The 288,358-nt window shown below is 49.0% G+C and overlaps 3 protein-coding genes and 1 pseudogene across 3 annotated transcripts in view; 1 reads left to right on the top strand and 3 right to left on the bottom strand.

Moving 5' to 3' along the window:
* Positions 1-5,648, bottom strand: part of LOC119955399 (protein FAM166A-like) — a 46,839-nt gene extending 41,191 nt beyond the window's left edge. The window contains exon 1 of the mRNA XM_038781466.1: positions 5,474-5,648. Coding sequence (XP_038637394.1) covers positions 5,474-5,526 — 53 coding nt within the window. The 5' untranslated portion in view covers positions 5,527-5,648. The remainder of the gene's footprint in view (positions 1-5,473) is intronic.
* Positions 5,648-22,210, top strand: LOC119955398. The gene is made up of 2 exons (XM_038781465.1): positions 5,648-6,839; positions 22,078-22,210. Exon 1 carries the CDS (start codon positions 5,731-5,733, stop codon positions 6,784-6,786), a length of 1,056 nt encoding a protein of 351 aa, XP_038637393.1. The 5' UTR covers positions 5,648-5,730; the 3' UTR covers positions 6,787-6,839; positions 22,078-22,210.
* A 22,687-nt stretch (positions 22,211-44,897) lies between these two features.
* LOC119955612 (sodium-dependent phosphate transport protein 2C-like) lies at positions 44,898-195,863 on the bottom strand. The gene is made up of 13 exons (XM_038782010.1): positions 195,773-195,863; positions 183,441-183,546; positions 175,493-175,612; positions 175,279-175,407; positions 174,135-174,278; positions 153,346-153,457; positions 150,409-150,604; positions 124,257-124,352; positions 121,873-121,990; positions 105,309-105,476; positions 90,516-90,632; positions 59,857-59,981; positions 44,898-45,629 (listed from the first exon to the last, which is right to left on the bottom strand). Exons 2-13 carry the CDS (start codon positions 183,529-183,531, stop codon positions 45,114-45,116), a joined length of 1,932 nt encoding a protein of 643 aa, XP_038637938.1. The 5' UTR covers positions 183,532-183,546; positions 195,773-195,863; the 3' UTR covers positions 44,898-45,113.
* Positions 195,864-261,162: 65,299 nt separating this feature from the next.
* Positions 261,163-261,978, bottom strand: LOC119955613 (annotated as a pseudogene).
* Positions 261,979-288,358: the final 26,380 nt, after the last annotated feature.

Here is a 288,358-nt window from a genome sequence, read left to right as displayed (position 1 = left end):
GTCCTCCCCCTGTGTGCGTGGGTTTCCTCCGGGTGCTCCAGTTTCCTCCCACAGTCCAAAGATGTGCGGGTTAGGTGGATTGGCCATGCTAAATTGCCCGTAGTGTCCTAATAAAAGTAGGGTTAAGGGGGAGGTTTTTGGGTTACGGGTATAGGGTGGATACGTGGGTTTGAGTAGGGTGATCATGGCTCGGCACAACATTGAGGGCCGAAGGGCCAGTTCTGTGCTGTACTGTTCTATGTTCTATGTTCCCCATATCCCCTTCCCCATATCCTCTTCCCCCATATGCCCCTCCCCATATCCCCTTCCCTTATGACCCCCTTCCCCCATATTCCCCCTCCCCCATATTCCCCCTTCTCCCATATCCTCCCTTTCCCCAGTCCCCTTAACCACCCTTCCCCATATCCCCCTTCCCCCATATCCCCTTCCCTATAGCCCCTTCCCCCATATCCCCCTTCCCTCATATCCCCTTCCCTCATATCCCCCCTTCCCCATATCCCCCTTCCCCCATATCCCTGTCCCCATATCCCCTTCCCTCATATCCCCTTTCCCTTATGACCCCTTCCCCATTTCCCCCTCCCCAAATCTCCCCCTTCCCCCATATCCCCCTTCCCCATATCCCCTCCCCCATATCCCCCTTCCCCCATACCACCCTTCTCCCATATCCCCTTCCCCATATCCCCTTCCCCTTATCCTTTTCCCCATATTCCCTTCCCCATATCCCCTTCCCCCATATCCCCCCTTCCCCCATATCCCCTTCCCCATATCCCTTCCCCATATCCCCTTCCCCATATCCCCCTTCCCCCATATCCCCCCTTCCCGCATATCCCCCTTCCCCATATCCCCTTCCCCATATCCCCCTTCCCTCATATCCCCTCCCCATATCCCCCTTCCCTCATATCCCCTTTCCCTTATGACCCCCTTCCCCCATGTTCCCACTTCTCCATATGCTCCCTTCCCCCATATTCCCCATTCCCCTTAACCACCCTTCCCCATATCTCCCGTCCCCATATCCCCCTTCCCCATATCCCATTTCCTCATATCCCCCTTCCCTCATATCCCCCTGCCCCCATATCCCCTTCACCCATATGCCTCTCCCCATATCCCCTTCCCTCATATTCCCTTTCCCTTATGACCCCCTTCCCCCATATTCCCCCTCCCCATATGCTCCCTTCCCCCATATCGCCTTCCCCATATCCCCTTCCCCATATCCCAATTTCCCCCTCCCCATATCTCCCCCTTCCCCCATATCCCCGTCCCCATATCCCCCTTCCCCATATTCCCCTTCCCCTATACCCCCTTCCCCATATCACCTTCCCCCATATTCCCCCTTCCCCTGTACCCCCTTCTCCCATATTCCCCTTCCCCATAATCCCCCGATATCCCTCTTGCGCCATATCCCCCTTCCCCCATATCCCCCTCCCCTTTCCCATATCCTCCTTTCCCCCATATCCACCCTTCCCCCATATTCCCCCTTCCCCATACCCTCCCTTCCCCATATCCCCTTTTCCCCATAACCCCCTCCCCTTCCCTATATCCCGCTTCCCCATACCCTCCCTTCCCCATATCCCCCTCCCCCCATATCCCCCTTCCCCGATATCCCCTTTCCCCGATATCCCCTTCCCCATATCCCCATGCCCCCATCTCCCATATCCCCCTCCCCATATCCCCCTTCCCCTATATCCCCTTCCCCATAACCCCATGCCCCCATATCCCCCTTCCCATATCCCCCCTCCCCCATATCCCCCCTTCCCCCATATCCCCTTCCCCATATCCCCTTCCCCATATTCCCCCCTTCCCCCATATCCCCTTCCCCATATCCCCTTCCTCATATCCCCTTCCCCATATCCCCTTCCCCATATCCCCTTCCCCGTATCCCCCTTTCCCATATCCCCTTCCCTCATATCCCCTCCCCATATCCCCCTTCCCTCATATCCCCTTTCCCTTATGACCCCCTTCACCCATATTCCCCCTCCCCCATATTCCCCCTTCTCCCATAATCCCCTTTCCCTTTTGACCCCCTTCCCCCATGTTCCCCCTTCCCCATATGCTCCCTTCCCCATATTCCCCATTCCCCTTAACCACCCTTCCCCATATCCCCCTTCCCCATATCCCCTTCCCCATATCCCCCTTCCCCATATCCCCCTTCCCCATATCCCATTTCCTCATGACCCCCTTCCCTCATATCCCCCTGCCCCCATATCCCCTTCACCCATATGCCTCTCCCCATATCCCCCTTCCCTCATATTCCTTTTCCCTTATGACCCCCTTCCCCCATATTCCCCCTCCCCATATGCTCCCTTCCCCCATATCCCCTTCCCCATATCCCCTTCCCCATATCCCAATTTCCCCCTCCCCATATCTCCCCCTTCCCCCATATCCCCGTCCCCATATCCCCCTTCCCCATATTCCCCTTCCCCTATACCCCCTTCCCCATATCCCCTTCCCCCATATTCCCCCTTCCCCTGTACCCCCTTCTCCCATATTCCCCTTCCCATAATCCCCCTGATATCCCTCTTGCCCCATATCCCCCTTCCCCCATATCCCCCTCCCCTTTCCCATATCCTCCCTTCCCCCATATCCACCCTTCCCCCATATTCCCCCCTTCCCCATACCCTCCTTTCCCCATATCCCCTATTCCCCATAACCCCCTCCCTTTCCCTATATCCCGCTTCCCCATACCCTCCCTTCCCCATATCCCCCTCCCCCCATAACCCCCTCCCCTTCCCCCATATCCCCACTTTCCCCATACCCTCCCCCATATCCCCCCTTCCCCCATATCACCCCTCCCCCATATCCGGAGGCGCGCGCTGCGATTTACGATGACGGATATTTGTGGGGGCCAGAGAATATCGTGAGGTAGCCGGGCAGGATTTACACCGGCGCCCGATGATTCTCGACCCGCTTGGGGGGGGGGGGGGGGTCCGGAGAATCCCGCCCCACGATCTCTCTTCCAGCTCCACTCCTCACTTCTGCTCCAAGCTTTTTGCCTTCATGAATGCCTCAGCCACCTCCATCATTTCAAAACAAAAATCTTTGGCATTGTACGTCACCCTCAGCTTTGCAGGGTGTACCATACCAAATCACACCTTCTTGTTGGACATTGCCATCTGATCTCGGCTGAACGCTGCTCGTCTCTTTGCCAATTCCACCGTCAAGTCCTGGTAAATCCGTACTCTTGCACCATCCCACTGCACCTCCCACTTGTGCTTCGTCCAGTTCAACACCTTCTCCTTCATGGGAGAGATCAGCATTGATCTTATATTTAATTGGATGTCTCAAAGGACTCAATGTTCTTGCTTTCTAATGTTTCCAAGTTGACTCTGGAAGTATTTCAAATCAAATCAAATCTAAATCAGAGGCATCGGGGACCGATACACAAACGGAAAATGCAGGAAATATTTAGCAGGTCAGACAGCACCTATTCAGAGGGTTACAGAGCTAATCTTTCAAATCTGAACAGTTACGATGAAAGATCACTCACCTGATGAAGGAGCTGTGCTCCGAAAGCTAGTGATTCCAAATAAACCTGTTGGATTTTAACCTGGTGTTGTAAGGCTTCTTAACATGATGAAAGATGGTTAACCTCAACATTAACTCTGTTTCTTTCTCCACAGATACTTAGAACATAGAATTTACAGTGCAGAAGGAGGCCATTTGGCCCATTGAGTCTGCACCGGCCCTTGGAAAGAGCACCCAACTTAAGCCCTCACTTCCACCCTATCCCCATAACCCAGTAACCCCTCCTAACTTTTTTAGACACTAAGGGGCAATTTAGCATGGCCAATCCACCTAGCCCGCACATCTTTGGACTGTGGGAGTAAACCAGAGCACCCGGAGGAAACCCACGCTCACACGGGGAGAACATGCAGATTCCGCACAGTCACCCGAGGCCAGACTTACCGAGCATTTGCAGTATTTGGCTGTTGTTTGGTCCCTGAACATTGTCAGTCACAGACTCATTCTCAGACACTAGAAAACGTGTTCGAACTGTTACCAATAGATCAGCCAGTAACATTTGAGCTTTATGCAGCACAGAACTCATTTTGCCAAAATCTAATTCACATTTAGCACAGCTTAACATCTCAAGTTGTTTCAAAGAAGTTCAATCAGAGGAAAACGGACAGCAAGCCAAAGGACGCTAACAGTGGAACAAAGTAAAAGGGTGAAAACAAGAGGCTGGAGTCAAAGGAATACATTTTTTTGAAAAATGGGAGAAAGCAACAAAATGCAATGGTTTAAACGCAAATATGAACATTTAAATGTGAGGTTCAAGGTGAGGGATCCAATGTAGATCAGGAAGCACAAAGTCAATGGGTGAATGGAACAGGAGGATGTAGGTAGCAGAGTTGTGGATGAGCTGAGGTTTGTGAAGGGTGCAAAACGGCAGGATAGTTGTCTGTAGGTAACAGGGCTTGGAACCACAGCAAAGATACAGCACAGAAGGAGGCCATTCGGTATTATCCCGAATGGGACTTACAGGGTGGGAATGATTATCTTCCCTGTGGCTTTCGCTGAGTATGAGTTTTCCTGCTGAGGGGCGGGGGAACTCTATTTGCCTTTGTATAAAAGGTCAGCCAGTATGATGCCAACCAGAGAAGGAACACAGTAGGGATCTATCGGGTGATGTAAATAAACCTAAGTTCTTTATTTTACTTGGTCCTTATTAAACATTCGTCCCATCTTGTCCATGAGGATATCCAGGTGACCTTTCTAATCCCACCTTCCTGCACCCGGCCTTGTAGCTCAGAGCACTTAAGATGCAGATTCTGCCCCCACCACTAACTCAGGCAGCGAACTCCAGCCTCCAGCACCCTCTGTGTAAAAAAAGATCCTTCCTCATGTCCCCTCTATATCTTTTGCCACTTATCTTGAATCTATGACCCCTAGTTCTAGAATTCTCCGCCATGGGAACATTTTTAAATCCTGTCCACTCTATCTCCTCCCCTCATAATTTTGTACACCTCAATTAAGTCATCCCTCAGCCTTTGGGAAAATAACCCCAACCTATCCAATCTCTCCTCGTTGCGACACTTTTCCAGCCTTGGCAACATTCTTGTCAACCTCCAGAGCAGTTACGTCCTTCCTGTAATGTGGTGACCAGAACTGCACACAAAACTGTTGTGGCCTCACCAGTGTTTTATACAATTCTAACATTATATCCTTACTTTTATATTCTATACCTCTGCCAATGGATTACGTTTTAGGCAAATGATAATCTGAGGAAGGTTCAGAGACAGGCAATGGTACGAGAGCTGATGGAGTGGATTTGGACTGTAATATGGACTCGGGACAGGTCAGTTGTGGTTCTCAACAGCTCCTCAATGCAGCTGAAAATCTGAAATCTAACCAGAAATGTCTGGAAATGCGCAGCAGGTAGGGCAGCATTGATGTAACCATTCATTGTTGAAGAGCTTCTTATTTCATTCCCCTGTTCAGATGCTTCTATTCACAGTCTGAGAGTGTGACTTACCCAGGTATATAATGTGGTTCTGGGGTGAAGAGAATCAGTTTCTGAATATCCATCCTCTTTGATGCAGGTGTGTTGCTATTTGTCGGGTGTTCAGGAGTCTCAGGGCTTTCATACTGTCAGTGTTAAGCAGTTACTTAGCAACCAGCTTATATGTCCTCATGACAACAGCATTGGCACCCCTGCCAGTCAACAGTCCTCAACCTGTTGATTGATGCTGAGACGATCTTTGGGCGTCAGGACGTTGCCCGATAGCAAACATGATGGGCTCATCGATTCCATTCCGGTCTCACTGGCCAAAGGTACTGGTAGATAACAATGGCCATATCCTCGGCCCACCACACGATGGAGGCAATTCAATATCCCGTAAGCCTGCCTATCGCAGGCGGGCCCCCCTTCACCCACCACGGCACTACTGTTTTAAAGAGAAATATATTCCTCATGGCAGCCAAGCTTTTCAATCTCTTCTTGCACAGTACCAAGCAAGGACGATGATCCAACCTGGGCTGGAATGTGTAGGGGTTCACATCCCGGCCCCATCGGAGCAGGAAGCATTGGCTCAACTCATGCAAGGAACTGGATCAGCCGGTCAGCCCCAGGGAGCTCAGGCAGACAGCCAGGGAGGCCAAGGAACATCAGAAACCCAGGCGCCTGACAATATTGAGGCAGGTCAAATGGATAGCCAAGGAACTGATGGAGTTTCTCAAGGAGGGATGGCAGTTGGTTCAAAAACTTGTCCAGGATTTAAACCACAATGCCCGTGTGAGTTGAATACTCTGGTCTGTTGCCCATGTAAAGAACTTATGGAACGTGAATTAGCTAGAGCACAGTGTCAAGAAGGCCAGGAGGAAGCAGGTTCAGTGGGCCCATCACCCATTCAACCAGAAGAGGACCTGGGAATCTCTTCCTCTCAACAAGAGGCAGGCACCTCACCTGAACCACCAGAGGATTTGGAAGGGTCTCCTACCACACCTCTAGAGAACTTGGAAACATCTCCAGAACCACCAGAAAACTTGGAAACATCTCCTGAACCGGCAGAGAACTTGGAAATTTCTCCCTCGCAGCAAATGCAGAACTTGGAAACATCTCCAGAAGCACCAGAAAACTTGGAAACATCTCCTGAACTGGTAGAGAACTTGGAACTGTCACCCACAGAGGACGTGGAGAATCTGGAAACATCTCCGGAAGCAGCAGAGAATTTGGAAACGCTTCCCGTTGAACCAATGGAAAACTTGGAAACATCGCCTGAGCCAGTGGAAAACTTGGAGTCATCTCCTGAACCAGCGGAGATCTCTGAAACATCTCCTGAACCATAGGACAACTTTGTGACATCTCCTGAGCCATCAGCGGAGTGATTCATCATTATCAGGTACTCACATATATAACTTGCAGGAAACAAACGCCTCTTAAAAATTAGGAAAATATGTACTTTGACTCACTGTTTGCTTGTGGAATTATGTTGATAGTTTTATGGTGTCATATAAATAGCTTGATTGATTGATATACAGGAATCATTGAGGATTTCCTGGCCCTCACCTGACCTGGCATCAGTACAAGTCAAGGAGAGATATTCAGCATGAAATTGTCTTTTGCTGTGTCTGGCTTCCTCACTCAGTTGAGTTTAAAACATTCCTCCTGCACTAGCCCTCCACACTCTTATAATATTAACTAAAATTCAGTGGCCGAGATGCTCAGGTTCCTGTTGGTAGATAAATCTCCCTTCCTCCATTGAAATGTCTTCTTGCTATTGAAACACTCCTGGCAGCAAAGTATCCACATGAAATGTTGAGCATGATTTAATCAGGTGATGTGCACCTCACAAAGCTCCAACAATTCTTTCAAAGGACTAGTGAGATACCATCACTGCGTGTTGAGCCCATTTGGTCATTCCTGAAAGCAATTTTGAAACATACAGTTCAATTGTCTTATGATATCACATGGAAGGCACTCTGACATCAGAAAGAGAGTCAGATGAATCACAGAGAGCAGCAGATGAGCACTGGGGCAGATGAATTGAGGTGTAAGAAATATCCCATTGGAGTCAGCTTGGTTAGAAATTGCGACTGTGTCTTCTAATATCTATAGGAATATTATAAATAGGAATACCTATTTTAGAACAATATATTGCAGAACCAAAAAGGAAAAGGACTATTTTAGATTTCACATTGCGTCATTGGATAACATTAATAGATAATCTGATGCTAAAGGATCTTTAGGAGCGATCATAATGTGATAGAATTTTATAAGTGCCTGAGTGGTGTGATTAAGCTCAAATCCTTAATTTATGCAAAGTCAATATGGAGGTATGAAGGGTGAACTGTCTAAGGTATGTTAGAAAATCAGGTTAAAAGATTTGGTGCTGGGTAAGAACGTAAAAGCATTAAAACCAATTATAATTCTCAATGAGCCTTTGCGGAATAAAATCCCATTGGAAAAGTACAACGCTGGCTAATGGGAGAAGTGAGGCTAGTATTAGACAAAATAAAATGAAGATATAGTGTTGCCAAAAGGATGAATGATTTTGAGGGTTGGAAGGACTTCAAAACATCAGCTGAAGATGAGCAAGAAATAATAAAGAGGAGAAAGTAGAATATGGGTTTATTTTGGCAAGAGAGGTAAAGAATGGAAAGAGAACATGTATGCAAAAAAGAAGAGGTCAGTATTAGCTATGAGGAAAGATTAAATAAACTGGGATTGTTCTCCCTAGAGAGACAGAGGCGACCTGATAAAGTTTATAAAATTATGAGGGATAGATAGGGTGAACAGTTGGAGGCTTTTTCCCAGGGTCAAAATGACAATTACAAGTGGGCACAAGTTCAAGGTAAGAGGGGATAGGTTCAGTGGAGATGTGCGGGGGAAATTTTTACATAGAGGGTGGTGGTGGCTTGGAATGCACGGCCAAGTGAGGTGGTTGAGGCAGATACGTTAGCGACCTTTAAGACTTATCTGGATAGACACATGAACAGACAGCGTACAGAAGGGTCCAGGTGTTTGGTCTAGATAGGACATGTGATCGGCACAGGCTTGGAGGGCCGAAGGGCCTGTTCCTGTGCTGTATTGTTCTTTGTTCTTTGTTAAGAGTCATTCATGAGCCTGTCATGGGCATTTTAGAGACAGAGACAGCGGAAATGATAATGAAATGGCACCAACCAAATATTTTGTGTCTCTCTTCACATTTGAAAACAAAATAACTTGGGGAACTCGAGTCCGAAGAGAATGAAGAACTTAAAGTAATTGATTTTAATCGTCATTTTCTCATACAGAACTTGCATATTGCTGAAAAAGATATTTTTGTCACAGTTCTTTGTCCTGCTCCCATCGGAACATTTGCAAGAATACAATGCAAGGGAAATCGACCAATTTATACTGAATCAGAAGAGAGTGCTGATTGGTTGCCATGGTGGAGACTGGCTTCTGGTTCCGTGTCTTCTCTCCCTTTCTCCTTCCTTGAAAGTGGGAATGGAGTGGGATTGAACTGTCAGTCGCCATCAACCAGCGCATTATCCATGGCAACACCTCTGCCAATCAGAGCCCACTTGCCAACCAATCAGCGCTTTCTTCTCATTTAGTATAAATTTGTTGTTTTCTATCACATTGTATTCTTACAAATGACCTGATGAGTGCAAGATGAAAAGCTTCAATAGAAAGTCACTTTTCTCAGCATGAGAAGGGTACTGGCGATATTGATGGAACTAAAGACTAACAGATTCCTTAGTTCTGTAGGCCTGCAGTCCAAGACATTATTATTTTTTTTTTAATTTAGATTACCCAATTATTTTTTCCAATTAAGGGGCCAATCCACCTACCCTGCACATTTTTGGGTTGTGGGGGCAAAACCCACGCAGACACGGGGAGAATGTGCAAACTCCACACGGACAGTGACCCAGAGCCGGGATTGAACCTGGGACCTCAGCGCCGTGAGGCGGTTGTGCTAACCACTAGGCCACCGTGCTGCCCACTTGTCCAAGACATTATGAATGGTAACTGCAGAGGTGCATTGGTTTTGACTTTCTACTTTTCCATAGATTCTAGATCGAGTGTGTAGATGAGGGTAGTGAAGTTGATGCCATTTATATGGATTTCAGCAAAGCCTTTGTGAAGGTTCCACATTGGAGACTATACAGAAGGTAAAGGCACATGGGATCCAGGGTAACTTGGTAAATTGGATCCAAAACTGGCTTAGTGGTAGGAAACAGAGGGTGGTGATAGAAGGTAGTCTGCGTGACTGGAGGCCGCTGTCCAGTGGTGTACCACAGGGACCAGAGCTAGATTCCTTTTATTTTTAAATTATTTTTATTCAGACTTTTATCAAAACAACATTTTTTACATGACCATTAACAACATTTAACAAAACAAGGTGAACGTTAACATTATATAGAGAAATAAAACAAGAATATGTAACATTCCCCCCACCCCCCCCCCCCCCCTCCCCCCCCACCGGATTGCTGCTGCTGCTGACATTTAATGCTCTCCTAGAAAGTCGAGGAAGGGCTGCCACCTCTGAGAGAACCCCGCCATGGACCCTCTCAAGGCAAACTTTATTTTCCCCAGACTGAGAAACCTGGCCATGTCACCAACGCAGGTCTCCACACTCAGGGGTTTCGAGTCCCTCCACATTAAAAGGCTACTAGGGAGGCAAAGGCCAATACGTCGGCCTCTTTTGCTTCCTGACCTCCCGGATCGTCTGTCACACCAAAGATCGCTATCTCTGGACTCGGCACCACCCGCGTGTTTAAGATCTTGGTAAGAAGTCTTACAACAGCAGGTTAAAGTCCAACAGGTTTGTTTTAAACACTAGCTTTCGGAGCGCTGCTCCTTCCTCAGGTGAATGAGCAGTGCTCCGAAAGCTCGTGTTTGAAACAAACCTGTTGGACTTTAACCTGGTGTAAGACTTCTTACTGTGCCCACCCCAGTCCAACGCCCGCATCTCCACATCAGGTTTAAGATCTTGGACATTGCCTTAGCAAATCCCTGCCAGAATCCTTTGAGAGCTGGACATGCCCAGGACATGATTCGCTGGGCTTCCCGCACATCTCGCACATCTATCCTCAACCCCAAAGAACTTGCTCATTCTCGCTGGCATCATGTGCGCCCGGTGGACCACCTTAAACTGTATTAAGCTAAACCTGGCACATGATGAAGACGAATTAACCCTGTTTAGGGCATCCGCCCACAGGCCCGCTTCCAGCTCCCCGCCTAGTTCCTCCTCCCACTTGCCCTTAAGTTCCCCCACTGGGGCTTCCTCCGCCTGCTGTAGTTCTTGGTAGATGTCCGACACCTTCCCCTCCCCTACCCAGGTGCCAGAGACCATCCTATCCTGTATCCTACGTGGGGGTAGCCACGGAAATGTCACCAGCTGTTTTTTTAGAAAGGCGCATATCTGAAGGTATCTGAAGGCATTTCCAGGGGGCAGATTAAATTTCTCCTCCAGCGCTTTCAAGCTGGGAAAAGTCCCGTCTATGAACAGGTCCCCCATCCTTTTAATGCCTGCCCTATGCCAGCTTTGAAATCCTCCGTCTATCTTGCCCAGGACAAATCTATGATTGTTGCGTATCGGGGTCCAAACTGAGGCTCCCTCCACCCCCCTGTGTCTTCTCCACTGACCCCAGATCCTCAATGCCGCCGCCACCACCGGACTTGAGGAGTAGCGGGCCGGCGAGAACGGCAGAGAATACCTAAGCTGGTGCCTTTGCATGAGGCCGCCTCTAACCGCGCCCACGTCGACCCCTCCCCCAGTACCCATTTCCTAATCATGGCTATATGAGCCGCCCAGTAGTAGCTGCAAAAATTTGGCAGCGCCAGGCCCTCCCCCAAACCCACTCCCACCCCGACTGCGCTCCAGGTACAGTCTCTTTACTCGTGGGGTCTTATTTGCCCATACAAATCCCGAAATGATCTTGTTCACCCGCTTAAAGAAGGACTTGGGCATGAAGATGGGAAGGCATTGGAAACGAACAGAAATCTGGGGAGAACCGTCATCTTAATGGTCTGCACCCTCCCAGCTCGAGAAAGCAGGAGCATGTCCCACCTTTTAAAGTCCCCCTCCATCTGCTCTACCAGCTGGGATAAATTAAGCTTCTGGAGGGCATCCCAGTTTCGAGCCGCCTGTATACCTAGGTACTTAAAGCTCTTCTCTACCATCTTAAGTGGCAGCTCTCCCAGTCTCTTCTCCTGCCCCTTAGCTGTGATCACGAACATCTCGCTTTTCTTCTCGTTTAATTTGTACCATGAATAAATTACCGAATTCCCTCAGAATCTGCATGACCTCCCCCATCCCCTCTAGTGGGTCCGAAATGTACAGGAACAGATCCTCCGCATAGAGCGAGAGGTGATGCTCCTCCCCCTCCCCGAACCAACCCCTGCCAGTTCTTTGAAGCCCGCAGCGCTATAGCTCTATTGCAAGGTTGAATAGTAACGGGGAGAGGGGGCACCCCGCCTCGTCCCTCGGTGAAACCTAAAATACTCCGACCTCACCCTGTTCATGCATACACTTGCTACGGGGGCCTGATATAATAGTTGGACCCATCCTATGAATCCCTCACCGAATCCAAACCTTCTTAGCGTTTTCCATAGGTACTCCCATTCCACCCGGTCAAATGCTTTCTCTGCATCCATCGCAGCCACTACTTCTGCGTCCCCTCCTTCTGAGGGCATCATAATAATGTTTAGGAGCCTCCGTACATTGGAGTTCAATTGCCTGCCCTTAATGAAGCCTGTCTGATCCTCCCCTACCACCCCAGGAACACAGTACTCAATCCTAGCGGCCAAAATCTTGGCCAGCAATTTGGTGTCTACGTTCAAGAGCGATATCGGTCCCTCTCTCTTTAGCCTCGTTAAAGGTCCTTAGCAGGAGTGGACTCAACAATTCCGAAAATATCTTGTAGAATTCTACAGAATAGCCATCTGGCCCCGGGGCCTTGCCCGAATGCATACTCTCTAGGCCCTTAGCAATCTCCTCCAACTCTATCAGGGCTCCCAGTCCCTCCACCAGATCCTCTTCCACCTTTGGAAACCTCAATTGGTCCATGAATTGCTTCACCCCTTCCCCTCCCGTCAGGGGTTCTGACCCTTGGGATTAACGCCCTGCTCACAACAAAAAAATCTATAAGGGAATAAACTTTGTGGACGTGGGAAAAAATAGAGAACTCCTTCGCCCTCGGCCGAGCGAATCTCCACGGGTCTACACCCCCCCACCTGTTCCATGAAACCCCTCAGTCCTTTAGCCACTGCCGGTCGCTTTCCTGACCTGGGCTTTGACCGGTCCAATACAGGGTCAATGACTGTGTTGAAATCAACCCCCATGATCAAATTGTGTGAGACTAAGTCCAGAATTTTACCCAGCATGTGTCTCATGAATTCCATGTCATCCCAGTTTGGGGCGAAGACGTTCACTAACACCACCCGGGTCCCCTGCAGCTTTCCACTCACCATTATGTATCTGCCGCCTTTATCAGCCACAATACTCCCAGCCTTGAATGCCACCCGTTTACTGACCAGAATTGCCACCCCTCTGGTCTTTGAAACCAGCCCCGAATGGAACATCTGGCCCACCCACCCCTTTCTCAATCTTGTTTGATCTGCGAGTTTCAGATGCGTCTCCTGTAGCATGGCCACGTCTGCCTTTAACCCCTCTCGGTGCGAGAACACGCGGGCCCTCTTGACCGGCCCATTCAGACCCCTCATATTCCACGTGATCAGCCTGGATGGGGGGGGGGGTTAACCTCCCCCCCGCTGACTAGCCATTGTCGGCCAGCCACAAGCTCGCGTCCCCTGCTTACTCGGCCCCTCCCACTGGAGCCCCCCCCCCCCGACTCTCCATCTGTTCCCCAAAGTTGGCCCCTCTTCTGTCAGCAAAGCAGCATCCCGCCCCCTCCCCCTCCCCCGACAGCCCCAATTCCCCAAGTCAAGCACCAGTTTAACACTAACTCTCCCCCCATTACACTTCCGTGAGTTAGCTGACCCATGCTGACCCCGGACGCTCCCGCCTCTGACTCCGATCATCCTGTTGCCTTGTTGTTCGGACCCCCCCCCCCCCCTTCCTATGGAAAGCCCAATTTAACCGCCTTTACAGCCCCCAAAGACTATTCCCCCCCCCCCTCCCCAGTGAAACAAGAAACAAACAGAGCTAGGTTCCTTATTGTTTGTGATATATATAAACAATTTGGATAAGAATGTGGGGGGTGGGGGGGGGATGAAAAGTAAATTTGCGGATGACAAAAAAATTGGCAGAGTGGTTAATAGTGAGAAAGAAAGTCTTAAGTTGCAGGAAGATATAGATGGGTTGGTCAGACCAAATACATATAGAAGGCTTAAGGAACACTTTATCAGTTGTGGTCTAGATTATAAGAGCGGCGGTTTATGTTGGAGCTGTAGAAAACTCAGTTTAGGCCACAGCTGGAGTATTGTGCGCAGTTCTGGTCGCCTCACTATCGGAAGGAAGAGATTACACTGGAGAGGATGCTCTCCAGTGGGGCTGGTTTAGCACACTGGGCTAAATTGCTGGCTTTTAAAGCAGACCAAGGCAGGCCAGTAGCACGGTTCAATTCCCGTACCAGCCTCCCTGAACAGGCGCCGGAATGTGGAGACTAGGGGCTTTTCACAGTAACTTAATTGAAGCCTACTCGTGACAATAAGTCATTTTCATTTTTCATTTCATGCAGAGGAGATTCACCAGGATGTTGCCTGGGATGGACGTTTCAGCTATGAAGAGAGGCTAGTGTTTTTTTCTTTAGAGGAGAGAAGGTTGAGGGAGGAACAGATTGAGGTTTTTAAGGTTATAAGGGGGACGGACAGGGTGGATTGGAAGCAGCTTTTTCCCTTAGTTGAACGGTCAATAACAAGGAGGCATACTTTTAAGGTGAGGGCAGGATGTTTAAAGAGGACTTCAGGAAAGATTCTTTCATTCAGAGTGGTGGGAGTCTGGAATGCACTGCCTGGGACGGTAGTAGAGGTGGGAAACATCACAACATTTAAAAAGTACATGGAAAGCGCTTGAAATGTCAGAACATTCAAGGCTATGGACCAAGTGATGAAAAGTGGGATTAGTGTAGATTTAGTTTAGTTTTGTTGGTGCAAACCCAGTGGGCCAAAGGACCTGTTCTGTGCCGTCTGACTCGCTAACTAAGCCTCTATGGCCACATCCACTGGTTCGCCCTTACCTGTTCTGCCAGTTACGTCCTCAACAACTCCAGTTGTTTTATCTAACATGATTTCTCATTCATAAATTGAAAGATTAGCAGCAGTTGTAGAGATGTAATAATAGTTCTAGAGATGTAGAGGAAAGGATGGCGAAGATGATTCTGGAAAAGAGCGAAAGTAACAGGGTAGTTGTTATGGGAGACTTTAACTTTCCTAATATTGACTGGAAAAGATATAGTTCGAGTACATTAGATGGGTCGTTCTTTGTACAATGTGTGCAGGAGGGTTTTCTGACACAATATGTTGACAGGCCAACAAGAGGTGAGGCCACTTTGGATTTGGTTTTGGGTAATGAACCAGGCCAGGTGTTAGATCTGGAGGTAGGTGAACACTTTGGAGACAGTGACCACAATTCGGTGACCTTTACGTTAGTGATGGAAAGGGATAAGTATACCCCGCAGGGCAAGAGTTATAGCTGGGGGAAGGGCAATTATGATGCCATTAGACATGACTTAGGATGTGTTGGTTGGAGAAGTAGGCTGCAAGGGTTGGGCACACTGGATATGTGGAGCTTGTTCAAGGAACAGCTATTGCATGTTCTTGATAAGTACGTACCAGTCAGGCAGGGAGGAAGGGGTCGAGCGAGGGAACCGTGGTTTACCAAAGAAGTGGAATCTCTTGTTAAGAGGAAGAAGGAGGCCTATGTGAAGATGAGGCGTGAAGTTTCAGTTGGGGCGCTTGATAGTTACAAGGAAGCGAGGAAGGATCTAAAGAGAGAGCTGAGACGAGCAAGGAGGGGACATGAGAAGTCTTTGGCAGGTAGGATCAAGGAAAACCCAAAAGCTTTCTATAGGTATGTCAGGAATAAAAGAATGACTAGGGTAAGAGTAGGGCCAGTCAAGGACAGTGGTGGGAAGTTGTGTGTGGAGGCTGAGGAGATAAGCGAGATACTAAATGAATACTTTTCGTCAGTATTCACTCAAGAAAAAGATAATATTGTGGAGGAGAATGCTGAGACCCAGGCTATTAGAATAGATGGCATTGAGGTGTGTAGGGAAGAAGTGTTGGCAATTCTGGACAAGGTGAAAATAGATAAGTCCCCGGGGCCGGATGGGATTTATCCTAGGATTCTCTGGGAAGCCAGGGAAGAGATTGCTGAGCCTTTGGCTTTGATTTTTAGGTCATCATTGGCTACAGGAATAGTGCCAGAGGACTGGAGGATAGCAAATGTGGTCCCTTTGTTCAAGAAGGGGAGTAGAGATAACCCCGGTAACTATAGGCCGGTGAGCCTAACGTCTGTGGTGGGTAAAGTCTTGGAGAGGATTATAAAAGATACGATTTATAATCATCTAGATAGGAATAATATGATTAGGGATAGTCAGCATGGTTTTGTGAAGGGTAGGTCATGCCTCACAAACCTTATCGAGTTCTTTGAGAAGGTGACTGAACAGGTAGATGAGGGTAGAGCAGTTGATGTGGTGTATATGGATTTCAGTAAAGCGTTTGATAAGGTTCCCCACGGTCGGCTATTGCAGAAAATACGGAGGCTGGGGATTGAGGGTGATTTAGAGATGTGGATCAGAAATTGGCTAGTTGAAAGACAGAGAGTGGTAGTTGATGGGAAATGTTCAGAATGGAGTTCAGTTACAAGTGGCGTACCACAAGGATCTGTTCTGGGGCCGTTGCTGTTTGTCATTTTTATAAATGACCTAGAGGAGGGCGCAGAAGGATGGGTGAGTAAATTTGCAGACGACACTAAAGTCGGTGGAGTTGTAGACAGTGCGGAAGGATGTTGCAGGTTACAGAGGGACATAGATAAGCTGCAGAGCTGGGCTGAGAGGTGGCAAATGGAGTTTAATGTGGAGAAGTGTGAGGTGATTCACTTTGGAAAGAATAACAGGAATGCGGAATATTTGGCTAATGGTAAAATTCTTGGTAGTGTGGATGAGCAGAGGGATCTCGGTGTCCATGTACATAGATCCCTGAAAGTTGCCACCCAGGTTGATAGGGTTGTGAAGAAGGCCTATGGTGTGTTGGCCTTTATTGGTAGAGAAATTGAGTTCCGGAGCCATGAGGTCATGATGCAGCTGTACCAAACTCTGGTACGGCCGCATTTGGAGTATTGCGTACAGTTCTGGTCGCCTCATTATAGGAAGGACGTGGAAGCTTTGGAACGGGTGCAGAGGAGATTTACCAGGATGTTGCCTGGTATGGAGGGAAAATCTTATGAGGAAAGGCTGATGGACTTGAGGTTGTTTTCGTTAGAGAGAAGAAGGTTAAGAGGTGACTTAATAGAGGCATACAAAATGATCAGAGGGTTAGATAGGGTGGACAGCGAGAGCCTTCTCCCGCGGATGGAGGTGGCTAGCACGAGGGGACATAGCCTTAAATTGAGGGGTAATAGATATAGGACAGAGGTCAGAGGTGGGTTTTTTACGCAAAGAGTGGTGAGGCCGTGGAATGCCCTACCTGCAACAGTAGTGAACTCGCCAACATTGAGGGCATTAAAAAATTTATTGGATAAGCATATGGATGATAAGGGCATAGTGTAGGTTAGATGGCCTTTAGTTTTTTTTTTCCATGTCGGTGCAACATCGAGGGCCGAAGGGCCTGTACTGCGCTGTATCGTTCTATGTTAAGTTGTGTCCCCTCAGTTCCAAAGGATAAGTCCTGCACAAGAGGATGATATCCCCAACCTTGTCCCCATCTCACTGTCATTTAATTTCTTATTAATATGGCACAGTAAGAAGTCTTACAACACCAGGTTAAAGTCCAACAGGTTTGTTTCAAATCACTAGCTTTCGGAGCACTGCTCCTTCCTCAGGTGAATGAAGAGGTATGTTCCAGAAACATATATATATATATAGACAAAGTCAAAGATGCCAGACAATGCTTTGAATGCGAGTATTTGCAGGGAATTAAGTCTTTACAGATCCAGAGAGAGGGGTAATCCCAGGTTAAAGAGATGGTGGGGGATGAATGTAATGCGACATGAATCCAAGATCTCGGTTGAGGTCGTACTCATGTGTGCGGAACTTGGCCCACACCCCACTACTTGTCTTCAAACAACCCCGCAACCTCAAACAAACCATTGTCTGCAGCAAACTACCCAGACTTCAGAACAGAGACCACGACACCACACAACCCTGCCATGGCAACCTCTGCAAGATGTGCCAGAGCATCGATATGGGTACCACCATGTACGCAGTACATACTCGTGCGATTCGGCCAATATTGACTACTTCATACGCTGCAGGAAAAGATGTCCCGAAGCGTGGTACATTGGCGAGACCATGCAGACGCTGCGATAACAGATGAACGGACATCACGTGACAATCGCCAGGCAGGAATGTTCCCTTCCAGTCGGGGAACACTTCAGCAGTCAAGGGCATTCAGTCTCTGATCTTCGAGTAAGCGTTCTACAAGACGGCCTTCAAGAAGCGCAACAACGCAAAATCGCCGAACAGAAACTTATAGCCAAGTTCTGCACACATGAGAAGGACCCATTTAACCCAACTCTCTGCTTTCTGTCAGTCAGCTCATCCTCAATCCAATCTAGTATTCTACCCACAACCCCCTGCGGTCTCACTTTCTGGATGAATCTTTTATGCAGCACCTTGTCAAATGCCTTCTGGAAGTGTAGATATACCACATCCACAGGTTCCCCATTATCCACCTTGTTGGTTAGGTTCTCAAAGAACTCAAGCAAGTTTGTCAAGCAGGACTTACTGTTCGTAAAACCATGCGGAAAATGGTGGATTGAGTTTTGTCTTTCCAAATGTTCAGTCATCTCCGCCTTAATGATTGATTCCAGCAACTTCCCAACCACAGAGGTCAAGTTAACCGGCCTATAGTTTCCTACTTTATGCCTCTCTCCCTTTTTGAAGAGGGGAGGTCATTAGCGTGTTTCGAATCCGGGATGCTTCCAGAATCCAGGGAATTCTGAAATATCCTAACCAATGCATCCACGATCTCTGCTGCCAACTCCTTTAAAACCTTAGGGTGCAGGCCATCAGGTCCTGGAGACTTGTCTGCCTTTACTTATCTGCTTATCTAGGATTTACTCCAGAATACTGAGGGAAGCATGGGAGGAAATTGCTGGGGCCTTGCCTGACATCATTGGCTACAGGTGAGATCCCACAGGACTGGAGAATAGCTAATGTGGTACTGCTGTTTAAGAAAGGTAGCAGGGATAATCCTGGAAACTATAGGCCGGTGAGTCTCACGTCGGTAGTAGGTAAATTATTCGAGAGAATTTTCAGGGACAGAATTTATACCCATTTGGAAACAAATGGACTCAATGGCGATAGACAGCATGGTTTTGTGAAGGGGAGGTTGTGCCTCACTAACTTGATTGAGTTTTTTGAGGAGGTGACAAAGATGATTGATGAGGGGAGGGTAGTGGATGTTGTTTACATGGACTTCAGTAAAGCCTTTGACAAGGTGCCTCATGGCTGACGTGTACAAAAGGTGAAGTCACAAGGGATCAGAGATGAGGTGGTAAGATGGATACATAACTGACTCAGTCACAGAAAGCAACGGGTTGCAGTAGAAGTGTTTGTTTCTGAATGGAAGGTTGTGACAAGTGGTGTTCCACACGGAGCTATGCTGGGGCCTCTGTCTGTAGTATACATAAACAATTTGGAAGAAAATGTAGCTGGTTTGATTAGTAAGTTTGTGAATGACACCAAGGTTGGTGGAGTGGCAGATAGTATTGAGGATTGTCTGAAGATACAGCAGAACACAGATAGAACATAGAACATAGAACAGTACAGCACAGAACAGGCCCTTCGGCCCTCGATGTTGTGCCGAACAATGATCACCCTACTTTAAACCCACGTAACCCGTATACCATTAACCCAACAATCCCCCCCATTAACCTTACACTACGGGCAATTTAGCATGGCCAATCCACCTAACCCGCACATCTTTGGACTGTGGGAGGAAACCGGAGCACCCGGAGGAAACCCACGCACACACGGGGAGGACGTGCAGACTCCGCACAGACAGTGACCCAGCCGGGAATCGAACCTGGGACCCTGGAGCTGTGAAGCATTGATGCTAACCACCATGCTACCGTGAGGCCCCAAGATAGGTTGGAGACTTGGGCAGAGAAATGACAAATGGAGTTTAATCTGGACAAATGTGAGGTAATGCATTTTGGTAGGTCTAACATAGAGGGGAAATATACAGTAAATGGCAAAACTCTTAGGAATATAGAAAATCAGAGAGATCTGGACGTGCAGGTCCACAGACCTTTGAAGGTGGCAACACAAGTGCCACAGAAGGCTTGCCTTCATTGGAAGGGGCATCGAGTATAAAAACTGGCAAGTCATGCTACAATTGTATAGAACCTTGGTAAGGCCCCACTTGGAATATTGCACACAATTCGGGTCGCCACACTACCAGAAGGATCTGAAGGCTTTGGAGAGGGTGCAGAGGAGGTTTACCAGGATGTTTCCTGGTCAGGAGGGTGTTAGCTATGTGGAGAGGCTGGATAGACTCTGACTGTTTTCATTGGAAATACGGAGGTTGAGGGATGGCCTGATCGAGGTCTACAAGATTATGAGGGGCATGGAGAGAGTGGATGGGCAGGCACTCTTTCCCAGGGTGGAGGGGTCAGTCACCAGGGGGCATAGGTTTAAGTTCTGTGGGGCAAAGTTTAGAGGAGACGTGCGAGGCAGGTTTTTTACGCAGAGGGTGGTGAGTGCCTGGAACGCGTTGCCAGGGGAGGTTGTGGATGCAGATACATTAATGGCGTTCAAAAGGCATCTTGACAAACACATGAATAGGATGGGTATAGAGCGATACGGCATGAGGAAGTGCTGAGCGTTTTGGCAAAGGTTGGTATCATGACCGATACAGGCTTGGAGGGCCGAAGGGCCTGTTTCTGTGCTGTATTGTTCTTTGTTATTTGTTCTTTAACCCCATTAGTTTATTCAATACCTTCTCCCTGCTGATGGTTATTTTACCAAGTTCCTCTGTATTAACTGCAGTTCTTGGAAATTTTTTATTACCCTCTACCATGAAGACAGAGGTAAAATATTGGTTCAGTGCCTCCACCATCTATGTTCCCCATTATTACCTCAACAGTATCATCCTCTAAAGGGACAACATGACCCACATGAACCTTTATCCACATGAAGTGAGACAAGTTAAAGGAGAAATTATCGAGTGACTGAACAAGTTCAGCCAGGCGGAGGAGAGTGGTGATGGTGGACGGGAACTGTTCAGGCCTCTGCACGAGGCAGAAGCGGAGGGTCCTCAGAACCTCCTGATGTGGGATGGAGGTGTAGAGGGAGTGCAGCTTGATCGATGTAGACAAATTAGATAACATTGCAACATTCGTAATGACTATTTTGAAATGTCTGTAATGTTTTTTTGACTATGATGTGTTGGGTAAGCTGGGTCTGCGAGGACTGTGTTTCCTGCAGCAGTGAGAGAGACAGGCTTCCAACACTTGAAGAAAAGCAACTCGATTTTATTGAACACTTAACTATCACACATGCTTTAACTGTGGGTTGACACTATGCTGACTTGACTGGAGACCTGAGGCTAACCTGACCAGACTATCTGACTACCACATGGTGTGTGTTCTAGTTGTTGCCCATGAGCTCTGACTGTCTCAGAGTCTGGATCCCGAGAGAACGGGAAAACTAGTGCCCTCTGGCTTTATAGTGGTCGTGTCCTGTCTGGTGATTGGCTGCTGTGTTCTGTGTGTTCACTGGTCATCCTGTGTGTCAATCACTGCCTGTCTGTGCACCATCATATACCTGGATGTATATTATGACAGACTATATTGAAGCACCTCAGAGTGTAACATGATGTATGTGGAGAATTTGAATATTATTGCACTTTGTGTGATGGCCAATTTGAGATGTTTAGAACATAGAACATAGAACAGTACAGCACAGAACAGGCCCTTCGGCCCTCAATGTTGTGCCGAGCAATGATCACCCTACTCAAACCCACGTATCCACCCTATACCCGTAACCCAACAACCCCCCCTTAACCTTGCTTTTTCTAGGACACTACGGGCAATTTAGCATGGCCAATCCACCTAACCCGCACATCTTTGGACTGTGGGAGGAAACCGGAGCACCCGGAGGAAACCCACGCACACACGGGGAGGACGTGCAGACTCCACACAGACAGTGACCCAGCCGGGAATCGAACCTGGGACCCTGGAGCTGTGAAGCATTGATGCTAACCACCATGCTACCCTGCTGCCCTTGAATGTTTGTAATGTTCTTTCTGATATTTTATGAATGGAGTAAATTTTTGCAAAAGCAAAAAGCAGCTTGAACTGACAGCCTTTGAGAGGTGACAGTGCTTTATCTGAAGCACAGCTAGCAGTGCAGTGCAATGAAGCTCAATGTGAATGGAACCTGTAAGATTCACAGTACCCAGTTGCACCTGATTGACATTTTCCAAACTGTAACAAATATTCTCTGTACGCTCTCTTCCAGGAAAACTAACAGGAGGAGCTTCAGGCAAGCTGATCATACCAGGTATAGGGAGAGTGGGAATTATCCATCGTTAACAGTGGCACAGCTTTTGGCAATAAATGTGAGATACAATAAAGGACGTCATCAGCAGGAATGCACTGTCTCCTTTGCTTTTTTCCATTGAGAAATTAACTAGTCTAAAGATGTCGGATTTATCAGTTTAATAGAAGTATTGGAATATTATAGGGACATTGTTAACATATTTTTACAGACTATTATTTATTTAAGGGAATGTGGAAATGTCTTCTTGGGGTCTTTATTGTATGGCTGACACTGATCAGACCACTTGTTCCTTTGGGTTGGTTATTTTATTCATTTTGTAGGAATAATAGCAAAATGGACTATTATTTCAATGGTAAAAAATTGCAGCATGCTGCTGTGCAGAGGGACCTGGGTGTCCTTGTGCATGAATCGCAAAAAGTTGGTTTGCAGGTGCAGCAATTAATTAAGGCGGCAAATGGAATCTTGTCCTTCATTGCGAGAGGGATGGAGTTTAGAAACAGGGAGGTTATGTTGGAGCTGTATAGGGTGCTGGTGAGGCCACACCTGGAGTACTGTTTACAGTTGTGGTTTCCTTACTTGAGAAAGAACGTACCGGCACTGGAGGGGGTGCAGAGGAGATTCCGGATTGAGAGGATTGGCTTATGAGGAGAGACTGAATAGATTGAGATGATACTTATTGGAATTTAGAAGAATGAGGGGGTATCTTATAGAAACATAGAAAATTATGAAGGGAACAGATAGGATAGAAGCAGGTAGGTTGTTTCCACTGGCGGGTGAAACTAGAACAAGGGCCACAGCCTCAAAATAAGGGGGAGCAGATTTAGGACTGAGTTCAAGAGGAACTTTTTCACCTAAAAGGTTGTGAATCGGTGAAATTCCTGCCTAGTGAAGTAGTTGAATGTCTTTAAGGCAAAGATAGATAGTTTTTTGAAGAATAAAGGGATTAAGGGTTATGGTGAGTGGGCAGGTAAGTGGAGCTGAGTCCACAAAACGATCAGCCATGATCTTATTGAATGGCGGAGCAGGCTCGAGGGGCCAGATGGCCTACTCCTGCTCCTAGTTCTTATGTTCTTATTTATTTGTGAGATTTGAGCATCGCTTGCTAGGCCGGAATTTATTGACCATGGCCAAAATTCTCTGGCCGTTTGGATTCCCTGTTCCGGCTGGCAGCGCCCACCCACTAGCAGGTTTCCCAGTGGTGTTGGGGGAGCTTCAATGGGAAATCCCATTGACAAGTGGTGCAGGTAGAGAATCTCACCTCCAGCGAATGGCACGGCTGGGGCACTGGGGAATCCAGCCCTGTCTCTAATTGGCTGGAAAGGTGGTGCTAAGTCACCTTTGTGACACCACACTAAGGGAGGTGGGGGATGAGTTCCAGGAATTTGAGCCAATGACGGTGCCGAAACAGTGACATAGTTCTAAATCAGGATGGTGAGCAACTTGGAGGGGAAATTTCAGATGGTGATGTTCCCCTTTACCTACTGCTCCCCTTATTCCTCTGGGTGAAAGACGTCACAGGTAATAATAATAATAATCTTTATTGTCACAAGTAGGCTTACATTAACACTGCAATGAAGTTACTGTGAAAAGCTCCTTGTCGGCACATTTCAGCGCCTGTTCGGGTACACGGAGGGAGAATTCAGAATGTCTAAATGACCTAACAGCACGTTTTTCGGGACTTGTGGGAGGAAACAGGAGCACCCGGAGGAAACCCACGCAGACACGGGGAGAACGTGCAGACCCCGCAGACAGTGACCCAAGCCGGGAATCGAACCTGGAAACCTGGTGCTATGAAGCCATAGTGCTAACCACTGTGCTACCGTGCTGTTTGGCTAAGTAAAAATTTGCAATGCATCCATGGTGCTGGATGCTTTGAAAGGGGCGCCCCGATCTCGCTTTCCCGAGGTTGCGGCTTTTTCTGGTGTAACCCAGCAAGCGTGAAGGCATGGTTCACGCCTCCTGATTTCTAACCTTATGCTGCAATTTCCTCAGCAATTTTCTTGTTGAGTTGAGATTTCTCATCGTCATTGTTTGGATGAGGCTCATGTGGAATTGAACTTCTTTGGCTGTTGGGGTCTAGTTTTTCAAAAGATCTTTGTTCAGGCATCATATCCCCATTTCCCTCTTTAAAATTTCCAGCTTTGTTTTGTCCAAAGGGCCATGATTTTTTGTTAATATTTGGTTGTCATGTTTCATAAACTTTACCACCAAGAGACATTGTGACTTCTGTTGAGCTGCGAGGTTAGTGATGGGTCTAGTTTAATTCTGTAATGCTGGAAATGGTCAGATTTCACAGCCTGTTGCAGGACAATGCTTGTACTATGCATATTTCTGTTACTACACAGCTGCCCTGGCTGTACCTACCTTTAGTGGCTGTTTCTACAGCAGAGCGTCTCCTGCCAGTATAACATGGCAGCACAAGATGGCTACCAATCGCCAACTGAGCTCACTGATCTGCACATGTGCAGAATTCCCAATGACATCACACTTGACAGGTCAGCAAGAATTCTGAGCCAACATCAATATCAGAGAAGTTAGTCACCTGGGTGACTAAGGGTGGTACCGTGGCACAGTGGTTAGCACTGCTGCCTCACAGCGCCAGGGACCCCGGTTCAATTCCGGCCTCGGGTGACTGTGTGGAATTTGCACATTCTCCCCGTGCCTGCGTGGCTTTCCTCTGGGTGCTCCAGTTTCCTCCCACAATCCAAAAATGGACTGTGGGCTATTGGATAGGTACATGGATTACGGTAGAATGATGGGGTGTTGATTAATTTGTTCTTAACCTAGAACAAAAGTTCGGCACGACATTGTGGGCCGAAGGGCCTGTTCTGTGCTGTATTTTTCTGTGTTCTATGTTCAGGTTAGATGGGTTGGCCATGATCAATTACCCCTTAGTGTCCAGGGATGTGCAGCTAAGATGGGGTTGGGGGTAGGGTGGGAGAGTGAGTCTAGGTAGGGTGTCTTTCGGAGGGTTTATGTAGATTTGATGGGCTGGATGGCCTCCTTCTGTACTGTAGGAATTATATGATTCTCTGCACAAGAATCTGGGAAGACTGCCGCAGAGGTCTGGGATGTGTGTCAGGCAGGGAAGTCACCATTAAAGGCTGCAGTTGGTCTTTATTAAGGTCACATTATTGTACAGCAATTTCCTATCACAGTTAATATTGAATTAGATGCACAATTTATTATTTTCTCATTCTAATTTAATATAAGAATACGTTTCGCACTGATAGAAGAGTTAAAACTCAAAGATGGTCAAAGAAATTCACACTTCCTGGTTTCCAGACCATAACCCCACCCAGAGTAAAACACGAGAACTGCAGGGAGTTGACAACAAACACAGCCTTTCTACAACCCATGGTTTAGATAGTTCTATTTCTATTTGGGCACTGATCTAACAGAAGTGTTTCTCACTGTGGTAGCGAGCGGGAATTGCTGGGTGCTTCCCAGCTGCCAACCTGGCGAGGCTGCCACCGGTATATTATGCCAATTAGGGCCGCTAATGATGCCTCACGTCGAAAATGACTGTCCTGCTGGCTGCTTCGCCTGGACCGCACCTGGCAGCTCCCTGCTAACGAGGAGGAAACATGTCTTAAACTCACCTGCAGAGCAAACCTCAGACAGCACACAGCCACCATTACACAGACCAGCTCCACAATTCGGAGAGGCCAACCTGGCCAGACTGTTGGACGCGGTGGAGTTCAGACAGCATACCCTGTTTCCCTGGACCACTCGGTGCATGCAAGATGACATGTGAACCATCTATTATCCCCTGGACCTTGGGCATCCTGGCGATGGCAGAGAATCTGCCATGGTTTAGATAGTTCTATTTCTATTTAGGCACGATCTAACAGAAATGTTTCTCAGTGTGGTAGCGAGCGAGAAATGGTACAACAGATAACAACAGTTATCATGGGGGATTTTAATCTACATGTCGATTGGTTACCAGGTCGGTCAAGGCAGCCTTGAGGAGGAGTTTATAGAATGTATCCGTGATAGTTTCCGAGAACAGTATGTAATGGAACCTACGAGGGAACACGCGGTCCTAGATCTGGTCCTGTGAAATGAGACAGGATTGATTATTGATCTCATAGTTAGGGATCCTCTCGGAAGGAGCGATCACAATATGGTGTAATTTAAAATACAGATGGAGGGTGAGAAGGTAAAATCAAACACTAGTGTTCTGTGCTTAAACAAAGGAGATTATAATGGGATGAGAGAAGAGCTAGCTAAGGTAGACTGAGAGCAAAGACTTTATGGTGAAACAGTTGAGGAACAGTGGAGAACCTTCCAAGCAATTTTTCAGCAAAGGTTTATACCAACAAAAAGGAAGGATGGTAGAAAGAGGGAAAATCGACCATGGATATCTAAGGAAATGAGGGAGAGTATCAAACTGAAGGAAAAAGCATACAAAGTGGCAAAGATTAGTGGGAGACGAGAGAACTGGGAAATTTTTTGGGAGGCAACAGAAAGCTACTAAAAAAGCTATAAAGAAGAATAAGATAGATTGAGAATAAACTTGCTCAGAATATAAAAACAGATGGTAAACGTTTCTACAAATATATAAAACAAAAAAGAGTGGCTAAGGTAAATATTGGTCCTTTACAGGATGAGAAGGGAGATTTAAGAATAGGAGATGAGGAAATGGCTGAGGAACTGAACAGGTTTTTTGGGTTGGTCTTCACAGTGGAAGACACAAATAACATGCCACTGAATGATGGAAAAGAGGCTAAGACAGGTGAGAACCTTGAGATGATTGTTTTCACGAAGGAAGTAGTGATGGGCAAGCTAATGGGGCTAAAGTTAGACAAGTCTCCTGGCCCTGATGGAATGCATCCCAGAGTGCTAAAAGAGATGGCTAGGGAAATTGCAAATGCACTAGTGATAATTTACCAAAATTCACTAGACTCTGGGGTGTTCCCAGCGGATTGGAAATGAGCAAACGTGATACCACTGTTTAAAAAAGGAGGTAGGCAGAAAGCGGGTAATTATAGGCCAGTTAGCTTAACTTCAGTAGTAGGGAAGATGCTGGAATCTATCATCAAGGAAGAAATAGCGAGGCATCTGGATGGAAATTGTCCCATTGGGCAGATGCAGCATGGGTTCATAAAGGGCAGGTCGTGCCTAACTAATTTAGTGGAATTTTTTGAGGACATTACCAGTGCGGTAGATAGCGGGGAGCCAATGGATGTGGTATATCTGGATTTCCAGAAAGCTTTTGACAAGGGGCCACACAAAAGGTTGTTGCATAAGATAAAGATGCATGGCATTAAGGGTAAAGTAGTAACATGGATAGAGGATTGGTTAATTAATAGAAAGCAAAGAGTAGGGATTAATGGGTATATCTCTGGTTGGCAATCAGTAGCTAGTGGTGTCCCTCAGGGATCAGTGTTGGGCCCACAATTGTTCACAATTTACATAGATGATTTGGAGTTGGGGACCAAGGGCAATGTGTCCAAGTTTGCAGATGACATTAAGATGAAAGCAAAAAGTGCAGGTTAAGGGGGGGGGGTTGTTGGGTTACGGGTATAGGGTGGATACGTGGGTTTGAGTAGGGTGATCATGGCTCGGCACAACATTGAGGGCCGAAGGGCCTGTTCTGTGCTGTACTGTTCTATGTTCTATGTTCTATACCGGAAGTCTGCAGAGGGATTTGGATAGGTTAAGTGAATGGGCTAGGGTCTGGCAGATGGAATACAATGTTGACAAATGTGAGGTTATCCATTTTGGTAGGAATAACAGCAAAAGGGATTATTATTTAAATGATAAAATATTAAAACATGCTGCTGTGCAGAGAGACCTGGGTGTGCTCGTGCATGAGTCGCAAAATGTTGCTTTACAGATGCAACAGGTGATTAAGAAGGCGAATGGAATTTTGTCCTTCATTGCTAGAGGGATGGAGTTTAAGATTAGGGAGGTTATGCTGCAATTGTATAAGGTGTTAGTGCGGCCACACCTGGAGTATTGTGTTCAGTTTTGGTCTCCTTACCTGAGAAAGGATATACTGGCACTGAAGGGTGTGCAGAGGAGATTCACTAGGTTAATCCCAGAGCTGAAGGGGTTGGATTACGAGGAGAGGTTGAGTAGACTGGGACTGTACTCGTTGGAATTTAGAAGGTTGCGGGGGGGTGAGGGGGATCTTATAGAAATATATAAAATTATGAAGGGAATAGATAGGATAGATGCGGGCAGGTTGTTTCCACTGGCGGGTGAAAGCAGAACTAGGGGGCATAGTCTCAAAATAAGGGGAAGTGGGTTTAGGACTGAGTTTAGGAGGAACTTCTTCACCCAAAGGGTTGTGAATCTATGGAATTCCTTGCCCAGTGAAGCAGATGAAGCTCCTTCATTAAATGTTTTTAAGATAAATATGGATAGTTTTTTGAAGAATAAAGGGATTAAGGGTTATGGTGATTCGGGCCGGAAAGTGGAGCTGAGCCCACAAAAGATCAGCCATGATCTCATTGAATGGTGGAGCAGGCTCGAGGGGCCAGATGGCCTACTCCTGCTCCTAGTTCTTATATTCTTATGTTCTAATCCTGCTGCCTGGGCATTTTGATGGGCCTGGTCCAGTTCGAAGTTTATATAGTCAGCTGCCCAGGCAAACAGGACATCCAACTTCATAGATGGGCTGTTGGTTGTGAAATGCCTCTCAAGTCCCCGCTCAAGTCCTAGGATGAACCCGAGGCGTAGAGTTCAGGGTGGCGGTGAAATTGATGGGCACCGGGAGTGGGTATCCTCCTCTTCCATGTGGTGCCAAGTCCATAAGGACATGGCACAGGTGCCACACCATCCCCTTGTTGAGACGGAACTTCCTGCGGCACACGCTGTTGGACATCTCCTTAAACAACCAGAGATGCCTGTTCAGCTTGGGCAGACGCAGGCTTCTCCCTCTTGGTCCCTCCCTGGCCTGATGGGCATTCTGATCCTCAGGGTGTGGGGCGGGGTGTGTGCTGCCAGGATGTGTGCTGCCACCTCAAACCTCTGTCAACGCTGCTGCTGTCGCCTTCTCCGGCCTTTGGCTGCCTGGCCTGCCATTACTACCATGAGGGCAGCTGCTGCGGGGTCCACAATACCATCCATACTGTGATATCTCTAATTGTCAAGGGTGAGAGTCCGACTATCAGTTAGAGCTTCCACCCCAGGATCCCCAGAGCCCCCAAGCCTCCTCTACCCTTACATCTCCTTTATTCTTGCAGGGTGCTACCCAACAAGCCGGTTGTGCTGGGGGCCCCCCCCCCCGCCCCCCCCCCCCCCACCCTGTGGGGTCCCCCACCCTGTACATGCACCCCTGGCCACAGCAGCGGCCCCTGGGAACCAGACCCCAGACCCCAGACCCCCGCCGGGAACATTACTTGGTCTGGACTCAAGTTCCCTGCCTCATCCTTACACCCACCCTCTGGTCAGGGGGGGTGTCCCTGGTGCTGAGGCCCAGTTCTCGGGTGTTTGATTGTTAGCTGCTGCCCCTGCAGTGTTGAAGCTTCCAGTGTTCAGGCAAAGCATCCAGGCCTCACAGTCTGGGATACTAGCCAGTAACACGTGCCTGTGACATGGCCCGTCTACCCACGGGACTCCACCTCAGAATAGTTTGTTTATTAACGGTCAGCATTACCTTTCTACAAAAGGATAAAATCAAACAACTTAACAGTCCACATATCACATTAACCATGAACCGAAAAGTGAAAGGCAGCCTGCCATTCACCCAGACACCTGTTCACTACGAACTATCAGTGCAAACACAAAGCCACAATAGATTAGTTACAAAAATAAGCCAAATGCACATTGAACATGAAACAATCAATAGTACAAAGGAGTTACCAGTCTCCGAAACACTCCGGCGCTCCCTTCCCCTCCTGCAACTCCCAGCAGCAGACTAACTGGAAAGTCACACTGACACAGAGCATCGCAGAAGCGGGAGAGTGCACACCTTTCCGGACTCACGCCACAGAGTAAAGGGGCTGCAGCAGATAAACACATGGTCTCCAGACATTGTGTACCAGCATCTGAATCAACCTCCCGCTCTCTTCCCCCTCCCGCAGCTCCCAGCAGCAGACCCACATCAATGGAAAGTCACCTAGGGATAACCCAACACTACCCCACAGAGTCACACTGATGCAGAGCATGGTGGAAGAGTGAGTGATCACACTTTTCCAGTCTCAAGCCACAGACAAAAGGGGCTTCAGCAGACAAACACATGGCCCCAGACATTAAACAGTATACAGTCAACATTACAAACCTCCCCCACCCCGTCCATTTCGTGCCCCCCCCCCCCCCCCCTCAGCTCCAGCTGTAGATCCGCATCAGTGGAGAGTCACTCAGGGGTGAGCAACAGAATACACTGAAAAGTCACTGTCACAGAGTATGGCCTAAGAGTGAGAGAGCACCCCCTCCCCCTCTCCAACACTGGCAGTGGTTCATGAGACCAGGTCACAGATGCAAAAGGGGCTGCAGCAAAAACACCCACAGCCTGCAGGCATTGATAAGTACAATAGCAATCACAGGGTTACCGAACATTAAACATAAACAAGCAACAGTACAAAAAGGCACCAGCAATTTGCATGGCCTCCGAACCTGAAACAATAGTCACCAGAACAATAAGCCTCGAACAATCTCCAAAGACATTTCTTTGCAACCTTCAGGTTGCGCAGCTGAAGTGAGCCGCCACCGTTCCCCTCCTGTAATACTGGTGTGTGGTCACCAACTCCACCCAGTCCTTGCTCCAGGCCGCAGAAGTAAAAGAGACTGTAGCAAGCAACATACGGCTGCCAGACATGAAACATTGAACAGTCAGTGGTACAATAAAAGCACCAGCAAACTACAAAGCAGTTATTCATACCTGCAGCAAGCTGCTCAGTTGAATAAACCGTCACCCTTCCCCTTCGTAAGCACTGGCAGTAGCTCACTCTCTTCCCTTCCTCGCTCCATGCAACAAAAGCAAAAGATACAATTCCCAAGTGGCAGCAATAACAGTCGTGCACTCTTCTCTCTCCCCATCTGGCAGCTCCCAGAATCAGACTCTCAAGGCAGGAACAATCATTACCTGAATGCCACTAACACGGCACATAGGAGAGTGAGAGAGAGCACCTCCTCCCCTTCTTCAGACAGGTAGTAGGCCAACCAATCCTCCCCCCATCTGACTCTAGCTCATAGAAGCAGAAAAAGCAGCAGTAGACAGACACAAGGCCTCCAGGTAGCTGCAGGAGCATCCAAGTTACTAGTTTTCTCTCCCCCCACCCACCCCCCCCCCCCCCCCCCCACCCTCCAACAACTCCCCAGCAGCAGACTTTCAAGGCAGAAACAATCATTACCTGAAAGCCATCCTAACACAGAGCACGGCAGAATGAGAGAGAGCACCTCTTCCCCTCCTTCAGACTGGTAGGATGCCTGCTTACAGCCTCCCATTGTCTTATTGCAGACCACAGAACAGAAGAGGCAACAATATACAAACAGTAGGCCTGTAGGCACTGTGCAGCCAAAGATGGAACAGTCAGCAGACAACTTACACAGCCACTTGGGCATATTTTGCTCAACTTAACATCCACATACCACATTAACTGTGAACCGACAAGGAAAAGGCACCATACCATACACACAGGCACCTGTTCTCTTCGAAATTGTTGAAAAATACAAGGCAGAACAGTGAAGTTACACAAAGAAATCAAATGCACATTAAACATGAAGCAGTCAACAATACAAAGAAGTTACCAGTATCGAATCAACCCGTCGCTCTCTCTGCACACCGTATCTTCCAGCGGCAGACTAACTGGAAAGTTACAGTGGCACAGTGCATGGCAGAAGATTGAGAAAGCACCCTTATACCGGACTCCCTCCACAGACGAAAGGGGTTGCAGCAGACAAAGACATGGCTTCCAGATATTAAATAACAAACAGGCAACAGTATAATGAAGTTACCAGCTCCAAATAAACCCGCCGCACCCTCCCTTTCCCGCAGCTCCCAGCAGCAAACCCGCACCAGTGGAAAGTCACCTGGAGGTGAAGCAACGATACACTAGAAAGCCACACTGATGCACAGCAGGTTGGGAGAGCAAAATAGCACCCTTTTTACTGGACTCCTGCCACAGACAAAAGAGGCTGCAGCAGACAAACACACAGCCTCCAGACATCAAACAGTGAAGAATCAACAGTACAATAGTACAAGAACACCCCCCCCCCCACCCCCCCGCAGCTCCTACATCAGTAGACCTACATCAGTGGAACGTCGCTCAGGGATAAGCAACAGAAAATACCGGGAAAGACAGATTGACACAGAATGTGGCAGAAGACTGAGAGAGCATTCCCCTCCTCACTCCAGGCAACAGGAGCAAAAGAGACGACAGGCACACAGTTATCAAAAGGCAGCAACAGCAGTCAGGCACTTCTCTCCCTACCTCTTCCGCCAACACCCCCCCCCCCCCCCCCCCCCCCCAGGCAGCTCCCAGCAGCAGGCTCTCAAAGCAGAACAATCATTACCTGAAAGCCACACTAACACAGAGCACAGCAGAGTGAGAGCACACCTCTTCCCCTCCTTCAGACTGGTAGGATGCCTGCTTACAGCCTCCCATTGCCTTATTGCAGACCTCAGCAACAGGAAAGGCAGCAGCAAACAAACACGAGTCCTGCAGGCTCTGTGCAACCAAAGCAGAAGCAGTCAGCAGACACAACTTACACAGGGGCTTGGGTATATTTTAGCTTAATAACAATGCTGTAATCCAAAAAAAATCAAAGCAAAATACAGAGCAACAGCAGTACACCGAATTGCCCACTACACGAATGGACAAAACCCAGGAAACAATCAACAAGAAACAAAATCACCAGCATCCAAGCTAGTGCATGCCCACCGCCAGCCCCCCCCCCTGTCTGCCACAGCAGTAGCCCTGCATCAGTGGAAAGGTGCCTGATGCGTATATAGGAAAGCATGCGTGTAGAAAACAGTGTGTGCATGTCGGTGAGAGTGTGCATGTATGAAGGAGTATATGAGTGAATGTCAGCATGTGAATGCCTGTAAGAGTGTGCGTGTGCGAGAACGAGTAACACGGTCCACCAGGAAAGGACACACTGAGATGGGGTACAGCGGAAGGGAGAGCGAGAAAGCACCCCTCCCCTCCCCTCTCCTCCCAAGAAGGGGCCACAGTTCAGTACAAGAACAATGTCATCGTACAAAAGCGAGACAAAATACAGAGCAAACACAGAAACCACCAAACAGCCAACAGTACATTGAAAACACCAACTGCACACCAGAGATAAAAACCAAAAACAATTAATAAGAAAGTGAACCAACCAGGATCCAAACCAGGGCACGCCCCCCACTCCAAACCATTCTCCCACCCTTCCCCCAGCAGCAGGCCCTCATCAGTGGAAAGGAGCCTGATCCGTATTCGGAAAAGTATGTGTGTGAACATCAGTGCATGTATATCTGCGAAAGTGTGCGCGCATAAAAGGGTAGGTGCATGAACGAATGAATGTCCTTGTTGGCAGGATTGTGTGTGTGCATGAGAATGAGCATCACAATCCATCGGAAAAGATTTCACACTGACACGGAGCATGGCGGAAGAGAGAGAGAAAACACCCCTCCCCTTCACCAGCACCAGTAGCTGACAACGGACCCCAGGCCACAGAAGTTAGAAGGGCCGCAACAGACAAAAACACAAGTCTTCAAACAACAAACAGTAACAGCCAACTACAGAGCAACCAAACCAAATACAGAGCAACCACCAAAGGAGACCACAAAACCGGCAGGAAGGCGACAAATTCACCAGCCATGCACCAATAGAACACAGAACAGTACAGCACAGAACAGGCCCTTCGGCCCTCGATGTTGTGCCGAGCAATGGTCACCCCACTCAAACCCACGTATCCACCCTATACCCGTAACCCAACAATCCCCCCCTTAACCTTACTTTTTAGGACACTATGGGCAATTCAGCATGGCCAATCCACCTAACCAGCCCATCTTTGGACTGTGGGAGGAAACCGGAGCACCCGGAGGAAACCCACGCACACACGGGGAGGGCGTGCAGACTCCACACAGACAGTGACCCAGTTGGGAATCGAACCTGGGACCCTGGAGCTGTGAAGCATTTATGCTAACCACCATGCTACCGTGCTGCCCTAAGGACAAAGACCAAAGCAAAAAAAACAAAGGAACAGCACCACCGCCACCAGCTGCCGAAAAAGGCCAAACCGACACAGGGCATAGCGGAGGAAGGAGAGAAAACATCCCATCCCCCACCAGTATCGGCTGCGGGCACTGAACTAAAGCACAAAACCGGCAGGAATATAACGAGGGCACCAAAGATAAAATTGAGATAAAAGCAAAAAAAAACACAATACCGCCAGTCAACCTCCTCACCCCCCCCCCCCCCCCCCCCCCCACCCACCCCCAGCGGCAGATGCACATTGGTGGAAAGACGCCCAGTGCATGTGCAGGAAAATATGTGTGAGTGTGTGCGTACATCGCAGGGAATGTGCATGCATGTAGAATATATTGGGGAATGACTGCGCGTGCATGCCTGTTAGAGTACATGTGCGTGAGAACAAGCTCTTGCGGATTCACGCCCGGCCTGACGTGGCCGTTAGATCGTGCCCCTTATTTCTAGGATGGTGGTAGAATGGTGTCGCAGTGGTTAGCACTGTTGCCTCACAGCACCAGGGAGCAGAGTTCTATTCCAGCCACCGCACATTGTGCGGAGTTTTCACTTTCTCCCCTGTGTCCGTGTGGGTTTCCTCCGGGGGCTCTGGTTTCCTCCCACAGTCCAAGCATGTGCAGGTGAGGTGGGGCTACGGGGATGGGGCGGCAGCTGAGCCGAGGTAGGGTGTTCTTTTAGAGGGTTAGTGCAGACTCGATGGGCCCAATGGCCTCCTTCTTCAATGTAGGGATTTTATGGATTATCCGATTAACTTTTTTTAAGCCTTTGGGAGGAGTCCGTGTTTTCCTCTGCATCTCATCTTCAATGGGTTCTGAAGCTGAATTGTTGGGTTTGGTGAGTTTTGAAATTTGAACTTGACTGGAGAATCTTTGATTCGCCTGGCTGAACTTATATTTCTCCTCGTGCTTTTTCCAAGTGCCGTTTGTTTGAGGGTGTAGCAATCTCTCTTGTTCCTTCACTTTGGGGATTAAATTTACCTCAATCTATCCCATGTCCTCCAGGATACTTTTGTCCTTATGTGGCTATCCAGCTTCTGCTGCACTACTATCTAATATTGTGGCTAAGTTGGACATCTCCTTCAAACTTTGCTGATTTTATCCCAATACTTTTCCTCTCCTCTGACCCTGTGTTGGGCCCTTTTAAATTCTTTAGGCCCTACTCTGATCTGTGTAAATGTGGCAGGTTTAAGTTCTGTGGGCTCTAACCTATTTACACACAGGCCTCTGTCCTTTCCAGACAGAAGGAATATTTCCCGCATTGCACCTTTTTCAACTAAACAGCTCGGGGGATAGCTTTTCCATAGTTAATTCTCCATGACAATGCTTTGACCAATCAGCATCAATTTGAACAACGGCTTGGCAGTTAACTGTTCCCTACTGTAATATCCATGGCAGAGGCTGGACCAATCAGAGTCCACTTGCCAACCAATCAGAAGAAGAAAATACCAGACAGTTTTTCTCTATTTTTCAGCAATGTTCAAGTTCTGTCAGACTGAACAACTATTTGTAGGAGCGACAAAAGCCAGGTTTATTCGGGGTTGTAGATTTGTGGATCAATTTATAGTCTTCTGCTATGGTGGCTGATTTTGAAACTCTTTCTCCCATCACACGGGTTTTACAAAAGGCAGCTTTTGATCTCCTTTTTCAGGATGATTTTTCTGAATGTGCAGTTAATTTTGAGTGTTCGTACCCACCGATCAAATGTGGATTCTTTCAAATTCGAGAAAGGTTTGAATGGGCTTCCTCTGCCAAATCTTAGGAGAATGCATCTGGGATTCATTCATAGGCCCACAGGGCAACACTTTTTTCTGATAATGGTTCACAGAGCTCTCTGCAGGCAGCATGGATTAAACCTCCAGGGTTCTCCTGTTAGCTGACCTTAACACCGTGGGGGCAGCACGGTAGCATGGTGGGGGCAGCACGGTAGCATGGTGGTTAGCATAAATGCTTCACAGCTCCAGGGTCCCAGGTTCGATTCCCGGCTGGGTCACTGTCTGTGCGGAGTCTGCACGTCCTCCCCGTGTGTGCGTGGGTTTCCTCCGGGTGCTCCGGTTTCCTCCCACAGTCCAAAGATGTGCGGGTTAGGTGGATTGGCCATGCTAAATTGCCCTTAGTGTCCTAAAAAAAAAGTAAGGTTAAGGGGGGGGTTATTGGGTTACGGGTATAGGGTGGATACGTGGGTTTGAGTAGGGTGATCGTGGCTTGGCACAACATCGAGGGCCGAAGGGCCTGTTCTGTGCTGTACTGTTCTATGTTCTATGTTAACTGTCAGTTTCTCAAAGGTCGTGAAGAAGGTTTCAACATCTTCTTCAAATGTGGTCACCAACCTAGATTACAGAGGTTGTCTCTGGGTTAGGGTTATTTGAATTTCCAGCAGAATCTCCACTCTGCAAAGATAAATCTTCCAAGCTAATTCAATCTGTTTTATTTCACTCATCTTTGGCACTTGCAATTCCTTCTCCATCAAATCCCGACAGCGCAAAAGGAGGCCATTTGGCCCATTGAGTCTGCACCGACGTTAAGGAGCAATTCTTTTAGCATGGCCAATCCACCTAACCTGTAAATCTTTGGACTGTGGGAGGAAACACAGCACCAGGGGCCTGGGTTCGATTCTGGCCTCAGGCAACTGTGCGGAGTTTGTACTTTCTCCTTGTGTCTGCGCGAGTTTCCTTCGAGTGCTCCGGTTTCCTCCCAGAATCCAAAGATGTGCAGGTTAGGTGGATTGGCCATGCTAATTTGACCCTTAGGGTGGGGTTTCTCTGGCATTATGGGGGTCTCTCTGGCGGAGTGGGGGTCTCTACAGGAATAGGACAGGGGATTGGGTTTAGGTAAGGTGGTCTTTCGAAGGGTCAGTGCAGACTCAATTGGCCCAATGGGACTGGGGATTCTATGATTCTGTGATCTGAGGGGCCTTAAATCCTAGAGATGCAGGTTTCATTTTCTAGGAATTTACAGCTACTACTTCCTCTGTCTGAGGCAGCAGGTATAGGGCACAGGTGAGTTTTAAAGTAGTACATTTTTTTCACTGTCTCTGTCTGGACTACTCTCTGCCGTCCAGGCAGGGGTCTCTGTTTTGGGTAGGGTGACGTTGGTAGTATTTGCTTTGTGGGGGGGAATTGGGGCTTTGGGGGCACCCACCTTAAAGGTTTTCCCCCTTGCGAGATTCCTGCTGACAACTAACTGCACCAATCCATGCCCAGGCGAATCCCGGCCCAGAGAATCCAGTGCCCAAGACCATTAATATGATGCAAATGGGGCAATTTGACCTATTTGCATCTTCCTGCTGGCACGGGGCAAATCCTCTACACTGCTGCCAGTGGGGGACTGCAGCATCGGAATGGGCGCCAATCCTACTTTTTTTTTACCACACTGGATTCTCGGCCTGTCAGCATCGGGCAGCAGAGAATCCAGCCCCACAGCTACAAGATGAACTTTAACATTGAAGCTGTCCTGACTGGAGAGAAGGGCAAGTAATGATATGTGGGCCCTTCCTCCTGTAACCCTCCTGGACTCTGACGCAATGTCGAGCAGACCTGATATTCCTGAAGATGACTGATGGGATCTTGCTGAACATCACATTTTGCACGATGGCACTCCTGGCAGTGCAGCACTCCCTCAGTAATGAACTAGAGGATCAGTCTAGACGTGTGAGTCTATCAAAATGTCTCTTGTCCTCCTTTCCCACTCGCTGACCATCTGTAACAGCAACAGATAACACACAATGGTTGTCCCAACTTTAGAGTTGGATCACTTCTAGAGTAAATAAAGAACGGGCGCGATTCTCCCACACAGGGAGAAATCGTAAGGCTGGCGTCAAATCCGGGCGGGTTTGACGCCAGCCCCCCCCTCCCCGACCGGGAACCGATTCTGGTCCCCGGTCGGGGCTAGTATGCCGCCGCCGTAAACTCTGGCATCGCGGGCTTAACGAATTTCGCTAAGCCCGCTTGCCAGAGTTAGCACCGGCTGACGCGTCATATGACGTCAGCCGCGCATGCGCGGATTGGAAGATTCCAACCCGCGCATGCGCGGATGACGTCATTGCGCATTTGCGCGAAACCCGCGCATGCGCGGGCCGGGAAGGGCTGGGAACTCGGCCCATCGGACAGCTGAGAATCGCTGCTGGCCGTAAAAAAACGGTGGCAGCGATTCGTATCGAGAGTCGGGCGTGGGGGGGGGGGGGGGGGGGAGAATAGCGGGAGGGCGTCGGACTAGCGTGGCTGTAAATTTTACGACCCCCGCTATTCTCCGCACCGTCGTGAGTGCGGAGAATTGCGCCCAACATGTCTCGTTGGACAGCCCAAACAGATTATTGCGGGTGGTGTGAAGGGAGATGGGTTTTTTAATTCATTCTTGGGATGTGGGGTTGGTGGTTTCAATGGCCAGGCCACAATTTATTGCTCATTCCTGAGGGCATTGAAGAATCAACCATTTGTGATTGACTCATTGTGAAGTCAAATGGAGGCCAGACCAGGGAAGGACAACAGATTTCCTTCCCGGAAGGGCATTAGTGAACCAGGTGGGTTTTTACAGCAATAGTTTCATGGTCAGCTTTTTAATCCCAGATTTTTTTTATTGAATTCAAATTTCACAATCAGCCATTGCAGGATTCGAACCCGGGCCCCCAGAAAATGACTGTAGGTTTCTGTATTACTAGTCCAGCGACAATACCACTACCCCACTGCCTCCAAGGTTAAAGGGTAACATGCTGAGGTCAGAGGCATTGCAATTTGAAATTAGCACTCGCTCTCAGTTGCATACTTATTACCTTGTACAAGGCTACAAATCCTCAATGGTGTGAGTGTCCAGTCCACAAGCTGATTAACTCAGTTAAGTTGCACTGCCACACCGCATTGGGTAGATATGGTACTGGAGAAGGGGGTAGTGCAGAGGCCGGGGTGGAAACTGGATGTGGGGCTTTTGGGGAACCAATTGTTCTGTGGGAAAATTGAAAAGGTAATTAAGGAATATGTAGGTTTCAACTGTACGGGTGAGGTGTCGAGGCAGTTGTCTGGGACGCGGTGGTGAGGGGTGAGGTAATTTTGTTTAAGGCCAGGGTGGACAAAGAGGAGATGTTGGAGGTAGATAGGAGTTATGCAGAAGATGGGGACCCAGCGAAGCTGGAAAAGAGGAAGGAACTACAGGCGACCTTCGACCGACTGTCCACCAGGAAGGCGGTGCGCCAACTGAGACGAGGGAGGGGTGCAGTTTATGAACATGGAGATATGTTAGCAGGTCAGCTCCGGAGGGAAGCAGCGGCAAGGGAAATTCTTCAGGTGAGGGACAGGGCAGGGAAGTTGGTGGTGGCTCTGGATCTGATTAACAAGGTTTTTGAAGAGTTTTATGAGAGGCTGTACAGGTCAGAGCCACCCGGGGGAGACTGTGAGATGCAGGAATTTCTAGATGGGTTGGAGTACCCGAGGCTAGGGGAGGGGGACAGAGCTGCATTGGAAGGAACAATAGTGGAGCAGGAGATAAAGGATGCGATTGGGAGGATGCAATCGGGGAAGGTGGCAGGGCTGGATGTGTTTCCGGTGGAATATTATAAAAAATTCAAGGATATGCTGGCACCCCTGATGGTGGGGATGTTTAAAGAGGCGATAGGGAAGGGGGTAGTGCCACAAACCTTGGGGCAGACATCGATTTCACTGTTGCTGAAAAAAGATAAGGATCCGACGGAGTGTGGGTCGTATAGACCCATATCACCTCTGAATGTGGACGCAAAAGTATTGGCGAAGGTACGGCGGGTAGGCTGGAGGAGTGCCTCCCGAAGGTGATAGGTGAGGATCAGACGGGGTTCGTGAGAGGGAGGCAGCTGTTTTCGAACATTAGAAGGGTATTGAATGTGGTTATGGCACCGGCAGAGGGGAAGGAAGCAGAGGTGGTTGTGGCATTGGATGCCGAGAAGGCGTTTGACCGGGTACCTGACGGCAGTTCTGGAGCGGTTTGGGATTGGACCAAGATTTGTGAACTGGGTAAAGCTACTGTATAAGGAGCCGAGGGCGAGTGTCCGCACAAACAACATCAGCTCGAGATACTTTTCTCTCCACCGTGGAATGAGACAGGGATGTCCAATGACCCCCCTTCTGTTTGCACTTGTGATTGAGCAGTTGGCCATCGCATTAAGAAGTTCGGGAGCATGGAAAGGAATAGTGAGGGGGGGGGGGGGGGGGATAGAGCATAGGGTGTCCTTATATGCCGATGACTTGCTGCTGTATGTGTCGGAATCGAGTGTGTCGATAGGAGGAATATTGGAGCTACTGTGAGTATTTGGGTCTTTCTCTGGGTACAAGCTGAACATGGACAAGTGAGTATTTTGTGGTGTCTCGGCTGGGGGTGGGGGCAGGGGTGGAAGGGGCTGCCATTCCATAGGGCAGGGACTCACTTTAGGTATCTGGGGGTGCAGGTTGCCCGGGAGTGGGGGAGGCTTCGCAAGTACAACATCACTAGTTTGGTGGGAGAGTGAAAGTCGATCTGGCAAGGTGGGATGGTCTCCCTCTGTCACTGGCGGGTCGGGTACAGGCGGGTAAAATGAATGTGTTGTCGCGATTTCTGTTTATTTTTCAATCACTACCGATTTTCCTGCCAAAGGCTTTTTTCAGGGAGATTGAGGGAAGGATTACCTCGTTCATATGGGGAGGGAAGGTGGCCAGAGTGAGGAAGGTGCTGCTACAGAGGGGAAGGCAGGGAGGGGGTTTGGGTTTCCCGAACCTGATGTAGGGATTGATTCCCAGTGGGTCAGAATGGAGGAGAGTTTGTGCAGGGGGTCGGGACTGAAAGCATTAGCAACAGCACCGCTCCTGATAGCTCCGGGGAAATACTTGGGAGTCCGGTAATAATACCTTCATTGAAAATCTGGAGGCAGTTTCGGCAACACTTCGGGTTGGGGGCAGGGTCAAGGGAAATGCCAATTCAGGGGAACCACAGATTTCAGCCAGGGAGGTGGGATGGAAGTTTTCGGAAATGGGAAGAGAATGGGATTAAGACGCTAAAAAATTTGTTTCGTAGGGGTCGGTTTGCAGGATTGAAGGAGCTGGAAGCGAAGTATGGGCTGGAGCAGGGAGAAGTGTTTGGATACATGCAGGTTCGAGATTTTGCCAGGAAGGAGATACAGAGCTTCCCAGAGGAACCGGCCTCCACATTGCTGGAGGAGGTGCTGACGACAGGGGGACCGGAGAAGGGGGTAGTGTCAGTGGTGTACGGAGCTATTTTGGAAGAGGATAAGGCACCACTAGAGGGGATCAAAGCGAAGTGGGAGGAAGAGTTGGGAGAGGTTATAGAGGAGGGGGTCTGGTGTGAGGTGCTCCGGAGAGTAAATGCCTCCACCTCGTGTGCGAGGTTGGGGCTGATAAAGCTGAAGGTGGTATACAGAGCGCACCTCACAAGGGCGAGGATGAGCCGATTCTTTGAAGGAGTAGAAGATGTGTGTGAACGTTGCGGGGGGTGGGGTGGGGGGGGGGGGGGGGGGTTGTTAACCACATTCATATGTTTTGGTCCTGTCCCAAGCTAGAGGAATATTGGAAGAAGGTTTTTAGGGTAATTTCCAAGGTGGTGCATGTGAAGCTGGACCCGGATCCCCGGGAGACCATATTCGGGTTTCCAACCCAGGCTGTCGGATCAGCCAGGGTTGGAAACGGGTGCGGAGGCAGATATCATAGCCTTCGCCTCGTTGATCGCCCGAAGGCGGATCCTGCTGGGATGGAGAGCGGCCTCTCCACCCTGTGCCCTGGCGTGGCGAGGGGGCCTGTTGGAATACTTGACCCTTGAGAAGTTTGAACTGAGGGGAAGGACGGAGGGGTTCTACAAATCGTGGGCATTATTCATTATGCACTTTCAAGAACTGGATAACATCGAACATTAGTTGGGGGGGGGAAGGTGGGTGGGGTGCGTGGGGAGGGGGGCTGTGTGTATTAAGGGTGACTATGGGTAATCCCTGATTCCTTTTTGTCATTTGTTTATGTAAACATGTGGGCTGATGTTTGGCGGTTGTTCGGAGAATGGGATTGTTGTTATTGTTATGGGATTGACATATTTGTTGCTGATTATTGCTTGTTGTTGGTGGGTGTAAATTCGGGAGAAAATGTGAAAAAGGAGAAGAAAATTTTTTTTTAAACAAGTTACACTGCCACAGCTGGCTTCCAAACAGGCTGCTGGTTTGTCAAAAATACCTTTCCCAAAAGGCAAATTGAGCATCAGGATTCACTACTCTCAGACTCCACAGCAATGGAGGCTGCAGAACTGGACTCAGTGCCTTTGAGCCAGGGAGGGGAGGAATCGTCTAGCACCCCAAACTCTTTATCCCACCCCAATAATGATGATACAATGCCAACTGTAGAACAGATGTGTGCGTGACCATCGGCTGCGTAAAGTTCAATGTAAAATCGCCATAGTCCCAGATGACCATAGGCTGCTGTCTCCTTTGAGAGGGACAGCCGCCTGGTGGTGATTTAACCTGAGGATCACCACACCTCAGGCAAGGGGCAAGGTTGAGAAGGCGGGGCCTTTGTGAATACCTCAGTTGGTAAAGGGATTGGACCCACAATGGTGGCCTTGCTCTGCATCACAAACCAGCTGTCCAGCCAACTGAGCTAAAGCGGCCAGGTATCGGACTGTCATATCCAGCCCGGGTTCTGTTCAGGCTAATCCCAGAGGAGTGTGCCCTGGTAGTCGGGTGACCCAATCTCCTCGAACAATTCCCCTGCAGCCAGAGCCTTCAGTCGGAGGCTTGAGGCTGACTCTGTGATAAACAAATCTCTCTGCTGGGCTGTGATTTACAAACATTAATAAAATTACAAACATGAGAAGGATCCAGCCAAGTTTCTTCCCATGGTCTAGGTATCTGCAGGTTGGGTGGAGTGGTCATGATCAATTCAAAGGGTTGCGGGGATAGAGCGGGGGAGTGAGCCTGGGTACAGCGCTCTCTTGGGGGTGGGGGTCGGTGCAGACTTGATGGGCCAAATGGCCTCTTTCTGCACTGGAGAGATTGTATGATCAATGATGTAAGTAAATAGTTACTGGGGGAGATAGTAGCCATATTATCAGAAAGCATCTCAAGTGCTAACGTAATCTCCCCTTTAATTGAGGAAATGAGCAAATCTGCTGACAACCATTGTATTCAATGTGACGAATGGCTCACTTTATCCTAACCTGCTGTAAGTACACAGAAAGTACCACTATGGCCAGCAAGGAGAGATAATGACCTTTCTACCAGTCCAATTAGAAGTCAGTCATACATTAACCAAATAGCAATAACCAGAGTTACAGATAAAGTCCAGGCTTTCAATGGAGTGAGGGGTTCCTGCTCAGCAACCATAGCAACAGCACATGTCTGATTTGCAGTCAACACCAAACTCACAGACCTGAGATATAGTGAATTGAAATGATCTAGACAAGCTTGACCAGTGGAAGGACCATGGCAGCTACAGCTGTTAGGCAATGGTCGAGGGAAAAGTGACTTGGATTATGGGACTGAGTTGTTGCAGGAAGTCAGAAAAGTTGCGGTTTTAGTAAACAGGTCAATAAAACCATCAGCACAATGTTCACAGGGATGGTCATTTTAACTCTGTCTGTATTTCAACTCACACAGATACTGGAACTCACTCAATAACAACAACAACATTTACGTAGCACCTTTAAGGTAGTGAAATGTCATCAGGTGCTTCACAGGAGTATTTTGAAGCAGAATTTTTTTTTTTTTTTAGAACAGTACAGCACAGAACAGGCCCTTCGGCCCTCGATGTTGTGCCGAGCAATAATCACCCTACTCAAGCCCACGTATCCACCCTATACCAGTAACCCAACAACCCCCATTAACCTTATTTTTTAGGACACTAAGGGCAATTTAGCCTGGCCAATCCACCTAACCCGCACATCTTTGGACTGTGGGACGAAACCGGAGCACCCGGAGGAAACCCACGCACACACGGGGAGAATATGCAGACTCCACACAGACAGTGACCCAGCCGGGAATCGAACCTGGGACCCTGGAGCTGTGAAGCATTGATGCTAACCACCATGCTACCGTGCTGCCCACAATTTGACCCCTGAGGGGATATGAGAGGCCATTGACCAAACGTTTCATCAAGATGTCGGCTTTAAGGAGCATCTTAAAGAGGAGAGAAGTGAAGAAAGAAATGCAGATTTTGGGAAATAATTCCAGAGCTCGGAGCCACGTGGAATAATTAAACTGGGGAATGTTAAAATGGCTGGAACAGGCAAAGTGTAGGCATCTTTAGGAGCTTGTAAAGCTGGAGATGATCACAGAGACAGGAAAGGACGAGGCCATGGAGGGATTGGACAATGGATTCGAATTTTAAAATGGAGGTGTTGCTCATCAGGGGGCCTATCTAGGTCAGCGAGCGCAGAGGTGATGGGTGAACATGAGTTAGGGATTGAGGGTTTTCAAGTTTATGAGGGTATAAGATGGGAGAGCCAGTGAAACAGTTGAGTCTGGAGGTAACAAAGGCATGGACGAGGGTATTGGGACTGGATGATTTGAGGCAATGGAGAAATTAAGCCATGTTACAGAAGGGAAAGTAGATAGTCTTAGCAATGGTGCATTTAAACTCACAGAGCAAGAGGAACCTGCTGATCGACACACACATATACACACATTATTAATGCAGACACACACAACATATACCATGCTGCTTGTCCGAAGCCTCTCGTTTTATTGTTTCATTGTTTGCAGGGCTTTCATTGATCTGCACTGTCAATCAGTTGAGCTGGCTCTATGGAGTATCTGCAGAGAGTGAGAGCAGCTGCTGTACAGGTTACAGTAGGAGTAAGCTCAGCTCTTTAGTTAAATGACAAAACAATGCAAAGACAAGTCCGCCTGCGGAATAGCGTCGATTCCTCAGAGATGCACACTTTCCATGCTCACTGCATTATCGTAGCAGTGACTCTCCTTTGACAGAGCATGTGTTTGGAGCTGGTCTGCTCTGGGCTTCTGGGCATTGTCCATTATTGGTCTACAGCATTGACAGCAGCATTGGGCACAGCAGGAGGTCAGGAGTCTGTCCATTGGGCTGAATGAGTGCATCCAGAGGGGCAGGAAGTCCCAGGAACGCAGCTTTGAGGGGAGATATTGGGGCCATTTCTTCTGGAGGATGTTGATGATGACAATGAGGACGATGATGATGACGATGGGTCCGGCAATGGCTCCCAGCACAACCCAACCTGCCACGGACAAACCAAAGAGAGCCCCAGGGATCAGGAAGAAACTGAGCAGCAGATACATGATTGGAAACCATCGATACTTGGCTGTAACATTCCCAAATATCTTGGCCACTGTGATTGGGATTCTCATGCATGGGATGCAATACCAGATGAGAATCCCACAGAGGTTAAAGAACAGATGGATGAGGGCAACCTGGTAAAAGAGAAGATATGTGAATGTCAGAATTTTCACGGCTGGTTACCAAGCTGATTCAAATGATGAGCAATGGCCAGCATCTTACAGATCTTTTTTCTACAAAGCCCATTGTGCGACTGTGCCCCCCCGATTTGAGATCCCCCACCTCCCCCAAGCCATCCTTTTCTACATCAACCTGTCGAGCCCCTTAAGAATTTTGTCAGTTTCAATTAGATCGCCTCTCGTTCTTCCAAACTCTGGAGAATGCAGGCCGAATCTCCTCATTCTTTCCTCATTGGACTGTCCAGCCATCCGAGGAGTTAGTCTGGTGAACCTCTGCCACTCCCCCTTTCTGACAAGTATTCACTCTTACAGAACTCTATGTCAAACCCATTTACCATTCATCCATCTGTTCTATGCTGTGGCGACTAGGGGCTTTTCACAGCAACTTCATTTGAAGCCTCCTTGTGACAATAAGCGATTTTCATCTTCATTTCGTTTTCATTTTATGTCAGACCTCACCATCCAAAACGTTCAGGCCAAAGAAAGGTTAAGGTGTGGAGAGAAGTCATTTGTCTCCTCATGACTTGCCTCAGTAGGAGAAAACCAGCCTAATCCCACTTTCCAGCTCTAAATCCATAACCCTATAAGTTAAAGCACCTCAAATGCTGATCCAAGTGTTTTTTAAAATGTTTCAGACATTGAATCTCAGATCCTCATCGCCCATTGGGTGAAAATTCTCTCCTCAACTCCCCTCTAATCCTAATTACTCTAGATTTCTGCCCTTCCTCGCCACGAACACGTATAGGCCCTTCCTATTCATTCCACCTCGATCACTCATGTTTTACCCACCTCGATTAAATCTCTTCTCAGCCTCCTCTGCTCTGAAGAAAGTAAGCCCAACCTGTCCATAGCTAAAATTCTCCAGTCCAGGTAACGGATGGCATTGTTAGCACTACTGCCTCACAGCGCCAGGGACCTGGGCTCAATTCTGATCTTGGGTGACTGTCTGTGCGGAGTCTGTACGTTCTCCCTGTGTCTGCGTGGGTTTCCTCCCACAGTCCAAAGATGTGCAGGTTAGGTGGATTGCCCGTGCTAAATTGTCTCTTCCTGTCCAGGGATGTGCAGGTTAAATTACGGGTATAAGACGGAGTGGATCGGTGCAGACTCGATGGGCCAAATGGCCTCCTTCTGCACTGTAGGGATTCTATGATTCTACAGACATCTCTAGTACCCTCTCTAGTGCAACCATAACCTGCCAGAACTGTACACAGGGAGCAGGATTCTCTCACCACGGGCCGGTTCAGAGAATCGGCAATCGCCCCATTTTTTTTTCGCAACGCCGTTCCGCCATTCTCTCAATCAGCAGGAATGGCGTCATTATGATCGGCGCCGCGTCGCCCGGAGAATTGCCCAAAGTGGTAAGTTCAGCGATTCTCTGGGCTCCCGTAGATTCTGCGGGCCGGATGGGCCGAATGGGCCGAAGTCCAGACCCTAGACGCCGATCTAATCTGCAAATGCGGGAGAGGTGAGCGGCCGGCGTGTGGGGGTACCTGAGTCTGTCAGGACGGGCATGGCCGGGGCTGGGGGCGAGGGGGGGGGGGGGGGGGGGGGGGGGGGGGGGGGGGGGGGGGGTGGGTGGGGTGCGTGAGGACGACATGCCGGTCGGCCTGGAATGGCCCGCCATGGCAGGGCTGTGCCAAGGCTGATGGGCTCTGACCCCGGGCGCTGGTTGCCCAGCAAACCTCCTGGCCATGCCCATGGGTGACAGACCCCCAGGAGCCGGACCTCCCAGTCGGCGACACCCACCGGCGGGCAGGTCCAGGGTCCATGGCAACCCCCGTGAGGGCAGAGCCATCCAACGATGGCGCTATCAGGAGGGACGGGTAATAGTGGGCAGAGCACGGAGGGTGTGGGCAGCTGGTCTGGGTGCATGCGTAGCTGTGGCGTAACCAGCCAACCGGAGCAGACATGTATCTAATGGCACCTGGCTGTAGAGGGGGCCATGCACCATCCCTAAACATGTTGTATACCCCCCACCCCCTGCAGATCGTAATGTTTGGGCACTAACCAGCGATGTTGGCTGCCGTGGCAGGAGCCGCTGCCCTGCATGTGGCCCTGTGGCAGCGTCGGCGCAGGCGGCTCAGAGCGGCTGCAGCAGAGGGCCAGGTGGCACCCTCTCAGGCTACAGGGCCACCCGCCTGACAGGTGCAGGAGGAGGAAGAGGAGGAGGAGGCAGACGACAACCACAAAAACAAGGGGGAGACACAGGATGAGGATACCGATGTGGATGAGGAGCAGGAGGAGGAAGAGGAGGAGGCGGTGATGGTGCCAAGGCACCAGAGACGCCCCATGAGGCCTCGTGTCTACATGCGTCGCATTTCCTTCGAGGACCTGCCAGACAGGACATGCAGGAGGAGACTCAGGATGAGTCGGGAAACCGTCGCCCATATCTGCCACCTGATGGCACACCTGGCACCGCGTGGCACTGGGGGAGGACATTCTCGTCAAGGTTACAGTGGCCCTTAACTTTTATGTGATGGGGTCGTTCCAGGTGCCGAGTGGGGTCCTGTCCGGCACCTCCTAGCAATCGGTTCACCGGTGCATCCCTGCAGCGACTGACTCCCTGTATGGCATCGCGGAACGGTACATCCAGTTCCCTGTGGACAGTGCCCACCAGAATGTCCGGCAGTGGGGTTTGCTGCCGTGGCCAGGATACCCATGGTACAGGGGGCAATCAATTGGGTGCATGTCGCCAAGCATCCACCAGTGGAGAACAGGGACGTGTTCATGGGCAGGAAGGGGACCCACTCCATGAACATTCAGGTGGTCTGTCACCACCAGATGAAGATCCTGCACGTTTGTGCCCGTTATCCGGGCAGTGTACATGACGCATTTATCCTGGCACAATCATTCATCCCCGCCATGTTCGAGGGTCACCACCCCCCCCCCCCCCCCCCCCCCGGCTGAGGGGCTGGTTGCCGGGCGACATGGATTACCCGTTGCGGTCGTGGCTGATGACGCCTATACGGAGGCCACAGACAGACGCGGAGACCCGCTACAATGAGGCCCGTGCAGCACCCAGGGGTGTGATCGAGAGGTGCTTTGGCCTGTTGAAGATGCGCTTCAGGTGCCTGGACTGCTCTGGAGGGGCCCTCCAGTACCTATCAGAGCGGGTCGGCCGCATCGTTGTGGTCTGCTGCATCCTCCACAATATAGGCCAGCAGAGGGGTGATGTGCTGGAGGAGGAGGAGGAGGCAGAGGGCGAGCCCGCTGAAGGGGACGCCTCTCCAGATGAGGAGGATGGTGACGGGGGGGGGGGGCAATAGACGCGACATGGGGGCTGGACGACACCACCGGCTTTGCCAGCGAGCACGCGAGGCATTGATTGCCGCAAGTTTCACCAACTAGGGGGGTAGGAGCTGCTGAGCAGGGGAACTGGCACCACCTTACTGCCCCACCTCACCACTCAGCACCCCCACCTCCCACAACACCCATGGGACACCCCCCCCCCCCCCCCCACACCAGCACAGCACCCCTCCACCACACATCCACCTGTGGTACAACGGGCTGATCTCAGACGATTGCTTGTGGAAGTGGGTGTGATCAATGCCATGGGGGATGATGGCAACCTGCTCTGGGATGAGCTGTGAGCTCCAAATTGTGAGCCAATGTCTGACTCATGGCCGCAGCTACACCCTCCACCTGGGTGGTCCCTGTATGCGTTCTGGACACTCCATCACATGGCCATGTGGGGTAGCTGGCGGCGGTGTTCCATGGGCGCCTGTAGGGGGGAGAGATTTACACCCACCTGGGCTTAACGTTCCATTGCCCTTCGACAACAATGCAACTCAGTCCCCTACACGACCCTGCAGGCACCGGACATAGCACAGAGGCAACTTGCATTGGTGTAACAGTGAGTTTAATTGGAATGGTAACATACAAGTGCCCTAGCCCCTATAACTAAACTGTGCCCTGCACCCGTGCCAACTTACTAGGTGTCAAACTTCTTGACCTTACGGGCCCTAACACTATGTCTTGGTGTTTCCCCAGACGGTAGAGCAGGATCGGAGGCAGATTGCTGAGACTCCTGCCCTGCGACCTGGCTCCTCGTTGGCGCGCGTTTCCTGGGGCAGCCCAGCTTGGATGGACCAGGCTGCTCCGTGGGCGTGCTGGATGGCGTGGTGCCACCCTGTTCTACTCACTTCCCACCAGGGACGGAAGGGGGGGGGGGGGAGTCCGAGGATCCCGCTGTGTTCTGGGTCCTCCCTTGCTGGAGTCACCGGGACAGGCCCCAGAACCTCCTCCTCCCTCGGTGTGCCCAGTGGCCCCCGGACCTCTCTATGGGCCGGGGGTGCGAGCGGAGACAAGCCCCGAGGACCACCGACACCTGGTGCTGCCAGTCCTGGAGGCCCGCTGTGGTATCGACCAGGGTCTGAACGTTAGCGGCGATGGAGCTCAGGGCGTGGGCCATCCCTGTCTGTGACTGCACCACCTCCCTCTGGGCTTGTGCCGCCAATGCTCTCAGTGATGGCCTGCAGAGACTGGTCCATGGTCTGCTGAGACTGGGCCATGGCCTGCAGAGACTGGTCCATGGCCTGCTGAGACTGGGCCATGGCCTGCTGAGACTGGGCCATGGCCTGCTGAGACTGAGCCATGGCCTGCTGAGACTGGGCCATGGCCTGCTGAGACTGGGCCATGGCCTGCTGAGACTGGGCCACGGCCTTTCTGAGACTGGGCCACGGCCTGCTGAGACTGGGCCACGGCCTGCTGAGATTGGACCATGGCCTGCTGAGACTGGACCATGGCCTGCTGAGACTGGGCCACGGCCTGCTGAGACTGAGCCATGGCCTGCTGAGACTGGACCATGGCCTGCTAAGACTGGGCCACGGCCTGCTGAGACTGAGCCATGGCCTGCTGAGACTGGACCACGGCCTGCTGAGACTGGGCCATGGCCTGCTGAGACTGAGCCATGGCCTGCTGAGACTGGACCATGGCCTGCTGAGACTGGGCCACGGCCTGCTGAGACTGAGCCATGGCCTGCTGAGACTGGACCATGGCCTGCTGAGACTGGGCCACGGCCTGCTGAGACTGAGCCATGGCCTGCTGAGACTGAGCCATGGCCTGCTGAGACTGGACCACGGCCTGCTGAGACTGGACCATGGCCTGCTGAGACTGAGCCATGGCCTGCTGAGACTGGACCATGGCCTGCTGAGACTGGACCAAACTGCGGAGCACGGCTGCAATGTCCAGCTGGCTCTGGCACATGTGATAGGGCAGCCCTGTCCTAGGCCACGGATGACGCATGCACATGAAGCCCCATGCCTTACATGACCTGACCCATGGTCGAAACTGTTGCACCCATTGCCTCCACCGCGGACGCAACCCATGCGGTGTCGGCCCAGGTGGCAGCCATGACCGGCACCATTCCCTGCTCCTGTACATGGATGGACTCCTCCACCTGCGTCTGCAGCTGCTGGAGGCCGTTGTTTAGTCCCTGGTCCCTGACTGCATCGGGTCTATGGGTGGGTCTGGAAAGTCCAGGAACCCGGGAACTGATTGGGCGGCAGCTGGTTGCTGGGGCTGGGCTGCCCTCCGACCATCTGGCCCCTCAGCTGCTCCTTCCTCCCCCTGCTGTACGGCTGTGTGGTGCGCACCAGTGAGTGTCCCAGAAGCCTCTTTACTAAAGTGCCCAACCGAGGTGATAGTCTCTGCGATGGTGGAGGGTGTGGGAGACAGCAGTGGCACAAAGTCTACATCCTCATCGGAGCTAAAGTCAGGGGTCTCCTACGTCAACCCTTGGCCCAATGGTCCTTGTCTCGCCCCCATCTGAGGGTCACTGTCCGGTCTGTCCGTCAACTGTGTCCCCGTCCTCTGTGTGTCACTGTCCTGGTAGTCGTGTGCATCTGTGTCCAGGGTGTCCGCGTCCTGGCTGTCGGTGTCCTGGGTGTCCGTCCTCTGTGCATCAGTGTCCTGGGTCCCAGTGTCGGAGGAAGGCCCTCCCCGCCGTGGCGAGCGTCCCTGGGGGCATCTGGACCTGGCACTGATCATGGGCGAGGTACACCAGACGGGCTGGGACGACCGGCTAGATGATGGCATGGAGGCACTGGGCACCCGGCCATAGCGCCTCTCATGGGTGTGTGCAGCCCGTGTGTGTCAGGTGCGGGGTTTTGCCCTCCACCTGGGGGGGGGGGGGGGGGGGGGGGGGGGGTTACTTCCATGTGTGGGTGGTAGGGGTTGGGTGGTGCCAGGGGCACATCTCGGTGTACTCACCTCGGCTGCCCTCATCAGGTCATGCATCTTTTTCCGGCACTGTTCGCCGGTCCGTGGGGTGTGCCCCACTGAGCCTACGGCATTGCCCACCTCCCTCCAATTACGCCGGTCTGTGGTGCCCGGATGGCGGTGGCCCTGGTCTGGGGCACAGGATCGCCCTCCTCTCCTCGACCGCGTCCAGCAGCGTGTCGAGGTCATGGTCCCTGAACCTCGGGGTGGCACGGCGGACATCTCAGGGTCTCGGGACTGTTGCCGCTCACGCACATTAAGCGAGGCGTCGGCGCATCATCGAGGCGTCAGGCATATCTGACGCCAGACTGCGCCGCGACTTCTCACGCCACCCGTGCTGACCCCATTTGCAGCCCAGAATCCATCCTCGTGAACACTCTGCCACAAGATTAGAGAATCCCGCCCCCTGACTCTAGTTGAGGATTAACTAGTGTTTTATTCAGTTCTAACAAAATCTTCCTGCGCTTATATTCTCTGTCTCAGCTAATAAAGGGGAGTTGGATGATCAGTCATGATCATAATAAATGGCAACGGAGCAAGCTCGATGGGCCGAATAGAACATAGAACATACAGAGCAGAAGGAGGCCATTCGGCCCATCGAGTCTGCACCGACCCACTTAAACCCTCACTTCCACCCTATCCCTGTAACCCAGTAACCACTCCTAACCTTTTTGGTCACAAAGGGCAATTTAGCATGGCCAATCCACCTAACCTGCACATCTTTGGACTGTGGGAGGAAACCGGAGCACCCGGAGGAAACCCAAGCAGACACTGGGAGAACGTGCAGACTCCACACAGACAGTGACCCAGCCGGGAATCGAACCTGGGACCCTGGCGCTGTGAAGCCACAGTGCTATCCACTTGTGCTACCGTGCTGCCCAGGAAAGCCCTCCTCCTGCTCCTATTTTCCATGTTTCTATGTTTATCAATAAAAAAGCCATCTTAACCGCTTATCCCCCTTCCAGGTACATTCAGGGATCTGTGGACATGCACTTCAATGTCCCTCTGTTCCTCAGTACCTGACCATTCATTGTGTATCCCCTTGCCATGGTTCCTCTGGGTGGAGGGGAGAGGGAGGGAGATACTGGATTAAACCAGATTACTCAGAATTACAAGCTAACGTTCCCCATTCAGAAGTCTTTAGTCTGGTGTGTGTTTGTGTTTATAACTGTGAGCCTGAGGGTGTGAGCGAGAGTATGTGAGTGAGTGAGAGCATCTGTATGTGCGAGTGAGTGTATTTGATTGAGTGAATGAGAGTATGTGAAAGTGTGCGGGAATGTTAATGTGTGTGAGTGTGCATGAGTGCGGATATGAACAAATATGAAATGAGTGTGTGAGTGTGTGTCTGAGTGTGAAAATGTGTGACTGAGAGTGTGAGTGTGATAATATGGGTGAGAATGTGTATGTCAGTTTGAGACTATGTGCAAGTGTGTGAGTGTGTGTATGGCCGAGTGTGAGACGGTGTGAGAATCTGAGTGACCATGTGTATGAGTGAGTGAGAGCAGTTAAGTGAGTGTGAGAATGTAAGAATGTTAATGTGTGAGAATGAGTAAGAATGTGAGCCTGAATGTGCGTGAGTGAGAATGTGAACGAGTGAGTGTGAGAGTCAGTGAGTATGTGTGTATGAACCTGAGTGAGAGTGTGTGAGTGTGAGTGTGTATGAACGTGTGTGAGAGTGTGTGTGTGCGAGAGTGAGTGAGTATGTGTGTATGAATATGAGAGAGTGAGTATGTGTGTATGAACGTGTGTGAGTGTGAGAGTATGTGTGTGTGAATCTGAGAGGGAGTGTGTGAGTGTGAGAGTGTATGAGTGTGAGAGTGTGAGTATGTGTGTATGAATGTGTGAGAGAGTGAGTGAGTGAGAATGTGTGTATGAATGTGTATGAGAGTGTGTGAATGTGAAAGTGAGAGTGAGTGAGTATGTGTGCATGAATGTGTGTGAGTGTGTGAGTGAGTATGTGTGTATGAACGTGTGTGAGAATGTGAGTGTGAGAGTGAGTGAGTATGTGTGTATGAATGTGAGTGAGTGTGTGAGTGTGAGTGAGTATGTGTGTATGAATGTGTGTGAGAGTGTGAGTGTGAGTATGTGTGTACGAACGTGTGTGAGAGTGTGTGAGTGTGAGTGTGTATGAACATGTGTGAGAGTGTGTGAAAGTGAGAGTGAGTATGTGCGTATGAACGTGTGTGAGAGTATGTGAGTGTGAGAGTGAGTGAGTATGTGTGTATGAACATGTGTGAGTGTGTGTGAATGTGAAAGTGAGAGTGAGTGAGTATGTGTGTATGAATGTGTGTGAGTGTGAGTATGTGTGTATGAACGTGTGTGAGAGTGTGTGAGTGTGAGAGTGAGTGAGTATGTGTACGAACGTGTGTGAGAGTGTGTGAGTGTGAGAGTGAGTGAGTATGTGTATATGAATGCGTGTGAGGGTGTGTGAGTGTGAGAGTGTATGTGTGTATGAATGTGTGTGAGAGTGTGTGAGTGTGAGAGTGTAAGTATGTGTGTATGAACGTGTGTGAGAGTGTGTAAGTGTGAGAGTGTGAGTATGTGTATGAACCTGAGTGGGAGTGTGTGAGTGTGAGAGTGTGAGTATGTGTGTATGAACGTGTGTGAGAGTGTGTGAGTGTGAGAGTGTGAGTATGTGTGTATGAACCTGAGTGAGAGTGTGTGAGTGTGTGAGTGTGAGTGTGTATGAACATGTGTGAGAGTGTGTGAAAGTGAGAGTGAGTGAGTATGTGTGTATGAACGTGTGTGAGAGTGTGTGTGCGAGAGTGAGTGAGTATGTGTGTATGAATATGAGAGAGTGAGTATGTATGTATGAACGTGTGTGAGTGTGAGAGTGAGTATGTGTGTGTGAATCTGAGAGGGAGTGTGTGAGTGTGAGAGTGTATGAGTGTGAGAGTGTGAGTATGTGTGTATGAATGTGTGAGAGAGTGAGTGAGTGAGAATGTGTGTATGAATGTGTATGAGAGTGTGTGAATGTGAAAGTGAGAGTGAGTGAGTATGTGTGCATGAATGTGTGTGAGAGTGTGCGAGTGTGAGAGTGTATGTGTATGAACGTGTGTGAGTGTGTGAGTGAGTGAGTATGTGTGTATGAACGTGTGTGAGAATGTGAGTGTGAGAGTGAGTGAGTATGTGTGTATGAATGTGAGTGAGTGTGTGAGTGAGTATGTGTGTATGAATGTGTGTGAGAGTGTGAGTGTGAGTATGTGTGTACGAACGTGTGTGAGAGTGTGTGAGTGTGAGTGTGTATGAACATGTGTGAGAGTGTGTGAAAGTGAGAGTGAGTATGTGCGTATGAACGTGTGTGAGAGTATGTGAGTGTCAGAGTGAGTGAGTATGTGTGTATGAACATGTGTGAGTGTGTGTGAATGTGAAAGTGAGAGTGAGTGAGTATGTGTGTATGAATGTGTGTGAGTGTGAGTATGTGTGTATGAACGTGTGTGAGAGTGTGTGAGTGTGAGAGTGAGTGAGTATGTGTATGAACGTGTGTGAGAGTGTGTGAGTGTGAGAGTGAGTGAGTATGTGTATATGAATGCGTGTGAGGGTGTGTGAGTGTGAGAGTGTATGTGTGTATGAATGTGTGTGAGAGTGTGTGAGTGTGAGAGTGTAAGTATGTGTGTATGAACGTGTGTGAGAGTGTGTAAGTGTGAGAGTGTGAGTATGTGTATGAACCTGAGTGGGAGTGTGTGAGTGTGAGAGTGTGAGAGTGTGAGTATGTGTGTATGAACGTGTGTGAGAGTGTGAGAGTGTGAGAGTGTGAGTATGAACCTGAGTGAGAGTGTGTGAGTGTGAGTGTGTATGAACATGTGTGAGAGTGTGTGAAAGTGAGAGTGAGTGAGTATGTGTGTATGAACGTGTGTGAGAGTATGTGAGTGTGAGAGTGAGTGAGTATGTGCGTATGAACGTGTGTGAGAGTATGTGAGTGTGAGAGTGAGTGAGTATGTGTGTATGAACGTGTGTGAGTGTGTGAATGTGAAAGTGAGAGTGAGTGAGTATGTGTGTATGAATGCGTGTGAGAGTGTGTGAGTGTGAGTGAGTGAGTATGTGTGTATGAATGTGTGTGAGTGTGAGTATGTGTGTATGAACGTGTGTGAGAGTGTGTGAGTGTGAGAGTGAGTGAGTATGTGTATGAACGTGTGTGAGAGTGTGTGAGTGTGAGAGTGAGTGAGTATGTGTATATGAATGCGTGTGAGGGTGTGTGAGTGTGAGAGTGTATGTGTGTATGAATGTGTGTGAGAGTGTGTGAGTGTGAGAGTGTGAGTATGTGTATGAACCTGAGTGAGAGTGTGTGAGTGTGAGTGTGAGTATGTGTGTATGAACGTGTGTGGGAGTGTGTGAGTGTGAGAGTGTGAGTATGTGTATGAACCTGAGTGAGAGTGTGTGAGAGTGTGAGTATGTGTGTATGAACCTGAGTGGGAGTGTGTGAGTGTGAGAGTGTGAGTATGTGTATGAACCTGAGTGGGAGTGTGTGAGTGTGAGTATGTGTATGAACCTGAGTGAGAGTGTGTGAGTGTGAGAGTGAGTGAGTATGTGTGGATGAACGTGTGTGAGAGTGTGTGAGTGTGAGAGTGAGTGAGTGTGTATGAACGTGTGTGAGAGTGTGTGAGTGTGAGAGTGAGTGAGTGTGTATGAACGTGTGTGAGAGTGTGTGAGTGTGAGAGTGAGTGAGTATGTGTGTATGAACCTGAGTGAGAGTGTGAGTGTGAGAGTGTGTGAGTGTGTATGAACGTGTGTGAGAGTGTGTGAGTGTGAGAGTGAGTGAGTGTGTATGAACGTGTGTGAGAGTGTGTGAGTGTGAGAGTGTGTGAGTGTGTATGAACCTGAGTGAGAGTGTGTGAGCGTGAGAGTGTGTGAGTGTGTATGAACGTGTGTGAGAGTGTGTGAGTGTGAGAGTGAGTGAGTATGTGTGTATGAACCTGAGTGAGAGTGTGTGAGTGTGAGAGTGTGTGAGTGTGTATGAACGTGTGTGAGTGTGTGAGTGTGAGAGTGTGAGTATGTGTGTACGAACCTGAGTGGGAGTGTGTGAGTGTGAGAGTGTGAGTATGTGTATGAACCTGAGTGAGAGTGTGTGAGTGTGAGAGTGTGAGTATGTGTATATGAATGCGTGTGAGGGTGTGTGAGTGTGAGAGTGCATGTGTGTATGAACGTGTGTGAGAGTGTGTGAGTGTGAGAGTGTGAGTATGTGTGTATGAACGTGTGTGAGAGTGTGTGAGTGTGAGAGTGTGAGTATATGTATGAACCTGAGTGGGAGAGTGTGAGTATGTGTGTATGAACGTGTGTGAGAGTGTGTGAGTGTGAGAGTGTGAGTATGTGTATGAACCTGAGTGTGAGAGTGTGAGTGTGAGAGTGTGAGTATGTGTGTATGAACGTGTGTGAGAGTGTGTGAGTGTGAGAGTGAGTGAGTATGTGTGGATGAACATGTGAGAGTGTGTGAGTGTGAGAGTGTGAGTATGTGTGTATGAACGTGTGTGAGAGTGTGAGTATGTGTGTATGAACGTGTGTGAGAGTGTGTGAGTGTGAGAGTGTGAGTATATGTGTATGAACCTGAGTGGGAGTGTGTGAGTGTGAGAGTGTGAGTATATGTGTATGAACCTGAGTGGGAGTGTGTGAGTGTGAGAGTGTGAGTATATGTATGAACCTGAGTGGGAGTGTGTCATTGTTATGAATGTGAGAGTCAGTGTGAGCATGTGTGAGTGAGAATGTGTGCGGCAGTGTGAATGAGTGAGAAGGTGAGTGACAATGCTTTTGTGAATGTCAGTGAGTCTGAGAATGAGCGAAACTATGTGTGTGCATGAGTGTGTGAGAGTGCCTGAGCGTGGGAGTGTGAGAATGTGTGCGCAAGTGTGTGTGATTGGGAGAATATATCTATGTGTATGTGAGTGAGAATGGGGATGTGTGTGTCAGAGTGTAAATGAGTGCATGAGTGAGTATGAGAATGTGAGTGACTGTCAGAATGAGTGTGGGTATGAATGATGGTGAAAAGGTGTGCATGAGTGTGAGTACGAGTGAGAAGGAATATGTAAGCACGAGTGAGTGAGAGAATGAGTGTTTGGGTGTGAGGAGGGTGAGAATGAGTGTGTTAGTGTGAGGGAGTGTGAAAATCAGCGTGTGAGTGAGTGTGAGAATGTGAATGAGAATGTGAGGAACGATAAGATTGAGTCTGTGTGGGTCTGAATGATGGTGAGAATGAGTGTGTAATCGCGAGTATGGATGTGTAAATCTGAGAATGACCAGGCAAGTGTGAGTGTGAGATTGAGAGCGGGTTTGAGTGAGTATGAGGGAGTGTGACAATGAATATGTGTGTGTGAGTGAGATTGGGCGAGTGAGCGTGTGTAAGAGTGAGTGTGTCGGTGTGTTACCTGCACACCATTAGCCAGTCAGTGAGTGTGAGTGTGTCGGTGTGTTACCCAGCGTTACCCAGTCAGTGAGAATGAGTGTGTCGGTGTGTTACCCAGCGTTACCCAGTCAGTGAGAGTGAGTGTGTCGGTGTGTTACCCAGCGTTACCCAGTCAGTGAGAGTGAGTGTGTCGCCGTGTTACCTGCACAGTGTTACATAGAACACTACAGCGCAGTACGGGCCCTTCGGCCCTCGATGTTGCGCCGACCTGTGAAGCCATCTGAAGCCTATCTGACCTACACTATTCCATTTTCATCCATATGTCTATCCAGTGACCACTTAAATGCCCTTAAATTTGGTGAGTCTACTACTGTTGCAGGCAGGGCGTTCCACACCCCTACTACTCTCTGAGTAAAGAAACTGCCTCTGACATCTGTCCTATATCTATCACCCCTCAATTTAAAGCTATGTCCCCTCGTGTTGGTCATCACCATCCGAGGAAAAAGACTCTCACTGTCCACCCTATCTAACCCTCTGACTATCTTATATGTCTCTATTAAGTCACCTCTCAGCCTTCTCCTCTCTAACGAAAACAACCTCAATTCCCTGAGCCTTTCCTCGTAAGACCTTCCCTCCATACCAGGCAACATCCTAGTAAATCTCCTCTGAACCCTTTCCAAAGCTTCCACATCCTTCCTATAATGTGGTGACCAGAACTGCACGCAGTACTCCAGGTGTGGCCGCACCAGAGTTACGTACAGCTGCAGCATGACCTTGTGGTTCCGAAACTCAATCCCCCTGCTTATAAAGGCTAACACACCATATGCCTTCTTAACAGCCCTATTAACCTGGGTGGCAACTTTCAGGGATTTATGTACCTGGATGCCGAGATCTCTCTGTTCATCTACACTACCAAGAATCTTGCCATTAGCCCAGTACTCTGTATTCCTGTTATTCCTTCCAAAGTGAACCACCTCACACTTTTCTGTATTAAACTCCATCTGCCACCTCTCAGCCCAGCTCTGCAGCTTATCTATGTCCCTCTGTACCCTATAACATCCTTCAGCACAATCCACAACTCCACCGACCTTCGTGTCATCTGCAAATTTACTAACCCATCCTTCTACACCCTCTTCCAGGTCATTTATAAAAATGACAAACAGCAGTGGCCCCAAAACAGATCCTTGCGGTACACCACTAGTAACTGAACTCCAGGATGAACATTTGCCATCAACCACCACCCTCTGTCTTCTTTCAGCTAGCCAATTACTGATCCAAACCGCTAAATAACCTTCAATTCCATACTTCCTTATTTTCTGCAATAGCCTACCGTGGGGAACCTTATCAAACACCTTACTGAAATCCTTATACACCACATCCACAGCTTTACCCTGATCCACCTGTTTGGTCACCTTCTCAAAAAACTCAATAAGGTTTGTGAGGCATGACCTACCCTTCACAAAACCGTGTTACCCAGTCCGTGAGAGTGAGTGTGTCGATGTGTTACCCAGTCAGTGAGAGTGAGTGTGTCGGTGTGCTAACCAGCGTTACCCAGTCAGTGAGAGTGAGTGTGTCAGTGTGTTACCCAGCGTTACCCAGTCAGTGAGAGTGAGTGTGTCGGTGTGTTACCTGCACAGCGTTACCCAGTTGCTCGGCTGGGCTGGCCAAGGCTGCTAGGATTGCTGTGGTTGTTGTTCCAATATTTGATCCCAAGCACAAGGGATATACTCTGTTCAGACTGATCACGCCAATGCCTGCACATAGGGTAAAGATCAGTGTCAAACCGAGCAGTCAGTCACATGAAAAGCAGTACCTATTAACCACCTAGTGCTGTGTGAGGGATTTACATTCAAACACAGTCAGTACAGAGTCTGTTTATTGTAATCCAGTCAGTACAGAGCCTGTTTATTGTAATCCCAGTCAGTACAGAGTCTGTTTATTGTAATCCCAGTCAGTACAGAGTCTGTTTATTGTAAACCCAGTCAGTACAGAGTCTGTTTATTGTAATCCAGTCAGTACAGAGTCTGTTTATTGTAATCCAGTCAGTAGAGTCTGTTTATTGTAATCCCAGTCAGTACAGAGTCTGTTTATTGTAATCCCAGTCAGTACAGAGTCTGTTTATTGTAATCCCAGTCAGTACAGAGTCTGTTTATTGTAATCCCAGTCAGTACAGAGTCTGTTTATTGTAATCCCAGTCAGTACAGAGTCGGTTTATTGTAATCCCAGTCAGTACAGAGTCTGTTTATTGTACTCCCAGTCAGTACAGAGTCTGTTTAGTGTAATCCAGTCAGTACAGAGTCTGTTTAGTGTAATCCAGTCAGTACAGAGTCTGTTTATTGTAATCCCAGTCAGTACAGAGCCTGTTTATTGTAATCCCAGTCAGTACAGAGTCGGTTTATTGTAATCCAGTCAGTACAGAGTCGGTTTATTGTAATCCCAGTCAGTACAGAGTCTGTTTATTGTAATCCCAGTCAGTACAGAGTCTGTTTATTGTATTCCCAGTCAGTACAGAGTCAGTTTATTGTAATCCAATCAGTACAGAGTCTGTTTATTGTAATCCAGTCAGTACAGAGTCTGTTTATTGTAATCCCAGTCAGTACAGAGTCTGTTTATTGTAATCCCAGTCAGTACAGAGCCTGTTTATTGTAATCCAGTCAGTACAGAGTCTGTTTATTGTAATCCCAGTCAGTACAGAGTCTGTTTATTGTAATCCCAATCAATACAAAGTCTGTTTATTGTAATCCCAGTCAGTACAGAGTCTGTTTATTGTAATCCCAGTCAGTACAGAGTCTGTTTATTGTAATCCAGTCAGTACAGAGCCTGTTTATTGTAATCCCAGTCAGTACAGAGCCTGTTTATTGTAATCCCAGTCAGTACAGAGCCTGTTTATTGTAATCCAGTCAGTACAGAGTCTGTTTATTGTAATCCCAGTCAGTACAGAGTCTGTTTATTGTAATCCCAGTCAATACAGAGTCTGTTTATTGTAATCCCAGTCAGTACAGAGTCTGTTTATTGTAATCCCAGTCAGTACAGAGTCTGTTTATTGTAATCCCAGTCAGTACAGAGTCTGTTTATTGTAATCCAGTCAGTACAGAGTCTGTTTATTGTAATCCCAGTCAGTACAGAGTCTGTTTATTGTAATCCCAGTCAGTACAGAGTCTGTTTATTGTAATCCCAGTCAGTACAGAGTCTGTTTATTGTAATCCCAGTCAGTACAGAGTCTGTTTATTGTAATCCCAGTCAGTACAGAGTCTGTTTATTGTAATCCCAGTCAGTACAGAGTCTGTTTATTGTAATCCCAGTCAGTGCAGAGTCTGTTTATTGTAATCCCAGTCAGTACAGAGTCTGTTTATTGTAATCCCAGTCAGTGCAGAGTCTGTTTATTGTAATCCCAGTCAGTACAGAGTCTGTTTATTGTAATCCCAGTCAGTACAGAGTCTGTTTATCGTAATCCAGTCAGTACAGAGTCTGTTTATTGTAATCCAGTCAGTACAGAGTCTGTTTATTGTAATCCCAGTCAGTACAGAGTCTGTTTATTGTAATCCCAGTCAGTACAGAGTCTGTTTATTGTAATCCAGTCAGTACAGAGTCTGTTTATTGTAATCCCAGTCAGTACAGAGTCTGTTTATTGTAATCCAGTCAGTACAGAGTCTGTTTATTGTAATCCCAGTCAGTACAGAGTCTGTTTATTGTAATCCAGTCAGTACAGAGTCTGTTTATTGTAATCCCAGTCTGTACAGAGTCTGTATATTGTAATCCCAGTCAGTACAGAGTCTGTTTATTGTAATCCAGTCAGTACAGAGTCTGTTTATTGTAATCCCAGTCAGTACAGAGTCTGTTTATTGTAATCCCAGTCAGTACAGAGTCTGTTTATTGTAATCCCAGTCAGTACAGAGTCTGTTTATTGTAATCCCAGTCAATACAGAGTCTGTTTATTGTAATCCCAGTCAGTACAGAGTCTGTTATTGTAATCCCAGTCAGTACAGAGTCTGTTTATTGTAATCCAGTCAGTACAGAGTCTGTTTATTGTAATCCCAGTCAGTACAGAGTCTGTTTATTGTAATCCCAGTCAGTACAGAGTCTGTTTATTGTAATCCCAGTCAGTACAGAGTCTGTTTATTGTAATCCCAGTCAGTACAGAGTATGTTTAGTGTAATCCCAGTCAGTACAGAGTCTGTTTATTGTAATCCAGTCAGTACAGAGTCTGTTTATTGTAATCCCAGTCAGTACAGAGTCTGTTTATTGTAATCCCAGTCAGTACAGAGTCTGTTTATTGTAATCCCAGTCAGTACAGAGTATGTTTAGTGTAATCCCAGTCAGTACAGAGTCTGTTTATTGTAATCCCAGTCAGTACAGAGTCTGTTTATTGTAATCCCAGTCAGTACAGAGTCTGTTTATTGTAATCCCAGTCGTACAGAGTCTGTTTATTGTAATCCCAGTCAGTACAGAGTCTGTTTATTGTAATCCAGTCAGTACAGAGTCTGTTTATTGTAATCCCAGTCAGTACAGAGTCTGTTTATTGTAATCCCAGTCAGTACAGAGTCTGTTTATTGTAATCCCAGTCAGTACAGAGTCTGTTTATTGTAATCCCAGTCAGTACAGAGTATGTTTATTTAATCCAGTCAGTACAGAGTCTGTTTATTGTAATCCAGTCAGTACAGAGTCTGTTTATTGTAATCCCAGTCAGTACAGAGTCTGTTTATTGTAATCCCAGTCAGTACAGAGTTGTTTATTGGAATCCCAGTCAGTACAGTCTGTTTATTGTAATCCCAGTCAGTACAGAGTCTGTTTATTGTAATCCCAGTCAGTACAGAGTCTGTTTATTGTAATCCAGTCAGTACAGAGTCTGTTTATTGTAATCCCAGTCAGTACAGAGCCTGTTATTGTAATCCCAGTCAGTACAGAGTCTGTTTATTGTAATCCCAGTCAGTACAGAGTCTGTTATTGTAATCCCAGTCAGTACAGAGTATGTTTAGTGTAATCCCAGTCAGTACAGAGTCTGTTTATTGTAATCCCAGTCAGTACAGAGTCTGTTTATTGTAATCCCAGTCAGTACAGAGTCTGTTTATTGTAATCCCAGTCAGTACAGAGTCTGTTTATTGTAATCCCAGTCAATACAGAGTCTGTTTATTGTAATCCCAGTCAGTACAGAGTCTGTTTATTATAATCCCAGTCAGTACAGAGTCTATTTATTGTAATCCAGTCAGTACAGAGCCTGTTTATTGTAATCCCAGTCAGTACGGAGTCTGTTTATTGTAATCCAGTCAGTACAGAGTCTGTTTATTGTAATCCCAGTCAGTACAGAGTCTGTTTATTGTTATCCCAGTCAGTACAGAGTCTGTTTACTGTAATCCCAGTCAGTACAGAGTCTGTTTATTGTAACCCCAGTCAATACAGAGTCTGTTTATTGTAATCCAGTCAGTACAGAGTCTGTTTATTGTAATCCCAGTCAGTACAGAGTCTGTTTATTGTAATCCCAGTCAGTACAGAGTCTGTTTAGTGTAATCCCAGTCAGTACAGAGTCTGTTTATTGTATTCACAGTCAGTACAGAGTCTGTTTATTGTAATCCCAGTCAGTACAGAGTCTGTTTAGTGTAATCCCAGTCAGTACAGAGTCTGTTTATTGTATTCCCAGTCAGTACAGAGTCTGTTTATTGTAATCCCAGTCAGTAGAGAGTCTGTTTATCGTACTCCCAGTCAGTACAGAGTCTGTTTATTGTAATCCCAGTCAGTACAGAGTCTGTTTATTGTAATCCAGTCAGTACAGAGTCTGTTTATTGTAATCCCAGTCAGTACAGAGTCTGTTTATTGTAATCCAGTGAGCACAGAGTCTGTTTATTGTATTCCCAGTCAGTACAGAGTCTGTTTATTGTAATCCAGTCAGTACAGAGTCTGTTTATTGTAATCCCAGTCAGTACAGAGTCTGTTTATTGTAATCCCAGTCAGTACAGAGTCTGTTTATTGTAATCCCAGTCAGTACAGAGTCTGTTTATTGTAATCCCAGTCAGTACAGAGTCTGTTTCTTGTAATCCCAGTCAGTACAGAGTCTGTTTATTGTAATCCAGTCAGTACAGAGTCTGTTTATTGTATTCCCAGTCAGTACAGAGTCTGTTTATTGTAATCCCAGTCAGTACAGAGTCTGTTTATTGTAATCCCAGTCAGTACAGAGTCTTTTTATTGTAATGCAGTCAGTACAGAGTCTGTTTATTGTAATCCCAGTCAGTACAGAGTCTGTTTATTGTAATCCCAGTCAGTACAGAGTCTGTTTATTGTAATCCAGTCAGTACAGCGTCTGTTTATTGTAATGCAGTCAGTACAGAGTCTGTTTATTGTAATCCCAGTCAATACAGAGTCTGTTCATTGTAATCCCAGTCAGTACAGAGTCTGTTTATTGTAATCCAGTCAGTACAGAGTCTGTTTATTGTAATCCCAGTCAGTACAGTGTCTGTTTATTGTAATCCCAGTCAATACAGAGTCTGTTTATTGTAATCCCAGTCTGAGACCCAGGCTATTAGAATAGATGGCATTGAGGTGCGTAGGGAAGAAGTGTTGGCAATTCTGGACAAGGTGAAAATAGATAAGTCCCCGGGGCTGGATGGGATTTATCCTAGGATTCTCTGGGAAGCCAGGGAAGAGATTGCTGAGCCTTTGGCTTTGATTTTTAGGTCATCATTGGCTACAGGAATAGTGCCAGAGGACTGGAGGATAGCAAATGTGGTCCCTTTGTTCAAGAAGGGGAGTAGAGATAACCCCGGTAACTATAGGCCGGTGAGCCTAACGTCTGTGGTGGGTAAAGTCTTGGAGAGGATTATAAAAGATACGATTTATAATCATCTAGATAGGAATAATATGATTAGGGATAGTCAGCATGGTTTTGTGAAGGGTAGGTCATGCCTCACAAACCTTATCGAGTTCTTTGAGAAGGTGACTGAACAGGTAGACGAGGGTAGAGCAGCTGATGTGGTGTATATGGATTTCAGTAAAGCGTTTGATAAGGTTCCCCACGGTCGGCTATTGCAGAAAATACGGAGGCTGGGGATTGAGGGTGATTTAGAGATGTGGATCAGAAATTGGCTAGTTGAAAGAAGACAGAGAGTGGTAGTTGATGGGAAATGTTCAGAATGGAGTTCAGTTACGAGTGGCGTACCACAAGGATCTGTTCTGGGGCCGTTGCTGTTTGTCATTTTTATAAATGACCTAGAGGAGGGCGCAGAAGGATGGGTGAGTAAATTTGCAGACGACACTAAAGTCGGTGGAGTTGTAGACAGTGCGGAAGGATGTTGCAGGTTACAGAGGGACATAGATAAGCTGCAGAGCTGGGCTGAGAGGTGGCAAATGGAGTTTAATGTGGAGAAGTGTGAGGTGATTCACTTTGGAAATAATAACAGGAATGCGGAATATTTGGCTAATGGTAAAATTCTTGGTAGTGTGGATGAGCAGAGGGATCTCGGTGTCCATGTACATAGATCCCTGAAAGTTGCCACCCAGGTTGATAGGGTTGTGAAGAAGGCCTATGGTGTGTTGGCCTTTATTGGTAGAGGGATTGAGTTCCGGAGCCATGAGGTCATGATGCAGCTGTACCAAACTCTGGTACGGCCGCATTTGGAGTATTGCGTACAGTTCTGGTCGCCTCATTATAGGAAGGACGTGGAAGCTTTGGAACGGGTGCAGAGGAGATTTACCAGGATGTTGCCTGGTATGGAGGGAAAATCTTATGAGGAAAGGCTGATGGACTTGAGGTTGTTTTCGTTAGAGAGAAGAAGGTTAAGAGGTGACTTAATAGAGGCATACAAAATGATCAGAGGGTTAGATAGGGTGGACAGTGAGAGCCTTCTCCCGCGGATGGGGGTGGCTAGCACGAGGGGACATAACCTTAAATTGAGGGGTAATAGATATAGGACAGAGGTCAGAGGTGGGTTTTTTACGCAAAGAGTGGTGAGGCCGTGGAATGCCCTACCTGCAACAGTAGTGAACTCGCCAACATTGAGGGCATTTAAAAATTTATTGGATAAGCATATGGATGATAAGGGCATAGTGTAGGTTAGATGGCCTTTAGTTTTTTTTTTCCATGTCGGTGCAACATCGAGGGCCGAAGGGCCTGTACTGCGCTGTATCGTTCTATGTTCTATGTTCTAGTACAGAGTCTGTTTATTATAATCCCAGTCAGTACAGAGTCTGTTTATTGTAATCCAGTCAGTACAGAGCCTGTTTATGGTAATCCCAGTCAGTACAGAGTCTGTTTATTGTAATCCCAGTCAGTACAGAGTCTGTTTATTGTAATCCCAGTCAGTACAGAGTCTGTTTATTGTAATCCAGTCAATACAGAGTCTGTTTATTGTAATCCCAGTCAGTACAGAGTCTGTTTATTATAATCCCAGTCAGTACAGAGTCTGTTTATTGTAATCCAGTCAGTACAGAGCCTGTTTATGGTAATCCCAGTCAGTACAGAGTCTGTTTATTGTAATCCCAGTCAGTACAGAGTCTGTTTATTGTAATCCCAGTCAGTACAGAGTCTGTTTATTGTAATCCAGTCAGTACAGAGTCTGTTTATTGTAATCCCAGTCAGTACAGAGTATGTTTAGTGTAATCCCAGTCAGTACAGAGTCTGTTTATTGTAATCCAGTCAGTACAGAGTCTGTTTATTGCAATCCCAGTCAGTACAGAGTCTGTTTATTGTAATCCAGTCAGTACAGAGTCTGTTTATTGTAATCCCAGTCTGTACAGAGTCTGTATATTGTAATCCCAGTCAGTACAGAGTCTGTTTATTGTAATCCAGTCAATACAGAGTCTGTTTATTGTAATCCCAGTCAGTACAGAGTCTGTTTATTGTAATCCCAGTCAGTACAGAGTCTGTTTATTGTAATCCCAGTCAGTACAGAGTATGTTTATTGCAATCCCAGTCAATACAGAGTCTGTTTAGAACATAGAACATAGAACAGTACAGCACAGAACAGGCCCTTCGGCCCTCAATGTTGTGCCGCGCAATGATCACCCTACTTAATCCCACGTAACCCGTATACCCGTAACCCAACAATCCCCCCATTAACCTTACACTACGGGCAATTTAGCATGGCCAATCCACCTAACCCGCACATCTTTGGACTGTGGGAGGAAACCGGAGCACCCGGAGGAAACCCACGCACACACTGGGAGGACGTGCAGACTCCACACAGACAGTGACCCAGCCGGGAATCGAACCTGGGACCCTGGAGCTGTGAAGCATTGATGCTAACCACCATGCTACAGTGAGGCCCACTTTATTGTAATCCCAGTCTGTACAGAGTCTGTATATTGTAATCCCAGTCAGTACAGAGTCTGTTTATTGTAATCCAGTCAGTACAGAGTCTGTTTATTGTAATCCCAGTCAGTACAGAGTCTGTTTATTGTAATCCCAGTCAGTACAGAGTCTGTTTATTGTAATCCCAGTCAGTACAGAGTCTGTTTATTGTAATCCCAGTCAGTACAGAGTATGTTTAGTGTAATCCCAGTAAGTACAGAGTCTGTTTATTGTAATGCAGTCAGTACAGAGTCTGTTTATTGTAATCCCAGTCAGTACAGAGTCTGTTTATTGTAATCCCAGTCAGTACAGAGTCTGTTTATTGTAATCCCAGTCAGTACAGAGTATGTTTAGTGTAATCCAGTCAGTACAGAGTCTGTTTATTGTAATCCAGTCAGTACAGAGTCTGTTTATTGTAATCCCAGTCAGTACAGAGTCTGTTTATTGTAATCCCAGTCAGTACAGAGTACTGTTTATTGTAATCCCAGTCAGTACAGAGTCTGTTTATTGTAATCCCAGTCAGTACAGAGTCTGTTTATTGTAATCCCAGTCAGTACAGAGTCTGTTTATTGTAATCCCAGTCAGTACAGAGTCTGTTTATTGTAATCCCAGTCAGTACAGAGTCTGTTTATTGTAATCTCAGTCAGTACAGAGTCTGTTTATTGTAATCCCAGTCAGTACAGAGTCTGTTTATTGTAATCCCAGTCAGTACAGAGTCTGTTTATTGTAATCCCAGTCAGTACAGAGTCTGTTTATTGTAATCCAGTCAGTACAGAGTCTGTTTATTGTAATCCCAGTCAGTACAGAGTCTGTTTATTGTAATCCCAGTCAGTACAGAGTATGTTTAGTGTAATCCAGTCAGTACAGAGTCTGTTTATTGTAATCCAGTCAGTACAGAGTCTGTTTATTGTAATCCAGTCAGTACAGAGTCTGTTTATTGTAATCCCAGTCAGTACAGAGTCTGTTTATTGTAATCCCAGTCAGTACAGAGTCTGTTTATTGTAATCCCAGTCAGTACAGAGTCTGTTTATTGTAATCCAGTCAGTACAGAGTCTGTTTATTGTAATCCCAGTCAGTACAGAGTCTGTTATTGTAATCCCAGTCAGTACAGAGTCTGTTTATTGTAATCCAGTCAGTACAGAGTCTGTTTATTGTAATCCCAGTCAGTACAGAGTCTGTTTATTGTAATCCCAGTCAGTACAGAGTCTGTTTATTGTAATCCCAGTCAGTACAGAGTCTGTTTATTGTAATCCCAGTCAGTACAGAGTCTGTTTAGTGTAATCCCAGTCAGTACAGAGTCTGTTTATTGTAATCCAGTCAGTACAGAGTCTGTTTATTGTAATCCCAGTCAGTACAGAGTCTGTTTATTGTAATCCCAGTCAGTACAGAGTCTGTTTATTGTAATCCCAGTCAGTACAGAGTCTGTTTATTGTAATCCCAGTCAGTACAGAGTCTGTTTATTGTAATCCCAGTCAGTACAGAGTATGTTTAGTGTAATCCCAGTCAGTACAGAGTCTGTTTATTGTAATCCCAGTCAGTACAGAGTCTGTTTATTGTAATCCCAGTCAGTACAGAGTCTGTTTATTGTAATCCCAGTCTGTACAGAGTCTGTATATTGTAATCCCAGTCAGTACAGAGTCTGTTTATTGTAATCCAGTCAGTACAGAGTCTGTTTATTGTAATCCCAGTCAGTACAGAGTCTGTTTATTGTAATCCCAGTCAGTACAGAGTCTGTTTATTGTAATCCCAGTCAGTACAGAGTATGTTTATTGTAATCCCAGTCAGTACAGAGTCTGTTTATTGTAATGCAGTCAGTACAGAGTCTGTTTATTGTAATCCCAGTCAGTACAGAGTCTGTTTATTGTAATCCCAGTCAGTACAGAGTCTGTTATTGTAATCCCAGTCAGTACAGAGTCTGTTTATTGTAATCCCAGTCAGTACAGAGTCTGTTTATTGTAATCCCAGTCAGTACAGAGTCTGTTTAGTGTAATCCCAGTCAGTACAGAGTCTGTTTATTGTAATCCCAGTCAGTACAGAGTCTGTTTATTGTAATCCCAGTCAGTACAGAGTCTGTTTATTGTAATCCCAGTCAGTACAGAGTCTGTTTATTGTAATCCCAGTCAGTACAGAGTCTGTTTATTGTAATCCCAGTCAGTACAGAGTCTGTTTATTGTAATCCCAGTCAGTACAGAGTCTGTTTATTGTAATCCCAGTCAGTACAGAGTCTGTTTATTGTAATCCCAGTCAGTACAGAGTCTGTTTATTGTAATCCCAGTCAGTACAGAGTCTGTTTATTGTAATCCCAGTCAGTACAGAGTCTGTTTATTGTAATCCAGTCAGTACAGAGTCTGTTTATTGTAATCCCAGTCAGTACAGAGTCTGTTTATTGTAATCCCAGTCAGTACAGAGTCTGTTTATTGTAATCCCAGTCAGTACAGAGTCTGTTTATTGTAATCCCAGTCAGTACAGAGTCTGTTTATTGTAATCCAGTCAGTACAGAGTCTGTTATTGTAATCCCAGTCAGTACAGAGTCTGTTTATTGTAATCCCAGTCAGTACAGAGTCTGTTTATTGTAATCCCAGTCAGTACAGAGTCTGTTTATTGTAATCCCAGTCAGTACAGAGTCTGTTTATTGTAATCCCAGTCAGTACAGAGTCTGTTTATTGTAATCCAGTCAGTACAGAGCCTGTTTATTGTAATCCCAGTCAGTACAGAGTCTGTTTATTGTAATCCCAGTCAGTACAGAGTCTGTTTATTGTAATCCCAGTCAGTACAGAGTCTGTTTATTGTAATCCCAGTCAGTACAGAGTCTGTTTATTGTAATCCCAGTCAGTACAGAGTCTGTTTATTGTAATCCCAGTCAGTACAGAGTCTGTTTATTGTAATCCAGTCAGTACAGAGTCTGTTTATTGTAATCCCAGTCAGTACAGAGTCTGTTTATTGTAATCCCAGTCAGTACAGAGTCTGTTTATTGTAATCCCAGTCAGTACAGAGTCTGTTTATTGTAATCCCAGTCAGTACAGAGTCTGTTTATTGTAATCCCAGTCAGTACAGAGTCTGTTTATTGTAATCCAGTCAGTACAGAGTCTGTTTATTGTAATCCCAGTCAGTACAGAGTCTGTTTATTGTAATCCCAGTCAGTACAGAGCCTGTTTATTGTAATCCCAGTCAGTACAGAGTCTGTTTATTGTAATCCCAGTCAGTACAGAGTCTGTTTATTGTAATCCCAGTCAGTACAGAGTCTGTTTATTGTAATCCCAGTCAGTACAGAGTCTGTTTATTGTAATCCCAGTCAGTACAGAGTCTGTTTATTGTAATCCCAGTCAGTACAGAGTCTGTTTATTGTAATCCCAGTCAGTACAGAGTCTGTTTATTGTAATCCCAGTCAGTACAGAGTCTGTTTATTGTAATCCCAGTCAGTACAGAGTCTGTTTATTGTAATCCCAGTCAGTACAGAGTCTGTTTATTGTAATCCCAGTCAGTACAGAGTCTGTTTATTGTAATCCAGTCAGTACAGAGTCTGTTTATTGTAATCCCAGTCAGTACAGAGTCTGTTTATTGTAATCCCAGTCAGTACAGAGTCTGTTTATTGTAATCCCAGTCAGTACAGAGTCTGTTTATTGTAATCCCAGTCAGTACAGAGTCTGTTTATTGTAATCCCAGTCAGTACAGAGTCTGTTTATTGTAATCCCAGTCAGTACAGAGTCTGTTTATTGTAATCCCAGTCAGTACAGAGTCTGTTTATTGTAATCCCAGTCAGTACAGAGTATGTTTATTGTAATCCCAGTCAGTACAGAGTCTGTTTATTGTAATCCCAGTCAGTACAGAGTCTGTTTATTGTAATCCCAGTCAGTACAGAGTCTGTTTATTGTAATCCCAGTCAGTACAGAGTCTGTTTATTGTAATCCCAGTCAGTACAGAGTCTGTTTATTGTAATCCCAGTCAGTACAGAGTCTGTTTATTGTAATCCCAGTCAGTACAGAGTCTGTTTATTGTAATCCCAGTCAGTACAGAGTCTGTTTATTGTAATCCCAGTCAGTACAGAGTCTGTTTATTGTAATCCCAGTCAGTACAGAGTCTGTTTATTGTAATCCCAGTCAGTACAGAGTCTGTTTATTGTAATCCCAGTCAGTACAGAGTCTGTTTATTGTAATCCAGTCAGTACAGAGTCTGTTTATTGTAATCCCAGTCAGTACAGAGTCTGTTTATTGTAATCCCAGTCAGTACAGAGTCTGTTTATTGTAATCCCAGTCAGTACAGAGTCTGTTTAGTGTAATCCCAGTCAGTACAGAGTCTGTTTATTGTAATGCCAGTCAGTACAGAGTCTGTTTATTGTAATCCCAGTCAGTACAGAGTCTGTTTATTGTAATCCCAGTCAGTACAGAGTCTGTTTATTGTAATCCCAGTCAGTACAGAGTCTGTTTATTGTAATCCCAGTCAGTACAGAGTCTGTTTATTGTAATCCCAGTCAGTACAGAGTCTGTTTAGTGTAATCCCAGTCAGTACAGAGTCTGTTTATTGTAATCCCAGTCAGTACAGAGTCTGTTTATTGTAATCCCAGTCAGTACAGAGTCTGTTTATTGTAATCCCAGTCAGTACAGAGTCTGTATATTGTAATCCCAGTCAGTACAGAGTCTGTTTATTGTAATCCCAGTCAGTACAGAGTCTGTTTATTGTAATCCCAGTCAGTACAGAGTATGTTTAGTGTAATCCCAGTCAGTACAGAGTCTGTTTATTGTAATCCAGTCAGTACAGAGTCTGTTTATTGTAATCCCAGTCAGTACAGAGTCTGTTTATTGTAATCCCAGTCAGTACAGAGTCTGATTATTGTAATCCCAGTCAGTACAGAGTCTGTTTATTGTAATCCCAGTCAGTACAGAGTCTGTTTATTGTAATCCCAGTCAGTACAGAGTATGTTTAGTGTAATCCCAGTCAGTACAGAGTCTGTTTATTGTAATCCCAGTCAGTACAGAGTCTGTTTATTGTAATCCCAGTCAGTACAGAGTATGTTTAGTGTAATCCAGTCAGTACAGAGTCTGTTTATTGTAATCACAGTCAGTACAGAGTCTGTTTATTGTAATCCAGTCAGTACAGAGTCTGTTTATTGTAATCCCAGTCAGTACAGAGACTGTTTATTGTAATCCCAGTCAGTACAGAGTCTGTTTATTGTAATCCCAGTCAGTACAGAGTCTGTTTATTGTAATCCCAGTCAGTACAGAGTCTGTTTATTGTACTCCCAGTCAGTACAGAGTCTGTTTATTGTAATCCCAGTCAGTACAGAGTCTGTTTATTGTAATCCCAGTCAGTACAGAGTCTGTTTATTGTAATCCCAGTCAGTACAGAGTCTGTTTATTGTAATCCCAGTCAGTACAGAGTCTGTTTATTGTAATCCAGTCAGTACAGAGTCTGTTTATTGTAATCCCAGTCAGTACAGAGTCCTGTTTATTGTAATCCCAGTCAGTACAGAGTCTGTTTATTGTAATCCAGTCAGTACAGAGTCTGTTTATTGTAATCCCAGTCAGTACAGAGTCTGTTTATTGTAATCCCAGTCAGTACAGAGTCTGTTTATTGTAATCCCAGTCAGTACAGAGTCTGTTTATTGTAATCCCAGTCAGTACAGAGTCTGTTTATTGTAATCCCAGTCAGTACAGAGTCTGTTTATTGTAATCCCAGTCAGTACAGAGTATGTTTATTGTAATCCAGTCAGTACAGAGTCTGTTTATTGTAATCCCAGTCAGTACAGAGTCTGTTTATTGTAATCCAGTCAGTACAGAGTCTGTTTATTGTAATCCCAGTCAGTACAGAGTCTGTTTATTGTTATCCCAGTCAGTACAGAGTCTGTTTATTGTATTCCCAGTCAGTACAGAGTCTGTTTATTGTAATCCCAGTCAGTACAGAGCCTATCTATCGTACTCCCAGTCAGTACAGAGTCTGTTTATTGTAATCCCAGTCAGTACAGAGTCTGTTTATTGTAATCCAGTCAGTACAGAGTCTGTTTATTGTAATCCCAGTCAGTACAGAGTCTGTTTATTGTAATCCAGTCAGTACAGAGTCTGTTTATTGTAATCCCAGTCAGTACAGAGTCTGTTTATTGTAATCCCAGTCAGTACAGAGTCTGTTTATTGTAATCCCAGTCAGTACAGAGTCTGTTTATTGTAATCCCAGTCAGTACAGAGTCTGTTTATTGTAATCCCAGTCAGTACAGAGTCTGTTTATTGTAATCCCAGTCAGTACAGAGTCTGTTTATTGTAATCCAGTCAGTACAGAGTCTGTTTATTGTAATCCCAGTCAGTACAGAGTCTGTTTATTGTAATCCAGTCAGTACAGAGTCTGTTTATTGTAATCCCAGTCAGTACAGAGTCTGTTTATTGTAATCCCAGTCAGTACAGAGTCTGTTTATTGTAATCCCAGTCAGTACAGAGTCTGTTTATTGTAATCCCAGTCAGTACAGAGTCTGTTTATTGTACTCCCAGTCAGTACAGAGTCTGTTTATTGTAATCCCAGTCAGTACAGAGTCTGTTTATTGTAATCCAGTCAGTACAGAGTCTGTTTATTGTAATCCCAGTCAGTACAGAGTCTGTTTATTGTAATCCAGTCAGTACAGAGTCTGTTTATTGTATCCCAGTCAGTACAGAGTCTGTTTATTGTAATCCAGTCAGTACAGAGTCTGTTTATTGTAATCCCAGTCAGTACAGAGTCTGTTTATTGTAATCCCAGTCAGTACAGAGTCTGTTTATTGTAATCCCAGTCAGTACAGAGTCTGTTTATTGTAATCCCAGTCAGTACAGAGTCTGTTTATTGTAATCCCAGTCAGTACAGAGTCTGTTTATTGTAATCCCAGTCAGTACAGAGTCTGTTTATTGTAATCCAGTCAGTACAGAGTCTGTTTATTGTAATCCCAGTCAGTACAGAGTCTGTTTATTGTAATCCCAGTCAGTACAGAGTCTGTTTATTGTAATCCCAGTCAGTACAGAGTCTGTTTATTGTAATCCCAGTCAGTACAGAGTCTGTTTATTGTAATCCCAGTCAGTACAGAGTCTGTTTATTGTAATCCCAGTCAGTACAGAGTCTGTTTATTGTAATCCCAGTCAGTACAGAGTCTGTTTATTGTAATCCAGTCAGTACAGAGTCTGTTTATTGTAATCCCAGTCAGTACAGAGTCTGTTTATTGTAATCCCAGTCAGTACAGAGTCTGTTTATTGTAATCCCAGTCAGTACAGAGTCTGTTTATTGTAATCCCAGTCAGTACAGAGTCTGTTTATTGTAATCCCAGTCAGTACAGAGTCTGTTTATTGTAATCCCAGTCAGTACAGAGTCTGTTTATTGTAATCCCAGTCAGTACAGAGTCTGTTTATTGTAATCCCAGTCAGTACAGAGTCTGTTTATTGTAATCCCAGTCAGTACAGAGTCTGTTTATTGTAATCCAGTCAGTACAGAGTCTGTTTATTGTAATCCCAGTCAGTACAGAGTCTGTTTATTGTAATCCCAGTCAGTACAGAGTCTGTTTATTGTAATCCCAGTCAGTACAGAGTCTGTTTATTGTAATCCCAGTCAGTACAGAGTCTGTTTATTGTAATCCAGTCAGTACAGAGTCTGTTTATTGTAATCCCAGTCAGTACAGAGTCTGTTTATTGTAATCCCAGTCAGTACAGAGTCTGTTTATTGTAATCCCAGTCAGTACAGAGTCTGTTTATTGTAATCCCAGTCAGTACAGAGTCTGTTTATTGTAATCCCAGTCAGTACAGAGTCTGTTTATTGTAATCCCAGTCAGTACAGAGTCTGTTTATTGTAATCCCAGTCAGTACAGAGTCTGTTTATTGTAATCCCAGTCAGTACAGAGTCTGTTTATTGTAATCCCAGTCAGTACAGAGTCTGTTATTGTAATCCCAGTCAGTACAGAGTCTGTTTATTGTAATCCCAGTCAGTACAGAGTCTGTTTATTGTAATCCCAGTCAGTACAGAGTATGTTTATTGTAATCCCAGTCAGTACAGAGTCTGTTTATTGTAATCCAGTCAGTACAGAGTCTGTTTATTGTAATCCCAGTCAGTACAGAGTCTGTTTATTGTAATCCCAGTCAGTACAGAGTCTGATTATTGTAATCCCAGTCAGTACAGAGTCTGTTTATTGTAATCCCAGTCAGTACAGAGTCTGTTTATTGTAATCCCAGTCAGTACAGAGTCTGTTTAGTGTAATCCCAGTCAGTACAGAGTCTGTTTATTGTAATCCCAGTCAGTACAGAGTCTGTTTATTGTAATCCCAGTCAGTACAGAGTATGTTTAGTGTAATCCAGTCAGTACAGAGTCTGTTTATTGTAATCACAGTCAGTACAGAGTCTGTTTATTGTAATCCAGTCAGTACAGAGTCTGTTTATTGTAATCCCAGTCAGTACAGAGTCTGTTTATTGTAATCCCAGTCAGTACAGAGTCTGTTTATTGTAATCCCAGTCAGTACAGAGTCTGTTTATTGTAATCCCAGTCAGTACAGAGTCTGTTTATTGTAATCCCAGTCAGTACAGAGTCTGTTTATTGTAATCCCAGTCAGTACAGAGTCTGTTTATTGTAATCCCAGTCAGTACAGAGTCTGTTTATTGTAATCCCAGTCAGTACAGAGTCTGTTTATTGTAATCCCAGTCAGTACAGAGTCTGTTTATTGTAATCCAGTCAGTACAGAGTCTGTTTATTGTAATCCCAGTCAGTACAGAGTCTGTTTATTGTAATCCCAGTCAGTACAGAGTCTGTTTATTGTAATCCAGTCAGTACAGAGTCTGTTTATTGTAATCCCAGTCAGTACAGAGTCTGTTTATTGTAATCCCAGTCAGTACAGAGTCTGTTTATTGTAATCCCAGTCAGTACAGAGTCTGTTTATTGTAATCCCAGTCAGTACAGAGTCTGTTTATTGTAATCCCAGTCAGTACAGAGTCTGTTTATTGTAATCCCAGTCAGTACAGAGTCTGTTTATTGTAATCCAGTCAGTACAGAGTCTGTTTATTGTAATCCCAGTCAGTACAGAGTCTGTTTATTGTAATCCAGTCAGTACAGAGTCTGTTTATTGTAATCCCAGTCAGTACAGAGTCTGTTTATTGTAATCCCAGTCAGTACAGAGTCTGTTTATTGTAATCCCAGTCAGTACAGAGTCTGTTTATTGTAATCCCAGTCAGTACAGAGTCTGTTTATTGTAATCCCAGTCAGTACAGAGTCTGTTTATTGTAATCCCAGTCAGTACAGAGTCTGTTTATTGTAATCCAGTCAGTACAGAGTCTGTTTATTGTAATCCCAGTCAGTACAGAGTCTGTTTATTGTAATCCAGTCAGTACAGAGTCTGTTTATTGTAATCCCAGTCAGTACAGAGTCTGTTTATTGTAATCCCAGTCAGTACAGAGTCTGTTTATTGTAATCCCAGTCAGTACAGAGTCTGTTTATTGTAATCCCAGTCAGTACAGAGTCTGTTTATTGTAATCCCAGTCAGTACAGAGTCTGTTTATTGTAATCCCAGTCAGTACAGAGTCTGTTTATTGTAATCCAGTCAGTACAGAGTCTGTTTATTGTAATCCCAGTCAGTACAGGAGTCTGTTTATTGTAATCCAGTCAGTACAGAGTCTGTTTATTGTAATCCCAGTCAGTACAGAGTCTGTTTATTGTAATCCCAGTCAGTACAGAGTCTGTTTATTGTATTCCCAGTCAGTACAGAGTCTGTTTATTGTAATCCCAGTCAGTACAGAGTCTGTTATTGTACTCCCAGTCAGTACAGAGTCTGTTTATTGTAATCCCAGTCAGTACAGAGTCTGTTTATTGTAATCCCAGTCAGTACAGAGTCTGTTTATTGTAATCCCAGTCAGTACAGAGTCTGTTTATTGTAATCCAGTCAGTACAGAGTCTGTTTATTGTAATCCCAGTCAGTACAGAGTCTGTTTATTGTAATCCAGTCAGTACAGAGTCTGTTTATTGTAATCCCAGTCAGTACAGAGTCTGTTTATTGTAATCCCAGTCAGTACAGAGTCTGTTTATTGTAATCCCAGTCAGTACAGAGTCTGTTTATTGTAATCCCAGTCAGTACAGAGTCTGTTTATTGTAATCCCAGTCAGTACAGAGTCTGTTTATTGTAATCCCAGTCAGTACAGAGTCTGTTTATTGTAATCCAGTCAGTACAGAGTCTGTTTATTGTAATCCCAGTCAGTACAGAGTCTGTTTATTGTAATCCCAGTCAGTACAGAGTCTGTTTATTGTAATCCCAGTCAGTACAGAGTCTGTTTATTGTAATCCCAGTCAGTACAGAGTCTGTTTATTGTAATCCCAGTCAGTACAGAGTCTGTTTATTGTAATCCCAGTCAGTACAGAGTCTGTTTATTGTAATCCAGTCAGTACAGAGTCTGTTTATTGTAATCCCAGTCAGTACAGAGTCTGTTTATTGTAATCCAGTCAGTACAGGAGTCTGTTTATTGTAATCCCAGTCAGTACAGAGTCTGTTTATTGTAATCCCAGTCAGTACAGAGTCTGTTTATTGTATCCCAGTCAGTACAGAGTCTGTTTATTGTAATCCCAGTCAGTACAGAGTCTGTTTATTGTAATCCCAGTCAGTACAGAGTCTGTTTATTGTAATCCCAGTCAGTACAGAGTCTGTTTATTGTAATCCAGTCAGTACAGAGTCTGTTTATTGTAATCCCAGTCAGTACAGAGTCTGTTTATTGTAATCCCAGTCAGTACAGAGTCTGTTTATTGTAATCCCAGTCAGTACAGAGTCTGTTTATTGTAATCCAGTCAGTACAGAGTCTGTTTATTGTAATCCCAGTCAGTACAGAGTCTGTTTATTGTAATCCCAGTCAGTACAGAGTCTGTTTATTGTAATCCCAGTCAGTACAGAGTCTGTTTATTGTAATCCCAGTCAGTACAGAGTCTGTTTATTGTAATCCCAGTCAGTACAGAGTCTGTTTATTGTAATCCAGTCAGTACAGAGTCTGTTTATTGTAATCCCAGTCAGTACAGAGTCTGTTTATTGTAATCCCAGTCAGTACAGAGTCTGTTTATTGTAATCCAGTCAGTACAGAGTCTTTTTATTGTAATGCAGTCAGTACAGAGTCTGTTTATTGTAATCCCAGTCAGTACAGAGTCTGTTTATTGTAATCCCAGTCAGTACAGAGTCTGTTTATTGTAATCCAGTCAGTACAGCGTCTGTTTATTGTAATGCAGTCAGTACAGAGTCTGTTTATTGTAATCCCAGTCAGTACAGAGTCTGTTTATTGTAATCCCAGTCAGTACAGAGCCTGTTTATTGTAATCCAGTCAGTACAGAGTCTGTTTATTGTAATCCCAGTCAGTACAGTGTCTGTTTATTGTAATCCCAGTCAATACAGAGTCTGTTTATTGTAATCCCAGTCAGTACAGATCCAGTCAGTACAGAGTCTGTTTATTGTAATCCCAGTCAGTACAGAGCCTGTTTATGGTAATCCCAGTCAGTACAGAGTCTGTTTATTGTAATCCCAGTCAGTACAGAGCCTGTTTATTGTAATCCAGTCAGTACAGAGTCTGTTTATTGTAATCCCAGTCAGTACAGAGTCTGTTTATTGTAATCCCAGTCAGTACAGAGTCTGTTTATTGTAATCCAGTCAGTACAGAGTCTGTTTATTGTAATCCCAGTCAGTACAGAGTCTGTTTATTGTAATCCCAGTCAGTACAGAGTCTGTTTATTGTAATCCCAGTCAGTACAGAGTCTGTTTATTGTAATCCCAGTCAGTACAGAGTCTGTTTATTGTAATCCCAGTCAGTACAGAGTCTGTTTATTGTAATCCCAGTCAGTACAGAGTCTGTTTATTGTAATCCCAGTCAGTACAGAGTCTGTTTATTGTAATCCCAGTCAGTACAGAGTCTGTTTATTGTAATCCAGTCAGTACAGAGTCTGTTTATTGTAATCCAGTCAGTACAGAGTCTGTTTATTGTAATCCCAGTCAGTACAGAGTCTGTTTATTGTAATCCCAGTCAGTACAGAGTCTGTTTATTGTAATCCCAGTCAGTACAGAGTCTGTTTATTGTAATCCCAGTCAGTACAGAGTAGTCAGTACAGAGTCTGTTATTGTAAGTCACCATCAGTACAGAGTCTGTTTATTGTAATCCAGTCAGTACAAGGAAGTCTGTTGATTGTAATCCCAGTCATGTACAGAGTCTGTATATTGTAATCCAGTCAGGCACAGAGTCTGGTTTATTGTAATCCAGTCAGTACAGAGTTCTGTTTATTGTACCTCCCAGTCAGTACAGAGTCTGTTATTGTAATCCCAGTCAGTACAGAGTCTGTGTTATTTGTAATCCCAGTCAGTACCGAGTAATGTTTATTGTAATCCCAGTCAGTACAGAGTCTGTTTATTGTAATCCCAGTCAGTACAGAGTCTGTTTATTGTAATCCCAGTCAGTACAGAGTCTGTTTATTGTAATCCCAGTCAGTACAGAGTCTGTTTATTGTAATCCCAGTCAGTACAGAGTCTGTTTATTGTAATCCCAGTCAGTACAGAGTCTGTTTATTGTAATCCCAGTCAGTACAGAGTCTGTTTATTGTAATCCCAGTCAGTACAGAGTCTGTTTATTGTAATCCCAGTCAGTACAGAGTCTGTTTATTGTAATCCCAGTCAGTACAGAGTCTGTTTATTGTAATCCCAGTCAGTACAGAGTCTGTTTATTGTAATCCCAGTCAGTACAGAGTCTGTTTATTGTAATCCCAGTCAGTACAGAGTCTGTTTATTGTAATCCAGTCAGTACAGAGTCTGTTTATTGTAATCCCAGTCAGTACAGAGTCTGTTTATTGTAATCCCAGTCAGTACAGAGTCTGTTTATTGTAATCCCAGTCAGTACAGAGTCTGTTTATTGTAATCCCAGTCAGTACAGAGTCTGTTTATTGTAATCCAGTCAGTACAGAGTCTGTTTATTGTAATCCCAGTCAGTACAGAGTCTGTTTATTGTAATCCAGTCAGTACAGAGTCTGTTTATTGTAATCCCAGTCAGTACAGAGTCTGTTTATTGTAATCCCAGTCAGTACAGAGTCTGTTTATTGTAATCCCAGTCAGTACAGAGTCTGTTTATTGTAATCCCAGTCAGTACAGAGTCTGTTTATTGTAATCCCAGTCAGTACAGAGTATGTTTAGTGTAATCCCAGTCAGTACAGAGTCTGTTTATTGTAATCCCAGTCAGTACAGAGTCTGTTTATTGTAATCCCAGTCAGTACAGAGTCTGTTTATTGTAATCCAGTCAGTACAGAGTCTGTTTATTGTAATCCCAGTCAGTACAGAGTCTGTTTATTGTAATCCAGTCAGTACAGAGTCTGTTTATTGTAATCCCAGTCAGTACAGAGTCTGTTTATTGTAATCCAGTCAGTACAGAGTCTGTTTATTGTAATCCCAGTCAGTACAGAGTCTGTTTATTGTAATCCCAGTCAGTACAGAGTCTGTTTATTGTACTCCCAGTCAGTACAGAGTCTGTTTATTGTAATCCCAGTCAGTACAGAGTCTGTTTACTGTAATCCCAGTCAGTACAGAGTCTGTTTATTGTAACCCCAGTCAGTACAGAGTCTGTTTATTGTAATCCCAGTCAGTACAGAGTCTGTTTATTGTATTCCCAGTCAGTACAGAGTCTGTTTATTGTAATCCCAGTCAGTACAGAGTCTGTTTAGTGTAATCCCAGTCAGTACAGAGTCTGTTTATTGTATTCCCAGTCAGTACAGAGTCTGTTTATTGTATTCCCAGTCAGTACAGAGTCTGTTTATTGTAATCCCAGTCAGTACAGAGTCTGTTTATCGTACTCCCAGTCAGTACAGAGTCTGTTTATTGTAATCCAGTCAGTACAGAGTCTGTTTATTGTAATCCCAGTCAGTACAGAGTCTGTTTATTGTAATCCAGTCAGCACGGAGTCTGTTTATTGTATTCCCAGTCAGTACAGAGTCTGTTTATTGTAATCCAGTCAGTACAGAGTCTGTTTATTGTAATCCCAGTCAGTACAGAGTCTGTTTATTGTAATCCCAGTCAGTACAGAGTCTGTTTATTGTAATCCCAGTCAGTACAGAGTCTGTTTATTGTAATCCCAGTCAGTACAGAGTCTGTTTATTGTAATCCCAGTCAGTACAGAGTCTGTTTATTGTAATCCAGTCAGTACAGAGTCTGTTTATTGTATTCCCAGTCAGTACAGAGTCTGTTTATTGTAATCCCAGTCAGTACAGAGTCTGTTTATTGTAATCCAGTCAGTACAGAGTCTTTTTATTGTAATGCAGTCAGTACAGAGTCTGTTTATTGTAATCCCAGTCAGTACAGAGTCTGTTTATTGTAATCCCAGTCAGTACAGAGTCTGTTTATTGTAATCCAGTCAGTACAGCGTCTGTTTATTGTAATGCAGTCAGTACAGAGTCTGTTTATTGTAATCCCAGTCAGTACAGAGTCTGTTTATTGTAATCCCAGTCAGTACAGAGCCTGTTTATTGTAATCCAGTCAGTACAGAGTCTGTTTATTGTAATCCCAGTCAGTACAGTGTCTGTTTATTGTAATCCAGTCAGTACAGAGTCTGTTTATTGTAATCCCAGTCAGTACAGAGTCTGTTTATTGTAATCCCAGTCAATACAGAGTCTGTTTATTGTAATCCCAGTCAGTACAGAGTCTGTTTATTGTAATCCCAGTCAGTACAGAGTCTGTTTATTGTAATCCCAGTCAGTACAGAGTCTGTTTATTGTAATCCAGTCAGTACAGAGTCTGTTTATTGTAATCCCAGTCAGTACAGAGTCTGTTTATTGTAATCCCAGTCAGTACAGAGTCTGTTTATTGTAATCCCAGTCAGTACAGAGTCTGTTTATTGTAATCCCAGTCAGTACAGAGTCTGTTTATTGTAATCCCAGTCAGTACAGAGTCTGTTTATTGTAATCCAGTCAATACAGAGTCTGTTTATTGTAATCCCAGTCAGTACAGAGTCTGTTTATTGTAATCCGGTCAGTACAGAGTCTGTTTATTGTATTCCCAGTCAGTACAGAGTCTGTTTATTGTAATCCCAGTCAGTACAGAGTCTGTTTATTGTAATCCCAGTCAGTACAGAGTCTGTTTATTGTAATCCAGTCAGTACAGAGTCTGTTTATTGTAATCCCAGTCAGTACAGAGTCTGTTTATTGTAATCCCAGTCAGTACAGAGTATGTTTAGTGTAATCCCAGTCAGTACAGAGTCTGTTTATTGTAATCCAGTCAGTACAGAGTCTGTTTATTGCAATCCCAGTCAGTACAGAGTCTGTTTATTGTAATCCAGTCAGTACAGAGTCTGTTTATTGTAATCCCAGTCTGTACAGAGTCTGTATATTGTAATCCCAGTCAGTACAGAGTCTGTTTATTGTAATCCAGTCAATACAGAGTCTGTTTATTGTAATCCCAGTCAGTACAGAGTCTGTTTATTGTAATCCCAGTCAGTACAGAGTCTGTTTATTGTAATCCCAGTCAGTACAGAGTATGTTTATTGCAATCCCAGTCAATACAGAGTCTGTTTATTGTAATCCCAGTCTGTACAGAGTCTGTATATTGTAATCCCAGTCAGTACAGAGTCTGTTTATTGTAATCCAGTCAGTACAGAGTCTGTTTATTGTAATCCCAGTCAGTACAGAGTCTGTTTATTGTAATCCCAGTCAGTACAGAGTCTGTTTATTGTAATCCCAGTCAGTACAGAGTCTGTTTATTGTAATCCCAGTCAGTACAGAGTATGTTTAGTGTAATCCCAGTCAGTACAGAGTCTGTTTATTGTAATGCAGTCAGTACAGAGTCTGTTTATTGTAATCCCAGTCAGTACAGAGTCTGTTTATTGTAATCCCAGTCAGTACAGAGTCTGTTTATTGTAATCCCAGTCAGTACAGAGTATGTTTAGTGTAATCCAGTCAGTACAGAGTCTGTTTATTGTAATCCAGTCAGTACAGAGTCTGCTTATTGTAATCCAGTCAGTACAGAGTCTGTTTATTGTAATCCCAGTCAGTACAGAGACTGTTTATTGTAATCCCAGTCAGTACAGAGTCTGTTTATTGTAATCCCAGTCAGTCCAGAGTCTGTTTATTGTAATCCCAGTCAGTACAGAGTCTGTTTATTGTACTCCCAGTCAGTACAGAGTCTGTTTATTGTAATCCCAGTCAGTACAGAGTCTGTTTATTGTAATCCCAGTCAGTACAGAGTCTGTTTATTGTAATCCCAGTCAGTACAGAGTCTGTTTATTGTAATCCCAGTCAGTACAGAGTCTGTTTATTGTAATCCCAGTCAGTACAGAGTCTGTTTATTGTAATCCAGTCAGTACAGAGCCTGTTTATTGTAATCCCAGTCAGTACAGAGTCTGTTTATTGTAATCCTAGTCAGTACAGAGTCTGTTTATTGTACTCCAGTCAGTACAGAGTCTGTTTATTGTAATCCCAGTCAGTACAGAGTCTGTTTATTGTAATCCAGTCAGTACAGAATCTGTTTATTGTAATCCCAGTCAGTACAGAGTCTGTTTATTGTAATCCCAGTCAGTACAGAGTCTGTTTATTGTAATCCCAGTCAGTACAGAGTCTGTTTATTGTAATCCAGTCAGTACAGAGTCTGTTTATTGTAATCCCAGTCTGTACAGAGTCTGTATATTGTAATCCCAGTCAGTACAGAGTCTGTTTATTGTAATCCAGTCAGTACAGAGTCTGTTTATTGTAATCCCAGTCAGTACAGAGTCTGTTTATTGTAATCCCAGTCAGTACAGAGTCTGTTTATTGTAATCCCAGTCAGTACAGAGTATGTTTATTGCAATCCCAGTCAATACAGAGTCTGTTTATTGTAATCCCAGTCAGTACAGAGTCTGTATATTGTAATCCCAGTCAGTACAGAGTCTGTTTATTGTAATCCAGTCAGTACAGAGTCTGTTTATTGTAATCCCAGTCAGTACAGAGTCTGTTTATTGTAATCCCAGTCAGTACAGAGTATGTTTAGTGTAATCCCAGTCAGTACAGAGTCTGTTTATTGTAATGCAGTCAGTACAGAGTCTGTTTATTGTAATCCCAGTCAGTACAGAGTCTGTTTATTGTAATCCCAGTCAGTACAGAGTCTGTTTACTGTAATCCCGGTCAGTACAGAGTCTGTTTATTGTAATCCCAGTCAGTACAGAGTCTGTTTATTGTAATCCCAGTCAGTACAGAGTATGTTTAGTGTAATCCCAGTCAGTACAGAGTCTGTTTATTGTAATCCCAGTCAGTACAGAGTCTGTTTATTGTAATCCCAGTCAGTACAGAGTCTGTTTATTGTAATCCCAGTCTGTACAGAGTCTGTATATTGTAATCCCAGTCAGTACAGAGTCTGTTTATTGTAATCCAGTCAGTACAGAGTCTGTTTATTGTAATCCCAGTCAGTACAGAGTCTGTTTATTGTAATCCCAGTCAGTACAGAGTCTGTTTATTGTAATCCCAGTCAGTACAGAGTATGTTTAGTGTAATCCCAGTCAGTACAGAGTCTGTTTATTGTAATGCAGTCAGTACAGAGTCTGTTTATTGTAATCCCAGTCAGAACAGAGTCTGTTTATTATAATCCCAGTCAGTACAGAGTCTGATTATTGTAATCCCAGTCAGTACAGAGTCTGTTTATTGTAATCCCAGTCAGTACAGAATCTGTTTATTGTAATCCCAGTCAGTACAGAGTCTGTTTAGTGTAATCCCAGTCAGTACAGAGTCTGTTTATTGTAATCCCAGTCAGTACAGAGTCTGTTTAGTGTAATCCCAGTCAGTACAGAGTCTGTTTATTGTAATCCCAGTCAGTACAGAGTCTGTTTATTGTAATCCCAGTCAATACAGAGTATGTTTAGTGTAATCCAGTCAGTACAGAGTCTGTTTATTGTAATCCCAGTCAGTACAGAGTCTGTTTATTGTAATCCAGTCAGTACAGAGTCTGTTTATTGTAATCCCAGTCAGTACAGAGACTGTTTATTGTAATCCCAGTCAGTACAGAGTCTGTTTATTGTAATCCCAGTCAGTACAGAGTCTGTTTATTGTAATCCCAGTCAGTACAGAGTCTGTTTATTGTAATCCCAGTCAGTACAGAGTCTGTTTATTGTAATCCCAGTCAGTACAGAGTCTGTTTATTGTAATCCCAGTCAGTACGGAGTCTGTTTATTGTAATCCCAGTCAGTACAGAGTCTGTTTATTGTTATCCCAGTCAGTACAGAGTCTGTTTATTGTAATCCCAGTCAGTACAGAGTCTGTTTATTGTATTCCCAGTCAGTACAGAGTCTGTTTATTGTAATCCCAGTCAGTACAGAGTCTGTTTATCGTACTCCCAGTCAGTACAGAGTCTGTTTATTGTAATCCCAGTCAGTACAGAGTCTGTTTATTGTAATGCAGTCAGTACAGAGTCTGTTTATTGTAATCCCAGTCAGTACAGAGTCTGTTTATTGTAATCCAGTCAGCACAGAGTCTGTTTATTGTATTCCCAGTCAGTACAGAGTCTGTTTATTGTAATCCAGTCAGTACAGAGTCTGTTTATTGTAATCCCAGTCAGTACAGAGTCTGTTTATTGTAATCCCAGTCAGTACAGAGTCTGTTTATTGTAATCCCAGTCAGTACAGAGTCTGTTTATTGTAATCCCAGTCAGTACAGAGTCTGTTTATTGTAATCCCAGTCAGTACAGAGTCTGTTTATTGTAATCCAGTCAGTACAGAGTCTGTTTATTGTATTCCCAGTCAGTACAGAGTCTGTTTATTGTAATCCCAGTCAGTACAGAGTCTGTTTATTGTAATCCCAGTCAGTACAGAGTCTGTTTATTGTAATCCCAGTCAGTACAGAGTATGTTTAGTGTAATCCAGTCAGTACAGAGTCTGTTTATTGTAATCCCAGTCAGTACAGAGTCTGTTTATTGTAATCCAGTCAGTACAGAGTCTGTTTATTGTAATCCCAGTCAGTACAGAGTCTGTTTATTGTAATCCCAGTCAGTACAGAGTCTGTTTATTGTAATCCCAGTCAGTACAGAGCCTGTTTATTGTAATCCAGTCAGTACAGAGTCTGTTTATTGTAATCCCAGTCAGTACAGTGTCTGTTTATTGTAATCCCAGTCAATACAGAGTCTGTTTATTGTAATCCCAGTCAGTACAGAGTCTGTTTATTATAATCCCAGTCAGTACAGAGTCTGTTTATTGTAATCCAGTCAGTACAGAGCCTGTTTATGGTAATCCCAGTCAGTACAGAGCCTGTTTATTGTAATCCCAGTCAGTACAGAGCCTGTTTATTGTAATCCAGTCAGTACAGAGTCTGTTTATTGTAATCCCAGTCAGTACAGAGTCTGTTTATTGTAATCCCAGTCAATACAGAGTCTGTTTATTGTAATCCCAGTCAGTACAGAGTCTGTTTATTGTAATCCCAGTCAGTACAGAGTCTGTTTATTGTAATCCCAGTCAGTACAGAGTCTGTTTATTGTAATCCAGTCAGTACAGAGTCTGTTTATTGTAATCCCAGTCAGTACAGAGTCTGTTTATTGTAATCCCAGTCAGTACAGAGTCTGTTTATTGTAATCCCAGTCAATACAGAGTCTGTTTATTGTAATACCAGTCAGTACAGAGTCTGTTTATTGTAATCCCAGTCAGTACAGAGTCTGTTTATTGTAATCCAGTCAATACAGAGTCTGTTTATTGTAATTCCAGTCAGTACAGAGTCTAATTTATTGTAATCCGGTCAGTACAGAGCCTGTTTATTGTATTCCCAGTCAGTACAGAGTCTGTTTATTGTAATCCCAGTCAGTACAGAGTCTGTTTATTGTAATCCCAGTCAGTACAGAGTCTGTTTATTGTAATTCAGTCAGTACAGAGTCTGTTTATTGTAATCCCAGTCAGTACAGAGTCTGTTTATTGTAATCCCAGTCAGTACAGAGTATGTTTAGTGTAATCCCAGTCAGTACAGAGTCTGTTTATTGTAATCCAGTCAGTACAGAGTCTGTTTATTGTAATCCCAGTCAGTACAGAGTCTGTTTAGTGTAATCCCAGTCAGTACAGAGTCTGTTTATTGTAATCCCAGTCAGTACAGAGTCTGTTTATTGTAATCCCAGTCAGTACAGAGTCTGTTTATTGTAATCCCAGTCAGTACAGGGTCTGTTTATTGTAATCCCAGTCAGTACAGAGTCTGTTTATTGTAATCCCAGTCAGTACAGAGTCTGTTTATTGTAATCCCAGTCAGTACAGAGTCTGTTTATTGTAATCCCAGTCAGTACAGAGTCTGTTTATTGTAATCCCAGTCAGTACAGTCTGTTTATTGTAATCCCAGTCAGTACACAGTCTGTTTCTTGCAATCCCAGTCAGTACAGAGTCTGTTTATTGTAATCCCAGTCAGTACAGAGTCTGTTTATTGTAATCCCAGTCAGTACAGAGTCTGTTTATTGTAATGCCAGTCAGTACAGAGTCTGTTTATTGCAATCCCAGTCAGTACAGAGTCTGTTTATTGTAATCCCAGTCAGTACAGAGTCTGCTTTATTGTAATCCCAGTCAGTACAGAGTCTGTTTATTGAAATCCTGGGGAGGGTTTTACGCTTCAAAAAAAATCATTTCCCACCCACTCTGAGGCTTTAAACATGACTCCCTCTTCTAGTGCAACTGGGTGCTGCACCAATGTCCCGCCAATGGTTTTCATGGGCCAGTGATTTTCTTGCAGTGTTCGTTCAGCTAACTCTGTAATTTCCAGGAGACCAGAGAGTTTTGGCTGCCATTAGGTTTTGTGGGGGGGGGGGGGTAGATAGCGGGGAGATAGGGGGAGGGGGGTGGTTTTGTGGTAGCAAGTGTGGTGGGTGGTGGGTGCTGGGAAAGATGGAGGAACCCGATTGGAGCCAACTAAGGAATGGGAGGGGCCCAGGCTGTTCGGGGAGAAGAGGATGGGCAAGGATAAAGAGCAAAGAACAAAGAAAAGTACAGCACTGGAACAGGCCCTTCGGCCCTCCAAGCCTCCGCCAACCATGCTGCCCGTCTAAACTAAAATCTACACTCCCGGGGACCGTATCCCTCTATTCCCATCCTATTCATGTATTTATCAAGATGCCCATTAAATGTCACTATCGTCCCTGCCAACACCACCTCCTCCGGCAGTGAGTTCCAGGCACCCACTAACCTCTGTGTAAAAAAATTACCTCGTACATCTCCTCTAAACCTTGCCCCTCGCACCTAAAACCTATGCCCCCTAGTAATTGACCCCTCTACCTTGGGAAAAAGTCTCTGACTATCCACTCTGTCTATGCCCCTCATAATTTTGTAGACCTCTATCAGGTCGCCCCTCAACCTCCTTAATTCCAGGAGAACAAACCAAGTTTATTCACCCTCTCCTCATACCTATTGCCCTCCATACTAGGCACCATCCTGGTAAATCTCTTCTGCACCCTCTCTAAAGCCTCCACATCCTTCTGGTAGTGTGGCGACCAGAATTGAACACTGTACACAAAGGTTGGTGGAATTGATGATAGCGATGATATTTATACTCAATAACCGACCAATGAAGGCAAGCATGCCGTATACCTTCTCAACTAACTTCTCCACCTGTGTTGCCCCTTTCAGTGACCTGTGGACCTGTACACCAAGATATCTCTGACTGTCAATACTCTTGAGGGTTCTACCATTCACTGTATATTCCCTACCTGCATTAGACCTTCCAAAATGCATTACCTCACATTTGTCCGGATTAAACGCCATCTGCCATCTCGCACCCCGAGTCTCCAAACGATCCAAATCCTGCTGAATCCTCTGACTCATCGCTGACTCATGATCAGTCCTCATCGCTATCATCAATTCCACCAACCTTTGTGTCGTCCGCAAACTTACTAATCAAACCAGTTACAGTTTCTTCCAAATCATTTATATACTGATCCATGCGGAACACCACTAGACACAGCCCTCCAATCAGAAAATCACCCTTCCATTGCTACTCCCTGCCTTCTATGACCTAGCCAGTTCTATATCCACCTTGCCAGCTCACCTCAGATCCCGTGTGACTTCACCTCTTGTACCAGTCTACCATGAGGGACCTTGTCAAAGGCCTTACCGAAGTCCAGATAGGCAACATCCACTGCCCTACCTCCATCAATCACCTTTGTGACCTCCTCGAAAAACTCTATCAAGTTAGTAAGACATGACCTCCGCTTCACAAAACCGTGCTGCCTCTCACTAATATGACCGATATGACTTGCTTCCAAATGGGCGTAGATCCTGTCTCAAAGAATTCTCTCCAGTAATTTCCCTACCACTGACGTAAGGCTCACCGGCCTGTAGTTCTCTGGATTATCCTTGCTACCCTTCTTAAACAAAGGAACAACATTGGCTATTCTCCAGTCCTCCGGGACATCACCTGAAGACAGTGAGGATCCAAAGATTTCTGTCAAGGCCTCAGCAATTTCCTCTCTTCCCTCCTTCGGTATTCTGAAGTAGATCCTAACAGGCCATGGGGACTTATCTACCGTAATATTTTTCAAGACACCCAATACCTCGTCTTTTTCGATCTCAATGTGACACAGGCTATCTACACACCCTTCTCCAGATTCAACATCCACCAATTCTTTCTCTTTGGTGAATACTGATGCAAAGTATTCATTTAGTACCTCGCCCATTTCCTCTGGCTCCACACATAGATTCCCTCCCCTGTCCTTCAGTGGGTCAACCCTTTCCCTGGCTACCCTCTTGCTTTTTATGTACATAAGGAGAGTCAATGTTTGGTGGGCTTGCCTGGCACGAGGTGACTACACTGGGAAGGAGTCTGCATTGGGAGGGCTGGCAGTGCTGGGGGAGGGAGAATTGACTGGGAAAGGAGAAAATCAAGAGGCAGGGGTAAGCCTTTTCAGGCAATGGTTCTGGGCTCGGAAGGGGTCTGGGCCTGGGAAGATTCCTGATCTGAGGAAGGGGTCTGGATGGGTTTGGTGGAACATGGACAGGGGACGGTGGTCTGGACGTGGTCCTGAAGAGGAACATTTGTTGGGGAAAGACCTAGACTGTGGATATGGTCCTGGAGCAGCGGGCCTGGTGGATATTAAAGGTTGTACTTCAGGAGAATTTCTTACCTATGAGTGGAATGATCGCTGATGTGAAGACAGAACTGCTCTGAACAATGAAAGTCATGACAGCACCAAACAGAATTGCCAAATAGCCATTCACCCAACCAAATGGATAGGGAAGGTCTGCAATAAAACACAAAAAGAGTCAAAGAGGGAACCATATACTGGGTAGAGGCATAAGGTAAATGCAATGACAAAATGCAAAACACACCAATCAGCTTGTGCACATGAATCATCAAAATACAAATGGGTAGAATGTGATGTTGTGGCATTGTCACTGGACTAATAATCCAGAGTCCCAGTGTTGTTACTGGACTAATAATCCAGAGACCCAGTGTTGGCACTGGACTAATAATCCAGCACCCAGTGTTGTCACTGGACTAATAATCCAGAGACCCAGTATTGTCACTGGACTAATAATCTAGCACCCGGTGTTGGCACTGGACTAATAATCCAGAGACCCAGTGTTGGCACTGGACTAATAATACAGAGACCCAGTATTGTCACTGGACTAATAATCCAGAGTCCCAGTGTTGTCACTGAACTAATAATCCAGCACCCAGTGTTGTCACTGGACTAATAATCCAGAGACACAGTGTTGGCACTGGACTAATAATCCAGAGACCCAGTGTTGTCACTGGACTAATAATCCAGCACCCAGTGTTGGCACTGGACTAATAATCCAGAGACCCAGTGTTGGCACTGGACTAATAATCCAGAGACCCAGTGTTGTCACTGGACTAATAATCCAGCACCCAGTGTTATTACTGAACCAATAATCCAGCACCCAGTGTTGGCACTGGACTAATAATCCAGAGACCCAGTGTTGGCACTGGACTAATAATCCAGAGACCCAGTGTTGTCACAGGACTAATAATCCAACATCCAGTGTTGGCACTGGACTAATAATCCAGCACCCAGTGTTGGCACTGGACTAATAATCCAGAGACCCAGTGTTGGCACTGGACTAATAATCCAGAGACCCAGTATTGTCACTGGACTAATAACCCAGAGACCCAGTGTTCGCACTGGACTAATAATCCAGAGACCCAGTGTTGTCACTTGACTAATAATCCAGAGACCCAGTGTTGACACTGGACTAATAATCCAGAGACCCAGTATTGTCACTGGACTAATAATCCAGAGACCCAGCATTGTCACTGGACTAATAATCCAGAGACCCAGTATTGTCACTGGACTAATAATCCAGAGACCCAGCATTGTCACTGGACTAATAATCCAGAGACTCAGTATTGTTACTGGACTAATAATCCAGAGACCCAGTATTGTCACTGGACTAATAATCCAGAGACCCAGTATTGTCACTGGACTAATAATCCAGAGACCCAGTATTTTCACTGGATTAATAATACAGAGACCCAGTATTGTCACTGGACTAATAATCCAGCACCCAGTGTTGGCACTGGACTAATAATCCAGAGACCCAGTATTGTCACTGGACGAATGATCCAGAGACCCAGTGTTGTCACTGGACTAATAATCCAGAGACCCAGTATTGTCACTGGACTAATAATCCAGAGACCCAGTATTATCACTGGACTAATAATCCAGAGACCCAGTATTGGCACTGGACTAATAATCCAGAGACCCAGTATTGTCACTGGACTAATAATCCAGAGACCCAGTGTTGTCACTGGACTAATAATCCAGAGACCCAGTATTATCACTGGACTAATAATCCAGAGACCCAGTATTGGCACTGGACTAATAATCCAGAGACCCAGTATTGTCACTGGACGAATGATCCAGAGACCCAGTGTTGTCACTGGACTAATAATCCAGAGACCCAGTATTGTCACTGGACTAATAATCCAGAGACCCAGTATTATCACTGGACTAATAATCCAGAGACCCAGTATTGGCACTGGACTAATAATCCAGAGACCCAGTATTGTCACTGGACTAATAATCCAGAGACCCAGTGTTGTCACTGGACTAATAATCCAGATACCCAGTATTACCACTGGACTAATAATCCAGAGTCCCAGTATTGGCACTGGACTAATAATCCAGAGACCCAGTATTATCACTGGACTAATAATCCAGAGACCCAGTATTACCACTGGACTAATAATCCAGAGTCCCAGTATTGGCACTGGACTAATAATCCAGAGACCCAGTATTATCACTGGACTAATAATCCAGAGACCCAGTATTATCACTGGACTAATAATCGAGAGACCCAGTATTGTCACTGGACAGGGGGTACAAAGCATAGAAACGCAATAGTGATAGGGGATTCAAAAGTCAGGGGCACAGATAGGAGCTGCTTGGGCCGCAAAAAGGACTCCAGGATGGTAGTTTGCCTCCTGGGTGCCAGAGTCCTGGATGTCTCTGAGCAGGTTACAAAGCATCCTAACACGGGAGGTCAATGTCCATAATGGCACGAATGACACAGGTAGAAAGTAGCGAGGTCCTGCAATGGAAATTTAGGGAGTTAGATAGAAGATTAAAAAGCAGGACCTCTAAAGTAGTAATCTCAGGATTATTCCCCGTGCCACATGCTCGCGGGGCTAGCAACAGGGATATAGAACATAGAACATAGAACAGTACAGCACAGAACAGGCCCTTCGGCCCTCGATGTTGTGCCGAGCAATGATCGCCCTACTCAAACCCACCCTATACCCATAACCCAATAATCCCCCCATTAACCTAACACTACGGGCAATTTAGCATTGCCAATCCACCTAACCCGCACATCTTTGGACTGTGGGAGGAAACCGGAGCACCCGGAGGAAACCCACGCACACACGGGGAGGACGTGCAGACTCCACACAGACAGTGACCCAGCCGGGAATCGAACCTGGGACCCTGGAGCTGTGAAGCATTTATGCTAACCACCATGCTACCGTGCACGGGATATAGTACAGTTGAACACGTGGCTAAAGAACTGATGCAGGAGGGAGGGCTTCAGTTCTTTTGATCACTGGGAAGGTGGGGCCTGTACAAGAAGGACGGGTTACACCTGAACTGGAGGGGCACCAATATCCTGGCTGGGAGGTTTGCTAATCTGGTTCGGGTGGGTTTAAACTAAGGTGGGAATCAGAACAGTAAGCCAGCAAGTGTAGAGACTGGGGATGAGCATGGTAACAGGGTCAGGCTGGCAAAGAGGAAGGGTAGGTCGAACTCAGTGGGACTGGAGGTCTGGAGTGTATCTGCTTCAATGCATAGAGTATAATAGGTAAAACAGATGAATTTAAAGCCTTGATTCACGTGCGGAACTTGGATGTGGTTGCTGTACGGAGACTTAGTTAAAAAAGGGACAGGAGTGGCAGCTAAATATTCCAGGATATCGGTGATTTAGGATTTAGAGAGAGGGAGGAAGGTAAAAGAGGTGGGGAGTGGCAATACTGGTTAGAGAGAATATTACAGCTGTACAGAGGGAGGACGCCATGGAAGAATCAAATAGCGAGGCACTGTGGATAGAACTCAGAAACAGGAAGGGGCAGTCACTATGATGGGGCTATGAATGGTGAGGAATTTGTTAAGTGTGTCCAAGAAGGTTTTTTGGAATAATATGTGGAGAGTCTGAATAGAGAGGGGGCTGCACTGGACCTAATACTAGGGAACGAGCCCGGCCAGATCATCAACGTTGTACTGGGAGAGCATGTGGCAAATAGTGCCCACAATTCCGTAAGCTTTCGGATACTCATGGAAAAGGACTAGTGTTACCCTAGGGTCAAGTTGCTAAATTGGGGGAAGGCTAATTACAACCAGATTAGGCAGGATTTGGAGGCTGTTGTTTGGGTGAGGCTGTTTGAGTGTAAATCCACATTTGGCTTGTGGGAGTCCTTTAAGGAGCAGTTGATGGGAGTGCAGGACAGGCATGTCAGGGGGCCTCACGGTAGCATGGTGGTTAGCATCAATGCTTCACAGCTCCAGGGTCCCAGGTTCGATTCTCGGCTGGGTCACTGTCTGTGTGGAGTCTGCACGTCCTCCCCGTGTGTGCGTGGGTTTCCTCCGGGTGCTCCGGTTTCCTCCCACAGTCCAAAGATGTGCGGGTTAGGTGGATTGGCCATGCTAAATTGCCCGTAGTGTAAGGTTAATGGGTATGGGTATACGGGTTACGTGGGTTTAAGTAGGATGATCATTGTTCGGCACAACATCGAGGGCCGAAGGGCCTGTTCTGTTCTATGTTCTATGACAGGAAAGGCAGGATTCTGGAACCATGGATGACCAGGTAAATTGAGAATATTGTCAAAAATGAAAAAGATGCATACGTGAGGTACAGGCAACTAAAAACAGACAAAGTACTTGAAGAATACAAGGAAAATAGAAAAGAACGCATGCAGGGAGGAGGGCAAAAAGGGGTCATGAAATGTCCTTGGCAGACAGGGTTAAGGAGAATCCCAAGGCATTTTATATGTATATTAGAAACAAGAAGGTAGCTAGAAAAAGAGTTGGCCCACTCAAGGACAAAGGAGGGAAATTATGTGTAGAACCAGAGGAGGTAGCCTCACGGTAGCATGGTGGTTAGCATCAATGCTTCACAGCTCCAGGGTCCCAGGTTCGATTCCCGGCTGGGTCACTGTCTGTGTGGAGTCTGCACGTCCTCCCTGTGTGTGCGTGGGTTTCCTCCGGGTGCTCCGGTTTCCTCCCACAGTCCAAAGATGTGCGGGTTAGGTGGATTGGCCATGCTAAAATTGCCTGTAGTGTAAGGTTAATGGGGGGATTGTTGGGTTACGGGTATACGGGTTACGTGGGTTTAAGTAGGGTGATCATTGCTCGGCACAACATCGAGGGCCGAAGGGCCTGTTCTGTGCTGTACTGTTCTAAAAAAAAAAGGTGAGGTCCTTAATGAGTATTTTGCATCGGTATTCACAAAGGAGAGGGTCATATTGATTGGTGATTGATTGGTCATATTGATCTCAGAGGCATGTGTAAACACTTTAGAACAGGTCGTTATTACGAGGGAGGAAGTGTTAGATGTGTTAAAAAGCATTAAGGTAGACAAATCCCCAGGGCCAGATGGTATCTATCTCAGATTACTGAGGGAGGCAAGAGATGAAATCGCTGGGCTTCTGACAGAAATTCTTATGTCCTCATTGGCCACAGGTGAAATTGGAGGATAGCCAATATTGTACCGTTATTTAAGAAGGGTTGCAAGGATAAACCAGGTAATTATTGGCCAGTGAGCTTGACGTCAGTGATAGTGAAATTGTTGGAAAAGATTCTCAGAGATAGGGGGCTGGATTCTCCGCCCCGCCACATTTCTGCCTCAACCCGCCGGCAGGATTCTCCGTTACGCCGGCTGGCCAATGGAGTTTTCCATTGTGGGGCAGCCCAACGCCGTCGGGAAACTCCCGGGCACCGGCAAAGCGGAGAATCCCCCCAGCGGAGAATCCCGCCCAGGATCTATACACATTTGGAAGTGAATGGTCTTATTAGCGACAGACAGCATGGTTTTGTATGAGGGAGGTCATGTCTCACTAATTTAATTGAGTTTTTTGAGGAGGTGACAAAAATGATTGACGAGGGAAGGGTTGTGGATGTTATCTACATGGACTTTAGTAAAGCATTTGATATGGTCCCTCATGGCAGGCTGGTGCAAAAGATTAGATCACATGGGGGCAGGGGTGAACTAGCTGGGTGGATCCAGAACTGACTTGGCCATAGAAGACAGAGGGTAGCAGTGGAAGGGTGTTTTTATGAATGGAGATCTGTAACTAGTGGTGTTCCGCAGGGGACCTCTGTTGTTTGTAATATATATGAATGACTTGGAAGAAAACGTAGCGGGTCCGATTAGCAAGTTTGCAGATGATACTAAGATTGCAGGAGTTGCGGATAGTGATGAAGATTATCAGAGAATAAACAGGATATAGATAGGCTGCAAAATTGGACGGAGAAATGGCAGATGGAATTTAACCCGGACAAATGTGAGGTGATGCATTTTGGTATATCCAATTCAGGTGGGAGCTATAAAATAAACGTCAGGAGCACAGAGACACAGAGAGATCTGGGCATGCAGATCCATAGATCCTTAAAAGTGGCAGCACAGGTGGAAATGGTGGTAAAGAAAGCATATGGCATGCTTGCCTTCATAGGACTGGGTATCGAGTATAAAAGCTTGAAAATTATGTTACAGCTATATAGAACGTTGGTTGGGCCTAATTTGGAATACTGGCCGGGATTTTCCCCTACCCAGCGGGGTGGGGGGGTCCCGGCGTGTTGGAGTGGCTTGAACCACTCCGGCGTCGGGCTGCCCCAAAGGTGCGGACGTCTCCGCACCTTTTGGGACCAAGCCCTCACATTGAGGGGCTAGGCTCGCGCAGAAGTGGTTCCCACTCCGCCGACCGGCACAAACAGCCTTTGGGGCCGAAAGGAAGTCCGCGCATGCGCTGGAGCGTCAGCGGCTGCTGATGTCAAACCGGCGCATGCGCAGGGGAGGGGGTCTCTTCCGCCTCCGCCATGGTGAAGACCATGGTGAAGGCGGAAGAAAAAGAGAGGTCCCCCGGCACAGGCCCGCCCGCTGATCGGTGGGCCCCAATTGCAGGCCAGGCCACCGTGGGGGCACCCCTGGGGTCAGATCGCCCCGCGCCCCCCCCCCCCCCCCCAGGACCTCGGCGCCTGCCCACGCCGCCTGCTCCCGCCGGTAAGGTAGGTGGTTTAATCCACGCCGGTGGGAGAGGCTTGTCAGCGGCGGGACTTCGGCCCATCGCAGGCCGGAGAATCGCCGCAGGGGGCCCGCCGACCAGCGCGGCGCGATTCCCGCACCGGCCGAATTGCGGGGGGCGGAGAATTTGCGACATGGCGGGGGCAGGATTGACGCCAGCCCCGGCGGGGGGTCGGAGAATCCCGCCCATTGTGTCCAATTCTGGTCACCACATTACCAGAAGGACGTGGAGGCTTTGGAGAGAGTACAGAAAAGGTTTACCGGGATGTTGCATGGTATGGAGGATATTAGTAATGAGGAAAGATTGAATAAACTGGGATTGTTCTCCCTGGAGAGACAGAGGCTGAGGGGCGACCTGATAGAAGTTTATAAAATTATTAGGGGTGTACTTGGGTGAACAGTTGGAGGCTTTTTCCCAGGGCAGAATTGAAAATTACAAGGGGGCACAGGTTCGAGGTGAGGGGGATAGGTTCAGTGGAGCTGTGTGGGGGAAGTATTTTACACAGAGGGTGATGGTGGCCTGGAATGCATTGCCAAGTGAAGTGGTTGAGTTAGCGACCTTTAACACTTATCTGGACAGGCACAGGAACAGACGGGGTTTAGAAGGATACAGGCAGTTGGTCTCGATAGGATATGTGATCAGTGCAGGACTGGAGGGCCAAAGGGCCCTTTCCTGCGCGGTATTGTTCTTTGTTCTTTGTGTGTGTTACACTGACACTGTGTGTTACACTGACCCAGTGTGTGTTACACTGACACTGTGTGTGTTACACTGACACTGTGTGTGTTACACTGACACTGTGTGTGTTACACTGACACTGTGTGTGTTACACTGACACTGTGTGTGTTACACTGACACTGTGTGTGTTACACTGACCCTGTGTGTGTTACACTGACATTGTATGTGTTACACTGACACTGTGTGTGTTACACTGACACTGTATGTGTTACACTGACACTGTGTGTTACACTGACACTATGGGCGCGATTCTCCCATATGGGGAGAAATCGTAAGGCTGGCGTCAAATCCGGGCGGGTTTGACGCCAGCCCCCCCCCTTCCCGACCGGGAACCAATTCTGGTCCCCGGTCGGGGCTAGCATCCCAACGCCGTAAACTCCGGCATCGTGGGCTTAACGAATTTCGTTAAGCCCGCTTGCCAGAGTTAGCGCCGGCTGACGCGTCATATGACGTCAGCCGCGCATGCGCGGATTGGAAGACTCCAAACCGCGCATGCGCAGATGACGTCATCGCGCATTTGCGCGAAACCCGCGCATGCGCGGGCCGGGATGCCCCTCAGCCGCCCCGCGAATGGATACTGCGGGGCGGCGGAAGGACAAAGAGTGCGCGGGCATCGGGCCCGCTGCCCGCGATCGGTGGGCACCGATCGCGGGCCCATGGCACCCTTGGCATGGGTCGTGGTACTGCCGTGCCAATCGGTGCCATGGTTTAAAAAATCGACAGTTTACGGCCGTTTTTACGAACGGCCAGACCAGGTGTGTTTGCCGTTCGTAAAAACAGCCGTAAAGGGCTGGGAACTCGGCCCATCCATCAGCTGAGAATCGCTGCCGGCCGTTAAAAAACGGCGGCAGCGATTCGTATCGGGAGTCGGGCGTGGGAGGGGGGGGGAGAATAGCGGGAGGGCGTCGGAACAGCGTGGCTGTAAAATTTTACGAGCCACGCTATTCTCCGCACCGTCGGGAGTGCGGAGAATCGCGCCCTGTGTGTGTTACATTGACACTGTGTGTGTTACATTGACATTGTGCGTGTTACATTGATACTGTGGGCGCGATTCTCCGCTCCCACGCCGGGTGGGAGAATCGCGGGAGGGCCGCTCTCCCACCCCCCAAAAGCGCGACACGCCGCTCAGAGAATCACGGGCTGCCGTTTTTTACGGCGGCCTGCGATTCTCCGACCCGGATGGGCCGAGCGGCCTGCCGTTCCCGACCAGTTCACGCCGGCGGCAACCACACCTGGTCGCTGCCAGCGTGAACATGACACCAATAGCTGGTTTGTGGCTTGTGGGGGGCGGAGAGGGGAGTGAGAACCACAACCGTGCTCGGGAGGGGACTGCCCACCGATCATCGAGCTGGCGTCTCAAAGGGACGCACTCTTTCCCCTCCGCCGCCCCGCAAGATCAAGCCGCCACGTCTTGCGGAGCAGCGGAGGGGAAGGTGGCAACCGCACAAGCGCGGGTTTGAGCCGTCATCCGTCGTGACGTCAGCCGCGCATACGGCAGAGATTTACGGTACGGCCCTCCTAGCCCCCCGGGGGGGGGGGGAGAATAGGGGGCAAGGAGAGGCCTCCGATGCTGATGTGAACCTCTCCGGGTTCCACGACGGCGTTGGGACCTACGGAGAATTTCGCCCTGTGTGTGTTACATTGATACTATGTGTGTTACACTGACACTGTGTGTGTTACACTGACACTGTGCGTGTTACACTGACACTGTGTGTTACACTGACACTGTGTGTGTTACACTGACACTGTGTGTGTTACACTGACGCTGTGTGTTACACTGACACTGTGTGTGTTACACTGACACTGTGTGTTACACTGACACTGTGTGTTACACTGACACTGTGTGTGTTACACTGACACTGTGTGTGTTACACTGACACTGTGTGTTACACTGACACTGTGTGTTACACTGACACTGTGTGTGTTACACTGACACTGTGCGTGTTACACTGACACTGTGTGTGTTACACTGACACTGTGTGTGTTACACTGACACTGTGTGTTACACTGACACTGTGTGTTACACTGACACTGTGTGTGTTACACTGACACTGTGCGTGTTACACTGACACTGTGTGTGTTACACTGACACTGTGCGTGTTACACTGACACTGTGTGTGTTACACTGACACTGTGTGTGTTACACTGACACTGTGTGTGTTACACTGACACTGTGTGTTACACTGACACTGTGTGTGTTACACTGACACTGTGCGTGTTACACTGACACTGTGCGTGTTACACTGACACTGTGCGTGTTACACTGACACTGTGTGTGTTACACTGACACTGTGTGTGTTACACTGACACTGTGTGTTACACTGACACTGTGCGTGTTACACTGACACTGTGCGTGTTACACTGACACTGTGCGTGTTACACTGACACTGTGCGTGTTACACTGACACTGTGTGTGTTACACTGACACTGTGCGTGTTACACTGATACTGTGTGTGTTACACTGACACTGTGTGTGTTACACTGACACTGTGTGTGTTACACTGACACTGTGTGTGTTACACTGATACTGTGTGTGTTACACTGACACTGTGCGTGTTACACTGACACTGTGTGTTACACTGACACTGTGTGTGTTACACTGACACTGTGTGTTACACTGACACTGTGTGTGTTACACTGACACTGTGTGTGTTACACTGACACTGTGTGTGTTACACTGACACTGTGTGTTACACTGACGCTGTGTGTGTTACACTGACACTGTGTGTGCTACACTGACACTGTGTGTGTTACACTGACACTGTGCGTGTTACACTGACACTGTGCGTGTTACACTGACACTGTGTGTGTTACACTGACGCTGTGTGTGTTACACTGACACTGTGTGTGTTACACTGACACTGTGCGTGTTACACTGACACTGTGCGTGTTACACTGACACTGTGTGTGTTACACTGACACTGTGTGTTACACTGACATTGTGTGTGTTACACTGACACTGTGTGTGTTACACTGACACTGTGTGTTACACTGACACTGTGTGTGTTACACTGACACTGTGTGTTACACTGACACTGCGTGTGTTACACTGACACTGTGGGTGTTACACTGACACTGTGCGTGTTACACTGACACTGTGTGTGTTACACTGACACTGTGCGTGTTACACTGACACTGTGCGTGTTACACTGACACTGTGCGTGTTACACTGACACTGTGTGTGTTACACTGACACTGTGTGTGTTACACTGACACTGTGTGCTACACTGACACTGTGTGTGTTACACTGACACTGTGTGTTACACTGACACTGTGTGTGTTACACTGACACTGTGTGTTACACTGACACTGTGTGTGTTACACTGATACTGTGTGTGTTACACTGACACTGTGCGTGTTACACTGACACTGTGTGTTACACTGACACTGTGTGTGTTACACTGACACTGTGTGTTACACTGACACTGTGTGTGTTACACTGACACTGTGTGTGTTACACTGACACTGTGTGTGTTACACTGACACTGTGTGTTACACTGACCCAGTGTGTGTTACACTGACACTGTGTGTGTTACACTGACACTGTGTGTGTTACACTGACGCTGTGTGTGTTACACTGACCCAGTGTGTTACACTGACACTGTGTGTTGCACTGACACTGTGTGTTGCACTGACGCTGTGTGTGTTACACTGACACTGTGTGTTGCACTGACGCTGTGTGTGTTACACTGACGCTGTGTGTGTTACACTGACACTGTGTGTGTTACACTGACACTGTGTGTGTTACACTGACACTGTGTGTGTTACACTGACGCTGTGTGTGTTACACTGACACTGTGTGTGTTACACTGACACTGTGTGTGTTACACTGACACTGTGTGTTACACTGACACTGTGTGTGTTACACTGACACTGTGTGTGTTACACTGACACTGTGTGTGTTACACTGACACTGTGTGTTGCACTGACGCTGTGTGTGTTACACTGACACTGTGTGTGTTACACTGACACTGTGTGTGTTACATTGACACTGTGTGTTACACTGACACTGTGTGTGTTACACTGACACTGTGTGTTACACTGACACTGTGTGTGTTACACTGACACTGTGTGTTGCACTGACGCTGTGTGTGTTACACTGACGCTGTGTGTGTTACACTGACACTGTGTGTGTTACACTGACGCTGTGTGTGTTACACTGACACTGTGTGTGTTACACTGACACTGTGTGTGTTACACTGACACTGTGTGTGCTACACTGACACTGTGTGTGTTACACTGACACTGTGTGTTGCACTGACGCTGTGTGTGTTACACTGACACTGTGTGTGTTACATTGACACTGTGTGTGTTACACTGACACTGTGTGTGTTACACTGACGCTGTGTGTGTTACACTGACACTGTGTGTTACACTGACACTGTGTGTTACACTGACACTGTGTGTGTTACACTGACACTGTGTGTTGCACTGACGCTGTGTGTGTTACACTGACACTGTGTGTGTTACACTGACACTGTGTGTTACACTGACACTGTGTGTGTTACACTGACACTGTGTGTGTTACACTGACACTGTGTGTTGCACTGACGCTGTGTGTGTTACACTGACACTGTGTGTGTTACACTGACACTGTGTGTTGCACTGACGCTGTGTGTGTTACACTGACACTGTGTGTGTTACACTGACACTGTGTGTTACACTGACACTGTGTGTGTTACACTGACGCTGTGTGTGTTACACTGACACTGTGTGTTACACTGACACTGTGTGTGTTACACTGACACTGTGTGTGTTACACTGACACTGTGTGTTACACTGACACTGTGTGTGTTACACTGACATTGTGTGTTACACTGACACCGTGTGTGTTACACTGACACCGTGTGTGTTACACTGACACTGTGTGTGTTACACTGACACTGTGTGTGTTACACTGACGCTGTGTGTGTTACACTGACACTGTGTGTGTTACACTGACACTGTGTGTGTTACACTGACACTGTGTGTTACACTGACATTGTGTGTTACACTGCGCTGTGTGTGTTACACTGACACTGTGTGTTACACTGACACTGTGTGTTACACTGACACTGTGTGTGTTACACTGACACTGTGTGTGTTACACTGACACTGTGTGTGTTACACTGACACTGTGTGTGTTACACTGATGCTGTGTGTGTTACACTGACGCTGTGTGTGTTACACTGACACTGTGTGTGTTACACTGACACTGTGTGTGTTACACTGACACTGTGTGTGTTACACTGACCCAGTGTGTTACACTGACACTGTGTGTGTTACACTGACACTGTGTGTTACACTGACACTGTGTGTGTTACACTGACACTGTGTGTGTTACACTGACCCAGTGTGTTACACTGACACTGTGTGTGTTACATTGACACTGTGTGTTACACTGACACTGTGTGTTACACTGACACTGTGTGTGTTACATTGACACTGTGTGTTACACTGACACTGTGTGTTACACTGACACTGTGTGTGTTACACTGACACTGTGTGTTACACTGACACTGTGTGTGTTACACTGACCCAGTGTGTGTTACACTGACACTGTGTGTTACACTGACACTGTGTGTGTTACACTGACACTGTGTGTGTTACACTGACACTGTGTGTTACACTGACACTGTGTGTGTTACACTGACACTGTGTGTGTTACACTGACACTGTGTGTGTTACACTGACCCAGTGTGTTACACTGACACTGTGTGTTACACTGACACTGTGTGTGTTACACTGACACTGTGTGTGTTACACTGACACTGTGTGTTACACTGACACTGTGTGTGTTACACTGACACTGTGTGTGTTACACTGACACTGTGTGTGTTACACTGACACTGTGTGTGTTACACTGACACTGTGTGTTACACTGACACTGTGTGTGTTACACTGACACTGTGTGTTACACTGACACTGTGTGTGTCACACTGACACTGTGTGTGTTACACTGACACTGTGTGTGTTACACTGACACTGTGTGTGTTACACTGACACTGTGTGTGTTACACTGACACTGTGTGTTACACTGACACTGTGTGTGTTACACTGACACTGTGTGTGTTACACTGGCACTGTGTGTGTTACACTGACACTGTGTGTTACACTGACACTGTGTGTTACACTGACACTGTGTGTGTCACACTGACACTGTGTGTGTTACACTGACACTGTGTGTTACACTGACACTGTGTGTGTTACACTGACACTGTGTGTTACACTGACACTGTGTGTGTCACACTGACACTGTGTGTGTTACACTGACACTGTGTGTGTTACACTGACACTGTGTGTGTTACACTGACACTGTGTGTGTTACACTGACACTGTGTGTTACACTGACACTGTGTGTGTTACACTGACACTGTGTGTGTTACACTGGCACTGTGTGTGTTACACTGACACTGTGTGTTACACTGACACTGTGTGTTACACTGACACTGTGTGTGTCACACTGACACTGTGTGTGTTACACTGACACTGTGTGTTACACTGACACTGTGTGTGTTACACTGACACTGTGTGTGTTACACTGACACTGTGTGTGTTACACTGACACTGTGTGTGTTACACTGACACTGTGTGTGTTACACTGACACTGTGTGTGTTACACTGACCCAGTGTGTTACACTGACACTGTGTGTGTTACACTGACACTGTGTGTGTTACACTGACACTGTGTGTTACACTGACCCAGTGTGTGTTACACTGACACTGTGTGTTACACTGACACTGTGTGTGTTACACTGACACTGTGTGTGTTACACTGACACTGTGTGTTACACTGACACTGTGTGTGTTACACTGACACTGTGTGTGTTACACTGACACTGTGTGTTACACTGACACTGTGTGTGTTACACTGACACTGTGTGTGTTACACTGACACTGTGTGTTACACTGACACTGTGTGTGTTACACTGACACTGTGTGTGTTACACTGACCCAGTGTGTTACACTGACACTGTGTGTGTTACACTGACACTGTGTGTGTTACACTGACACTGTGTGTGTTACACTGACACTGTGTGTGTTACACTGACACTGTGTGTGTTACATGGCGCCCTTGTCTCAGCTAAAATTATATTCCGCCCCACCCTCCCCCGTACACAGCCATGGAGGAGCCCCCTGCATGTTTGGGGTGTCCACCTACCACGGACGTATTGGGGGGAACTTCCCCCCCCCCCCCTTCCCCCCACCACCCACGCATATTCCCCAGCATGCACCCCTCTGCCCCCAACACACATAAGGGGAAGGCCTGCTCCCCCAATGGAGAAGGGTTTATCCTCTTCTCTCAGTGTGCCCTGCACAGCCCCCTGGCACTGCCTGCTGGCACTGCCCCCTGGCATTTCCCACTGGCACTGCCCCAGGCACTGCCCCCTGGCATGTCCTCTGGCATTTCCCCCTGGCACTGCCCCCTGGTTGGATGGTTGTTCCGTACCTGTATTGATCACTTTTTTCATAATTTGTGCCATCTTGCCTTTCAGAACTGAATTCAATATCTTCACAATGAGGACGAGGCAGATACAGAGAACAAGCAATGATGATATGAGCAGGATGAAGCCAACTGCAATGTCAGAGAGCGCTGTGTTCACAAATATATGTTGACCTGTCAGGAAACAGAAAGAGATTGCAAAGGGACATCAGGCATTTGCTGATGGAACGGCTAAAAGTTAATATTTTCTCAATTTCTTTGATCTGTTTACCGAGCACACCATTGATTAATGTTCTGCCTGAATTTCAGCATTGATAAGATGCCAAGTACCTAGGCTGTGCATCCCAGAAATTAGCTGGTAGCAAACAGCATGTTCCTTTTGTTTCAAATTATTCTTATTCATTTATGGGATGTGGGTTTCGCTGGCTAGGCCAGCATTTATTTCCCATCACTAATTGCCCTTGAGAAAGTGGTGGTGAGCTGTCTTCTTGAACCGCTGTAGTCTATGTGGTGTAGGTACACCCACCGTGCTGTTAGGGAGGTGGTTTGGGGATTTTGACTGGGAGACAGTGAAGGAACGGCGACATATTTCCAAGTCAGGGTGGTGAGTGACTTGGAGGGGAACCTCCAGGTGGTGGGGTTCCCAGGTATCTGCTGCTCTTCTAGATGGTAGTGGTCATGGGTTTGGAAGGTGCTGCCTAAGGAGCCTTGGTGAGTTCCTGCAGTGCATCTTGTAGATGGTACACACGGCTGCCACTGTGCATCGGTGGTGGAGGGAGTGAATGTTTGTGGAAGGGGGAGCAATCAAACAGACTGATTTGTCCTGGATGGTGTCAAACATCTTGAGTGTTTTATAGAATTTACAGTGCAGAAGGAGGCCATTTGGCCCATCGAGTCTGCACCGGCTCTAAGAAAGAGCACCCTACCCAAGGGTAACCCAGTAACCCCACCCAACACGGAGGGCAATTTTGGACACTAAGGACAATATAGCACGGCCAATCCACCTAACTTGCACATCTTTGGACTGTGGGAGGAAACCGGAGCACCTGGAGGAAACCCACGCATACACGGGGAGAACATGCAGAGATCGCACAGACAGTGACCCAAGCCGGGAATCGAGCCTGGGACCCTGGAGCTGTGAAGCGATTGTGCTGACCACAATGCTACCGTGCTGCCCTGGAGCCTTACCCGATTGCATCGCCCCCAGTCCGTCTATCACCTCGCCAAGCTCGATTGGGCCTCCCAAGCCATCCACGACCTCCTCAGGAACTCCAACCCCCCCCCCTCAAAGAATCGCTTCATACCCTCCTCCCCGGCTGGAGGTTCCGATTTGTATAATCTACTATAAAATTCCTGAAATGTATCATTCATCACCGCCAGATCCACAACCACCTTCCCCACCTATATCCTTTACTTTCCCAATTTGTCTTGCCGTCTCATAAGAACATAAGAACATAAGAACTAGGAGCAGGAGTAGGCCATCTGGCCCCTCGAGCCTGCTCCGCCATTCAATTAGATCATGGCTGATCTTTTGTGGACTCAGCTCCACTTTCCGGCCCTAACACCATAACCCTTAATCCCTTTATTCTTCAAAAAACTATCTATCTTTACCTTAAAAACATGTAATGAAGGAGCCTCAACTGCTTCACTGGGCAAGGAATTCCATAGATTCACAACCCTTTGGGTGAAGAAGTTCCTCCTAAACTCAGTCCTAAATCTACTTCCCCTTATTTTGAGGCTATGCCCCCTAGTTCTGCTGTCACCCGCCAGTGGAAACAACCTTCCCGCATCTATCCTATCTATTCCCTTCATAATTTTAAATGTTTCTATAAGATCCCCCCTCATCCTTCTAAATTCCAACGAGTACAGTCCCAGTCTACTCAACCTCTCCTCATAATCCAACCCCTTCAGCTCTGGGATTAACCTAGTGAATCTCCTCTGCACACCCTCCAGCGCCAGTACGTCCTTTCTCAAGTAAGGAGACCAAAACTGAACACAATACTCCAGGTGTGGCCGCACTAACACCTTATACAATTGCAACATAACCTCCCTAGTCTTAAACTCCATCCCTCTAGCAATGAAGGACAAAATTCCATTTGCCTTCTTAATCACCTGTTGCACTTGTAAACCAACCTTCTGTGACTCATGCACTAGCTAACCCAAGTCTCTCTGAACAGCGGCATGCTTTAATATTTTATCGTTTAAATAATAATCCCGTTTGCTGTTATTCCTACCAAAATGGATAACCTCACATTTGTCAACATTGTATTCCATCTGCCAGACCCGAGCCCATTCACTTAACCTATCCAAATCCCTCTGCAGACTTCCAGTATCCTCTGCACTTTTCGCTTTACCACTCATCTTAGTGTCATCTGCAAACTTGGACACATTGCCCTTGGTCCCCAACTCCAAATCATCAATGTAAATTGTGAACAATTGTGGGCCCAACACGGATCCCTGAGGGACACCACTAGCTACTGATTGCCAACAAGAGAAACACCCATTTATCCCAACTCTTTGCTTTCTATTAATTAACCAATCAACTTTAAAGTTGTTGGAGCTGCACTCATCCAGGCAAGTGGAGAGTAAGCCATCAATAATAATAATCTTTATTAGTGTCACAAGTAGGCTGACATTAACACTGCAATGAAGTTACTGTGAAAATCCCCGAGTCGCCACATTTCGGCGCCAGTTCGGGTTCACAGAGAGAGAATTCAGAATGTCCAATTTTTTTTAACAAACGAGTTTATTGAGGTGTTTTTTGGCATTGTAAACAGTAACATTAGTGTGCAGATACTAATTACAAAAAACATAGTGCAAATAACAGTTCCTCTCTCGGAAATCGGCCCGCCTATTCTTCCCCCCTACTCTACACTATTCTCCCCCCCCCCCACCCGCCAGGGAAGCAAAGGCCAAAACGTCAGCCTCTATCCCCTCCTGGACTCCCAGGTCCTCCGACACCCCAAAAATCGCCACCTCTGGACTCATCGCCACCCTTGTTTTCAGTACCCGGGATATGAAGTCCGCAAACCCCTGCCAGTATCCCCCTGAGTTTTGGACACGCCCAGAACATGTGGACATGGTTCGCTGGTCCTCCCGCAGATCTAGCACACTTGTCCTCCAGCCCAAAGATATTTACTCATCCGGGACACCGTCATGTGGGCCCGGGGGACGACCTTGAGGTTGAGCCTGGCACGTTGCGGTTGCATTTACCCTCCTCAGAGCGTCTGCCCATATACCGCCCTCTAACTCCCCACCAAGCTGCTCCTCCCACTTGAGTTTCAGTTCCCCGGACCCTGTGTCCTCCGCTTCCATAAGCTCTTTATAAATATCCGAGACTCTCCCCTCTCCTAACTCCCCCCTGGAAACTACCCTGTCCTGGATCCCCCTTGGTGGAAAGCGTGGAAAGGACGGGACCTGTCTACGTAAGAAATCCCGCACCTGCAAGTACTGAAAGTCATTCCCCCTCGCCAGCCCGAACTTCTCCTCCAACGCCTTCATGCTCGAGAAGCTCCCTTCCAGGAACATGTCACCCATCCTTCCCACCCCCGCCCTCCGCCACACTCGAAACCTGCCATCCATTTTCCTCGGATAAAATCGTTTTGTGTCACATATTGGGGACCAGACCGGCGCTCCCACTTCCCCCGCATGCTTCCTCCATTGGCCCCAAATCCGCAGAGCCGCTACCACTATAGGGCTGGTGGAGTACCTGGCTGGCGGGAGCGGCAAGGGAGCCGTGACCAGGGCTGCCAAGCTGGTGCCCCTGCACGAAGCAGCCTCCACCCGCTCCCAAACCGACCCCGTACCCACCATCCATTTCCTTATCATGGCTATGTTAGCCGCCCAGTAGTAGTTGCTGAGGTTCGGCAACGCCAGCCCCCCCTGCTACGGTTCCGTTCCACAATCCCCCTCTTTACCCACGGGGACTTCCCCGCCCAAACAAATCCCAGGATGATTTTATTGATCCTTTTAAAGAAGGACCGCGGAATGAAAATAGGGAGACACTGAAAAATAGACAGGAATCTCAGGGGGAACGTCATCTTCACCGTCTGCACTCTCCCCGCTAGTGACAGCGGGAGTGCATCCCACCTCTGAAACTCGCTCCTCATTTGCTCAACCAGTCTGGACAAGTTCAATTTATGCATCCTGCCCCAGTATCACGCCACTTGTATCCCTAAATACCTAAAACATTCCCCAACCAGCCTAACGGCAGCTCCCTCAGCCTATTCTCCTGACCCCTCGCCTGCACCACAAACATCTCGCTCTTTGCCATGTTCAACTTGTACCCCAAAAACCGGCCAAACTCCCCTAGGATTTCCATAATCCCGTCCACCCTGACACGTACAAAAGCAGGTCATCCGCATAGAGAGAGACATTGTGTCCCCCCCCCCCCACCCCCCCGACCATTCCCTTCCACCCCCTTGCCGCTCTCAGAGCAATTGCCAGCGGTTCTATGGCCAACGCAAACAGCAGTGGAGAGAGGGGGCATCCCTGTCTTGTCCCACGGTATAGTCTAAAATACGCAGATTACGTCCTGTTCATCCTTACACTGGCCTCCGGGGCCTGATTTAGCAGTCTAAACCAGTCCACAAAGCCTTCTCCAAACCCAAACCCTCCCAGCACCTCCCATAAATAGTCCCACTCAATCCAGTCAAAAGCCTTTTCGTCATCCATTGCCACCACTACCTCCACATCTCTGCCCTCCGGGGGCATCAGAATCACATTGAGTACCCTTCTTAAGTTGGCTACCAGCTGCCTGCCCTTTACAAACCCCGTTTGGTCCTCCACAATCACATCCGGTACACAGTCTTCGATTCTGGACGCCAGGATCTTGGCCAGCAGTTTAGCGTCAACATTGGCCTATAGGACCCACAAGCTTCCGGATCTTTATCCCATTTTAATATCAGCGAGATGGTGGCTTGCGATATCGTCGGGGGTAGCACCTTATTGCCCCTCACCTCGTTAAACACCCTAACCAGCATCGGCCCCACTATCCCCGAGAACTTTTTGTAGAACTCCACTGGATACCCGTCCGGCCCTGTGGCCTTACCCGACTGCATGGCCTTCAGGCCCCCCATTACTTCTTCAGCTCTAATCAGGGCCTCCAGCCCCTCTACCATCCCCCTGCCCACCTTTGGGAAGGTCAGCCCATCTAAGAAGCGCCTCACCCCCTCTGGCCCCGTGGGGAGGTTCCGAGGTATACAGCTTGCTGTAAAAGTCCCTGAATACCCTGTTCAAACCTGCCGGGTCTCCATCCCGGTTCCTTCCCTGTCCACTACCGTCCCTATTTCCCTGGCCGCCTCCCTCTTCCTAAGTTGCTGTGCAAGAATTCTGCTGGCTTTCTCCCCATACTCATACACTGCGCCCCTGGCCTTTCTGAGCTGCTCTACGGCCTTCCCAGTGGATAGTGCCCCCAGCTCCACCTGCAGTCTCCATCGTTCCCTCAGTAGTTCTGCCTTTGGGGATTCTGCATATTCCCGGATTGAGATCAGTTCCCCTCTCACCACCGTCTTCAGCGCCTCGCAGAGCACAGCTGCTGAGACTTCCCCTGTATCGTTGACCTGCAGGTAGTCCTGCATGCATTTCCCCACTCTCTCACACACCCTCTCCTCGGCCAACAATCCCACCTCTAACCTCCATTGTGGGCGCTGGTAACTTTCTTTGCAGACCTGCAGGTCGGCCCAATGTGGAGCATGGTCCGAAATAGTGATCGCCGAGTATTCTGTATTCCTCACCCCCTCCAAAAAGTCCCTACTCATAATTAAGAAGTCAATACGAGAATAGACCTTGTGAACATGTGAATAGAAGGGGAACTCCTTCCCCGTGGGCTGGCTGATTCTCCAGGGGTCTACCCCTCCCCATTTGTTCCCTTGCCATTGCCGGGACCCTGCCCGTTCTGGAGCACGACCGGTCCAGGTCGGAGTCGAGGACTGTATTAAAATCCCCACCCATAATCAACGTGTGCGAATCCAAGTCGGGAATTTTCCCCAGCAGCCTTGTGATGAAATCTACATCATCCCAGTTTGGAGCGTAAACATTCACTAGGACCACCCTCACCCCCACAAGCTTGCCCCAGACCATGAGAAATCTACCACCCCCATCCGCAAATCTGCTGTCCGCCTCAAATTGAACCCGTTTGTTAATCATGATCGCGACCCCTCTGGTTTTAGCGTCAAGCCCCGAGTGGAAGACCTGGCTAACACAGCCCTTCCGTAATCTAATCTGGTCCGTCACTTTCAAATGTGTCTCCTGCAGCAACATTACATCCGCCTTCAGAGCCCGTAAGTGCGCGAACGCACGTGTCCTCTTGACTGGCCCGTAATCCTCTAACATTCCAGGTGATCAGCCTGGTTGGAGGGCGCCCTGCACACACACCGCCCCCCCACCCCCCCCCCCCCCCCCCCCCCCCCCCCCCCCCCCCCCCCCAGAACGGCCCTGTTCGAGCAATCACTCTAGGACCGAGACAGAGGGAAAACAAACAAAGAACAAAGCTCGCCCCCACCATAGTGCAATTCAAACTGTGTAATGAGGTGGGTGCTCCCACCCACCCCCCTCCCAACATTACAAGAAAAATAGCAAAAAGAACCCAAACAGCCCCCAATAACTTAAACTTTAACTTTAACTTTAACTTTAAAACAGACAGAAACAAAAACACCCCAAATTTTAAATAAAAGAACGTGCCGAACGCCATCGCTAACTCGAAGGGCAATCTACGAACAAATGAAACACTCTAACTTGAGTCCACGGGTCCTCAGTTCGGCACCAGTCCGTGCCCCTTAGCGAAGTCCCTCGCTTTCTCCGGGTCGTCAAAATAATGTTGCTGTTCCTGGTATGTGACCCAAAGCCGCGCTGGGAAAAATAGCCCGAACTTGACCTTTTTAAACAGAATCTCTTTAATTTGTCTATAGGCTTCCCTCCTTCTGGCCACATCCTGGCTCAGATCCTGATAGATGCGCAGGACACTGTTGTTCCATAAGCAGCTCTACATGCTCTTGGCCCACTGTAGAACCCGCTCCTTGTCCACGAACCTATGGAACCTGACCACCATCGCCCAGCTCCCCCCCCCCACCATCGCCCAGGCTCCCCCCCCCCCCCCCCCCCCCCCACACCCCTCCCTGGCTGCCTCACCTGCACTCTGTGTGCCCTGTCCAGCTCCAACGGACGCGGGAAGAAATCATCCCCCACCAGCTTCTGCAGCATGTCTGCCACATATGCTGTGGCATCCACTCACTCAGCCCCCTCCGGGAGCCCAATGATTCTCAGATTCTGCCGGCGAGACCTGTTTTCCAGGTCCTCCAGCTTGTCCATCAGCCTTGATTGTTGCTCCTTCAACTTTCTAATTTCCACTTCTGCTACCGTTTGGAAATCCGCCTGCTCCTCCACTGTCTTCTCCAGTGCCTGGACCTTCTTATCCTGAGCATCCAGCCTCTGGTCCAGTCGCTCCACCGCTTTCTGGAGCGATTTCAAATTATCCCGCTTCAGTGCTGCGAAGCTCTCTTTCATGACCTGCAGCATGTTGTCCAGTGCTGCCTGGACCGTCCGTTCCGTGGTCCGTTCATCGGCCATCTTTCCTCCCACTTGAACTTCCACACCACCTTTGTTCAGACCCTTCTTCGCCTGCCATCACTCCCTTCTGCTCCTTAAGTCCATACAACTCTGTATGGATTCAGATCTAAAGTGCTGTTGTTCTCCACTCCAGCGCTCAAAAGTTCGAAAAAAAGTCAGGGGGAAAGGTCTAAAAGTCTGACCGGAACGAGAGCCACCAAATGCGTGACTTACTCCCTCACAGCCGCCACCGGAAGTTCCAGAATGTCCAATTCACCTAACAAGCACATCTTTCGAGATTTGTGGGAGGAAAACGGAGTGCTCGGAGAAAACCCACACAGACACGGGGAGAACGTGCAGACCTGGGTCGCTGTGAGCAACAGTGCTAACCACTGTGCTACCGCGCAAGTCAAGGAGACACACCCAGAGTGGGAATTTGGAACTTGGTAATTTGGTAATTCTCCCTACTGTTTTGTTCTCTCTCCTTCTGGCCTGTAACTTTTAATCTGCAGGGAGAGAACCAGAGAGCATCTGAGAACCTGGGAAGGTAAGTGATTTTTATTTATTTTTATTACCTTTTCAAATTGTGTGGGGGAGGAAGACTGGAGTGACATCACAGTAAAGCTGTGACCTGATTGGCTGCACTAAATTTAAAAATTAAACATTGTGAAACTAATTAAACATAATTACTTATAATTTAGAGGGGTATCTAAGCCAGAGATCGGAGAGTACTGTATTTAGCTTTCACATTTATAATAGAAATCTAGTGCTAGGAAACATATAGTTAACAGTAACTTTTTTTAACTTTTAAATTTAATTTTCTAATTAATTGAAGCAATGTCAATTAGAGGGGTGCAGTGCTCTGACTGTGAGATGTGGCAGGTCCGGGAGGCTTCATCTGCAGAAAGTGCTCCCAACTGGAACTCCTCACAGACCGCATGGTTCGGTTGGAGCAGCAGCTGGATGCACTAAGGAGCATGCAGGTGGCGGAAAGCGTCATAGATAGCAGTTATATAAATGTGGTCACACCCAAGGTGCAGGCAGAGAAATGGGTGACCACCAGAAGGGGCAGACAGTGCAGGAATCCCCTGTGGTTGTCCCCCTCTCGAACAGGTATACCCCTTTGGATACTGTCGGGGGGGATAGCCTGTCGGGGAAAACAGCAGCAGCCAGAGCAGTGGCACCACAGCAGGCTCTGATGTTCAGAAGGGAGGGTCAAAGCGCAGAAGAGCAATTGTCATAGGGGACTCTACAGTCAGGGGCACAGATAGGCGCTTGTGTGGATGTGAAAGAGACTCCAGGATGGTATGTTGCCTCCCTGGTGCCAGGGTCCAGGATGTCTCCGAATGGGTAGCGGGCATCCTGAAGGGGAGGGCAAACAGGCAGAGGTCATGGTACAAATTCGTACTAACGACATAGGTAGGAAGGGGCATGAGGTCCTGCAGCAGGAGTTCAGGGAGTTAGGCAGAAAGTTAAAAGACAGGACCTCGAGGGTTGTAATCTCGAGACTACTCCCTGTGCCACGTGCCAGTGAGGCTAGAAATAGGAAGGCTGAGCAGCTAAACACATGGCTAAACAGCAGGCGTAGGAGGGAGGGTTTCAGTTATCTGGACCACTGGGAGCTCCTCCGGGGCAGGTGTGATCTGTATAAGAAGGACGGGTTGCATCTAAACTGGAGAGGCATAAATATCCTGGCCGCGAGGTTTGCTCGTGTCACACGGGAGGGTTTAAACTAGAATGGCAGGGGGGTGGGTACCGGAGCAATAGGTCAGAAGGTGAAAGCATTGAGGGAGAACTAGGGAATAGGGCCAGTTTGGCTGAGGCAGAGCAGACAGGGAGATGTTGGCCTGAAGTTTTAATGCAAGAAGTATAACAGGTAAGGCAGATGAACTTAGAGCTTGGATTAGTACTTGGAAATATGACGTTGTTGCTATTACAGAGACATGGTTGAGGGAAGAACAGGATTGGCAGCTAAACATTCCAGGATTTAGATGTTTCAGGCGGGATAGAGGGGGATGTAAATGGGGTGGTGGAGTTGCGCTACTGGTTAGGGAGAATATCACAGCTGTACTGTGGGAGGACACCTCAGAGGACAGCAAGGCTATATGAACAAAGAACAAATAGAACAAAGAAAATTACAGCACAGGAACAGGCCCTTCGGCCCTCCCAGCCTGCGCCGATCCAGATCCTTTATCTAAACCTGTCTCCTACTTTCCAAGGTCTACTTCCCTCTTTTGCCGCCCGTTCATATACCTGCTAGATGCCTCTTAAATGATGCTATTGTGCCCGCCTCAACCACCTCCACTGGTAAAGTGTTCCAGGCACCCACCACCCTCGGCGTAAAAAACTTTCCACGCACATCTCCCTTAAACTTTCCCCCTCTCACCTTGAAATCGTGACCCCTTGTAACTGACACTCCCACTCTTGGAAAAAGCTTGTTGCTATCCACCCTGTCCATACCTCTCATAATTTTGTAGACCTCAATCAGGCCCCCCTCAACCTCCGCCTTTCCAACAAAAACAATCCTAATGTACTCAACCTTTCTTCATAGCTAGCACCCTCCATACCAGGCAACATCCTGGTGAACCTCCTCTGCACCCTCTCCAAAGCATCCACATCCTTCTGGTAATGTGGCGACCAGAACTGCACGCAGTATTCCAAATGTGGCCTAACCAAAGTCCTATACAACTGTAACAGGACCTGCCGACTCTTGTACTCAATACCCCGTCCGATGAAGGCAAGCATGCTGTATGCCTTCTTGACCACTCTATCAACCTGCGTTGCCACCTTCAGGGTACAATGGACCTGAATGGTCCCTGAATGGGATATGGATAGAGATCAGGAATAAGAAGGGTGCAGTCACAATGTTGGGGGTTTACTACAGGCCTCCCAACAGCCAGCGGGAGATAGGGGACCAGATAGGTAGAGTAAAGAGTAAAAACAACAGGGTTGTTGTGATGGGAGACTTCAACTCCCCAATATTGACTGGAACTCACTTAGTGCCAGGGCCTTAGACAGGGCAGAGTTTGTAAGGAGCATCCAGGAGGGCTTCTTAAAACAATATGTAGACAGTCCAACTAGGGAAGGGGCTGTACTGGACCTGGTATTGGGGAATGAGCCCAGCCAGGTGGTAGAAGTTTCAGTAGAGGAGAATTTCGGGAACAGTGACCACAATTCAGTAAGTTTTAAAGTGCTGGTGGACACGGATAAGAGTGGTCCTAGGGTGAATGTGTTAAATTGGGGGAAGGCTAATTATTATTATTTTTTTAATAAATTTAGATTACCCAATTATTTTTTCCAATTAAGGGGCAATTTAGCGTGGCCAATCCACCTACTCTGCACATTTTTGGGTTGTGGGGGCGAAACCGACGCAGACACGGGGAGAATGTGCAAACTCCACACAGACAGTGACCCAGAGCTGGGATCGAACCTGGGACCTCAGCGCCGTGAGGCGGTTGTGCTAACCACTAGGCCACCGTGCTGCCCTGGAAGGCTAATTATAACAATATTTGGCAGGAACTGAAGAACCTAGATTGGGGGCGGACGTTTGAGGGTAAATCAACATCTGACATGTGGGAGGCTTTCAAGTATCAGTTGAAAGGAATTCAGGACCGGCATGTTCCTGTGCGGAAGAAGGATAAATACGGCAAATTTCGGGAACCTTGGAGAACGAGATATATTGTAGGCCTCGTCAAAAAGAAAAAGGAGGCATTTGTCAAGGCTAGAAGGCTGGGAACAGACAAGGCCTGTGTGGAATATAAGGAAAGTAGGAAGGAACTTAAGCAAGGAGTCAGGAGGGCTAGAAGGGGTCACGAAAAGTCATTGGCAAATAGGGTTAAGGAAAATCCGAAGGCGTTTTACACGTACATAAAAAGCAAGAGGGTAGCCAGGGAAAGGGTTGGCCCACTGAAGGATAGGCAAGGGAATCTATGTGTGGAGCCAGAGGAAATGGGTGAGGTACTAAATGAATGCTTTGCATCAGTATTCACCAAAGAGAAGGAATTGGTGGCTGTTGAGTCTGGAGAAGGGTGTGTAGATAACCCGGGTCACATTGAGATCCAAAATGACGAGGTATTGGGCGTCTTGAAAAATATTAAGGTAGATAAGTCCCCAGGGCCTGATGGGATCTACCCCAGAATACTGAAGGAGGCTAGCGAGGAAATTGCTGAGGCCTTGACAGAAATCTTTGGATCCTCACTGTCTTCAGGTGATGTCCCGGAGTTCTGGAGAATGGCCAATGTTGTTCCTTTGTTTAAGAAGGGTGGCAAGGATAATCCAGGAACTACAGGCCGGTGAGCCTTATGTCAGTGGCAGGGAAATCACTAACTTGATAGAGCTTTTTGAAGAGGTCACAAGGATGATTGATGCAGGTAGGGCATTAGATGTTGTCTGTATGGACTTCAGTAAGGCAGACTGGTACAAGAGGTAAAGTCACATGGGATCAGAGGTGAGCTGGCAAGTTGGATACAGAACTGGCTATGTCATAGAAGGCAGAGAGTAGCAATGGAAGGGTGCTTTTCTGATTGGAGGGCTGTGACTAGTGGTGTTCCGCAGGGATCAGTGCCGGTACCTTTGCTGTTCATAGTATATATAAATGATTTGGAGAAAAATGTAACTGGTCTGATTAGTAAGTTTGCAGATGACACAAAGGTTGGTGGAATTGCAGATAGCAATGAGGACTGTCAGAGGATACAGCAGGATTTAGATCATTTGGAGACTTGGGCGGAGAGATGGCAGATGGAGTTTAATTCGGACAAATGTGAGGTAATGCATTTTGGAAGGTCTAATGCAGGTAGGGAATATACAGTGAATGGTAGAACCCTCAAGAGTATTGACAGTCAGAGAGATCTTGGTGTACAGGTCCACAGGTCACTGAAAAGGCAACGCAGGTGGAGAAGGTAATCAAGAAGGCATACGGCATGCTTGCCTTCATTGGCCAGGGCATTGAGTATAAGAATTGGCAAGTCATGTTGCAGCTGTATAGAACCTTAGTTAGGCCACACTTGGAGTATAGTGTTCAATTCTGGTCGCCACACTACCAGAAGGCTGTGGAGGCTTTAGAGAGGGTGCAGAAGAGATTTACCAGGATGTTGCCTGGTATGGAGGGCATTAGCTATGAGAAGCGGTTGAATAAATTTGGTTTGTTTTCACTGGAACGACGGAGGTTGAGGGGCGACCTGATAGAGATCTACAAAATTATGAGGGGCATAGACAGAGTGGATAGTCAGAGGCTTTTCCCCAGGGTAGAGGGGTCAATTACTAGGGGGCATAGGTTTAAAGTGCGAGGTGCAAGGTTGAGAGTAGATGTACGAGGCAAGTTTTTTTACGCAGAGGGTAGTGGGTGCCTGGAACTCGCTGCCTGAGGAAGTGGTGGAAGTAGGGACGAAAGTGAAGTTTCAGAGGCATCTTGACAAATAGATGCATAGGCTGGGAATAGAGGGATATGGACCCCGGAAGTGTAGAAGATTGCTGTTTAGACGGGCAGCATGGTCAGCACGAGCTTGGAGGGCTGAAGGGCCTGTTCCTGTGCTGTACTTTTCTTTGTTCTTTGTTCTTTGTACCAGGTCCTGACTTGTGCCTTGTAGATGGTGAACAGGCTTTGGGGAGTCAGAAGGTGAGTTACTCACCACAGGATTCCCAGCCTCTGACCTGCTTTCATAGCCACGGTATTTATGTGGCTTGTCCAGTTCTGTAATGTCATCAGATGTCAAAGGGAGATGGTTAGATTGCAAACATTCCTACTTATAGAATTTACAGTGCAGAAGGAGGCCATTCGGCCCATCGAGTCTGCACCGGCTCTTGGAAAGAGCACCCTACCCAAGGTCAACACCCCCACCCTATCCCCATAAGCCAGTAACCCCACCCAACACTAAGGGCAATTTTTGGACACTGAGGGCAATTTATCATGGCCACTCTACCTAACCTGCACATCTTTGGACTGTGGGAGGAAACCGGAGCACCCGGAGGAAACCCACACACACACGGGGAGGATGTTCAGACTCCGCACAGACAGTGACCCAAGCTGGAATCGAACCTGAGACCCTGGAGCTGTGAAGCAATTGTGCTCTCCACAATGCTACTGTGCTACTTCTGACCATGTGATGGAAAGAAGGCCATTCATGAAGCAGCTGAAGATGATTGGGCCTAGGACACTACCCTGAGGACACCTGCAGTGATGTTCTGGGGCTGAGATGATTGACCTGATTATTTGAGACGGATATTGGTAAGGAATAGTTGACAGACTGTATTCAACCAGCCATATATAACCAGGGGCTGGTTTAGCTCACCAGGCTAAATCGCTGGCTTTTAAAGCAGACCAAGCAGGCCAGCAGCACGGTTCAATTCCCGTACCAGCCTCCCCGGACAGGTGCTGGAATGTGGCGACTAGGGGCTTTTCACAGTAACTTCATTGAAGCCTACTCGTGACAATAAGCGATTTTCATTTCATTTCATATATTTCAAAACCCAAAACAAAATTACTACTGTTATATGTGATTTTGCGATTGGGCAGCTTTTACTGAATAGTCCGGAATGCGTTAATGGTTACAGTAACAGCCAATTAAAGATAATCAGTTGAGCTTGTAATCTGGTTAATTTACATTAGCTAGAAGTGACATCCAATCATACACTTGGACCCATTCTTTGCAAACTAAAGGATTATGTCCAAGCCATGCACTTTTTCCGAATTACCTGGGAGCTTGGGGAGCCTATAGTTCCCCATTGCTTTCTCCATGGCAACGCCTATGAGATTCATACAAAATCACAGTATCAAAGACTTTTTGCAGTGCAGAAGGAGGCCATTCGGCCCATCAAGTCTGCATCAAAAGGTAACTCACCTGGTGCCCTTGCTTTCTTCCCGTAACCCTGCACTTTCTTCCTTTTTGGATGAGAATCCAATTTCCCTTCGCAAGCTTCGATTGAACCTGCCTCCACCACACCCTCAGACAGCTCATTCTAGGTCCCAAACACTCATTGTGTGAAAAAGACCTTTCTCAATTTGCCTTTTCTTGTTTTGCCAATTACTTTTTAATCTGTGCCCTCTGGCACTCGAGAGGAAACAGTCATTCCCAATCTACTATGTCCAGGCCCCTCTTGATTTTGAAAATCTCCTCTCAACCCGCTTCTCTCCAAAGATAACAGACCCAACCTCTCCAACTGATCCGCATAACTGAAGTTCCTCATCCTTGGAGCCATTCTCCTGAATCTTTTTGCGCCCTCCCCATGCCTTAAAATCCTTCCCAAAGCGTGGAGCCCAGAGCCGGCCACAATGCTCGTAGTGAGGCTGAACCAGTGTTTATACACGTTCACGCAACCTCATAGTTCTTGTACTCTCTGCCCCTATTAATGAAGCTCCCAGGATACTGTATACCTTATTAACCACTCTCTCAACCTGTCCTGTATCCTCCATTTACCTATTCACATGCACCACCCAGATCCCTCTGCTCCTGTACCTATTTAGAGTTGTATCCATTGTTTAGGATTGGCCCTCCATGTTTTTCCTGCCAACACAAATCACTTCACAGGACCCAAGCTTATGAGGGGAAATGTCAAATTTGAGTCTATTGCTTTATAAAGATGTGTATAAAGCCTGTAGCATGTGTATGCCTGACCTGCCAAGCAATCAGCGCCCACTTTTCCTGTGGTATAAATTGCGGTGATTGTTTTGAAATTTGGCATTCTTGTGTTTGTCCTGTGGAGTCAAAGGTGAGAAGCCTCGGCAACATCTCTCTCTGCTCAGCAGATTTTCATCCATTTCTACACATTCCATCAAGAAAGCTGACCAGTTCTTCCATTGTTACTCTGTCCGGTTATATTTCTGTAAAAGGATCAGCTCACATTTAACCTGAAATTCAGAATTGCAGAATGCTCCCAATAGGATCTGCCTGCCACTTACACGGATTAAAAGGTTCTCGGTCACTGTTACGTTTTTCAATGCGACGGAGTAATTCTCTGTTTGGAAGCAGTGTAAAATCTCACACAGTCTGATTGGTCAGTGATACGTTTTTTAGAACCTAGCGATGAAGATGGATCCACTCAGAATTGCCCCAAACAGTTATTGTCTCCTGACTGATTCCCTTGGCATTGCTCGATATCATTACTGTTATTCTCAAGATTTCTGGTTTGTTCATTTGTGATAATTTCCAGTTTGTACAGGAGCAGTTTGGAGCTGGAAACAATAGTTCAAACTAATGTCACGCGAGTGCTACTTTAAGAAATGTTTTTGTCTTATCACATGGCTTCAGTGATGTCATTGTGTGGGTGGAGCTGGGCTGTGGCTCTGAGTTTTTACTTTCGTTTTTGAGTTGGGAGCTGGCTGTGGCTCTGAGATTTACTTTTGTTTTTGAGTTTGAACTGGTTTTGTCCTGCGCAGGTTGAAAAGAAATGTCTCTCCTTCTTCATTTTCAAAGCTGTTCCCAGGCCACTTCATAACTTAGAAGAGATAATTGCTTTCCGGGAGGAATTCAAACCTGCTATTTTGGAAAGGAAACAAGAGTACCCATCCCAAGTCTTAAAGACAGTCAGAGTGCCGTGTGCTGGGCCACACCTTTGGAAAGGGGGTTCTGGTTGTTACTTGGATCTTGTTATTAAATTGGAACAGTAAAGGGGGGATTCATTAAGGGTTATACATAGATTACTGTAGCTGTGTGGGGTATTTATTTTTGTAGTTGATAATCATTCTTACCGTGTGTGTTTGTACAAATGTTAGCTAAATTCATAGAATAAGCTTGTTTTTTTGATCAAAAGTGCCTGACCTCTGTTAAGTAACACGTGAAAGGTAGGTTCTTATGCTCATCAGAAACAAAATCAATAAACTGTTGTAGGCTAGGTGAACTCCATGATATACTTTGGAGTTTTCTAAACCCTGTCCAATACCACTAAGAATAATGGTTTATATTTCTGTAAAAGGATCAGCTCACATATAAATAATGGTTTATATTGCTGTAAAAGGATCAGCTCACATTCAACCTGAAACTCAGAAGCATTTCTTGCAGAATGCTCCCAATAGGATCTGCCTGCCACTTACACGGGTGAAGGTTCTCGGTCACTGTTACGTTTTTCAATGCGACGGAGTAATTCTCTGTTTGGAAGCAGTGTAAAATCTCACACTCAGTCTGATTGGTCAGTGATACGTTTTTTAGAACCTAGCGATGAAGAGAAAGATATGAGTCCGACACAACTGGGCAGTATTGTGAGATTTAATAATAAGCTGTCAGCCTGTTGCAGTAGAGATCACTATCACTTGTGTTTCAGAGTAATGGGTTTAAACTGGTGCAAACTTTAAGTGCACAAGTAGTGCAGTTCATTCAGTCTGTTGCACTGTCGAGTGTCAGCACTGAGGGAGAACTGCACCGTCAGAGGGTCAGTACTGAGGGAGTGCTGCACTGTCAGAGGGTCAGTACTGAGGGAGTGCCGCAATGTCAGAGGGTCAGTACTGAGGGAGAACTGCACTGTCAGAGGGTCAAGACTGAGGGAGTGCTGCACTGTCGGAGGGTTAGTACTGAGGGAGAACTGCACTGTCAGAGGGTCAGTACTGAGGGAGTGCTGCACTGTCAGAGGATCAGTATTGAGGGAGTGCTGCACTGTCAGACGGTTAGTACTGAGGGAGCGCTGCAGTGTCAGAGGGTCAGTACTGAGGGAGTGCTGCACTGTCAGAGGGTCGGTACTGAGGGAGTGCCGCACTGTCAGAGGGTCAGTACTGAGGGATTCCTGCACTGTCAGAGGGTCAGTACTGAGGGAGTGCTGCACTGTCAGAGGGTCAGTACTGAGGGAGTGCTGCAGTGTCAGAGGGTCAGTACTGAGGGAGAACTGCACTGTCAGAGGGTCAGTACTGAGGGAGTGCTGCACTGTCAGAGGGTCAGTACTGAGGGAGTGCGGCACTGTCCGAGGGTCAGTACTGAGGGAGTGCTGCACTGTCAGAGGGTCAGTACTGAGGGAGTGTTGCACTGTCAGAGGGTCAGTACTCAGGGAGTGTTGCACTGTCAGAGGGTCAGTACTGATGGAGTGCTGCACTGCCGGAGGGTCAGTAATGAGGGATTCCTGCACTGTCATAGGGTCAGTACTGTGGGAGTGCTGCACTGTCAGAGGGTCAGTACTGAGGGACTTCTGCACTGTCAGAGGGTCAGTACTGAGGGAGTCCCACACTGTCAGAGGGTCAGTACTGAGGGAGCGCTGCAGTGTCAGAGGGTCAGTACTGAGGGAGCGCTGCTCTGTCAGAGGGTCAGTGCTGCACTGTCAGAGGGTCAGTACTGAGGGAGAGCTGCACTGTCAGAGGGTCAGTACTGAGGGAGTGCTGCACTGTCAGAGGGTCAGTACTGAGGGAGTGCTGCACTGTCAGAGGGTCAGTACTGAGGGAGTCCCACACTGTCAGAGGGTCAGTACTGAGGGGTACTGCACTGTTGAGAGTCAGTACTGAGGGAGTGCTGCACTGTCAGAGGGTCAGTACTGAGGTAGTGCTGCACTGTCAGAGGGTCAGTACTGATGGAGTGCTGCACTGCCAGAGGGTCAGTACTGAGGGAGTGCTGCACTGTCAGAGGGTCAGTACTGAGGGAGTGCTGCACTGTCAGAGGGTCAGTACTGAGGGAGTCCCGCACTGTCAGAGGGTCAGTACTGAGGGAGTGCTGCACTGTCAGAGGGTCAGTACTGATGGAGCACTGCACTGTCAGAGGGTCAGTACCGAGGGATTGCTGCACTGTCAGAGGGTCAGTACTGAGGGAGTGTTGTACTGTCAGAGGGTGAGTACTGATGGAGCACTGCACTGTCAGAGGGTCAGTACTGAGGGAGGGTCGCACTGTCAGAGGGTCAGTACTGAGGGAGTGCTGCACTGTCAGAGGGTCAGTACTGATGGAGTATTGCACTGTCAGAGGGTCAGTACTGAGTGAGTGTTGCACTGTCAGAGGGTCAGTACTGAGGGAGTGTCGCACTGTCAGAGGGTCAGTGCTGAGGGAGTGCTGCACTGTCAGAGGGTCAGTACTGAGGGAGTGCTGCATTGTCAGAGGGTCAGTACTGAGTGAATGCAGCACTGTCAGAGGGTCAGTACTGAGGGAGTGCTGCATTGTCAGAGGGTCAGTACTGAGTGAGCGCTGCACTGTCAGAGGGTCAGTACTGATGGAGCACTGCACTGTCAGAGGGTCAGTACTGATGGAGCACTGCACTGTCAGAGGGTCAGTACTGATGGAGCACTGCACTGTCAGAGGGTCAGTTCTGAGGTAGTGCTGCAATGTCAGAGGATTCACAATGAGGGAGTGCTGCATTGTTGGAGGAGCCATGCTGAGGGAGCGCTGCAGTGTTAAAGCAACAGTGTTGAGATTGCTGCCTGTCAATGGGTCGTACAGACTGAATATATGTGCTGCTCCTCACTTGAGTATTCATGGGCACACAAATGAGAGGCCGTAGCAAGTTCTGTCTCACCGTTATTTCTTTAAATTGGCACCATTTCTGGATGAGACTCCTGTTCCGGGCTCCTATATCTCCAGTTGCAATGGCTGAAATCACGGATTGATCCAACTGCAGAGCAAGAAATCATGTATCAGTTTCTCCATCTTTATTCACAGGCCCATGGGACAGAACTCAAAGAACAAAGAAGAACAAAGAAAATTACAGCACAGGAACAGGCCCTTCGGCCCTCCCAGCCTGCGCCGATCCAGAACTCAGAACAGAGAAAGGCACAAACTCCTTCTATCTGCAGTTATCTTAGAAAACCTCAGCCCATTACAGACGCATCTGCCAATGAAAACAGTGGTTAATCATAAACCAGCCCGGGAGAATATTGGATGTCACGTTCTTGTGCACTGGTCAAGAGGAATGATGCGCATCTAGTTGCGCATCAAGAGGAACATCTAGTTCTTGACTAGTTAAAATAAGTTATTACAAAACAAATGCGTGGTATTGGAATAAATATATTACAAACTACTAACACTAACTAATTATTCTAGAGCTACTGCAAAATATGTCTAACCACCAACACGACTTACTCCCAACTCCCCAAGGCACTGAGTCACATGGTAGGTTTACACTGCCACCTGCTGGTCAGAGGTCGTGTACATTATTATATACAAGATTTCTTATGCATATCATCACACTGGAGAGGGAGTGGAAGTATCCAGTCCTTGTGATCATGTTAGGATCAACAATGAAAGGAAGAGTAGACAAGAGGTCCTGTTAAATGTGTAAAATCTCAAAGGTTATAATGTCTTGATTATTCCCCAAGCCTAATGCAAATTGATAGAGGACTGAGTTGATTAGTGAGTTGAACAGGTAGCTAGGGAATAGCCACATGCTTAATTTCATGGGACACTGGAACATCTGTTGAGACAGAAAGCATGAGTACCTTGGGGCAGGCTCTTTCTGTGTTGTGAGCAGGGACCTAGCTGAATGGATAAATGCAGCATTGACAAGGACAAGAACTGCAAGCAAACAAATGGAGGCAGGCTCAGGCAGGAAAGTTAGTTGAAACAATAGCCAGCAAAGAAACAAGTTGGAGAGAGTAGAACAACAGTCCGCATGGATTGTAGTAGTTTTTAAAAAGGCTTACATCCTCAAGGACAATTAGGGATGGAAAGTAAATGACGGTCTTGCCAGCAATACTCACATCCCAAGGATGAATAAGAAGAGTGGCAGAATGTATAATTGCAGCGGTTCGGCAAACATGTCTGTTGGGGGATTTTGACTTGCAAATAGATTGGGAAAAGTAGACAAGCTCATGTCAGAAAGACAGCAAATTTCTAGAGCATGTTCTGCAACATTATTATTATTATATTGTGCCCCAGAATGAACTAAGGGCCACTTTAGATTTAGAAATGAGGAATGATCCAAGTTTAGTTAACAACCTAACAGTGAGTGAACATTTAACTAACACTGACTGTAGTTTGATTAAGTTCAGCACAGCGTTTGGAAAGGTGAAATAGTTACTTCGGTTTTATATTTAAACCTGCTTCAATGGGTTGAGGCAGAGATTTTCCACAATAAATGGTGAAAGATATTCAGGGGTACAATGAGAAAAAAAACCTGTGGAAGTTGTTTAAAAAGTAATTTATTAAGATACAGAACCGGTTTATATTCTAAGGGGTAAGATTCAACTTGTCGAAATAACCAACCTAAAGCTAAATATAGATACAACAAGACCAAAAACACAACACAGATCCTGGTATCTGTGACACAACGAACAACAAAAGATGATAAAACAGAGAGTAAGACCTAAAAAACAGAATATTCAAGATGTATCAAAACCATCACAAAACACTTCATAATTACGTTAGGAAAACAAGTCACCTTGTCAACGATAGTAAGGAAATTTAAAACAATTACTTTGCATCAGTACTGGCAGTAAAGGGAAAGATGAGTATTCCAGACATCCCAGGGAAACTAATATTAAATCATGTGTCAGGATAGATATAGGGGGGATGTCAGAGGTAGGTTCTTTACACAGAGTAGTGGGGGCATGGAATGCACTGCCTGTGGAAGTAGTTGAGTCGGAAACATTAGGGACCTTCAAGCGGCTATTGGATAGGTACATGGATTATGGTAGAATGATGGTGCAGATTAATTTGTTCTTAATCTAGGACAAAAGTTCGGCACAACATCATGCTGCATTTTCTATGTTCTATGTTCTATGATACCGGACCAGACCCCACCATTTGTTAGGACACCGGACAAGAATCCCTCTTAGTTAATTCCTCTACAACCCACGTATATGTAATGTTTCTCAATGGAATGGCCTCCAAATCTGCAGTAGCCGCATTAATTTTGGTCAACAAATACTGATTCCTAGTTTTCATCTTAGGAAGGGGTCCCATGCAATCAATTAGGAACCTCGTAAAAGTTTCCTAAATGCTGGAAAGGGTATTAAAAGGTGCTTGATTTATTACCGCTTGATGTTCCTCTATTACCTGACATGTGTGACATGTACAGCAAAATTGCACTGCATCCTTATGCAGTCAAGGGCAATAAAAATTTGTTATCCTTACTCCGATAAAACACCCTATTGGTACCTCATGCGCTACTCGCTAAATCTTCTTTCTACAACCTACTGGTAAGACAATTTGATGAACTTCTGTCCATTTCTCATCTGCCTGATTATATAAAGGTCTCCACTTCCTCATTAATACACTCTGGGATACATTCAGATTCTACGTCTGTGTATGCTTCCTGATACAACTGCTTTATCTCTGAATCTTTCTGTTATCATTCTACCAATTTTCCTGAACTAAAGCTATCTGCTTCATCCTCCACCTGCTCTTGTTCTTTACCAACCATCTGGTCAAAGATTGTTTCTGATAACTGAACCTCAGCCTCACTATCTTTACTCCTTGATTCCTCCTCCTCTTGTCTCAACCTGTGGCTTTGTGATCTTGTCACCATACAATCAGAAACACCCCAGAATATACTTCTTGCGACACCTCAGTTGTTTGGCATTCCATCGGCTTTTCAACCACAGTAGGCATCACTCCCACCTGCGATCCAGCTATATCATTACCCAGGATAAACTGTACCCCTGAAAAAGATAATTTCTCTATTACTCCTATCACCACTTCACCACTTTTCACCGGACTATCGAACCTTACCTTACATAATGGAATACGACTCACTTCACCAGTAATCTTATATATTACCACTTTTTCCGGCAATGTTTCTTCTGAACTATATATACTCTTATAGAACATAGAACATAGAACAGTACAGCACAGAACAGGCCCTTCGGCCCTCGATGTTGTGCCGAACAATGATCACCCCACTTAAACCCACGTAACCCGTATACCCATAAACCAACAATCCCCCCATTAACTTTACACTACGGGCAATTTAGCATGGCCAATCCACCTAACCCGCACATCTTTGGACTGTGGGAGGAAACCGGAGCACCCGGAGGAAACCCACGCACACACGGGGAGGACGTGCAGACTCCACACAGACAGTGACCCAGCCGGGAATCGAACCTGGGACCCTGGAGCTGTGAAGCATTGATGCTAACCACCATGCTACCGTGAATTAAAGATTGGCTTGCTCCTGTATCTCTTAAGAACTTAACCTCCTTACGTACGCCACCTTGTACACATAACCAAATCTTACCCTCACAAAAAAAATCTTTAAAAAGTTCTGACACCTTCTTATTTACCAATATCTGAATCAGCTGTTCACTCCGTTGCACATCTTCAGCTCCAACCATGCTTTTTTTCTTCCACATTAATAAACCCCACTGGTTTATCCTGTTTTAAAGATTCTGCGTTCCGGATACTTTTCTTAAAAAACTGACACTTCAATTTTGTGTGTCCAACCTTATTACAATTAAAACATTTAAGCTTTCTTATCTCTCTACACTATCATCGCTTCCCTTTTTTAACCTGAGATAAAATCTCCTTAATATCTCCCGGAGAGCTCCTTTACCTTGACCGCCTTTCAATTTCTCATAGCTCCCATTTCTATCCTGTACATATTGAAATTGATGTTGAAAACATGACTTTACTTTGTGAACCAATTCAAAATCATCTGCCATTTCTGCTGCCAGTCTAGCAGTTTTAACTCTTTCCTCTTCCGCGAGTTCTCAGTACTATGGGAAGTGAATCTTTAAATTCCTACAAAATCATTTCCTTAAGAGCATCATACATTTGGTCTATTTTTAATTATCTTATCAACCTAGCAACATTATTTTTTTCTTTCAAATTCTACATATATCTGACCTGACTATTTCATTAGATTTCTAAATTGCTGTCTAAAGGCTTCTGACACTAGTTCATGTGCACTTAAAATGGCTTTTCTCATCTCATCATAATTCCTAGGTACCTCCTCTGATAATGATACAGACACTTCACTAACTCTACCTACCTACTTCATTTGAACCAACAATTCCCAAATGGTTTTTGGTCAATTCAATTGTGTAGCTACTTTCTCAAATGAGATAAAAATAGGGTTTTCATATCTTTCTCGTCAAACCTTGGCAGTGCGTGTACACATTTATACATATCCCCACTTGGCTTTTCACTAAGTGGGGTTGCTCCTCCTTCTAGTTGTTCCTCAACATCTGCATTTAACTGCAACATTTTAAGCTTATAATCTCTTTGCATTCATTATCAGAAGTTCAAAATCTCTCTTCTTGTATGGTTCCTCCGTTATTGCCACTGTCTTCTTTTCCTTATCTTCTGCCTTTGTCTCTCTTTCTTTTCCCTTTTTAATCCCTTGCTAATCTTTCCATTTCCAGATCAAGTTTCCCATTTCAATTTCCTTTTGAGAAGCTCTTTATGTTTCTTGCATTTCTAATTGTTTCATTTGTAATTGAATTTTAGCTAATTCTAATGATTCAGACTGTGTCTCTGGCAAATTTAAATGTGAAGCTATTGCTTGAATTACCTCCACCTCCTTCACCTCTTCAAGTAAAGTCAATTGCAGCTCAACTGCCAAGTGTTTTAACCACCCTTTGTAAACCAACTAGAGGGACCTCTTCCACATCCAGGAAACACTTAGCCACTGAAAGAGTCATGTTACCAGTCACTCCCTATTTAAACTGAGAAGAGTATCAACATCTGATAGAAAGCACCAGTTCCTCACACACACTGTCTTTAAGTTCAATCATTCCAAGACAAACTAAGAATTATACTTTTTAATCTCAGTAAAGAGCCCCCAATTTTTTTAGGATACTGGACAAGAACTCCAAACATTTTTCTATTTGTAAAACTATGAGGAAATGATGCGTCACCCGTGGAACGATGACTGACAAATGGGTATTTTTAAAACACCAAATTAGCATCAAAGAAAATAACTTAACAATTAAACAATTAATCAGTTCTTAAACACAGGGGAAAAGCTTAAACTTCATGCGACTAACTCCAATTAAGAAACCCAATGCAGATCAAATGTCACTTATAAATAAAGTGAACAAATTGTGTAAAGTCCTTTGGCAAGGCAGACCCTTTCAGAAGCAACACCAGGAGTACACTTCTGCTTAATCTAGAGTTGAGAGGACTGCTTATGAGGAGAGACTAAGTGGACTGGGACTATACTCATTGGAATTTCAAACAATGAGGGGGATTGTATAGAAACATATAAAATTATGAAGGGAATAGATAAGATAGGAGCAGGGAGGTTGTTTCCACTGGCGGGCAAACTAGAACTAGGGGGCATAGCCTCAAAATAAGGGGAACCAGATGTAGGACTGAGTTGAGGAGGAACTACTTCATCCAAAGTAAATCTGTGTAATTCCCTGCCATGTGAAGCAGTTGAGGCGACCTTGTTGAATGTTTTTAAGGCAAAGATAGATAGATTTTTGAACAGTAAAGGAATTAAGGGTTATGCTGAGTGGAGCTGTGGCCATAAAAAGATCAGCCATGATCTTATTGAATGTTGGAGCAGGCTCGAGGGGCCAGATGGCCACTCCTGCTCCTAGTTCTTATGTTCTTATTTGGTAAAACTGCTGTTCAACCTAAAGTCCTTCTGTCAGGTGTCCTATAGCAAACTGCACTCAGACCTTGCTCCTCTCATCAATTACATAATCTGTATCCCACTAATAAGTCACATGACCTGCTTTGCTAAGGGTAAATACAGTTCCTCATAAAGTATCTACTCTCCAGGGAATCTCCAGCAATCATAACGATATCCCATTAGCCCATTACATGTAACCAAGTAAATGGTTATAATCAATCTTGCCCTCACATTTTACCACTTCTTAATTACACCTTTGGCAGACACAGTCTGGATACCTCAACCTAGGTTCTCTCATAACATTACTTCAATAGATAATCTAGGCTTTCAATAACATTACCGCCACAACTATAAAAAATAATATACAACAATTTCTATATTCATCACACATGGACTGCGCTCACCAAGAATTAGCATCAGCGAAGCAGATATGGGAGCAAGGAATGGAGACAAGGAGGATTGAGAGCAATGGGTAATGAGTGCTAAGGGAATATCATGTAGCGAGGGAATCACTCTCAAGTCTGATTCTGACTTGGAACGTTAAAACTGCAGCGCTATTTAAAAAGCCTAGTTTAACAGAAACCGCCTGATAGTGGCAATTAGGAACATAGCAAATGCTATGATGTCCTTCATTGCGAGCGGACTGGAGTACAGGACTTGATTTTAAATTCCACCAGTTACTGGGGTGCGATTTGTACCTATGTCCCTGGAAGAGTAGGCTGTGCCTCTGGATTATTAGTCAAGCGAAACTACACCACTGCCTCCCCAGTTGCAACGTGGGTGCACGCCACCAATCCATTCTGTACCCCCCATCCTGTGCAGTCGTAAAACCGGACAGGGGACAACAAGGCCTGATTGTGAGGAGGAATTCGTGCTAACTTGAGAATTCAGTGCAGGAGTTGAAGTTTTTTTTTTATACAAAATAAAACAAAAACTTCAGTTCTGAAAGAATGTCCCAAGGAATTCAAAATATTAAATTTGTTTCACTCTCTATTGAAGCTGCTAGACATTGAGGTTTTCCAGCATTTTCTGTTTGTATTTAACATTTCCATACCCGCAGTATTATCATTGAGATATAGAAAATTGGAGCAGGAGGAGGCCATTCAGCCCTTCGAGCCTGCTCCGCGATTAAATATAATCATGGCCGATTCTCTATCTAAACACCACAGTCTTGCACTCTCCCCATACCCCTTGACACCATTAGAGTCCAGAAATCTATCTATTTCCTTATTAAATATATTCAGTGACTTGGCCTTCACATCCTCCTGTAGTAGAGATTTCCACAGGTTCACCGTCCTCTGAGTTTCTCCTCATCTCAGTCCTAACTGGCCCGCCGCATATCCTAATCTGTGACCCATTGTTCTAGACCCCCCCCCCGAGCCAGAGGAAGCATCATACCAACATCCAATCTGTCCAGCCCTGTCAGAATTAGATCCCCTCTCATTCTTCTATATTCTAGTGAATACAGGCCCAATCGACCAAAATCTGCTCATCCGGCAATCCTGTTAAACTGAGGAATCAAAGTGGTAAACCTTTGTTACACTCCCCCAGTGGTAAGTATATTCTTTCTTAGATAAGGAGACCAAGATTCCCACAATATTCCAGATGTGGTCTCACCAAGGCCTTGAACAGCTGTAGTAAGACATCCTTGCTCCTGTACTCAAGCCCGTTTGCAATGAAAGCCGACATAGCATTTGTCTTTCCAACTGTTTGCTGTACCTGAATGCTTGCTTTCAGTGACTGGTGAACTATGACACCCATATTCCTTTGTCCATCAACATTTCCCAATCTATCACCGTTTAAATAAAATGTTCAGATTTTATTGCTGCTTTTATGCCTCTTCTCAGCCTCCAGTGGCTGGTGAATGTTCAAAGTGAGCAGGTTGGTGATTGGTTGTTGAGTTTTAAAATGTTATCACTCTGAACAGGGGCAGTAATTTAAACTGGTACTGTGGAGATGTAAACATTTAATTAAATTTAGAGCTTAATTAGTTAAACTGTAATACTCCACAGGAGGCAGGAGTCCCGTCACCACACCAATATTTATTTCCAATCACTAGATACAAGAGCAGCTCCAAACAGTGCTGCTGGCATTCCAGTCAACTTAAAACTGGCTCACAAAGCCTACACAGGTGCTTATATGGGCCCCCTCAATGAGCTATCATTGAGGGAGCTCATACTCCAATTGGCCAACTAATAATGCTAATTGGAGGTGGTCATTACACCACTCCCCCCCAAGGTCCGAGGAATTCCTGCCAGCTGGCATTCCTCTGAGCTTCCTCCTGCTCCTCATGTCCAGGTCTGTCACCTCTGTGTCATCCGACGGGTCATTCTCCGACTTGGGTGGGGTGTACCTTATAGGTGCCCGTCTTTTTCTTGACGACCTCCTTGGAAGTTGTTCTTCCTCCTCCTCGGGGAGAGGTGTCGCAGCGGCCTCGTCGAACGTGTCCATCTCCGACTCTGATGACTGGATGACGGGGTCTGGAGAAATTGCTCGGGGCTGGGGATCCTTTCCGTCTGGGCTGTCCCAGCTTGAGGCAGTCCTGCTTCGCCTGCCTCCAGGTGCGGTTCCGCTGCCCTTATTTGGTCTAGGTGTTTCTTCAGCACCTTACCTCCTACCAAAACTTCATAGGATATGGGCCCTGTTTGGGACTCTACCGTGCCTTTGACCCACATTAGTCCATTCCCATAATTCTTGACCCAAACCGGTGCCCCCACCTGGAAATGTCTCTGTGCCGACTATTATCATGCCCCCTGCGTTGGACCTCCTGTTGTTTCTCCACTTTCCCCGTTAAATTTGGGAAAAGGAGACTCAGCCTCGTTCGCAGCCGCCTTCCCATTAAGAGTTCAGCTGGCAGTATGCCCGTTGTGGAATGCGGTGTGGTCCTGTAATCAAACAGCCAGCGGAGAGCTTTGTGTCTATTGACGCTGCTCAAGGCTGCTTCTTGAGTCCCGCTTTTAGTGTCTGGACCACTCTCTCTGCCAGGCCGTTGGTCGCTGGATGGTAAGGGGCCGTTTTCATGTGACGGACTCTTTTTTCTTTTAGGAATTTTCCAAATTCCCCACTTGTGAATGCCGTCCCATTGTCCACACCAATACCTCCGGAAGTCCATGTGTTGCAAACAAGGCCCTGAGCTTTTCGATTGTCGATGCTGTGCTTGCCGTGTTACATGGTGGACGTCCAAACATTTGGAGTGGGGGTCCACTATCACCAAAAACATTGAGCCCATGAAAGGCCCGGCGTGGTCAATATGCAGGCGGGTCCATGGTCTGCCTGGCCATTCCCACGGGTGCAATGGCGCAGCTGGTGGCACCCTTTGCCCCTGTTGGCACTCCTGGCACCAACTGTACCAAGGCTGCTATGTCTGTGTCTAATCCTCGCCACCAAACGTAGCTTCGAGCTAGCATCTTCATTTTAGACACCCCTGGGTGTCCGTGATGTAACTCGGTTAAGATTGCCCGACAGCCCTGAGCTGGGACGATTACCCGGGCTCCCCATAATAGGATACCGTCTTCAACGGTTATTTGGTCCCTTCTGCTCCAGTATGGGTGCATCTGGGGCTCCACTGGTCTTTCCAGTTCCCCTGTTGGCAGTAAATGCTTCATCTTGGCTAAAACTGGGTCTTTTTGCGTCCACAACCGAATATGTTGTGCGTCTACTGGTGCGTCCATATAATGCTCTAGGACATTGACGGATGACAGCTGTTCCTTAATGTCCCTAAATGCTCGGTTTTGGCGGGCGGACCATTTCCATTCTTGCCCCTTTTTTAGTAGCTGGTGGAGGGGTTCTAGGATGGACGCCCTATTTTCAATAAATTTGCCATAATAGGTTACCAACCCTAGAAATGATCGTAGCTCCTGGACCGTGGCGGGAGCTGGGGCTTCTTTTATTGCCCTTACTCTGTCTTCCAATGGGTGTAAGCCTGACTCGTCTACTTTATATCCCAGGTACGTCACTTGTGAGGCCAGAAAAACACATTTTCTCTTTTAAGCCGTACACCTGCCTTTGCGAAATGCCTGAGCACTTCCTCCAGGTTCTTTAAGTGTTCCCTGTTCGTCCTACCCCTGATTAAGACATCGTCCAAATAAATCACCACCTGCGGTAGTCCCTGCAGAATATTTCCCATCGTACGCTGGAATATAGCGCAGGCTGATGACACTCCAAAAGGTAGCCTAGTATAACGAAAAAGGTCCTTCAGAGTGTTGATCGTAGCGAACTTCTGGGAGCCCTGGTCCAGTTTTAACTGCAGATAGGTGTGGCTCATGTCCAGTTTTGTGAACAAAAGCCCACCTGCCAATTTGGCATATAGGTTGTCTATTTTTGGGATCGGGTATTTGCCCAGCAGTGCGTATTTGTTTACTGTCTGTTTGAAATCTCCACAGAGACGTATTGAACCGTCTGGCTTCAAAATTGGTACCACCGGCGCTGCCCATTCCGAGAACTGTACTGGTCTGATAATGCCGTCACGCCGTAACCTTTCTATTTCGTCATCTACTTTCTTCCTTAATGCAAAAGGTACCGGCCTTGCCTTACAAAATTCCAGAAGGGCTTCTGGGTCCACGTGCAAAGTTGCTTTGGCGCCTATGATTTCCCCCAAACCTTCTTGGAAGACCTCCGGGTATTTTTGGAGTACTCCACTCAACTGCCCGCTTCCACTCTGGAAAATTTTCATCCAATCTAATTTTAGGTCTTTCAGCCAGTTTTGTCCAATTAAGCTCGGTCCGGAGCCCTCTACTATCGTCAACGGTAATCTGAGCAATTGTTTCTCATATTCCACGGGTACATGAGTCATGCCTAGAACTTCCAGGGGTTCCCCCGTGTAGGTTTTATGTTTCGTCGACGTTTTTGTTAGGGTTAGTGGCTGGAGTCCATCTTTGATTTTTTAAAATGCTGCCACTCCCATTACTGATACGGCCGCCCCCGTGTCTATTTCCATTATTGTCGGCCGACCGTTCACCCGTGGGGTAATCTTAATGGGTTCTGCTTTCTTCATGCAATATTATATAATTGTTCCCCTTCGGAGGAGGATGGGGCGTCTAGGTTGTGTACTTCCCTGCGTCCCCACCTGCTATTCCTCTTTTGCCACCTCCTTCTAGGGTTTCTGTCGCTGTTACCCCACTCTGTCTGGTGCCAAAAACGGTCCTTCTCTGTTGGGGGAGCCTCAGCCGGTACTTCCCTCTGTCACCAGTTAGTCCTAGCAGACTTGGGGGCAGTTCTGTGGTTTTCCTTTGGCCCTCTATTCCTCAGGCTTTTCCTGAGAGCGGCTATCTGGTAGCAGGACCCGTTGTGGTAGTCCCTCTCACAGGTATCTACCTCCATTGGTGTGCCCTGTAGTTCCTGCGCCCCACTTGCTGCCTTTTCTAGGGACAGTGCGAGCTGTAACGCCTGCCTGCAGTCTAGCTGCGTTTCTGCCAACAGGCGTTTCTATATTGTGAGATTGTTTATACCACATACTAACCGGTCCCGAAGCATTTCATTTAGCATCGGGCCAAACTCACATTTTTCCGCCAGCCTTCTCGGGCGGGTCAAGAAATTTGTGACTGACTTCCCGCTTCGCTGTGTAGAATCTGTACCTACGCAAAATGTGGGGTGGTTTTGGGTCGTAGTGCTCTTTCACCAATTCCGTTAATTCTTGGAAAGAATTCGTGTCCGGCGCATCGGGATAAGTTAGACTACGTATAATGGTGAAAGCTGAGGGTCCGCACGCCGACAGCAGGATAAGCCGTCTCCTTTCGTCCGTCAGTATATCATTGGCCCGGAAGAAGTAACACATTCTCTCCACATACTGGGACCAGTCCTCAATAGTCGGGTCGAATGCATCTAACCTCCCAAATAACGGCATTTTTGAAATAGCAAGGCTTACCCTCCGAGTGCAGCAGCTGGTCTCCGCAAAGTTCTTTGTTTACCTCGTCGCCACTGTAATAATCCACAGGAGGTAGGAGCCCCGTCACCACACCAACATTTATTTCCAATCACTAGATACAAGAGCAGCTACAAACAGTGCTGCTGGCATTCCAGTCAACTTAAGACTGACTCACAAAGCCTACACAGGTGCTTATATGGGCCCCTCAATGAGCTATCATTGAGGGAGCTCATACTCCAATTGGCCAACCAATAATGCTAATTGGAGGTCATTACATAAACTATTTAATAATGAGTAATAATTCTAAACTTGAAAGCTAATTGGTTAAACTAAACACAATAAAGATGGCAGAGCAGGTGATGTGTTGCAGTTGTCTCATTTGGGAGTTGGTGGATACCAGTGTGATCCACTGACACCTGGGGAGGGATTCTGCAATAATGGGGCTGTGTCCCCATGCCAGCATGAAAACCAGCGCCAACCACTCCGGTGTCAATGGTTCCCGAAAGTGAGGAATTCTCCCCTTCCAAGGGAGCTAGGTTGGCACCGGAGTGATCCCCGCAGCTCCAGCCGGCACGGAACAGCCCGGGTAAGTTCGCGCATGCGCAGAACGGCCGGTGTGATTCCGCGCATGGGCGCTACGGCCGGCATATTTCCTTTCTCCGCGCCGTCTCCTGGGCACCATGTCGGAGCCCGGCAGGGGCCCGGCACGGAGTAAAGTAGACCCCACGGAAACAGCCCCCCCCCCCCCCCGCCGATCGGTAGGCCCTGATCGGTACCCCTCCCCCCTGTAGTGGGATTCCACCACTCCAGAACGGCCCCTACATACTCACCATCCAGGTCCCGCCATGTAGGACCTGAGTAACCTACGCCAATGGGACTCAGTCAAACTCGTCGGCCACTCGGCCCATTGGGGCTCGGAGAATCGCCAGGAGGGCCGCTGTCAACGGCCCCCGACCGGCGCGGCGGGAATCCCGCGGGCGCCCGTGAATCGGTGCTGGAGAATGGGGAAGCCGGCGTCGGGGCGGTGGGACGCGAATTCTCCCGTCCCCCCGGGGATTAATTCCTGGCCCATATCTGCAGTAAATGTCTGCAGCTCGAAGAACTTCGGCTCAGGGTTGATGGGCTGGAGCCTGAGCTCGGACACAGTGATGCAGAGGGCTTGGGGGAAAGTTACGGGACACTTTGTTCCTGAAGGCAGGCGCACTGCTTACGCTGGGTACTTCAGATATACTCCATGGTCAGGGACAGGAGATGGAGACCCAGAAGGTAGCAATGGAATGGAGGAACATCGCCCCTGCAATTGTCCGAAATGTTCAGGGTTAGAACATAGAACATAGAACAGTACAGCACAGAACAGGCCCTTCAGCCCTCAATGTTGTGCCGAGCCATGATCACCCTACTCAAACCCATGTATACACACTATACCCGTAACCCAACAACCGCCCCCTTAACCTTACTTTTTTTATTAGGACACTACGGGCAATTTAGCATGGCCAATCCACCTAACCCACACATCTTTGGACTGTGGGAGGAAACCGGAGCACCCGGAGGAAACCCACGCACACACGGGGAGGACGTGCAGACTCCACACAGACAGTGACCCAGCCGGGAATCGAACCTGGGACCCTGGAGCTGTGAAGCATTTATGCTAACCACCATGCTACCCTGCTGCCCCTCAGATTCTTGCAGTCTGTGTGGCTGAGAGCTGGGACGGCACAATGATCAAACTGAAGTCATTTTATCTGAATGTGCGTAGCATCCGGAATAAGATCAATAAATTAATGGCACAAATGGAGATAAATGGTTTAGATCTGATGGCCATTACAGAAGCAATGGTAACAAGAAGGCCAAGTCTGGGAAATAAATAATACAGGGTATACAACATTTCAAAACGACAGATAGAATGGCAAATGGGGAGAGGTAGTGCTGATAATAGGGGTTGTCACAAGGGCATTCATGAGAAAGGATCTTGGCTCAGAAAATCAGGACATAGAATCATTATGGGTTGCAATTATCATAGAATTTACAGTGCAGAAGTTGGCCATTCGGCCCATCGAGTCTGCACCGGCTCTTGGAAAGAGCACCCCACCCAAGGTCAACACCTCCACCCTATCCCCATAACCCAGTAACTCCACGCAACACTAAGGGCAATTTTGGACACTAAGGGCAATTTATCATGGCCAATCCACCTAACCTGCACACCTTTGTGACTGTGGGAGGAAACCGGAGCACTCGGAGGAAACCCACGCACACACGGGGAGGATGTGCAGTCTCCGCACAGACATTGTGCTATCCACAATGCTACCGTGCTACGATAAGAAAGTAATGGTCAGGAAAGCAGGATAGCACAATTGCTTCACAGCTCCAGGGTCCCAGGTTCGATTCCGGCTTGGGTCACTGTCTGTGCGGAGTCTGCACATTCTCCCCGTGTGTGCGTGGGTTCCCTCCGGGTGCTCCGGTTTCCTCCCACAGTCCAAAGATGTGCAGGTTAGGTGGATTAGCCATGCTAAATTGCCCTTAGGGTCCAAAATTGCCCTTAGTGTTGGGTGGGGTTACTGGGTTATGGGGATAGGGTGGAGTTGTTGACCTTGGGTAGGGTGCTCTTTCCAAGAGCCGGTGCAGACTCGATGGGCCGAATGGCCTCCTTCTGCGTTGTAAATTCTATGAAACACTGATGGGAGCAGGTTATAGGCACCCCCACAGGAGCTTTATCATCGGACAAAGCATTAAAGAAGAAATAATAAATAATAATAATAATAATAAAGAAGTAATAAAGATAAAGTAATAATTGTGGGGAATTTTAATCTTTATATAGATTGAACCAATCAAATGTGCCAAGGTGGTCTGGAGGATGAGCTTATCTGAGGCTTTCATGACAGTTATCCTATGTTGTGAACCACAGAATTGTTAGAATTCAGAAAGAGACTCTTTGGCCCATCGTGTCTCCACTGGCTCTCCGGATGAGTAATTCACTTAGTTCCATTCTCATACCTTCTCCCCATAACCTGCACATGCTTCCTTTTCAGATAACTGTCCAATTCTCTTTTAAAAGCTTCAATTGAACCCACTCTCTCAGGCAACGCGTTCTAGGCCCAAGCCACTTGCTGAGTGAAAAAGATTTTCCTCATGTCGCTTTTGCTTCTTTAGGCAATTACTTTAAATCCGTGAACTCTCGTTTTCCATCCTTTCACAAGTCGGTGCAGTCTTTCCTGATCTGCTCCGTCCAGCGCTCTCATGGTTTTGAACATCTCTATCAAATCTCCTCTCCTCCTTCTTCTCTCCAAGGAGAACAGTCCCAACCTCTCCAATCTATCCCCATAACTGCAGTTTCTCGGGCGGAATTCTCCGCTCCTCACGCGGCGTGGGAGAATTGCGGGAGGGCCTCCCGACATTTTTTACGCCCTCCCTGACGCCCCCAGCGATTCTCCCCCCCCAGCTCGGAAAAATCTCTGAGCCCGATGGGCCGAGTGGCCGGCCCTTCACGCCCGTTTCACCACGGCAGCAACCACACCTGCTCGCTGCATTTGTGAAACGGGCGCCAGATGCCCGTTTGGGGCATCTACGGGCCCGATTGGCACAGGAGCACCACGACTGTTCTCGGGAGGGGACAGGCCCACGATCGGTGCCCACCGATCGTCGGGCCAGCGTCCAAAACGGACGCACTCTTTCCCCTCCGCCGACCGGCAAGATCAAGCTGCCACGTCTTGCCGAGTGGCTGAGGAGAAAGACGGTCACCACGCATGCACGGTTCGCGCCGTCTGCGCGATGCAGTCACCCACGCATGCGCAGATGACCTCACAAATGCGCCGTTTTGAGCGTCATTTCCGGCGCAACGAGGTCGCGGCAGGGAAAGACGGAGGCCCGCTCCTAGCCCCCCGGGTGGGGGGGAGCTGGCCCCGAGGCCGTCGTGAACCTCGACCGAGTTCATGACGGCCTCCACGATTTTGGCCACCAGGGGAGAATTCCGCCCCTCATTCCTGGAACCATTCTCATGAATCTTTTCTGCCCTCGCTCCAATGCCTTCCCATCCTTCCGAAAGTGTGTTGCCCAGAACTGGACACAATACTCCAACTGAGGCCTGAAGTATTGGCTAGTGTAGACGTGAGAGATGAACAGACACTTCCAACACTGATGAAGGTTCAACTCAATTTTATTAACTACTTCTAACTAACACACGATGACTGTGGGTCTAAATGATGCTAACTTAAACTAGAGACCTAAGCCTTGTCCGAACCAGTTGATTCTCTCAGCACGTGGTGTCAGTCTGTGCTGGGCTAGATGAGTTCTTGTTACACTGAGAGTCAGCACCCAGAATGAGCGGGAACCGTGGTGCCCTCTGCCGTTATAGTGTGTGTATTCTAACTGGTGATTGGCTGCGGTGTTTGTACATGTTGATTGGTCCCTGTGTGTGTCCATCTGTGTGTGTCTGCACCATGATATACTGTCGTATATTATGACAAGGCCCAACTAGTGTCTTATACAAATTCAGTTTAATCTTCGTACTCTTGTACTCCAAGTCTCCATCGATAAAGCCGAGGATATTGTATACTTCATGAGAACAAAGAAGAAAGAAAAGTACAGCTCAGGAACAGGCCCTTCGGCCCTCCAAGCCTGCGCCGACCATGATGCCAGTCTAAACTAAAATCTTCTACACTTCCGGGGTCCGTATCCCTCTATTCCCATCCTAATCATGTATTCGTCAAGATGCCCCTTAGACGTCACTATCGTCCCTGCTTCTACCACCTCCTCTGGCACCGAGTTACAGGCACCCACTACCCTCTGTAAATGAGGAGAGGTAGTGCTGATAATAGGGGCTGTCACAAGGGCATTCGTGAGAAAGGATCTTGGCTCAGATAATCAGGACGTAGAATCATTATGGGTTGCGATAAGAAAATAATGGTCAGGAAACACTGATGGGAGCAGGTTATAGGCACCCCCACAGGAGCTTTATCATCGGACAAAGCATGAAACAAGAAATAATAATAAATAATAATAATAATAAAGAAGTAATAAAGGTAAAGTAATAATTGTGGGAAATTGTAATCCTTATATCGATTGAACCAATCAAATGTGCAAAGGTGGTCTAGAGGATGAGTTTATCGAATGCTTTCATGAAAAACTTGCATTGTACATCTCCTCTAAACCTTGCCCCTCGCACCTTAAACCTATGCCCCCTAGTAATTGACCCCTCTACCCTGGGAAAAAGTCTCAGACTATCCACCCTGTCTATGCCCCTCATAATTTTGTAGACCTCTATCAGGTCGCCCCTCAACCTCCGTCGTTCCAGTGAGAATAAACCGAGTTTATTCAACCTCTCCTCATAGCTAATGCCCTCCATACCAGGCAACATGCTGGTAAATCTCTTCTGCACCCTTTCTAAAGCCTCCACATCCTTCTGGTAATGTGGCGACCAGAATTGAACACTATACTCCAAGTGTGGCCTAACTAAGGTTCTATACAGCTGCAACATGACTTGCCAATTCTTATACTCAATGCCCCGGCCAATGAAGGCAAGCATGCCGTATACCTTCTTGACTACCTTCTCCACCTGTGTTGCCCCTTTCAGTGACCTGTGGACCTGTACACCTAGATCTCTCTGACTGTCAATACTCTTGAGGGTTCTACCATTCACTGTATATTCCCTACCTGTATTAGACCTTCCAAAATGCATTACCTCACATTTGTCTGGATTACACTCCATCTGCCATCTCTCCGCCAAGTCTCCAAATGATCTAAATCCTGCTGTATCCTCTGACAGTCCTCATCGCTATCCGCAATTCCACGACTTTTGTGTCGTCCACAAACTTACTAATCAGACCAGTTACATTTTCCTCCAAATCATTTATATATACTACGAACAGCAAAGGTCCCAGCACTGATCCCTGCGGAACACCACTAGTCACAGCCCTCCAATCAAAAAAGCATCCTTCCATTGCTACTCTCTGCCTTCTGTGACCTAGCCAGTTCTGTATCCATCTTGCCAGCTCACCTCTGATCCCGTGTGACTTCACCTTTTGTACCAGTTTACCATGGGGGACCTTGTCAAAGGCCTTACTGAAGTCCATATAGACAACATCCACTGTCCTACCTGCATCAATCATTTTTGTGACCTCCTCGAAAAACTCTATCCAACCTCCCCTTCACAAAACCATGCTTCCTCTCGCTAATACGTCCATTTGCTTCCAAATGGGAGTTGATTCTGTCTCGAAGAATTCTCTCCAGTAATTTCCCTACCACTGACATAAGGCTCACCGGCCTGTAGCTCCCTGGATTATCCTTGCTACCCTTCTTAAACAAAGGAACAACATTGGCTATTCTCCAGTCCTCCGGGACATGACCTGAAGACAGTGAGGATCCAAAGATTTCTGTCAAGGCCTCAGCAATTTCCTCTCTAGCCTCTTTCTGTGTTCAGGCCCTGGGGACTTATCCACCTTAATATTTTTCAAGATACCCAACACCCTTTTTGGATCTCAATGTGACCCAGGCGATCTATACACCCTTCTCCAGACTCAACATCCACCAATTCCTTCTCTTTGGTGAATACTGATGCAAAGTATTCTTTTATAAGAACATAAGAACATAAGAACTAGGAGCAGGAGTAGGCCATCTGGCCCCTCGACCCTGCTCCGCCATTCAATGAGGTCATGGCTGATCTTTTGTGGACTCAGCTCCACTTTCCGGCCCGAACACCACAACCCTCAATCCCTTTATTCTTCAAAAAACTATCTATCTTTACCTTAAAAACATTTAATGAAGGAGCCTCTACTGCTTCACTGGGCAAGGAATTCCATAGATTCACAACCCTTTGGGTGAAGAAGTTCCTCCTAAACTCAGTCCTAAATCTACTTCTCCTTATTTTGAGGCTATGCCCCCTAGCTCTGCTTTCACCCGCCAGTGGAAACAACCTGCCTGCATCTATCCTATCTATTCCCTTCATAATTTTATATCTTTCTATAAGATCCCCCCTCATCCTTCTAAATTCCAACGAGTACAGTCCCAATCTACTCAACCTCTCCTCGTAATCCAACCCCTTCAGCTCTGGGATTAACCTAGTGAATCTCCGCTGCACACCCTCCAGTGCCAGTATGTCCTTTCTCAAGTAAGGCGACCAAAACTGAACACAATACTCCAGGTGTGGCCTCACTAACACCTTATACAATTGCAGCATAACCTCCCTAGTCTTAAACTCCATCCCTCTAGCAATGAAGGACAAAATTCCATTTGCCTTCTTAATCACCTGTTGCACCTGTAAACCAACTTTCTGTGACTCATGCACTAGCACACCCAGGTCTCTCTGCACAGCAGTATGCTTTAATATTTTATCATTTAAATAATAATCTCGTTTGCTGTTATTCCTACCAAAATGGATAACCTCACATTTGTCAACATTGTATTCTATCTGCCAGACCCAAGCCCATTCACTTAACCTATCCAAATCCCTCTGCAGACTTCCAGTATCCTCTGCACTTTTCGCTTTACCACTCATCTTAGTGTCATCTGCAAACTTGGACACATTTCCCTTGGTCCCCAACTCCAAATCATCTATGTAAATTGTGAACAATTGTGGGCCCAACACGGATCCCTGAGGGACACCACTAGCTACTGATTGCCAACCACAGAAACACCCATTAATCCCCACTCTTTGCTTTCTATTAATTAACCAATCCTCTATCCATGCTACTACTTTACCCTTAATGCCATGCATCTTTATCTTATGCAACAACTTTTTGTGTGGCACCTTGTCAAAGGCTTTCTGGAAATCCAGATATACCACATCCATTGGCTCCCTGTTATCTACTGCACTGGTAATGTCCTCAAAAAATTCCACTAAATTAGTTAGGCATGACCTGCCCTTTGTGAACCCATGCTGCGTCTGCCCAATGGGACAATTTCTATCCAGATGCCTCGCTATTTGTTCCTTGATGATAGATTCCAGCATCTTCCCTACTACCGAAGTACCCAGTAGGCAGCACGGTAGCATGGTGGTTAGCATAAATGCTTCACAGCTCCAGGGTCCCTGGTTCGGTTCCCGGCTGGGTCACTGTCTGTGCGGAGTCTGCACGTCCTCCCCGTGTGTGCGTGGGTTTCCTCCGGGTGCTCCGGTTTCCTCCCACAGTCCAAAGATGTGCGGGTTAGGTGGATTGGCCATGCTAAATTGCCCGTAGTGTCCTAAAAGTAAGGTTAAGTGGGGGTTGTAGGGCTACGGGCATAGGGTGGATACGTGGGTTTGAGTAGGGTGATCATTGCTCGGCACAACATCGAGGGCCGAAGGGCCTGTTCTGTGCTGTACTGTTCTATGTTCTATGTTAAGCTCACTGGCCTATAATTTCCCGCTCTCTGCCTACCTCCTTTTTTAAACAGTGGTGTCACGTTTGCTAATTTCCAATCTACCGGGACCACCCCAGAGTCTAGTGAATTTTGGTAAATCATCACTAGTGCATCTGCAATTTCCCTAGTCGTCTCTTTTAGCACTCTGGGGTGCATTCCGCCAGGGCCAGGAGACTTGTCTACCTTTAGCCCCATTAGCTTGCCCATCACTACCTCCTTAGTTATAACAATCCTCTCAAGGTTCTCACCTGTCATAGCCTCATTTCTATCAGTCACTGGCATGTTATTTGTGTCTTCCACTGTGAAGACCAACCCAAAAAACCTGTTCAGTTCCTCAGCCATTTCCTCATCTCCCATTATTAAACCTCCCTTCTCATCCTCTAAAAGACCAACATTTACCTTAGCCACTCTTTTTTGTTTTATACTGTATATTTGTAAAAACTTTTACTGTCTGTTTTTATATATTCTGAGCAAGTTTACTCTCATACTCTATCTTACTCTTCTTTATAGCTTTTTTAGTAGCTTTCTGTTGCCCCCTAAAGATTTCCCAGTCCTCTACTCTCCCACCAATCTTTGCCACTTTGTATGCTTATACCTTTACCTCGTCCATTTCCTCTGACTCTACACATAGATTCCCTCCCCTGTACTTCAGTGGGGCAACCCTTTCCCTGGCTACCCTCTTGCTTTTTATGTACGTGTAAAAAGCCTTGGGGTTTTCCTTAACCCTGTTTGCCATTGACTTGTCGTGACCCCTTCTAGCCCTCCTGACTCCTTGCTTAAGTTCTTTCCTACTTTCCTTATATTCCACACAGGTTTCGTCTGTTCCCAGCCTTCTAGCCTTGACAAATGCCTCCTTTTTCTTTTTGACGAGGCCTACAATATCTCTCGTTACCCAAGGTTCCCAAAATTTGCTGTATTTATCCTTCTTCCTCACAGGAACATGCCGGTCCTGAATTCCTTTCAACTGACATTTCAAAGCCTCAAACATCCACCCTCAATCTAGGTTCTTCACTTCCCGCCTAATATTGTTATAATTAGCCTTCCCCCAATTTAGCACATTCATCCTAGGACCACTCTTATCCTTGTCCACCAGCACTTTTAAACTTACTGAATTGTGGTCACTGTTCCAAAAATGCTCCCCTACTGAAACTTCTACCACCTGGCCGTGCTCATTCCCCAATATCAGCTCCAGCACAGCCCTTTCCCGAGTTGGACTATCTACATATTGTTTTAAGGACCCCTCCTGGATGCTCCTTACAAACTCTGCCCCGTCCAAGCCACTAGCACTAAGTGAGTCCCAGTCAATATTGCGGAAGTTAAAGGGCGGGATTCTCCCCCACCCGGCGGGGTGGGGTGTCCCGGCGGGATGGAGTGGCGTGAACCACTCCGGCATCGGGCTGCCCCAAAAGATGCGGAAGTCACCTTTCGGGGCCAAACCCTAACCTTGAGGGGCTAGGCCTGCGCCGGAGTGGTTGGCGCCCCACCGGCCGGCGGGAACGGCCTTTGGGGCCACGCCAGCTGTGGCGGAAGGGGGTTCACCGGCCGGCGGAAGGGGATTCACTGGCCGGTGGAAATCCGCGCATGCGCCGGGGAGGGGGGTCATCATCCCTGCGCATGCGCAGGGGAGGGGGTCACTTCCGCGTCCGCCATCGTGCAGACTATGGCGAACGCGGAAGGAAAAGAGTGCCCCCACGCCACAGGCCCGCCCGCCGATCGGTGGACCCCGATCGCGGGTCAGGCCACCGTGGTGGCATCCCCCGGGGCCAGATAAGAGTGAAGACCCCGGAGCCCGCCCGCGCCGCCTGGCCCCGCCGGTAAGGGATGTGGTTTGATTCACACCGGCGGGACCGGTATGACAGCGGCGGGACTTCGGCCCATCGTGGGCCGGAGAATCGTCGGGGGGGGGGGGGGGCGCTGACAGGTGCGGCGCGATTCCCGCCCCCGCCGAATCTCTGGTGCCAGAGACTTCAGGAGATGGCGGGGGCGGGATTCACGCCGGCCTCCGGCGATTCTCCGACCGGGGGAGGGGGGGGGGGGGGGGGGGGGGGGGGGGGTCGGAGAATTCCGCCCAAAGTCTCCCATCACAACAACCCTATTGCTTTTACTCCTTTCCAAAATCTGTCTACCTATCTGCTCCTCTATCTCCCGCTGGCTGTTGGGTGGCCTGTAGTAAACCCCCAACATTGTGACTGCACCCTTCTTATTCCTGATCTCTACTCATATAGCCTCACTGCCCTCTGAGGTGTCCTCCCGCAGTACAGCTGTGGTATTCTCCCTAACCAGTAGCGCAACTCCTCACCCCTTTTACACTCTCTCAACCTGTCCAACCATCTTCAATGACTAATGCGCATATATACCCAGATCTCTCGGCTCCTGCACCCCTTTATTTGATATTGTCTCTCCTACCAATATTAATCACTTTACCTTTCTCCAAGTTGAACTTTATCTGCCACCTACCTGCCCAGTCTACCATCCTGTTTATGTCCTTTTACATACAAACATAGGAATTAGGAGCAGGCGGAGGCCACTCGGCCCCTCGAGCCTTCTCCGCCTTCAATAAGACCATGTCTGATCTGATTGTACCCTCGACCCCACATTTCTGCGTGTCCCTCAATAATCTTTCACCCATTTGTTCATCAATAATCTATCAGGTTCTGCCTTAAAAATATTCAAAGATTCTTCTTCCACTGTCTTTTGAGGAAGAGAGTTCCAGAGATTCACGGTCCTCTGAGAGAAAAACATTTCTCCTGATCTCTGTCCTAAATGAGCAACCTGATGAGCCATCAATTGCACGAGAGACGAGTTGTTATACAAAAGTTAGGCTTTAATAAGCTAGAACTTAGTCCTGCGGTCGACTACAATAAAATGGACGACCGCCGGGCATTCTGACTATTTATACCTCGGTATGGAGGCGTGGTTAACTCAGCCTCTCAACCAATCGGAGAGCCGTCATATGGCTGGTCTCAACCAATCGGTCGAGAGGCACATGACCGACCAGGGCGAATGGTAAGCCGGTGTTCTGCGCCAATGGCAGACAGCTATGCAAATCATACCACCACACAACCTTTTATTTTTAAACAGTGACCCCTGGTTCTAGATTCTCCCATAACACCCTCTCCACATCCACCCTGTCAATACCCCCTCAGGATCTTGTATGTTTCAATCAAGTAGACTTTGTACACTGTCCTCATCACAGTTCACAATGTTTCCGAGTTTTGTATCATCCTCAAATCTTGAAATTGTGCTGTGACGAAGGTTTACACCATTAGTTTTTCTATCAGGAACCGCAAAGCTCCCAACCTTGATCCCTGGGGAACTCCACTGCAAGCACTCCTCCAGCCTCTTAACAACAACTGTTCCCTTTCACTCCACCAATTCCATATCCATGTTGCTCCTGTCTCTTATATTTCATCAGCCATACCTATGCTCACAAGTCTGTTGTGTGGCACTGTATCAAATGTCTTCTGAAAGTCCATGTACACCTCATCAACAGCATTACCCTTATCAACCCTCTCTGTTACCTCTTCAAAAAACTCCAACAAGTTGATGAAACATGATTTTCCCTTGCCAGTTCCATACTGGCTTTTCTTAATTAACCCACATTTGTCCAGGTGAGGATTAATTTTATTCCCAATTATCGTTCTCAGAAGTTTCATCAGGACTGATGTTAAACTGATGGCCTTTAGTTTCTGAGTTTATCCCTTGTATGAACAAGGCTGTTCACGTTTGCAATTCTCCAGTCCTCTGGCACTACCCCAGAGTCTAAGAAGATTGAAAAGTTATTGTCAAACCCCAGCAATTTCCACTCTCACTTCCCTCAGGATCCTTGGATGAATCTCATTGGGTCCTGGTGCCTCATGAACTTTAAGTACAACCAGCCTATACCCGCTTATTAATTCTTAACTCTTCTGGTGTTTGAATTACCTCCTCTTTCACCATGGCCTTGGTATCTTCTTCCTTGATATAGAAAGGTGCAAAGAATTCCTTTAATACCTCAGCCATGCCTTCTGCCAACATGCGTATGTTCCCTTTTGGTCCCCAATCAGGGGGGCGATTCTCCAGTATGGCGGCCAAGTGTTCACGTCGTCATGAACGCCGTCGCGTTTCACGACAGCGCGAACAGGGCCTGGGCATGACCTAGTCTATCCCCCACAGGGGGCCAGCACGGCGCTGGAGCGGTTCACGCTGCTCCAGCCTCCGTACGCAGCGCCAAATGGGCGCCGCGCCAACCCACGCATGTGCAGTTAGGCCAGCTCAATCCTGCGCATGCGCAGTTGGGCCGTACCATCCTGCGGATGCGCGGGGAACTTCTTACGCGCGACGGCCCCGGCCCAACATGGGGTCGGTGTTCAGGCGCCGGCCACGCCAGAAAGTAGGCCCGGGGGCAGAGAGACCAGCCCGCCGATCGTGGGCCAGATACCATCGGAGGGCCCCCGGTGAGGGAGCCCCCCCCCCCCCCCCCCCCCCATAGGCTGCCCCCCTGAGCGTTCCTGCAGAGTTCCCACCGGCAGCGACCAGGGGTGAACGGCGCCGGCGGGACTCTGTCATATCGGAGCAGCCGCTCGGCTCATCCGGGCCGGAGATTCAGCGGCCCCGCTGGTTCCAGCAGCCGGCGCTGCGCCAAACGCGCCGTCGTAAATGGCGTGGCGCGGTTGCTCCGATTCTTCAGCCCGGCGCGGGGCTCGGAGATTCGCCCCCCAGATCCCAGCCTTCTCTTTTCTATTTATACACCAACAGAAGACTTTGGGATTCCCTTTCATGGTTCGTTGTCAGTCTCTTTTCATACTCCTCTTTCCTTCTCTTATTGGCTTTTCCACCTCCCTTTTGAAACTGTGGTAGTCGGTATTAGGAGTATTACGGTACCTAGGTTGGAGGTACCTGATACTGTAAGATCATTGGTGAAGCCTGCCTGCTGGTTCCGCCCAGTAAGGTGGAGTATAAGAGTCTGTGTTTCCCTAGCTGCTGCATCCTGTACCTGCATTGCTGGGGGAAACATCTAGTTCAATAAAGCCTTCAATTGTCCTACAATCTCGCTTCAGGAGTTATTGATCGTGCATCAGAAACTTATATTCAGCCTGGTTCTCAATTGTATTATAGAATTGTAGAATCCCTACAATGCAGAATGAGGCCATTTGGCCCACAGAGTCTGCACCGACCCTCAAAGGAGCACCCTATGCAGGCCCACTCCCCCGCCCTATCCCCATAATCCTCCAAAAATGGCACAGATAACAAGAGCCAGGTTCCACCTGTGGGAGAGGAAGCTGTACAAAAGGAAAAAGGCTTCTTGCACTTTAAGTTATGTGAATAAGCCTGTGTTGAAAATTTGGGTGGCACAGTAGCGCAGTGGTCAGCACTGCTGCCTCACGGCACTGAGGACCCGCATTGATCCCAGCCCCGGGTTACTGTCCAAGTGGAGTTTGCACATTGTTTGTGTGGGTCTCACCCCTCAACCCAAAGATGTGCAGCGTAGGTGGATTGGCCACGCACAATTGCCCTTAATTGGAAAAAAAAATTGGATACTTTAAATTCATATTTTAAAAAATATAAAATATGCTCCAGCCTCCTCCTTTGTCAGAAAGATATTCAGCAAAGTAGCAGATATGACCCAAGTCTCAGAAGTGAAAGAGTAGGTATCCAATGTCTAGTGAAATGAAAATCGCTTATTGTCACGAGTAGGCTTCAATGAAGTTACTGTGAAAAGCCCCTAGTCGCCACATTCCGGCGCCTGTCCGGGGAGGCTGGTACAGGAATCGAACCGTGCTGCTGGCCTGCTTTAAAAGCCAGCGATTTAGCCCAGTGAGCTAAACCAGCCCCTAGTGTGACCCAGTCTCTGCCTCCTCACCTCTCCCACCGCAGAGTGTGTCTGAAGTTACATCCATGTGTAAGATGTGCCTCCTGTAAGCTTTGCCTCAGGGTACAGATGTCCCAGGTTCTGAGTTCATTTGCTGACAGCTCACCTACCTTGATGATAAGCTGTGTGAAGGGCTCTGTGATGACCTTCAGGATGTCCGATGAGGTCTCTCCTGACTGAATGTTGAAGCTCTCGATGCAGGCCTTGCTGACATGGTACAGAAACCCAGTCCCAACCTCAATTGGAAGTAAAATGATAACTGTCATCCAGTTAAACACCCCATGTACCGCTGAACCTGCAAAGGCCCTGGGGGCAGAGGAGCAGTACGTTACAATAGGACCACTTCAATCTGCCACAATACAGTGCCCAGATCTCACTCAAAAGAAACAGTGAAATAGGATTAGACTAGACAGCATTGGTCAAAGAGTTAGCATCAGGTTAGGCAGGCTGGGCCCAATGGCCTCCTTCAGTCATTCCCAACTTCGAAGGATGTAATTACCTTGAGCGATTATGATAGTTCAGTGGTTGTATTGCAAAGAGCACGAGTTCAAATCCCAGTACAACAGTGTAAGATTTTTTACTTATTTGATTAATTATAAGCTGGTATCAGTAAAAGTGACAATAAAGTTGTCGGATTGTGGTAAAAAATCCACCTTATTCATTTTTTAAAATAAATTTAGAGTTCCCAATTCATTTTTTACAATTAAGGGGCAATTTAGCGCGATCAATCCACCTATCCTGCACATCTTTGGGTTGTGGGGGTGAAACCCACGGAAACATGGGGAGAATGTGCAAATTCCACACGGACAGCGACCCAGAGCCGGGATCGAACCTGGGACCTCGGCGCCGTGAGGCAGCAATGCTAACCACTGCACCACCATGCTGCCCTAAAATCTAACTGATTCATAATTATCCTTCAGGGAAGTAATCCTTCCATCCTTACCTGGTCCAAGCAAACCCATGTAGTTGACTCTTGACCCACCGTGAAATGGGTAAGTCACTTTGGGTAATGAAGGATCGGCAACAAATCCAGCGATGCCCAGGGCCTGAGCAAGTTTTTTTTTAATGCAGTGACAGTATCAGCAGCAGACACACCCCAGGACACAACCCTGCTGATTAAATCCTTGACAGGTCCAGAAACTGCCAGTGAGCTTCTGTTCCTGGTTTATGCTGAGGTGGTGGAGAGCAGCAGGAACGCCACCATCATCGTCATCACTGGGCCACAGGGAAAATAATCATGGAGAATCACCTTTCACTGGCGGCTGGGAGTCTGCCTGTGGGTAGGCCCCAGGATCAGGTGAGCCATTCCCTCCGATTGAACACCCTCCTGAAGCCTACAGGTGACAGTGGGCCCCCACAAATGCCACATCTGGGACTTCCAGCTTCCATCCCCGATGGGGCGGATGTCCTGGAGAACCCACCCAATTCCAATCTCAATGAATCAGAAACCAGGCTGGCTGTGTAAGAGCGAATGACTTGTTTTGTCAGATTACTGAACAAGAAGAGAAGTCTAGCTCCTGAAGGAGAGAAGGGAAGGAGTGGACAGGACGCTGAGGGAGGCAATGGGAGCAGGAGGGGCTTCAAATATCAAAATTCGGGAACCTGATCCAACCGTCCTCAAATGAATTCACTTGCAGGTTTCCACAGAGCCAGGTTGAGGAATAGGAAACAGCACGGTAACATAGTGGTCAGAACAGTTGCTTCACAGCTCCAGGGTCCCTGCTGGTTCACTGTCTGTGCGGAGTCTGCACATCCTCCCCGTGTCTGCATGGATTTCCTCCAGTAGCTCCGGTTTCCTCCCACAGTCCAAAGATGTGCAGGTTGGGTGGATTGGCCATGATAAATTGCCCTTAGTGTCCAAAACATGTCAAGTGGGGGTTACTGAGTTATGGGGATAGGGGAGATACATGGGTTTCAGTAGGGTGCTCTTTGTGAGGGCCGGTGTAGACTCGGTGGGCCGAATGGCCTCCTTCTGCACTGTAAATTCTATGAAAACTAACCTGCTGGTGGATCAATCATTTAAACATGTAAATTGAGACTCTACGCCTCATATTTTATCAGCAATTATGATTTAACACCTATGGGCTGATATCATTGGGTTTGGGATGTCCAGCAGATAGAGGGAGTTATGTAGGGCCGGAACCAGGAGGTATGAGCCTCTCCAGCACTGCTAATGGGTTAGGGGGAGCAGGCGAACTTCCCAGGCCCTCACTAGCCATTTTCCACTGATCCAATCTCTTACCCAGCCTCCATGATCTCCAATCATCCTGAGGCCCTGACCCTGGGCCTCTCCAGCCTGCCTCGTCTCCAATTCATGGCCACAGCCCAACAGTGTAGGCCTTCCCACCTCGCAGCTAACTCTCCCTCAATTTGGGCAACTTCTGCCACATTCTGACACTGCAAGCTTACATGCCATCATGTAAATATAAAGGTCTGGGTAGAGCAAAGGAAATAGACTACATACAAATCATCAAAACATGTGCAGAGACTCAATTCCAATCTGGTGGCAACAGGCCCAGGCCCAATCTCATTGCTCTGGCTGCCAACAACAGTAAAAGCAATTAGGAATGCCATACCCTACATAGAGATTGGGAAATGAAATGAAAATGAAATGAAAATTGCTTATTGTCACGAGTAGACTTCAATGAAGTTACTGTGAAAAGCCCCTAGTCGCCACATTCCGGCGCCTGTTCGGGGAGGCTGTTACGGGAATCGAACCGTGCTGCTGGCCTGCTTGGTCTGCTTTCAAAGCCAGTGATTTAGCCCAGTGTGCTAAACCAGCCCCTGAAAGGGGGCTGAATCGGGAGATGGAACTTGATGCAAAACAACTGCTGGGTCCTGAACTGGGACTAACAAACAGAATGCTCCTGTACTCCATCAGAATATTGTCAGGCCTGGTGCTTGGGAGGAATATAATCATATGAGAGGAATGGAACAAGCCAAACATGTCAGTGAGTGTTGTGACATCCAACAGTCAGACCCCCAATCTCCAGTAAAGGAGCAGGTGGAAAGTAGGTTGTGAGCAGCTGTAAGTTAGTCGGGCTTACCTCCGAAACTCATTACGTTCTCCAGACTGGGCCAAGGACACCAAGGTGCTGGTCACCGATGTTCCCACATTGACCCCCATGATAATTGGAATAGATGATTTCACATTGAGCACTGTGAAAAAAAGCCATGCATTAGAAACAACTGGATTGGCACCTCCCCTCCCCATCTCCCACCTGGAGCCAGTGCGATGTAGCACTCACACTGTCCAGCGCCAGAGGAGCTCCCACCTGGAGCCAGATCGATGTAGCACTCACACTGTCCAGCGCCAGAGGAGCTCCCACCTGGAGCCAGTGTGATGTAGCACTCACACTGTCCAGCGCCAGAGGAGCTCCCACCTGGAGCCAGTGCGATGTAGCACTCACACTGTCCAGAGCCAGAGGATCTCCCATCTGGAGCCAGTGCGATGCAGCACTCACACTGTCCAGCGCCAGAGGAGCTCCCACCTGGAGCCAGTGTGATGCAGTGCTCACACTGTCCAGTACCAGAGGATCTCCCACCTGGAGCCAGTGCGATGCAGTGCTCACACTGTCCAGCGCCAGAGGAGCTCCCACCTGGAGCCAGTGCGATGCAGTGCTCACGCTGTCCAGTGCCAGAGGAGCTCCCACCTGGAGCCAGTGTGATGCAGCACTCACACTGTCCAGCGCCAGAGGAGCTCCCACCTGGAGCCAGTGCGATGCAGTGCTCACGCTGTCCAGTGCCAGAGGAGCTCCCACCTGGAGCCAGTTTGATGCAGCACTCACACTGTCCAGCGCCAGAGGATCTCCCACCTGGAGCCAGTGCGATGTAGCGCTCACACTGTCCAGTGCCAGAGGAGCTCCCACCTGGAGCCAGTGTGATGCAGTGCTCACGCTGTCCAGTGCCAGAGGAGCTCCCACCTGGAGCCAGTGATGCAGCGCTCATGCTTTCCAGCGCCAGAGGAGCTCCCACCTGGAGCCAGTGCGATGTAGCACTCACACTGTCCAGCGCCAGAGGAGCTCCCACCTGGAGCCAGTGTGATGCAGTGCTCACACTGTCCAGCGCCAGAGGAGCTCCCACCTGGAGCCAGTGCGATGCAGTGCTCACGCTGTCCAGTGCCAGAGGAGCTCCCACCTGGAGCCAGTTTGATGCAGCACTCACACTGTCCAGCGCCAGAGGATCTCCCACCTGGAGCCAGTGCGATGTAGCGCTCACACTGTCCAGTGCCAGAGGAGCTCCCACCTGGAGCCAGTGTGATGCAGTGCTCACGCTGTCCAGTGCCAGAGGAGCTCCCACCTGGAGCCAGTGATGCAGCGCTCATGCTTTCCAGCGCCAGAGGAGCTCCCACCTGGAGCCAGTGCGATGTAGCACTCACACTGTCCAGCGCCAGAGGAGCTCCCACCTGGAGCCAGTGTGATGCAGTGCTCACACTGTCCAGTACCAGAGGAGCTCCCACCTGGAGCCAGTGTGATGTAGCACTCACACTGTCCAGTGCCAGAGGAGCTCCCACCTGGAGCCAGTGTGATGCAGCACTCACGCTGTCCAGCGCCAGAGGAGCTCCCACCTGGAGCCAGTGATGCAGCGCTCATGCTTTCCAGTGCCAGAGGATCTCCCACCTGGAGCCAGTGTGATGCAGCACTCACACTGTCCAGTGCCAGAGGAGCTCCCACCTGGAGCCAGTGTGATGCAGTGCTCACACTGTCCAGCGCCAGAGGAGCTCCCACCTGGAGCCAGTGCGATGCAGCACTCACAATGTCCAGTGCCAGAGGAGCTCCCACCTGGAGCCAGTGTGATGCAGTGCTCACACTGTCCAGCGCCAGAGGAGCTCCCACCTGGAGCCAGTGCGATGCAGTGCTCACGCTGTCCAGTGCCAGAGGAGCTCCCACCTGGAGCCAGTGCGATGTAGCGCTCACACTGTCCAGTGCCAGAGGAGCTCCCACCTGGAGCCAGTGATGCAGCGCTCATGCTTTCCAGCGCCAGAGGATCTCCCACCTGGAGCCAGTGCGATGTAGCGCTCACACTGTCCAGCGCCAGAGGAGCTCCCACCTGGAGCCAGTGTGATGCAGCACTCACACTGTCCAGTGCCAGAGGAGCTCCCACCTGGAGCCAGTGTGATGCAGCACTCACACTGTCCAGTGCCAGAGGAGCTCCCACCTGGAGCCAGTGTGATGCAGCACTCACAATGTCCAGTGCCAGAGGAGCTCCCACCTGGAGCCAGTGTGATGCAGCGCTCACACTGTCCAGCGCCAGAGGATCTCCCACCTGGAGCCAGTGCGATGTAGCACTCACACTGTCCAGTGCCAGAGCTCCCACCTGGAGCCAGTGTGATGGAGCACTCACACTGTCCAGCGCCAGAGGATCTCCCACCTGGAGCCAGTGTGATGCAGCACTCACACTGTCCAGTGCCAGAGGAGCTCCCACCTGGAGCCAGTGTGATGCAGCACTCACGCCATCCAGAGCTACAGGAACAGGACTAGGAAAACTGTAATACAATTGAAGGCCCCAGAGTGGAGACACTCTTGACAGGACTCGGAGACACTGGTCAATCTCTGAAATCAAGATCGACACAGCGACTATCTTTGTGAAACCATACTCGACATGACAAAAATGATTTTGAATTTACTGGCTGTAAGACTAAAGTCACATTCCAAGGACTTAAAATATCGTCAAAGATGGCTACACATTTCCATCACTGTACCTTCTGCACATTATGTGCCGTTACATTTGACTTTACATTTTCTTTTGTTTTTTTTTAATATAGTGATGCCGTTATTTAATAATGTGCTATTCCACTTTGGATGTGTTGTTTATTGGAGCTATTGTTATCCATAAATAGTTTTCTTAAAGTATTCAGTGTTTCTGATGCTTGAATAACACATTTGCAGCATTCTCTGTAAAGTTTTATAATTTAAAAAATATTCTCAAGAATAATGGAAGAGACACAAAATCTTACTTCAAGCAGCTGGCCTTTGGGATTCGAAACAGTAAGTACCTCAAATGTTTTTCAAGAGTTTTGAACTAAATTAACGTAATTTGGTTAACTTTAAAACAACGGTGCTCTTGCCTTATTTCAGAAGGAAGGGAGTGGAGTGAGAGGCAGAAAATGTGCAGGTCTCAACCTCCAAATGAAATGAAAACAAAATGAAATGAAAATCGCTTATTCTCACTTAATCTCGTAGGCTTCAATGAAGTTACTGTGAAAAGCCCCTAGTCGCCACATTTGGCGCCTGTTCGGGGAGGCTGGTACGGGAATTGAACTGTGCTGCTGGCCTGCCTTGGTCTGCTTTAAAAGCCAGCGATTTAGCCCAGTGTGCTAAGCCAGCCCCTATGCAGTAGTTACCAGGTGATCTCTAGTTGCCATGGTTACGGCTGGAGCCTGGGCCTCCTCGTCTGCTCCAGGAGGCATATCTGCGCCTGGCTCCACATCGTGTTCCTCCAACTCCTCCATTTCTGCCGCTAAATCACCTTCAGGGTGAAAGGTCAGTCCTTCCCCAAAGTCAAAGCTGTGCAATACCGCCACAATCGTCGAGGTGATCACAAGGGAATACTGAGAAGTGCCCCCTGACCAGTGCAGGCAACAGAAACATGACTTTAAAATCCCTATTGCCCTCTCCATCACCTGACATGCTTCCAAGTTTACTCAGTTCTATCACTCCTGTGCTTCTTACTGCTCCTCTGAAATGGTATCGCAAGCAACATCCTTTTCTTATAAGGTATTTCTTATCACCAGTAGCCATCCTGTAATTCCTGGTGATGTCATCACGGTCTGGTGCTACATTGGGTTTGCCAGGACGAGTGAGTCGGGGGGGGGGCTTCCCCGGTTGACTGCATTCGACATGGAGGGTCTCCATTGGGGCATCGCGCACCTTCATCATACTCAACGAACAAGATCTCTTTCCTGTTGAAGAAGCCTCAGCTATTGGATTAGTGTTCCACCAACAGCCCCAATCACTTTCCGGAAACCAGCAATCCCGTGGGATGCGAGGGGCCTCCCCTTCATCCTCACAGGCGATACGCCGAAATTAATTAACTCCGAAGCCCTCAGGAAAATGACTTGATGCGCAATCAATAACTACTGAAACGAGGATGCAGTCCGAATTGAAGGCTTTAATCAACAAGATCTTTCCCCAGCAGCTCGAGTACAGAAAGAGGCTGGCTGCTGGGAAACACGGGTTCTTATACCCCGCCTCACTGGGCGGAGCTACCTTACATTCCGACCAATGAAATGCAAACACTTGGGCCTTCTCCACCAATGGTAACTCACACTCCCAGGTACCGTAGTACCTCTAGTCATTCTACCACATTCACCCCTTGTTGAGAAAGGAACTGGAGTGAGGGGGGGGGGGACTGCTCGGGCGTCCAGCCATGACTGGTAGTCCGGTGCGGGTGGGATAACTTACTGGTAGTATGACTAGTGATATGGGACTCTACCCCTCTCGAATGGCGGCTGCCCACTGGCCCGTAACTATGTACCGAGTCAGGAATTGTATTGTATACATGGCGCACTGGCCCGTAACCATTTACAGAGACAGAAAAAAATCCATTAATAGTTCACATCGACTCAATCAGACGGTCGGGGGCCTTGGACGTCCTCTGCGCCCAACGGAGCTTCGGTGGAGATGTTGATGGAGATGCGGGCATCCATGACTCCGGGAGCGATGATCTGGTCCTTGTGGAGGTTTCACCACCCGCAGACGGCGATGGTGAGGGCCGGGCAGGGGAGGGGGGGGGGGGGGGCATCTAGTCCTCCAGGCGGTGCAGGTGAGGGGATTGGTGGGCCAGGGAGGGGAGCGCCTGCAGGGTGCAGTTGCGGTTGGGGGGGGGGGGGGGGGTCCCGCCATAGCCTGTGGGGAAAAGGGTTGTCCAGGGAGGGAGGCTATGGTGAGAGGTGCCGGCGGGGGGGGCGGGGGGGGGGGGGGGGGGGGAGTCCATGCTGAGGCGTTCAAAGGGACGAGAAGCCTTTATCAGATGCGCTGTTTCGGGGCGGCAGAAGTGTGGCTTGCACTCCGCGCAGATGTAGCAGTTTCTGGTGACTGTCCTGACCTCCTCGAAGGAGTAGGGCAGGTTGCGGGTCTTCACGAAATGGAAGAAGTGGGTAACCCCCGGGTGGCAGAGGTCCTCGTGGAGGGCTCTGAGGCAGTCCACTTGCACGTTGGCACAGGTGCCGCGGGATAGGGCATCGGGAGACACGTTTAGCTTCCCAGGACAATACAAGATGTCATAGTTGTAGATCGATAACTCGATCCTCCACCGCAAGATCTTGTCGTTTTTTATCTTGCCCCGCTGTGCATTGTCGAACATGAAAGCCACCCACCATTGGTCTGTGAGGAGGGTAAACCTCCTGCCGGCCAGGTAATGCCTCCAATGTTGCACAGCTTCTACTATGGCCTGTGCTTCCTTCTCGACTGAGGCGTGGCGGATTTCGGAAGCATGGAGGGTGCGTGAGAAGAAGGCCACGGGCCTGCCCGCTTGGTTGAGGGTGGCTGCCAGAGCTACGTCAGATGCGTCGCTCTCGACCTGGAAGGGGAGGGGCTCGTCAATGGCGCACATCGTGGCCTTTGCGATATCCGCTTTGATGCGGCTGAAGGCCTGGCGGGCCTCTGTCGACAGGGGGAAAGTGGTAGTTTGAATGAGCGTCGGGCTTTGTCGGCATAGTTGGGGACCCACTGAACGTAGTAAGAGAAGAACCCGAGGCAGTGCTTCAGAGCCTTGGAGCAGTGAGGGAGGGGGAGGTCCATCAGGGGACCCATGCGTTCTGGGTCAGGGCCTATCACTCCATTTCGCACTACGTAGCCAAGGATGGCTAGGCGGTCGGTGCTGAACACGCAGTTTTCTTTGTTATAGGTCAAATTCAGGAGTTTTGCGGTTTGGAGGAATTTGCGGAGGTTGGTGTCATGGTCCTGTTGATCGTGGACGCGGATGGTGAAATTATCGAGATACGGGAAAGTTGCCCATAAACCGTATCAGTCGACCATTTGGCCCATCTCTTGTTGGAAGACCGAGACCCCGTTTGTGACACCGAAGGGAACCCTTAAAAAGTGGTAGAGACGCCCGTCCGCCTCAAACACAGTGTACTTGCGATCGCTCACGTGGATGGGGAGCTGGTGGTAGGCAGACTTCAGGTCTACCGTGGAGAAGACCTTGTACTGCGCGATCCTGTTGACCAGGTCGGATATACGGGGGAAAGGGTACGGGTCCAGCTGCGTAAACCTGTTGATGGTCTGACTGTAGTCTATGACCATCCTATTCTTCTCCCCGGTCTTTACCACTAGAACTTGTGCTCGCCAGGGGCTGTTGCTAGCCTCGATGACCCCTTCCTTCAGAAGCCGCTGGACCTCCGACCTGATGAAGGTCCTGTCCTGGGCACTGTATCGTCTGCTCCTGGTGGCGACAGGTTTGCAATTCGGGGTGAGGTTTGCAAACAAGGACGGGGGATCGACTTTGAGGGTTGTGAGGCTGCAGACAGTGAGGGGAGGTATAGGGCCGCCGAATTTAAATGTTAGGCTCTGGAGGTTGCACTGGAAGTCTAACCCCAGGATTGCGGCCGCGCAGAGGTGGGGGAGGACGTAGAGCCTGTAATTTTTAAACTCCCTCCCCTGGACTGTGAGGTTCGCTATACAATACCCCTTGATCTCAACCGAATGGGAGCCAGAGGCCAGGGAGATTTTTTGATTGACAGGATGGACAGGAAGAGAGCAGCGTCTTACCGTGTCAGGGTGTATGAAGCTCTCCCTGCTCCCGGAGTCCAGCAGGCAGGACGTTTCGTGCCCGTAGAGAGGGTGCGGGGTCAAGACTGGTCCAAGGTGATTGATGCGAGTCGTGGCAGAAGATCGGAGTCTTCATCGGGCGGTGCATAGTCACCCGTGCCGGGGTCCTCGGAGCCGGTCCAAGATGGCGGCGCCCACTGGTCGCACATGGTGGGGGATGGACAAAATGGCGGCACCCGTCCCCCACACGTGGCGTCGGAAGCACAAGATGGCGGCGCCCAGATGCCGCAAGTGGCATTGGGGGATGGGGATGGAGAAGTTCGCGGGCCGCACGGGGCCCTTGGAGAGAGACGGGTCAGCGTCCCGCAGTCGCTGCCTGGGACCGCAGCGATTGCCTTGGCTTGGCAGACCGACAGAAAATGGCCCTTCTTACCACAGCCCTTGCACGTTGCCGATCGGGCTGGGCAACGCTGGGTGTTTTGCCTGTCCACAAAAATAGCAATGGGGCTCAGCAGGGTTTCCATGGCGTCTTGCAGCGCAGGCCTGAGGTGATTCAGAGTCTGTAGGGGAAGGGGAAGATGAATTCCACGCTGCCCAGGGGGCCGCCGCGCGGTCGGGGGCGTATGAACGGGCTTTTCTGTATGCGACATCCAGAGAGTTCGCGAGGGCCCGTGCCTCTGTGAGGCTCAAAGTTTCCTTCTCTAACAGTCTCTGGCGGATTTGTGGGGACTGCATACCCGCAGCAAAGGCATCTCGGATTAACAGTTCGGTGTGCTCTTGCGGGCAGCCGCATTTCCTCCCCAGTACAAGGAGCGCACGGTAACGACTCACCAGGGGTCTGCTGCCTCATCGCCATCAAGTGCCGAGCGTAAGCTTGATTCACCGGTCGGATGTAGTGTCCTTTTAGCAGTTCCATAGCGGAGTCGTAGTCGGACGTGTCTTCGATGAGCGTGTAGGTGGCGGGACCTACGCACGAGTGTAAATTCTGCTCCCTCGTCGGTACGTTTTCTGCCGTGCTGAGGTAGCTATTGAAACAAGCTAGCCAATGCTTGAATGTAGCTGCTGCATTAGCTGATTGGGGGCTGAGTCGTAGACACTCCTGCTTGATGCGGAGCTCCATCTTTTAAAATCTTGTTGATTAAATTGATGCGCAATCAATAACTACTGAAACAAGGATGTAGTCCGAATGGAAGGCTTTAATCAACAAGATGTTTCCCCAGCAGCCCGAGTACAGAAAGAGGCTGGCTGCTGGGAAACACGGGTTCTTATACCCCGCCTCACTGGGCGGACCTATCTTACATTCCGACCAATAAAATACAAACACTTGGGCCAATGAGCAACGAGCCTTCTCCACCAATAGTAGCTCACATTCCCAGGTACCGTAGTACCTCTAGTCATACTACCACATGACTTCCATTTGCATTCTGGGGAATGTTAGACGTGTCACCAGTTCCATGATGTAATGACGCACAAGTAAAGAAATTGTTGAGGCCGTGGTGAGTTTCACTGCCACCGTTAAGGCAGTGCATTGTTCCAAGCTCAGGTTTGAACAGCGATGTCCCATTGCTCCCTGCTCAAGCACAGTCTGCTGACACACATATCCTCTGGCATCATTTCCTCGGACATCCTTTGCTTGAAGACTCTCTGGGGATGGTAGTTCTTCTGCTCAGCAAGCAGACATGTTGCCTGACTCTCTTCTGATGGAGTAGCATTGTTTCAGTAAGAACAAAGAACAAATAGTGAAGTGTTGGGGGCGGAGCGAGCATGTTTCCAGATTCTGCACCGATTAAAGGGATCGTTTATGTCAATTTACTGGCGACTCGCATATGTCGTGTTAAACATTACACTTTTATAAATCATTCAAAATAGCCAAATTATACCATAAACTTGTAACAGTTAATTGTAAAATGTATCTTAACACATCTATCATGTTTACGGTTTAAGAAACTTTTAATTATCAACATTGCGTTCATAGAATCATAGAATCACAGAATCACAGAATCCCGACAGTGCAAAAAGAGGCCATTCAGCCCATCGGGTCTGCACCGACCCTCTGAAAGAGCATCCCGATGTGTTATCTGTGTTGGTCTAACATCAACTGCAACTGGATGCAGTGAAATGAGAAACAGGCTTCCGAAACAGGAGACGGTCCAACACTGTTTAATTGAGAACAGTACAGTACAGCACAGAACAGGCCCTCCGGCCCTCGATGTTGTGCCGAGCAATGATCACCCTACTGAAACTCACGTATCCACCCTATACCCGTAACCCAACAACTCCCCCTTAACCTTACTTTTTTGGACACTACGGGCAATTTTAGCATGGCCAATCCACCTAACCCGCACATCTTTGGAACAATCAACAATCTTCACATCAATTACATAGAACATGACTCGACTTCCGGGCGGCGAGCGAGGAGGTCGCAGGGAGAGGGGCTCCCGCAAGCGCCAGGAAGGAACCCCCCCGACAGGCCGGACGGCGGAGGAGGAGCGGGCGGCAACGGCGGAGGAGGAGCGGGCGGCAACGGCGGAGGAGCGGGCGACAACGGAGGAGCAGCGGGCGGCAGCGGCGGGCGGCAGCGGAGGAGAAGCGGAGGAGGAGCGGGCGGCAGCTGAGGAGGAGCGGGCGGCGGCGGAAGGCGGAGGCGAGGAGCGACGGCGACAGGGAGGCCCAGCAGCGGCAGGTCCAACCCCTCTCTCCCCCCCCCCCCCCCACGCGGGCCGGGAACGGTGCGGCAGCGGCGGGCCCTCTTCCCCCCCCCAAACCAGCAGCGGGACACCACCTTCCCCCCCCCAATCAGCAGCGGGGACACCAACTCTCCCCCCCCCCCAACCAGCAGCGAGGACACCAACCCCCCCCCCCCCCCCCCCAACCAGCAGCGAGGACACCAACCCCCCCCCCCCCCCCCCCCCCCCAACCAGCAGCGAGGACACCAACCCCCCCCCCAACCAGCAGCGGGGACACAAACCCCCCCCCCCCCCCCAACCAGCAGCCCCACTCGCCCCTCCCCCTCCCCCCAACTGCAGTGACCACCACGTGGCAAGGACAAAGGGGGACTCTCTCTCTCTCTCCTGGGCGAGTGGAGAGAGAAAACAAAAGAAAAAAGAGACTTATATTTCTGTTCTTTTTTTTAAAATAAAAACCCAAAAGAAAACTGGTAAAGAGAAAAGGGGTGAAATAAAGGGGTAAAGGAAAGAAGGGGGGAAATAAATTTTTCATTTAAAAAAAAAATATATACATATATTTTTATATATATATATATATATATATATATATAAATAAAATTAAAATAGGGTGCGGAAAAGGGGGAAAAGAAGAAAAAGGAGAGAAGAAACGATGAAGGGGAAGGGGGAGAAAAAAATGCCAGAAGGGACCCAAGAGAAAGGGGGCACCGGAGGTGGACGGGGCAAAGGGCAAACCAGCTTGGGCGAACGAGTCAACACGCGAAGCAGCGGGAAGAATGTATCGCCGCATCCAAAAGGGCTGGACGGGCGGGCAACCTCTCCCCTGGGGTTAGAGGGGGGCGTGAATTGGAAGGAAGCCATTGCAGAGGTGGTGAGGGAGCAGCTGCAGGCAATCAAGGCAGAGTTAAAAGCAGACACAGAGGCCGCAGCACAGGCAGCAATGACCAGGGCCATGTCAGGGGTGCAGCAGGCTCTGACCAGAATGGAGGAGAAAGTGGATGCCCAAGGGAAGATACTGGAAGCCCAAGGGAAGATACTGGAAGCCCACGGGGCAACCATTAAAGAGCTGGAGAAGGCAGCGACTGACGTGAGCGACCGGGTCATGTCCCTGGAGAGGGAAATGGCGAAACTGAGTGCAACACAGGGGAGCCTGAAGGGCAGGGTAGACGACCAGGAGATCAACTCGAGAAGGCAAAACATTAAGATAGTGGGCCTGCCAGAGGGGATAGAGGGTAGAAATCCCACAACATTCGTGGCTGCGATGCTGGGCTCCTTAGTGGGGCGGGAAACTTTTCCCACCCCACCGGAAATGGACAGAGCTCATCGGTCACTGCGCCCGAAGCCCAAGGAAGGGGAAAAACCGAGAGCAGTTATAGCCAGACTGCACCGGTACCGGGATAGGGAGACAATCCTGCGCTGGGCCAAGGAGAATAGAGCCTGCAATTGGGACGGGCACGCCATCAGAATCTACGAGGATTTTGGAGCGGACATAGCTAAGAGACGGGCGGAGTTCAACAGAGCGAAAGCAGCTCTCTATAAGAACAAAGTACGTTTTGGTATGCTGTACCCAGCAAAACTCTGGGTCACATACCAACACAAGGAATATTTCTTTACAGCCCCTGCCGAGGCGAATAGATTCGTTGAGGAGCACGGGCTGGAAAAACGCCATGGGAAGTAGGGACGAGGGGCCCATGGCAAGGAGATACGTCATGCCGACGGGGGGGTGGGGAGGGGCGAGGCAAAGCCAGCCCCCTCCCCCCTGGCAGGAGCACCCAGGAAAAACAACCCAATGCCCAAGGGCCCGCTCCAGGTGGGAGGCCAGGCCCCGGCACGAGGGAACGGGAGTACTGGAGAGGGGAGAGGGGAAGGGGGACAGCAACCTCCGAGCGGGGAGCCACCGTGCTAGCAGGAAAGCTAGCGAAGGGGGCGCGCAACAGAGCAGGGCCGCAGCGCACCCCCAACAGGGGGGAAGGCGCCAGGCAGGGGAGGGGGGGGATCACCCATCAAAGGTGGGAGAGCAAATGGGGACAGGAATGGGGGAGAGAGGGGCAATGGAGGGGTACACAGGGGTATCCCCGAAAGGGATAGAGCGGGGGGGGGGGGCACTCGGGGGGCGAGAGACCAGGGAGGGGAAATGCAGGGACGAAGGGACAAAAGAGGCCAGAAAGGGAATAGGGCCACAAAGTGCCACAGACAAGGGCTCGAAACAGGGAACTGCTGCAAACACCCACCCAGTACGGTCTGTGGGTGAAGGGGCCCCCCGGAGTGCAGGGGGCTACCCGCGTGGCGGACACACAGTGGACGGCCATGGCGGGTGTCCCCGGGACAAGGGGGAACCCCGGAGCGCAGGGACCCGACCGCATGGGGAGAGCAGTGATAGTGGACATCCTGGACGGCCCCCTAACAAAGGGAAACCCCAGAGGGCAGGGGCGCGTCCACCGGACAAATATGGTTAACCCCACAGGAGCAAGGGGGCAGAAGCCCCCCACCAGAATAGTCACCTGGAACGTAAGGGGACTTAATGGCCCAGTGAAGAGATCTAGAGTCCTCACCCACCTTAGAAACATGAGGGCCGACATAGTCTTCCTCCAAGAGACGCACTTGAGGGAGCAGGACCAACTGCGGGTAAGAAAGGGCTGGGTGGGACAAACCTATCATTCCTGTTATGGGGCAAGGGCCAGGGGGGGTGGCGATCCTGATTGGCAAGAGGACAATGTTTAGGGCGACAAAGACGGTTACGGACCCAGGGGGACGGTATGTCATGGTCAGCGGGGCCCTGGATGGGGCGCCGGTAGTCCTAGTTAACGTGTATGCGCCCAACTGGGACGACACGAGCTTCATCCAAAAGACCATGGCAGAAATCCCGGACATAGCGACGCACCGACTAATCATGGGGGGGGACTTCAACTGTGTACAGGACCCAACGACGGACAGATCAAACCCCAGAACGGGGAAAACCTGAAACATGGCAAGGGAACTCAGTCACTATATGGAGCAGATGGGAGCAGTAGACCCCTGGAGATTCGCCCACCCGGGGGAGAAAGAATTCTCTTTCTTCTCCCCAGTACACAACGTGTACACCAGAATTGACTTCTTTGTGGTGGGGAAAACGGTGCTTCCAGAGATAGACAAGGTGGAATACTCCGCAATTGTGATATCAGACCACGCCCCACACTACATGGATGTGCGGCTAGAGACGGGAAGGGCCCAGCGCCCCAAATGGAGGTTGGACGGTGCCTTACTAGCTGACAAGGCCTTCAGCGAAAGGATAGCGCGGGCCATAGCGGAGTACACTGAGATCAACCAAAACGGGGAGGTCTCACCCTCCACGTTCTGGGAAGCGCTTAAGGCCGTACTAAGAGGGGAAATCATAGCCTACAAAGCGCAAAGAGATAGGGAGGAAAGGGTGGCTAGGCAGAAGCTGGTCGACTCCATACTGGAGGTAGACCATAAATACTCCGAGGCCCCGACCGTAGAACTCCTGGCGGAGAGGAAAGAATTACAAAGGAACTTTGACCTGCTCTCCACCAGGAAAGCAGTACACCAACTCCGCCAGGCACGCGGGGCCCTATACGAACACGGAGACAAAGCCAGCCGCCTGTTGGCCCACCAGCTGAGAAAGCAGGCAGCCAGCAGAGAAATTGCGCAAATCAGAGATACCAGAGGCACGTTGGAAACAGAACCAGAGAGGATTAACAAAACCTTCAAGGCCTTCTACCAAGAGCTGTACACCTCAGAGCCCCCAACGGGGAAGGCTGGGATGAACCGGTTTCTTGACGGACTGGACATACCAGTTGTGGGAGAGGGCAGAAAACGGGATCTGGAAGCACCACTAGCACTGGGAGAGATCATGGACAGCATTAGCTCCATGCAGGCGGGGAAGGCGCCGGGACCGGACGGATTCCCGGCGGACTTCTACAAAAAATTTGCGACAGCGCTGGCCCCGCACCTGCGGGAGATGTTCACAGACTCGCTAGCTAGGGGCACATTGCCACCCACGTTAGCACAGGCCTCAATCTCGCTGATACCTAAGAAAGACAAAGACCCAACGGAATGTGGGTCATACAGACCCATATCTCTGCTGAATGCAGACGCCAAAATACTGGCCAAAATCCTAGCCAAGAGGCTAGAAGACTGTGTACCTGAGGTGGTCACAGAGGACCAGACGGGCTTTGTCAAAGGTAGACAGCTTACCGCGAACATCAGGCGCCTGCTGAACGTGATAATGACCCCCTCCGGGGAGAGAACACAAGAGGTGATCGTCTCCCTGGACGCAGAAAAGGCCTTCGACAGAGTCGAGTGGAAATACCTCATAGAGGTACTGGAGCGGTTCGGGCTTGGAACAGGGTTCACCGCTTGGGTAAAGCTCCTGTACAACGCACCCATGGCGAGTGTACAGACCAACAATACCAACTCCCAATACTTCCAGCTGCACAGGGGCACCAGACAAGGATGCCCACTGTCCCCGCTGCTGTTCGCACTAGCAATTGAACCGCTAGCAATCGCGCTCAGGGCAGCAAAAAATTGGAGGGGGATCCGAAGGGGAGGTAGAGAGCACAGAGTCTCACTCTATGCGGATGATCTGCTCCTCTATATCTCGGACCCACAAAGCAGCATGGACGGAATCATCGCGCTCCTGAAAGAGTTTGGAGCCTTCTCGGGCTACAAACTCAACATGAGCAAAAGTGAGATCTTCCCAGTACACCCGCAAGGGGGGGGGGGGGCAGCACTAAAGGGGCTGCCGTTCAATCAAGCCCGACATAAATTCCGCTACCTGGGGATCCAAATAGCCCATGACTGGAAAGGGATCCACAAATGGAACCTCACCAGCCTGACGGAGGAAGTTAAAAAGGACCTGCAAAGATGGAACACACTCCCGCTCTCCCTCGCGGGGAGAGTTCAGACGATCAAAATGAACGTACTGCCCAGGTTCCTCTTCCTGTTTAGATCCATTCCGATCTACATCCCCAAGGCCTTTTTCAAAGCGCTGGACAAACTCATCATGGCGTTCGTATGAGGGGGTAAAAATGCTAGGATCCCAAAGAAGGTCTTACAAAAAACAAAAACCAGGGGAGGGCTAGCCCTCCCGAATCTACAATTCTACCACTGGGCAGCAACAGCCGAGCGAGTAAGGGGATGGATCCAGGAGCCAGAGGCTGAGTGGGTGCGTGCGGAGGAGGCCTCCTGCATGGGAACCTCCCTCCGGGCCCTCGCCACGGCAGCACTCCCATCCCCACCCAAAAAACACTCCAGCAGCCCAGTGGTGACAGCCACCCTCCAATCCTGGAACCAACTGCGGCAGCAACTTGGCCTGACCAAAATGTCGAACAGGGCTCCCATCTGCAACAACCATAGGTTCACACCAGCACTGACTGACGCCACCTTCAAAAGGTGGAGGCAGGACGGGGGGACACTGACAGTCAGGGACCTATACACGGACGACAGGATCGCAACACTGGACAAACTGACAGAGAAGTTTCAGCTAGCTGGGGGGAACGGGCTACGGTACCTGCAGCTCAAAAACTTCCTACGAAAGGAGACAAGGACGTACCCACAACCGCCACGACAGACACTACTGGAAGACCTACTGGACGCAAGTATCCTAGAGAAAGGGAACTGTAGTGACATGTATGACCGACTGGTAGATAGGGACGACACCGTACTGGACGCAACAAGAAGGAAATGGGAGGACGACCTGGGGATGGAGATAGGGTGGGGACTCTGGAGCGAAGCACTGCATAGGGTCAACTCCACCTCCACGTGCGCAAGGCTCAGCCTGACGCAACTAAAAGTGGTACATAGAGCCCACTTAACAAGAACCCGTATGAGTAGGTTCTTCCCGGAGGTGGAAGACAGATGTGAACGGTGCCAAAGAGGCCCGGCCAACCACGCCCACATGTTCTGGTCCTGCCCCAGACTCGTGGAGTACTGGACAGCCTTCTTCGAGGTAATGTCCAAAGTGGTGGGAGTGAGGGTGGAGCCATGCCCGATAGTGGCGGTCTTCGGGGTTTCAGAACAGCCAGATCTATTCCTGGGGAGGAGGGCGGATGCCCTTGCCTTTGCCTCCCTGATCGCCCGCCGTAGAATCCTGTTTGGCTGGCGGTCAGCAGCACCGCCCAGAGCTGCGGACTGGCTGTCCGACCTCTCGGAATCTCTCCAAATGGAGAAAATCAAATTTGCCATCCGAGGGTCGGACGACGGCTTCCACAGAACGTGGGAGCCATTCATGCAACTGTTCCGGGACCTATTTGTGGCCAATGTACAAGAGGAAGAATAGTCGGGGGAAGGTAGCGGGAGGGGCTACAGGTTCGGTACGGGGGTTCGATGGCTAGCTAAGGCCCAAAACCAAACTAAATAAACATGTTGGGGGGGGGGGGGGGGGGGGGGCGGGCGCAGTTACTACTACGAAGATGCTTACCTGTAAATATGTATGTTAATTTTTGCGTGTTTGTTTGTTGTGTTTTTTTTTTTTTTTTTTTGTTCTTTTTCTCTCCTAACAATTTGTAATTTGTTCAATATAAAATATGAAAACTGAATAAAAACATTTATAAAAAAAAAATTACATAGAACATAGAACATAGAACGATACAGCGCAGTACAGGCCCTTCGGCCCTCGATGTTGCACCGACATGGAAAAAACTAAAGGCCATCGAACCTACACTATGCCCTTATCATCCATATGCTTATCCAATAAATTTTTAAATGCCCTCAATGTTGGCGAGTTCACTACTGTTGCAGGTAGGGCATTCCACGGCCTCACCACTCTTTGCGTAAAAAACCCACCTCTGACCTCTGTCCTATATCTATTACCCCTCAATTTAAGGCTATGTCCCCTCGTGCTAGCCACCTCCATCCGCGGGAGAAGGCTCTCGCTGTCCACCCTATCTAACCCTCTGATCATTTTGTATGCCTCTATTAAGTCACCTCTTAACCTTCTTCTCTCTAACGAAAACAACCTCAAGTCCCTCAGCCTTTCCTCATAAGATTTTCCCTCCATACCAGGCAACATCCTGGTAAATCTCCTCTGCACCCGTTCCAAGGCTTCCACGTCCTTCCTATAATGAGGCGACCAGAACTGTACGCAATACTCCAAATGCGGCCGTACTAGAGTTTTGTACAACTGCAACATGACCTCATGGCTCCGGAACTCAATCCCTCTACCAATAAAGGCCAACACACCATAGGCCTTCTTCACAACCCTATCAACCTGGGTGGAAACTTTCAGGGATCTATGTACATGGACACCGAGATCCCTCTGCTCATCCACACTACCAAGAATTTTACCATTAGCCAAATATTCCGCATTCCTGTTATTCTTTCCAAAGTGAATCACCTCACACTTCTCCACATTAAACTCCATTTGCCACCTCTCAGCCCAGCTCTGCAGCTTATCTATGTCCCTCTGTAACCTGCAACATCCTTCCGCACTGTCTACAACTCCACCGACTTTAGTGTCGTCTGCAAATTTACTCACCCATCCTTCTGCGCCCTCCTCTAGGTCATTTATAAAAATGACAAACAGCAACGGCCCCAGAACAGATCCTTGTGGTACGCCACTCGTAACTAAACTCCATTCTGAACATTTCCCATCAACCACCACTCTCTGTCTTCTTTCAACTAGCCAATTTCTGATCCACATCTCTAAATCACCCTCAATCCCCAGCCTCCGTATTTTCTGCAATAGCCGACCGTGGGGAACCTTATCAAACGCTTTACTGAAATCCATATACACCACATCAACTGCTCTACCCTCGTCTACCTGTTCAGTCACCTTCTCAAAGAACTCGATAAGGTTTGTGAGGCATGACCTACCCTTCACAAAACCATGCTGACTATCCATAATCATATTATTCCTATCTAGATGATTATAAATCGTATCTTTTATAATCCTCTCCAAGACCTTACCCACCACAGACGTTAAGCTCACCGGCCTATAGTTACCGGGGTTATCTCTACTCCCATTCTTGAACAAAGGGACCACATTTGCTATCCTCCAGTCCTCTGGCACTATTCCTGTAGCCAATGATGACCTAAAAATCAAAGCCAAAGGCTCAGCAATCTCTTCCCTGGCTTCCCAGAGAATCCTAGGATAAATCCCATCCGGCCCCGGGGACTTATCTATTTTCACCTTGTCCAGAATTGCCAACACTTCTTCCCTACTCACCTCAATGCCATCTATTCTAATAGCCTGGGTCTCAGCATTCTCCTTTTTTTTTTATAAATTTTTTTTATTGAGTTTTCATATTTTATATATGACAAATTACAAGTTATTAGAGAGAGAGAAAAAAAAAAGGAAAACACAAAATTTTTTTACATGAATATTTACAGGTAAGCATCTTCATAACAATAATTGTGGCTGCCCCCTTTAGCCAGCATACATATTTTACATTCCCCAATATGGCCGAGGCACATGTTTATAGGCATTTATTTATAGTTTGGTTTTGGGCCTTGGCTTGCCATCAAACCCCCATACCGAGCCCGTAGCCCCCCCCCCCCCCCCCCCCCCCCTCCCCCCGGCTACCTTCCCCCGATTCCCGCCCATTTTCCCCTGGTTCTTGGCCACCCGACTATTCTTCCTCATGTACGTTGGCCACAAACAGGTCCCGGAACAGTTGCATGAATGGCTCCCACGTTCTGTGGAAGCCGTCGTCCGACCCTCGGATGGCGAATTTGATTTTCTCCATTTGGAGAGATTCCGAGAGGTCGGACAGCCAGTCTGCAGCTCTGGGTGGTGCTGCTGACCGCCAGCCAAACAGGATTCTACGGCGGGCAATCAGGGAGGCAAAGGCAAGGGCGTCCGCCCTCCTCCCCAGGAATAGATCTGGCTGGTCTGAAACCCCGAAGACCGCCACTATCGGGCATGGCTCCACCCTCACCCCCACCACTTTGGACATAGCCTCGAAGAAGGCTGTCCAGTACTCCACAAGTCTGGGGCAAGACCAGAACATGTGGGCGTGGTTGGCCGGGCCTCTCTGGCACCGCTCACATTTGTCCTCCACCTCCGGGAAGAACCTACTCATACGGTTTCTCGTTAAGTGGGCTCTATGTACCACTTTTAGTTGCGTCAGGCTGAGCCTTGCGCACGTGGAGGTGGAGTTGACCCTATGCAGTGCTTCGCTCCAGAGTCCCCACCCTATCTCCATCCCCAGGTCGTCCTCCCATTTCCTTCTTGTTGCGTCCAGTACGGTGTCGTCCCTGTCTACCAGTCGGTCATACATGTCACTACAGTTCCCTTTCTCTAGGATACTTGCGTCCAGTAGGTCTTCCAATAGTGTCTGTCGTGGCGGTTGTGGGTACGTCCTTGTCTCCTTTCGTAGGAAGTTTTTGAGCTGCAGGTACCGTAGCTCGTTCCCCCCAGCTAGCTGAAATTTCTCTGTCAGTTCGTCCAGTGTTGCGATCCTGTCGTCCGTGTATAGGTCCCTGACTGTCAGTGTCCCCCCGTCCTGCCTCCACCTTTTGAAGGTGGCGTCGGTTAGTGCTGGTTTGAACCTATGGTTGTTGCAGATGGGAGCCTTGTCCGACATTTTGTACAGGCCAAATTGCTGCCGCAGTTGGTTCCAGGATTGGAGGGTGGCTGTCACCACTGGGCTGGTGGAGTGTTTTTTGGGTGGGGATGGGAGTGCTGCCGTGGCGAGGGCCCGGAGGGAGGTTCCCATGCAGGAGGCCTCCTCCGCACGCACCCACTCGGCTTCTGGCTCCTGGATCCATCCCCTTACTCGCTCGGCTGTTGCCGCCCAGTGGTAGAATTGTAGATTCGGGAGGGCTAGCCCCCCCCTGGATTTTGTTTTTTGTATGACCTTCTTTGGGATCCTAGCATTTTTACCCCCCCATACGAACGCCATGATATGTTTGTCCAGCGCTTTGAAAAAGGCCTTGGGGATGTAGATCGGAATGGATCTAAACAGGAAAAGGAACCTGGGCAGTACGTTCATTTTGATCGTCTGGACTCTCCCCGCGAGGGAGAGCGGGAGTGTGTTCCATCTTTGCAGGTCCTTTTTAACTTCCTCCGTCAGGCTGGTGAGGTTCCATTTGTGGACCCCTTTCCAGTCATGGGCTATTTGGATCCCCAGGTAGCGGAAGTCTCAGCATTCTCCTCCACACTATTATCTTTTTCTTGAGTGAATACTGACGAAAAGTATTCATTTAGTATCTCGCTTATCTCCTCCGCCTCCACACACAACTTCCCACCACTGTCCTTGACTGGCCCTACTCTTACCCTAGTCATTCTTTTATTCCTGACATACCTATAGAAAGCTTTTGGGTTTTCCTTGATCCTACCTGCCAAAGACTTCTCATGTCCCCTCCTTGCTCGTCTCAGCTCTCTCTTTAGATCCTTCCTCGCTTCCTTGTAACTATCAAACGCCCCAACTGAAACTTCATGCCTCATCTTCACATAGGCCTCCTTCTTCCTCTTAACAAGAGATTCCACTTCTTTGGTAAACCATGGTTCCCTCGCTCGATTGCTGTTGATTGCTGTACATAATCTGCTGTGGGTTGACACTCTATTAACCTAACTGATAACCTCCTACTGGCTTGACCAGACTAGCTCGCTATCACATGGTGATGATGTTCATTGGCCTGTGCACTGCGACTATCTCCCTGGACGTGTCCTGTGAGAGAGGGAGAGCTTTAATGCCCTGTGGGCTTTATAGTGGTGGTGTCCTGTCTGGTGATTGGTTGTTCTGTGTCGTGTGTGTTCATTGGTTATCCTGTGTGTCAATCACTGCCTGTCTGCATCTCATTATATACATGAGTGTTAATTATAACATACCCTACCTAGGTTCAGGCCCCCACCTCATTCCCGTAACCCTGCCTAACCTTTTGGACACTGAGGGGAAATTTATCATGGCCGATCCACCTATTTTTTTATTTACTTTTTTAGAACAGCTTAAGTACTATAAAAAGTACTTCAGTAAAACTGAAAAAAACTGTCTTTGTCTTTCATAGTTGCAGCATATAAACAGTTAAGCACTCAGTGAATTGGTAAACACATCCACATTGCTGTCAACCGAGGGAGGGGGGGACAGAGGAGAGCCATTCAACCCCTCCTCACCTGATTGTAACAGTAGCATTCATACCCCAGACAGACACAATCAGCGGTTAACTCGATAGATGCCGACCGTGGAAAGAGGCAGTACACATGAGTTGCAGAGGAAATTAAATGGTGTGGGGGTAGGAGGGTTAGTGCTTCTACTGTGACAATCAATTGCCTTCGAGGCTAAATGACTTGTTATTCTTTCTGCTTCTTACAATCTAATCAGTCAGAGCGAATACGGACGAGTAAATGTATTCCAAACTCACACGATTTACTTTGTCCTGTATCACACTCCAATTTAGTCAGAAACACATGTACGTTCCTCAGTCCTACATATTACACAATAGAAGGAGGGCTTGGCTAACAAGCAGAGTGTTCAATACTTGTTTTCAGATGAATGTACTTACATCCTGAGGACACCATGCTGACCACAATGGATGAGGACGTGCTGGAACTCTGCACCAGGATCGTCACCAAGACTCCCAGCATCAGGCCAGCGATGGGATTGGCCAGAACTGCGTTATCACCAAATATGTCACCAGCCATTTTCCCTAAAGAAAAATGATGACAGTTTATCTAAATCGACACATAGGACAAAACAACAACAGCAATAGCCTGCATTTCAATAACATCTTAAAATTTGGAAAACATCCAAAGTTGCTTCGAAGGTGAATTATCAAAAAGAATTTCACATCACTGATAGAAAATAACTACATGTCAGATAACTGAGTGTACTCCATGGAATCCCTACAACGCAGAAGAAGGCCATTCGCGCCCCCCCCCCCCCCCCCCCCCCCCCCCGGTGCAATGATTATGGCCAATCCATCTAACCTGCCCATCTTTGGATTGTGGGAGCACCCAGAGGAAACCCACGCAGACATGGGGAGAAAGTGTAGACTCCGCACAGACAGTGACCCAAGGCCGGCTTTGGACCCGGGTCACTGCCGCTGTGAGGCAGCAGTGCTAACCGCTGTGCCACCATGCCGCCCCTTCACTGGTGTAGATGATAGGCATTACATAGAACATAGAACATAGAACAGTACAGCACAGAACAGGCCCTTCGGCCCTCAATGTTGTGCCGAGCCATGATCACCCTACTCAAACCCACGTATCCACCCTATACCCGTAACCCAACAACCCCCCCCTTAACCTTACTTTTATTAGGACACTACGGGCAATTTAGCATGGCCAATCCACCTAACCCGCACATCTTTGGACTGTGGGAGGAAACCGGAGCACCCGGAGGAAACCCACGCACACAGGGGGAGGACGTGCAGACTCCACACAGACAGTGACCCAGCCGGGAATCGAACCTGGGACCCTGGAGCTGTGAAGCATTTATGCTAACCACCATGCTACCCTGCTGCATTCCTATGTTATAGATGTGAGACAGGTGGGATGCAGAACAATGCCGTTACTCTCCAATACCGCATCATTCAAATGCAGAAACTGACTGAAATAAATCATCATTTGGTTTGATAATGTCAGTGCTGTTTCTAATCAATAACTCATTCAAGGTCTTTCCTTTACATAATGCTGGGTATCTCTTACCTCCGACCAGTTGAAATGCGGAACTCAGGACATCAAGAGAACAAACAAAAAGATAGAGGAGTGCAATTAAGGAGCTGCCCAGTGCAATCCATTTCAAAACCTGCTTCATCTTCCCAGCTGGAGCCAACTCTGAGAAAGAACAAAACTAATATAGCGTCTTGTGTCAGAGAGTGAAAATTGTTCCTTAAGTTTGTAAATATCTTTGTTAATTTACCGCTCCAATTGGGTCCATGACTCTGAAGCTGGGGGAGAGCCCAGGGATCTTCCTCTTCATGTTCCTCCTTTACACCATCATCCTTTGATTGAAGAGAGTCAGTTACTGTTATCACATTCTCTGTTATAAAGCAAAGATAGAACTGGATTTTACTCTGGACAAATCAGATGGTAAGTCTAGGCACAGATGAGATACTTGTTGGATTGACCAGTCAGGTTTGATGCAGGAGGGGGAAGGTTGAGCTGACCTCATAGAACCAGCACAGAAGGAGGCCATTCATTCTATTGTGTCCATGCTGGCTCGAAGTCCATCTCCTCGGCCCACCAATGCTTTATGAAAGGGGGCCATTTGGCCCCCTGAGCGCTCTTTGCCATTCAATATGGCCATGACTTCAACTCCACCCTCCTGCCAACTCCCCTCGAATCCCAGAGAAATCTGAAATCCCAGTCAGGAATATATTCAACAATGGAGCATCCATAATGGCTGGGGGGTGGTGGGTATGGAGAATTCCAAAGATTCACAAACTTCTGAGTGAAGTAACATCTCCTCATCTCAGACCTAAATCATTGACCCTTTATCCTGAAATGGTGCCCCGTGCATTAGGTTCCCTGCAGAGCTCTCAATGTCCACCCTCTTCAGATTCTTTCATGTTTCAATGTGATCACCTCTCATTCTTCTAAATTCTAGAGAACATAAACCCAATTAACACACAATCTCATCTGGGGACAAACCTCTCTCCCTCGCAACCAATCGAGTGAATATTTGCTGTGCTGTCTCCAGTGCAAATTTATCTCTTTCCTTCAATATGAAGAGCAAAACTGATATAAGGGGCCTTCCTATTTACTCCCTGTTTATTCCCTTATTTCCCCTTTCTTTTATTTTTGCCGTTAAATTTTTTGATCCATGGATGATTTATGGACACATGTCGTTAAGGTAGCCTGTATCTCTCATTCAAGCAAAAGGAAGAAGCAATGGCCTGTGCCTTTAATTCAAACAGAAGTTTCCAGAAGGCTGTGTTGTTCTTGACGAGTGATTGCAGACTGCCAACTATCAGTGATTTAAAAAAAAAATTTAGATTACCCAATTATTTTTTCCAATTAAGGGGCAATTTAGTGTGGCCAATTCACCTAACCTGCACATTTTTGGGTTGTGGGGGCGAAACCCACGCAGACACGGGGAGAATGTGCAAACTCCACACGGACAGTGACCCAGAGCCTGGATCGAACCTGGGACCTCAGCGCCATGAGGCAGCTGTGCTAACCACTGGGCCACCGTGCTGCCTCAGCTATCAGTGATGACTCAACTTGATTGATTCGGCTGGTGGCCAATGAATGGGCCCAAAAGGCTGTGTTCGGCCTGGCAACAGGTGGTGTTTGGATATTATTCCACTGGAATGTTTTCAGAGTCACGATGTTCTATTTTCATTTCACTTTTGATTCTGTGGCTTGGATTGAGAGATCTAACTAAATCTAACTCATTCTCTCCATCAGGCTACTGCAAAGCCCTGAAGTCAAACCACAAGCTGAAAGGAAGATTTGATATGAAATGAGAAAGATATAGGGCTGAAGGCGAACCTCAAGCTGAAGGCCCAGTTTGATAAGAAATAAATTGTCTCTCCAGAAGCCTGCTGCCTGTAAATGCTGTATTTTCTAACATGTGGGAACTCTGAATCAATAACTCTGCAAAGACCAGCTGTAAACCAGAGACTTTGATCAACCAGCGTGCTGTGAGGGAAACATGCTAAAGTACCACCATTTGAAACAAAGACTCTTATCTTTTGACCTTCATCCCTATTATTTTTACTCCTTCCCACCCCTCTGTGTTTGTCTGTTTTGTGTGTTGGGTAGAAGGTGGGACAGTTAAAGTGGGTACTAGGAATTAGCTTGTTGTTATCCAGTAGTATTTGTTGCATTTAACATGATCATTCTTGGTATAAATAAACAATAATTGTGTTTCAACTTACAAACCTGGTGAGGAAATCTCTCCTCATCTCTGTCTTAAATGAAAGATCCCTTATTTTTAAACTGTTCCCCCATGTTCTAGACCAGTGTTCTTCAAAGTTGGGGGCGCGGGTGGGTCGTGGGCGGGTGTCGGGAGGGTCGCGGAGCCATTGTCCGCGGCCGGGAACATGTCAAAAAAAAATTCAGCAGCATTGCTGACCATGATGATCGGGCACGTATGCGCAGTGCATCCGCTATTTTTTCTAAACGGTTGCAGCTTTTTTACAAGATCTGTAGTGGTTTTTATTCATTTATTCATTTATTTTATTCATTTAATTTTTAGTTTTGTCCTTTATTTTATTTTTCTTACAAGTTCTGGGGGGGGGGGGTTTATTCATTTTTTTCATTTATTTTACTCATTTTATTTATTTATTTTTTCACAAGTTCAGGGGGGGGTTTATTTGATAAAATTTTACAGGAAATAAATTCAGAACTTTGGACAAATGGAGACTCCATACTTTCCGACACTGGAAGGCTTCACCTTCATCCAACAGGTTCCATTGGAAGAGCGTGTACGAAGGCCAAAGGGACCCAAAACCATTTCCTCCATTTTTGTCAGCAACAAACAAGATAAGAGAAAATGGTGGGTCGCGCAGGGCGGCCAGCATGGGTCGCGAAGGTTGGCCGGCGTGGGATCCCGAAGGTCGGTCGGGTTGGATCCCGAAGGTTGGCCGGTTGGTAAAAATGGGTACCTGGAAAAAAAGTTTGAAGAACACTGTTCTAGACTCTCCCATGAGGGGAAACATTCTCTCAGTATCCACCCTGTCAAGACCCTAAGAATCTTATACATTTTAATAAGATCACCTCCCATTCTTCTAAACTCCAATGGATACAGGCCCAACCTGTCCAACCACTCCTCATAAGAAATCCCTTCACCCCAGGAATCAGCCGGAATGAACTTTATAGAATGGCCTCCATTTCCAATCTATCCCTCTTCATGTAATGGCAAGCCCATATAGAATCCCTATATACCATTTTCATAACTTTGAGGATACATACTCTACGCATTGTGGACTCTTTGAAATTGACTTTAGAAAGGGGACAATGTGCTGCAAAGGTAGCCACCAAGGGTGGATTTATGAAAGGGAAATCATGTTTGATAAAGCTACTGGAGTTTTTGAGGAGGTAACTAGCAAAATAGATAAAAGAGAACAAGTGGATGTGGTGTATTTGGATTTTCAGAAAGAATTTGATTAGGCCCCACATAAGAGGTTAGTGGGCAAAATTAAAGCAGATGGGATTAGGGATAATATATTGGCATGGGTGGAGAAGAATAGCAGACAGGAACCAGAGAGTCGGAATAAATGTTTTTTTTGGGAGTGGCAGGCAATCACTAGTAGGGTCCCTCAGGGATCAGTGCTTGGGCCTCAGCTATTCACAACATACATCAATGATTGGGATGAGGGAACCAAACGTGCGTGGGCATGGGGGATGCAGTATAGTGTGGATAAGTGTGAATAAGGAAATGTTGATGTGCAAAGGGACCTGGGGATCCTAGTTCATCAGTCACTAAAACCAAGCATGTCGGTACAGCAAGCAGTTAGAAAGGTAAATGGTGTATTGACCTTCATTGTGCGAGGACTTGAGTATAGGACGAAGGATGTCTTACTGCAGCTGTACAAGGCCTTGGTCAGACCACACCTGAGTATTGTGTGCAGTTTTGGTCTCCTTGACCGGGATTCTCCCCACCCGGCGGGGCGAGGGGTTCCGGCGTGTCGGGGTGGCGTGAACCACTCCGGCGTCGGGCCGCCCCAAAGGTGTGAAATTCTTTGCACCTTTAGGGGCCTTCGCTGGCCGGCGTAAGTCCGCGCATGCGCCGGTGCATCAGCGGCTGCTGACGTCTTACCGGCGCATGCGAAGGGGAGGCGGTCTCTTCTGCCTCCGCCATGGTGACGACACGCTCGCTCAGGGACTTTGTTCCATTTTGAGAAGATTGTGTCCTAAAGCTACTGAGGGTTATGGGGAGAGTGCAGGAATGTGCTGCTGAGATGGAGGATCAGCCATGACCATATATTTGGTGGAGCAGACTCGAAGAGCCGAATGGCCTCCTCCTGCTCTTATTGTCTATGTTTCCTGATTTCGACACAGATAAAGAATTCGTGCAGGGCTTGGGAAAATTCTAAAATAGAAATGTATGTAGGTGGAAGACCCTAATTGAAAAGAGATTGAAAATCACTTATGAACTGATGCTTCCTATTCCCTAGGTCTTTACTGAAATTCAAAATTAATAGCATCTAAATCAGGGTTACCGTGCCTGTGTGTGAATGTACAGAGTGTGGTAAATATGATTGGGCCATTACAGACACAGATTTCATTGCGGAAACAGGATAATGCTGTGATAACAGAGACCTGGCTCAAGGAAGGTCTGGACTGGGTGTTAAATATTCCTGGACACAAGGTGTTTAGAAAAGATAGGAAAGGGGGAGAGGTGGTTCAGGAGAGCATTGCTGTGCTGGAGAAAGAGAATATCCCAGAGGATTCAAAGACAGAATCAATTTGGCTCGAGCTAAGGAGCAAAAAGGGTACAATAACATTGTTTGGAGTAGTCTATACACCTCCAGCTAGTGAGAAAGATGTAGAAGAACAAATCTGCAGGGAAATGACAGAGAAGCAAAGAATATAGAGTAGTTTTAATGGGGGACTTTAATTACCCAAATGTAGACTGGGACAGTGATAGTGTAAAGGGCGGAGAGAGACATTTCCTAGATTGATGCAGGAAAATGTTCTACTGCAGTTTGTGTCCAGTCCAACAAGAAAGGATGCACTGCTGGAGCTGGTTCTTGGAAATGGGGTGGGCCAAGTAGACCAAGTGCCAGTTGGGAACATTTAGGAGACAGTGACCATTGTATTGTAAGGTTTAGGATGATGATAGAAGAGAACAACAGGCAATCCAGAGTAAAAACAATTCACTGGGTGGGGAGCTGACTTCAATGGAGCAAGAATGGGCTGGGCTGGTTAGACTGAAATGAAAGGTTGATGGGGAAAACTGCAGCTGAACAATGGGCTACCTTCAAAACAGAAATGTTCCAGACACAGTCAATGTATATTCCCTCAAAAGAGGAAGGTAGAGCAAACAAATCCAGAGCTCCTGGATGAGAAAGGAGACAGAAATTAAGATAAGGAAGAAGAAAATGTGCTTAGAACCAGGAATCAGGTAGATAATACAGTGACAACCAAGCAGAAAACAGAAGGTTCAGAGGGGAGGAGAATAAACACATTAGGAAGCAAAGAGGGAGTGTGAGAAAATACTGGCAGCCAAAGTAAAGGGGAATCCCAAAGTCTTCTACAATCATATAAATAGTATAAGTGTGGTTATAGCAGGCACGAGGCTGATGAGAGACTGAGAAGGAAATTTACACATAGAGCCGGGGTGGGTATGGCTGAGATTTGTCTTTACCAAGGAGGTAGATGCTGACAAGATGACAGTCGAGGAAATTCTGCCCCTAAACTGGAATCAAAATTGACATGGAGGAAGAGTGGAATAGGCTGTCGGTATTGAACGTTGACAAGGCACCGGGACAGGATGAGATGCATCCAAGGATACTGAAGGAAGTAAGAATGGAAATAGCTGGCCACTGGCCATAATCTTTCAGTCTTCCCGAAACTCAGGGAAGGTGACAGAGAACTGCAAATACTGCACCCTTGTTCAAAAAAGGTTGTGAAGCTAAACCCAGAAATTACAGACTAACCAGTTCATCATCAGTGGTGGGGAAGCTTAGAGAAACAATTATTTGGGATTAAATTAGCAGTCACATGGAAAAATGTAGGTTGATAAGAAGAAACAGCATGGATTTCAAAAGGGGAAATTGTGTTTAACTAACTTGCTGGAGTTTTTTTGAGGTAACAGAAAGGGTTGATTAGGGTAATGCTGTTGATGTGATTTACTTGGACTTTCAGAAGGCATTTGACACACAACAGACTTGTGAGAAAATGTATAACTCATGGAATAAAATATCATAGAATCACAGAATCCCTACAGTGCAGAAAGAGGCCATTCGGCCCATCGGGTCTGCACCGACTCTCTGAAAGAGCACCCTATCTAGGTTTCGCCAATATGTCCTTCCATCTTCAATGATCGATGCACCTGAATCCAACAGACATGGTTAAGGATCAATGTCAGGTGGAATCCTCAGTTGAGGGAACAGGAAAACATACCAGAAGTGCTGGTATGGAAGGCAGTTCAAATGTCAGCAAAACTAAGGAGTTGTTCATCGACTTCAGGAAGAATCGTACACACTCCTGTCTGCATCAATGGTGCCGAGGTGGTTGACAGCTTCACCAACTGTGGGTCCTGGTCCACCCACACGATGATACCACCAAGAAAGCACAACAGCGCCTATAATTCTTCCAGAAACTAAGGAAATCCTGATTGTCCACATTGACTCTTACCAATTTTTACAAATGCACGATAGAAAGCATCCTATCTGGCTGCGTCACAGCCTGGTATGGCAACTGATCGGCCCAAGAGCCGTAAAAAACTACAGAGAGTAGTGAACACAGCCCAGTCCATCAAGCGGACCTGCCTCCCATCCACTGACTCTGTCTACACCTCCTGCTGTCTTGGGAAAGCAGACAGCATAATCAAAGATCACTCCCACCTGGCTTACTCACTCTTCCAACTTTGTCCATCGGGCAGGAGATACAAAAGGAGATACAGGAGCTGGTTTAGCACACTTGGCTAAATCTCTGGCTTTTAAAGCAGACCAAGGCAGGCCAGCAGCATGGTTCAATTCCTGTACCAGCCTCCCCGAACAGGCGCCGGAATGTGGCGACTAGGGACTTTTCACAGTAACTTCATTGAAGCCTACTCGTGACAATAAGCGATTTTCATTTCATTTTCATTTCATTTCAAAAGTCTGAGAACACGCACTAACATATTCAAAGACAGCATCTTCCCCGCTGTTACCAAACTCCTGAATGACTCTCTTATGGACTGAACTGATCTCTTCACACACCTTCTCTACTGTGTCGTACTGCATTCCGTATACTCACTGGATATCTGTGTTTATGTATTTACATTGTGTATTTATATATGTCCTGTATTTTCTTTCATGTATGGAATGATCTGTCTGGACTGTAAACAGAACAATTCTTTTCACTGTACCTCGGTACACGTGACAATAAAACAAATCCAATCCATTGTTCGATGCGAGAGGCTCAGTCGGGCTGAGGGGGGTGGTGGTGGTGGATGGGGACTGTTCAGGGTTGGGGGGTTTATGAAGTTTGATGCTGTGGAGGAAACAGCTTGAGAGGAGGTGAGGTCAGTGATAGACTTGGAGATGATGCCTTGATGTTTGGTGGTGGAAGATGGGAGGAGGAGCCAGAGAATTGCCGTATAGCCTCGCCTAAATAGCAGCATCTCGATAGAGGCTTGGTAGAGTTCTATTGTGAACTGGGTAAATAAGTGTGGAAAGGAAGTTAATACGAGGATTAGTTGCCTGCTTAGAAAGTACATTCATATTAGTTGCTATTAAAGAAAAGGCACTTGTGAAAGCATGCTGGGAATGCTTGACTATATTTTAACACTGCTTTTAAATGAAACTTAGAAGGTCAGGTAACGTAAACAAAATACTGCTTAGTATTTTGCACACGGCCTTATTATGATAACACATTGTCCTCCGAAAGGTAACAAATGCGTACGAGAATTGTTTTTAAACAAAGGGCAAAACATTCATATTTCCTCTTGCGTATGTTCCCAAGGTTTTATCTCTTCAAAGTTGTTTATTTCAAACTATAATTACAATGGTTTTCAACTGTACAATTCAGAGAACTTAGCCAAACCACGGCACACTCCGCAAATATTTGTGTCAAATAAATTTCCTGAATCAAAGCTTGAAGAATTTGTCTTTATTATAATTTCCACAACAATAAGGGAGTGTAAAATAGGTCGGATAAAGTTCAAGTCTCTGTCATTACTTTGATCTGGGCAGGTGAAGTTTGCTACCAACCTGGTGCCGTTGCTGGAGGTGAATCAGTTTTCCTAGCCTCCTCAAAACTGGAATCAGCAGAAGGAATGGGGTTGATGTTGAATGGAGACATCCTGATAGTGATTGACTGTAAAGACAAAGAGAATAAGATTCAGAGGCACCCAGAACTCTTTCCAGATGGTCTACCTGGATCTACTGCGGGTCAAAATCCTCTTCTCCCAAAGGTTCTTCTTGAGATTTTCTCCAAATCCCAATTAATAACTCTAAACTAAGATTTAATTTGCCTCACATTCCAACTTCATTCGTTCCAGGCCAGCATTTGTTACCCATCCCTAATTGCCCTTAAACATATGGCTTATTAGGCCATTTCAGTGAGTGAACCGCATTGCATTATGGGCTAGGAGTCACATGTAGGCCAGGCTGGGTAGGGACAACATATTTCCTTCCATTAGTGAACCAGATAGGCTTTTATGACAATTGACAATGGTTTCATGGTCACCTTTAGACTTCTAATTCCAGTTTTTCATTGAATTCACATTACACCCTGGATTTGAACCCTGGATCCCAGAGCATTACACTGGGTCTCTGCATAACTAGTCCAGTGACAATATTTTATGTAATGAAACAGAAACCAAAGAGCTACACAGGAAGAGGAAGGGAGTAAATCTACAGAAAAAAATTAACATACGGAATGAGGTTCAACATTATAATCTAATCAAGAATTTCAACTGTAAGCTTCACTGACTATTAGCTGAGTGTTTCTTCACTTCAGGATAAGGAACTTCCAATTCTCGTTTATGACACCTTGTTAGAAATATCAGTTCAAAGTACCAGAACAGAAATTGATAAAAACAGAACCAGAAGATAATGTTCTTCAGCCCAACTGGGATGTCAGGGAGACACACAGAACCTGACCTGCAGTCCACCACACAAAGGGCAAATTTGCCCCAGTTAAAGCCCGGCCCATACACAGCTGGATCGCTGCTGGACCTGGGGCTTGGGCCTAGTCAGCCTCTGCTGGCAGGGGCGCAAGTGCAGGATAGAAAGGGCACAGAGACAGCAGCAGCTCCTCCCTGACAGGCAGTGGTCCCGGTGGCTGGTACCTGACCAAGCTAAAACCAAGACCTGCTCCTCCAGAGCTGACCTCCAGTTCCCCATCAGCCCAACCTCCGGCCATGGTGCAGTGCACAAGAATCACTGCGTCGAGGTCGCCGTCCCCACCTACCAACTGTTATCAGGATCCCAGAGCTGGACAATAACGTGACCCAGGACAGGAAGACCCGCATCAGCCCCACCATCCTCAGCTCTCCATCAAAGGTGACGAGGAGCTCAACCAGCTGCCAGGACGACTCACCATAACCCAGGGCAGAGTCCTGGCCGACATCCAGGCTGTGTTGTAAACAGGACACGACAGCAAGGTACAAGGACAAGATCCGGGAAAAGATTGGGAGGGAGGGGATATATGATTGGAAGAGTTGTTGCAGCAACATTGGAGAGACATTGGTTGATTTACCAGCCTCGACATGCCCAGAATCTCACGAGATGCCACGATCTGGATCTTGCCCTCGCTCCTCCAAAACAATACTAAATCTACACTAATCCCATTTCCAGAGCTTGGCTGATAGCCTTGAATGTTCTGACATTTCAAGTGCTCATCCACATATTTTTTAAAGGTTGTGAGGTTTCTCACCTCTACTTCCAAAGAACAAAGAGCAATACAGCACGGGAACAGGCCCTTCGGCCCTTCAAGCCTGTGTCATCCATGGTACCTGCCTAAACTAAAACCGTCTACACTGACAGAGTCCGTATCCTTCCATTCCCACCCTATTCTTATGTTTGTCTAGATTACCCTTAATTGCCGCTACCGTACCCGCTCCCACTACACCCCCCCCCCCCCCCCCCCCCCATGGCAGCGGGTTCCATAAATTTACCACCCTCTGTGTAAAAAACTTGCATTACTAAACTTTTCCCCACGCAATTTAGACCTATGTCCCCTAGTACTTGACTCTCCTACCCTAGGAAAGAGCATCTAACTATCCAATCTGTCCATGCCACTCATAATCTTGTCGACCACTATCAGGTCGCCTCTCAACCTCCGTCATTCCAGTGATTTACCTAACCTCTCGTCAGAGCTAATGCTCTCCATACCAGGCAACATCCTGGTGAACCACTTCTGTACCCTCTCCAAAGCATCCACATCCTTCTGGTAGTGTGGCGACCAGAATTGTACACAATATTCCAAATGAGGCCTAACTAAGGTTCTGTACAGCTGCAACTTGCCAATTTTTATATTCAATGCCCCGACCGATGAAGGCCTGCATGCCATATGCCTTCTTGACCTCCTTATCCATATATGTTGCCACTTTCAGTGATCGGTGAGCATGCACGCCCAGATCTCTCTGCCTGTCAGTACTCGCAAGAGTTCTACCATTTACTGTGTAATTCCTACATGCACTGGACCTTTCAAAGTGCATTACCTCACACTTGTCCAGATTAAACTCCATCTGCCATTTCTCTGCCCAAGACTCCAACTAGTTTATATCTTGCTGTATCCTCTGACAATCCTCTTCACTATCCGCAATTCAACCAATTTTTGTGCCGTCTGCAAACTTACTAAATCAGACCAGCTACATTTTCTTCCAAATCATTTATATACACTATGAACAACAAAAGTCCCAGAACTGATCCCTGCAGAATGACGTTAGTCACAGCCTTCCATTCAGAAAAACTTCCTTCTACTGCTACCCTCTGTCTTCTGTTCCCAAGTCAGTTCTGTATACAACGTGCCAGCTCCCCTCTGATCCCATCTGACTTCACCTTTTGTACCAGTCTACCATGAAGTACCTTGTATACAACAGCTACTGCCTTTCCCTCATCTATCATCTTTGTCACATCCTCGAAAAACTCGATCAAATTAGTGAGGCACGACCTCCCCTTCACAAAGCCATGCTGTCCATCACTAATAAGTCCATTTGTTTCCTGTCTCTAAGAATATTTTCCAATAATTTCCCTACCACTGATGTTAGGCCTGTAATTTCCTGGATTATCTCTGCTGCCCTTCTTAAACAATGGAACAACATTGGCTACTCTCCAGTCCTCTGGAACTTCATCTGTAGCCAATGAGGAGACAAAGATTACTGTCAAGGCCCCAGCAATTTCCTCCCTTGCCTCCCTCAGTGTTCTGGGGTCGATCCCATCAGGCCCTGGGGACGTATCTACTTTAATGCTGTTTAAGATGCCCAACACCTCCTAAGCAGTGCATTCCTGACTCCCACCACCCTCTGGGTTAAAAGATATTTCCTCAAATCCCCTCTCAACCTCCTGCCCCTCACCTTAAAATTATGCACCCTCATTTTTGACCCTTCAACTAAGGGGAAAGATTTCTTCCTATCCACCCCATCCATTGTCATGGGAATGTCACTTTAAGAAATGTTTGTCTTCTCAAGTGGCTACACCAAGTGATCCCCACCAAGCCTTTGACTATGACTCTCCTTCTCTTTATCCTCAGTACTATCCTCAAACTGTACGTTTCCCTTTACATCCGCCAATTTTAACTGACTGTCATGTTTCATAGCCATTTTCTGAAGTTCAAACTCTCTCTCTTTTTCCCTTTCCTCTCTATCTCTTTCTCTCGCTTTTTCCTCTCTATCTCTTTCTCTCTCTTTTTCTTTTTCCTGATCTGTACCTCCCTTTCTCTTTCTTGTTGTTCTGCTAGGGCTATTCTTTCTTTTCCCCTCATTTTGTATTCAAGCTACTTTAATTCTTTTTCATGTTTAATCTGTAACTGAATTTTTGCCATTTCTAATGAGTCAGACTATATCTCAGACAATTTTAAATGCTCAGCTACCGACGTAAGTACCTCTTCTTGTCGTATGCTGTCAGGTACCGTTAACTGCAATGTTTTTTGCCAAATCTAAAAGCCTATTTTTAGTCTCTGTTCGTAAGGTACTGCGTGTGATCTTCTCCACCCCCAAAAACCTCCGAGCCTCTAAAAGAACCATTGTCCACAGCACACTCCCTACTTAAACTGGAATACCACACCTGAAAAGCAAACACAAATATGCTCACCCCTCACTGACTTTAAGTTCAGTAAGCCAACCCAATCACGAAAGATAGACTTTTACCCCACAAGCCCTCAATTTATTATGGGCCAGGGTTTAGAGAACACCAAAGTATATCATGGAGTTCTCCTGACCCATAACTTTTAATAGATTTTGGTTATGGGGAGCACACGGCCCACTCTACAGGTGTGATGTAACGGAGATCTAAAGTATGTTTAAACAAAAACAATGTTTATTTTATGAATCCAGACAACATTTATAAACACACAGTAAAGATCTTATCAACTACCAACACTGATACCTCCCCTCCCCCAAAAGATACAGTACTCTATAGGCAACCCTTAATAATTTACCTAACAATATCCATAAGTGCAAAACCCTTTTAATAAAAACAGTAGGTTTGCATTCCTTACAGAAACAAGTATTACTTTGAAATCATCAAGTGATCTGGCGACATTCTTTAGTAGGCAGAGAGAGAAATCAAAATACACCTTCTTGCTTGAATGCAGCTCCCCAACTTAAAACAAAACCAAGACACAAAGCAGCTTCCAGCTGAAAACAAAAGTAAAAGACAAAATGACATTCCAGCTCCACCCACACAATGACATCACTGCAGATATTTGATAAACACCCATTTCTTAAAGGGGCTCGCACATGACACTTGGCATGAGTGAATTTTACCAGAAATATGTGCAGAACTTTAGCAGTATGGTCACTCCACTGACGGACTTGCTAAAGAAACGTAGCAAATTTCATTTGACAACGAAGTGTCAACTGGCATTTGGCAGCCTGAAGGCTCTGTTGACCACTGCTCCTGTGTTGGCCATTGCATCATTGTTGATGCGAGTGATGTGGCGGACTTTTTACAAGAAGACAACAGAGGAGTAGAGTGGCCTTTTGGTTATTTCTCGAATAAATTAAATACGCACCAGCTTGGTGCTGGCTTTGCAACATTTTCAAATTTGTATTACCAGCAATTCATCTGAAACAATTATACACACTGTGTGGTGAATGTATAATATAAATTCACACGGTGTATCACTGTGTCTCTGTGGGCTCTGTCTGTGAGCCGTTGCGCGGCTCTGCCCACAGGGGGAGATGAGGAGCATGTACAGGGCTCCACCCTTGGCTCCGCCCATGGCTCCACCCACAACCGGAAGTATAAAGTGCTGCGGTCTTGCGAGCCTGCCTTCAGTTCAGCTAGTCGCAGGCAGGCTCAATTGTAAGTCCTTGAGTGAATTGATGGTCGCATCAATTTAATCGACTTAAAAAAACTACCATGGAATCAGCCCTCAAACCCGATCGACTGGAACTCGATCCACAGGCCGCAGAAGCGAAAGAAATATTTCTGCATTGGCTTCGGTGCTACAAGGCCTACCTGGCTGCGTCGACTACCTCCGCTGTTACTGAAGAACAGAAATAGTCTTTACACGCACAGGTGAGCCATCGCATTTCAACTCAACTTGATAGTACCGACTCGTACACCAAGGCCCTCGCGCTACTCGACCGCCTGTACATGCGGCACGTAAATGAAGTTTACGCGAGGCATATTTTTACAACCCGCCGCCAGCGCCCTGCAGAATCGCTAGAAGACTACCTGCGCGACCTAAAAGCTCTAGCACGGGAATGTAACTTCCAGGCTGTGACAGCCTCCCAGCACATGGAACTCGCCGTCCGAGATGTGTATGTTGCAGGGGTCCGGTCCAATTATGTGCGCCAGCGTCGCCTTGAAAAAGGGGCCCAGAACCTGGAGGACACAGTAACACTAGCGACTTCGTTATAGGTCGCTCTTTCAAAGCTTAAACTCGTTCCCAGCCGACCACGCGACCCCATCGTTGACCCCCGACCAGAGACTACCCCAGGCCTGCGCTGCGCGGCCACCCGCCCACCAGGAGGGCTATTGTGCCACTTTTGCGGCCAGCCCCAACACCCACGGCAGCACTGCTCGGCCCGCAACGCGACCTGCAGCAGCTGCAGGCAGAAAGGATACTTTGCGAAGGTATGCCTGGCTAAATACAAAACCTCAAACTCGAACGCTACCCAGAACAATTGCCCCTCCAACTCACAGGCCCGCAAACCCCGCAATGTGGCAGCGTGTCTGCCGACTCCGCCTCCGTACGCCATGTGCGACTCATGGGGGCCGCCATCTTGGCAATCCTCCCCCACGAGGCCGGCCATGCGCGATTCATGGGGCCGGGGAAGCTCAACGAGCTCCCAGATACCCTGTCCTGTGGCACATGCGCCAGCGCGCAAGACGACTGATTACAGGCTATCCACAATGAGCTCTGCCACCCGGGGGTCACCCGGCTCGCCCACTACATCAAGGCCCGCAATCTGCCTTTCTCCACCGAGGAGGTTAAAGCTGTCACCAGGAATTGACCGATCTGCGCGGAGTGCAAACCGCACTTCTATAGACCAGACAAGGCCCACCTGGTAAAGGCATCCCGGCCCTTTGAACGACTGAGTATCGATTTCAAAGGGCCCCTTCCCTCGACCAACCATAATGTTTACTTCCTTAACATCATGGATGAATTCTCTCGCTTCCCGTTTGCCATCCCGTGCCCCAATATGACCTCCCATACAGTCATCAGAGCCCTGCACAGTGTCTTCACCCTGTTCGGTTTCCCTAACTATGTCCACAGCGACAGGGGTTTGTCCTTCATGAGCGACGAGCTGCGTCAGTATCTGCTCGACCAGGGCATCACCTTGAGCAGGACTACCAGCTACAACCCCAGGGGGAACGGGCAGGTGGAGAGGGAGAACGCGACGGTCTGGAAGACCGTCCTACTGACCCGACGGTCCAGGAATCTCCCGACCTCCCACTGGCAGGAGGTCCTCCCCGACGCGCTCAATGCAATTAGGTCCCTCCTGCGTACGGCCACTAATCAGATTCCTCACAATCGATTATTTGTTTTCCCTAGGGGCACTACCACGGGAGCCTTGCTCCCATCCTGGTTGAGGACACCGGGCCCTGTCCTCCTTTGGAAGCACATCCGGACGCATAAAACAGACCCGCTGGTACAGAGGGTCCTACTATTACATTCAAACCCCCACTATGCATTTATCGAGCACCCCGACGGCCGGCAGGACACCGTTTCCCTCCGGGACATGGCGCCTGCAGGATCTACCACTACTACTACCGCTACCGCCGAGGTACCCCTCACACCACACCCCACCCAACCCCCCAGCCCTGCACAACAGGTTTCCTGCGCCCCCTTTCACCCGTCACACCGGTCAGGAACGAAGCTCGGAACGAACCACCCCCGAAGTCCACCCTCGGATTCACGCCGGACATCAGCACACAGCCATCCGAAGCGGCTGCAACTCCGGTGCTCCGCCGGTCCCAGCGAACGATTCGAGCACCGGACCGACTCAACTTATAGACCCGTCACCCCCGCCGGACTTGATTTTTTTAACAGGGGGTGAATGTGGTGAATGTATAATATAAATTCACACTGTGTATCACTGTGTCCCTGTGGGTTCCATCTGTGAGCCGTTGCGCGGCTCTGCCCACAGGGGGAGATGAGGAGCATGTACAGGGCTCCACTCTTGGCTCCGCCCATGGCTCCACCCACAACCGGAAGTATAAAGTGCTGCGGTCTTGCGAGCCTGCCTTCAGTTCAGCTAGTCGCAGGCAGGCTCAATTGTAAGTCGATTAAAGGCACAGTTTACTTCTACTCGTGTCCTTGAGTGAATTGATGGTCGCATCATACTGATCATAACTATGATGTTTTGGAGCGATTCCTGCATAAAAATGCAAGACTGTTTCGATGGAGTTTATTGTTACAATCATTTCATTTAAAAATAATACATGTGGCAGGAGGAGAAAACATGATAGCCGATGCTTTATCATAAATGTGATGAGGAGAAGCAGGATCAGTGGAGGACATAGACATAGACATAGAACATACAGTGCAGAAGGAGGCCATTTGGCCCATCGAGTCTGCACTGACCCATGTGTGCCCTCAATTCCACCCTACCCCCGAAACCCAATAACCCATCCTAACCTTTTTTGGTCACTAAGGGCAATTTAGCATGGCCAATCCACCTAACCTGCACATCTTTGGACTGTGGGAGGAAACCGGAGCACCCGGAGGAAACCCACGCAGACACGGGGAGAATGTGCAAACTCCGCACAGTGACCCAGTGGGGAATCGAACCTGGGACCCTGGCGCTATGAAGCCACAGTGCTATCCACTTGTGCTACCGTGCTGCCCACAAGGAAGAAGAACTAAAATGGACTATGTTATTATAAATGTTTGTGTGTTTTGTTTTGTTAAACAAAAAAAGTATATTTACTGTCAATGTTGTTTAAAAGAAAGTGAAAAGGTGAAATCTTTTCTTAAAGTTGATGGTTTATTTTATTGTCTTCGAGGGGGGGGGGTGGCATGGGAATGTCACCTTAAGAAATATTTGTCTTCTCAAGTGGCTGCAGTGATGTCAGTGTGTGGGTGGAGCTGGGCTCGGGCTCTGCTTTTTACTTTCGTTTTGAGCTGAAAGCTGTTTATGACTGTGAATTTTAGTTTTGTTTTCAGTTGGAGAGCTGCATTCAAACCAAGGAGGTGTATTTTGGTCTCTCTCTCTTCATGCTAAAGAATGTCTCCAGGTCACTTGATGATTTCAAAGTAATACCTGTTTCTGTAAGGAATACAAACCTAATGTCTTGTTAAAAAGGGTCTTTAACTTACGGATGTTGTTAGGAAAGTTACTAAGGGTTGCCTGTAGAGTACTGTATCTTTCGGGGGGGGGGGGGGGGGGGTATCAGTGCTGGTAGTTGATAACATGTTTACTGTGAGTTTATAAAATGTTAACTGGATTCATAAAATAAACATTGTTTTTGTTTAAAATTACTTTAGATCTCTGTTGCATCACACCTGTAAAGTGGGCCCTTGTGCTCCCCATAACCAAAATCTATTAAAAGTTGTGGTTCAGGTGAACTCCATGATATACTTTGGTGTCCTCTAAACCCTGGCCCATAATACATAACCCTCATAATTGTCTACACCTCAGACAGGTCCCCCATCAGCCTTCTCTGCTTTAAAGGTAACAACTCCTGCCTTTCCACCCTTTCAGGGCAGCACGGTAGCATAGTGGTTAGCATAAATGCTTCACAGCTCCAGGGTCCCAGGTTCGATTCCCGGCTGGGTCACTGTCTGTGCGGAGTCTGCACATCCTCCCCGTGTGTGCGTGGGTTTCCTCCGGGTGCTCCGGTTTCCTCCCACAGTCCAAATATGTGCGGGTTAGGTGGATTGGCCATGCTAAATTGCCCGTAGTGTCCTAAAAAGTAAAGTTAAGGGGGGGGTTGTTGGGTTACGGGTATGGGGTGGATACGTGGGTTTGAGTGGGGTGATCATTGCTCGGCACAACATTGAGGGCCGAAGGGCCTGTTCTGTGCTGTACTGTTCTATTCTATTCTATAAATACTCCATCCCAGGTAACAACCTGGTGAATCATCTCTGCACCCTTTGTAGTGTAATCACATCCTTCCAATAGTGAAGCAACTAGAACTGCACACAGTACTCCAGCTGTGGCCGAAGTAAAGTTTGGTACAGCTCCAACATAACCTTTGCCGCTGTCTTCATGGTGGAAGGTAATAGAAAATTTCCAAAAATTACAGTTAATGCAGAGGAACCTGATGCAATAACCATCACTAGGGAGATGGCATTGAATAAACTGATGGGATTAAAGGCAGATAAGTTTCTGGGACCTGATGGCCTGCACACCAGGGTATTAAAGAAGGTGGCAGCAGAGATCGTGGATGCATTGGTTATGATATTTCAGAATTCCTTGGATTTTGGAAGGATCCAGGGGGATTGGAAAAATGCTTCCTTACAAGGTGCCTCACCTCACACATTTTAGGGTTAAATTCCATCTGCCACTGATCTGTCCATCTCACCAATCCGTCTCTATCTTCCCGCAACATGAGACCTTCTTGCTCACTGCTACCCACCCTGCCAATCTTCATGTCACCCACAAACTTACTGATCATTCCCCCCCCCCTCAACATTCTCATCTATATCGTTTATGTATATCACAAACAATAAGGAACCTAACACCCTGTAGACACCAGTCTCCAGTCACACAAACAGCCTTCTACCACCACCCTCTGTCTCCTATCACTAAGTCAGTTTTTGATCCAACTTGCCAATTTACCCCGTATCCCATGTGTATTTGGCTACTTTATCAGTCTCCCATGTGGAACCTTCTCAAAGGCTTTACTGAAATCCATTTAAACTACATCAACTGCATGACCCTCATCTACACACCCAATCACCTCCTCCAAAAATTCAATCAAAAATTTGTTAGGCATGACTCCGGTAACACCATGCTGACTATCCCTCATCAAACCGTGCCTCTCCAAGTGGAGATTAATTCTCTCCAGAATTTTCTCCAATAGTTTCCCTCCCACTGATGTGAGACTTGCTACAGTCTGTAAAAGTGGAACCACACTAGCTTCCCTCCAATCCTCTGTCACCTCTCCTGTGGCCAGAGAAGAATATAAAATTTGGGTCAGAGCTCCTGTAGTTAGGAGAGTAACCTAGCAGCCCTGGGATACAACTAATCTGCTCCTGAGTCCATCTTTCCTCCCGCCAAAACCTCCAATATCTATCTCCTACGTCAAACTGTTCAAGAACCTCACAGTCCCTCTCGCCGAATTCTGTCCTTCTCCCGAGTGAAGGCAAAGTACTCATTCAACACCTTACCAGTGTCCTCCAGCTCCACCCACAGATTCCCTCTTGGTCACTAATGGGCCCTACTCTTTCCCTGGTTATCCTCTTCCCTTTAATATACTTATAGAATATTTTGGGATTCTCCCTATCTGACCTGCCAGTGCTTTTTTTTCATGCCCCTCTTTACTCTCCTAATTACGTCTTAAGTCTCTCTCCCTGCACTTCCTATACTCCACTGAGGCCTCCACTGATCTGCTCCCTTTGCACCTGCTAAAAGCCTCCCTTTACTTTCTTATCCATCCTGAATATTCCGAGACATTCAGGGATCTCTGGGCTTGTTGTTCCTACATTTCACCCTGAAGGAAACTTGTTGGGTCTATACTCATTTCCTTTTTGAATGCTCCCCCACTGCCCTGCTGTAAATGTTCCCACAAGAAGCAGTTCCCTGTACACTTTAGCCAGATCCTGCCTTATGCTAATATCTGCCTTCTCCCAATCCAAATAGTTTTTTGCAGACCATCTTGTTCCTTTTCCGTAACAAACTTAAGCCGCACTATGTTGTAATCGCTATCACTAAAATGCTCCCCCACTGCCACCTCAAGAACCTGCCCTACTTCATTCCCCAGAATTAGATCCAGCACTGCACCGTCCCTTGTTGGACCTTCTACATATTGACATAACAAGCTCTCCTGAATATATTTCAAGAAATCCGGCCCCTCTAAACCCTTTACAATTTGACTATCCCAATGAATGTTGGGGAAGTTGAAATCGCCGAATATAATAGAACATAGAACATAGAACAGTACAGCACAGAACAGGCCCTTCGGCCCTCGATGTTGTGCCGAGCCATGATCACCCTACTCAAACCCACGTATCCACCCTATACCCGTAACCCAACAACTCCCCCCTTAACCTTACTTTTTAGGACACTATGGGCAATTTAGCATGGCCAATCCACCTAACCCGCACATCTTTGGACTGTGGGAGGAAACCGGAGCACCCGGAGGAAACCCACGCACACACGGGGAGGACGTGCAGACTCCGCACAGACAGTGACCCAGCCGGGAATCGAACCTGGGACCCTGGAGCTGTAAAGCATTTATGCTAACCACCATGCTACCGTGCTGCGGTATTATTTTTACATACCTCAGTGAATTGACTACATATCTGCTCCTCATATTCCTGCTGACTGTTTGTGGGCCTAGAATACACTCCCTGCAATGTGAGTGCCCCCTTGTTATTCCTGGACTCTACCCACAAGGCCTCATTTGAAGACCCTTCCACGATATCGTCGCTGCTTACTCCATCATCCAATCCAACTCACCCTCACACTAACCATCCAACTGAACCACACTCACACTCTAAACATTAAACTCTCCATAACTCTTAACTATCCAACTCTACAACACACAGGCATTTACTGGCTGGATGTCCACACCTCGAATACACACTGGCGCTCACTAGTGGAAAGTTCACTCTGCTAACAGACAAACTCATTCTTTCACTGTGTTAATATTCACAATTCAACAACTTGCAGACTTCTTCTGACCTAATATAAGAACCCCCTGACTCACGGACTTTGAGACAGCCAAACCGAAGGAGCACAATATATTGTTCTTACCTCACTGTGGATAGTAAAGGTGTGTGCTGTAAATACCTCAACAGGCAGTCAATATTTATACTGATTCTCAGTGGTCAAAGTATTGTGCTGGCTGTGCACTTGTAACCAGTAATCAAACCATATCAGCTTCCCAATTAATATTTACCCAACTCTCCTGATAACTGGATAGAGACAACAAGATAAAAGTTTGATGCTCTCATTGTTTTCTACAGGGTTATTGGGCTGTTAATTACTGAATTGTGACAGATACATTATCATAGGCTCATTTCCAGTCAAAGAGCAGTAGAGGAGAATATTAGTCTGACACTGCACCCAAACCGGAAAGGATTATAGAACTGTCCCTTCCGTCAGAGCCCAGCGAAACACTTCCGCAATGAATGATGCTGGGGAATGGCTGACAGAAAACCTAAAGTGATCATCGACTCATCATTGATCATCTGCAGAACAAAACCAACAGAGCAAAGAGAATACTGAGTGATGTTGATGTACCGTCAATTCACCGAGAGACTGAGAGAGCGAGTGAACATTAGGCTTTATTAATCAAGAACTTGCCTGGCCAGAGTCGGTTGTACAGATGAATGCCGCCCACAGGTGGCCCGGTCTATATATGGCCCCGGTGAGGGCGGAGCCAGAGGCGGAGCCCACCGAAGTTACAGTACAGGACCTGAAAGTAGCTCGTATCACCACTTCCAGGTCATAGGTTACAGTATCATACAGACAACTCATGCATTAGGTGACTACATTCACCACATTCACCCCCTGTTAAAAAAATCAAGTCCCGCAGGGGTGACGTGGGATCATTACATATTCAGTCTATCTGGAGGCTGGATCGTTCTCTTAGACCTCCTCAGCTCTGGCAGTGCGGCGGGCATGGTTGTTGCAGATGGTGAATTTAGGGGCGTTGTGTCCGAGACGGTTGGGTGGTGGCGGTAGGCATGGGGGTGGTGGGTGGCTGCAGTGCCGGCACGGGACAATACAGGAGACCCAGGGGGGTGTACAGAGTGCTGAGGGTGGCAGTGGGCAGCGGAGAGGGGGGCACATTGGCAGGGGAACAAGCTAGCGCCAGGTCTCATAGGGAGACCGTATCTTGCCGTCCGTCCTGGTGCGCGATGTAAGCGTACTGGGGGTTGGCATGCAGCAACTGGACCCTCTCGACCAGGGGGTCAGTCTTATGACTCCTCATGTGCCTCCGGAGAAGGACTGGTCCCGGAGTTGTCAGCCAAGATGGAAGCGAGACCCCGGAGATAGACTTCCTGGGGAAGATAAACAAACGGTCGTGAGGGGTCTCGTTCGTGGCTGTGCAAAGGAGTGACCTAATGGAGTGGAGGGTGTCGGGGAGGACCTCCTGCCAGCGGGGGGTCAGGAGACTTCTAGACCTGAGGGCCAGAAGGACGGCCTTCCATGGAGGGTTTTCCCTCTCCACCTTCCCGTTTCCCTGCGGGTGATAGCTCGTAGTCCTGCTCGAGGCGATGCCTTTGCTGAGCAGGTACTGACGGAGCACATCGCTCATGAACGATGTGCCCCGGTCACTGTGGACGTAGGCAGGGAAACCGAACAGTGTGAAGATGCTGTGCAGTGCCTTTATTACAGTGGCCGAAGTCATGTCAGGGCAGGGAACGGCGAAGGGGAAGCGGGAGTACTTGTCAATGATGGTTAGAAAGTATATATTACGGTTGGTGGAGGGGAGGGGCCCATTGAAGTCAATGCTTAAGCGCTCAAAGGGCCGGGAGGCCTTTACCTGGCAGGTCTTGTCTGGCCGGTAGAAATGCGGTTTGCACTCCGCACAGACCTGGCAGTCCCTGGTCATGGCCTTGACCTCCTCAGTGGAGAAGGGCAGATTGCGGGCCTTAATGAAGTGGGTAAGCCGGGTGACCCCCGGGTGACAGAGGTCATTGTGGATAGCCCGAAGTCGGTCATCTTGCGCGCTGACGCATCTGCCGCGGGACAGGGCATTTCGGGGCTCGTTGAGCTTCCCAGGACGATACTTGATATCGTAATTGTAGGTGGAGAGTTTGATCCTCCACCTCAGGATTTTGTCATTTTCTATTTTGCCCTGTTGTGCGTTGTCAAACATGAAGGCGACCGATCGTTGGTCGGTGACGAGGGTGAACCTCCTACCGGCTAGGTAGTGCCTCCAGTGCCGCACAGCTTGACCGAGGAATGTCGAATTTCAGAAGCGTGGAGGGTCCTAGAGAAGAATGCTACTGGCCTGCCCGCCTGGTTGAGTGTGGCAGCCAGTGCGACGTCCGACGCGTCGCTCTCTACCTGAAAGGGGATGGACTTGTCCACCACATGTATTGTGGCCTTGGTGACTTCGGCCTTGATGCGGATGAAGGCCGAGCGGGCCTCAACCGTCAGGGGAAAAATGGTGGTTTGAATAAGTGGGCAGGCTTAGTCCGCATAGTTGGGACCCACTGCGTAGTAGGAGAACAGCCCCAGGCATCGTTTTAGGGCCTTTAGGCTCTGGGGAGGGGGGAGTTCTGTGAGAGGGCGCATACGGTCGGGGTCGGGCCCTCGGACTCCGTTCTCCACGACGTAGCCAAGGGTGGCTAGTCGGGTAGTATGGAAGACTCACTTTTCTTTGTTGCATGTAAGGTTGAGGGATTGGGCGGCCTGGAGGAACCTCTGAAGGTTGGCGTTATGGTCCAGCTGATCATTGCCACAGATGGTCATATTGTCCACGTACAGGTATGTAGCCCGCAAATCGGACTGGTCCACCATTCGGTCCATTGTTCTCTGAAAGACTGAGACCCCATTAGTGACGCCGAAGGGGACTCTGAGGAAGTGGAAGAGTCGGCCGGCTGCTTCAAAGGCAGTGTAGTGGCCCTCTTCCGGGCGGATTGGGAGCTGGTGGTAGGCAGACTTCAGATCGACCATTGAGAGCACACGGTACTGCGCGATCTGGTTGACCATCTCCGCTATGCGGGGGAGGGGGTACGCATCCAGTTGCGTGAACCGGTTAATTGTCTGGCTGTAGTCCACAACCATCCAATTCTTTGCCCTGGTCCGGACAACCACCATTTGCGATCTCCAGGGGCTGTTGCTGGCCTCGATGATCCCTTCACTCAACAGTCGCTGGAACTCCAACTTGATAAAGGTCATGTCTAGCAAACTGTACCGCCTGCTCCTGGTGGCGATGGGCTTACAGTTGGGAGTGAGGTTTGCAAAGAGTGAAGGGGGGGAGACCGCAAGGCTGCACACCGTGAGGTGGGCGCAAGGGTCCGCCGAACTGTAGGGTCGGGCTTCGGTGGTTACATTGAATATCCAATCCGAGCAGTAGGGGGACGCAGAGGAGGGGGAGGACGTAGAGCTTAAAACGAGCGAACTCTGCGCCTTACATCGCGAGGTTGGCGACACAGTACCCCCGGATCTGAACCGAATGGGACCCGGAGGCAAGGGACATTGTTTGGGAGGCTGGGTAGGTGTGGAGGGAGCAGCGCCTTACCGTGTTGGGGTGGACAAAGCTCTCCGTGCTCCCGGAGTCGAAACAACAGGGGGTCTCATGCCCGTTGACCCGGGCGACCATCATGGAGTTCTTCAGCTGTTTAGGCTGCGACTTGTTGAGGGTGACTGTGCCCAGCTGCGGGTAGCCTGTGTGGTCGGTGGAGTCACAAGATGGCGGCACGTGTGGGGCTGGGGCGAAGATCGTGACCAAGATGGCCATCCCCATCGGTCGCACGTGTCGGTCGGTGCCGAATCCGGCGACCAAGATGGCAGCCCCCACGAGTCACACAATGCTGATGATGCATCTGAAGGGGGGGGTTCCGGACAGGCACACAGCCACATTGTGGGGTCTGTGGGGCTGCGAGTCCATGGGTCGGGCCTGATGTGTTTTTGATTTCTGGGCCTTAGGCCGGCCCAGACAGACTCTAGCGAAGTGCCCCTTTTTCTCCAAGGGCCTGGGAGGCGTTGTGGAGGAGTCGAGGTAGGCCTCGTAGCGTCGAAGCCAATGTTCAAATATCTTTTTGGCTTCCGACCCGCGCTCATCGAGTTCGAGCCTGTCTGGCTTTTTAGTGGCTTCCATGGTGCTCGACTCCTGCACAACGCCTCCCAGGCCCTCGGACACAGAGACCCTCAAGCTGCGACCCCTACACACTCGGGTGAGCCATTGAATCTTAGTAATGATCGAGAAAGCGGCCATGTACGAGGCGGTGGTCGCAACTCTCAAGGCTCGTAAATGAGGTGTTCGCCCGACACCTCCTCGCCACTCACCGTCAACGTGCCGGAGAATGATTAATAAATTGATGTACCATCAATTCACCAAGAGACTGAGAGAGCGAGTGAACATTAGGCTTTATTAATCATGAACTTGCCAGGCCAGAGTCGGTTGTACAGATGAATGCCACCCACAGGTTGCCGGTCTATATATGGCCCCGGTGAGGGCGGAGCCAGAGGCGGAGACCACCGGGGTTACAGTACAGGACCTTGAAGTAGCTCGTATCACCACTTCCAGGTCAGAGGTTACAGTATCATACAGACAGCTCATGCATTAGGTGAATACATTCACCACAGACGTTGTTGGACAAGTGGGGAGTGTTTCCTCACAGACAAAGCGGGCAATATGATTGGGTTAATTCATGGGAAAATGGGAATATCATCTGGAACCAACACAGAATAATTCATTAGGCAGCTCGACACCGGGAGTACAATGAGCTCAACACTGGGAGTACATTGAGCTCGACACTGGGAATACAGGGGGTTCGACACTGGGAGTATGGGGAGCTCGACACTGGGAATACAGGGAGTTCGACACTGGGAGCACAGGGACCTTGTCACTGGGAGTATATGGAGCTCAACACTGGGAGTACAGGGAGTTCGACACTGGGAGCACAGGGACCTTGTCACTGGGAGTACATGGAGCTCAACACTGGGAGGACAGGGAGCTCGACACTGGGAGTACAGTGAGCTCGACACTGGGAGTACAGTGAGCTCGACACTGGGAGTACAGTGAGCTCGACACTGGGAGTACAGTGAGCTCGACACTGGGAGTACAGTGAGCTCGACACTGGGAGTACATGGAGCTCGACACTGGGAATACATGGAGCTCGACACTGGGAGTACAGAGTGTTCGACACTGGGAGTACAGGGAGCTCAACACTGGGAGTACAGAGTGTTCGACACTGGGAGTACAGGGAGCTCAACACTGGGAGTACAGAGTGTTCGACACTGAGAGTACAGGGAGCTCAACACTGGGAGTACAGAGTGTTCGACACTGGGAACACAGGGAGTTCGACACTGGGAATACAGGGAGTTCGACACTGGGAATACAGGAGGTTTGACACTGAGAGTACAGGGAGCTCGACACTGGGAATACAGGGTGTTCGACACTGGGAACACAGGGAGTTCGACACTGGGAGTACAGGGGGTTTGACACTGGAAATTCAAGGAGTTCAACACTGGGAGTACAGGATGTTCGACACTGGAAATACAAGGAGTTCGACACTGGGAGTACAGGATGTTCGACACTGGAAATACAAGGAGTTCGACACTGGGAGTACAGGATGTTCGCACTGAGAGTACAGTGAGCTCGACACTGGGAGTACAGAGTGTTCGACACTGGGAGTACAGGATGTTCGACACTGGGAGCACAGGGAGTTCGGCACTGGGAGTACAGAGTGTTCGACACTGGGAGTACTGGGAGATCAACACTGGGAGTACTGGGAGATCAACACTGGGAATACAGGGACCTTGTCTTTGGAAGTACAGGGAGTTCGACACTGGGAGAACAGTGAACTCGACACTGGAAGTACAGGGAGCTCGACACTGGGAATACATGGAGCTCGACACTGGGAGTACAGAGTGTTCGACACTGGGAGTACTGGAAGATCAACACTGGGAGTACAGGGACCTCAACACTGGGAGTACAGTGAGCTCGACACTGGGAGTACAGTGAGCTCAACACTGGGAATACAGAGTGTTCGACACTGGGAGTACTGGGAGATCAACACTGGGAGTACAGTGAGCTCGACACTGGGAGCACAGTGAGCTCGAAACTGGGACCACAGTGTGCTCGACACTGGGAGCACAGGGAGCTCGACACTGGGAGTACAAGGAGATCGACACTGGGAATACAGAATGTTCGACACTGGGAGTTCAGGGAGCTCGACACTGGGAGTACAGAGTGTTCGACACTGGGAATACAGAGTGTTTGACACTGGGAGTACCGGGAGCTCAACACTGGGAGTACAGGCAGCTCGACACTGGGAGTACAGGGACCTTGTCACTGGGAGCATAGGCAGCTCGACACGGGAGTATAGGGAGCTCGACACTGGGAGTACAGGGAGCTCGACACTGAGAGCACAGGGAGCTCGACACTGGGAGTATGGGGAGCTCGACACTGAGAGCACAGGGAGCTCACACTGGGAGCACAGGGACCTTGTCACTGGGAGCACAGGGACCTTGTCACTGGGAGTACAGGGACCTTGTCACTGGGAGTACAGGGACCCTGTCACTGGGAATACAGGGACCTTGTCACTGGGAATACAGGGACCTTGTCACTGGGAGTACAGGGACCTTGTCACTGGGAGTACAGGGACCCTGTCACTGGGAATACAGGGACCTTGTCACTGGGAATACAGGGACCTTGTCACTGGGAGTACAGGGACCTTGTCACTGGGAGTACAGGGACCTTGTCACTGGGAGTACAGGGACCTTGTCACTGGGAGCATAGGGACCTTGTCACTGGGAGTACAGGGTGTTCGACACTGGGAGTACAGGGACCTTGTCACTGGGAATACAGGGTGTTCGACACTGGGAGTACAGGGAGTTTGATACTGGGAACACAGGGAGTTTGACACTGGGAACACAGGGGGTTTGACACTGGGAACACAGGGAGTTCGACACTGGGAGTACAGGGGGTTTGACACTGAGAGTACAGGGAGCTCGACACTGGAAATTCAAGGGGTTCGACACTGGGAGTACAGGATGTTCGACACTGGGAGCACAGGGAGTTCGACACTGGAAATACAAGGAGTTCGACACTGGGAATACAGGATGTTCGACACTGGGAGTACAGAGTGTTCGACACTGGGAGTACTGGGAGATCAACACGGGGAGTACTGGGAGATCAACACTGGGAGTACAGGGACCTTGTCTTTGGAAGTACAGGGAGTTCGACACTGGGAGAACAGTGAACTCGACACTGGAAGTACAGGGAGCTCGACACTGGGAATGCATGGAGCTCGACACTGGGAGTACAGAGTGTTCGACACTGGGAGCACAGGGAGTTCGACACTGGGAGTACAGAGTGTTCGACACTGGGAATACAGGATGTTCGACACTGACAGTACAGGGAGTTCGACACTGGGAGTACAGAGTGTTCGACACTGGGAGTACTGGGAGATCAACACGGGGAGTACTGGGAGATCAACACTGGGAGTACAGGGACCTTGTCTTTGGAAGTACAGGGAGTTCGACACTGGGAGAACAGTGAACTCGACACTGGAAGTACAGGGAGCTCGACACTGGGAATGCATGGAGCTCGACACTGGGAGTACAGAGTGTTCGACACTGGGAGCACAGGGAGTTCGACACTGGGAGTACAGAGTGTTCGACACTGGGAATACAGGATGTTCGCACTGAGAGTACAGGGAGTTCGACACTGGGAGTACAGAGTGTTCGACACTGGGAGTACTGGGAGATCAACACGGGGAGTACTGGGAGATCAACACTGGGAGTACAGGGACCTTGTCTTTGGAAGTACAGGGAGTTCGACACTGGGAGAACAGTGAACTCGACACTGGAAGTACAGGGAGCTCGACACTGGGAATGCATGGAGCTCGACACTGGGAGTACAGAGTGTTCGACACTGGGAGTACTGGAAGATCAACACTGGGAGTACAGGGACCTCAACACTGGGAGTACAGTGAGCTCGACACTGGGCGTACAGTGAGCTCAACACTGGGAATACAGAGTGTTCGACACTGGGAGTACTGGGAGATCAACACTGGGAGTACAGTGAGCTCGACACTGGGAGCACAGTGAGCTCGACACTGGGAGCACAGTGAGCTCGACACTGGGACCACAGTGAGCTCGACACTGGGAGCACAGGGAGCTCGACCCTGGGAGCACAGGGAGCTCGACACTGGGAGCACAGTGAGCTCGACACTGGGAGCACAGTAAGCTCGACACTGGGAGTACAAGGAGATCGACACTGGGAATACAGAATGTTCGACACTGGGAGTTCAGGGAGCTCGACAATGGGAGTACAGAGTGTTCGACACTGGGAATACAGAGTGTTTGACACTGGGAGTACCGGGAGCTCAACACTGGGAGCATAGGCAGCTCGACACGGGAGTATAGGGAGCTCGACACTGGGAGTACAGGGAGCTCGACACTGAGAGCACAGGGAGCTCGACACTGAGAGCACAGGGAGCTCGACACTGAGAGCACAGGGAGCTCACACTGAGAATACAGTGAGCTCACACTGGTAGCATAGGGACCTTGTCACTGGGAGTACAGGGACCTTGTCACTGGGAGTACAAGGAGCTCGACACTGGGAATACAGGGTGTTCGACACTGGGAGTACAGGGAGTTTGATACTGGGAATACAGAGTGTTCGACACTGGGAGTACAGGGAGTTCGATACTGGGAATACAGGGTGTTCGACACTGGGAGTACAGGGAGTTCGATACTGGGAGTACAGGGAGCTCAACACTGAGAGTACAGGGTGCTCGACACTGAGAGCACATGGGGCTCAACAGTGGGAGTACAGAGTGTTCGACACTGGGAGTACAGGGACCTTGTCACTGGGAGTACAGGCAGCTCGACACTGGGAGTACAGGGAGCTCGATACTGGGAGTAGAGGCAGCTCGACACTGGGAGTACAGGGAGTTTGACATTGGGAGTACAGTGAGCTCAACACTGGGAGTACAGGGAGCTCAACACTGGGAGTACAGGCAGCTCGACACTGGGAGTACATGGAGCTCGACATTGGGAGTATAGGCAGCTCGACACTGGGAGTACAGGCAGCTCAACATTGGGAGTATGGGGAGTCCGACACTGGGAGTACAGGTTCTGGACACTATAAGTACAGGCAGCCCAACACTGGGAGTTTAGGCAGCTCGACACTGTGAGTACAGGCAGCTCGACACTGAGTACAGGCAGCTCGACACTGTGAGTACAGGCAGCTCGACACTGAGTACAGGCAGCTCGACACTGTGAGTACAGGTAACTCGACACTGTGAGTACAGGCAGCTCGACACTGAGTACAGGCAGCTCGACACTGGGAGTACAGGCAGCTCAACACTGAGTACAGGCAGCTCGACACTGTGAGTACAGGCAGCTCGACACTGAGTACAGGGAGCTCAACACTGAGTACAGGCAGCTCGACACTGTGAGTACAGGCAGCTCGACACTGAGTACAGGGAGCTCAACACTGTGAGTACAGGCAGCTCAACACTGGGAGTACAGGCAGCTCAACACTGTGAGTACAGGCAGCTCGACACTGAGTACAGGGAGCTCAACACTGTGAGTACAGGCAGCTCAACACTGTGAGTACAGGCAGCTCAACACTGGGAGTACAGGCAGCTCAACACTGGGAGTACAGGGAGCTCGACACTGTGCATACAGGCAGCTCAACACTGGGAGTACAGGCAGCTCAACACTGGGAGTACAGGGAGCTCAACATTGGGAGTACAGGCAGTTCAACACTGGGAGTACAGGCAGCTCAACACTGGGACTACAGGGAGCTCGACATTGGGAGTACAGGCAGCTCAACACTGGGAGTACAGGCAGCTCAACACTGGGAGTACAGGCAGCTCAACACTGGGTGTACAGGCAGTTCAACACTGGGAGTACAGGGAGTTCGACATTGGGAGTATAGGCAGATCGACACTGGGAGTACAGGCAGCTCAAGACTGGGAGTACAGGGAGCTCGACATTGGGAGTACAGGCAGATCGACACTGGGAGTACAGGCAGCTCAACACTGGGAGTACAGGCAGCTCAACACTGGGAGCACAGGGAGTTCGACATTGGGAGTATAGGCAGATCGACACTGGGAGTTTGGGGGAGTTCAACACTGGGAGAAGAAGGAGCTTGACACTGAGAGTGAAGGGAGCCAATTTAAACTGCATCTGCCATGCATTTGCCCACTCACTCAATTTGTCCAAATCTAACTGAAGTATCTCGTATCCTCCTCACAGCTCACCCTCCCACTCAACTTTGTGTCATCTGTAAAAGGAGATATTACAATTAGTTCCCTCATCTCAATCATTAATATACATTGTGAATATCTGGGGTCCCAGCACCGATCCCTGCGGTACCCCACTACTTCCTGTCTGACAACCAGTTTTCAAACCATGAGACATAGGAGCAGAATTAGGCCACTCGGCCCATCGAGTCTGCTCTGCCATTCAATCATGGCTGATAGTTTCTCATCTCCATTCTCCTGCCTTCTCCCCATAACCCCTGATCCCCTTATTAATCAAGAACCTATCTATCTCCGTCTTAAAGACACTTAGTGATTTGGCCTCCACAGCCTTCTGCGGCAAAGAGTTCCACTGATTCACCTCCCTCTGGCTGAAGAAATTCCTCCTCATCTCTGTTTTAAAGGATTGTCCCTTTAGTCTGAGATGGTGTCCCCTGGTTCTAGTTTTTCCCCCAAGTGGAAACATCCTCTCCACGTCCACTCTATCCAGGCCTCGCAGTATCCTGTAAGTTTCAATAAGATCTCCCCTCATCCTTCTAAACTCCAATGAATACAGACCCAGAGTCCTCAAACGTTCTTCATACGACAAGTTCTTCATTCCAGGGATCATTCTTGTGAATCTCCTCTGGACCCTTTCCAAGGCCAGCACATCCTTCCTTAGATACAGGGCCCAAAACTGCTCACAATACTCCAAATGGGGTCTGACCAGAGCCTTATACAGCCTCAGAAGTACATCCCTGGTCTTGTATTCTAGCCCTCTTGACATGAATGCTAACATTGCATTTGCCTTCTTAACTACCGACTGAACCTGTACATTAACCTTAAGAGAATCGTGAACAAGGACTCCCAAGTCCCTTTGTGTTTCTGCTTTCCGAAGCATTTCCCCATTTAGAAAATAGTCTATGCCTAAATTCCTCCTTTCAAAGTGCATAACTTCACACTTTTCCACATTGTATTTCATTTGCTACTTCATTTTCCACTCTCCTAGCTTGTCCAAGTCCTTCTGCAGCCCGCTTGCTTCCTCAATACTACCTGTCCCTCTACAGATCTTTGTATCATCTGCAAACTTAGCAACAGTGCCTTCAGTTCCTTCTTCCAGATCATTAATGTATATTGTAAAAAGTTGTGGTCCCAGCACAGACCCCTGAGACACACCACGAGTCACCGGCAGCCATCCTGAAAAACACCCCTTTATCCCCACTCTCTGCCTTCTGCCAGTCAGCCAATCCTCTATCCATGCCAGGATCTTACCCTGAACACCATGAGCTCTTAACTTATCTAACTGTCTCCTATGCGGCACCTTGTCAAAGGCCTTCTGGAAATCTAAATAAACCACGTCCACTGGTTCTCCTTTGTCTAACTTCCTTGTTACCTCCTCAAAGATCTCTAACAGATTTGTCAGTCACGACTTCCCTTTGACAAAGCCGTGTTGACTCAGTCCTATTTTACCATGCACTTCCAAGTACATTGTGATCTCATCTTTAATAACAAACTCTAAAATATTACCACTGACCGAAGTCAGGCTAACCGGCCTATAATTTCCCATCTTCTGCCTCCCTCCCTTCTTAAACAGCGGTGTTACATAAGCCACCTTCCAGTCCTCTGGGACCCTTTCTGCCTCCAGTGATTCCTAAAAGATCACTACCAATACCTCCACAATTTCCTCAGCTACCTCTTTTATGACCCTGGGGTATAGTCCATCCTGTCCAGGTGACTTATCCACCTTCAGACCTTTCAGTTTCCCCAGAACCTTGTCCTTAGTGATGGTCACTGCACTCACCTCTGCCCCCCTGGTTATCCTGGAGCTCTGGCATCCCACTGGTGTCTTCCACCATGAAGACTGATGCGAAGTAACTATTCAGTTTGTCTGCCATTTCTTTGTTTCCTATTATTACTTCGCCCGCCACATTTCCCAGTGGTCCAATGTCTATTTTTGCCTCTCTCTTACCTTTTATATATTGAAAAAATCTCTTCCTATCTTCCTTTATATTACTAGCTAGCTTGCACTCATACTTCATCTTCTCCCCCCCTTATTGCTTTTTTAGTTGTCCTCTGCTCGCTTTTAAAGGCTTCCCAATCCTCTGGTTCCCCACTAATCCTCGCCACTTTGTATGCTTTTTCTTTAGACTTTATGCTGTCCTTGACATCCCTCATTAGCCATGGCTGCCTTGTCCTCCCCTTAGCATGTTTCCTCCTCCTTGGGATGAATTTCTGTTGTCCCTAATAACCCCCAAAAACTCCTGCCATTGCTGTTCCACTGTCTTCCCTGCTAGGCTCCTTTTCCAATCAAAACTGGCCAGCTCCTCCCTCATGTCTTTGTAGTTACCCTTATTTAATTATAATACCGTTACATTTGATTGCAGCTTCTCCCTCTCAAACTGCAGGGTAAATTTTATCATATCGTGGTCACTGCACCCTGAGGATTCCTTCACCTTAAGTTCCCGAGGCAGCACGGTAGCATAGTGGTTAGCATAAATGCTTCACAGCTCCAGGGTCCCAGGTTCGGTTCCCGGCTGGGTCACTGTCTGTGTGGAGTCTGCACGTCCTCCCCATGTGTGTGTGGGTTTCCTCTGGGTGCTCCGGTTTCCTCCCACAGTCCAAAGATGTGCGGGTTAGGTGGATTGGCCATGCTAAATTGCCCGTAATGTCCTAAAAAGTAAGGTTGGGGGGGGGTTGTTGGGTTACGGGTATAGGGTGGATACATGGGTTTGAGTAGGGTGATCATTGCTCGGCACAACATCGAGGGCCGAAGGGCCTGTTCTGTGCTGTACTGTTCTATGTTCTATGTTCTAAGTCTGCCTCATTACACATCACCAAATCCAGAATTGCCTGTTCCCTGCTCCAAAAAACCATCTCTTAGACATTCCACAAATTCCATTTCTTGGGATCCACTACCTGATTTTCCCAGTCCACCTGCATATTGAAGTCCCCCATGATTAATGTAATAATGACTTTTTTACATGCCTTTTCTATTTCCTGATTTATCCATCTCAATACACTATATGGGCAGCATGGTAGCACAAGTGGATAGCACTGTGGCTTCACAGCGCCAGGGTCCCAGGTTCGATTCCCCGCTGGGTCACTGTCTGTGCAGAGTCTGCACGTTTTCCCCGTGTCTGCGTGGGTTTCCTCCAGGTGCTCCGGTTTCCTCCCACAGTCCAAAGCCGTGCAGGTTAGGTGGATTGGCCATGATAAATTGCGCTTAGTGACCAAAAAGGTTAGGATGGGTTATTGGGTTACGGGGATAGGGTGGAAGTGAGGGCTTTAGTGGGTCATTGCAGACTTGATGGGCTGAATGGCCTCCTTCTGCACTGTATATTCTATGTTCTATCCCCAATCCCATGCAATATAATTTACATGCTAATCTCTAATGTGGGACTTTGTCGAAAGCCTTCTGAAAGTCCAAATAAACCACATCCACTGGCTCCATCTCATTGATTCTACTTGTTACATCCTCAAAGAATTCCAGCAAATTTGTAAAGTATGATTTCCCTTTCTGTAATGACTTAGGCCAGGCCTTGGCCAATTAGAGTTCCCTGATTAGTGGCCCAATCAGGAAAGCCCTTTCTCTGTATATAACAGGGAGTGTCAGATCCTCTGCACTCCCAGTGTAGACAGCAAGCTGAATGTACCTGGGTGTTCGGCTGTTTGTTTTGTAAATAAAAGGAATTCTGGTGAAGACACTTTTGTAAATCCATGCTGACTATCCGATCCTGCCACTGTTTTCAAAGTCCTCTGCTATTAAATTTTTTATAATGGATTCAAGTATTTCCCCACGACTGACGTCCGACTGACTGATCTACAATTCCCGGTTTTCTCTTGACATCACTTTTGAAATAGTGGAGTTGCATTAACTACCCTCCAATCTGTAGGGACCGTTCCAAAGTCTACAGAATACTCAGTTTTTATGTTCTCTCCAACCTTACTCAAGTACTCTATTTTCCCCTTCTTAATCAGTTCCTTGGTCCTTCTTTGCTGAATTCTGAGCTGCTCCCAATCCTCAGATCTGCTGTCTTTTCTGGCCAATTTGTATGCTTCTTCCTTGGATAGAATTCAAGGAAATACCAAGGGGCAAAAAAATGTTAGTGGCCGTTGTATGTAGACCTCCAAACTGTAGTGGCGATGTTGGCAATGGCATTAAACAGGAAATTAGAGACGCATGCAATAAAGGAATATCTGGAATTCTGGGTGATTTTAATCTGCATATGTTGGGCAAATCAAATTAGTCACAAAGTCATAGAGGAGGAATTCCTGGAGTGTGTATGGGATGGTTTTCTGGTTTTCTTCCTTGGATCTCATACTATCTCTAATTTCCCTTGAAAGCCGTGGATTGACCTCCTCTCCTGCTTTATTTACCAGGAATAAACAATTGTTGCGGTTCACCCATGTGCTCATTGAACGTTTGCCATTGCCTATCCACAGTCATCCCTTTAAATAACGTTCCTCAATCCATCGTGGCCAACTTACGCCTCATTCCATCGCAGTTTCGTTTATTTTGATTCAGGACCTTAGTCTCAGAATCAACTACGTCACTCTCCACTCCTGGAACGTAACCGCGGAGAAGAGGGCTTGGCTCTCCCGAGCTTTATTAACTATTACTCGGCTGCCAACCTATCGATGGTCAGGAAGTGGGTAGTGGGGGGAGGGGTCGGTCTGGAGCGGATGGAGGCAGCATCTTGCAAAGGGACGAGTCTGGAGGCTTTACTGACGGTGCCCCTGCTATTCTCGCCTGCTCGGCGCTCCACAAGTCCTGTGGTGGTGGCAGCCCTGAGGGTGTGGGGGCAATGGAGGCAGCATATGAGACTGGAGGGTGCGTCAGTGTGGTCACCGATCTATGACAATCACCAGTTTGTCCTGGGGGGGCTGGATTGAGGCTTTACGCGGGCAGCGATTGAGAGTTTTAGGGATCTATTCATCCAGGAGGGCTTTCCGACCTTGGAGACATTTGCCGGGTAGGAATGGGTTTCGGTACCTTCAAGTACGGGACTTTGTACGGAGGCAGGTTCCAAGCTTTCCTCACCTCCCCCTGAGGGGACTACAGGATAAAGCGCTGTCAAAAACAGGGGTTGGAGGTGGGAAAGTTCCAGAGGTATACAGGGAATTGTTAGAGTAGGAAGGGAGAGAGATGAAGAGGAAGTGGGAAGGAGGGGAGCTGGAAACTGAACTGTAGGAAAAAGCCTTGAAAAGAGTAAATGCATCCTCATCCTGTGCTAGGCTCAGCTTGATTCAGTTCAAGATAGTCCACTGGGCCCTCATGACGGTAGCCCGGATGAGTAGGTTCTTCAAGGAGGTGGAGGACAGATGTGGACGGTGTGGGGGTAGCCCGGCCAACCATGTTCATATGTTTTGGGCAAGTCCGAAACTGAGGGAATTTTGGCAGGGAATTGCGGATGTTATGTCAGAAGTTCTGGAAGATAGGGTAACTCCGAGTCCAGAATTGGCAATATTTGGGGTGTTGGAGGATCCGGGGGCAAAGTGGGGGAGGGAGGCCGATATCCTGGCCTTCTCCCTGGTGGCCCGGAGATGGATCTTGCTGGGATGGAGGGACTCAGAGGCCCCAGGAGTGTGGGTCAGCGATACGGTAGAGTTTCTCAGTCTGGAGAAAATCAAGTTCCCTCTGAGAGGATCAATACAGGGATTCACCTGGAGTTGGAAGCCGTTCATCGATTTCTTCAAGAAAAATTGAACGTCAGCAGTAAAAAGGGAAAAAGCGGGGGGGGGGGGGGGGGGAAACAGGACTCATGGTAATGTTAAATAAGGACAGGGGACTCAGTATGCGGGTAATTGGGGACAGGGCAGGAGAAGTGGGGGACGTGGTTTATTATTTATTGTTATTTTAGGGGGTATTTTGTGGGTCGACCCGCGCGGTTGTTTTAGAAATGTCAATATGTTAAATTGTGAAAATTACAAATGCTTCAATAAAATATTTTCTAAAAAAAATATTAGGTCACTCTCCATTTTGATGAAGAATTCTATCATATAATGGTCGCTCATCCCCAATTGTCCTCCAGATTGCCAGTTATTCCTTTCTCGTAACACAGTACCCAGTCTAGGATCACCTGTTCTCTCGTTGGTTCCTCAATGTATTGGACCAGAAAATCATCCCGTACACCCTCTGGAATTCCTCCTCTATGACATTGTGACTAATTTGATTTGTCCAATATATGCAGATTAAAATCACCCATAATTTCAGATATTCCTTTATCGCATGTATCTCTAATTTCCTGTTTAATGCCATTGCCAACATTGGCACTACAGTTTGGGGGTCTATATTCAATGCCCACAAACATTTTTTGCCCCTTGATGTTTCTCAGCTCCACCCATACAGGTTCCACATCATCGGAGCTAATATCTTTCTTCACTATTGTGTTCATTTCCTCTTTAACCAGCAATGCAACTCCACCACCTTTTCCTTTTTGTTTGTCCTTCCTAACTACAGTAAGAAGTCTTACAACGCTAGGTTAAAGTCCAGTAAGAAGTCTTACAACACCAGGTTAAAGTCCAACAGGTTTGTTTGGAATTACCTGAGGAAGGAGCTGCGCTCCGAAAGCTCGTGTTTGAATCAAACCTGTTGGACTTTAACCTGGTGTTGTAAGACTTCTTACTGTGCTCACCCCAGTCCAACGCCGGCATCTCCACATCAAGGTTAAAGTCCAACAGGTTTGTTTAGAATCACTAGCTTTCGGAGCACTGCTCCTTCCTCAGGTAATTCCAAACAAACCTGTTGGACTTTAACCTGGTGTTGTAAGACTTCTTACTGTGCTCACCCCAGTCCAACACCGGCATCTCCACACCATGGCTTCCCAACGACTGAATACCTCTGGATATTCAGTTCCCATCTCTGGTCATCCTGCAACCATGGCCGGGATTCTCCCCTACCCGGCGGGGCAGGGGTTCCCGGCGGGATGGAGTGGTGTGAACCACTTCGGCGTCGGGCCGCCCCAAAGGTGCGGAGGGGCTAGGCCCGCGCCTGAGTGGTTCCCACTCCGCCGGCTGGCGTGAATGGCCTTTGGCACCACGCCAGCCGAGGCCAAAAGGACTTCGTCGGCCGGTGTAAAGCTGCGCATGAGCTGGAGCATCAGCGGCTGCTGATGTCAAACCGGCGCATGCGCAGGGGAGGGGGTCTCTTCCGCCTCCGCCATGGTGAAGACCATATCGAAGGTGGAAGAAAAAGAGTGCCCCCACGGCACAGGCCCCCCCGCCGATCTGTGGGCCCCGATCGCGGGCCAGGCCACCGTGGGGGCACCCCCCGGGGTCAGATCGCCCCGCGCCCCCCCAGGACCCTGGAGCCCGCTCGCGCCGCCAATCCCGCCGGTCAGGTAAGTGTTTTGATTCCTGCCGATGGGAGAGGCCTGTCAGCGGCGGGACTTTGGCCCATTGTGAGCCGGAGAATCAGCATGGGGGGCCCGCAGAGCGGCGCGCCGCGATTCCCGCCCCCGCCGAATCTCGGGGCGGAGAATTCGGGACACGGCGGGGGCGGGATTGACCCCGGCCCCGGGCGATTCTCTGACACACCCCCCCCCCCCCCCCCCCCCCCATGGTGGAGCCACTATCTCCACCATGACTTTCTGCAGCATCTCATGCAGGCTGGCTGAACTTTCTACTTTCAGCCCAGCCAACATTTCAAGTATCTCCCCTCTGTCTATTTTCATCCTATCCAATATCTCTACTACCTCCTCCTGCTACATTGGCCACACTATCTTCTCCAGTGAAGACATTTGTAAGATTATGAATTCCAGCCATCATTTTTTTTGTCCGCAATTAGTCCCACCCTTACTTTGACTCCCCTTTGAACATTTATCCAGAAGGCCTTTGTGTTGCCTTTTATGTGATCATGTCAGTGTCTATCCAAGATTCTGAAGGATGAACACTGGGAGATTGTTTCCACTGGTCAGGGAATGTAAAACACGGGGCCTGAGTCTTAAGATTAAGGACAAATCATTTAGGGCTTAGATGAGGAGAAATTTCTTGAAGCATTATTGATGCACTATCAATTGCTACGAGACAAGAGTAGAGAATAACCGAGGCTTTATTAAGCAGAGATGTGTGGCCTCCTGCAGCTGCTACCAGAATGGGAGCAGCTCGGTGTGCACACACATTTATACTCCGCCTACTGGGCAGAGCCAGCAGGCAGGGATCTACCCCCGTACCTATAGTACAGCAGCCTTACCGTATTACCTCTAATAATCATCATTACAACTACTATACAATCAGTGGTGACTACCACATTCACCCCCTGTTAAAAAAGAGTCCAGCGGTGGTGGTGGAAAAATTTAAAGTTTGGTTGAAAGATTTTCAGTTCAGGCGACATTTACAAGTTCAGCCGGTCGGGTGCCTTGATCCTCCGCTGTGATCCGTTGGTCCTGGTGGTGATGCAGGCGCTGACTTGGTCGCCTGTGACTCCGGGAGCATGTTGTCCTCTTCTTCATCCCCGGGTGGAACCAATGGGAGGACGGATCGTCCTGGGGCGGGAGTGTAGTGAGGTGCGCTGGGGTGGTGTGTGAGTGGCGCCCGGGCAATCGGAGGGTGGGTATCGGGTGGTGGGCCATGGGTGGGGATCCAGCTGGTGCCAGGTCCCGGAGGGAGACAGTGTCCTGGCGCCCGTCGGGGTACGCCACGTAGGTGTACTGAGGGTTCGCGTGCAGTCGCTGCACCCTTTCGACCAACGGGTCCGCCTTGTGGATCTGCTTGCGGAGGAGGACAGGTCCAGGAGCTGCTAGCCATGTTGGGAGTAAAACCCTGGAGGTGGACCTCCTGGGGAAGGCAAGGAGACGTTCCTGGGGTTTCATTAGTTGCAGTGCAGAGTATTGATCGGATGGAGTGGAGCGCGTCGGGGAAGACCTCCTACCAGCGGGAGACTGGGAGATTTTTAGGCCACAGGGCCAACAGGATGGCCTTCCAGACCGTTCCATTCTCGTGGCTGCAGATGATGATGTTATCTAGGTACGGGAAGGTGGCCCGCAGTCCGTACCGGTCAACCATTCAGTCCATCTCATGTTGGAAGACCGAGACCCCGTTAGTGACGCCGAAAGGTACCCTAAGGAAATGGTTACGGCGGCCATCTGCTTCGAACGCAGTGTATTTGCGGTCCGCCTTGCGGATGGGGAGCTGGTGGTAGGCAGATTTCAGGTCCACTGTAGAGAAGACCCGGTACTGTGCAATCTGATTGACCATTTCAGATATGCGTGGGAGGGGGTACACATCGAGCTGCGTGTACCGATTGATGGTCTGACTGTAGTCAATGACCATCAATCGATTTCTCCCCAGTCTTAATTACTACCACTTGGGCTCTCCAGGGGCTGTTGCTGGCCTCAATGATGCCTTCCCGCAGTAGCCGCTGGACCTCTGACCTGATGAAGGTCCTGTCCTGGGCACTCTACCGTCTGCTCCTGGTGAGGTTTGCAGACAGGGAAAGTGGGTCAACATTAAGGGTCGTGAGGCTGCAGACGGTGAGGGGCTGTAGGGGTCCGCCGAATTTCATTGTTAGACTTTGGAGGTTGCACTGGAAGTCCAGGCCGAGTAACAGGGCAGCGCAGAGGTTGAGGAGGACATAGAGTCGGAAGTTGCTGAACTTTACGCTCTGGACGGTGAGGGTGATGATGCAGTACCCCCGGATTTCCACGGAATGGGATCCAGAGGCCAGGGAGATTCTCTGGGTAACGGGGTGTACCATGAGGGAGCAGTGCCTTACAGTAGAAGGGCGGATGAAGCTTTCCGTGCTCCCATAGTCAGGAAGACAGGAAGTCATGTGCCCGTCGCTTTCACCGTTGTCGTCACGGTTGCGAGATTGTGAGGCTGGGACTGGTCGAGCATGATGGAGGCGAGCTGCGGCTGGAGCAGGTAGGCTGGTCAGCGGTGGTGGCAGGCAAAGAACGGCCAGACGAAGAACCCGACGAGCAGGGGTCCTGAGGTGCCGTCGAAAATGGCACCGAAGATGGCGGCGCCCATAGGCAGTGTTAAAGATGATGGTGCCCACGGGCCGCACGTGGTCTGCTGGGAGGAAGATGGCGGCGCTCATGGGTCGCACATGGGGGGTGTAGGAACGCTGGGCCTCAGAAGCTGCAGCGATTGATCGGGCCTGGCACACAGCAGCAAAATGTCCCTTCCTTCCGCAGGCCTTGCAGGTTGCACTCCATGCCGGACAGCGCTGTCGGGGGTGCTTTATCTGCCCGCAGAGATAGCATTTGGGCCCCCCGGGGTTGGCTGGCTGCCGCGCGACGCAGGCTTGGGGTTGGCTGTGGGCGGCCGCTGGTGGGGCCCACGATGTCCATGAGGGCGCCGTGCGGTCGGGAAGCTATGGTTAGCGAGTTCGCAAGCTGTCTGGTTGCCGTGAGGTCCAGCGTACCCCCTTCTAACAGGCGCTGGCGGATGTACGCCGACCCCATGCCCGTAACAAAAGTGCCCCTGACTAAAAGTTCCATATGTTCGACTGCCGAAACTGCCTGGCAATCACAGTTCCTCGCCAGGATGTGCAGGGCACGCCATAAATCGTCTAATGACTCACCGGGGAGTTGCTGTCTCGTGAACAGGAGGTGCCTGGCGTAGAGTTTGTTGATCGGCCGAATATAATGTCCTTTCAGAAGCTCCATTGCTTCAGTGTAACTGGGCACATCCCGGATAAGAGGAAAAATCTCGGAACTCACCCGTAAACAGGACCTGGAGCTTCTGTCCGTCTGAGGGCTGTTCAGTCGATGATCCGAGGTAGCTTTCGAAGCAAGCTAGCCAGTGGTCGAAGGCCGATGTGGCGTTGTCTGCTTGAGGGTGCAGCTGAAGGCGATCAGGCTTGATACGAAGTTCCATCGCTGTAATATCTCTGCTTAATAAATTGATGCACTATAAATTACTACGAGACGAGAGTAGAGAATAATCGAGGCTTTATTAAGCAGAGATATGTGGCCTCCTGCAGCTGCTACCAGAATGGAAGCAGCTCGGGTGTGCACACACAGTTATACTCCGCCTACTGGGCGGAGCCAGCAGGCAGGGATTTACCCCCGTACCTATAGTACAGCAGCCTTACCGTATTACCTCTAATAATCATCATTACAACTACTATACAATCAGTGGTGACTACCACAATTATAAAACTTTGGAATTCTCTACCCTGGAGGGTTGTGGAAGCTCCTTCGTTGAATATATTTAAGGTTGTGATAGACAGATTCTTGGTCTCTCAGGGAATTCAGAGTTATGGGGAGTGGTTGGGAAAGTGGAATTGAAACCCAAGATCAGCCATGTCCATGGTGAGTCACAGCACAACAGTGTGGCTGAGTGACCTAAGGTGCAGAATTAAGGTACCAGTCCCTCTCAAGGCGTGGGATCAAATCCCACCGCTGTCACAATGTGAGCTCTGTAGTTAGCCGAATGTAACTCTGCAGCACAGTGATTAGCACTGCTGCCTCACAGTGACAGGGACCCGGGTTTGATTCCTGCCTTGAGTCACTGTCTGTGCAGAGTCTGCACGTTCTCCTTGTGTCTGCGTGGGTTTTCTCCGGGTGCTCCAGTTTCCTCCCACAGTCCAAAGATGGATTAGAATTCCTACGTGCAGAAGGAGACCAGAGACAGTGACGAGTTCAAATTCTGTTTGAGGATTTTTCAATGCCTAAAGTGACAGATGCTGGAATAATTGCCCAAGTCATACCATTTACAGAAAGGAATGAGGACACTTCCCAGGTCACAAGTAGCCAAGTTCAAAAACGCCAAATTCTACCAAAAAGGAATATATGCCCACCACAGAGACTGCCTTATTGAATTGTATATCTGTATAGAAATAATACAGAAGGAGATCTGTTGTATAAATGTTAATTGTCATTGTTGCACTAATAAAGTAAAGGGGAGGGGTGTTATGTATCTGAGAATACATATCTACTGGTTCCCCATCACATGATGTGCAGTGATGTTAACGCAGTGTTTGTGCGGGCTTGGAGCAGATCACCATCTTGATTAGATAGATAGATAGAGAAATACAGCACAGAACAGACCCTTTGGCCCACGATGTTGCGCCGAACTTTTGTCCTAGGTTAATCATAGAATTTTGGACAATTTTTCATGGCCAATTCACCCATCCTGCACATCTTTGGACTGTGGGAGGAAACTGGAGTACCGGGAGGAAACCCACGCAGTCACGGGGAGGATGTGCAGACTCCACACAGACAGTGACCCAAGTCGAAATCGACCTTGGGACCCTGGAACTGTGAAGCAATTGTGCTATCCACAATGCTACCGTTCTGCCCTTAAGAAGTTAACCTACACTCCATTATTCTACCCGAATCCATGTACCTATCCAATAGCCGCTTGAAGGTCCCTAACTTTTCCGACTCAACTACTTCCACAGGCAGTGCATCCATGCCCCCACTACTCTCTGGGTAAAGAACCTACCTCTGACATCCCCTCTATATCTTCCACCATTTATCTTAAATTTATGTCCCCTTGTAATGGTGTGTTCCACCCGGGGAAAAAGTCTATGACTGTCTATTCCCCTGATCATCTTATAAACCTCTATCAAGTCGCCCCTCATCCTTTTCCGTTCTAATGAGAAAAGGCCTAGCACCCTCAACCTTTCCTCGTATGACCTACTCTCCATTCCAGGCAACATCCTGGTAAATCTCCTTTGCACCTTTTCCAAAGCTTCCATATCCTTCCTAAAATGAGGTGACCAGAACTGCACACAGTACTCCAAATGTGGCCTGACCAAGGTTTTGTACAGTTGCATCATCACCTCACGGCTCTTAAATTCAATCCCTCTGCTAATGAACGCTAGCACACCATAGGCCTTCTTCACAGCTCTATCCACTTGAGTGGCAACTTTCAAAGATCTATGAACATAGACCCCAAGATCTCTCTGCTCCACATTGCCAAGAACCCTACCATTAACCCTGTATTCCGCATTCATATTTGTCCTTCCAAAATGGACAACCTCACACTTGTCAGGGTTAAACTCCATCTGTCACTTCTCAGCCCAGCTCTGCATTCTATCTATGTCTCTTTGAAGCCGACAACAGCCCTCCTCACTATCCATAACTCCACCAATCTTCGCATCATCTGCAAATTTACTGACCCACCCTTCAACTCCCTCATCCAAGTCGTTAATGAAAATCACAAACAGCAGAGGACCCAGAACTGATCCCTGCGGTACGCCACTGATAACTGGGCTCCAGGCTGAATATTTGCCATCCACCACCACTCTCTGTCTTCTATCGGTTAGCCAGTTTGTTATCCAACTGGCCAAATTTCCCACTATCCCATGCCTCCTTACTTTCTGCATAAGCCTACCATGGGGAACCTTATCAAATGCCTTACTAAAATCCATGTACACTACATCCACTGCTTTACCTTCATCCACATGCTTGGTCACCTCCTCAAAGAAGTCAATAAGACTTGTAAGGCAAGACCTACCCCTCACAAATCTGTGCTGACTATCCCTAATCAAGCAATGCCTTTCCAGATGCTCAGAAATCCTATCCCTCAGTACTCTTTCCATTACTTTGCCTACCACCGAAGTAAGACTAACTGGCCTGTAATTCCCAGGGTTATCCCTATTCCCTTTTTTGAACAGGGGCACGACATTCGCCACTCTCCAATCCTCTGGTACCACCCCTGTTGACAGCGAGGATGAAAAGATCATTGCCAACGGCTCTGCAATTTCATTTCTTGCTTCCCATAGAATCCTTGGATATATCCCGTCAGGCCCGGGGGACTTGTCTACCCTCAAGTTTTTCAAAGCGCGCAACACATCTTCCTTCCTGACAAGTATCTCCTCAAGCTTATCAGTCTGCTTCACGCTGTCCTCTCCAACAATATGGCCCCTCTCGTTTGTAAATACTGAAGAAAAATACTTGTTCAAGACCTCTCCTATCTCTTCAGACTCAATACACAATCTCCCGCTACTGTCCTTAATCGGACCTACCCTCGCTCTCGTCATTCTCATATTTCTCACATATGTGTAAAAGGCCTTGGGGTTTTCCTTGATCCTACCCGCCAAAGATTTTTCATGCCCTCTCTTACCTCTCCTAATCCCTTTCTTCAGTTCCCTCCTGGCTATCTTGTATCCCTCCAGCGCCCTGTCTGAACCTTGTTTCTTCAGCCTTACATAAGTCTCCTTCTTCCTCTTAACAAGACATTCAACCTCTCTTGTCAACCATGGTTCCCTCACTCGACCATCTCTTCCCTGCCTGACAGGGACATATCAAAGACACGCAGTACCTGTTCCTTGAACAAGTTCCACATTTCACTTGTGTCCTTCCCTGACAGCCTATGTTCCCAACTTCTGCACTTCAATTCTTGTCTGACAGCATTGTATTAACCCTTCCCCCAATTATAAACCTTGCCCTGTTGCACGCACCTATCCCTCTCCATAACTAAAGTGAAAGTCACAGAATTGTGGTCACTACCTCCAAAATGCTCCCCCACTAACAAATCTATCACCTGCCCTGGTTCATTACCAAGTACTAAATCCAATATAGCCTCCCCTCTGGTCGGACAATCTACATACTGTGTTAGAAAAGCTTCCTGGACACACTGCACAAACACTACCCCATCCAAACTATTTGATCTAAAGAGTTTCCACTCAATGTTTGGGAAGTTGAAGTCACCCATGACTACTACCCTGTGACTTCTGCACCTTTCCAAAATCTGTTTCCCAATCTGTTCCTCCACATCTCTGCTGCTATTGGGGGGCCTATAGAAACCTCCCAACAAGGTGTCTGCTCCTTTCCTATTTCTGACTTCAACCCATATTACCTCAGTAGGCAGATCCCCCTCGAACTGCCTTTCTGCAGCTTTTATACTATCTCGAATTAACAATGTCACCCCCCCCACCTCTTTTACCATCCTCCCTAATCTTGTTGAAACATCTATAACCAGGGACCTCCACAACCATTTCTGCCCCTCTTCTATCCAAGTTTCTGTGATGGCCACCACATCGTAGTCCCAAGTACCGATCCATGCCTTAAGTTCACCCACCTTATTCCTGATGCTTCTTGCATTAAAGTATACACACTTCAACCCATCTCCTTGCCTGCAAGTACTCTCCTTTGTTATTGTTACCTTCCCCACTGCATCACGACGTGCTTTGGCGTCCTGAATATCGGCTTCCTTAGTTGCTGGACTACAGATCCGGTTCCCATTCCGCTGCCAAATTAGTTTAAACCCTCCCGAAGAGTACTAGAAAACCTCTCCCCCAGGATATTGGTGCCCCTCTGGTTCAGATGCAACCCGCCCTGCTTGTACAGGTCCCACCTTCCCCAGAATGCGCTCCAATTATCCAAATACCTGAAGCCCTCCCTCCTACACCATTCCTGCAGCCACGTGTTCAACTGCACTCTCTCCCTATTCCTAGCCTCGCTATCACGTGGCACCGGCAACAAACCAGAGATGACAACTCTGTCTGTCCTGGCCTTTAACTTCCAGCCTAACTCCCTAAACTTGTTTATTACCTCCACACCCTTTTTCCTACCTACATCGTTGGTACCAATGTTCACCACGACTTCTGGCTGCTCACCCTCCCCCTTCAGGATCCTGAAGACACGATCCGAGACATCCCTGGCCCTGGCATCCGGGAGGCAACATACCTTTCGGGAGTCTCGCTCGCGACCACAGAATCTCCTATTTATTCCCCTAACCATTGAATCTCCTATTACTATTGCTTTTCTATTCTCCCCCCTTCCCTTCTGAGCCCCAGAGCCAGACTCAGTGCCAGAGACCTGGCCGCTGGGGCCTTCCCCCGGTAGGTTATCCCCCCCCAACAGCATCCAAAACGGTATACTTGTTTTGAAGGGGAACGGCCATGAGGGATCCCTGCACTGTCTGCCTGTTAGTTTTCTTTCCCCTGACTGTAACCCATCTACTCTTGTCCAGTACCTTTGGTGTGGCTACCTCCCTGTAACTCTTCTCTATAACCCCCTCTGCCTCCCGGATGATCCGAAGTTCATCCAGCTCCAGCTCCAGTACCTTAACACGGTCTCTGAGGAGCTGGAGTTGGGTGCACTTCCCGCAGGTATAGTCAGCGGGGACACCAGTGGTTTCCCTCACCACCCACATCCTACAGGAGGAGCATGCAACTGCCCTAGCCTCCATCCCCTCTTACTTTACAGAATTAGCTGCCCCTTGGACCAACTGGACCTCCGCCCTCCGACTCTGCTTCCAGTCAGCTGTACTCTAAACTCCTGGCTCCCTTCACGCTCTTTGATAAATATAGGAAATGAAATGTAAGGAGCACCTTACTCCCTCCTCACCTAACTCCCTCAGTCACCAAACTCTCACTGTAGCACTCAAATGCCACAAGCTCAGCACTCCAGTGCAAACAAAAAAAACTATTGCCTGAGCAACACCCTTAATAAACCTTTCATAATGTCGGCACCTCCATACCTTTTGTCTTTGTGGCAACGCTAGCACCGTGGTTAGCACTGTGGCTTCATAGCTCCAGGGTCCGAAGTTCGAATCCGGCATGGGTCACTGTCTGTGCAGAACCTGCACGTTCTCCCCGTGTGCGCGTGGGTTTCCTCCGGGTGCTCCGGTTTCCTCCCACAATCCAAAGATGTGCAGGTTAGGTGGATTGGCCATGATAAATTGCCCCTTAGTACCTAAAAAAGGTTAGGAGGGGTTACGGGGATAGGGTGGAATTGTGGGCTTATGTGGGATTGTCTTTGCGAGGGGTCGGTGCAGACTCAATGGGCCGAATGGCACTGTAAATTCTCTGTATGTTCTATGTTCTAAATATAACAGTTCTCATATCGTGAGCCTGAAAATAATCATAAGCCATTATCCGTCTCATTTTATTGTCTGCACCTTAGCCATCGAGGGATCTCCATCTTTGGATCTTTTCCCCTTTTTTGGAATGTGACTGTTCTTTGAAGACCTCTCATTGTTAATTTACTGTTTCACCTGATAACCTTTGGTTCCAATCCACCTAACCCTGATCCCTTCCTAACACACTGTTAGGGTATTTACATGTTAGGTTTTTCCTTCTCCTTTCCCAAAACAATTCCAAACCTGATGATTTTGGGATCATTGTTTCCTAAATGACCTCCCTCTGAAATCTGCTCCATTTCAATCCCCAGAACGAGATCCAGCAATGCTTTCTCACTGGACCAGAAGCACATGGGTCATGAAAGTTCTCTCAGACGCGCTTTGAGAACTCTTTCCCGTCTTTCCCCTTTCCATTCTCATTCTTATTATTCTATCGTATTATTCTATATTAGGATAATTGGACCATTATTCTGACTCTCATTCTGCCATATTTCTAGAATAAAACAAAAAGGATTGACTTCTGTGGAGCTGATGAAGTAAATCTCATTGTGTGCCTTTTCATCCTCATTGAACGAGTTCCTGCTCACTGAAGTGAGAGTTCCTTGCAGTGAGCTCGCCGGGGCCTATAGGAACAGAGAGAGAGAGAGGCTGGTGTCACAGCAAGGCCCGGTGTACTGGCACTGTCAGCATGGAGACCGGCTATCAGTCAGAAGCAGACAGCCATATGCTCACTAGCGTTGGGCCTTGAAAATTCCCAGACAGCTCCTGAAAACTTGTGCCAAAACACATTAAGCTGTCAACGGGATATCATTAGATGTGGAGCTTGATTGATTAAACAAGCAACTCCAAAGAGACCCTCCGTGGCAGTCAAATTATTATTTTATGGACCCCCCTTGATGGAAAGACACCAGTGGAGACATTAAGAGGCTTCGGGCCAGTAAGTTGGGGGGGGGGGGGGGGGGGGTGGGGGGGGGTCGGCAGAGCTGGAAAGATCCACAGTATCCTCCGAGTCTACAAGCTCACCATGGCTGTACCGACGGAGGTGATCCTGTCCCTCACTACAAACAGTGAAAATCAGAAGTGGAGAGGGTGCAAACAAGATAATGAGGCTGCTTTCAGAAGTGAGAGGCCATATCTAATAGGAAACGCTGCGCCTCCAGTCTCTCGAAAAGGATGAACTGAAGTCAGGTGATGGAATGATGAAAGGTATTGATAGAGGAAACATACAAAAGATATTTTGACTTGAGGCAGCGAGCAAAACGACAAAGACCATAAACATAAGAGCGCCACTAATAAATCTAACAGGTAATGATGTGTTAGGCAGGCTGGGTCGACGTGGACTGCACTTGATGCAGTGTAGCGAGAAACAGACCTCCAACACTTGTTAAGACGTTAAATAAAATCGTGTTGCATCTTAACATGTTTAACTGTGGGTTGACACTATGCTGACTTGACTGGAGACTAGTACTAGCCTGACCAGACTTACTAGCTACCGCATGGTGTTGGCACTGGCTAGCTCACAAACTCTGACTGTCTCAGTGGCTGGGTCCAGAGAGAGCGGGAAACCCAGTGCCCTCTGGCTTTATAGTGGTAGTGTCCTGTCTGGTGATTGGCTGCTTTGTTCTGTGTGCTTACTGGTCATCCAGTGTGTCAATCACTGCCTGTCTGCACTCCATTATATACATAGATGTATATTATGACATCGTCCCCCCTTTTTTTAGATAATAAATATTAAGGTTGGTGTGCGTGTGGACGTGTATATGTGCGTGACTATATACAGAATGTGCTAAAATGAACTCATATACATAGGAAGGTGTCGCTAGTGCAGATATAGGGCAGATGAAATGGTAAAACGATATTTACAGAGGTCAAAACGATGAGGTAACAGGATGTACAAAAGTTCAGTTTATAAATTTAGTCTTTGTGGCGGGCGACAAATTCTTGTTGATCACACTCTGAGTTGGCACGAGCCACTGGCAGCTATGGCATTGCCATTGTAGTCAAGGAGCTGGCAGGCTGGTGGAAGAATACTTGGTCTAACGCGGATGGTGTCGAGATCGGATTTTGAGATGAGGTTCGCCAATGCGTCGGTGTCCAGTTTGAACCGAGGTGAATTGCACAGGTGCATTTGAGACCCAACTGGAGAAACGCAGTGGTTAGCATTGCTGTCTCAGAGCCATAGGGACCTGGGTTAGCACTGCTGTCCCAGAGCCACAGGGAGCCGGGTTAGCATTGCTGTCCCAGAGCCACAGGGAGCCGGGTTAGCACTGCTGCCTCACAGCGCCAGGGACCTGGGTTAGCACTGCTGCCTCACAGCGCCAGAGACCTGGATTAGCATTGCTGTCCCAGAGTCACAGGGACCCGGGTTAGCACTGCTGCCTCACAGCGCCAGGGACCTGGGTTAGCACTGCTGCCTCACAGCGCCAGGGACCTGGGTTAGCACTGCTGCCTCACAGCGCCAGGTACCCGGGTTACCACTGCTGTCCCAGAGCCACAGGGACCTGGGTTAGCACTGCTGCCTCAGAGCCACAGGGACCTGGGTTAGCATTGCTGTCCCAGAGCCACAGGGAGCCGGGTTAGCATTGCTGTCTCACAGCGCCAGGGACCTGGGTTAGCATTGCAGTCTCAGAGACACAGGGAGCCGGGTTAGCACTGCTGTCTCAGAGCCACAGGGACCTGGGTTAGCACTGCTGCCTCAGAGCACCAGGAAGCCGGGTTAGTACTGCTGTCCCAGAGCCACAGGGACCCGGGTTAGCACTGCTGCCTCACAGCGCCAGGGACCTGGGTTAGCATTGCTGCCTCACAGCGCCACAGGGACCTGGGTTAGCACTGCTGTCTCACAGCGCCAGGGACCTGGGTTAGCATTGCTGTCCCAGAGCCACAGGGACCCGGGTTAGCATTGCTGCCTCACAGCGCCAGGGACCTGGGTTAGCACTGCTGCCTCACAGCGCCACAGGGACCTGGGTTAGCACTGCTGTCTCAGAGCCACAGGGACCTGGGTTAGCACTGCTGCCTCAGAGCCACAGGGACCCGGGTTAGCACTGCTGTCCCAGAGCCACAGGGACCCGGGTTAGCACTGCTGCCTCAGAGCCACAGGGACCCGGGTTAGCATTGCTGTCCCAGAGCCACAGGGAGCCGGGTTAGTACTGCTGCCTCAGAGCCACAGGGAGCCGGGTTAGCACTGCTGCCTCAGAGCCACAGGGAGCCGGGTTAGCACTGCTGCCTCACAGCGCCAGGGACCTGGGTTAGCACTGCTGTCTCACAGCGCCAGGGACCTGGGTTAGCATTGCTGTCCCAGAGCCACAGGGAGCCGGGTTAGCATTGCTGTCTCAGAGCCACAGGGACCCGGGTTAGCATTGCTGTCTCAGAGCCACAGGGACCCGGGTTAGCATTGCTGTCCCAGAGCCATAGGGACCCGGGTTAGCACTGCTGCCTCAGAGCCACAGGGAGCCGGGTTAGCACTGCTGTCTCAGAGCCACAGGGACCTGGGTTAGCACTGCTGCCTCAGAGCACCAGGAAGCCGGGTTAGCATTGCTGTCCCAGAGCACCAGGGACCCGGGTTAGCACTGCTGCCTCAGAGCCACAGGGACCCGGGTTAGCATTGCTGCCTCAGAGCCACAGGGAGCCGGGTTAGCACTGCTGTCCCAGAGCCACAGGGACCCGGGTTAGCACTGCTGCCTCATAGTGCGAGGGAGCCGGGTTAGCATTGCTGTCTCACAGCACCAGGGACCCGGGTTAACATTGCTGTCTCACAGTGCCAGGGACCCGGGTTAACATTGCTGTCTCACAGTGCCAGGGACCCGGGTTAACACTGCTGCCTCACAGTGCCAGGTACCCGGGTTAGCATTGCTGTCTCACAGTGCCAGGTACCCGGATTAGCACTGCTGCCTCACAGTGCCAGGGACCTGGGTTAGCATTGCTGCCTCACAGTGCCAGGTACCCGGGATAGCATTGCTGTCTCACAGCGCCAGGTACCCGGATTAGCATTGCTGCCTCACAGTGCCAGGTACCCAGATTAGCATTGCTGCCTCACAGTGCCAGGTACCCGGGTTAGTACTGCTGCCTCACAGCGCCAGGGATCGGGTTAGCATTGCTGTCCCAGAGCCACAGGGAGCCGGGTTAGCACTGCTGTCCCAGAGCCATAGGGACCCGGGTTAGCACTGCTGCCTCAGAGCCACAGGGAGCCGGGTTAGCACTGCTGTCTCAGAGCCACAGGGACCTGGGTTAGCACTGCTGCCTCAGAGCACCAGGAAGCCGGGTTAGCACTGCTGCCTCACAGCGCCAGGGACCTGGGTTAGCATTGCTGTCTCAGAGTCACAGGGACCCGGGTTAGCACTGCTGTCCCAGAGCCACAGGGACCCGGGTTAGCACTGCTGCCTCACAGCGCCAGGGACCTGGGTAAGCATTGCTGTCCCAGAGCCACAGGGACCCGGGTTAGCACTGCTGCCTCAGAGCCACAGGGAGCCGGGTTAGCATTGCTGCCTCAGAGCCACAGGGAGCCGGGTTAGCACTGCTGCCTCAGAGCCACAGGGACCCGGGTTAGCACTGCTGACCCAGAGCCACAGGGACCCGGGTTAGCACTGCTGCCTCAGAGCACCAGGGACCCGGGTTAGCACTGCTGTCCCAGAGCCACAGGGACCCGGGTTAGCATTGCTGTCCCAGAGCCACAGGGAGCCGGGTTAGCACTGCTGTCTCAGAGCCACAGGGACCCGGGTTAGCACTGCTGTCCCAGAGCCACAGGGAGCCGGGTTAGCACTGCTGCCTCATAGTGCGAGGGAGCCGGGTTAGCATTGCTGTCTCACAGCACCAGGGACTCGGGTTAACATTGCTGTCTCACAGTGCCAGGGACCCGGGTTAACACTGCTGCCTCACAGTGCCAGGTACCCGGGTTAGCATTGCTGTCTCACAGTGCCAGGTACCCGGATTAGCACTGCTGCCTCACAGTGCCAGGGACCTGGGTTAGCATTGCTGCCTCACAGTGCCAGGTACCCGGGATAGCATTGCTGTCTCACAGCGCCAGGTACCCGGATTAGCATTGCTGCCTCACAGTGCCAGGTACCCGGGTTAGCATTGCTGTCTCACAGTGCCAGGTACCTGGATTAGCATTGCTGCCTCACAGTGCCAGGTACCCGGGTTAGCATTCCTGTCTCATAGTGCCAGGTACCCAGATTAGCATTGCTGCCTCACAGTGCCAGGTACCCGGGTTAACATTGCTGCCTCACAGTGCCAGGTACCCGGGTTAGCATTGCTGTCTCACAGTGCCAGGTACCTGGATTAGCATTGCTGCCTCACAGTGCCAGGTACCCGGGTTAACACTGCTGCCTCACAGTGCCAGGTACCCGGGTTAGCATTCCTGTCTCACAGTGCGAGGGACCCGGGTTAGCACTGCTGCCTCACAGTGCCAGGTACCCGGATTAGCATTGCTGCCTCAAGTGCCAGGTACCCGGGTTAACATTGCTGTCTCACAGTGCGAGGGACCCGGGTTAGCACTGCTGCCTCATAGTGCGAGGGAGCCGGGTTAGCATTGCTGTCTCACAGTGTGAGGGACCCAGGTTAGCATTGCTGTCTCACAGTGCGAGGGTCCCGGGATAGCACTGCTGCCTCATAGTGCGGGGGAGCCGGGTTAGCATTGCTGCCTCACAGTGCCAGGTACCCGGGTTAGCATTGCTGCCTCACAGTGCCAGGTACCCGGGTTAGCATTGCTGCCTCACAGTGCCAGGTACCCGGGTTAGCATTGCTGCCTCACAGCACCAGGGGCCCGGGTTAACATTGCTGTCTCACAGCACCAGGGACCCGGGTTAGCATTGCTGCCTCACAGTACCAGGTACCCGGGTTAGCATTGGTGTCTCACAGTGCCAGGTACCCGGGTTAGCACTGCTGTCTCACAGCGCCAGGGACCCGGGTTAGCATTGCTGTCTCAGAGCACCAGGGACCAGGATTAGCACTGTTGCCTCACAGTACGAGGGTCCCGGGTTAGCACTGCTGCCTCATAGTGCGAGGGAGCTGGGTTAGCATTGCTGTCTCACAGCACCAGGGTCCCGGGTTAGCATTGCTGTCTCACAGCACCAGGGACCCGGGTTAGCATTGCTGTCTCACAGTGCCAGGTACCCGGGTTAGCATTACTGCCTCACAGTGCCAGGTACCCGGGTTAGCATTACTGCCTCACAGTGCCAGGTACCCGGGTTAGCATTGCTGCCTCACAGGTCCAGGGACCCGGGTTAACACTGCTGTCTCACAGTGCCAGGTACCCGGGTTAGCATTGCTGCCTCACAATACCAGGGACCCGGGTTAGCATTGCTGTCTCACAGTACCAGGTACTCAGGTTAGCACTGCTGACTCAAAGCGCCAGGGACCCAGGTTAGCACTGCTGCCTCACAGCACCAGGGACCCGGGTTAGCATTGCTGTCTCACAGTGCCAGGTACCCGGGTTAGCATTACTGCCTCACAGTGCCAGGTACCCGGGTTAGCATTACTGCCTCACAGCACCAGGGTCCCGGGTTAGCATTGCTGTCTCACAGCACCAGGGACCCGGGTTAGCATTGCTGTCTCACAGTGCCAGGTACCCGGGTTAGCATTACTGCCTCACAGTGCCAGGTACCCGGGTTAGCATTACTGCCTCACAGTGCCAGGTACCTGGGTTAGCATTGCTGCCTCACAGGTCCAGGGACCCGGGTTAACACTGCTGTCTCACAGTGCCAGGTACCCGGGTTAGCATTGCTGCCTCACAATACCAGGGACCCGGGTTAGCATTGCTGTCTCACAGTACCAGGTACTCAGGTTAGCACTGCTGACTCAAAGCGCCAGGGACCCAGGTTAGCACTGCTGCCTCACAGCGACAGGGACCCGGGTTATAGAATTATAGAATTTACAGTGCAGAAGGAGGCCATTCGGCCCATCGAGTCTCCACCGGCTCCTGGAAAGAGCACCCTACCCAAGGCCAACACCTCCACCCTATCCCCATAACCCAATAACCCCACCCAACACCAAGGGCAATTTTGGACACTAAGGGCAATTTATCATGGCCAATCCATCTAACTTGCACATCTTTGGACTGTGGGAGGAAACCGGAGTACCCGGAGGAAACCCATGCACACACGGGGAGGATGTGCAGACTCCACACAGACAGTGACCCAAGCCGGAATCGAACCTGGGACCCTGGAGCTGTGAAGCGATTGTGCTATCCACAATGCTACCGTGCTGGCACTGCTGCGTCACAGTGCCAGGGACCAGGCAGCACTTAGCAGAAGTGGATAGCACTATGGCTTCACAACGCCAAGGTCCCATGTTCGATTCCCGGCTGGATCACTGTCTGTGCGTAGTCTGCACGATCTGCCTGTGTCTGTGTGGGTTGCCTCCGGGTGCACCGGTTTCCTCCCACAAGTCCTGTAAGACGTGTCGTTAGGTAATTTGGACATTCTGATCTCTCCTGTGCTTCAAATTCCACCTACTTTCATGTGACGGACTATCGGGAGACATTAACAGGTGGGACAATGTTTGGTAGTAATTCCTAAATTATAAAAAACCCATTCGTTGATTTTAATGAAACTCTTCTTGATTGACCTTGGAGGAGAAGATGTCCACATTCATCACCTGGGAAGGGTTTCTGTGGATACGGAGGTGCCTGTTGAGGCAGCTGTGTGTCCAGCAGGTTCTGTTGTAGACAGGACAGGGTACCGTGGATGATTGAGTTTTGGACGAGTGGGTGCCTCAGGATTTCCCAAGCTCTGCCTCCAAAAGGCACTTGCTTTCAATTGAGCTTCCTGGCACAATGAAGGTGAACGCTCCATAGACTTTGGGTGGGATTCTCCGACCCCCCCCCCCCCCCCCCCCCTCCCCCGCCAGGTCGGAGAATCACCGGCGGGCGGCGTGGGTCCCTTCCAACCAGGAGTGACTTGACAGCAGAGTGTTAGAAAGATAGATCACAGCATAGTTAGAACGTGTAGTTTAAATTAGTTAATACTTTATTCTGAATTACTTGGTTACGAGTTTTAGGTCTGTAGAGTGTGTGCAAACTCAATATTAATCAATTCGTTATTCATTAAATCTGTTTTGCTTTGAGTTGAAGATTGGTGGTTTCCTGAGAATCACACCATCAAAACATTCTGGATACATAAAGCAAAGAGTAACGATATATTACCAAAGAGTAATATAAAAATTCTCAGCTGAACGAGTGCCCATTTTCACTGAATACAGACCACTATTCAGCGTCTCTGAGAGAGATGCCTTCGTTTTTTAAAATATTTTTATTCTCCTCCTTTTTCACATTTTCCAAGAGAGATTCCTTCATGACCACCCGCTTAACACATCGAGACAATTCTAGACCTTTATATCCTGGGGCAGCGAGAGAGATAGATCATGATGTTTAGCTTTGAAATAATAAGACGGTGATCAGTTCAGCAATTAGCACTGTAAATGACTTTTGTTGCATACACATCTTGTCTGTGACTGATGATAACATAGTTGATTAGACACCAATACATGGGGATGCAGTGAAGAAATCTTGTTGCAATTGAGAAGATAGAAAATGGTGTTGGTGATTAAGACGTCATGCTCAGCACACAGTCTCAGCAAGAGGAGACCATTTCTGTCACAACCTCCAACCGTTGTTTACCCCAATGTAAGTTTTAGAATACTCATGGACAAAGACGAGAGTGGTCTTTGCTGGCATTGCTGTCTCACAGTGTGAGGGACCCGGGTTAACATTGCTGTCTCAAAATTCAGCAGGAGCTAGGGAATGTGGATTGGGAGCAGCTGTTTAAGGGTAAATCCACATTTGAAATGTGGGAGTCTTTTAAGGAAAGGTTGATTAGAGTGCAGGACAGACATGTCCCTGTGAAAATGAGAGATAGAAATGGCAAGATTAGGGAACCATGGATGACAGGTGGAATTGTGAGACTAGCTAAAATGAAAAAGGAAGCATACATAAGATCGAGGCGACTAAAAACTGATGCAACTTTGGAGGAATATCCGGAAAGTAGGACAAATCTCAAACGCGCAATAAAGAGGGCTAAAAGGGGTCATAAAATATCTTTGGCTAACAGGGTTAAGGAAAATCCCAAAGCCTTTTATTCGTATATAAGGAGCAAGAGGGTAACTAGAGAAAGGATTGGCCCACTCAAAGACAAAAGAGGGAATTTATGCATGGAATCTGAGGAAATGAGTGAGATTCGTAATGAGTACTTTGCATCGGTATTCACCAAGGAGAGGGACATGACGGATGTTGAGGCTAGGGATGGATGTTTAAATACTCTAGGTCATGTCGGCATAAGGAAGGGGGCGGTTTTGGGTATTCTAAAAGGCATTAAGGTGGACAAGTCCCCAGGACCGGATGGGATCTATCCCAGGTTACTGAGGGAAGCGAGGGACGAAATAGTTGGGGCCTTAACAGATATCTTTGCAGCATACTCGAGCACGGGTGAGGTCCCGGAGGACTGGAGAATTGCTAATGTTGTCTCTTTGTTTAAGAAGGGTAGCAGGGATAATCCAGGGAATTATAGACCTGTGAGCTTGACGTCAGTGGTAGGCAAACTGTTGGAGAAGATACTGAGGGATAGGATCTATTCACATTTGGAAGAAAATAGACTTATCAGTGATAAGCAGCATGGTTTTGTGCAGGGAAGGTCATGTCTTAGAAACCTAATAGAATTCTTTGAGGAAGTGACAAAGTTAATTGATGAGGGAAGGGCTGTAGATGTCATATACATGGACTTCAGTAAAGCATTTGATAAAGTTTCCCATGGCAGGTTGATGGAAAAAGTGAAGTCGTATGGGGTTCAGGGTGGACTAGCTAGATGGATAAAGAACTGGCTGGGCAACAGGAGACAGAGAGTAGTGGTGGAAGGGAGTGTCTCAAAATGGAGAAAGGTGACTGGTGGTGTTCCACAGGGATCCGTGCTCGGACCACTGTTGTTTGTGATATATATAAATGATCTGGATGAAGGTATAAGTGGTCTGATGAGCAAGTTTGCAGATGATACTAAGATTGGTGGAGTTGCAGATAGCGAGGAGGACTGTCAGAGAATACAACAAAATATAGATAGATTGGAGAGTTGGGCAGATAAATAGCAGATGGAGTTCAATCCAGGCAAATGCGAGGTGATGCATTTTGGAAGATCTAACAAGAGCGGACTATATGGTCAATGGAAGAGTCCTGGGGAAAATTGATGTACAGAGCGATCTGGGAGTTCAGGTCCATTGTACCCTGAAGGTGGCAACGCAGGTTGATAGAGTGGTCAAGAAGGCATACAGCATGCTTGCCTTCATCTGACGGGGTATTGAGTACAAGAGTCGGCAGGTCATGTTACAGTTGTACAGGACTTTGGTTAGGCCACATTTGGAATACTGCATGCAGTTCTGGTCGCCACATTACCAGAAGGATGTGGATGCTTTAGAGAGGGTGCAGAGGAGGTTCACCAGGATGTTGCCTGGTATGGAGGGTGCTAGCTATGAAGAAAGGTTGAGTAGATTAGGATTGTTTTCATTGGAAAGACGGAGGTTGAGGGGGGACCTGATTGAGGTCTACAAAATTATGAGAGGTATGGACAGGGTGGATAGCAACAAGATTTTTCCAAGAGTGAGGGTGTCAATTACAAGGGGTCACGATTTCAAGGTGAGAGGGGAAAAGTTTAAGGGAGATAACATAAGAACATAACATAAGAACTAGGAGCAGGAGTAGGCCATCTGGCCCCTCGAGCCTGCTCCGCCATTCAATTAGATCATGGCTGATCTTTTGTGGCCTCAGCTCCACTTTCCGGCCCGAACACCATAACCCTTAATCCCTTTATTCTTCAAAAAACTATCTATCTTTACCTTAAAAACATGTAATGAAGGAGCCTCAACTGCTTCACTGGGCAAGGAATTCCATAGATTAACAACCCTTTGGGTGAAGAAGTTCCTCCTAAACTCAGTCCTAAATCTACTTCCCCTTATTTTGAGGCTATGTCCCCTAGTTCTGCTGTCACCTGCCAGTGGAAACAACCTGCCCGCATCTATCCTATCTATTCCCTTCATAATTTTAAATATTTCTATAAGATCCCCCCTCATCCTTCTAAATTCCAACGAGTACAGTCCCAGTCTACTCAACCTCGCCTCATAATCCAACCCCTTCGGCTCTGGGATTAACCTAGTGAATCTCCTCTGCACACCCTCCAGCGCCAGTACGTCCTTTCTCAAGTAAGGAGACCAAAACTGAACACAATACTCCAGGTGTGGCCGCACTAACACCTTATACAATTGCAACATAACCTCCCTAGTCTAAAACTCCATCCCTCTAGCAATGAAGGACAAAATTCCATTTGCCTTCTTAATCACCTGTTGCACTTGTAAACCAACCTTCTGTGACTCATGCACTAGCACACCCAAGTCTCTCTGCACAGCAGCATGCTTTAATATTTTATCATTTAAATAATAATCCCGTTTGCTGTTATTCCTACCAAAATGGATAACCTCACATTTGTCAACATTGTATTCCATCTGCCAGACCCTGGCCCATTCACTTAACCTATCCAAATCCCTCTGCAGACTTCCAGTATCCTCTGCACTTTTCGCTTTACCACTCATCTTAGTGTCATCTGCAAACTTGGACACATTGCCCTTGGTCCCCCAACTCCAAATCATCTATGTAAATTGTGAACAATTGTGGGCCCAACACGGATCCCTGAGGGACACCACTAGCTACTAATTGCTAACCAGAGAAACACCCATTTATCCCCACTCTTTGCTTTCTATTAATTAACCAATCCTCTATCCATGCTACTACTTTACCCTTAATGCCATGCATCTTTATCTTATGCAGCAACCTTTTGTGTGGCACCTTGTCAAAGGCTTTCTGGAAATCCAGATATACCACATCCATCGGCTCCCCGTTATCTACTGCACTGGTAATGTCCTCAAAAAATTCCACTAAATTAGTTAGGCATGACCTGCCCTTTACGAACCCATACTGCGTCTGCCCAATGGGACAATTTCTATCCAGATGCCTCGCAATTTCTTCCTTGATGATAGATTCCAGCATCTTCCCCACTACCGAAGTTAAGCTCACTGGCCTATAATTTCCTGATTTCTGCCTACCTCCTTTTTTAAACAGTGGCGTCACGTTTATGTGTGGAAAGTTTTTTGCGCAGAGGGTGGTGGGTTCCTGGAACGCTTTGCCAGCGGAGGTGGTAGAGGCGGGCACGATAGCATCATTTAAGATGCATCTGGACAGATATATGAATGGGCGGGGAACAGAGAGAAGTAGATCCTTGGAAAATAGGCAACAGGTTTAGGTAGAGGATCTGGATCAGCGCAGGCTGGGAGGGCCGAAGGGCCTGTTCCTGTGCTGTAATTTTCTTTGTTTTTCTTCTTTGTTCAATGCCTCCTGATCTGCTCTACCTCTTAAGTTGAAGCCATGAAGAATGATCAACTTGTCTGACTCTGACACAGCAGCAATCAGGTCATTGTAGAATTTAACCTCCACTTCAGCAGGGCTGGCTATGATAGGAACGTACACACTGACAAAGTTGCTTACCTGTTCCTATGCAGGGAGAGTTTAAGCATTAATTGATTAGCACTCTTGGAAAAGCAAGTCAACTTTCTGACGAGATGGTTCATGACACAATTACCTACACCAGAGTTGCACATTTTGTCTTCGATTCCACTTTCTCTGCAAAAGGATGTGTAACCTGCACAGTTTTCAACGAGTTGACTATTCTCGGTCTTGCTAAGGGCAATGTTCTGGATGTTGTACCCAGTCTCCTCCCGACCAACAGGTGCTCTTCTTCTGTCAGGTCTGTGGGCTGTGGCATTGTCCATGAGGGTGTGCATGTTCCACGCACCAATGGTGACTGGTTTGGGATTGACTTGTGATGGCGTTGATGGGATACCAGCTGTGGCCTGCTGGCCAAACAGGTGAAGCAGACGGGAACACCTCTCTTGCCCATCTTTTTGTACCAGGGAGGTGAGCAGTATGATCCTGTACAGAGTTGTCCAGTCACTCGTCTGGGGGGGGGGGAGGTGGGGAAGGGTGGAGGGTGGTGCTGCCGAGTTACCTCTGCTTCTTTCCAGTGAAAAGTGACCCTGAGCGGCCTGTGTTCAGATTCACAGCTACTGATCCCAGTGAATCCACACCTGATCGGCCAGTCGCGATCCGTAGGCATGTCCGGCACCACAAGGCGGAACCCCTGGTGGACAAAGTACGCCTTCTCCACGCCAACCCTCAATATGCCTATGTGGGGTTCCCCGACGGCCGCCAGGACACAGTCTCGCTCCGGGACCTGGCTCCCTCAGGTGCCGATCCCATGCCCACGCCCCTTTTTCCCCCGCGCCACCCTCCTTTTCCCCGGCACCCCCCTATTCGTCCCCACCAGGTCCATCCCTCGTACCCCTGCCCACACTGGAGGACACAGAAGATTTTGGCTCGCTCTCGGAGTCATCCCGCCAGCAGCCAGCACCAACACCGCCAGCACCTGCACCGACATCGCCACCACAGCTACGCCGATCACAGCGGAACGTTCGACTGGCGGTTCGGCTCAACCTGTAACCTGCTGACCAGATGGACTCTTGGTTTTCTTTGTTTGAACTTTTTTGTATAGATATCATCCTTTGTATTATAGTTACACATCACCCCCGCCGTACTCATTTTTACAGGGGGTGAATGTGGTGATAACCACTGTAGATATGCATACTTGCAGTAGGGGGATGTATGGCTGTGTCTGTAATACAGGTTCCTCCGGTAAGCCCCTGCCGGCTAGCTCCGCCCACAGGGAGCTTGTGTATAAATATGCGTGTGAGTCACTCAGACTCTAGTCTTCAGTTGCAGCCGGAGGAATAGCATCACACAGCAATAAAGCCTCGATTGAACTTGTCTCTCATCTTTGAGTGCAATTGTTAGTGCCACACCCACACACTTGTCCAGTTGGTGTATGAAGACGTGGTGGTGTAGGAGTAATGCGTCCAGCCTCGGAATCCAGCAGCCCAGGCGAATGCTCCCGGGAAACAGGTGCTATTCCTACCTAGGCAGCTGCTGAAATTTAAATTCAGTTTTTTTTGTTGTTGAAGAAATTTGAAATTGAAACTAGTCTCAGTAAAATGATGGCCATGGCTCAAGGTTGCTGAAGCACATCTGCTATCCTAATCTAGCCTCTTGTGACTGCAGGCCTGGCATGATGCACTTCATTAATAACTCCAGAATCCCGTGTTTGCATGGGTTTCGCCCCCACAACCCCAACAAAATGTGCAGGGTAGGTGGATTGACCATGCTAAATTGACCCTTAATTGGGAAAAATGAATGGGGCACTCTAAATTTATAAGAAAAAAACAATCCAGAAACAATTTATGAATTAGGAAACAGCAGCGTTGTGGCGGAATCTCTCCCCTTACATCTCTCCTGCCGAGGACGGCTCCACCCCCTGGGGTGATTCCCCATTCTCAGTCCCAGTTGGTCCCCCTAAGACAGGTGACCCTTTTCTGCTGTGTTGCTCTTAAAGGGACAACCACCACCAGTCCACAGCAATGTGATTGGTTCTAATTTGCCCTCTGAAAGGGCCCAGCACGCCACTCAGTTCAAAGGCGTTTCAGGATGGGCAATAAATGCTGGCCTCAGCAGTGACACCTGCATCCAATGAGCAAAAAAACCCAACATGATCCCTCTGAATCTTTGCCCCCGTGGGGTTAATCAATTCCAGTGCATTGTGGCTCTCCCGCTGTTATCTGTAGGCTTTGCTACAGTTAGAATGCCAGATTTACCATTTGAAACAGCTTCCATGGGTAGCCTCCCCCCCCCCCCCCCCCGAGAAGCAAACCGTGCGATGCCAACCTTCATTCGCAACCCTTTCCCTTGATGCCTCACTACCTCTGTAACTCAAGGTACAGACTCACCCTCTGAACTCTGTATTAAGCTAGATCAAGAGTTTATGGGCACAGACTCCCTTTTCCCTATTGGCTGTGTCCCCAGCCAATTCGGTCCCACACTTTGGAATTCCCTACTAAACCCTCGACCTCGCATCCTCACTCATTTAAGCTCTTCCTTTAAACTCATACTTCTGACTGAACATTTGTTCACATCTCCTTCATTAGCTTGGCGTTCAATTATCCTCAGCTATCCGTGAAGATCCTGTCACATTTTCCTATGTTACAAATGTTGCGCGAGTGCCCAGATTGTGTTGATCTGGTTGACTTGAGGTTGAACGAGGCAATCCTATTGAAATTTTGTCGGTGCCGCCATCCCCTACGAATCTTGTTTTATTCACAAAACATAATTTGGGAAGACGCACCAACTCCTAGCGTTACAAACGAGTCTGGAAAGTATCGGATTAAAATATTGTCCAGTGTAACCTTCTTTCCTGTCTATTCCCTTATTTCTCTTTTCTTTTATTTTGCTGTTGCATTTTTGATCCATGGATGATTAATGGACATCTCAATGTAAGAGAAACAGCCGGTAAGCAGACACAGCCGGTAAGGAGCCTGTACCTTAAATTCAAACAGAAGAATCCAGAAGGCTGTGCTGGTTTGAACTGGAGATTGCAGACAGGCCAGCATCAGTGGCTCGGTTTGAATGATTGGCTGGTGGCCAACGAATTGGCCCAAAAGCCCCAATAACAGGTGGTGATTGGATCTGTTCCCACTTACACGTGTTTCAGAGTCGCAAGGCTTGTGTTTGGTTTCAGTTTTGATTCTGGCAGACGGGTGAAGAAATCCAACTAACTCTCTCCAACAATATCCAGCTAATTCTCTCCTGAGGCCTGACTCTCTCTCCAGCAATTCTGGGTCTTGTTCCTTTTGAGGCAGCAGAGATCAGAAGTCAAACCAAGAGCTGAAAACAAAGCTTGATGTGAAATTACGATTGAGGCCTGAATGCGAACCTCGAGCTAAAGGCCCAATTTGATGAGAAATAAGGGGCGGGATTCTCCGACTCCCCTGCCGCGTCGATGGGCCTCCGCCGGCGTGTATCCCCCCCCCCCCACCGGCTGCCGAGTTCTCCAGCACCGGAGATTTGGCGGGGGCAGTAAACACGCCGCGCCGCTAGCAGCGCACCCCCCCGGCGATTCTCCGGCCCGCGATGGGCCATGTGGCCGCCCGTTTTTTGCCGGTCCTGCCAGCGTAAATTAGAGTTAGTCCTTACTGGTGGGACCTGACAGCGCGGGCGGTCTTCGGGGAGCGCGGGGGTGTCTGGCCCCGGCAGGTGCCCCCGCGGTGGCCTGGCCCGTGATCGGGGCCCACCGATCCGCGGGTGGGCCTGCGCCGTGGGGGCACTCTATTCCTCTGCGTCGGCTGCTATTCCTCCGCCATGGCCGATGCAGAGATGAACCCCCCCCTGCGCGGGTGCTGGGATGACACCAGCACACGCTTGCGCTCCCACGCATGCACAAACTGGCGCCGGCTGGCGGAGGCCCGTCGACGCCGGTTGGCGTGGTGCCAAGCCCCTTCACCGCCGGCTGGCAGGGCGCAAACCACTCCAGCGCGGCCTAGCCCCAGTAAGTGCGGAGGATTCCGCATCTATGGGGTGGCCCGACGCCGGAGTGGTTCATGCCACTCCTTCCCGCCGGAGTTGCCCATCCCGCCCATTATGACAGAATCTCGCCCCTGGCGTCTGTCTAGAAAGCTTGATGCCTGTGAGTACAGCATTTTCTAAACTACAGGGACCCTGAATGAATGAATCTACAAAGAAGACCGTTACTGGTTGAAAACCAACAACACGAATCTGCCAGCCTCCTGTGCTAGAAGAACCGCCATCTGAAGCAGAGACTCTTATCTTTTGACTTCCATCCTTATTCTTTTTCACCCCTTTCCCCCCCTCTGTGTTTTTCAGTCTTGTGTGTGTTGGTAGAGGGTGGGGCAGTTAAAGTGGGCAGTAGGTATTAGCTTGTCGTTAGCCAATTACTGTATATTTCATGAAAGTTCTTGTTAGAAATAAACAGGGACAAAGACGGCGGGTATTTTGCTAAGAATTATTGTATTGCGGCTCCGGGGCAAGTGGGGCTGGAATTGACCGTGCACCAGCCCAGGGTATCATAACACCTGTTGCTTGGAAATGGTCTTCAATGTAATTCCCACAGCTGGAATTGGGACTGAGTGTTCAGGATTGTTAAGGGATATGACTCCTTGATCAACAGCAAACTCAAAAGCTTAAACCAGCAGGAACCATTTAATAGAAGATGCCAAGAAACGTTTGATTTGCTTCTTGTTTCCAATTAGAGTGGAGGCTGAAGCATTGCACCCAGGTCTGAATACTAGTTGATGGAACTATCAATTCACTAGACACGTGCTTTAAGATATGAACAGTGGTTCTAATCTACTTACAACAGAGCCAGCCTGTTCCGCGTTGAACTCTCGATGAACTGAACAACTGGCTCTGAGCATTGGTATTTATACAGCAGTCCAGGGGGAGGAGTCATGGGCGGAGCCAAAGGTGGAGCCCTGTACAAACTCCTAAGCATTCCCAGCACTACTCCCCCTAGTGGTCGGGCAACGCAACTGCACTTACAAATGCATGGTCTCATGTATATACAGTATGAATTACGGAGTTACATTCACCACACTAGTGTCCAGTCTAGGTGCGAACTAAAGAACGTAAGCCTTGGGAGAGATAAATCTCCCAGGCAGGAGGTCTAGGGGGATTTGAGGGAAAACATTTTTATTCAGAGGGTGGTGACGGTCTGGAATGCTGAGCCTGAGATGGTAGTAGAGGCGGGATGCCTCACATGCTTTAAAAAATACCTGGATGAGCAATTGGCACCTCAGAGCTATGGGCCAAGTGCTGGCAAATGGGATTAAGTAGGCAGGTCAGTTGTTTTTCATGTGATGGTGTAGATTCGATGGGCCAAAGGGCCTCTTCTGCACTGTATTGTTCTGTGATTCTGATTTAATGATAGTTGTTTCGCACTCTCCGGCAAACTTTAAAAAAAATTAAGGGGCAATTTAGCTTGGCCAATCCACCTACCTGCACATCTTTGAACTGTGGGGGTAAGACCCACGTAGTAGACATGGGGAGAATGTGCAAACTCCACACAGACATTGACTCGGGGCCGGGATCGAACCCGGGTGCTGGACGCCAGTGCTAATCGCAGCGTAACTGTGCCGCCTTACACTTCGACAAACTTGCTGGCTCTAATTGAAAGGTTGTTCAATGCGATATGGATTAAAGTGAGAGTGATGTATGTTTTACACCAGTGGCTTGCATTTGCCCTCCCCCAGTCCCCTGATAGCCCCTTTAGAGGGGATGTCACTTTTTGTTTGTTAAAAAGCCAACATTTGGCTGTCTCTGAGAAACTGAGGAAAGGTTATTGGCCTGAAAAATGGTGTTGGTTTCCCTCTCCACCGATACTGGCTGAACTGTGAGTGTTTACCAACACTTTCTGATTTGATTTTGATTGTGTTACAGTGTCGGTCTGAGAGTGGTATTAGAATGGGTATTTTGTTATTTTCTTGCAAGGTTCTTGGGTTGAAAGTGATTTGTAACAGTGAAAACTCCATCTACATTCTGCCTGCCGTCAGCCTGCCCTGTGGGAGCTGCACGTTACACAGTGATAATGATGGAGAACAGATTGTACATCTGGAGTGTAGTGGGAGTGTACAGCTCGGAGCTGAGCATCTTCATTAGAACATGGAGCTATCAGTAGGACTCCTGCAGGGATAATTAGTGCAGGTCTGAAGCCATATGACTAATGGGTCCCTTTATAATTATACAGCAAGTGTTTCTCTGAGTGATTGATGATTGGTCAGGACTAGGTCTCCAAACTCAGGCGTTCCGACAGAGACTGGCCGTCTCTCACGGCAACAGCTGGGGCCAAACTTTTCTGTGGGTCTCTTTCGGAAATTGAATCAGATAGAGAAATTAGGGACTTTTTAGGTCAAGATCTTTTTCAAACTGCAATTATCTTATTGCTGCTGTGAAACTGGATTTGAAAGTCCTGTCGCAAAGGAGGTATCCTAGCTGAGAAAGCTCTGGAGGATAATTCTCTGTATCGCTGGTCATATCCCAGCTTCTGTATAAAATGCGGTCGAGTCCTCCTGTACCACTCAGCAGTACAACCTCTTGCTCTAATGTCAATCAGTGATGCAGTTTATCTTGTTTATATTGCTCTATGTTACAATCCTGTCTCTCCTGTACCACTTGGCGATGTAGCTTACCCAGCCATAGAATCCCTACAATGCAGAAGGAGCCCATTCGGCCCATTGAGATTGCACTGAATCTCTGAAAGAGAATCCCGCCCAGGTCCACTCCTCCGTCCTATCCCCATAACCCACCTAACCTATGCATCTTTAGACACTAAGGGGAAATTGATCATGGCCAATCCACCGAACCTGCACATCTTTGGACTGTGGGAGGAAACCAGAGCACCCGGAGGTAACCCACGCAGACAGGGGGAGAAAGTGCAAACTTCACACAGATGCTCACCGAAGGCTCTGCAGAATTGAACCCGGGTCCCTGGCGCTGTGAGGCAACAGTGCTAACCACCGTGCTGTTCTTATGGGGCGGCACAGTAGCACAGTAGTTAGCACAGTTGCTTCACAGGGCAAGGTACGCGGGTTCGATTTCCGGCTTGGGTCACTGTCTGTGCAGAGTCTGCACGTTCTCCCCGTGATTTTCCTCCGGGTGCTCCGGTTACCTCCCACAAGGAGGGACTAAAGACGTGCTTGTTAGGTGAATTGGACATTCTGAATTCTCCCTCTGTGTACTCGAACAGGCGCCGGAATGTGGCGAATAGGGGATTTCTACAGTAACTTCATTGCAGTGTTAATGTAAGCCGACCCTGGGGGGGGGGGGGGGGGGGGGGGGGGGGAGAGCCTCCACTGTGGCCTGGCCCGCGATTGGGGTCTACCGATCGGCAGGCCGGCTTCTCCTGGTGGGGTCCTCTTTTATTCCGCGTCGGGCCCCTGTAGCTCTCCGCCATGTTGCGTTGCGTCGGGGCCGGCGCGGAGAAGGAAATTAGCGTGCACACGCGTGTTCGCACCGGTTGCAATGTGCATGTGCGAATTCGCTCCGGCTGCACACGCATGCGCAGACCCATGCCACCCGCTTGACGCCGGTATCGGCAGCTGGAGCTGCCTGAGTCGCCCCAGTGCCCTGCTGGCCCCCTGTAGGGCTCAGGATCGCTGTTCCTGGGGGGGCCTGTTTACGTCGGCGTCAACACTTAGCCTGAGGATCAGAGAATCCCGCCCCCTATTCCTCCTGACCACTTGTGACAGTTGATGGGATGTGAGCGTCGCTGCCGAGACCAACATGTATTGCCCATCGTTAATTGCCCTGGAGAAGGTGGTGCTGAGCTGCCTTCTTGAACAGCTGCAGTCCGTGTGGTTTATGTCCACCCAGGGAGAAAGTGTTCGGGAGAAAGTTCCAGGAGTTTGACCAAGTAACAGTGAAGGGATGGTGATCTATTTCCAAACCAGGTTGGTGAGTGACTTGGAGGGAACTCACCAAGGTACTGTAGGCAGCACCTTCCAAACCGACAGCTTGTACCATCTAGATTGGTACCAGGGCAGCAGATACATGGGAACACCAACACCTAGAAGATCCCCTCCAAGTTTCAAGGCTAATCACACAGAGATACAGTTGCCACATCAGCTTCAATCAGCACAACTGCATTTAGCAAATGAAGGATTAATGGTCGGGATGATGTTGATGCAGATTTCCCCTGGCAGGAGGAACTGTTACAATGGAATGGAATCTGCTTTTCCCTTGAATTCTGTGGGTTTGGACCATGCATTCCAGCTTCCCGAGACATACAGCTGACTCCAGTCTCACACTATGAGATGGATGATAAATATTGGCCCACTCAGGGTCACCAAATCCAAAGGGAAATGTGACAATTTTGTCCGGGTTACTCCCATTTGGAGCAAGTAAGCAGGCAAGGCAACGGTTACAAAATTAGCACCAGCATTAACTCAACTCCCAGACCTCACCCCATCCATCCTCCATAGAACATAGAACAGTACAGCACAGAACAGGCCCTTCGGCCCTCAATGTTGTGCCGAGCAATGATCACCCTATTTAAACCCACGTAACCCGTATACCCGTAACCCAACAATCCCCCCATTAACCTTACACTACGGGCAATTTAGCATGGCCAATCCACCTAACCCGCACATCTTTGGACTGTGGGAGGAAACCGGAGCACCCGGAGAAAACCCACACACACACACGGGGAGGAAGTGCAGACTTCACACAGACAGTGACCCAGCCGGGAACCGAACCTGGGACCCTGGAGCTGTGAAGCATTGATGCTAACCACCATGCTACCGTGAGGCCCCTACCCCCCTCCATGTACCCCCTGATCAGAAATGGATTCTTACTGACCATTTCCTACTCAAGAAAAGACAATTTGACCCAAGGGCTGTGAAATGTGTGCTGGATTCCATGACATGACCATCTCCCTGTCTGACTTCTTCTCTGGTCTGGAAAGTAGCTCAATGAACGTGAGTGAAACAAAGACAATTGTAAAGGCAACGTGGTTTATTTGACAGACATGTTTGAGCAGAATATCATTTTGTACCTCGATTGGTCCCTCACAACATCAAAAACCATGAATTGTGGAAACATTGTGCTTGCAATGGGTCGACCTCACTTTGCCAATCAGTGTCGCTGATCACTAATCTAAATGACAACCTCTCCCATTAACCCTGCTCCATAATCTGCTGCTTACTCCTCCGTTGCCAGTTAACACTGACTCTGTGTTGTCGATTGGCTCACTGAGTTGCCAATGGAGATGATCAGTTTTGATTAGAAACCTGCCCTCATGGGGGATTAGATCCTGACAACAGAATTTAGGGAGCTAGGAATTAGATTACAATACAGCACCCAGACGTTGGTCTCTGGATTACTTCCAGTGCTGCGTGCTAGTGAGTATAGAAACAGGAGGTTAGTCCAGATGAAAACATGGCTGGAGAAATGGTGCAGGAGGGAGGGCTTTAGATTTCTGGGGCATTTGGACCGTTTTTGGGGACATAGTGTGAAAGGTTTAGAAGGAGCGGAATTCTGAAACTGCATCCAATTCACCGATACTGCATTCCTTCAGGTGACGCACCTTCACCGATACTGCATTCCTTCAGGTGACGCACCTTCACCAATACTGCATTCCTTCAGCTGATGCACCTTCACCGATACTGCATTCCTTCAGGTGACGCACCTTTACCGATATTGCATTCCTTCAGGTGACGCACCTTTACCGATATTGCATTCCTTCAGGTGACGTACCTTTACCGATATTGCATTCCTTCAGGTGACACACCTTTACCGATACTGCAATCCTTCAGGAGGCACACCTTCACCGATATTGCATTCCTTTAGATGACACACCTTTACCGATATTGCATTCCTTCAGGTGACGCACCTTTACCGATATTGCATTCCTTCAGGTGACGCACCTTCACCGATATTGCATTCCTTTAGATGACACACCTTTACCGATATTGCATTCCTTTAGATGACACACCTTTACCGATATTGCATTCCTTCAGGTGACGCACCTTTACCGATACTGTATTCCTTCAGGAGGCACACCTTTACCGATATTGCATTCCTTCAGGTGATGCACCTTCACCGATATTGCATTCCTTCAGGTGACGCACCTTTACCGATATTGCATTCCTTCAGGTGACGCACCATTACCGATACTGTATTCCTGCAGGTGACGCACCTTCACCGATATTGCATTCCTTCAGGTGACGCACCTTCACCGATATTGCATTCCTTCAGGTGACGCACTTTTACCGATACTGCATTCCTTCAGGTGACGCACCTTCACCGATATTGCATTCCTTCAGGTGACGCACCTTCACCGATACTGCATTCCTTCAGGTGACGCACCTTCACCGATATTGCATTCCTTCAGGTGACGCACCTTCACCAATACTGCATTCCTTCAGCTGATGCACCTTCACCGATACTGCATTCCTTCAGGTGACGCACCTTTACCGATATTGCATTCCTTCAGGTGACGCACCTTTACCGATATTGCATTCCTTCAGGTGACGTACCTTTACCGATATTGCATTCCTTCAGGTGACACACCTTTACCGATACTGCAATCCTTCAGGAGGCACACCTTCACCGATATTGCATTCCTTTAGATGACACACCTTTACCGATATTGCATTCCTTCAGGTGACGCACCTTTACCGATATTGCATTCCTTCAGGTGACGCACCTTCACCGATATTGCATTCCTTTAGATGACACACCTTTCCCGATATTGCATTCCTTTAGATGACACACCTTTACCGATATTGCATTCCTTCAGGTGACGCACCTTTACCGATACTGTATTCCTTCAGGAGGCACACCTTTACCGATATTGCATTCCTTCAGGTGATGCACCTTCACCGATATTGCATTCCTTCAGGTGACGCACCTTTACCGATATTGCATTCCTTCAGGTGACGCACCTTTACCGATACTGTATTCCTTCAGGTGACGCACCTTCACCGATATTGCATTCCTTCAGGTGACGCACCTTCACCGATATTGCATTCCTTCAGGTGACGCACTTTTACCGATACTGCATTCCTTCAGGTGACGCACCTTCACCGATATTGCATTCCTTCAGCTGACGCACCTTCACCGATACTGCATTCCTTCAGGTGACGCACCTTCACCGATATTGCATTCCTTCAGGTGACGCACCTTCACCGATATTGCATTCCTTCAGGTGACGCACCTTTACCGATATTGCATTCCTTCAGGTGACGTACCTTTACCGATATTGCATTCCTTCAGGTGACACACCTTTACCGATACTGCAATCCTTCAGGAGGCACACCTTCACCGATATTGCATTCCTTTAGATGACACACCTTTACCGATATTGCATTCCTTCAGGTGACGCACCTTTACCGATATTGCATTCCTTCAGGTGACGCACCTTCACCGATATTGCATTCCTTTAGATGACACACCTTTCCCGATATTGCATTCCTTTAGATGACACACCTTTACCGATATTGCATTCCTTCAGGTGACGCACCTTTACCGATACTGTATTCCTTCAGGAGGCACACCTTTACCGATATTGCATTCCTTCAGGTGATGCACCTTCACCGATATTGCATTCCTTCAGGTGACGCACCTTTACCGATATTGCATTCCTTCAGGTGACGCACCTTTACCGATACTGCATTCCTTCAGGTGACGCACCTTCACCGATATTGCATTCCTTCAGGTGACGCACCTTCACCGATATTGCATTCCTTCAGGTGACGCACTTTTACCGATACTGCATTCCTTCAGGTGACGCACCTTCACCGATATTGCATTCCTTCAGCTGACGCACCTTCACCGATACTGCATTCCTTCAGGTGACGCACCTTCACCGATATTGCATTCCTTCAGGTGACGCACCTTCACCGATACCGCATTCCGTCAGGTGACGCACCTTCACCGATATTGAATTCCTTCAGGTGACGCACCTTTACTGATACTGCATTCCTTCAGGTGACGCACATTTACCGATATTGCATTCCTTCAGGTGACGCACCTTCACCGATATTGCATTCCTTCAGGTGACACACCTTTACCGATACTGCAATCCTTCAGGAGGCACACCTTCACCGATATTGCATTCCTTTAGATGACACACCTTTACCGATATTGCATTCCTTCAGGTGACGCACCTTTACCGATATTGCATTCCTTCAGGTGACGCACCTTCACCGATATTGCATTCCTTTAGATGACACACCTTTCCCGATATTGCATTCCTTTAGATGACACACCTTTACCGATATTGCATTCCTTCAGGTGACGCACCTTTACCGATACTGTATTCCTTCAGGAGGCACACCTTTACCGATATTGCATTCCTTCAGGTGATGCACCTTCACCGATATTGCATTCCTTCAGGTGACGCACCTTTACCGATATTGCATTCCTTCAGGTGACGCACCTTTACCGATACTGTATTCCTTCAGGTGACGCACCTTCACCGATATTGCATTCCTTCAGGTGACGCACCTTCACCGATATTGCATTCCTTCAGGTGACGCACTTTTACCGATACTGCATTCCTTCAGGTGACGCACCTTCACCGATATTGCATTCCTTCAGCTGACGCACCTTCACCGATACTGCATTCCTTCAGGTGACGCACCTTCACCGATATTGCATTCCTTCAGGTGACGCACCTTCACCGATACCGCATTCCGTCAGGTGACGCACCTTCACCGATATTGAATTCCTTCAGGTGACGCACCTTTACTGATACTGCATTCCTTCAGGTGACGCACATTTACCGATATTGCATTCCTTCAGGTGACGCACCTTCACCGATATTGCATTCCTTCAGGTGACGCACCTTTACCGATACTGCAATCCTTCAGGTGACGCACTTTTACCGATATTGCATTCCTTCAGGTGACACACCTTCACCGATATTGCATTCCTTCAGGTGACGCACTTTTACCGATACTGCATTCCTTCAGGTGACGCACCTTCACCGATACTGCATTCCTTCAGGTGACGCACCTTTACCGATATTGCACTCCTTCAGGTGACGCACCTTCACCAATATTGCATTCCTTCAGGTGACGCACCTTCACCGATACTGCATTCCTTCAGGTGACGCACCTTTACCGATATTGCACTCCTTCAGGTAACGCACCTTTACCGATATTGCACTCCTTCAGGTGACGCACCTTCACCGATACTGCACTCCTTCAGGTGACGCACCTTCACCCATACTGCATTCCTTCAGGTGACGCACCTTCACCGATATTGAATTCCTTCAGGTGACGCACCTTTACTGATACTGCATTCCTTCAGGTGACGCACATTTACCGATATTGCATTCCTTCAGGTGACGCACCTTCACCGATATTGCATTCCTTCAGGTAACGCACTTTTACCGATACTGCATTCCTTCAGGTGACGCACCTTCACCGATATTGCATTCCTTCAGGTGACGCACTTTTACCGATACTGCATTCCTTCAGGTGACGCACCTTCACCGATATTGCATACCTACAGGTGCCGCACCTTTACCGATATTGCCTTCCTTCAGGTGACACACCTTTACCGATATTGCATTCCTTCAGGTGACGCACCTTTACCGTTGCATTCCTTCAGGTGATGTACCTTTACCGATATTGCATTACTTCAGGTGACGCACCTTTACCGATATTGCATTCCTTCAGGTGACGCACCTTCACCATACTGCATTCCTTCAGGTGACGCACCTTCACCGATACTGCATTCCTTCAGGTGACACACCTTTACCGATACTGCATTCCTTCAGGTGACGCACTTTTACAGATATTACATTCCTTCAGGTGACGCACCTTTACCGATACTGCAATCCTTCAGGTGACGCACTTTTACCGATATTGCATTCCTTCAGGTGACACACCTTTACCGATATTGCATTCCTTCAGGTGACGCACCTTTACCGATACTGCATTCCTTCAGGTGACGCACCTTCACCGATATTGCATACCTACAGGTGCCGCACCTTTACCGATACTGTATTCCTTCAGTTGACGCACCTTTACCGATACTGCATTCCTTCAGGTGACGCACCTTCACCGATATTGCATTCCTTCAGGTGACGCACCTTTACCGATACTGCATTCCTTCAGGTGACGCACCTTCACCGATATTGCATTCCTTCAGGTGACGCACCTTTACCGATACTGTATTCCTTCAGTTGACTCACCTTTACCGAAACTGCATTCCTTCAGGTGACGCACCTTTACCGATATTGCATTCCTTCAGGTGACACACCTTTACCGATATTGCATTCCTTCAGGTGACGCACCTTTACCGATATTGCATTCCTTCAGGTGACGCACCTTCACCGATATTGCATTCCTTCAGTTGACGCACCTTTACCGATACTGCATTCCTTCAGGTGACGCACCTTCACCGATATTGCATTCCTTCAGGTGATGCACCTTTACCGATACTGCATTCCTTCAGGTGACGCACCTTCACCGATATTGCATTCCTTCAGGTGACGCACCTTTACCGATACTGCATTCCTTCAGTTGACGCACCTTTACCGATACTGCATTCCTTCAGGTGACGCACCTTTACCGATATTGCATTCCTTCAGGTGACGCACCTTTACCGATACTGCATTCCTTCAGGTGACGCACCTTCACCGATATTGAATTCCTTCAGGTGACGCACCTTTACTGATATTGCATTCCTTCAGGTGACGCACCTTTACCGATATTGCATTCCTTCAGGTGACGCACCTTCACCGATATTGCATTCCTTCAGGTGACGCACATTTACCGATATTGCATTCCTTCAGGTGATGTACCTTTACCGATATTGCCTTCCTTCAGGTGACACACCTTTACCAATATTGCATTCCTTCAGGTGACGCACCTTTACCATTGCATTCCTTCAGGTGATGTACCTTTACCGATATTGCATTACTTCAGGTGCCGCACCTTTACCGATATTGCATTCCTTCAGGTGACGCACCTTCACCGATACTGCATTCCTTCAGATGACGCACCTTCACCGATACTGCATTCCTTCAGGTGACACACCTTTACCGATACTGCATTCCTTCAGGTGACGCACTTTTACAGATATTGCATTCCTTCAGGTGACGCACCTTTACCAATACTGCAATCCTTCAGGTGACGCACTTTTACCGATATTGCATTCCTTCAGGTGACACACCTTTACCGATATTGCATTCCTTCAGGTGACGCACCTTTACCGATATTGAATTCCTTCAGGTGACGCACCTTTACCGATATTGCATTCCTTCAGGAGGCTCACCTTTACCGATACTGCATTCCTTCAGGTGACGCACCTTCACCGATATTGCATTCCTTCAGGTGACGCACCTTCACCGATACTGCATTCCTTCAGGTGACGCACCTTTACCGATATTGCACTCCTTCAGGTGACGCACCTTCACCAATATTGCATTCCTTCAGGTGACGCACCTTCACCTTTTGGGCCTCACGGGTGCGTCATTCCTTCAGGTGACGCACCTTTACCGATATTGCATTCGTTCAGGTGACGCACCTTTACTGATACTGCATTCCTTCAGGTGACGCACATTTACCGATATTGCATTCCTTCAGGTGACGCACCTTCACCGATATTGCATTCCTTCAGGTAACGCACTTTTACCGATACTGCATTCCTTCAGGTGACGCACCTTCACCGATATTGCATTCCTTCAGGTGACGCACTTTTACCGATACTGCATTCCTTCAGGTGACGCACCTTCACCGATATTGCATACCTACAGGTGCCGCACCTTTACCGATATTGCCTTCCTTCAGGTGACACACCTTTACCGATATTGCATTCCTTCAGGTGACGCACCTTTACCGTTGCATTCCTTCAGGTGATGTACCTTTACCGATATTGCATTACTTCAGGTGACGCACCTTTACCGATATTGCATTCCTTCAGGTGACGCACCTTCACCATACTGCATTCCTTCAGGTGACGCACCTTCACCGATACTGCATTCCTTCAGGTGACACACCTTTACCGATACTGCATTCCTTCAGGTGACGCACTTTTACAGATATTACATTCCTTCAGGTGACGCACCTTTACCGATACTGCAATCCTTCAGGTGACGCACTTTTACCGATATTGCATTCCTTCAGGTGACACACCTTTACCGATATTGCATTCCTTCAGGTGACGCACCTTTACCGATATTGAATTCCTTCAGGTGATGCACCTTTACCGATATTGCATTCCTTCAGGAGGCTCACCTTTACCGATACTGCATTCCTTCAGGTGACGCACCTTCACCGATATTGCATTCCTTCAGGTGACGCACTTTTACCGATACTGCATTCCTTCAGGTGACGCACCTTCACCAATATTGCATTCCTTCAGGTGACGCACCTTCACCGATACTGCATTCCTTCAGGTGACGCACCTTTACCGATATTGCACTCCTTCAGGTGACGCACCTTCACCAATATTGCATTCCTTCAGGTGACGCACCTTCACCGATACTGCATTCCTTCAGGTGACGCACCTTTACTGATACTGCATTCCTTCAGGTAACGCACTTTTACCGATACTGCATTCCTTCAGGTGACGCACCTTCACCGATATTGCATTCCTTCAGGTGACGCACTTTTACCGATACTGCATTCCTTCAGGTGACGCACCTTCACCGATATTGCATACCTACAGGTGCCGCACCTGTACCGATACTGTATTCCTTCAGTTGACGCACCTTTACCGATACTGCATTCCTTCAGGTGACGCACCTTCACCGATATTGCATTCCTTCAGGTGACGCACCTTTACCGATACTGCATTCCTTCAGGTGACGCACCTTCACCGATATTGCATTCCTTCAGGTGACGCACCTTTACCGATACTGTATTCCTTCAGTTGACTCACCTTTACCGAAACTGCATTCCTTCAGGTGACGCACCTTTACCGATATTGCATTCCTTCAGGTGACACACCTTTACCGATATTGCATTCCTTCAGGTGACGCACCTTTACCGATATTGCATTCCTTCAGGTGACGCACCTTCACCGATATTGCATTCCTTCAGGTGACGCACCTTTACCGATACTGCATTCCTTCAGGTGACGCACCTTCACCGATATTGCATTCCTTCAGGTGACGCACCTTTACCGATACTGTATTCCTTCAGTTGACTCACCTTTACCGAAACTGCATTCCTTCAGGTGACGCACCTTTACCGATATTGCACTCCTTCAGGTGACGCACCTTCACCAATATTGCATTCCTTCAGGTGACGCACCTTCACCTTTTGGGCCTCACGGGTGCGTCATTCCTTCAGGTGACGCACCTTTACCGATATTGCATTCGTTCAGGTGACGCACCTTTACTGATACTGCATTCCTTCAGGTGACGCACATTTACCGATATTGCATTCCTTCAGGTGACGCACCTTCACCGATATTGCATTCCTTCAGGTAACGCACTTTTACCGATACTGCATTCCTTCAGGTGACGCACCTTCACCGATATTGCATTCCTTCAGGTGACGCACTTTTACCGATACTGCATTCCTTCAGGTGACGCACCTTCACCGATATTGCATACCTACAGGTGCCGCACCTTTACCGATATTGCCTTCCTTCAGGTGACACACCTTTACCGATATTGCATTCCTTCAGGTGACGCACCTTTACCGTTGCATTCCTTCAGGTGATGTACCTTTACCGATATTGCATTACTTCAGGTGACGCACCTTTACCGATATTGCATTCCTTCAGGTGACGCACCTTCACCATACTGCATTCCTTCAGGTGACGCACCTTCACCGATACTGCATTCCTTCAGGTGACACACCTTTACCGATACTGCATTCCTTCAGGTGACGCACTTTTACAGATATTACATTCCTTCAGGTGACGCACCTTTACCGATACTGCAATCCTTCAGGTGACGCACTTTTACCGATATTGCATTCCTTCAGGTGACACACCTTTACCGATATTGCATTCCTTCAGGTGACGCACCTTTACCGATATTGAATTCCTTCAGGTGATGCACCTTTACCGATATTGCATTCCTTCAGGAGGCTCACCTTTACCGATACTGCATTCCTTCAGGTGACGCACCTTCACCGATATTGCATTCCTTCAGGTGACGCACTTTTACCGATACTGCATTCCTTCAGGTGACGCACCTTCACCAATATTGCATTCCTTCAGGTGACGCACCTTCACCGATACTGCATTCCTTCAGGTGACGCACCTTTACCGATATTGCACTCCTTCAGGTGACGCACCTTCACCAATATTGCATTCCTTCAGGTGACGCACCTTCACCGATACTGCATTCCTTCAGGTGACGCACCTTTACTGATACTGCATTCCTTCAGGTAACGCACTTTTACCGATACTGCATTCCTTCAGGTGACGCACCTTCACCGATATTGCATTCCTTCAGGTGACGCACTTTTACCGATACTGCATTCCTTCAGGTGACGCACCTTCACCGATATTGCATACCTACAGGTGCCGCACCTGTACCGATACTGTATTCCTTCAGTTGACGCACCTTTACCGATACTGCATTCCTTCAGGTGACGCACCTTCACCGATATTGCATTCCTTCAGGTGACGCACCTTTACCGATACTGCATTCCTTCAGGTGACGCACCTTCACCGATATTGCATTCCTTCAGGTGACGCACCTTTACCGATACTGTATTCCTTCAGTTGACTCACCTTTACCGAAACTGCATTCCTTCAGGTGACGCACCTTTACCGATATTGCATTCCTTCAGGTGACACACCTTTACCGATATTGCATTCCTTCAGGTGACGCACCTTTACCGATATTGCATTCCTTCAGGTGACGCACCTTCACCGATATTGCATTCCTTCAGTTGACGCACCTTTACCGATACTGCATTCCTTCAGGTGACGCACCTTCACCGATATTGCATTCCTTCAGGTGATGCACCTTTACCGATACTGCATTCCTTCAGGTGACGCACCTTCACCGATATTGCATTCCTTCAGGTGACGCACCTTTACCGATACTGCATTCCTTCAGTTGACTCACCTTTACCGAAACTGCATTCGTTCAGGTGACGCACCTTTACCGATATTGCATTCCTTCAGGTGACGCACCTTTACCGATACTGCATTCCTTCAGGTGACGCACCTTCACCGATATTGAATTCCTTCAGGTGACGCACCTTTACTGATATTGCATTCCTTCAGGTGACGCACCTTTACCGATATTGCATTCCTTCAGGTGACGCACCTTCACCGATATTGCATTCCTTCAGGTGACGCACATTTACCGATATTGCATTCCTTCAGGTGATGTACCTTTACCGATATTGCCTTCCTTCAGGTGACACACCTTTACCAATATTGCATTCCTTCAGGTGACGCACCTTTACCATTGCATTCCTTCAGGTGATGTACCTTTACCGATATTGCATTACTTCAGGTGCCGCACCTTTACCGATATTGCATTCCTTCAGGTGACGCACCTTCAAAGATACTGCATTCCTTCAGATGACGCACCTTCACCGATACTGCATTCCTTCAGGTGACACACCTTTACCGATACTGCATTCCTTCAGGTGACGCACTTTTACAGATATTGCATTCCTTCAGGTGACGCACCTTTACCGATACTGCAATCCTTCAGGTGACGCACTTTTACTGATATTGCATTCCTTCAGGTGACACACCTTTACCGATATTGCATTCCTTCAGGTGACGCACCTTTACCGATATTGAATTCCTTCAGGTGACGCACCTTTACCGATATTGCATTCCTTCAGGAGGCTCACCTTTACCGATACTGCATTCCTTCAGGTGACGCACCTTCACCGATATTGCATTCCTTCAGGTGACGCACCTTCACCGATACTGCATTCCTTCAGGTGACGCACCTTTACCGATATTGCACTCCTTCAGGTGACGCACCTTCACCAATATTGCATTCCTTCAGGTGACGCACCTTCACCTTTTGGGCCTCACGGGTGCGTCATTCCTTCAGGTGACGCACCTTTACCGATATTGCATTCCTTCAGGTGACGCACCTTTACCGATATTGCATTACTTCAGGTGCCGCACCTTTACCGATATTGCATTCCTTCAGGTGACGCACCTTCACCGATACTGCATTCCTTCAGATGACGCACCTTCACCGATACTGCATTCCTTCAGGTGACACACCTTTACCGATACTGCATTCCTTCAGGTGACGCACTTTTACAGATATTGCATTCCTTCAGGTGACGCACCTTTACCGATACTGCAATCCTTCAGGTGACGCACTTTTACCGATATTGCATTCCTTCAGGTGACACACCTTTACCGATATTGCATTCCTTCAGGTGACGCACCTTTACCGATATTGAATTCCTTCAGGTGACGCACCTTTACCGATATTGCATTCCTTCAGGAGGCTCACCTTTACCGATACTGCATTCCTTCAGGTGACGCACCTTCACCGATATTGCATTCCTTCAGGTGACGCACCTTCACCGATACTGCATTCCTTCAGGTGACGCACCTTTACCGATATTGCACTCCTTCAGGTGACGCACCTTCACCAATATTGCATTCCTTCAGGTGACGCACCTTCACCTTTTGGGCCTCACGGGTGCGTCATTCCTTCAGGTGACGCACCTTTACCGATATTGCATTCCTTCAGGTGACGCACCTTTACCGATATTGCATTCCTTCAGGTGACGCACCTTCACCGATATTGCATTCCTTCAGGTGACGCACATTTACCGATATTGCATTCCTTCAGGTGATGTACCTTTACCGATATTGCCTTCCTTCAGGTGACACACCTTTACCGATATTGCATTCCTTCAGGTGACGCACCTTTACCGTTGCATTCCTTCAGGTGATGTACCTTTACCGATATTGTATTACTTCAGGTGACGCACCTTTACCGATATTGCATTCCTTCAGGTGACGCACCTTCACCGATACTGCATTCCTTCAGGTGACGCACCTTCACCGATACTGCATTCCTTCAGGTGACACACCTTTACCGATACTGCATTCCTTCAGGTGACGCACTTTTACAGATATTGCATTCCTTCAGGTGACGCACCTTTACCGATACTGCAATCCTTCAGGTGACGCACTTTTACCGATATTGCATTCCTTCAGGTGACACACCTTTACCGATATTGCATTCCTTCAGGTGACGCACCTTTACCGATATTGAATTCCTTCAGGTGACGCACCTTTACCGATATTGCATTCCTTCAGGAGGCTCACCTTTACCGATACTGCATTCCTTCAGGTGACGCACCTTCACCGATATTGCATTCCTTCAGGTGACGCACTTTTACCGATACTGCATTCCTTCAGGTGACGCACCTTCACCAATATTGCATTCCTTCAGGTGACGCACCTTCACCGATACTGCATTCCTTCAGGTGACGCACCTTTACCGATATTGCACTCCTTCAGGTGACGCACCTTCACCAATATTGCATTCCTTCAGGTGACGCACCTTCACCGATACTGCATTCCTTCAGGTGACGCACCTTTACCGATATTGCACTCCTTCAGGTAACGCACCTTTACCGATATTGCACTCCTTCAGGTGACGCACCTTCACCGATACTGCACTCCTTCAGGTGACGCACCTTCACCCATACTGCATTCCTTCAGGTGACGCACCTTCACCGATATTGAATTCCTTCAGGTGACGCACCTTTACTGATACTGCATTCCTTCAGGTGACGCACATTTACCGATATTGCATTCCTTCAGGTGACGCACCTTCACCGATATTGCATTCCTTCAGGTAACGCACTTTTACCGATACTGCATTCCTTCAGGTGACGCACCTTCACCGATATTGCATTCCTTCAGGTGACGCACTTTTACCGATACTGCATTCCTTCAGGTGACGCACCTTCACCGATATTGCATACCTACAGGTGCCGCACCTTTACCGATACTGTATTCCTTCAGTTGACGCACCTTTACCGATACTGCATTCCTTCAGGTGACGCACCTTCACCGATATTGCATTCCTTCAGGTGACGCACCTTTACCGATACTGCATTCCTTCAGGTGACGCACCTTCACCGATATTGCATTCCTTCAGGTGACGCACCTTTACCGATACTGTATTCCTTCAGTTGACTCACCTTTACCGAAACTGCATTCCTTCAGGTGACGCACCTTTACCGATATTGCATTCCTTCAGGTGACACACCTTTACCGATATTGCATTCCTTCAGGTGACGCACCTTTACCGATATTGCATTCCTTCAGGTGACGCACCTTCACCGATATTGCATTCCTTCAGTTGACGCACCTTTACCGATACTGCATTCCTTCAGGTGACGCACCTTCACCGATATTGCATTCCTTCAGGTGATGCACCTTTACCGATACTGCATTCCTTCAGGTGACGCACCTTCACCGATATTGCATTCCTTCAGGTGACGCATCTTTACCGATACTGCATTCCTTCAGTTGACTCACCTTTACCGAAACTGCATTCGTTCAGGTGACGCACCTTTACCGATATTGCATTCCTTCAGGTGACGCACCTTTACCGATACTGCATTCCTTCAGTTGACTCACCTTTACCGAAACTGCATTCCTTCAGGTGACGCACCTTTACCGATATTGCATTCCTTCAGGTGACGCACCTTTAGAACATAGAACATAGAACAGTACAGCACAGAACAGGCCCTTCGGCCCTCAATGTTGTGCCGAGCCATGATCACCCTACTCAAACCCACGTATCCACCCTATACCCGTAACCCAACAACCCCCCCTTAACCTTACTTTTATTAGGACACTACGGGCAATTTAGCATGGCCAATCCACCTAACCTGCACATCTTTGGACTGTGGGAGGAAACCGGAGCACCCGGAGGAAACCCACGCACACAGGGGGAGGACGTGCAGACTCCACACAGACAGTGACCCAGCCGGGAATCGAACCTTGGACCCTGGAGCTGTGAAGCATTTATGCTAACCACCATGCTACCCTGCTGCCCTACTTTTGTATATTCACCGATATTACATTCCTGCAGGGATCACACATGATTACAAAAAGCTTACGTCAACCAAGTGTTTCAATCCAACATTAACAGCAAAGCTTTTTTTTTTTTGCTTTTACACTTTGTAGCTTTATTCAAAGACCAACATACAATGAGATTCTCCATCACTCCCCCTCCCACCCAAAGTCTCCCCCATCTCTCTCGGTGTCTGCCGGACCCTTCCCTGCCCCTCCCACCCGGCGATGTCAAACCTCACTCCCAAAACCCCAACCACTTCATGATTTGCTCCAGAATCGAGCCTCACCAAGGGCGACAAAACGTGCAAAAAAATAACACCGCCCCTTAAAGGAACACACACACACCCACTACCCACTCCCCTTAAAGAGACACACCTACTCACAGGTAAAGCCTTTTTAAAATGTCTGCTTCTTCCACCTGCAACAACCCCACCCTCCCCTCCCACATATACACATAACCCCTGGGTGAGCAGTTGAGCGGCTAAAGGGGGCTTCAGAGTCCATGAATAGGGAAGTGGGTGGGAGTTAACCATTTCTAGGGATAGTGGGTGCTAATGAGAAAGCACACATGCTGTATGCGAACAAAGTCCGGTTACGCACCGATCCTATGGAAAAGCTGGCTCAACAAACAGGGCAACTCCTGTGACAGTGCGGTGGAGGACTCCCCACCCACAGTGGTAAGCATGGAGACTGGCCCTATCCCAAGGGAAAGGCCTCACTCGACCAAATAAATGGGGCCTGGGGCCTTTCCTGACAGTAATCCATCACAAGGCCGACAATAGAGCCCTGAGGCCAATCCTGCATGAGGCCTAAAATGGAGTCCGAGCCTTTCCTGACTGCAATCCCACACAAGGCAAGAATGGTGCCTGGCAATGACTTTCCCGCGGGTAAACCCGCTTGGAAATTTCCTGAGGCCAATTCCTCACTAGGTCAATAATGGAGTCCAGCCCTTTCATGCAATCAGCGCCAAGGATAAGGCCAAGAGAAAGCCCTGCCGTTCTTTTCCCGACACCAATCTCTCACGAGGTCACGACAGGCCGTGAGCCTGTCCTGAGGCCATTTCCTCACTAGGCGGAAAATGGGGCCCGAGGCTTCTCCAAAGGCCAATCCCGTACTGGGCTGAGAATGGGGCCTGGCGCCTTTCCCAAGGTCAAAAATGCATGAGGCTGACGATGAAGCCTGGGCCTTTTCGGAGGTAAATTGTGCACCCGAGAAGGGAGCCCAAACCGTTCAAGGCTAATACTGCACTAGGCCTAGAATGGAGCCTGGGATTCTCCTGCAGTCAATCCTACACTAAGTAGAGAATGGAGATCAGGCCTTTACTGAGGCCAATACCTCATTAGGCCAAGAATGAAAGCTAGGCTTTTCCTGGGGATAAACCTTCTAAGTCGACAACGAAATCCGGGCCTTTCTGGAGGCCAATCCGGCACTAGGCCTAGATTGGAGACTGGGCCTGTCCTGCAATCAATCCGGCACTAGGCTGAGAATGGAGCCTGGGCCTTTCCGACAATCAATCCGGCACTAGGCCGAGAATGGAGCCTGGGCCTTTCCTGCAATCAATCCGGCACTGGGCCAAGAATGGAGCCTGGGCCTTTACGACAATCAATCCGGCACTAGGCCGAGAATGGAGCCTGGGCCTTTCCTGCAATCAATCCGGCACTAGGCCGAGAATGGAGCCTGGGCCTGTCCGACAATCAATCCGGCACTAGGCCGAGAATGGAGCCTGGGCCGTTCCTCCAATCAATCCGGCACTAGGCTGAGAATGGAGCCTGGGCCTTTCCGACAATCAATCCGGCACAAGGCTGAGAATGGAGCCTGGGCCTTTCCTGCAATCAATCCGGCACTAGGCCGAGAATGGAGCCTGGGCCTTTCCGACAATCAATCCGGCACTAGGCTGAGAATGGAGCCTGGGCCTTTCCTGCAATCAATCCGGCACTAAGCTGAGAATGGAGCCTGGGCCTTTCCTGCAATCAATCCGGCACTAGGCCAAGAATGGAGCCTGGGCCTTTCCGACAATCAATCCGGCACTAGGCTGAGAATGGAGCCTGGGCCTTTCCGACAATCAATCCGGCACTGGGCCAAGAATGGAGCCTGGGACTTTCCTGCAATCAATCCGGCACTAGGCTGAGAATGGCGCCTGGGCCTTTCCGACAATCAATCCGGCACTAGGCTGAGAATGGAGCCTGGGCCTTTCCTGCAATCAATCCGGCACTAAGCTGAGAATGGAGCCTGGGACTTTCCTGCAATCAATCCGGCACTAGGCTGAGTATGGAGCCTGGGCCTTTCCGACAATCAATCCGGCACTGGGCCAAGAATGGAGCCTGGGCCTATCCGACAATCAATCCGGCACTAGGCTGAGAATGGAGCCTGGGCCTTTCCGATAATCAATCCGGCACTAGGCCAAGAATGGAGCCTGGGCCTTTCCGACAATCAATCCGGCACTGGGCCAAGAATGGAACCTGGGCCTTTCCGACAATCAATCCGGCACTAGGCTGAGAATGGAGCCTGGGCCTTTCCGACAATCAATCCGGCACTAGGCCGAGAATGGAGCCTGGGCTTTTCCTGAAGCCAATTCCTCACTTGGCCGAGAATGGAGCCCAGGCTTTCCGAAGGCTAACCCTCAGCAGGCCTGGGGCCTTTGCTGCTCTGAGAGATGATGAGGGGGGGGCAAGGGGTGTGTGCGTGCATCTGAGAGATGTTGAAGCTGAAAGAGCAAAGCCCCATCCACTTCGACTTAACTGCTGCCAAATAGACGGGAGCCGTTAGTGCCACGAGGGGAGGGGAACCATGGGGGAGGGGGGGGGGGGGGGGGTGAAGTAGCAGGGGATAATGAACGAACAAGGGACAAATCGCTTCCTATCGGTTAAAGTTCCTTTGAAACCTTCTGACAAAACACACGAGACTTTTAGATAAAAATTGGCAGCAGGAGAAAGGGACATTATTGAACAAGCTGAGAACACACGCACACAGATCGAGGACCTCAACCTTTCATTTCATATTTGTGCACCCCAACCCCTTCCGCTCTCCACTGCCACCCTAACCCCAGCCAACCCCCCACCCACCCACCCCCAAACCCCCAGAAACTATTCTGGAAAGTTCCACTGGAATTAGGAGCTGTCGGCCCCCTCCACTTTGTCCTTTTCTTGCCGGGGCTTTGCCCCTCCAAAAATGACCGAGTTGGGATTGGCCACTTGATTCAGCGGAGCAGAGACAGTCCGGGGCTTCAGCTGCAGCCTGGGCCTCTGAGCACGTTCCTCATCTGAGGGCTCCCGGAAGTCGAAAGAGGCTCCGGCGCGTGGGGGGGGGGGGGGGCGTCGCGGAATCTCCCGCTGCCCCCACTCCCTCGACGGTCAGTCAGGGCACCTCTCTCCGCAAACCCTCGGGTCCCAAAACCTCCGGGACGCCCAAATTCCGAGTCTCGAAAACCTCCTCCTTGAAAGTCATCGTCCTGGCCACCTCGTGATCCACCCCTTGACCCTCGCCCAGCCTCACCTCGATCACCACCACGTCCAAAACCTCCTCGTCCCTGCCTGCGGCCTTCTGCAATGTTGCTCCGTCAAACGTGAGGGCTTCCTCAAGAGTTTCAACATCATCGAACTCCACGTAACAAAACCCTTTGAACTTATCCGTCTCCTTATCGCGCACTAGTCGTATGCTCCGGACCCGGAGCTCCTTGAAGATGTGGTCGATGTCGCCCTGCACAGCGTTGAAGGGCAGGTTCCCCACAAAGGCGGTGAATGGAGGCTCAGTGGGCAGCTCCTTCTGACGGCGAGGTCCATCACCCCCTGCTCCTCCTCCTCGTGGCCTCCTCCGGCTGCCGAAGCTGCTGTAAGTCTTGTCCTCAGAATCGTCGTAGTCCGCCATCTCTTCACAGCCCGGAGGCGGGGAGGGGGCATTAACAGCAAAGCTAAGTAATTTTGATCAACACAATGGGCGCGATTCTCCCAAAGGGGGACAAAGTGCCGGGGTGAAACCCGGAGTGTTTCACTCCGGCGTCAGAGGCCGCTCCTCGCCCCCTATTCTCCCACCCCCAGGGGGCTAGGAATGGCGCCGCGTCAATTACGCCCGCGGCGGAGGGAAAAGAGTGCATCCTTCAGAGACGCCGGCCCGACGATCAGTGGGCACCGATTGCGGGCCAGACCCCTCCTGAGCACCCCCCTGGTTCTCGATCCTCCCTCCCTCCCCCCCCCCCCACTACAGGCCCACACGCAGCGGTCACGCACTGTTCACGCCGGCAGCGCCCAGGTGTGGTTGGCGCCAGCGTGAACCGGTCGGATTAGACCGGTCGGGTCACCTCTACTGGGACCCGGAGCGGAGACAGCCGGACCTGTGAGGGTCACCTCTACTGGGACCCGGAGCATTGAGAGCCGGACCTGTGAGGGTCACCTCTACTGGGACCCGGAGCATTGAGAGCCGGACCTGTGAGGGTCACCTCTACTGGGACCCGGAGCATTGAGAGCCGGACCTGTGAGGGTCACCTCTACTGGGGCCAGGAGTGGAGACAGCCGGACCTGCGAGGGTCACCTCTACTGGGACCCGGAGCATTGAGAGCCGGACCTGTGAGGGTCACCTCTACTGGGGCCAGGAATGGAGACAGCCGGACCTGTGAGGGTCACCTCTACTGGGAACCGGAGCATTGAGAGCCGGACCTGTGAGGGTCACCTCTACTGGGACCCGGAGCATTGAGAGCCGGACCTGTGAGGGTCACCTCTACTGGGACCCGGAGCCGAGACAGCCGGACCTGTGAGGGTCACCTCTACTGGGACCCGGAGCAGAGAGAGCCGGACCTGTGAGGGTCACCTCTACTGGGACCCGGAGCAGAGAGAGCCGGACCTGTGAGGGTCACCTCTACTGGGACCCGGAGCAGAGAGAGCCGGACCTGTGAGGGTCACCTCTACTGGGACCCGGAGCCGAGACAGCCGGACCTGTGAGGGTCACCTCTACTGGGACCCGGAGCAGAGAGAGCCGGACCTGCGAGGGTCACCTCTACTGGGACCCGGAGCAGAGACAGCAGGACCTGTGAGGGTCACCTCTACTGGGACCCGGAGCATTGAGAGCCGGACCTGTGAGGGTCACCTCTACTGGGACCCGGAGCGGAGACAGCCAGACCTGTGAGGGTCACCTCTACTGGGACCCGGAGCATTGAGAGCCGGACCTGTGAGGGTCACCTCTACTGGGACCCGGAGCAGAGAGAGCCGGACCTGCGAGGGTCACCTCTACTGGGACCCGGAGCGGAGACAGCCGGACCTGTGAGGGTCACCTCTACTGGGACCCGGAGCGGAGATAGCCGGACCTGTGAGGGTCACCTCTACTGGGACCCGGAGCATTGAGAGCCGGACCTGTGAGGGTCACCTCTACTGGGACCCGGAGCGGAGACAGCCGGACCTGCGAGGGTCACCTCTACTCGGACCCGGAGCATTGAGAGCCGGACCTGTGAGGGTCACCTCTACTGGGACCCGGAGCCGAGACAGCCGGACCTGTGAGGGTCACCTCTACTGGGACCCGGAGCCGAGACAGCCGGACCTGTGAGGGTCACCTCTACTGGGACCCGGAGCGGAGACAGCCGGACCTGTGAGGGTCACCTCTACTGGGACCCGGAGCATTGAGAGCCGGACCTGTGAGGGTCACCTCTACTGGGACCCGGAGCATTGAGAGCCGGACCTGTGAGGGTCACCTCTACTGGGACCCGGAGCATTGAGAGCCGGACCTGTGAGGGTCACCTCTACTGGGACCCGGAGCGGAGACAGCAGGACCTGTGAGGGTCATCTCTACTGGGACCCGGAGCATTGAGAGCCGGACCTGTGAGGGTCACCTCTACTGGGACCCGGAGCATTGAGAGCCGGACCTGCGAGGGTCACCTCTACTGGGACCCGGAGCGGAGACAGCAGGACCTGCGAGGGTCACCTCTACTGGGACCCGGAGCATTGAGAGCCGGACCTGTGAGGGTCACCTCTACTGGGACCCGGAGCGGAGACAGCAGGACCTGTGAGGGTCACCTCTACTGGGACCCGGAGCGGAGACAGCCGGACCTGTGAGGGTCACCTCTACTGGGACCCGGAGCGGAGACAGCCGGACCTGCGAGGGTCACCTCTACTGGGACCCGGAGCAGAGACAGCCGTCCTGTGAGGGTCACCTCTACTGGGGCCCGGAGCGGAGACAGCCGGACCTGTGAGGGTCACCTCTACTGGGACCCGGAGCGGAGACAGCCGGACCTGTGAGGGTCACCTCTACTAGGACCGGGAATGGAGACAGCCGGACCTGCGAGGGTCACCTCTACTGGGGCCCGGAGCGGAGACAGCCGGACCTGTGAGGGTCACCTCTACTGGGACCCAGAGCATTGAGAGCCGGACCTGTGAGGGTCACCTCTACTGGGACCCGGAGCATTGAGAGCCGGACCTGTGAGGGTCACCTCTACTGGGACCCGGAGCAGAGACAGCAGGACCTGCGAGGGTCACCTCTACTGGGACCCGGAGCGGAGACAGCCGGACCTGTGAGGGTCACCTCTACTGGGACCCGGAGCGGAGACAGCCGGACCTGTGAGGGTCACCTCTACTGGGACCCGGAGCGGAGACAGCCGGACCTGTGAGGGTCACCTCTACTGGGACCCGGAGCATTGAGAGCCGGACCTGTGAGGGTCACCTCTACTGGGACCCGGAGCATTGAGAGCCGGACCTGTGAGGGTCACCTCTACTGGGACCCGGAGCGGAGACAGCCGGACCTGTGAGGGTCACCTCTACTGGGGCCCGGAGCGGAGACAGCCGGACCTGTGAGGGTCACCTCTACTCGGACCCGGAGCATTGAGAGCCGGACCTGTGAGGGTCACCTCTACTGGGACCCGGAGCGGAGACAGCCGGACCTGTGAGGGTCACCTCTACTGGGACCCGGAGCATTGAGAGCCGGACCTGTGAGGGTCACCTCTACTGGGACCCGGAGCATTGAGAGCCGGACCTGTGAGGGTCACCTCTACTGGGACCCGGAGCGGAGACAGCCGGACCTGTGAGGGTCACCTCTACTGGGGCCCGGAGCGGAGAGAGCCGGACCTGTGAGGGTCACCTCTACTGGGACCCGGAGCGGAGACAGCCGGACCTGCGAGGGTCACCTCTACTGGGACCCGGAGCGGAGAGAGCCGGACCTGCGAGGGTCACCTCTACTGGGGCCCGGAGCATTGAGAGCCGGACCTGTGAGGGTCACCTCTACTGGGGCCAGGAGTGGAGACAGCCGGACCTGTGAGGGTCACCTCTACTGGGACCCGGAGCGGAGACAGCAGGACCTGTGAGGGTCACCTCTACTGGGACCCGGAGCGGAGATAGCCGGATCTCTGAGGGTCACCTCTACTTGGACCGGGAATGGAGAGATGGGGATGCGAGGGTCACCTCTACTGGGACCCGGAATGGAGACCTGGGGATGCGAGGGTCACCTCTACTGGGACGGTGGGATGCGTTAGAAAAACAATCCCGGAGTGATGTCACAGGCAAGCGCTAACTTCATTGGCTGGTAAGTAATAGCTAATTTGCATTACTAATTCTAAGTTGCTTTCAGATTCAAGGTCAATAGGATAAATATCTTGCAGATTACAAAAACTAAAAACCAGTTGGAAATTTTACAAAAAAAGCCAATTAAAAATGAATGAAATGAAAATGCAGTATCGGTGATGTGCTGTTCCTGCGTGCTGTGGGAGCTGGTGGACACCCATTGTAGTTCCCAGTGAACACATCTGCAGGAAGTGTTGGTTGCTTGAGGAACTCCTGCTGAGAGTTGATGAGTTGAATTCTGAGACATATCAGGGAGGGGCTGAGTTACCTGGATGCGGTGTTTCATGAGGCAGTCACACCACTTAGATTCACAACATTGAATTCGGCCAGCGGTTGCAGACGAGGGTGTGACTATTAGTGACGCCGGTAGAGGGATCCAGGAGTTAGGGGCGCAGGAACCTCAGCCCTTGTCTCTGTCCAACAGGTTCGAGATTCTTGCTCCCTGTGTGGATGAGAGCAGCAACTGTGGGGAGGATGAGCAAACTGACCATAGCCCATGCTACAGGGAGTCATTCAAGTGGGGGGGGGGAGAGAAGAGAAATGTAATCGTAATTGGGATATAGTATAGTTAGGGCCATAGTCACCAGGATCCAGAGTCCAGAAGGTTGTGTTGACTGCCTGGTGCTCAGGTTCAGGATATCTCATCTGGGCTGCAGAGGAACTTGGAGTGGGAGGGTAAAGATCCAGTTGTCGAGATCCATGTAGGTACCAACAACAAGAAAATTCTATAATTAACACCCTCCATCATTCCAGAGACACGCACCTCGGTTGGGCACTTTAGTGAAGAGGTTCCTGGGACACTGTCTAGTGCTCACTACACCGCTGCTCCGATATAGCGGGTGGAGGTAGGAACTCCCGAGGGGGAGACCCTCGAAGGGCTGGCCAATCCCAGGAACTCGCTGCCGTCCAGATGGGTTTTAGGCTTCTGGAATGGACGGTCTCATCGATTGTGGAGATGCAATGCTCAGGGCAGGGGCTACACGAGGGGTTGTCGGCGAGCATCCAGCACCTGCAGGCACAGTTGGAGGGGTCCAATCACGTGCAGGAGGTAGTGCTGACCATGCTGCCACCCAGGCCAGCACCACACAGGTGGAGTCCACAGTGGAGGCATTAGGGGCCAACGGTTTTGGCTGTGGATCAGCAGGTCCAAGGCCTGGGCCTTACTGTGCATGCACTGGATGAGGCCCAGGGCAGGGTTGCCGCCTCGCAGGCAGCCATGTGCGAGAGCCACCGGGAAATCGCAGTGACGCTTCTAAGCGTGGCCCAGTCACAGCAGGCCATGACTGGGAAAGTCGGCGGCATTGCCCAGGTGCTTGCTGACACGGCGCAGACATAGAGGGAGAAGTTCTAGTCCCAGAGCGAGATGGCCCAGTCACTGGCTGATGTGACACAAACCCAGAAGGTGGTGGCACAGTCAATGGGTGATGTGCACAGTCCCAGACGGAGATGGTCCACTCCCTGTGCTCCACGGCTGCAAGTGTCCGCACCCTGATTGAGACCAGAATGGGCCTCCAGGACTGGCAGCGCCAGGTGGTGGGGGGACCTCAGGGGATAGCTCCGCTCGCACCCCCGTCCCATGGAATAGCCTGGGGGCCATCGTGACCATCCCCGCAGGGGAGGTGATGGGGCCCGTGTCGGTAAATCCCGCAGGGGAGGTGCCAGAACCACCCCCACCTCCTGTCCCTGGCGCATCTGGTGGGCAGTGGGCAGAATAGGACGGCACCACGCTACCTGGGACACCCGAGCAGCAGTAGGGCCCATCCAGGCCTGGTTGCCCCAGAAGACACCCGCCAAAGGGGACCCAGATCACACGGTGGGAATCGCAGCAGGCCGCATCCACTCCCGCTGTACCTTCTGGGGATCCACCAAGACATAGTGTCAGGCCAGAAAGTTAGACCCCAGTTAAGTTGGCAAGGGCGCAGGGCACAGTTTAGTGATAGGACACAAATCTGGATATATGTTGTCACATTTAACACCTGCCTCGGTGCTCTGACAGAAGGATGTGAGGGGTGGGCTAGTCAGGGCTGGCCAGAGAGTGGATGCGGGAGGGGTGCGGAAATGGATAGACGTTGTTGGTGGCCAGGACTCCCCCCCTTACCCCTGCCCCTTGACCACCCCACCACCATCACTCCAGGGATTCGATGGCACCTAGTGATAGAATAGCCATCTTGCCTGCAGGGATCACCCAGGTGAATGGTGGAAAGTGCTACATGGGAAGGAGTTAGACATTGTCAAATGATGTGGAACACCAGAGCTCATCGTAGAGCGGGTTGTCATCATCCTCAATCCCATGGACCAGACCCGGAGTTACTACCAACCCAAGGCCCGCACTCCATAGTACGGCAGGTATATATCACGGAGGGGGTGCAGGGGTAGGGGGTGTGGGCGGTGGTATGCAGTGCTCGTGCCCCTGGCCATTATCTCTCCTACCCCCCTCCCCAGTAGGTGAACCTGGAGGCGACCAGAGCATCCCGTGTGCATTGGCCCAGGCACACTCGTTGTGCGGTCTCCTGTGCCTGCCTGGGGTCCATGTCCTGTGCACCCTCGCTCGCCCCCACATCCTCCTAGTCGGAGGAAGCCTGACATTCATCCTACTCCAGCACGTCGCCCCTCTGCTGCGTGATGTGTACAGGACACAGCAGGCCACAAAACCGGCAACCCTCCCAGCATCATACTGGAGGGGCTCCTCCAAAGCATCTTCAGGAGGCTGAAGCACCACTCAATCACGCTCATGATCGCTGCATGGGTATCATTGTAGCGAGTCTCTGCATTGGTCTATGGCCTCTGGAAAGGTGTCATCAACCATGACTGCAGTGGATAACCCCTGTTGCCCAGAAGCCAACCCCCAGCAGTGGGGTGGGAGGGCGGGGGGGGGGGGGGGGGGGGGGGGTGGATCTCGAACATGTCACGAATTGCCGAGTGTGCCAGGATGGAGGCGTGTGCACCCTGCCCAGGTATTGGGCACAGACGTGCATGATGTGCAGCTCATGACTGCATACCAGCTGCATGCTTATCGAGTGGAGCCCCCTTTTGGTTTGTATAAAGCGGCCTGTCATCTGCAGTTGCTAATAGTGGACATGCATCCCGTCAATCATCCCCTGGTCGCCCAGGGCATGTTGGCGATGGCGATCATGTCTGATATGTTCCTCATCCACATTCTCCTGCCTTTTCCCCATAACCTGATCCCTTTATTCATCAAGAACACTAGATTTGTGCTTGAGGTACAGGGCTACAGGGTTACAGACCAAGAGTTGGAAGGTTGAATAAGACAGAACAGTTCTTTCTTAGAACATTAGAACTATGAGCAGGAGTAGGCATTTTAGCCTCTCGAGCCTGCTCCACTGTTCAATACGATCATGGCTGATCTCATCATGACCTCATTCCACCACCCTGCCCATTCTCCGTAACCCTTCAACCCATTACTAATTAAAAATCTGTCTAACTCCTTAAGTTTACTCACTGTCCCAGCAGCCACCACCATCTGGGGTAGCAAATTCCAGAGATTCACGACTCTTTGGGAGAAGTAGTTTCTCCTCATCTCAGTTTTCAATTTGTTACCCCTTTATCCTGAGACTATGACCTCTCACTACAACACTCTGGGCTCAGGTGAGGTCAATTCCAGCCCCCCCCCCCCCCCCCTTGACCCAAAGTCACAACACAATTGTATCAATCAATAATTCTTGGACAAACACTCATTCTCAGCGCACATTGGCCTTTGACTGCCCAATAATTACAGCATCAGGTTTGTAAATGTAAACATAATTACTTTTATTTATAATAAGAACTATATTGAAATATGCAACAAATACAACTGGTTAACTATCATCTAACTCCTAATACCCCACTTTAACTTGTCCCCGCCCTCCACACACACACGAGACAAACAAACACAGAGGGGAAGAGAGGGGTGATGAATAATAAGGAAAAGGATAAAGAGTCTTTATTTCAGATGGTTGTCTTTAAGCACACATTCTTTCAAACTGGGCTTTCAGGTTGAAGTCTCTATTTCCAGTTGGTAATGGTTTACACAGCAGATTCATTCATTCAGGTTCTCTGTAGATTCAGGAGGACATCAGCTCACCGCATTTCTGAAGAGAGAGGGAAAGAGAGCAGGTCCTTGTCTCTCAGCTTCCAGGACTCAAACTGAGCTCCCTGGGGTCTCGGACTATCATCCCTCTAGGTATGTTCCAATCACCACCTGTTACCAGGCAGAATACAGCCTTTTGGCCAATTCATTAGCCACCAGCCAACCAATTGAACCGAGTCCCACCCCATCTCTTGCGTGCCACAAAGTGTGATTTCCCTGTTCGCACACAAGCCCTGAAAACTATGTTGCAACTTTTTGAATTGCTCTTCTCTCTGCTGCTTGACGTGAAGATACATTTCCATTAAGCACCCATCTTTCAAAAATGATAACAGCAAAAATAAAGAAAGGGGAAATAAGGGAATCAACACGAAAGACATTTACAGAGAAAGGAGAATGAGAGAGGGAACGGGAATGAGAGAGGGAATGATGATGAGAAAGGGAATAAGAGAGAGATTAAGAATGAGAGAGGGCATGATGATGAGAAAGGGAATGAGAGAGGGATTGAGAATGAGAGAGGGAATGAGAATGAGAAAGGGAATGAGAGAGGGAACGGGAATGAGAGAGGGAATGAGAATGAGAGAGGGAATGAGATTGAGGGAGGGTATGATGATGAGAAAGGGAATCAGTAAGAAGTCTTACAACACCAGGTTAAAGTCCAACAGGTTTGTTTCAAACACGAGCTTTCGGAGCACGGCTCCTTCTTCAGGTGAATGGAAAGGCTTGTTCCAGAAATGTTTATATAGACACAGTCAGAGATGCCCCGGAATGCGAGCACCTGCAGGCAATCAAATCATCAAAGATGCAGAGAGAGAGGTAACTCCAGGTTAAAGAGGTGTGAATTGTCCCAAGCCAGTTCAGTCGGTAGGCCTCTGCAAGTCCAGGCTTGTTGGTGGGGGCCGAATGTAATGCGACATGAATCCCAGATCCCGGTTGAGTCCGCATTCATGCGTGCGGAACTTAGCTATAAGTTTTTGCTCAGCAATTTTGCGTTGTCGCGTCTCCTGAAGGCCTCCTTGTAGAATGCTGACCCGGAGATCAGAGGCTGAATGTCCTTGACTGCTGAAGTGTTCCCCAACTGGAAGGGAACAGTCCTGCCTGTTGATAGTCGCACGATGCCCGTTTATTCGTTGTCGCAGTGTCTGCATGGTCTCGCCAATGTACCACGCTTCGGGACATCCTTTCCTGCAGCGTATGAGGTAGACTACATTGGTCGAGTCGCACGAGTATGCGCCGCGTACCTGGTGGGTGGTGTTTCCACGTGTAATGGTGGTGTCCATGTCGATGATCTGGCATGTCTTGCAGAGATTACCCTGGCAGGGTTTTGTGGTGTTGTGGTTGCTGTTCTGAAGGCTGGGTAATTTGCTGCAAACAATGGTTTGTTTGAGGTTGCGCGGTTGTTTGAAGGCCAGTAGTGGGGGTGTGGGGATGACCTTGGCAAGATGTCCATCCTCGCTGATGATGTGTTGGAGGCTGCGAAGAAGATGTCGTAGTTTCTCCGCCCCAGGAAAGTACTGGACGACGAAGGGTACTCTGTCAGTGGTGTCCCATGTTTGTCTTCTGAGGAGGTCGGTGCGGTTTTTTGCTGTGGCGCGGTGGAACTGTCGATCAATGAGTCGAGCGCCATATCCCGTTCGTACGAGGGCATCTTTCAGCATCTGTAGGTGTCTGTTGCGCTCCTCCTTGTCTGAGCAGATCCTGTGTATACGGAGGGCTTGTCCATAGGGGATGGCTTCTTTAATGTGTTTCGGGTGAAAGCTGGAGAAGTGGAGCATCGTGAGATTATCTGTGGGCTTGCGGTAAAGCGAGGTGCTGAGGTGACCGTCCTTGATGGAGACGAGTGTGTCCAAGAATGGAACTGAATTTGGAGAATAGTCCATGGTGAGTTTGATGGTGGGATGGAACTTATTGATGTCATCGTGTAGTCGTTTCAGTGATGTCTCACCGTGGGTCCAAAGGAAAAAAATGTCATCGATGTATCTGGTGTATAGCATCGGTTGAAAGTCCTGTGTGGTGAGGAAGTCCTGTTCAAACTTGTGCATGAAGATGTTGGCATATTGAGGTGCAAATTTGGTCCCCATGGCTGTTCCGTGCGTCTGGATGAAGAATTTGTTGTCGAAGGTGAAGACGTTGTGGTCTAGAATGAAACGGATGAGTTGCAGAATTGCGTCTGGAGATTGGCAGTTGTCGGTGTTGAGGACTGAGGCTGTTGCAGCAATGCCGTCGTCATGGGGGATGCTGGTGTAGAGTGCCGAGACATCCATTGTGACGAGGAATGTTCCTGGTTCAACTGGTCCATGGGTGCTGAGTTTCTGTAGGAAGTCCGTCGTGTCGCGACAGAAGCTGGGTGTACCTTGTACGATGGGTTTCAAGATGCCCTCGATGTGGCCAGAGAGGTTCTCACACAGGGTCCCATTGCCTGAAACGATAGGACGGCCTGGTGTGTTGGCCTTGTGTATTTTCGGGAGGCAGTAGAGATCTCCAATGCGGGGATTACGTGGGATGAGAGCACGTAGGGTGTTCTGAAGGTCTGGATCTAAGGTCTTGATCAGTCTGCTGAGTTGGCGGATGTGTTCCTTGGTTGGATCTGCGGGTAACTGCCTGTAGTGTTCCTGGTTGTCGATCTGGTTGTCCACATCAGAGAAAGGGAATGAGAGAGGGATTGAGAATGAGAGAGGGTATGATGATGAGAAAGGGAATGAGAGAGGGAACGGGAATGAGAAATGGAACAGGAATGAGAGGGAGTGGAAATGAGAAACGTTAACTGGAATGAGAAATGGAATGAAAATTACAGTGGTAACGAGAAGAAGAAATGTAACGAGGATGGGAGAAGAAATGAGAATGAGAAGTGAACAAGAATGAGAGAGGGAACAGGAATGAGAAAAAGAACGGGAATGAGAGAGAGAATGAGAATGAGAGAGAACGAGGATGAGAGAGGAATTGAGAATGAGAATGAGAGAGGGAACGAGGATGAGAGAGGGGATGAAAATGAGAGAGGGGATGTGAATGAGAGAGGGGATGAGAATGAGAATGAGAAAGGGAACGAGGATGAGAGAGGGGATGGAAATGAGAGAGGGGATGAGATTGAGAATGAGAGAGGGAACAAGGATGAGAGGGGATGAGATTGAGAATGAGAGAGGGAACAAGGATGAGAGAGGGGATGAGAGAGGGGATGGAAATGAGAGAGGGGATGAGATTGAGAATGAGAGAGGGAACAAGGATCAGAGAGGGGATGAAAATTAGAAAGGAATTGAGAATGAGAATGAGAGAGGGAACGAGGATGATAAATGAAATGAGAATGGGAGAGGGGATGAGAATGAGAGAGGAAACAAGAACGAGAGAAGGAATGAAAATGAGAAATGGAACGAGAATGAGAGAGGAATCGAGAACAAGAATGAGAGGGCAAACAAGAAGGAGAGAGGGAGGACGTCCGGTGGTGCGCGCGAGCGGAGCGGTCGCACTGGAGAGAGGCTCCTTCTGGTCCGCGGCATTTCGGCATTTTCCGAGGATTTCCCCGTGGTTTCGCCGGTCGCGAATCCTTCAGCCGTTGAGGCCTGAGGGACGGGCGCCGGGTGGGGCAGGTTTGCAGCCGGTGGGGACCCCCGTGACCAGAGGGGCAGGGGCATCGAGCCCGAAGCAAACGTGGGGGAGGAGCGTGGCCTGAGGCGAGGCCTGAATCCAGCACAGACGTAGAGGGGGAGCAGCGCACACCGGGTGGCCCCGCTGGAAATGAATGTTTGGGATGGTTGAAGACCGGTCCCAGGGGAAGAGATTTTTTGAACTTTTATTTTTGAATATTTTTTTATTTAAAACAAAAAGTTTTTTAAAATTATTTTTATTATAATTTATTTATTTATTTGTTTTATTATTTATTTATCTCGAGATTGAAGAAAGAGGGAGAAAGATACTAAGTGGTTAAGAGATGCCAAAAACAGCTGTGAAGAAGGGAGGAAACGCGTGTTCGCCGCCAAAGGAGAGGATCAGTAAAAGCGCTGACAAGATGGCGGATGCCGGACCGCGTGGTGGGGCCGCACTACTTACAGTGGAAAGGATGACCGAGGTGATGGCTGATGGCTCTATGGAGAAGCAGTTTGGGAGGCACATGGAGGCCTTGAGGAAGGAGATGGCGGTCGCACTGAGATCATTGGTGGAAGAAGCAATCGCCCCAGTGAGGGTGGATGTGGCAAAGACATCGGCCGAGGTGAGAGAACAGGGTGAAAAGATGAAGGAAGTGGAGGAGGCCATGTCGCAGCACAGCGACCAGCTCAGCTCGATGGGAGACGAACTACAGAGGGTGGTGGAGGTCAACAGAGGACTCCGAGCAAAGCTTGAGGACTTGGAGAACCGCTCGAGGCGGCAAAATCTGGTATTGTGCCCTGAAGGGGCAGAGGGCTCAAGGCCAACTGAGGACTTTGCTAAGAGGCTGGCGGAGTTGATGGGGGAGAGTGAAGACCCCTCCTGGTATGAATGTTGATCGTTAAGGCTGAAACCCAAAGTCAATGAGCCGCCAAGAGCAGTAATTATCGGCTTCCATAAATACCACAGGAAGGAGAAGGTGTTCAGCTGGGTGAAGCAGAGCGTGAGGTGCAATGGGGTGGTCCTAGAGTTCGGATTTACCAGGACTTGACGGTGGAGTTGGTAAAGAAACGAACGGCGTTCAGCCAAGTGAAGGCGGCACTGTACAACAAGGGGCTGTGATTTGGGACGGTATACCCAGCTAAGCTGAGCGTGACGTACAACGCAAAAGATTGTTATTTTGAAACGGTGGAGGCGGCTGAGGCGTTCATGAGGGCAGAAGGCTTGGGACAGAACTGAGGAGTGGAGAATTTGGACTGTGACTGGGGAGCTGGAAAATGTATAAATGTTCTAACTTTCTTTTCACTGACCTGTATTGTTACTTACTTGACTTCACATTGTGAGAGAGTTTTAAGTTTTTGTTTGGTTTGATTGTATTTTTGTTAGTTTTTTTTGTTGCAAAGTTTATATGTTATTTTATTGAATTGTAGGGGTTAGATTGTTTTTCTTTTTCTTCTGGGATTGTGTGGGTGGTGACAGTATGCCTTTGGGGGGGGGGGGGCACCCACGCTAGCTAACTAAAGTTAGCCAGTGAACGGAGGTGAGGTGAGAGGAGGGCTGAGGACATTGGATCCTGGTTAGCAGGTTTCGATGGGCCTACGAGGTGAGCAACTTGGAGGGGGGGGGGGGAGTATCGATACTGGGTGAGATTTTTTCGAGGGGAAGTGAAGGGGGGGGGGATTCTGGGAGGGGGAGGGGGTTCGATGTTGATAATGGAAAGGGATGGGTCAGGCTCATGGGGCTGGGCCCAGTGGTATGATGATGGTGGGTAAAGGGGGGGTTGGTGAGAGACCCCCAGTTAGGATAGTCACGTGGAACGTAAGGGGGTTGGGAGGTCCAGTCAAGAGGATAAGGGTGCTTGCGCATCTCAAAATTGAAAATGTAATCAAGGAATATTTGGTTTTAACTGCACAGGTGAAGTGTCGAAGGCAGTTGTCTGGGAGACTTTAAAGGCGGTGGTGAGGGATGAGGTGATCTCGTTCAAGGCTAGGCTAGACAAAGAGGAGAGGTTGGAACATCAGAGGGTAATAGATGAGATGCTGGAGGTAGACAGGAAGTATGCAGAAGATAGGGACCCAACACAGTTGGAAAAGAGGAAGGAACTCCAGGCGAGCTTTGACTGACTACCTACCAGGAAGGCGGTACGGCAATTGAGGCGAGCAAGGGGGGCAGTTTACGAGCATGGCGAGAAGGCGGGTCAGCTCCAGATGGAGGCTGCGGCAAGGGAAATTGTCCAGGTGCAGGACAGGGCAGGGAAGTTGGTGGTGCCTGCGATTAACAAGGTCTTTGAGGAATTCTATGAGAGGTTGATCAAGTCTGAGCCACCTGGGGAGGCCGGGAGATAGAGTTATTTCGAGATGGGTTGGAGTACCTGAGGTTAGGGGAGGGGGACAGGGCTACATTAGAAGGAGCGATAGTGGAGCAGGAGATAAAGGACGCGATTGGGAGGATGCAGTCGGGGAAGGTGGCAGGGCCGGATGGGTTTCCGTTGGAATATTCTAAAAAAGTCAAAAATAAGCTGGTCCCGCTGATGGTGGGGATGTTTTAGGAGGTGAAAGGGAAGGGGGTTTTACCACAAACTTTGGGGCAGGCATCAATTTCCCTGTGACTTAAGAAAGATAAGGATCCGACGGAGTGTGGGTCGTATAGGCCCATCTCACTTCTTAATGTGGATGCAAAGGAATTGGCGAAGATACTGGCGGGTAGGCTGGAGGGGTGCCTCCCGAAGGTGATAGTGTGGCGAACGTATTGTGCTAACCATTCATCACTGTATTACATTGTATCACACTGTTGCTCATGTGGGCTCCACCCCTGGCTCCACCCCCTTGAGGGGAGGTATAAAGAGCAGCAGCCCTGTAGGCAGCTCTCAGTACAGAGCAGTCGCAGGCAGGCACTGTTCTAGTCAATTAAAGCCACTGTTCAACTCTCCTTCTCGCGTGAATTGATGGTCACATCAATTTAATCGACTACAACATCGCTATGGAAGCAGCCCTGAAACCTGACCAACTGGAACTCGACCCACAGGTCGCGGAAGCCAAAGGGATTTTTTCACACTGGCTCCGATGTTTCGAGGCCTACCTCGCCGCCTCCTCCTCCTCGCCCACCATCACTGATGAACAGAAGCTGAGCCTCCTCCACGCCCGGGTGAGCCACAGAATCTCTGTACAACTCGAGGAAGCCTCCACATAAGCAGACGCCCTCGCGATGCTGAAGCGCCTATACGTGAGGCCGGACAACGAAGTGTACGCGCGGCATCTCCTCACCACTCGCAGCCAACGCCCGGGGAATCGCTGGAGGAGTACCTACCCGACCTCAAAGTCCTCGCGCGAAGCTGCAACTACCAGGCCGTCACAACCTCTCAACATATGGAACTCGCCGTCCGGGATGCCTATGTGGCTGGAGTCAGGTCCAACTACGTCAGACAACGCCTGCTCGAGAAAGGCACCCTCGACCTAGAAGAGACGGTAAAACTAGCCACCTCCCTAGAAGTAGCTTTCCAAAGCCTCAACGCGTTCCCGTCTGATCACGTGACCCCCTCGTGGACCCCCCCGATCAGAGAGTACCCCAGGCCTGTGCCGCGCGGCTGCCCGCCCAACCCGGGGGGCTACCCTGCTATTTCTGAGGCCAGCACCAGCAGCCCAGGCAGCGCTGCCTGGCTCGGAACGCGAACTGCAGCGACTGCGGCAAAAAGGGACACTTCGCCAAAGTTTGCCTGGCCAGGTCCAAATCCACCAAATTGCAGGCCCGACTCTCGGGCTCACAGGCCCACAGCCCCGCAGTGCAGCTGCGTGCCTGCCGGCTCCGCCCCCTCCGGACGCGTCATGTTGCAGGTTCCGGGGTTTAGGTGTTTTAGTAAGCTCAGAGAAGGGGGCAAAAGAGGGGGAGGTGTGGCGCTGCTAGTCAAGGACAGTATTACGGTGCCGGAAAGGATGCTAGATGGGGACTCTTCTTCCGAGGTCGTATGGGCTGAGGTTAGAAACAGGAAAGGAGAGGTCACCCTGTTGGGAGTTTTCTATAGGCCACCTAATAGTTCTAGGGATGTAGAGGAAAGGATGGCGAAGATGATTCTGGAAAAGAGCGAAAGTAACAGGGTAGTTGTTATGGGAGACTTTAACTTTCCAAATATTGACTGGAAAAGATATAGTTCGAGTACATTAGATGGGTCGTTCTTTGTACAATGTGTGCAGGAGGGTTTCCTGACACAATATGTTGACAGGCCAACAAGAGGCGAGGCCACATTGGATTTGGTTTTGGGTAATGAACCAGGCCAGGTGTTAGATCTGGAGGTAGGTGAGCACTTTGGAAACAGTGACCACAATTCGGTGACCTTTACGTTAGTGATGGAAAGGGATAAGTATACCCCGCAGGGCAAGAGTTATAGCTGGGGGAAGGGCAATTATGATGCCATTAGACATAACTTAGGATGTGTAGGTTGGAGAAGTAGGCTGCAAGGGTTGGGCACACTGGATATGTGGAGCTTGTTCAAGGAACAGCTATTGCGTGTTCTTGATAAGTACGTACCAGTCAGGCAGGGAGGAAGGGGTAGAGCAAGGGAACCGTGGTTTACCAAGGAAGTGGAATCTCTTGTTAAGAGGAAGAAGGAGGCCTATGTGAAGATGAGGCGTGAAGTTTCAGTTGGGGCGCTTGATAGTTACAAGGAAGTGAGGAAGGATCTAAAGAGAGAGCTAAAACGAGCAAGGAGGGGACATGAGAAGTCTTTGGCAGGTAGGATCAAGGAAAACCCAAAAGCTTTCTATAGGTATGTCAGGAATAAAAGAATGACTAGGGTAAGAGTAGGGCCAGTCAAGGACAGTGGTGGGAAGTTGTGTGTGGAGGCTGAGGAGATAAGCGAGATACTAAATGAATACTTTTCGTCAGTATTTACTCAGGAAAAAGATAATGTTGTGGAGGAGAATGCTGAGACCCAGGCTATTAGAATAGATGACATCGGTTCAACTTCCGGGCGGCGAGCGAGGAGGTCGCAGGGAGAGGGGCTCCCGCAAGCGCCAGGAAGGAACGCCCCCGACAGGCCGGACGGCGGAGGAGAAGGAGCGAGCGGAGGAGAAGCGGCAGCGGAGGAGAAGGAGCGAGCGGAGGAGAAGCGGCAGCGGAGGAGAAGGAGCGAGCGGAGGAGAAGCGGCAGCGGAGGAGAAGGAGCGAGCGGAGGAGAAGCGGCAGCGGAGGAGAAGGAGCGAGCGGAGGAGAAGCGGCAGCGGAGGAGAAGGAGCGAGCGGAGGAGAAGCGGCAGCGGAGGAGGAGCGAGCGGAGGCGGAGAGGCGACGCAGAGGAGCGGCGGCGACACCCCCAGCCCAACAGCGGCAGGTCCAACCCCTCTCCCTCCCCCCCCCACGCGGGCCAGGAGCGGTGCGGCAGCGGCGGACCCTCTTCTCTCTCTCCCCCCCCCCCCCCCCCCAGACGCGGGCCGGGAGCAGTGCGGCAGCGGCGGACCCTCTTCTCTCTCCCCCCCCCCCCCAGACGCGGGCCGGGAGCAGTGCGGCAGCGGCGGGCCCTCTTTTCTCCCCCCCCCCCCCCCCCCCAGACGCGGGCCGGGAGCAGTGCGGCAGCGGCGGGCCCTCTTTTCTCCCCCCCCCCCCCCCCAACCAGCAGCGGGGACCCCCCCCCCCAACCAGCAGCGGGGACCCCCCCCCCAACCAGCAGCGGGGACCCCCCCCCCCAACCAGCAGCGGGGACCCCCCCCCCCAGCCAGCAGCGGGGACCCCCCCCCCCAACCAGCAGCGGGGACCCCCCTCCCCCCAACCAGCAGCGGGGACCCCCCCCCAACCAGCAGCGGGGACCCCCCCCCCAACCAGCAGCGGGGACCCCCCCCCAACCAGCAGCGGGGACCCCCCCCCCCCAACCAGCAGCGGGGACCCCCCCCCAACCAGCAGCGGGGACCCCCCCCCAACCAGCAGCGGGGACCCCCCCCCAACCAGCAGCGGGGACACCCCCCCCCCAACCAGCAGCGGGGACACCCCCCCCCCCCCCTACCGGCAGCGACCACCGGCCCACTTGCCCCTCCCCCCCCAACTGCAGTGACCACCACGTGGCAAGGACAAAGGGACTCTCTCTCTCTCTCTCCTGGGCGAGTGGGGAGAGAAAACAAAAGAAAAAAAAGAGACTTATATTTCTGTTTTTAAAAAAAAAAACCCCAAAAGAAAACTGGTAAAGAGAAAAGGGGTAAAATAAAGGGGTAAAGGAAAGAAGGGGGGAAATAAATTTTTATTTAAAAAAAAAATAATAATAATATATATATATATATAATAATAAATAAAATAAAAATAGGGTGCGGAAAAGGGGGAAAAGAAGAACAAGGAGAGAAGAAAAGATGAAGGGGAAGGGGGAGAAAAAAATGCCAGAAGGGAGCCAAGAGAAAGGGGGCACCGGAAGTAGATGGGGCAAAGGGCAAACCAGCTTGGGCGAACGAGTCAACACGCGAAGCAGCGGGAAGGATGTATCGCCGCATCCAAAAGAGCTGGACGGGGGGGCAACCTCTCCCCTGGGGTTTGAGGGGGGCGTGAATTGGAAGGAAGCCTTTGCCGAGGTGGTAAGGGAGCAGCTGCAGGCAATCAAGGCAGAGTTAAAAGCAGACGCAGAGGCCGCAGCACAGGCAGCAGTGACCAGGGCCATGTCAGGGGTGCAGCAGACTCTGACCAGATTGGAGGAGAAAGTGGATGCCCAAGGGAAGATACTGGAAGCCCAGGGGGCAACCATTAAAGAGCTGGAGAAGGCAGCGACTGATGTGAGCGACCGGGTCATGTCCCTGGAGAGGGAAATGGCGAAACTGAGTGCAACACAGGGGAGCCTGAAGGGCAGGGTAGACGATCAGGAGAACAGCTCGAGAAGGCAAAATATTAGGATAGTGGGCCTGCCAGAGGGGATCGAGGGTAGAAATCCCACAACATTCGTGGCTGCGATGCTGGGCTCCTTAGTGGGGCGGGAAACTTTTCCCACCCCACCGGAAATGGACAGAGCTCATCGGTCACTGCGCCCGAAGCCCAAGGAAGGGGAAAAACCGAGAGCAGTTATAACCAAACTGCACCGGTACCAGGATAGGGAGACAATCCTGCGCTGGGCCAAGGAGAATAGAGCCTGCGAATGGAACGGGCACGCCATCCGAATCTACGAGGATCTTGGAGCGGACATAGCTAAGAGACGGGCGGAGTTCAACAGAGCGAAAGCAGCTCTCTACAAGAACAAAGTACGTTTTGGTATGCTGTACCCAGCAAAACTCTGGGTCACATACCAAAACAAGGAATATTTCTTTACAGCCCCTGCCGAGGCGAATAGATTCGTCGAGGAGCACGGGCTGGAAAAAACGCCATGGGAAGTAGGGACGAGGGGCCCATGGCAAGGAGAAACGTCATGCCGACGGGGGGGTGGGGAGGGGCGAGGCAAAGCCAGCCCCCTCCCCCCTGGCAGGAACACCCAGAACGAAAAACAACCCAATGCCCACGGGCCCGCTCCAGGTGGGAGGCCAGGCCCCGGCACGAGGGAACGGGAGTACTGGAGAGGGGAGAGGAGAAGCGGGACAGCAACCTCCGAGAGGGGAGCCACCGTGCTAGCAGGAAAGCTAGCGACGGGGGCGCGCAACAGAGCAGGGCCGCAGCGCACCCCCAACAGGGGGGAAGGCGCCAGGCAGGGGAGGGGGGGGATCACCCATCAAAGGTGGGAGAGCAAATGGGGACAGGAATGGGGGAGAGAGGGGCAATGGAGGGGTATACAGGGGAGGGGGGAAAAGGGATAGAGCGGGGGGGGGGGGCACTCGGGGGGCGAGAGACCAGGGAGGGGAAATGCAGGGACGAAGGGACAAAAGAGGCCAGAAAGGGAATAGGGCCACAAAGTGCCACGGACAAGGGCTCGAAACAGGGAACCGCTGCAAGCACCCACCCAGTACGGTCTGTGGGTGAAGGGGCCCCCCGGAGTGCAGGGGACTACCCGCGTGGCGGACACACAGTGGACGGCCATGGCGGGTGTCCCCGGGACAAGGGGGAACCCCGGAGAGCAGGGACCCGACCGCATGGGGAGAGCAGTGATAGTGGACATCCTGGACGGCCCCCTAACAAAGGGAAACCCCAGAGGGCAGGGGCGCGTCCACCGGACAAATATGGTTAACCCCACAGGAGCAAGGGGGCAGAAGCCCCCCACCAGAATAGTCACCTGGAACGTAAGGGGACTTAACGGCCCAGTGAAGAGATCTAGAGTCCTCACCCACCTTAGAAACATGAGGGCCGACATAGTCTTCCTCCAAGAGACGCACCTGAGGGAGCAGGACCAACTGCGGGTAAGAAAGGGCTGGGTGGGACAAACCTATCATTCCTGTTATGGGGCAAGGGCCAGGGGGGTGGCGATCCTGATTGGCAAGAGGACAATGTTTAGGGCGACAAAGACGGTGGGGCGCCGGTAGTTCTAGTTAACGTGTACGTGCCCAACTGGGACGACACGAGCTTCATCCAAAAGACCATGGCAGAAATCCCGGACATAGCGACGCACCGACTAATCATGGGGGGGGACTTCAACTGTGTACAGGACCCAAAGACGGACAGATCAAACCCCAGAACGGGGGAAAACCTCAAACATGGCAAGGGAACTCAGTCACTATATGGAGCAGATGGGAGCAGTGGACCCCTGGAGATTCGCCCACCCGGGGGAGAAAGAATTCTCTTTCTTCTCCCCAGTACACAATGTGTACACCAGAATTGACTTCTTTGTGGTGGGGAAAACGGTGCTTCCAGGGATAGACAAGGTGGAATATTCCGCAATTGTGATATCAGACCACGCCCACACTACATGACGTGCGGCTGGAGACGGGAAGGGCCCAGCGCCCCACATGGAGGCTGGACGGTGCCTTACTAGCTGACAAGGCCTTCAGCGAAAGGATAGCGCGGGCCATAGCGGAATACACGAGAGAACAACCAAAACGGGGAGGTCTCATCCTCCACGTTCTGGGAAGCGCTTAAGGCCGTACTAAGAGGGGAAATCATTGCCTACAAAGCGCAAAGAGATAGGGAGGAAAGGGTGGCTAGGCAGAAGCTGGTCGACTCCATACTGGAGGTAGACCGTGAATACTCCGAGGCCCCGACCGTAGAGCTCCTGGCGGAGAGAAAAGAATTACAAAGGAACTTTGACCTGCTCTCCACCAGGAAAGCAGTACACCAACTCCGCCAGGCACGCGGGCCCTGTACGAACACGGAGACAAAGCCAGCCGCCTGTTGGCACACCAGCTGAGAAAGCAGGCAGCCAGCAGGGAAATTGCGCAAATCAGAGGTACCAGAGGCACGTGGGAAACAGAACCAGAGAGGATTAACGAAACCTTCAAGGCCTTCTACTAAGAGCTATACACCTCGGAGCCCCCAACGGGGAAGGCTGGGATGAACCGGTTTCTTGATGGACTGGACATACCAGTCGTGGGAGAGGGCAGAAAACGGGATCTGGAAGCACCACTAGCACTGGGAGAGATCATGGAGAGCATTAGCTCCATGCAGACGGGGAAGGCGCCGGGACCGGACGGATTCCCGGCGGACTTCTACAAAAAATTCGCGACAGCGCTGGCCCCGCACCTGCGGGAGATGTTCACAGACTCGCTAGCTAGGGGCACACTGCCACCCACGTTAGCACAGGCCTCAATCTCGCTGATACCTAAGAAAGACAAAGACCCAACGGAATGTGGGTCATACAGACCCATATCTCTGCTGAACGCAGACGCCAAAATACTAGCCAAAATCCTAGCCAAAAGGCTAGAAGACTGTGTACCTGAGGTGGTCACAGAAGACCAGACAGGCTTCGTCAAAGGTAGACAGCTTACCGCGAACATCAGGCGCCTGCTGAACGTGATAATGACCCCCTCCGGGGAGAGAACACAAGAGGTGATCGTCTCCCTGGACGCAGAAAAGGCCTTCGACAGAGTCGAATGGAAATACCTCATAGAGGTACTGGAGCGGTTCGGGCTTGGAACAGGGTTCACCGCTTGGGTAAAGCTCCTATACAACGCCCCCATGGCGAGTGTACGGACCAACAATACCAACACCCAATACTTCCAGCTGCACAGGGGCACCAGACAAGGATGCCCACTGTCCCCGCTGCTGTTCGCACTAGCAATCGAACCACTAGCAATCGCGCTCAGGGCAGCAAAAAATTGGAGGGGGATCCGAAGGGGAGGTAGAGAGCACAGAGTCTCACTCTATGCGGATGATCTGCTCCTCTATATCTCGGACCCACAAAGCAGCATGGACGGAATCATAGCGCTCCTGAAAGAGTTTGGAGCCTTCTCGGGCTACAAACTCAACATGAGCAAAAGTGAGATCTTCCCAGTACACCCGCAAGGGGGGGGGGGGGGGGGCAGCACTAAAGGGCCTGCCGTTCAAACAAGCCCGAAATAAATTCCGCTACCTGGGGATCCAAATAGCCCATGACTGGAAAGGGATCCACAAATGGAACCTCACCAGCCTGACGGAGGAAGTTAAAAAGGACCTGCAAAGATGGAACACACTCCCGCTCTCCCTCGCGGGGAGAGTCCAGACGATCAAAATGAACGTACTGCCCAGGTTCCTTTTCCTGTTTAGATCCATTCCGATCTACATCCCCAAGGCCTTTTTCAAAGCGCTGGACAAACATAACATGGCGTTCGTATGGGGGGGTAAAAATGCTAGGATCCCAAAGAAGGTCCTACAGAAAACAAAATCCAGGGGGGGGGTAGCCCTCCCGAATCTACAATTCTACCACTGGGCGGCAACAGCCGAGCGAGTAAGGGGATGGATCCAGGAGCCAGAAGCCGAGTGGGTGCGTGCGGAGGAGGTCTCCTGCATGGGAACCTCCCTCCAGGCCCTCGCCACGGCAGCACTCCCATCCCCACCCAAAAAACACTCCACCAGCCCAGTGGTGACGGCCACCCTCCAATCCTGGAACCAACTGCGGCAGCAATTTGGCCTGTACAAAATGTCGGACAAGGCTCCCATCTGCAACAACCATAGGTTCACACCAGCACTGACTGACGCCACCTTCAAAAGGTGGAGGCAGGACGGGGGGACACTGACAGTCAAGGACCTATACACGGACGACAGGATCGCAACACTGGACGAACTGACAGAGAAATTTCAGCTAGCTGGGGGGAACGAGCTACGGTACCTGCAGCTCAAAAACTTCCTACGAAAGGAGACAAGGACATACCCACAACCGCCACGACGGACACTACTGGAAGACCTACTGGACGCAAGTATCCTACAGAAAGGGAACTGTAGTGACATGTATGACCGACTGGTAGATAGGGACGACACCGTACTGGACGCAACAAGAAGGAAATGGGAGGACGACCTGGGGATGGAGATAGGGTGGGGACTCTGGAGCGAAGCACTGCATAGGGTCAACTCCACCTCCACGTGCGCAAGGCTCAGCCTGACGCAACTAAAAGTGGTACATAGAGCCCACTTAACGAGAAACCGTATGAGTAGGTTCTTCCCGGAGGTGGAGGACAAATGTGAGCGGTGCCAGAGAGGCCCGGCCAACCACGCCCACATGTTCTGGTCTTGCCCCAGACTTGTGGAGTACTGGACAGCCTTCTTCGAGGCTATGTCCAAAGTGGTGGGGGTGAGGGTGGAGCCATGCCCGATAGTGGCGGTCTTCGGGGTTTCAGACCAGCCAGATCTATTCCTGGGGAGGAGGGCGGACGCCCTTGCCTTGCCTCCCTGATTGCCCGCCGTAGAATCCTGTTTGGCTGGCGGTCAGCAGCACCACCCAGAGCTGCAGACTGGCTGTCCGACCTCTCGGAATCTCTCCAAATGGAGAAAATCAAATTCGCCATCCGAGGGTCGGACGACGGCTTCCACAGAACGTGGGAGCCATTCATGCAACTGTTCCGGGACCTGTTTGTGGCCAACGTACAGGAGGAAGAATAGTCGGGTGGCCAAGAACCAGGGGAAAATGGACGGGAATCGGGGGAAGGTAGCCGGGGGGAGGGGGGGGGGGGGGGCTACGGGCTCAGGTATGGGGGTTTGATGGCAAGCCAAGGCCCAAAACCAAACTATAAATAAATGCCTATAAACATGTGCCTCGGCCATATTGGGGAATGTAAAATATGTATGCTGGCTAAAGGGGGCGGCCACAATTATTGTTATGAAGATGCTTACCTGTAAATATTCATGTTAAATCTTTGTGTTTTCCTTTTTTTTTCTCTCTCTCTAATAACTTGTCATATATAAAATATGAAAACTCAATAAAAAAACATTAAAAAAAAAAGAATAGATGACATCGAGGTGCGTAGGGAAGAAGTGTTGGCAATTCTGAACAAGGTGAAAATAGATAAGTCCCCGGGGCCTGATGGGATTTATCCTAGGATTCTCTGGGAAGCCAGGGAAGAGATTGCTGAGCCTTTGGTTTTGATTTTTATGTCATCATTGGCTACAGGAATAGTGCCAGAGGACTGGAGGATAGCAAATATGGTCCCTTTGTTCAAGAAGGGGAGTAGAGATAACCCCGGTAACTATAGGCCGGTGAGCCTCACGTCTGTTGTGGGTAAAGTCTTGGAGAGGATTATAAGAGATACGATTTATAATCATCTAGATAGGAATAATATGATTAGGGATAGTCAGCATGGTTTTGTGAAGGGTAGGTCATGCCTCACAAACCTTATCGAGTTCTTTGAGAAGGTGACTGAACAGGTAGACGAGGGTAGAGCAATTGATGTGTATATGGATTTCAGTAAAGCGTTTGATAAGGTTCCCCACGGTCGTCTATTGCAGAAAATACGTAGGCTGGGGATTGAGGGTGATTTAGAGATGTGGATCAGAAATTGGCTAGTTGAAAGAAGTCAGAGGGTGGTGGTTGATGGCAAATGTTCAGAATGGAGTTCAGTTACGAGTGGCGTACCACAAGGATCTGTTCTGGGGCCGTTGCTGTTTGTCATTTTATAAATGACCTAGAGGAGGGCGCAGAAGGTTGGGTGAGTAAATTTGCAGATGACACTAAAGTCGGTGGAGTTGTAGACAGTGTGGAAGGATGTTGCAGGTTACAGAGGGACATAGATAAGCTGCAGAGCTGGGCTGAGAGGTGGCAAATGGAGTTTAATGTAGAGAAGTGTGAGGTGATTCACTTTGGAAAGAATAACAGGAATGCAGAATATTTGGCTAATGGTAAAATTCTTAGCAGTGTGGATGAGCAGAGGGATCTCGGTGTCCATGTACATAGATCCCTGAAAGTTGCCACCCAGGTTGATAGGGTTGTGAAGAAGGCCTATGGTGTGTTGGCCTTTATTAGTAGAGGGATTGAGTTCCGGAGCCATGAGGTCATGATTGCAGTTGTACAAAACTCTGGTACGGCCGCATTTGGAGTATTGCGTACAGTTCTGGTCGCCTCATTATAGGAAGGACGTGGAAGCTTTGGAACGGGTGCAGAGGAGATTTACCAGGATGTTGCCTGGTATGGAGGGAAAATCTTATGAGGAAAGGCTGATGGACTTGAGGTTGTTTTCGTTAGAGAGAAGAAGGTTAAGAGGCGACTTAATAGAGGCATACAAAATGATCAGAGGGTTAGATAGGGTGGACAGTGAGAGCCTTCTCCCGAGGATGGAGGTGGCTAGCACGAGGGGACATAGCCTTAAATTGAGGGGTAATAGATATAGGACAGAGGTCAGAGGTAGGTTTTTTACGCAAAGGGTGGTGAGGCCGTGGAATGCCCTACCTGCAACAGTAGTGAACTCGCCAACATTGAGGGCATTTAAAAGTTTATTGGATAAGCATATGGATGATAATGGCATAGTGTAGGTTAGATGGCCTTTAGTTTTTGACTTCCCATGTCAGGTGGGCCGAAGGGCCTGTACTGCGCTGTATCGTTCTATCTGCCTCGTGTTGTCCGTGGAGGCAGCCATCTTCAACTCCGCACAAGACGTGCGACTCACGGAGACCACCATCTTGGCCACCGTCTTCCATGCGGCCCGCCACATGCATCACATGGGGACGCCATCTTGGACGCCGCCTGACACGTGTGACCGACGGGGGCAGCCATCTTGGGGCCACCCCATCATCTCCGACCACAAAGGCTACCTGCATCTCGGCGCGGTCACCCTCGACCAGTCACGACCAAAACACCTCCGGAACTCCATGATGACCGTCCGGGTCAATGGACACGAAACGCCTTGCCTGTTTGACTCCAGGAGTACGGAGAGCTTCATTCACCCAGGCACGGTAAGGCGCTGTTCGCTCCAAATCTTCCCTGCTCATCAAACCATCTCCCTCGCTTCCGGATCACACTCAGTGCAGATCCGGGGGTACACCGTCGCTAACCTCGCGATACAGGGCGCCCAGTACGCCAACTTTAAACGTTATTTGCTCCCCGATCTCTGCGCTCCTCTCCTGTTGGGACTGGACTTCCAGTGCAACCTCAGGAGCCTAACTCTGAAGTTCGGGGGGCCCCTATCCCCACTCACCGTATGTAGCCTCGCGACCCTGAAGGTCGACCCTCCCCCGCTCATCGCAAATCTCACCACCGACTGTAAGCCAGTCGCCACCAGAAGCAGGCGGTATAGCATTCAGGACAGGACTTTCATCTGGTCCGAGGTCCAGCGACTCTTATGGGAGGGGATCATCGAGGCCAGCAATAGCCCCTGGAGAGCTCAGGTGGTGGTCGTCAGGACCGGGGAAAATAACCGGATGGATGTAGACTGCAGACAAATCATAAACCGGTACATGCACCTCGAATCTTACTGCCTCCCCCCCGGATAGCGGACATGGTTAATCAAATCGCACACTACTGAGTCTTCTCCACAGTGGATCTGAAGCCCGCATGCCACCAACTCCCAATCCGCCCGGAGGACCGCCAATACATGGCCTTTGAGGCAGACGGCCGCCTCTTCCACTTCCTCTGGGTCCCCTTCGGCGTCACAAATGGGGTCTCGGTCTTCTAAAGAACAATGGGCCGAATGGTAGACCAGTACGGGCTGCAGGCCACGTTCCCATACTTGGAACACGTCACCATCTGTGGCCACGACCGGCAAGACCACAAAGCCAACCTCCAGAAATTTCTCCAAACCGCCCAATCCCTCAACCTCACTTATAAAAAGGAGAAATGCATTTTCCACACAACCAGAAT

The sequence above is a fragment of the Scyliorhinus canicula genome, chromosome 21, assembly GCF_902713615.1.
Source record: "Scyliorhinus canicula chromosome 21, sScyCan1.1, whole genome shotgun sequence".
NCBI lineage: Eukaryota > Metazoa > Chordata > Chondrichthyes > Carcharhiniformes > Scyliorhinidae > Scyliorhinus > Scyliorhinus canicula.
The sequence above is the reverse complement of the archived record's forward strand: the minus strand, read 5'-3'. Positions and strand labels throughout refer to the sequence as shown.

Coding starts and splice junctions, on each gene's coding strand:
- LOC119955398 (XM_038781465.1), top strand. CDS start 5,731: ATGATGGGCTCATCGATTCCATTCCGGTCTCACTGGCCAAAGGTACTG.
- LOC119955612 (XM_038782010.1), bottom strand. CDS start 183,531: ATGTCTCCATTCAACATCAACCCCATTCCTTCTGCTGATTCCAGTTTT. Junction 175,613..183,440: donor ACCTCCAGCAACGGCACCAG/GTTGGTAGCAAA, acceptor GCTTTATAACAG/AGAATGTGATAACAGTAACT. Junction 121,991..124,256: donor GCCAATTTAAAGAAATAACG/GTGAGACAGAAC, acceptor CTTCATCGCTAG/GTTCTAAAAAACGTATCACT.